This window comes from Leptinotarsa decemlineata, unplaced genomic scaffold (assembly GCF_025532065.1).
Source record: "Leptinotarsa decemlineata unplaced genomic scaffold, Ldec_3_MD MMD2_tig00001621_RagTag_RagTag, whole genome shotgun sequence".
Lineage (NCBI taxonomy): Eukaryota > Metazoa > Arthropoda > Insecta > Coleoptera > Chrysomelidae > Leptinotarsa > Leptinotarsa decemlineata.
Window position 1 is genome coordinate 2379893 of NW_027412566.1, and position 219613 is coordinate 2599505.

Here is a 219613-nt window from a genome sequence, read left to right on the forward strand (position 1 = left end):
CAATAAATTGCTAAATGAGAGTAAATCTAGTCCATCATTAAGTATTTTTAAAAAAAAGTTATTGAAATCCATCCACAATGCTAGATAAAATAAAACTCGGTAAGATAATATTAATAAATATAGTATTTATATATTGTTTTCTGCTTTTTATCATTGTATTGGAGCTGCACCTATATTGCAATGTATTTTTAATAGCATATGTCGTTATTTCTCAAACTAAAAATGTTTATTTTCAATTTCTATGTTAGTAATGTGTTTTATATAATATTGTGTATTAGGATTAGCTATTTCAATGAATATATTCTTCTTCTATAACGAAACAATACGGTACGAGTTCCATATTATTGGGTAATACTCGTATATCTCCAGAGCCGAGCACATTATTCAAGGCATATATGAACGTCATGTTCCATATGCAATTAAGTCGCACACAATGCAAACAGCTGCAATCTAAATGGAGAGATACTTTTCCATTTACTTTGACATGACATTACCTCATACATGCACACAATAATCGAATCAGATTCAGCTCGGGTAGGTACTCTAATTTCGATTAAAATGTGCAAGTTTTTTGTTTAGCTTACTATTGGTGAGGGCTCCTACTTTTGCATCTACTTCAAACTGTAATCTCAGAGAGCACTCATTCAATTTGATCGGAATAAACGACATTCGAATCTGTGCACTTTTGACAACGGAACAAGAGTCAGTTAATTCTGTCAGCACGAAAGTTGTGTGCTCAGGATTCGATGAAGTCGACGAGGACCGTTTCTGCCTGGTTCTTATTGACCCTACGGCCACAGTAGAATAATATAACCAGTAGGCTCTTTTTTACCACGTGATCCGCCCGAGTTGCCAGAGACTTTGAACCGCTCTTGTGGTGAGATTCTCATCCCACACGTTCAGTGCTGTAATATCGAAGGATTCGACAATACCACGCACAGTAAAAAGTATTTCTTTAAAAGAAGATCATAGACTGTTTTGAAATTTTTATCTCTATTGGAAAAATTATTACTTTATGCCAACATCGCCATGTTCCACCAGAAAATCACACTTTTCACAACAAAGATATCAAATTTCTTGGCCTTCCAACGACAATCATTCGTTTGATTATATCATTGCGAAGATGAACTATTTTGATTGTTTTAAATGGAGAGCGATATCAACTTGATCTGAACACATAGTGTTTGTTTGAATTTGATACTGTATCCCTTCAAATAACTCTATTCATTCATAACAAGAGTTTTGTGAATCTACATACAAAACTATATTATGATCGAGTCAAAATAACAGGAATTTTGTATAAAATGAACAGGGTTTCTTTTGAAGAAGTATTTCATTCATTTAAGTTTGAAAAAACTTGTGGTTCTTTTGTCTTTCTATGACCCTCTTAAGTGAGAGGGGAGCGGGGAATTCCGTTGTAAGCATTGCGTACGCGCCAGTATGTGTTGAAAAGTGATGTTGGTGTGTTGCGATTTTGAGAAGGAAGTGTTTTATGTGTCTGTAGGCAGTGCAACAGATTTTATTAACCTGGGGTCTTGCACAGTTGAAAAATATTTTCATGGGTAAGCATTATAATTGGATAAAACTCCGCTATATCAGTAAGTACCGCGTTGTATACGTAGTACCGAGGAGAAAGTGACGGCAACTCTTGATTTTGCCTTCATTTTGCAAAAATTATACCAATGCTTCGTAATTTTTTGCACATGCATTATTACATTTGCTGAGCTCTGCAAGTGTATATTAATTTAAACTGAAAAATCCTCCACGTTGATTCAAATTTGCCAATCTCTTGTTTTGAACATACATTTTATCTTGTTACAAATGAGGGCATTTTCTCTAAATGAAATTTGATTTTATCTTAGACCTGATTCATTTTTTATTGAAAGATAGAGGTACTTATAGTTTCGACAATAAATTATAATACAAAAAATACCAAAATAGGCACCAGTAGGTATAAAAAGCTTCTATATGTGTCAGCCACTTTCCGATTTCAACATGTAAATGTTTGTTGAATTCCGAAACGTCTTTGCTTTCTGTAATCACTTCAGAAATGTTTTATGTTATTCATTGGGAACAAATTGAATATACCCTACTCAGCTAGCCCATTATTCGATAGATTTCCTTTAGGAATGTAAAAAATAGGTAGAAATATTACCAAACTCACTAGAGATGAAATATGAATTTACAAAAACGTGAAAACAGTGAATGCTGTTATTTAAATAGCGAATCATATTCCTTTAAGTATGTTTGTATGATCATGAGTTATATTTTTTCAATGAAACATTGTATATTTTTCATTGATCCTCTAATAATACTCACACGACAATTCCTATAACGGTTCCAAAATTATTATTTTGAAAGGCAGTTTTTCTGTATAGACTTCTGTCCACTTCAAAGGGATTTGAGGTACGTCTTTTGAATTGATTATTTATTTCTGATCAAATAATGTTTAAGCACGTTTTGACTTGCTAGGAATCTATGTTAAATAATAAGACCTCAGACAAGTTTAAAATTTTGAGGGTTGTCATTCGCATGCGAACAAAAATTGGGTTGGTTAACGGAATAAACCCACTTAAACAGTGTTTTATTGAAAAAAAAATGTTTTTTTTGATAAAGTGGCTGCTGGTGTTTTCATATTTTCACCTTTCTATATATTTGAAATAGTGGCTAAGGATGATGTGCTGATTTCTTCTTTCGTTTTAGAATCCAAGTGATGTCCTGGAAATTGTGGATAAATAAAAGCAGAATGCAAAAATTCATCAACGTTAGTGATTTTTCTAATGTTATTTACCAGAATGGCATCTAGTTTTAAAAACTTCATTTGTGTAAAATTACTGATAAATCAATTCATTTTCTTGTCTTAGTTGTAATGTTGTTTATAGGCTTCGATTTCATTTTATTTGTTAATTTGCAGTTTGTCAAGAATATGTCCCTTTTCTTATTGAATATTTATTTATCTTATTTGTATAACTGTATGATCTCTCAGAAGTGTGCGGTTGGAATATGATATTTAAGCAAAGATCAGCAAAGAAAATTTAGTTCTCTATCAACGTTTTTTTTAATCACATGCTTTTTCAGGATAATATTTATGATTTGCAATTGCTTCAAATAAACCAATTATAATATGTAATGTATTATTCAGTTCTTTCCTTACCACTTATAGCTGTTCATATTACAATTTTTTTTTAATAAACAATTAAAAAAAGGATAAAAAAAAATTTTTCAAAACCTTAAAGAACAATAGAGTTTATGATTAAAAAATAACGGTTCCTTGATTTTAATATTTAGTTGCGAAAAACGATTGTTAATTAACAAACGCATTTTTAGCAACAAAGAAATTTTTTTAAGAAACCATATTTTTTTCTAAATATCATGATTTTTTCAATTAACATAATGAAAAAAAAGTTTCGAATTGCTTATAAACAATGTATTTTTTTATAATAAATTTATTAACAATAGCTGTTAAAAACTTTTAAAAAAATTAATAATTAGTTTTTAGCCATGAGACATTGAAACAATAAAAAATAAAAAAAAATGTATTTTTTATAAAATTATAATTTTCGATTGTTAATAAAAAAATATTAAATAACATTTTTTTTATTTCGGCAACGGTAATCTATTTTTTTGCCTATTAAGGACAACTTCACCAAAGGAAAAAAATGCCAGGGTTTCAATTTAATAATTAAAGGGATTTTTATATTAACTTTCAATTCAGAAAAAGTTATTAATTAACAAATTTATAATCAACGTTAAAATTGGGATAAAAATTTTTTGACTACGGATTATTGTTTATTGATATATCCCAACATTACATGAATTTTTTCATTCCTTAATATTCACATTTGATATGTTCAAATAATTTTTTTTTGTTTTTATGTCAGAGTGACGAAAGGCGCGCGGAAGCCAGACTACCCGCTTTTGGCTCTATTTTCAGGGCTCTGTAAAAATTATAAATAATCGAGATACAGTTTCGGGAGTCGGGACTTTTTTTATGCAAATTCATTGATCTTTTCAAATCTTTTTTTAAATTTCCAAAATTTTGAAAATTTTCCGAAATATTAAGAAAAAACTGAAGCCCCATTTTTTTTCACTTAATTGTTTATAACTTTTGTAATTTTTATCGGCGCGTTTTCGGACCTTTCCTTAAACTTTCTAGGCAAAAATGTTACAAAAAAAAGTACATGTGAACTAGACTAATTCATAAAATTTTCTTCAGTACATTTCAAAATTGTTCTTACTAAAAGAAACTCGTACAATAGAGTAGGGGGACAAAGCCGCAATCTGAATCAAAATATGCTTTTCCATCAAGTGCTACATGGGCCTGCTCCTTTCATCTAATAATCGAACCGTATATATAGACACAAGATTCTTGTTCAGCATTCCATTAGCGCAGGGAGAGGGGGGCCAAAGCGACATTATGACACGTGTTCGCCTGGATGAAACATAAGCTGTACGAACGCAAATAAGTTACATGTCACAGTAAACAAGGGTGTATGGGCCGAGATTATGCAGTCAAATGAGATTGTGGAATATGCATGAAAGCCTCCGTGGGACCGAAGCGCACCTGGATGGGATGCTGGGCCGTCTCGAGTCTGACAAGCCGCTCAAGCCGCTCCCCGAACTATAACGCCAACTATGATGATCTTATTATGGCTCTCGTGAATTGGTAATGCGTTCGCCAACTTTTCACTGGAACGTTTCCACTCTGCTGGGACCTGCGAAGGTCATTTCGATTTGGGGAAAATGTTTCCGGCAATGTGGAAATAGTTTTGATTCCCGGAACGTTTTCTGTTTCACTTATACTCATCGATTATTCGTTTCAATAATGTGAGGATTGATCGTTCAACTTTGATGGATGAAGGCCATGACGGAATACAAAGTTATGATAGTAATAATGGCTTTTATTGGTGGATTCATACAATTACAACCAATCGTGATAAATCATCGCAGGGATTGCTCTTCCAACTGTAAGAAGAACAGAAAGAAATAGTATGTTATCAAGAACAGTGCAAACAGTAGATACAGCTGAGAAAAAAAACCCGCAGATCTCTGTAAAGTAAAACCCAGAGAATCGTGCAGAAATGTGTTCCCTGCCATTGCAATTTTTATTCTAGAGACGTTTTGTCTTATTTATAAACATGAATCTAAGTTCAACTTCGCTTATTCTCCTTATGATACTCGTGGTAGCAATTATACCTGTAGACTTCCTACCCCAACTTCGAATTTAATCAAGGATTCCATATACTTTGATGGTGGTCAGTTATTTAATCATTCACCATTAGAAATGAGATATGCAAATCTAAACAACATTCATTTCAAAAAGGCGGTGAAGAACCTATTTGAATTTCACTGGTTCGGACTTCCATTGTCTACTATATAAAATGATTTGAAATCCCTGAAACAATTAAAAAAGAATAATTAAAAATGAATAGCTGAAAATAACAATTATATTAAGCAAAATGAACCTGAAATGAAATAATAGTGAAATAAACTACAAGTAAAAACAGAACAATTGAATAAATAAAAAACAAAATTAAAATAAAACTATGAAAAAAGAAGCCCACAAGAAACCTCGAGTCTGGTTGAGATATGTTGACGACACCTTCATGGGAATACTGAACTAGACGCCTTCCTGAAACACATCAACAGCGTGAGACCTTCCATCACTTTCACAATGGAGCAGGAAATCCACAACGAATTGCCATTCTCAGACATTTTGGTGAAGAGGACCGACACTAAGTGGGAAACATCTGTATACCGAAAACCCACTCATACGGGACAGTATCTGAACCACGAATCCAACCACCATCAATCGACTAAAAGAGACTCTATCATCAAGACTCTATTAGACCGGGCTTTTGGGCTCTCTAATACGAAGGAAGGTCTCGAGAAGGAACTAGACATCATCAAAAATTATCTTCAACGGAATGGCTACTCCAAAGCGATGGTAGAAAATAGTTTGGCTAAAAGACAGCAGGAGCCTCGCAAGGAAGAGAAGCCGTCACAACCAGTGCTTGCACTTCCCTACATCAGAGGATTATCGGAGAAGATAAGAAGAATTGGTTCCAAGTACAACATCAGAACCTGCTTCAGATCCGGTAACACTATCCGTAGCAGCCTCACGACGCGGACTGCGATTCCAAGAATTGCATTTACCGGATACCCTGTGAGTGCAGAAAATCCTATATTGGTGAAACTAAGAGGCCATTGAATGTTCGCATTGCCGAGCACAAGAAACACACCCAGCGAGGGGAAACCAGCAAATCAGGAATAGCAGACCATGTTTGGACCCATCAACACAACATCGAGTGGTCCCAAGCTGATATGTTGCACAGAGAGGAACATTGGTTTAGGAGAAAATTCAAGGACGCCGCATACATGTTGTCCAACAACGTATTCAGCCAAGCCAGCGTAGAAATACGCAACATATGGAAACCCATTATCAAGCGAAAAATGGCCAACTCTCGCCAAAAGGTCATCTCCCACGGAACCAGTGAAGCGGAAAATGGAAAGCAGGGATAAGTGAAAGTATTTGAACGACCTATAAATAGTCATCTCTCGGAGGAATCAGTCCAGTCATCACCCGAAGATGATTGTAGATACTAACAATCGAAACGTCGTGAATTAACGTGAATTGGAATCTCTACACTTTTTATTTTTTTTTTTTCATTCTTTTGTTTTTATTTTGTTTTTTTATTTATTCATTTGTTCTATTTTTACTTGTGGTTTATTTCACTATTAATTCATTTCAGGTTTATTTTGCTCAATATAATTGTTATTTTCAGCTTTTCATTTTTAATTATTCTATTTTTGTTGTTTCAGGGATTTCAAATCATTTTATATAGTACACAATGGAAGTCCGAACCAGTGAAATTCATCATGAAACATTGTCAATCACCTTCAAACAAACGAAGAACCTACTGGTTGATAGACCCTATTATAGTTTGGAAGAGTATTTTAGCGATTTTTTTTAACAATATATTAGCAATTTATTCTTGGTACTATCACTTTATACATGGTGGCATTTTATCAATACATTTTTAGATTTTTTTTTTATATTTACATTTATACATTCTTGGAACTTTTTTTATATCTACATTTATACTTTTTTGGTACTTTTTCTATATTTACATTGTATTTCTTGGACTTTGTTAATAAGATGCAACTCTTCGGACAATAAAGTATATTTTCATTTGATTTGATCGATAAAGTAATATCATAGGATAAAAATAGTAATAATCATAGAGAAATTCATATTTTTTTGGACCTTGGATAAAGGTTGATTGATCTCGACTTATCGAGATTGGTAATAGTTTGCCATAGGACCTCATTAATTGAATTCTCGTCAAATTTCATGTATAGTTGACTATCGTCGTCGTTACTATGCATGACTGCGAATTGCAGTGATCTAAGAAATTGATATGAATCGAAAACGAACAAGAGAGGGTCCAATATTGAACCGTGAGGAACACTGTTTCAAATTTGTATCGAATCAGTTTTTCCGTTGTTATATACAACATTTTGAAAACGATTGCAAGGGTAACTTTTCACTAGTGCTACAGCATACGTTGAAAACCCTAGGTAGCCCAAAATAGCAAGGAAGAGTTCATGGTGTATGCGATCAATCGCTTAACAACATTCTGATAGTATCAGAAGACAGAGTTTGTTGGTATTGATAGATCTGTGCACGTCATCCTCAACTTTTGTTGAAGTCAGAACAAGAAGGTAAAATTTCCGTCTCACATTGTAAGTCCAAAAATAACGAATACAAGGAACAAGTAAGGAATTGAAAATCTAGCTAGATTTTTTACGTGGAAAAAGGTCTAAATATACGGGTTGCTTTGGTAAACATATTCGTGAATATTGCGTTCTTAGGAGGATAAGTGGATTAGAAAATAAGTCCCATACATTAGAAGACCAACTGGAAAACCCCGATTGGGAGGCCCTTGACAATAATGAAAAACTAAATAACTTAAACAAGATTAGTTAGCAATACCTAAAATGAAAATAATGCCATAAAACAATCCGCTTTGTTGTCCAAACTGTAGAACTGGCAACTCTAGGCTAAATACCAAAAATGTAAGATTCACAATTCACTTGAAAAACATAATTTCGATAGCAAGATTTTGAGACCGAACAGTTTCACGAAATTTTTAAGAAAAACAACTCTCAACCATTTTCATTTTCATGCCATAAGTCCTAAAAACTAGCCCTTCCTATAACTTTTGCACTTCTGCTTTCAAGACGCACGCACTATCGAGTTTTGTTGTACCGAAAAAGGCTGTAGACGATCGCTTCCTTTCGAACATTCCAACTTCAACTCGGTATCTCAAATTTCCATCATTACGGCGAAGCCCCAACACTGCATTGTTAGCGATATTCTTCGTGGAATTCGAAATAACTTCGACTCGTATTACCAATTGCAAATGTCGCTATTGCCAGAAACACACGCGAGTGATTAAATTTCTGAACACGATTTGATGCTGCAATAATCTCTTGTAAATATGGTAATATTCAAAACGTGACGTGATTTGAACTGGTATGTGAAGGTTGGTGGAAAGTTTGGATCTTGTATGCGAAGCTTAATCCATTGGAGACTGAGTTAATGTAGTTTGTTTGGAGGGCGAAAATGGTATATTCCGAGCTATTCCATTCGAGTGTACTAGAAAATATGACAGGCTTCACATTTATCATTGTTGGTTGGAATAAGCAACCGCTTCGGTGTATTGCACAATCTTTTCAGGCAACAACACATTAATCCAATTGGAAGGATCATTCGATTTCAACAATAAATTTTTATGTTCCAAGAAACACTTTATTGTGAGATTATTCCTACAAAAAGTTTCACAGAAATGATACACGTGTTTCGTTATTCAATAGCTTCGTCAGGCGTGTCTGATGGAAACGTCTGTGAACATATGTGTGAACTATTCCCTTGGATGAAAGTTATTAGGATCGCAGACTTCCAATAAATTAATATTGAAAACATTCTTGAAATCAATAGATTCTCTCAAAAGAAGATAATGAGTGAATTCAAACCACAAATCAGCCCATATAGACAAAAATATAAACAATCCACAGCAACATGAATTAGCAGCTGCTTACCTCACTATGTTCCACAGACTCATTAGTATACCATTGTCCCCAAAGACTTTCAATAAGGTATTGAATCTGATGAAATAAATTGCAGTAAATAACAACTTCAACCTGAATAAACCATATATGCTCTTTTTAGTCTACTCTGTAAGTGAGAGATCCATGTTAGCTTCCTATGGAGAGTAGTACCAAGTTATTTCATCTCTTCAGAGAACTTTAGTTTGCTTTTGAAAATGTCGGAGGTGTTGAGCCTGATAAACTTCTTTTCCTGGTGGAAAGGACTATCTGAGTCTTCTTGGGATTGATCGACAGTGACTGTTCCTTACACTATGTTTTTATCAATTTGAGCCCGTCCTGCGCTCTATCACACAGTATGTTCACAAATTTGATGGTCTGCAAGATAACTATGTCATCTGTATATGCAATTGTGTAGAATCCATTATTGTTGAGGTGATTAATCAGGGTATCCAGAGTATATTTGGTTAAAAGCTTATTTGACAAGTTGTTAATTGAGGATGTGATGAATTTCCGTCCAACCGGGGTCCGACACCTCAAGCGTCTGCCTTGGTGCCCTCCAAGACTAGACTCGGATACTAGAGCTCGGAAGGACCGCGAGCCCCGACACCTCGAACGCTCGGATCCGTAGAGAAGCAGGCGAGGATCACGGAACAGCATAAGCCGTCCAGTGCCTCAGTATGGGGCTGCAATGCACCCATGAATGGATTACCGCAACCCTGTATCCCTTTACCCGCTAGCGGAGCCGCTGCCCCTAAGAGGCCAACGCCAGTTGGAGATGAGGCTCACTAGCCTCCAGCCGCGAGCGGGCACTCACCTCCCCCCTAGAGCTCATGTTAGGAAGGTTCCCTTTCCAACGTTTTATGAGTAACCGTCGAGGATTCTCTCGAGCATCCTCTACCACACATCATATGTCGAAGATGTCGCGCCTATTACCCGTGTAGGTGCGGGATAGGGCGGTTCATCAACAACTTTTGGGTGTACGCCGTGTGGTCTGCACCGCATACCCTTACGTTACCCCGAGGGGCACTCATGTTAGGAAAGTTACCTTTCCAGCGTTGGATGAGTAAATGCCGAGGGCTCTTGCGAGACACCTCTCCCACACATCTAGCTTGAAACCGGCCAACGCCTGTTGCCCGCAGGTGCGGGATTGGGTGGTTGACCGATAACTTTACTGGGTGAGTGCCATGTGGTCTGCACCGGGAGACTGTCAAACACCCATAAGAGAGAGACAGTGATCCCCCGCCACTCACCCTACATATAAGTCTTATGCGAGAGTCCGGAGTTATCCCCTCTCCCAGAGACCTGTACACCTTCCTGGAAAGGACAGGATGGACGATGACCTAGGAGGACAACTCTTCGGGAGGATGTGCAATGGGACACATGTGGCCTAAGTGCTGCGGACCTTACCTTTCCTATTCTACAGATACTCTCACATTGAATATAATACTGGCATTTTCAAAACACTCACATATCCTGGAAAAATAGCAGATGAGATAAAAGCACTTCCAAATATTCACATAGCTTATAAGACTGGCAACTTCTTAAGTAGACATATAAAGTGTCTACAAAGTATCATGTGGATCATGCCTCAAAGTGTTTGTCTCAAATTAAGTTTCAAACGTGGATCTCCGAACATAAAACAACTTCTGAACTGAAGAAGACCAACTCTACCTATACGTGCTACCTTTTGGATAACAATTATGATTTCAACATGAACTAGAACATATTCCGTACAGAAAGTAAAAGACTCGAATTGATCCTGCTGGAGTCTCTGGAAATTGATGATGGCAAACATTCACCAAGAGGTTAACCACTGAACATTGTTAAACCTTTTTTCACAATACCAAGAGTTATTCATATTCAGAATTGACCTGCTGTCCAATAATTGAGATTGTAATGGTTTTTCAAATTGAACCTATTTCATTTACCTTTAACCAATCAAGTGAGGCAACTATCACTGTTATATATGAGGATTGTAGGCTAGTGTGTGAACTTTTACTATCGATGAACTACAGTATTAGTAAAACGCGTCTAAAATAAAAATTATATTTGTGAAAATTGTTTGAATATTATCATAGATAGCAAACCATAAAAGCATTGCTCTCAATTATCTTTGATAGACAGACATGCAAAAGTGAAGACGATACCATCTTCTCTCACGTATCTCTGGTTTGGCTAAATGTGTCGGTGAACAACATATATGTAACTTCTTTGAACTTCCTCTCAAACCAGTGTTCCTCCCCGTGGATGATCTCAGCTTGGGACCACTTGATGTTATGTTGATAAGTCCAAACATGCTCTGCTGTTTCCGATTTGCTACTTTCTGTGGTGTTTCTCTTGTTTATTCATTTATTTATTTACCAATATAGGGGTTACAAACAGATTAACAAATCCAATAGACAATCCACTTTATGATTTTATTTCAAGTAGGCTTTGAGAAAAAGAATGTAAATTTTAATTTTTTGTAAATTACATTGAACAATCGAAGAATAACATAATTCTTATAAGAGTGACAGAGACTACAGAAATGATCACAACTTATAAATGAACATTTTTTTCATCCTGCGTTTGAAACAGTCTAAAGAGATTTCAAAATATTGAATATCATTGCAAAATTCCTTAACGGTTTTGAGCATTCTATAAAGTGGTGAATTTTGAGCAGTATTTGTCCTTGTACAAGTTAACTTAAAGAATTCTGTACGCCCCAACGTTCTACCCTGTGTTCATGTGAGTGGGTTTTTGGTATACAGATGTTTTCCACTTAGTGTCAGTCCTCTTCACCAATACGTCTGAGAGTGGCAACGACATTCAAAATAAAAGATTTCAAAATACCATTTGAGAAGTGTTTAAAAAATGTCAAATCCGAAAAATGGCTGTTTGTGATACAAAATAGAATGGACCCGATAAAGTATCATGAATCCACCTATACTAGTTGTGGCAATCTCTACGAAATCCCAAAATTTTGTTTCAGCATTCTGTTTGCATTCAGCATGCAGTGCTTTTTTGCCCTTTCAGATGCAAGGAATTCCTGTCCTTATAACCACCAGATTATTCCCATCAAGCAGTGTTTTTAAATCAAAAATTAGAACTCGTCTAAATTTTTTAACACCAAAAGGGGTGCAAAGTACAGACGAAGTCGACAGGCTAGTCCTTATAAAAAAGTTGGGTAGAAGGTATTATAGATGAAATTTTAGGAGACAGAATAAAGTAAACGTACATTATTACGGAGTTGTACGTAATTACGGAAGTTTTTTATTTTTGCAATAAAATAACAAATACACAAAATATAATGTGACTTTTCATTACCATATATGAACTATATCTATCCTTGAAGCAAAAGAGCCCTATTGCAAAAACATCAACCTTATATTGCTTTCAGCAACGATATAGTAATCAGTCAGTCATCTAGTGGACCGCGATATAGAGCAGACGTACTGTTGACGAGTAAGATGGCTAAGTGATTTTCATAAGACTTCAGAGAGTTGTGTGTGATTATATTCAATATAAATAAATTAAATTATTGAATACTTTTTTAATGAACGGAATATATTATAGCTATTTTCGATTATTATTATGCATTTTTTTTAAATAACCTTAATTTTGTAGCTCACGGAATAATGTACGGAATAATATTACCGGTGCCCATATTCCGGTAACATTGCCGTAATAAGAAAAAATTGAGATGAATTATTTTTGCTTTTTATTTCAATTTGCATATATTGCAACCTATGGATTTCACATTATTTCATAGCTTGAAAAATTCTTGGAGCAAAAATGAAAAGAGAAGACTTTGGGTCAATTCTTGAAAAATTCATTATAGAGAGTCTAAAACCAAATATAATCAAAAGTGGTTTTCCCAAGACTAGACTATATTCATTCAATGAAAATGCGTCCGCGTCCGCGGACTGCGATTCCAAGAATTGCATTTACCGGATACCCTGTGAGTGCGGAAAATCCTATATTGGTGAAACTAAGAGGCCATTGAATGTTCGCATTGCCGAGCACAAGAAGCACACACAGCGAGGAGAAACCAGCAAATCAGGAATAGCAGACCATGTTTGGACTCATCAACACAACATCGAGTGGTCCCAAGCTGAGATCTTGCACAGAGAGGAACATTGGTTCAGGAGAAAATTTAAGGAAGCCGCATACATGTTGTCCAACAACGTATTCAGCCAGGCCAGCGTAGATATACGAAACATATGGAAACCCATCATCAAACGAAAAATGACCAACTCCCGCCAAATCGGTCATCTCTCACGGAATCAGTGAAGCGGAAAATGAAAAGTAGAGAAAGTGAAAGTATTTCAACGACCTATAAAATAGTCATCTCTCGGAGGAATCAGTCCAGTCATCACCCGAAGACGATTGTAGATACCAACAATCGAAACGTCGTGAACTAACGTGACTTGGAATCTCTACACTTTTTTATTTTTTATTATTTTCTTTTTGCATTCCTTTAATTTTTATTTATTCAATTATTATAGCTTTACTTGTAGGTTATTTCACTATCATTTCATTTCAGGTTTATTGTTGCTTAATATAATTGTTATTTTCAACTATTCTTTTTAATTATTCTTTTTTACTTGTTTCAGGGATTTCAAATCATTTTATAGACAATGGAAGTCCGAACTAGTGAAATTCATCACGAAACATTGTCAATCACCTTCAAACTGATGCTGAAGAAGTTGTGAAAAAAATTGACTGTCCTGTTTCTGTCAACAAAAGAGGTGTCTTTTCTTTTCCTGAATTTGACTAAGTTGTATGAAGTTTTTCCTCAGTGTTATGAATAAATGACTCCTTTATTTAAAAAAAAATAAATAGATTATTTTGAAAGTACATTTCGTTTTGTCTATTTTCAGCCATGAATCATGGTCGGTCGGTAGCCAAGCGGTTCGGCGTGGGTGCTTTGTTCACTCACTCGAATTGACTGCCGTGTTGGTCGGTGGTTCAAGCCCTAGTCTGAACGATCGATCTTCACTTGCTATCGTCCAGCCCGTGTTAGAAATCACACGTTGAAAGGTAAGACCTCGTTAATCCTTAGCTCGCACAAGTTACGACTTCTGAGGGTTGTCGTTCGTAGGGGTGCGTCAGCTGGTTAACGGAAAACCAGATTTTTTTTAAACCTAGTTTCTTTTTTTGTTGGTAGATACAGAAGTACTTAATTTATAAATATCCCGTAATTAGGCGCAACCATTCGCAAAATTAAGTTCAAAGCGAAATTTTGTTACGCAATTATGGACAAACAGGATGTTCCAAAAAATATCAAGAATCATTTGAAAAATTAATGCAATATAGTTTAGTAATATATATTTCCAATCTGTGAAGACCGTTTCATCTTCTGAAAAATTTCTATATCGCTCAACTTTCTTGTATAGCTGCAAATCTTCCTAAATATGATAGACGCCTTAATACTCCGTAATTATGTACTTCTACCTTATATTTAAGTTAGTTAGTACATGAAGAAGTGTCACCGTAAATAAAGACTTTGAAGCCGAAAACGAGCTATTAAAGGACATCACACATTGTCTTACCATTCAATCACACATTGAATGGTAAGACCTCGTTAGTTATAAGCATTTATTAATCTTCACTGTCACGACACACTTTGAAGTTCGTATGTAATGTAACTGTAGCTAGTTATGAATGAAATTGCTCACTTTCTCAGTTGTCACAGTGCGTATACACCGAAGATAAAAAAGTCAAGAGTCACCCAATCATCGAAAATTAGCCACACATTACTCATCTCTCATTTCAAGCACTAAACTAATGGAAAAAATTAACCTACTTGAGCGATACTGTCTGAAATTTATGGATTACGGTCTGATAGCATAGAAACCATAATAAATCAACGATAGATAGCGAGTATATCACGCCAACTCTGTTAGTATCGCCTAGGAGGCCGCAAATGGATTACCTCTGTATCTCTTTGATTCAAACACCATTCCATCTATCAAATGATGAATACAGACCTGATCAGCTAATTGAGGGCCGCGATAAGTCGATGGAACGTATGATGAACCATAATAATTCATGATTACAATTCAACTAATGACTATTTCCGTTTGCATTATTCGGAGGATTACCACGTCGATTTCTAGTTCTGAGGAGTTGGGCATATGGCATCGAAATTTGACACGTAACAAGCGGTGCCCGTCGTAGTATCATTCTGGGAAACCATTGTTTTCTGAGGGAAGGAAATTGGAACGTTTGCTTTGTTGCTGTGAAACTTCGCTGAACACTCACTTGAAATTATCAGTTCCAGAGATTCGGCCACTCAAAATTCGTCTAGATTTTTACTCCCATTAATACTCCCAATAATACAACCATCACAAGAACAAACATCGTCTTTTGTGATAAATTCAGGGCATTTCGTCGAACTACTAGTAGCATGTGGTGTCACACAGGAAGACCAACTAATTAGTTTCGACGTGGAAAGCCTTTACACCAACGTTCCAGTCGAAGAAACACTCCAAATCATATACAGGAAGCTATCCTAAGACGAGGACCTGAATGATAGAACGAATCCATCTATAGAAGTAATTATGGAATTACTAGGGTGCTGTGTACAAAACTGTTATTTCCAACTGAAGGACGAATTATTTACACAAGATGAGAGACTGGCAATGGGATCGCCACTTTCACCAATCATAGCCAACCTATATATGGATGGTTTAAAAGTCTGGCCATTGAAGGAACCTCGTGTCTGGTTGAGATACATTGATGACACCTTAATAATATGGAACCATGGGAATACTGAAGTAGACGCTTTGCTGAAACACATCAACAGCGTAAGACCTTTCATCACTTTCACAATGGAGAAGGAAGTCTACGACGAATTGCCATTCTCAGACGTATTGGTGAAGAGGGCCGACACTAAGTAGGAAACATCTCTACACCGACAACCCACTCACAAGCTACAGTATCTGATCCACGAATCCAACAGCCATCAATCGACCAAAAGAGGAATCATCAAGACTGTATCAGACCGTGCTTTTGGGCTCTGTAATACGAAGGAAGGTCTCGAGAAGGAACTAGACATAATCAAAAATGATTCAACGGAATGGCTGCTCCAAAGCGATGGTAGAACAGACTTTGGCTAAGAGACAGCAGGAGCTCCACAAGGAAGAGCAGCCGTCACAACCAGTGCTTGCACTGGAAAGGATAAGAAGAATTGGTTCCAAGTACATCATCAGAATCTGCTTTAGATCTGGAAACACTATCCGTAGCAGCCTCGCGAAAACTAGGCCACCGAACGCGGTCTGCGATTATAAGAATTGGATTAACCTGATACCCTGTGAGTGCGTAAAATCCTATATCGATGAAGCTAAGAGGCCATTGAATGTTCGCATTGTCGAACACAAGAAACACACACAGCGAGAGGAAACCAGCAAATCAGGAATCGTAGAGCATGTTTGGACCCGTTAACATAACATCGAGTGATCTCAAGCTGAGATCATACACAGAGAGAAATATTGGCTCAGGAGAAAATTCAAAGAAGCCGCATGATGTCCAACAATGTGTTCAGGCAAGCTAGTATAGAGGTACGCAATATAGAAACCCATCATTAAGCGAAAAATGGCCAACTCCCGTCAAATGGTCATCTCCCATTAAATCAGTGAAGCGGAAAAAGGAAAGCGGAGGAAGTAAAAGTACTCGAATGACCCATAGTCATCTCTCGGAGGAATCAGTCGAGTCATCACCCGATTGTGGATACCAAAATCGAATCGTTGTTCAATTGTTTTATTTTTATTTGTACTTCATTTCACTCTTTTTTTTTAATATAATTTATATGGATGGCATATAAAGTTTTGTCAAAACAACGATAAAAATAAAATAAAAACAACAATAAAAATTAATTGGCGCTCCAGGGCGACTTCATTGATTCCAGTGGCGCATTTGCTTTTTCAGCAGCTGGAAACCCTGGAAAAACCTGCAACACCACATCATTTGAAGATCTCGATCTAACAATGTCCTCTCTCATAAAACAAAATGAAGGGTGTCTCCAGAGGCTCCAATAAATTCAATGCATCGCCAGAACACTTCGTGACACGACTATCGTCAAACTCAAACCAGTCCGTTTCTTCTTTGACCAAGGCGTAATAATGACCAAAGTCAACGCCAGAACCACAGTGAACAATGACTGCATGAATATTATGATAGTGGTCTGCTAGGTTGAAATGTTCATCTACTTCGAACCTTCCAAAGAGTTTCTTGCTTCCGTTAAAGGTTGAGTCTTGTTTGAAAATCATCTAGTGGACTTGAAAGACTCCAGGAAATCGGTTGAAGGAAAAGATGACACCTTCTTACGAAACTGCAGCTGCATGAATAGTTGTTTGAGTTTGATGAATAAGTAGAAAACATTACCGTTCTCGTTCATCATTAAAACTTCGTTCTTGAAATTCTTCGTCATGAACAACACTTGTAAAATGCTATTCATGTAGCAAGTGTTTCCTAAATTATCCAATCCAATTTTCTCCTCTAGGTTCTCCATAAGAACCATTTCTCAAGCTGCGATCGATCCTTCCAAGTGAAGAAGGGTTTCGTAGAGGGATCGATTCGGCTCTTGCTTCAAGAAGCTCTTCCACTGAAAAGGTACCAGTTCTACGAGGACTGCAACTCATTTTTTGGGGGCAAGAATGACCTGAGTCCACTGACCGCACTGAAAAAGAAGAAGGTTGATCAATCACTTGTGAATTAACCTTGATAGGAGACTGATGAATATCCACATATCTCGGCTTGTTTCAAAGAGGTTTCAGTTCCGTACTGAAATTAGGGCAATACATGATCTCATCAAAATTATGTGAAGGAGGAATAGTTCCAAGTACTGAAGCAGCATTGCCACGTTGAATAGCAATACTAATTCTTTCTATCAAAGAAGAGGTAGATCGGTGATCTTTCGTTGCTTGGCCTATTCTCCTTCCGAGTTCATCAACGAATAACAGAGACTCCGGGCCATAAACACCAAAAGTTTCAACCGCTACTGGATGAAACAGATATTTTTTTCCAAGATTTTGGTATTTTTTCCTTTTCAATTTCTCGCCAGACAATGCTGCAGTTCCAGCAGACTTGGAACTTTCGGCTAGATGGGAAGCCGCGACCGTGTCAACGCAAATTGTTCAAAATGACCTCCACCTGGTTCCATACAATAATACAGTCTACTCTCGAAAGCGTTATGTACATTATTTAAGATGTCCGAAGTCAGCAATCGGCATTCCCGAACAATTCTCTGTCGCAGGTCTAGATCTGTAGGCTTGGTAGAGTACACTTTCGACTTCAGGTGTCCCCACAGAAAAAAGTACATCGGTGTGAGATCAGGTTTTTTTTGCTTAATATAAATGTTATTTTCCGCTATTCATTTTCAATTCTTCTTTTTTTTCTTTTTGTCTGATTGATTCGGCCGTTACTTGATGAAGATCCATAATAATTTCAAAAACTACACCTCAGGATTTGATCTCCACAAATTTTATGGAGATCAATCGTGAGGTGTAGTTTTTGACAAAAAAATCTTCTTTTTTAGTTCTTTCAGGGATTTCAAATCATTTTATATAATATCAGACAATGGAGGTCCGAACTAATGAAACTCACTTGAAACATCTTCACGGCACTGTTTTTGCTCGATTGTGGGCAAACGCGGTTAGTTGGGCTAAGTCCTTTCAAATAGAAGTATTGTATCATATTACGCTGACCAATTTTCTTTATTTCCACAAATTCACCAAAAAAAGTTCGCCATTGATGGCTGCCAAACAAATCTGTTTAAATCTGTTTAAAATCTGTTTTTCCGTTAACCAGCTGTCGCACCCCTACGAACGACAACCCTCAGAAGTCGAAACTTGTGCGAGCTAAGGATTAACGAGGTCTTACCTTTTAACGTGTGATTCCTAACACGGGTTGGACGATAGCAAGTGAAGATCGATCGTTCAGACTAGGGCTTGAACCACCGACCAACACGGCAGTCAATTCGAGTGAGTGAACAAAGCACCCATGCCGAACCGCTTGGCTATCGACCGACAAATACTAAACAACGCAGCGTCCTCAAATTTGAAACATATGCTTTATAGATATCACACGTTGAAACGTAAGACCTCGTTAACCCTTAGCTCGCAGAAGTTTCAACTTTTGAGGGTTGTCGTTCGTAGGGGTGCGACAGCTGGTTAACGGAAAAACATGTTTTGAACAGATAGATTGTGTTCTTTTTCATACATTGATGTTTTCGAAACAATCAGCGCCATCTCTAGGTCGTGCCGGATACTTCTGGAGCTACCCTCATAGAAATTGCGGAAAAATGAGACGAAACAGAAACCTCAGTGTTTCCCACAGCGTTTGGCTATGACTAAAAGACATCTCTCACACACGAGTCAGTCGGCTGGAGAAATAAATTATATCGTTTCAGAGCGACAAAAGCGAGTTTATCTCGCATCGGTAACTGTCGAAAGCTAGCATGCTATAATTGAATCGGATAATTACGACGGATCATCTCCTTGTCGGGATTAGTCTCCTCGCTCATCCCGACAGAAAAGGGCTTCCGACGACGGAAGGTTCAAACTGGGAACTGGGAGTCCATTTCGTTATCAACATGGCATTGTGCACATAATAAACACAATTTAGAAGTTTGCCCATAATGCTCTCCCGTTTTGATATCATTTCAGGAAGCTACCCGGCCACTTGATAGTTCCATTTCCTGGGCAGGGTTTCGATCAATTTTTAATATCGTTTTCAAAGTTGCGGGGAAAGTTGAGGTTACTTACTTTCCCTGGAGTTCGTTTCGGTAGTTTGGAGTGTTTCGAGGACGTTTCCAATTGCTGACATAGTGGCGTTATCGGGATTGAATCATGAGTATCTAGAAAAAGAAGAAGGAAGAATTTCCATTGAGATTTGAGTTTTTCAATTCAGATTCAGTAATTTTGATAGTGTTTCAGTTTCCTCTACCCAAATGTTGATTTAAACCTATTTCCGCACAAGCTTGAATTTCTGAGGGTTGCCGTTCGTTAGAGGCGACAGCTGGTTGATGGAAAAATTAATTTTACCAACAGTGCTGGAAATAGTTCCATATTTGTAACCGATTCGTCGTAACTTTTTGGACAAACCGGGAACATAACGTTAGTTGTCAGATTCGCGTTTAGATTTTTGAAGACTATGTATGTGTCACTGTTTCTACCTTCTCAAAATTGTCATCTATAATCGCGAATATTCCTCAGTAACAACGTGGATTAATGCCCAACGTATCCACAATTTAATTGTATTAGTTCAAAATTTTAGTGATGTCTTACATAATCGTTGTCAAGTTGATGTGATATTATACTGATTTTGCTCAAGTATTTGATCGACTTGATCACATGATCCTTCTACAAAAACTCCACCAACTTGGTTTCCATAATTCAACAGTACTTTTCATTAAATCCTACCTACTTCAACGCGAACAGTTTGTATGATATAACAGCTTTTCATTACAATCCTTCATCTGAAGTACATCAGGGATCAATTCTCGGACCACATCTGTTCTTGTTATTCACTAATGATCTCAGTAATTATCTCGATTGTGATAAGTAATTTTTTGAAAATGATTTAAAAATATAGTTACATGGTGGAACTGTCGAAGATTGTAAAACTTTGCAACGACAGTTAAAAAATATACAGACTTGGAAAACTATCGATAAGTTACCATTTTATTGTCACGTGAGGTCAAAAATAGAATATAGCTCTGTTCTATGGTCTTCATTCTATAATTGCTATAATACATTGATTGAAAAAGTTCAACTTCCTGAAGTTTATTGGCTTCAAATCTTATGGTATTATTTATCTTGATGAAAGTATAACATATGCATTTCTTACCATAACAATCAATATTGAAAGTTTTGAGTTACGCAGAAAATTTGCTGAAATAGTTTTTTTTATATAAATCACTGCACATCAATGTGGATGCTTTGGAAGTGTTATCTATTGTAACTTTATGTGCGCCTCGTTTCATAAATAGAAATACCAAAACTTTTTACTGCCGACTGGCCAGAACCAATTTGTACCTAAAGTATATCAAGCAATTGCAGTAACTTCAATTCAATTTCAAATTTGTGTGATATCAATTTTGATTTCCTACAATATATTGTTGAACCTGCATCTGTTTTTCATGAAGGATTTTTGATTTCTGGTATAGTTTTTTCAATTAACTTTATTTTATTTCATTATATTTTTATTCCTCATGTTCTCAGATTGAAACTTTGGGGTTATAAGCACCTATATTAGTTTTTCAACAGCAGGAGTCCAGTAGAGTGGCCAGCTAGATCACCTGATCTCACACCGATAGATTCCTTTCTGTGGGGACACCTGAAGTCGAAAGAGAATTGTTCGGGAATGCCGATTGCTAACTCCGGACATCTTGAATAATGTACAGAACGCTTTCGAGAGTAGACTGTTTTATTACATGGAACTAGATGGAGGTGATTTCAAACAATTTATCCGTTGATTTTGTTTCCATTGATATTACTTGTTTTTGATTTCCTCATTAAAATGAACGACAGCGAATTTTCTGTTTTTTCCTAAATTCAACATTCAATTTCTCAATAACGAATTAACCCATTTCGAATAAAATCATATAGATAATAGAGGGAAAAAAATCTTTTCAAATGATATATCACTCGACCCCACGTGCCATTGAAAAAAATAGGGGGGGTTAGTTGCTGACCGCTGGGGAGTGAATGTTCACATATGATTTCTATATCAGAATTAGTCCCCCTAGAAATGAAAATTGACGTGTCCTTTGACATTTTAGATTACACGTCCATTTCTGACTCACAGGGGGGTCAAGTTTTTGTTGAAACGCCCTATATACTTCTTAATATTAATGTGATCATTAGATTTGTATAGCGGAGATATATGTATCAATATAATATTTCTTTGATGAACACTCGTGTTTATCGATTTTTTGATCGAGGAAAGGAACTCGATAGTGCTTTTACCTCTCCAATTAGGATTTCATTGTGGGTTCTCTAAAGTTCAAATAATTCAATAAAAATGTTGATGTCATGTGAGTAATTGTCCCAGGTAGCGAGTATACAATAAATAATAATAGTAATGATATCATAGAATAATATCATTTATTATTGAATAATTGTTCCGAGATAAATTACCTTACTTAACTACATAAAAAGAAAAATATATTGAGTTTAATACAAGAACATTACGAAAAAAACATCACATTTAAAAAATATATATGGAAGTGACAGTGTAATCAATCAATCAACCAATTAATTTCATGAACGACAGTGGTTTCATTGGAAATTTACAAAAAATAAAGTAAGTACAAGAAATAAACAAGAACTCTACAAAAGATAATCTTGTCCGTAGGAATTAATGTTGATTTTTCACTTATCTTAAGGTTATTATGTGCACTTTCTAGACTAAGTGAGATTAACATCATTTCTTTGCTTTCATAGAAAGGGATAGCTATTAGTGGAAAACTCTACAATGTTTAAAGTGTGGTAAATATATGTATAATTTTGGTTAGTTTCGGCTATTACACCATTTTCAAAACTGAAAATGGTGTAATAGCCGAAACTAGTCAGAAATATCGTGGAAAATAGACAAAAGTGTGTTTTTGTAGTGTATCCTCAGTGAATATGGTCATGAATGAAACTGAACGCTTTGGGTGCTATATAAGCACGCTGACAAACAGATTTGCTCATCTGTGGAACAATGTAATGTTTTTTTTGTCGAGTACAATAATTATGCGTAGGTAAACTGGCGTAAACTGGCGTATTTCAATATGACATTCAAACAATATAGTTGCCCCATCATAAACATAATAAACATATTTCCACCATATCTTTGTGCCATTCTGGGCATCGATGTAAACTTCTTCAAAACGCCCCATGAAAATGTTATCCATATTTGGCGATGGAGATGAGCCCATTACTATGCCACGAAAAGTGTGTTTCAAAACCCAAACGTTGAACAGAAAAGTCACTGTTTTACGCAAAACAAAGTTTCAGAAAAACGATGCTCTTGAAATTGATTTTGACGATTTCTTTCAATTATCCCCTCTTCAGGGCTACCAGACATGAAAAATCGATTGGGGAGTCCGGTCTGTGCCTCACGTGCGAATCACCACATCGGATTTCATTCTTTTCGATTATATAATTAGAGGAATGTTTGCTGGAATGACCTGATTACTTCAATTCATGGAGCGTCGCTTCAAATAGCGTCCAATTAGAATGGGCGTGAACTTAGATTTCATTGAAAACACGTACAAAACCACCGGGAGTTATCACGTGAATTCATGATCAAATTGTTCGGTCGCATCACCATTCAGGTGATGGTGGAATTGAAAATAGAAAGTTCCAAGTGGGGTAGAAACGTTTCGCAGACGCTGCCTCATGTTGAGACAACCTACAGAGCGTACATGAGCTTTGCTCTAGATTAAGAACAATTTTATGCAGTTTTTGCGAACTTTCCGGCTATCCCTCAGATTTTTCCAACCGTTCGCAATCTGATGAACAATGCTGAATCGACAGAAAATCTGTTTTGTGCAGAGGTTACCCTAAAATTTCGTGTTGAGACAACGTACAGAGTGTCCATGAGCTTTACTCTAGATAAGGAACAATTTTATGCAGTTTTTGCGAACTTACTGGCTGTCTTTCAGATTTTTTCAACCGTTCGCAATCTGATGAACAATGCTGAATCAACAGAAAATCTGTTCTGTGCAGAGGTTACCCTGAAATTTCGTGTTGAGACAACGTACAGAGTGTCGTCCATGAGCTTTACTCTAAATAAGGAACAATTTTATGCAGTTTTTGCGAACTTACTGGCTGTCTTTCAGATTTTTTCAACCGTTCGCAATCTGATGAACAATGCTGAATCGACAGAGAATATGTTGCGTGCAGAGGTTAACCTAAAATTTCGTGTTGAGGCATCGTACAGAGTGTCCATGAGCTTTGCTCTAGATTAAGAACAATTTTCTGGATGTCTTTCAGTATTTTTCAACCTTCCATAATCTGGAGAACAATGCTGAATCAACTGAGAATCTGTAGCGTGCAGATGCTTACCTAAAAATTTCAGCTAACCGAAATTATTTGCTTGTATTAACACCATTTTTAACGAGTGCACTCGACTTTACCATCGAAAACTTGCTCCACAAAGTTGCATATTTTTCATTTCTCTTCTAAATAGGCTAAGAAGATGGTTTGGCAGAAATTTCCTTCGACGTTTGTAAGTCTACACCCGCTATGAAAATTAGAATATGCGATGTCGTACTGCTGAGCCAATTTTTTTGGTAGCGATTCAATTGAAGCTCTTTCTACAGCATCTACAATATCTTCACGGATACACAATTCTTCATTATTATTCTTCCTTATACAAGACATCAAACACCTGCAAGAAGTTTAAATGTGACTTCAAATAAAACGCGTAAGCTGTAAAACAATACTGTTTGTTGGTATGTTTTCATAGAAATATTGAATTTATCTATTTTATCATGAAAAAAGGACAGTTGTACAAAAATCTTTGTATGCTATTTGTGATAAAAGTAAATTTTATTTTGTTCGTGAAATTACCCAACTCGATACGCTTGTTTCGCAAAGTTTTTCACTCACAAAATGAAGCCTTACGTTCAACACTCATACCATAAATAGCTATTTTCTACACCCGTACTCTAACAATACACTTATATGACCATAATCCGTTTCATAATGATATCCATTATGATACAGATTTTTCATAACGATACAGATTATCAACCAATAGAAACCCATAATTTTCCAATCAAGAATCCTGTTCCTTTGTTTTTCCTAGATTCTAATCTAAGTAACTAATTGGTTTATTTGTCAAAATCAGTTTTCGTATTACCTACCTATATTATCAAAATGTCTGAAAACAGCGATATAGAAGGAATACCATCGACTCCAATATTTTTAAAAGATCAGATTAATTACAATTGTTATATTCAATATAAATATAATTAGAATCTTTATAGTTTTCATATATCAATGATAATACGATTGAGTTTGTGTTTTTTAAAAAAATATGAGTTAATTACTGAAAATGTGTTCAATACAAATATAATATTTATAGTTTTTCATTATTTATCGTGTTTAGAAAAAATAGCGTATGCAACTCTCATGTAATGGTTATTAATACACTCGCATATACCATACAAAACTCGCCTTCGGCTCGTTTCGTATCCCGGTTAATGCTCGTGTCTTAATAACCATCATTACATGATCGTTGCATAATATACTATTATATGAACGCTAAATTATACGAAAAACACTTTTTTCTATTCCGTTTGTATTCCAAACATTCGTAATGAAATCTAATCAGACATCATTCACAAGATTCTTACACAATTTAATAAATTCACACTGTCATCCTCACCGCTAGACATTCGACGTTTCGCCGTAAGACACTTGCCTTATCGGCTCTTCAGTACCAAATACGGAAAACATTATGAGAAAAAACACGACTTTTTGTCACGGAATGGGTTGAATAACCTCATGTCATCTATGATAATACGTAAATAACCATAATTCGCGTATTTAATTGATACTCTTTTATTTTAAATAACTTTTTATGTGTGTGATAAATATTAGAAACAAAATCAAATCAACTATGCACAGCACAGTTTCAGAAATCGTTTCTTTTCGGAAACTCTAAAACACATTGCCTGAGCAATTGAAGAGATTCAATATTAGGAAATTCAAATGCAAATATGAATATTATATCAAATCAAAATATGCTTTATTACCCAAGATCTGAACATCTTATTGGCAAAGTCTAGTAAAGTAAAATGTGTATATGGGACAATTAACAAATATAAACTATAAAATAATGCTTAGAGACAAGAGCAGACTATATGGACAGAACAATATTAAGCCCAACTGAACAAATACAAATATAAGTACAGGAATATTTGAGTAAATATAAATATATAACACTACGTAATGAACATTGATAGCCATTTCGTGTTGATTTCAATAACTTGTTTACACAAAGCTACATGCCAATTACTCGGTAGAGCCTTAGTAGAATTCGTCCACACTATAATAGGGCCTCCCAACAAGGAATATTCGCCTTAATATAATGGGAATGTGCTTAAATAAATTATTGCTATTGAAAATAATAGAATTTTGTGTGAGGGCTATCGTAGGTGTTGAAAAGGAAATGAAGTAAGACTGACGTGTACTATAAGCTGAGGTGGTATTAAACTGATTTTTATATTTTTTGTGGATAAGACACACTAAGCCATACAATGGCAAAACACGAGTGCGTTTTTGTAAAACTGCGTTTGATGAATCTTATTTTTATAGAGAATACCATATTGAAACGAAACTGTGCACAATTTCCCCAGAAACAAATTCCATAACGTAAATAGGACTCAATTTGTGCGAAATAAACTGATTTTGTGATAGTAGTGTCTAACTCTCTTGCAACAACTCTCACTGCATGACATCCTGCTGCTAGTATTTTACATAAGTAGTCGACATGGGAATCAAATTTTAGATTTTCATCAATGAAGGACTCTAAAAATTTGTTTTTCTCCAAATTGTACTTTCCCTATGTTACATCTAAACGTGATCACATTTATTTTTTCGATGTTGAATGATGAAAGATTAGAATCTGAACACTCTTTTACACTTCTTATCTCGATAATGATTTGATCAAGTAAATTTGAGGCTATATTGCTATGCCAGAAGATAGTGGGGTCGTCAGCGAAACATGTGAATTTACCACTCATGTCAACATGGACTTAGTCATTGACATAAATGAGAAACAACACTGGTCCCAAAACGGAGCCTTGTGGGACCCCACTGGCGATGTAACGTTCCTCTATGATAGTCAGAAACGTAAATTTTTGCTTATTGGACAAATAAGCTGTATGAACTGTATTACATTTTATTCTCATATTCGACTCACTTTTTGGATTAACAAGCTACTCGTATCACGTAATGGTACTAGAAAACAGGACAAATTACTCAGAGAAAAACCTGGAAATTTTTGATGATAATGCATTTTTCTAAAGCGCTGGATACCCTTAATGACGAACAGTAATATTCTAAAAAATATAACCATATCTATGCAACTTGCTGCTCACTTTAGAAAAATTATCGATTATGAATTGAATTCAGCCATGTATCATAATATCTTGCAGACTTGAAGTCTCTGCGGAACCTGATACATTAACTCTCCATTATTAAATTATCTCAGCAAGCTCCGAAGATGTCAACGATAATAGTTTCACATAATTCAGTTACCTCAATATTGATACGGAATTTGGGAGGGCGCGGTCATCGGTCTAATTGCGGAAACCAAGCTCCGTGACTAATTCGTCAATGGAGATATCGCAACTACCTGCCAGGCTGTTTACTAACCGGGTTGCCCAGATAAAGCTAGCTGACTCTGCTTCGTCTATGAATGTCAACCCATCAATCACAATATGTCTATGGTAATCTACTTACGTCTCGATTTCGTTTGAGAATATTCGATTTTCAGTTCAATCATTCGGTATAGGAGTTCTGTCAAAACGAACAAAACTATGACTTTGTTGATGTTTGTCTACGATCTGCGAGGGTAGTAGTAGTATTTCTTTATTTCTAGAGGTTTATACAAATAAATGGAAACGCGTCAGATGCGTCATAAAAATACGCATTACAAAGGTTCTTATGATAAAATAACATTAAAATGAATAACAGATACAGATTGAAAGGCATATTAAAAACTACATTGGATATAATAAAAGTGTGCTGTGGATATTGATCGATTAGTGAAGGTTGAAGTACTCCTCAATAGAAGAAAATGGATTTTTGAGTAGAAACAATTTTGCCTCATTTTTAAATGAATTCAGACTTGTGAGGTTTCTAATGTCGATAGGAAGATTATTATATAATTTTATTGACATAAAGTGAAGACCTCTTGAAACAATAGATGAGTGATGAAGTGGAATCGAGATCATCTGATTTTCGCGAAGATTATATCCTGTAGCTCGACTCAAGTATTTTCTGCTTGTGAAGTTTCATCGTGTGACTTCGCATAAGATACACAGTTGAGTATATATAATGAGATGACGGTTAGAATTTTGAGATTTGAGAATAAATGCCTGCATGAGTCTCTGGGACCCTTGAAAGTCATAATTCTTAGGATTTTCTTTTGAAGAACTACTACTTCATTGATTGTTAGTTATCTAGTCCACGTGACGCCCCCAAGTGAGGTGCGAGTCGATTTGTACCCCAAGAAATTTAATGACTTCCTTTTTTTCTACTAAAGTATGGTCGTATCTTACTAGAACACTATAATCGATATTTTTTGGAGTGAATACCTATAATGCTATTTGTTTTAGAGCTATTTGAAACAAGGCCATTTCTGTAGCAGTAAGATTTCATATTATTAACCGAATTTTTGGCTTTTCCTGAGAGTAATATGGTATCATCAGCGTGCACACCAAAACAGGTGTCAGCGAATTGGGTAGTGAAATTATTTCTGTTTATAGTGCATAGAACATTGAATAAAACAAATAATGTTGGTCCCAGAATACATCCCAGAGGGATACCGGTGGTGAATTAGAATAGTGCACATTTGCATTTAGATACAATTTAACACATTGTGTTTTATTTTGGAGATTTGTTTTCATCCAACTACATGCGGAGCCTCGCACACCATGGTTGTATAGCTTACTGAGAAGTAAATCATGATCAACTGTGTCGAAGGTCCTAGTGAGATCAAAGCATATGTTCAAGGTTTTATTACCAGTGTCAATATTGTTGAAAACCAAATTGATATTTATTGAGAACTCCATATCAGGTCATGAAGTCAGTAAGACGTCTGTTGTATGCTTTTTCGTAAGCTTTAGAGAAAGATGATACTAGGGCCATGCCTCTGTAATTATTGACGATTTTTTTGTTACCTTTTTTATGAATTGGGGGTGTTTGAAAGAATGTTGCACCTCAGTCAATGCAGTGATGCTCTTCACAGAGACAACTTCAATTCCATTCGCTATTAAATTATCCAAATCTGAAATGAAATAACGGAATTTGGAGGTCACAAATGCTATTGATGCGTTTTTTGTTCGACTTTCTGTCATTTTTACCACTTTCTAAAATTCTCGAATCCAACAAAAAATCTGTATAGGTAAGCGATAATCAAGCATAAAGGACTAGCGACCCGCCCCGGCTCCGCACTGCTCTCACCAGAAATTTAAAGGCTTGGAGAAACAGAAAAAAACATTTCCATGTCACGATATTGCTTTGGACATGAAGTGATTGTTTTCCTTATGAACAAAACATCTATTGTTCAAAATGATGTGTTGCAACAGAGAAAAAATTGAAATGAAAGTAAAATACTTCAACAATGTATGGGTTTCTCCATCAAACAAATGAATATTCACATTCAGAATTTACATAATGAACTCCATCAAGTTTTTGAATGTCTATGAATAGGTATTATTACTAGACGAATGAAAACATTCATGAGACCTTATACGAGGGTCTCAAAAGTACCCGACCCAACAAAGAAAACGCAAAATGTTGGAAAAAATAATGATTATTAGATATACAATGCTGGTTGTGGTGCAAAATCCCATGCTTTCTTCTTAAGCTGCTTCATACTGGCGATTTTCGGACCTCCGAATGGAACCTTTCAACAAAATCTCCTAGCAACTCTGTACATTTTGCTCAGTGACCCTCATTATGATAAGAACCGTCGAAACGCACCACGGAACATTGTCAACCACCTTCAAACAAGAACTGTCTTGCTCCATCGTTGGAAAATCTTGGATCACTGAGCTTTTTTTCCAAGTTCGCATGAGGTTGCAATTCAAACTTCAATTCATTAATTTTGCTCATTGCGATCATGGATTTGTGAGCTTGTCTTGATGAAGAAACACTTTTTTTATGCCAACTCCGGCAGTTTTTGCTTGATTTCTTCACTCAAATGTTGCAATGAGTTCGCATAATAATCGCTGCTGATAGTTATAACTTTTTTCACACCCGTACTCTAACAATACACTTATATGACCATAATCCGTTTCAAAATGATATCCATTATGATACAGATTTTTCATAACGATACAGATTATCAACCAATAGAAACCCATAATTTTTCAATCAAGAATCCTGTTTCTTTGTTTGTCCTAAATTCTAACCTAAGTAACTAATTGCTTTATTTGTCAAAATCAGTTTTCATATTACCTACCTATATTATTAAAATGTCTGAAAACAGCGATATAGAAGGAATACCATCGACTCCAATATTTTTAAAAGATCAGATTAATTACAGTTGTTATATTCAATATAAATATAATTAGAATCTTTATAGTTTTCATATATCCATGATAATACCATTAAGTTTGTGTGTTTTTTTTAAATATGAGTTAATTACTGTAAATGTGTTCAATACAAATATAATATTTATAGTTTTTCATTATTTATCGGGTTTAGAAAAAATAGCGTATGCAACTCTCATGTAATGGTTATTAATACACTCGCATATACCATACAAAACTCGCCTTCGGCTCGTTTCGTATCCCGGTTAATGCTCGTGTCCTAATAACCATCATTACATGATCGTTGCATAATATACTATTTTAAGGTAGTCAATGAAAATTATTCCACGCGCATTCCAAATAAACCGATGCCATCACCTTGCCTGTAGATGAAACAGACTTCGCTCTCTTTCGAACCGGTTCTTTCTTTTGAGTCTACTGTTTTGATTGTTCTTTTGTTTCGGGTGTTAAGTAATGGACCCATGTTTCATCCATGGTTGTGAAACAACGCAAGAAATCTACTTTGTTGTTGTGAAATTTTGCTAAAAACTCAATTCAAACATCTTCACGACACTATTTTCGCTCGAGTGTGGAAACGCGGCACCCATCTAGCACACAGCTTTCTTATGTTCAAATTTTCAGATAATATACGATGTACCGCATTTATTGAAAAATAAGACTGCTAGCTCGCTCACTTTCAGTCGACGATCATTCAATACCGCTTCGTGGATTTTATTCACTTTTTCCGGAGTTGTCACCTCATTTGGTCGACCACTACGATGCTCGTCTTGGTATATCATGCTGCCTCGTTCAAACTCTGCTACCCAATATTCGTAATATTTTTCCTGGTCATCGACAGATATTTCTTCGGCGCCAGCTTCCCAGAGCAAGATAGCATCCTTTGATTCCATCCCATCTCGTTAGGGATTGAGCATGGATGTGACGTTTAGCTAGTTTCGCAAAAGTCATCAGGCCGTCCTAGGTCCTAGGTCCTAGAATTCTTAGTCCAGCCGCTTCCTCTGCTAAAGAGTCGGCAATGCGAATAACTTTATTCCTGTCCTTCAACCCACCTCAGGATGATGTTATCATCCACCGAAGCTTTAGTTTAATCTTGGTGGCACTCTAGTACTAGCTCTGAGGTAACAGGTTGTCTGTTCGAATCTTTTAGGGCTTGTCTACTATCAGTGCAGATTGTTATGTTTTTGCCAGAAATTTCTTTCCTTGTTATTTCTTTTGTGGCAATTGAGATACCAGCCAGTTCTGTTTGGACCACGCTGGTATTTCTTCCCATTCCCCACTTGATCCTTAGGTTTAGTGACCTGGAGTACACTCCACATCCTAAGCCTTCTTTGTTTTTTGAGCCGTCTGTATGCGTATTGCATTTTTAGCATCTGACTCTGTTTTCTGTTTTATTTGTATTTTGTAGGGTTTATTGAACAAAAACCTGGGTTCAATTGCATCACTGGCTGCCTGCAGCAGAGGCTGCGCAGTAAGCGCTTCTAACCATAGGCTCAGCCTCAATTGACCTATTCCTACTTCGAGGTTTGCACCAGCCGTGCGCAATCGTAACAGGGCCATTAACGCAAACTTCTTAACGTTCAGGTCCAGAGGGATCAGACCACTCACCGTAGAATCCAGTTCATCTTTCATATCGGTTGAGCTGAGGGCTCTCAAATAAAATATTGTACCACATAATAATGACCAATTTTTTCTGTTTTCACTAATTCACCAAAAACGTTCGTTATTGATGGCTGCCAAAAAAATGTCAAACAATGCAGCGTCTTCAAACTTGGAACATATGCTTTATAGCTTGTGTACTTTCTAATACAAGGATATTCCTCGAACAACTACCACCATCTCTAGGTCAGGCCGAGTACTGCTGGAACCACCCTCTACGATGACAATCAAGTATAATGGAGCATTATTGTTCATTAATTTATTCAGTAGTGATTGTTGTTGTGGTTGTGGACCAGTGTAGATAATTTACTATGTAATGTAGTACTTTCAAGTCAAATTTGTCACTATTGTGTCATGTTAATGAATTTTGCTCATCAAATAGTTGACGTAGTTTCTTCACAAATGGTTAACATTTCGTAAAAATTAAAAAAATCTGAAATTTATTTCAATAATCTTTTCGATTGCAATTCATTCGTATAAACCACTTGATGTTTTTCTTTGACAATAATGGACTATTTTTTCCTGCTCTCCTATTCTAGACTCATCATACGTTTGAAATTTTTATATATACTGCCTCAAACATAGATGGAATCAAAACAAATCTCACCAAAAGTAGCTGCAGAACTGCATTTGAGTCTAAGTGATTCAGAATAAGGAATTTCTTCCAACAGCAACAAAATGACTCTCTTTCAGTCATCTGCATTCGTATGAAGGCCATTTTCTGTTATTTCCTTCACCACTAAGCATCTCAGGCCATTAGAAGGAATTGAAAATCAGTTTTAATGAAGGTTTTCTCGAAGTTTTTCACTCAGAATGACCAAAAGTTCAGAGTCGCAACGGCAATGAAACGACTCGACATCAAAGGAGAACAGAAAGACTTGAAACATCGCCTCATCTTTCGAAGGACTGGGCGGACTTTAATTGAGTCTCTAACTTCCCTCTTTACTTTGTTGCCCAACTTTGCATTTATTGGTGGCTAATTAATAATTTATTAGGTGTAGGAGTTCACAGTGTCGTAACCAGCTTTAATGATTGAATTTAAAGAAGGTTAAAAGAGTAGGGTTTTTTTTTACAGGAAGGTTCTTACCTGAAAAAAGTTCAGAGATAGCAAATCCATAAAGAATATTTCTTTTGATGAAGCCCACCAAAATGGATCTGACATAAAATAGAAATAAGATGATGATATTTTTATTATGGCCGAAAAATTATTTTTCTTATACAGTGTGACACATTTTTAATAGAAACACCCCCTAAAATTTTAAGTTGTGAACCGATTTCAATAATTTTTTTTTGAAATGTCAAGTACTGAAAGGTCTACCAATGACAAAATTTGAAATGTTTATTAAAGTTTCAGGGCATACTACGATATTTTTTTTTAGTCGAAAATCGGGATTTTTTATCAGCAATTTTTCTATTGGAAAAATCACTACGCTACTGGATTCAGAGTGCCTCTAAATAGGTGTTACCAAAATTTCATGAGAAAATATTCATTATTAACAAAGTTATGACAACTCAAAAATTCGAAAACTCGCACAGCTAACAGTTACAAAAAACACTCTATATCAACAGATATAGCCAGAATATTTTTTCATGATTTTCACGCAAATTAACCAAAACTGAGACCTAATATTTCAATTCAAATCGTAGTTGCCATGGAAATGATATTACAGTTTGACACTTGTGAAAGATTTTAGTGTACTACTGTCAACTATATTCACCTTACAGTTCTTCGAATCATTTTGTGTCATGGCTGCAAGATTGAGCGTAAGAGAGAAAATTGAAATTGTACGCCTTTCGGGAGATGACGTTAGAAGTGCTAGAGAGGTTTGTACGGTAAATAAAATAAATAAAATATTCAATGAAACTGGTGCAGTATCAAAAATGATGTTAAAAAGTAATCCTGTACAAAGACGAAACAGGAATGACAGGAATGATCAAATAATTTTAGATTATTTCGAAAATAATCCTAATGCCAGTATAAGGAATGCCACTTTAGATTTCAATATTTCACGAGAAACTATTCGGAGATGTCTCAAGGCGAAGAATATTAAACCTTTCAAGCCAAAATTTTTACACACACTTCAAGAAGGCGACGAAGCAAGACGCCTGAAATATTGTTTATGGGCCCTAGGGGAATATTTAAACAATAGAAATTTCCTTAAAAATATTTTATATACCGACGAAGCCACTTTCACTACAAATGGAGCAGGTCATCACAGAATTGTCGCTATTGGGTAGCGGATAATCCTTATTGGGTAATGAACTCTAAAAGCCAGTATTCTCAAAAAATCAACGTCTGGTGTGGGAAAGTGAACGAACGAATGATTGGTCCTTTCTTTTTTGAGGAAAACATTGATGCACAGAGGTTTCTAGAATTTTTAAACACAAAGTTTTGGGATGCTATTCATGAGCTGCCAATCAATGAACGATCAAATTTAATTGTCCAGTTAGATGGGTGTTCAGTTCATTATGCCAGAGCTGTGAGGCAATGGCTTAACGAACATTTTCCAAACCGATGGATAGGTCGTGGTGGTCCGTTTATAGAGTGGCCACCCAGATCTCCAGACCTCACAGTTTTGGACTCTTTTCTCTGGGGACTTATCACACAAAAGGTTCACAAAAGCCGCTCAAGAGATAGAAATGAACTTTGTGCAAGAATTCGACAGGTATGTGCAGACATTAGCCCTCAAGAACTAAGGAACGTAATCAGAAACATTCGTAAGCGCTACGACACATGTATCGAAATACGTGGTGGATTAGTAGAGGTTACTAGAATATGAGTTAGAATTAATTGTTGCTCTGAATCGAAACATTTCAATAATTGGTTATTAGTTACGTTTATTAAAATGTTTTGCTTCATTGTTAGTTGAATTGTTTGAATGTAATTCCGTTATTTTCATTAAAAATATTTACGCTATTTGTTTTTTTTTCATCTTGCGGCACTTAATTGTTGAAATCATAAAAAAATGATATATTGTGACTGTTACCTGTGTGAGTTTTCTAATTTTTGAATTGTCATAACTATGTTAATATTGAATATTTTTTTCATGAAATTTTGGTCACACCTATTTAGAGGCACTCTGAATCCAGTAGCGTAGTGATTTTTTCAATAAAAAAATCGCTAATAAAAAATCCCGATTTTCGACTAAGAGAAAATATCGTAGAATGCCCTGGAACTTCAATAACCATTTCAAATTTTGCCCGAGGTAGACCTTTCAGTACTTGACATTGAAAAAAAAATATTAAAATCGATTTACAACTTCAAATTTTAGGGGGGGGGGTTTCCATTAAAAATGGGTCACACTGTATATGCTAGGAACATTATCTCAAATTACGATGATTTTTTTATTCAATAGATTGAATATAGAGTGAGGGGAAAAGTTATGGAATGTTGATTGTTTTGGAAGTAGACGATTTTGGAGGAAGCAGGTCGATTTTTATTTTCAAATTATTTGAGTAGTTTTTTATGGCAAACGGTTCTAGTACTAGACATTGTTTATGCTACATAGTTATGCTACATTGTTAGTATTATCTTTGGCAGATATATTCACGTTGAAGAGAATGGGAGTTGAAGATCATCATCAATAGCCTAAGGTTAAAGATGTAGGTTATATTTGCACTCGAAAAAATAATGCAAATGAAAGACTTCACAAACGAATAAAAATAATATGGTTTCAATTACTGAGATTTCATTACAATCATTAAAAATTTCTGAATTTTTTCATTCTTTTCATAAGTATCTGTCTTCAATTATATTTTTCATAAAAATATAATGAAAATAATTTCATTTTATAGTTACTTCATCAGACTATCCTTTTGGTCGGATGCCTATGAGGAGCAAGATAAAAAAAAAGAAAATAAAGTTATGTTCCAACGCCTAGGCATCAAAAAAATCATTGAAAACGCCTAGGCAAAAATAAGTGTCACTCAAATTGATGCGAATCGACGAAAAAAAAAACCTTTTTGAGTTTATATCATTGGATATGTCCACTATTACTGGTGTGATAGCTTTTTACTCAGAAATATTGAGTACATTGAGTGAATGCATCGACTACACGATATTATTAAATGAATTATATTTATATGAAATAAGAGGAAATGCCTTGACTATATAGAGTCTTTCACCAAAAATAGGAGTTAAATTTTTCGGTGAATCATAGACCTGAAAATAGTCAAATCATCTAAAAGAACAATTCGTTCAGGCCAGTCTCAACACCCTACACAGTAGGTTAATGGACTGACACCTATCAGAAAACAACTACTCCCCTGGCTAATACCACGAAGGGCGTTGGATTATATCCGACAGGTGTCAGTGCAGGATTCTTCACTGAAGTTATTCCTGCATATGCTGTTGGCGATACAACTGCCGCAATAGATCTTCAATTATCGGAACACACTTGCAGACCGGTTTCGGGCTGTTTGGCCACTCGTCAGTGCAAGGTAGTGTATATCATCAACATAAAGTCGATGATTTCCGATAATTGAAAATCGAATTCCGTCAGAGTATCATTCCTCGAACTAAGCTGAAGACTACAACAAACAACAGGTTTGTCGTCGCTCCATCTGCCTGTGAACGAGGTAACCAACTGCATATCCAAATTTGCCCAATTCCTCGTAAAAGGAAAGAAATCTTTCACGTATAGTCAGTGGGCATACTTGAAGACTGGCTATAAATCAAATCATCTAAAAGAACAATTCGTTCAGGCCAGTCTCAACACCCTACACAGTAGGTTAATGGACTGACACCTATCAGAAATAGTCATTATAAATGTATTTCAAATACCTAAGTTCTGACCATTGAAGTGCCTCAAGGATCGGTGTTGGGACCGCTTTCATTTATATTATACTGTGATGATGTTGGGGCCGCGGTTACTGAGAATACGTGTGTTATGTATGCGGATGACATGTCACTTCTAATTTCGGACAAAAACGACACAATTAGAACGGTTTCATCACAGGTAAAAAATCTATTCAATTCTTGAAATAAAAAGCAATGAGAATGAAAACACACTTCCTTTATCCGATGAATGTAAATTTTTGGGAGTTATATTACCGCTCTCACCTTCTTATTTGGGGCTGAAACTTTATAACAAACTGCACGAATCATTGAAAACCACTGATAGAATTCAGGTTTTCAAAACCAACCTCAAAAAGTTTTTATTGGATCATAGGTGAATTTCTCAATCTTCCGTAATTTCATTTCTCTATCACATTAATTAAATGAAGCTGGAGTTGATATGTTTTGTCCATCATTGTATGCATATGACAATCTTTCATATTTTGTATATTTGGTTCGAATTTTCTTCAAGTATTATTTCATGTATGTACAAAATGCTATTTGGCCTATCCTATAACTTTGTAAGTTCTACAGGATTGATAAAGTGATTTGATTTGATCTGAAAAATGAACACAGTGAGAAAAATTAAAATGATATTCCAAAGAATTTCACTAGTTCGGACTTCCATTGTCTACTATATAAAATGATTTGAAATCCCTGGAACAACTAAAAAAGAAGAATTGAAAATGAATAGCTGAAAATTACAGTTATATTAAGCAAAATAAACTTGAAATGAAATAAAAGTGAAATAAAATACGAGTAAAATAGAACAACTCAACTTTTTATTTTTATTTTCTTTTTTCATTTCTTCATTTTGATTTATTTTTGTTAAGTTGTTCTATTTTACTTTTATTTTATTTCACCATTATTCCATTTCAGGTTTATTTTGCTTAAGTTATTTTCAGCTATTCATTTTCAATTCTTCTTTTTTAGTTATTTCAGGGATTTCAAATCATTTCATATAGTAGACACTGGAAGTCCGAACTAGTGAAATTCATCATGAAACATTGTCAATCACTTTCACACAAATGAAATTCCACAAATCTGATCACAAAAACCTGAGAAAAATAACGTGATTTCATTTTAATGCGTACCTACTATAAAATTGTCACCATTCAAGGTAATCCCGAAAAATCCTAAGTCGTCGTTAAAAAGCTATTTATTCCCGATTGAGATGTTCAGATCTATCATCCGAAAATTTCGAGTGAGTTGACAAATGGTAGGTTAATTTGCAGTATATAAGTAGCTGATTGATCTCTATCCTGAAAAGGTTTCCCTGTGCCATTTAAAGTCGACTCGATATGCGCTTTATGATTAATGGCTTTTTCCAAATGTTATTCATCTTGATCGTAGCAATTATGTGCTGGAATATCCCACCCTTATATTCATTCAAATGTCATCCTACTACATATTCAATTCATTCACTAAAATACCGACTCCAGTTGTTCAGGAGGAAGAGAAAGGTTATCTACGAGGCTTGGTATGAAATTGGTGTGTTCAATATTGGAAATGAAATCATTAGATCTATGCAACAAACCTTATATGATTGGAGTTCCTTTCATTCAAGTTTCTGTACAGTTTTTGAATATATTTCAGAATGAAGAACATAAACTTTCGAGGCCGCAGATAACTGTGTCACAGCTAATTTTTGGGTTTTTAGCCGTGGTCGCAGTGCCAAAGTTGGTGCTAGAGTTGTAGTTTCAGTTTCTCCCAACGCAAAAACTACAATGCAAATACAAAATCGAGGGATGAGAGTAATCTTGAAAACAAATCGCCGTACTCCCATAAAAAGTATGCTTGATTGTTTCAATTGGTTATCAGTTGAAAGTAGACTCTACTATTTTACAATGATTCTAGTATACAAAATTGTAAATGGAATGGCATCAGTATATTTTAAAGATTACATCAAATTCAATGAAAACATTCATAATTATAATACAAGAAATTCCAATAATATACATATAAACAGACCGGCATTCAAAAGTACCATGAATTCGTTAATTTTCAAAAGCTTCCACGAGTTCAATGAATTACCTGAAGAAATAAAAAAATATCCATTTCAAAAAGTAATAGAAATACAAATTGTATAGTTGTGTGGAATTATTTGGGACATTATTGGCTATCATTTATTGTTTTTTCATTTATTGTTTTTAATTGTTTTCAATTGTTCACTAGGGTATTTAAGTATCTGAATGAAAACTCTAACCACCAGCCACAACAATGGAGAGGGGCAATTGAGACAGTGGTTGAGAGCGCGACATATCTGTGAGCCTGAGATTTTTGTGAGCAACTCAATCATCTGAAAAATACCTCCAAAGGGAATGGTTACCCCGAAGAAGAATTCGGACAGGCCATATGACCCAGAATAAAAAACTCCAAAGTAACCCTAGCTAAGCTAGTCAAGGGAGAGGCTGAAGACCCCAGAGAACGGTAAACCGAAGTCTCTGTAGTTGTGGGTCGGTCTATACTGGGACCATTGACTCGTATTCCTATGGAAATATAGAACTAGACATATTTGCCATTGCCATTCTTAGACGTATTGGTGAAGAGAATCGATACTGAGTGGGAAACACATGTATATCAAAACCCAGTCACATGGGACAGTATCTAAATCACGGATCCGACCAACATCAATCAACCAAAAGAGAACTCATCAAGACTCCTGTGGATCGTGCTTTCGGGCTGTGCAATACGAAGGTAGGTCTCGAGAAGGAACTAGGCATCATCAAAAAAGTTTTTTTTTATGGAATGGTTACTCCACAGTGATGGTGGAACAGACTTTGGGTGGAAGACAGCAAAAGCAAGAAAAAGAAGCCGTCACAACCAGTGCTTGTACTCCCCTACATCAGAGATGTGTCAAGGAGACTAGCAGGAATTGGGTCCAAGTATAACATCAGAATCTGCTTCAGATGTGGTAACACCAAACCACCAAACGCGGACTGCGATTTCAAGAATTGCATTCACCGGATAACCTGTGAGTGCGGCAAATCCTATATCTGTGAAACAAAGAGACCATTGAAAGTCCGCATTGCCTAGCAAAAGAAAAACTCACAGTAAGTTATGGGTTGTTGGTCTATAGACCTGTTGATTGGATCTAAGTGAAACATCTTCCTGTGAATTTGAAATATTCTGAATAGGTAGCGAGGCTTGCTCTGGTGTGATATCTTTGATTGGTATCCATCAGAACATCAAATTAAGAGGTAGTAGATGTTAGAAGTGGATCTTGATCTAGCTGGTTGCTGAATTTCAGTCCTCTCATTGACAGAAATGGTAAACTCTGCTAAAATAATTATCTCCAATGATAACACATGTAGACTCAATCGCGAAAGTAGGGGCTCTTCCAAGTCAAACGATGCTGCTAAGATAATTCAGTGATTCGAAAGATTTATATCCAGTTTGGTCAGTTTTATAGATTATCATACGAAAAGATATCTTTTGGCAAGTTGCCTGTTCCTTGCCAGAACACTGATATAGGACCAAAAATTTGGTTGCATGCACATTTGAACATACTGTGTTTGGACGCAGGCATCGGGTTTCTCCAAAATTATAAATATCTTCGTACCGGATAAATTGGTGTAAGGACAGACAATTCCGTGTTCTGCTTCGATACGTTTGTTGGGGGTTAAAATTGACACCAATATGTCTTGGCACAATCATGTTGCTGGAATTGGACTGTTCCCAACCAGAAAACTTCACACATCTCAGCAAATTTTGATGCTTCATGAAGCTCAGATGAAATCTCATTTGGAGTATTGTATGTAGCTCTGCCCCTAAGCATACCCTGAAGCTGCTGGATTCAATCCAAAAATGAGTCCATCGTCTGATTGGAGACTAGAACATCACTTGCATTCCCTATAGTCTGGAACATCGTAGAAAAGTTGAATATTTGTCTCGCTTTTTTGGGCATTTTCACGGGAGGTGTTCAAATGACTTGGCACTTTCGATTCCACCATGAGTGGTACATATCAGAAATACGCGACGGACTGTGGCAGCTGATATTTTAGAGGTTCAAGTTAGTACAACTCGACATGTCGAAGGATTTGTAGTAAAACTTGGGGTTCAGATCCCAAACAAATCCATTGGATTTATGTGATGAATGTCACACCAATGATCACTTATGGTACAATTGCCTGGTGGCTGAAGGCTGTACAGAAAATGGCCCAGGCGAAGCTGTCTGGATCACAAAAACGGGCTTGTTTAGGTATCAGTGGTTCCATCAGTAGCACACCGTCAGTGACTTATGCACATTGCCAATTACATAAATCAATTTAATGCAGAATGCAACAGACTGGAAATGACCTCTGACTTTATGCCTCCAACTATGAACTAAGAACTGTCTTTTAAAGTACTGTCTCTGAGTAGAGAGGACTGGATCCTCCAGGAAAAGGAAATATTGAGAACAGATAATTGTTGGTTCACAGGTAGATTGAAAACACCTTCCGGTTCTGGTGCAGGTGTTTTCAGTCGTAGACCCAAGTCATAGATATCAACCTGCCTAGGAACCTATGCGACTGTATTTAAAACGGAATCTCACGGTATTGAATTGTGAGAAGAGATAGAAAGACTCAACATATTGTCTCTGGTCTGAGTTCCTGGCCATACAGGCGTGGAAGGCAATGAGGCTGCTGACTTTCTTGCAAAGGAGGGCGCTGCAAGCAGCTTCATTGGACCAGAACCTGTCATTGGCATTGCTTTAGGCTTTGCCAAACAAACACTGAACACCTGGATGACAAAAAAATGTATGGACTTCTGGCAGAATCTTCCAGGATTGGCTTACTCCAAGGCGCTTATTCACCCTTCGAAGCTTGATACCAAACAGTTGATGGATTACAGTAGGGATATACTACAGTGTGTGTCGCCTCTGTTCGGAAAATGATGAAAGAGTGCACCGCTCATACTTTGTGCTCGCCCCGCTGGGGAACAAATCGGGTTTTTAGAGTTCGGCAGAGCCGTACTCTTACCATCTGTCGTGAAACACCACCCACCATACAATCGTCGAGAAGTTGGGTTCATTTGGTCGATTATGAATAGGTACGAGCCACAATATACCCTTGCGGGTTACGGTGTAGAGTCAAATAGACCCACTCACTTTGGACATATCCTAACCTAGTACAACTCGAATCGCTACTTTCGCATAGGTACTGCTCTCAGAGCGCCTTAAGAAGTTAACTGTAGTGCTTGTGTTTTGTCCTTGAAAATAGTTCCAGAGTCAGTCTCTCTATGTTTATCAAAATCACGAAAAAGGTAACTTTCAAATTCATATCACAGGAAATACAGTTCACGTATATTGATACTCAACAGGTTTAGACATGCCTCTGGCACTGAACCACATATATTCCTTCAGTACATGGTGTTTCTACTGATACAAAATCTCCATCTTTTATCTCTAAATGACTATTTTCTTGCACATAAATGTTCAAGTTTGAATTGAAAACTTTATTGTCGTTCTCGATAGTCTTCCTCGGATGCATATGGCCCGAGTTAACAGTTTATCAAGAAGTTGACTAGTTTATAGCTCTCCTAGAATCATCTGGCATGTGCGAAATAAACTGCTCGCGGTCGCGCATATATCACAACAAGTCAGAGCATTTAGATTAAGTTTTCCGATTTAGGGGTAGACCCTTCAAATCGACTTGATTGATTCCATCGCGGCCACGCGCTATACATGTTAAGGGATTTTTCCAAGTTGCGCCCCCGATGCGATTATTTCGATGTAAAAGTCACGAAATCATTTTGGGGTTGCATTTATTATCCCGACTAGTTTTTCACCGGAATGTGTCGGTTTTCTTAGATGGAAGTCCTGAATATCATTTTAGGAAGGTATTGTACGAATTCGGCTGAACGTGATCGACGAAAAATGAAAAATTTGCACCAAAACAATTGATTTCACAAAAAAAAATTATGATATATGAATTTGTATACGTGAAAATTTTTTTCTATCAAATATTTACACTTGTAACATATTCAAGAGTTTATTGAAAATAGTTTCACGAATAATTTTTTTGAATCATACACTATCTCTCTTTATGTCTTTGGCGTTTGCTTCCATTCAGGGCATGAATCGTATCGTTAATTATTGAAATAGAAACAGAACAAGTGTGATTGTTTTGAATGATTTTATAAAACAACATTAAATTTTTCTTTCATACATAAAACTTTCAAATAATCCAAATTTTTCATTCTTATTTTACATTTTGTTCCGGGCATTTCTGTGAATACTTTTCATAGAAAACATTTTTTTTTCAGTTTTCACAAAAAATTATTAGTCATCTCTTTGAACTTGAAACCAAAAAAAAAGTCGCAGGAGGCGAAATCTGGTGAATGATAAGTGGAACCACCTATTGGTGTGACACCCAAGTCAACTTGCCAAGTAGTTTCTTGGTTTTTCTCATTTTGTCTTCAATCGAGGACCGCCAGCCCGTTACTGACGATGTCCAATAGGCTGAAACAGCTGTCTACCGGTGGCTCTTAAATTGAAATCAATATGGAATTACTTTCCAGCAGCTTGACTGCATTAACCTTTCTAGATTATATATATATGTATATATATATATATATATATATATATATATATATATATATATATATATATATATATATATATATATATATATATATATATATATATATATATATATATATATATATTTATATATAGTTTTCTTGTGAACACAAGATCTATCAACTGAAACCACAAATGTGCGGTTGGCTCCTGTTGGTGGCTCCGTGCATTTGTATTTCTATCTTTTGGTAACCAAGTGTTGCCCATCCTTACACTTGTCTGCACCATACTGATGATGGGCCAAAAGCCCGAAACACGTGTCTATGGTTTGCCTCTTTCATGAGTGTTATGTCCGATATTAACTTCTGTTTCAATATCAAGACACTCAATAACTTTCATATTTGTATATATATATATATATATATATATATATATATATATATATATATATATATATATATATATATATATATATATGATGGTGTTATCTCTAATGACTACGGAGATATCGCCATTTATTTTATCCATAAGCTCAATGAGTGTGACAGAGAGAAAGTTGGAAGGAACCTCCAGAAAAAGTTTCTCTGTCCTACTCATTGAGCTTATGTATAAAGTAAATGGCAATATCTCCGAAGTCATTAGAGATAACACCATCAAACCTGGTATCGTTGAATTCCTCGTGATTTCAATACATGTACAGCGATGTCACCCTGTACATGTATTGAAATCCACAGACTTGACAGGAAACAAGTACGAAAGAGTGGGAAATTCAAATTTCAAAATTGTGTATCAAATTTTATTAATTTTCAAAAAACAGACAACCGATATAGGTTGTAAATTAATGTCAGATGAAAGCAAAATGATATTTGTTAAGTAAATAAACTTGTTATAAATATTTAGAAATGATGAAAATTTCGAATATTATTGTTGTAAACCATTTCCTTAGATACGGACATCAAGTGATGCTTTTGAAGAACTTTTATATTCAGACTTAAGTGAGGCTAATCATTTCTGTACATAATTGTTAAGTAAAGTTGTATTTAAATTCAGGAACAAATAGCAGAATTGTAGAACAGATAGTTTTTGTGATATTAAAGTTGGAAATTTGAAGTCATGGAAATCGAGAGTTGGTTACAAAGGAAAGTGAGAGATTTTCAACTGTTTCATCAACCACGAGATTCTTCTCAAGGTAACGAAGGTGAACGCTACGAAAATTTTTGTCTCCAGAAATTGAATAATATTATTATAGAAAAGTTAGAAAATTGAATATTATTGTATTGTATGATAATAATTTAATGCAAATATAGTAAAAACCAACCTGATAAGCCAGATCCAGTCCAAGTTCCAGTGATTATAGAATTCCCAGTAGAGTGAAGTGGAATCCAAAGGTTAGAAAACTCACACACAAACAGGTTTTGGGATGAAAATCCAGTGATATTATTTTTTTCAATATTGAGTGTACTACTTTAGAATATAATCCTTATAAAGGGTTGAAAACAAATAAACTATGCATTATTTCTTATCAATTTCTGATACCATTATTTTAATTTTGCATAAAAACACAGATTCAATATGATAAATGGAGCAATATTGAAACTGAGGAATTCAAATGTTACTTCGTTTTTAATAAAAAAGGGAAAAAATCGAAATCATCTCATGTATCTCACAGAATTTTTCATGTGGACTGAAACTGTTTAAAAAAAAATTCTTTGATTCACTTCCATCATATTTTGGGATACAACTCCACTCTCAAATCGGTTTTTGATAGAAACATTTTTTGGTTATTTTCCATCTAGATCGAAGCAGAGGTCGACGCCAACGTCAATATTCGATCGAAGCTATTTATTAAAAAAAATCCAACATGACGCAATCTTCACTGGTCACTCTGTATAGGAAAGTCAAAAATAGCTTCCAAATAATTTTCGAGTGTACATCCCAAATCTCGAAGGCATGCTGCTACTAAATTCTCCATGATACTAACAAAACGCGAGTTGAATCAGTGCATATTATCCATACCTATTTGTGTAAATCTCGAAAGTGTTTCCATTTCAGCCGGTTCGGGCCTACGCAACATACAGCTCAGAAAAGGGATATTTCAGCGCTGGTGGTGACAAATATGTCACGCTCCACCATCTCCCAACTAACACGATCCTTTCATTTAATCCTGCAAACTGGGATAAACGTTGAGCTTGTCTACACGTCGAATTATCACGAAATCGTATGGTACACCGAATATCGCTGATGAAAAAAAAGGAGACGCGTAAAATTATCATTAACGTTCGAATATCATTTTGGCATTCGTCAGGACAATAATCATTTTTGCCTGAGTTCCTTTTGAAAAAGATGGCTTTTCAGAATACTCGAACGTAACTGTGATTCCCAAATTTCTCAAAGAAATACTTTAGTTGCAGAAAGATTTATTCAATGTCGAAAATGAGGTTAGATCTCTCGAATATCAGAGGTTATCATAAATTACCCATAATTGACTTCAGAAAGAGAGGAATGATTTGAAAGAAAACAACCTGCTTTGAAACTCTTGAAGGGGAAAGCTTTGATTGCAAAATTTTTGATTAGGATACCATGAAAAACTATGCAACCATAACGAAGCACACACTTCAAACTATCGATACATAATCGATAACACTGGCTATTATTATTATCGAGAAAAGAAACAGACATAGATTCACTTGTTGAATACGCTTACATGGCAACCTTTCTTTTTACACAATTATCTGTATCTGTAGAGTATGGAGGGTGAGTGTAGGCCAAATGTGACCCATTGTACATCCTCCCAAGAAGTTTTCCTCCTAGGTCATCGTTCATCCTTTCCTTTCCAGCAAGATGGACAGGTCACTAGGAGGTTTGACGGTTGGCTAGTTCCGCAATTGTCGAAGTCATCAAGCCGTAGATGTCACTGGGTCCAAAAATTCTTAGTCCAGCCGCTTCCTTAGCTGACGAGTTCCCAATGCTATCACCTTTACTCCTGTCGTGTCCTTGAACTCACCCCAGGATAATGTTATCATCTACCGAGGCTTTGGCTAAATCTTGGTGACATTCTAGTACTAGCCCTGTTCAAGGCTAATAGGGCTTGTTTACTGCCAATGCAGATTCTTATGTTTTTGCCAGTAATTCCTCTTCTGGTTATTACTTTTGTGGCGATTGAGATACCAGCCAGTTCTGTGTGAACCACGCTAGAATTTTTCCCATTTCCCACTCAATCCTCAGGCTTAGTGATCTGGAGTACACTCCACATCCTGAGCCTTCTTTGGTTTTTGAGACGTCTGTATACAGGCTGATTCACGGTGGATGGCACATTAGACGTTTCTGGTGAACCAGACAACGGATCACTTTGAAAATTTAATGGAGGGCATATTCGGACATTCTCTAGCCAACTAAAATATTTTCGACAATGCGGTGTTGCCGCTTCTATTAGAAAGTTGTAGCAACTTTGATTTTTCAAATGGAACACTCTGTATATAATATCATTTTTGTAATCTTCAATAATTGCCCGACAACTTTTCTTGATATTTTCCTATACCTATCTGTTACCGTTTTCGAAATAAAAATTAATTTCAATTTTTTTCTTCGAAAATCATGACTTCTAAAAATGCCGATATCTTTCAGTTAAGAAGTACTATGATATCGAAATTTGGTTTGGAGTTAGGTGATACTTGGACACTTCCCACACGTCAGCCTAATCTCCGTTACTTCAATACAGGGTGGTAAAAAAATACAGTTTTTTCGTTTGCTTGAAAAAGTTGCTGAAATTTGATTATTTTAAATGGAACACCATGTATATTATTGAAAATTCGGAAAGCTGCTGAAATTTGATTTCTTTCTATGTATATCATACCTATACCTAACTAGTCAAGTTTCGGACTTATGAACATTTATTTGTGAAAATGTCCCTTCAGAATGGTATTTACATTCGGTATTTGGTAAGCAGGCCATGATTACTATTTGACAGTAGCGTTGTGACATTCTCCTAATAATATCGACATTTTCGTCACTTCAGAAGTTGCAAATACCTTCAAAACGATGGAACAAAACTATTCAAACGAAGTTCTTATGAATTTGTTTATTATTTTTGGACAGTGTGACAAAATTATCAGCAGAACATGTAGAAAGTTCAATGAAATGTATCCGAATCTACCGCCAATGAACCTCAAGAAATTTATACGAATTCAGAACAATTTCAATATGTTTGGATAAACTTTAAAAAAGCACCAAGAAATTCGAAATTGGAAATATTGATATGAATAATTATAAAAAAGTAAAACAATCATGTGGAATATTTCAAAATATGTTCGAATCGCTGGCCGTTCACTTCCAAGCACTTTAAAATGCGGGTGTTGACTGCTTTCGTGGTGGCAGATCTGATTTCATTGGGATCCAAATCTTCAAATGTTTGGGCAATCCTTTCTAACAATTCATCTCTCGAACGCACGGGTATTTTGTAAACTTTTTCTTTAAACATTCCCACAAATAAAAATCTAATGGATTAAGATCGGGTGATCTCGCTGGCCAATTCCATGGTCCCAAGCGCCTCATCCATCGATCGTCAAATAGTCTATCCAGTTCTGCGCTCACTTCTCTTGTGCAATGTGCAGGAGCTCCGTCTAGTTGGATAATCTTCGAGTGGCAGATTATCCACGAAACTGTCTACAGTATTCTCCAAAATATTCAGGTAGCTTCTGGATGTTAATGACTCCTCGTATATCACGTACCTCAATTTGTTGTCCATCAACATGCAGAAGACATTAAAACTAAATTTTTCTTGAAATCCGGCTTCGTTTGTGACGTGAGGATTTTCACTGGACCAATAATGACGAATTTTCTATTGAAAATCATTTCTCTCGAAAATTTCGATTCATCAGTCCAAATAATTTTATTTAAAAAAAGTGGATCTTCTTGAATGCGTGTCAACAACATTTCACAAAATTCTACTCTCTGTTGAGGATCTTGAGGCTTCATTGCTTGAATTTTGGTGAATTTATAATCATGCATTTTATGTCTTCGCAAGATTCTTTGAACCGATGAATATTTTATACCCAAATCTTCTTCAGCACTTCTTATCGATGACTCGGGAAATGCGTGAAAATATGCTAAGACATTAATCTGGTTGTCTTCGAAAGTTACGGGTCGAGGCAAGTTTCTTGGTGCTTTTAAAGTTGATCCAAATGCATTGAAATTGTTCTGAATTCGTATAAATTTCCTGAGGTTCATTGGCGGTAGATTCGGATACATTTCATTGAACTTTCTACATGTTCTGCTGATAATTTTGTCAAACTGTCCAAAAATAATAAACAAATTCATAAGAACTTCGTTTGAATAGTTTTGTTCCATCGTTTTGAAGGTATTTGCAACTTCTGAAGTGACGAAAATGTCGATATTATCAGGAGAATGTCACAACGCTACTGTCAATCATGGCCTGCTTACCAAATACCGAATGGAAATACCATTCTGAAGGGACATTTTCACAAATAAATGTTCATAAGTCCGAAACTTGACTAGTTAGGTATAGGTATGATATACATAGAAAGAAAGCAAATTTCAGCAGCTTTCCGAATTTTCAATAATATACAGGGTGTTCTATTTAAAATAATCAAATTTCAGCAACTTTTTCAAGCAAACGAAAAAACTGTATTTTTTTACCACCCTGTATTGAAGTAACGGAGATTAGGCTGACGTGTCGGAAGTGTCCAAGTATCACCTAACTCCAAACCAAATTTCGATATCATAGTACTTCTTAACTGAAAGATATCGGCATTTTTAGAAGTCATGATTTTCGAAGAAAAAAATTGAAATTAATTTTTATTTCGAAAACGGTAACAGATAGGTATAGGGAAATATCAAGAAAAGTTGTTGGGCAATTGTTGGAGATTCCAAAAATAATATTATATACAGAGTGTTCTATTTGAAAAATCAAAGTTGCTACTGCTTTCTAATAGAAGCGGCAACACCGCATTGTCGAAAATATTTTAGTTGGCTAGAGAATGTCCGAATATGCTCTCCATTATATTTTCAAAGTGATCCGTTGTCTGGTTCACCAGAAACGTCTAATGTGCCATCCACCGTGAATCAGCCTGTATATGCGTTCTCGTATTGAATTTGTAGCATCTGACTCTGTGTTTTGTTTTATTTGTATTTTGTAGGATTCATTGAACGCAATTAATTGTTTCTGTCATAAAATAACAAATAGCAGGATTCTTCCAAAACTTATTTATGCTGATTTTCACCATAGAAGGTTTACAAAACCACGCTTTGCTATGGCTTCGTCGAGCAAGATTGCAATCTTGTAGGTGGAACAACAAAATGTATACTCTGTACCTGCTTGACCAAAAATCCAATCAGATTTTCTCTCACTATCAAAACTGAAAGATCACCGACTAAACTCACCAAACCCAACCAAAAATGGGAATCATACCTATATAGTGGGTGTCCAAAAAGATAGAAGAACGGAATTTCGATAATTATATACGTACAAAGGAATCTACTCAATATACAGAACGTGACGAAAGAAACCAATAATTTTTTGTTGGATTATTAGAAATAGTTTTCATTCAGAAAAAGATTATCGTACAGTTTCTTCAAAATCTTCAAAACGAGCTTCATATCGATATAGGGTTCCATTTGAGATTTTGGAAGTGCAGCGCCTTGGTGCTGCCCCTACAGAGGTGATGAAGTTACACATACGTAAAGTAGAAGATTTATTTGTAAATGAGTAATTGCCGAAATTTAATTTTTCTATCTTTTGCAACTTCGCAAATATAAGGCTTTATCAGACATCCAGAACATTGATTTCATCTTTATTCTTCATTCGTGAATCAGATAATCCAATGTTATTGAGAAATCAGGAATTCATTGGAACTGATTGAAATTCGCTTAATTTATTTATGGAAAAATTGGAAACCGCTCTAGATACAAATTCGACTGAATTAGAAGAAAGTTCTTTGCATTAGGCGTTATTCAAGTAATCAAACATAATTCAAACTTACTCTCTAATGGTAGGTATTTGGAGAGGCTACTAGAAATTCAGAAACAAGGGATAATTCTAACAGAAAAAAAAGCAATGAACATTAGTGAAATTTGGCTACCTGTCCTCAGTTATATACAAACAAGGTCATTCGATCCAATAATAGTTAAAAATCGGTGACAAATTCCAACATTGCAGTTTCTGCGTTGAGAGCCTTTGGAGCACCTCGTCGCCTTTGATGTTGTCTACCGCAGTATGAGACGAAACGTCAGACATAAAAACCTGCAGACCACGGCCATAAAACTCGGTAAATAGCTTTGACACAAACATTTCCATTACCACATCTCTTTAACCATATACATTTTTCATTTTAGCGGCAATATACCATTATATTCAGTACGAAAAAACAACTGTGATGGCGAAACATATTTTTGGAAATACATTTCGTGAAGGATAATTTGTTTTAAAAGGCATATATGAATATGCTGCTACTGTTGACAAGATTGTATAATACTGTCAAATAAGGAAAATAATCATGAAATAATTCAAATTCATTCAAATAAATACATAAATTGAAAGATGTTCCAACCTCAACTTCAATATTCTGAAACAAAAACACTCAGTAATCAGAATTCCATCTTTTAATATTACAAGTTCATAGACATCAAAATTGATACGATCACAGGATATAGAAATATAAAACAATCCACAGATACGCAAACTTTGCACAGATTGCATACTCAGCGTTTTACTTTAGTACAGTGACCGGATCAAAGTTGCAATGTATAAATCTTCATAAATATTGAGGGAGATCAAGATCAAAAAGAGTCAGTATTGAGAAATTCATTCAGTATCTATTTATCCTCAGGGAATGTTCCAGCAATGCAGCACATCTCCTTTCCTTCGATCCTACTGGGTGGCAGTATAATGTGAGTTTTTAGTGTTTTATTGTATTTTTGATTAAAGTTTCAGTGCAAGTTTATTCCTGAAGTATTTTCCCCGTTCCATTACAATTAGTATTTAATTGAGTTTTCAAATCAGTTTTTTTTATTTGTATTTATTACCCATATAGTCCATTATAGATTAATTACATGGATAAACTACACTACAATGATAGCTATTAAATATAGATCTAGATTACTAAACTATTACTTACTGACACCAGATTTATAGGGAGTCGTCCATAACTGCACTGAGGGGATTTGTCAAATATATGTGCAGTTTGACAGAGTTGAATTCAATATTTGTTCTAGAATTGTTTTACGAAAAACTGATAGAGGTAAGGTCCAATCTAAGTCCATAAGTAGATTGAAATTGTTTGCTAATTTAATCATAGCTAAAAGAGGTGCTCTCGCTGATGTACATATTGCAGAGATATTAAACATTGGTGCGGAACGTATACACCGTGGAGGTACATTAGATGGAAGCATATTGAGGATTTCTGGGGAATTTTTAGAATTGTTTATTGATTCATACAGGAATATCATTGATGTTGAAGTTCGTCTCTGGTCTAAGGATATTATCTTGAATTCCGATCTTAATTGATATGTCCTGACGGTATTATAATTAGGCCACACGTGGTACTTTTTAAAATACAAATATCTCAACAGTTCGTTTTGTACTTTCTCCAAATTATTTAAATATGTTTGATATTCCCGGACCGAATAATTGAGGCAAATTCTAGTTTGGGCCTGACCGGGGAATAATATAATAATTTAATAGTGTTAATATTGGCAAAATTCGATGTTTGTCTGATAACAAAACCTAAAATACGATTAGTGGACTCAATCATGTTATTAATGTGAGTGAAAAAGTTGAATTGTGAATTATAGGTATCACCAAGATCCTTTATTTCAGTTTTTCTCTCTAGGATCCCTCCCTTAATTTCATGTTCAAACAGAATTGGCTCTTTAATACGGGTGATTGAGAGTACAGAACATTTTTTTGAATTGAAATATAATCTATTTCTTAGACTACAATCCATGGTTTTATCAATGTCTCTCTGCAGACCTATACAGTCTGGAACAGTTTGAATACCTTTGAAGAGTTTCAAGTCATCTGCGAAAATTCAAGAGTTGAAGACAAATCATTAATAAAAAGTAAAAACAGAAGAGGGCCCAGGGTCGAGCCTTGTGGAACTCCAGAATTAGCTAGAAATTTTCCTGAAGTATTTCCATTATGTTTGACCGTGAAGTATCGTTTTTGAAGATAATTCTTCATCAATTCATCATCAAATTTCTGGACAATCCATAGCCATTAAGCTTTTCTAGGAGTAAGTTATGATGCACCTGATCAAATGTTTTTCTGAAGTCCGTGAAAACAATATCCAACTATGATTTATTTTCTAAAGAGTCAGAAACCTTATTGCTCATTATCAATGAATTAGTGCTGATTGTTTTTTGTCTCATGAATCCACATCCATTTTGTTTCTCGACTTGTGTATTGGTATTGTTATAGAAGTTTTCCAAGCAGTTGGGAATGAACCAGTTTTAATGATCAAGTTGTAAATATAAATCAATAGAACTTTCAGCCATTCATATAAGGAGAAATACCATCTGTACCTTCTGCCTTCTTTGGCTTCAGTTTTTTCATTGCTGCATTAAATTCAGTCTCACGAATAGAGTCTAAGTTAAATGATTCATTACAAATTCCTATACCATTATGTGTATCTTTGAAATGAGTGTTATAAGTTGCAGGTTCGGAGCAAAAGACTGATGAAAAGAATTTTGCAAATACCTCGGCAGTTTTATCTCCGTCCACAAACTCATTATTATAGACAAAACGTCCTAGATTTGTATTATTTGACTTTTTTTTATTTACAAAACTCCAAAATTCATTCACTTCGGTATGTATACCATCTTCGATTTTTCTATAATAAATCATCTTTTCTTTTCTAATTATTTTTTTTTATTTGCACCTTAACTCTTTGAATTTATGTTCATGATGAACTGATAACATTTTCAATTTACTATATTTCTCTCCTCAGATGCTTTATCTCTTTAGTAAACCAAATTGGATGCGAATTGTTAATCTTACCGAAACTAATTTCAGGGACACACCTTGCTACCACGTCATTCCACAAACTATACAATTTTCCTAAGGCCACTTCAACATCTCTCCCATTAAGAACTGTATGCCACTCGATATCTCTGAAAATGCGACTCAATTCAAGAAAATCGGCCTTTTTAAAGTTATAAGTACATCGTTTCTAGTGGAATATTTGTGGATTTTCTCCTCCCTTCAGAAAGAAATAGTGACATTTAAAGCAGGATGGTAATCATTATTCTGTTTGTTGTTGTTTCATTATTTGGATGAATGATGAATGGGTCAAACAGCAAATGAAATCCTCTGGTTAATAATCCAAGCGAGTACTGAGTTGCGACAATACCAATAACTGATGTGTCTAAAACGTAAACATGGCTCAATATCATGACATCTATAGTCTCATTCGTATAATTAACTTCCACCTCTCCAAAACACGTCGCATTCGAAATAATCACATACACACATCCACCGAAAACGATTACATTCCGAGAGATAATCCAAACCAATGGAATAACGACAACACTTGAGTCGTCTTTTGTTGGAGAATCTTCATCGCGTTGGACAGCGTTCGAGGGAACTGGCACACGAGATGCAAATAATTGAGAACAAAGACTAACACTGCATCGTCATCTGTTTGCTTTCTCCCTGCCTGAATCCCCATAATCGAATCAGAGACTTACTAGAGAAACGCACGAGGGCTTGGGAAAACTTCAGCTGGTAATGTGCTTTGTCCGAGTATCTCATTCGTGGAACGGACAATTGGATGAACCGTGGTTATCCTCAATTTACGGCTGACTCTACCCACGTCAGTAGTTGGAAGGTAATATTCAGGTCGGTGTTGGGTTTGTTCAACTCTCAGTTCCATAAGCAATGATGTTTTAATGTATAGGAATAACTGACCTATTTAGCTTGTTGGTAACGGGTCTTCCAATAGAGACTTATGAACTTGGACAATCGACAACGGCCAAGTTGTTGAAGCTACACCTGTCAATTCAATTGTCATTCGTGGAAACTGTTATGCCAAATCACCATGGACGGATACAGCATTCAACAACACGTGCAAATAATAAAATTGGTTTGTTAAAATGGGTGTTCTGTTCGTGTAACTCACCGCGCGCTTCGCTCATTTTACGGTCTCTATAATCATCCTACCGAGAGGACTATTCGCAATGTGGTGGATGAATTTGAGTCCAGTGTTTCAGTAAATGATCAACCAACACCAGTGCGTTGACGAAACGCAAGATCTGCCGAAAACATCACTGCTATCTGTGAGAGTGTGCAGGAGAATCCGTGACAGTTGATTACGCGTTGCTCACGAGAACTCGCCATTTAGCAGACCATGGCTCTGCCGCACTCTAAAAGCCTGATTTGGTCCCCAACGGAGTAGGCAAAAAGTATGTGCTCCGCTCTGCGTTTCATCATTTTTCAAACAGAGGCGACACACACTGTCTTCTGACAGTCCGAGTCTCTGCGTATGATGACATAAATGACAGAGACCTGTAAGAAGGCCTGTTGGACTTCGGCGAGTCTTGGCCTACACCTGCCAATATAAAGGAGATGTCTCCCAGTGACTGTCCACCTTCCTGGAAAGGAGAGGATGGACGATGACCTAGGACAGTGGTCGCCAACCTCTTCAATGTGTTGAGCTACTTTGTTAATTTTGGAATAAACAGCGAGCTACCCACACGGAAGCCACGTAACGCAACGTAAGTGAAATAATCCACAGTTTATTTATCATTATATGTATTTATTTTACTATTTAACTGTTAATGCATAATACATAGGTACTAATAATGAACTAATAACAAAATAACTAATATTACTAGTACATACTTGTTCATAGCTACATTTCTACCTATCAAACGAAGGTGTTTGAAAAATAAACACAAACGAATCAGCAGCTTCTAAAAACGCCTGTTTTATCATTTCCCCGTCTTCATAAGGTTTCTTTTTTTGTGCAATTATCTGGGACACACGGTACGATGCTTCAGTTGCAGCCTTATTTTCGTCGACTGTTCTTAAAAATATTGATTGTTGTCCAATTAACTGCTTTTTGAACTGTTTCAGTTTCTCCTTTCTGGCGGCAGAATGTAGTGGGAATGATTTTTCAAAATTAGAATGTACAGTTTTATGACGTCTCTCAATATTTCCTTTTTTAGCAACGGACACCGAAGTATTACATAACGAACAAACATTTTTATCTTTAACTTCTGTAAAAAAGTATTGTTCTTCCCATTTCGAATGGAAGTGGTATGTCTTTACCTTCTTACAACTGCTTGCCATAATATTATTTTGTTGTTCTCTACTAACCCAACCGCTGGACGTTGGTTACGCGTTCAGTTTTAAACTAAGCGCAATGTCGCCGCGCCTCTTCAAAGCAATCCAGATCGTTCTCGAACACTAACGCGCTGGTCCGGCGGGTCGGTTCTAGCCGATTCTAGCTTGATGGCGACAGCGGCAGATTGCTCACCGCAACGATGCCGCTGCCGCGGTAAGTTTTATCATAAAATGACGTCAGATAAAAATTGTAGATCATGAAATTCTCTACAAAAAAATTATCAATTTTTTTTTCTTAGAGCCATCGTTTTTGAGATACGAGGAGTCAAAAAGTTATAAACATTTAGCATCATTTTAGATAAATACGTTCAGTATGTACGTAGACATTCTGGTGCCAGAATTACGGTCGTATTTGATGGCTATGATGATTGCACGGGAAATATTGAAGCTGCAGAACAACGTCGTCGAACTTTAGCAACATCTTCATCTTCCGATATTCTTTTTGATGAACTTATGACACTTCCTACCAGTCAACAGAAGTTTCTTGCAAATATTCACAACAAATCTCGGTTCATTTCAATGTTGAAGGATAAGTTTATTGGTGAAAATATATTGGTTGAACAGGCTAATAACGATGCCGACGTACTGATTGATGAAACAGCTATAGAGAAATTCAATTTGAGAAATACAACTATTGTTGTTGGTGAAGATGTAGACTTACTCGTACTTCTTACTGCTCTAAAGCCAGGAAAAGCTCGAATTCAAATCAAAATATATTCGTCAAAAAGTTTATCTATACTTTTGCAAAGAGTCAAAATCATGTTCTATTTTTACACGCAATAACTGGCTGTGATACGACGTCTGCATTTTACAGGAGGGGTAAAGCAACAGTCTTTAAAATGTTCGAAAAACAAGATTTAGTTCAATGTGCTGAAATTTTCAAAAAAAGTAATTCGACTCAACAAGAAATTATCACCAACGGGATTCAGTTTCTTCTTCTTTCTATGTACAAAGCTCCGAAAAAAACCACCTGCTTAGATAAGTATCGATATGCATGTTTCGTAAAAAAACACTAAAAGTAAGAAACGGGTACAATTAGATTGTCTTCCTCCAACCTCAGTTTCTGCTTATCAACATCTTTTCCGGGTATATTACCAAGTTCAAGTTTGGCTTGGTTATCAGCTAGACCCAAAAGACTGGGGTTGGAAGTTGGTTGACAATGCATTAAAAACTATTCAGACTTTACTCCCACCTGCGCCGGAAAAACTGCTGAACACAATCTTTTGCAACTGTAAAAAGGAATGCAGCGCTGAATGTGATTTTAAAAAAGTTGGACTGTTGTGTTCTCTGGCATGTACACATTGTCAAGACCAATCATGTTCTAATGCTAAATCACCAATAGTGGAGAATTCATTTGATACCAACGAGGCATCGCCTGGAAAAAAATTCGGAATTTTCAAAATCTTATTTGGTAAATTTTTGTTTTGTGGACACCCGGCGATTTTGAAAAAATTTTTGCGTGTACTTACGTATTTTGATGCGTAGATTACGAATCCGAAAGAAAAAAGCGGTGCTCTCCCTTATTTACAAAGTTACGGCCCTTCGAAATTCTGAAAAGGGCAACTTTTCAGCCTTCTTTTTCACAAAATAAACTATTTGAAAACACAGGCATTCATTCACTAGGTCACCTTTTCACCTTATTCCTCCTTCTTTGACACTTTTCACTTCAATAATCAACATTTTTCCAATAGAAATGTTAAAAAATTTACGGAGCTGCTTTTTGGTTACATATCTCTTTATTTTACGTTTTAAGGTTAATGGCATGGTTGGTACGACTGATGCAGTTCATATTCCTAAAGTAATTCAAATGTTTTTTACCTTCATTCTTCAGATCGTAAATTGGTTTTTGGTGGTGTTTTACGAATTTGAAATAGTAGGCAGCGGCAAATACCAACCGCTATTTTCTGAAATGTCACTAGTAACTTACCTAAAAATAGAATAATATCACCAGGAGAAGCATTCGTTTCAAAATTAATTTGTTTATAGGAAAAATGTTCAATATTGAAGTGAAAAGTATCAAAGAAGGAGGAATAAGGTGTAAAGGTGACCTAGTGAATGAATGCTTGTGTTTTTAAATAGTTTATTCTGTGAAAAAAAAGGCTGAAAAGTTGCCCTTTTCAGAACTTTGAAGGGCCGTATCTTTGTAAATAAGGGAGAGTGCCGCTTTTTTCTTTCGGATTCGTAATCTACGCATCAAAATACCTACGTAAGTACATGCAAACATTTTTTCAAAATCGCCGGGTGTCCACAAAACGAAAATTTACCTCTTATTTTTAACTATGTTTTGAAAAATTACACTCGTATGCAGCTTGTTGTGAATTTATGTACCTTCCAATATCTGGATTGACCGGATAATAACGCGAAGGATAACATTTTTAAAAAGATTTTTATATCACGCCAAATAAGTATACCTTCTAACGTCCATACATGAGTATAGACACACTTTAATTTTTTCAAGGAACTGATTAGCTACACTATATTTCGTATAGATGTCTTGACTTTCTCTAAGAACAATCTAAAATGCTGAATCAACTTCATAGTGTACAAAATATTCGTTTTCTCGTGGAAATGGAAAGACACGACCTGCTCCACTATACAAACGTCAACAATGAACACCCCTGAATTGAAAGTTTGACATGGAACAAAAGTCGGTTCGTTGGACCACTCCAGCATAAATGTTCGCCGGTTCATTATATCACCAGACCGGATGTTGGAAATTCCGATTGAGCCCAAAGAGGTGAATTCCATTGATGCCCTCCGGGCTCACACACCACTTTTGCGGTGCTTGGCTTGCGTTACCCGTGTACGACATAACTGCTTAATTTACCCAATTAGGCTATCAACGTTAACTGAACCAAATATTATCACTGCGAACTGTCCAAATATTTGCCGGGAGTCTCTTTATATCCGTGTGTGCCGTATTAACTGGAAATATGAACGAACAATGACGGTAGTTGTGGAATCTATGCAGACGTTTTCATAGCTGCAAAGCGTCAAATAATCAGAAACATGCATATTTCATTTGACATTTCGCTGCGGCTGTGGAACATGAACCGTCTTTCATTTTCTGATGTGGTTGAATATGGTTGACAACTTCCACACTGTATCCTGAAGGGAAATTCATAACAACTGATGCTACTTCAACCAACATCAACGATTGTGTGAATGCTGTTTTAATCCAAAGTTATTAAACCGATTGAATGATGTTGGATTTTTCGAAAAGATGATTAGCATTAAGATGCGACGTCTACTGAGAGATGAGTTTCAATTTCTTCTTGTCTAAGTGAAATAAATGCTTATCAATTACACAACACAACAAAAAAATATTTTTTGAATGTTTCCTACACTAAATTAGTCAATTTCTACTAATTTTGGGGTGATAAAAACGAAAATAACAATGGAAAATTTTTATTAGCTCTGGTTTTTGAGATACACAGTACTTAATCTTAAAGAGTAGTTATACTATACGTGAAAAGTGAAAGTATGTACATAAAACAATATTGTTATGTTTCTTTTAGAATATTTTAAGTACAAAATTAATAAAAAAACATCATTTTTAGTGTTTTGACAAATAAAAGAAGTTTGAACCACCAAATTTCAATTAAGTCCATCCGATTCATTGTAAGATCGCTGTCGTTTAGCTTGTCTTTTATAAAACACTTCTGGAGCATCCCTACACACAGACCAGCAGTAGTCTGCAAGCATTGCTTCATTCCAACGGCCTTGATATCTCTGTTCCATTAAAGCAATGTCTTGATGGAATCTTTCTCCATGTTCGTCACTCACAGCTCCACAGTTTTGTGGGAAGAAATTAAGATGAGAGTGAAGAAAATGAATTTTTAAGGACATGTTGCATCCAAGTTGGTGGTAAGCTTGAAGAAGCTCTTTAACCAATGCTGTGAAGTTATCATCTCTTTTGTCTCGTGTAGGCCAGTTCATTTTTTTATAGTGAGATTTTCTATCCCGACTGTTCCACAGACACAAAAAACAACAGTACTTGGTGAACCCTAATTGCATTCCTAGGAGTATAGCAATGACTTTCAGATCACCACAGATGTGCCACTTGTGTTGTTCATATTTGATTGATTGGAGAAGTGTTTTCATATTTATATACGTTTCCTTCATGTGAACTGCATGACCTATAGGAATAGAGGGTAGCTGATTTCCATTATGCAGAAGTACAGCTTTTAAGCTTAGTTTTGAAGAGTCTATAAACAGTCTCCATTCAGATGGAGTGTGATCCAAATTCAAGCAGTCCATCAAACCATTAACATCAGAACAAACTACGAGGTTTTCTTTTTTCTCAAAAAAAAGAAACAAATCTTTTTGACGCTGTCTGTACTGAGATATTTTCACATCATGTTTAGAAGATTCCACTGTTGTAGTCTTGACCCTAACAGCTCAGCCTTTTCCTTAGACAAGCGAAGATCTCTTATAAGGTCACTCAACTCTGCTTGACTAATTCTGTGCGGATCACTAGACCTATCGCTTACCTCAAAATCAGGGTCATAGGATGTAGAAGGATGGGTTGCTCCTTCTAAACAGTCTTCATCACCTTCCTCTAAAATTTCATAGTTTTGGGGTGGAGAAGGGACTGGCAAATTGTCTGAGTGTGGTACAGGCCGAAGAGCAGATGGGAGATTAGGGTATTTAACCGTTCCTCTTTTCTTCATAGATAAACCATGCTTAATGGGAGGAGTTAAGCCGAAATAACAGTCGTCTCTATGATTGGTAGGCTCACGCCAAACCATAGGTACTGCAAAAGCGTTATGAGTTACCATTATTTTATACACCACCAAAATTTGATACTACCTTCGCTATAATCAGAAAATAATAATATAATAGAAGTGAAAGAAAGGTTACGAGACATGAATATATTGAATCCTCTAAATATTTTCGTGAGGCAAGAAATAGATAGAATGCAGAAAGTGATAACCTTGGTAAGGGCCCTCAGGGATCTACTTTTGGCTACAATTATCATGAGTGAGGCATTGAATGTTGTCTAAACATTTACGATGCTAAAGTGGCAAGCTTGCTTGGATTCTGGTTTACTGAGCTGGTGGAACAAGATACCCAATTGAGAACATGGTGCTTTTCTGGTCGACCTGCGAGTTTCTGGATGGCAGGCTTCTTCAATCCTCAAGGATTCCTGACCGCCATGAAACAAGTAGCAGCGAGAGCACACAAAGGCTGAGCCCTGGATCAAGTGACGTTATTCATCGAAGTTACGAAAAATTCTAGAGAGGAAGTAACAAATGCGCCACCGGAGGGAGTTTTAGTGTATGGACTTTTCTTAGACGGTGCTGGGTGGGACAGACGTCTAGCCCGTTTGGAAGAATCGATCACACCGATGCCTGTTATCCACATATTTGCTGCTTATTCAACGGATCCTAAGCCATCAAATCTAAACGTGTGTCCTGTTTACAAGAAATCACGAAGAACTGGTCTCAACTTCATCGTGCGTTTATATCTGAATACAGACAAACCACCGGAACATTGGACTCTCAGAGGAGCAGCATTACTTTGCGATATTCAATAGATGTCAAATCTCATACTGATTTTAAATGATGAATTGTTTGTTGCTTACTGGTAAAATAATGACAGAACTGTAAAACTCAATGTAAAGTAGACTGCAAAATGAAAAGAGTAGTGTTAGGTCAGTTGAACGATTCTTCCACGCTCCCCTAATCACTAGATAACTAGACACTTTCAAATAACTGTAGACCAATCGCTTTGCTATCAGTTGCTATCGAAAATCATAGAAAAAGTCGTGAACCAACATACCCTTTAATATTTGGAGAGCTTTAATATCTTGAGCGATCAACACTATGGTTTTCGGAAACAAAGATCAACAGGCGACCTTCTATCCTATGTTACCCATATTTGGAATAATGCAATCGAGTAACATGAAGACTCGATAGCTGTTGCGCTCTATATTTCTATGGCCTTTGACCGTGTGTTGCATGGGGGTTTGCTGGCCAAACTTCCATGCTATGGCTTGTCGGATCATTTTTATGTATGGCTCTTCAGCTCGGGCGGATGGCTCTTTTCTGGATAGAATCCAGCCGATTCAGGGTATGCTTAGGGGCGGAACTTCATCCATGAGAACAATACTTCAGAGAAGGTCTAATCTGAGCTTTATAAAGCAGCCTTTGCAATTTCAGCGACATGATTGTGCCAAGAGATATTGGCATATTGGTTCATTTCAACCAATTGAGGACGAAATTCGTTTATTTTAGAATTTTGCAAAAGTATATTTCCAAATAATATTTTCAGAACAAAACAAATAAATTTGCCCAAAAGATATACTGAAATTTTTCTTACTTTCTTCAAAAATTAGTGTTACCATAAGCCAGGGGTCTCCGAACTTTGAAGCCTTCGGGCCATAATGATTTTTTCAGTTTGTTCCAAAGGCCAATTTCTGCCCTTAACTATATTTCTAGACTAGGAAAGTCGCAAAGTGCGTGACCTAAGCAAACTGACGTTTTTTTTGCATTTCAATTATTATTGTGTATCGTGACACTTGAACGACATCTAGTGGCGAGTAGTGGTACTATGTACAATTTTTTTCAGCTACCCGCTGGGTGGCATTAGGCGTAATTAAATATTTGGAATTATCGCGTTGGTTTGAGAAAGTTCTGGTTCTAGCTAGTGTATTCCGATCACCTCGAGATGGTAGTAACAATTACATATAGAAAGGCTAGCGGCGCAACTGCGAGTTAGTCTGCGTAGGAAAGGCGAAGGAAGCGAAACTGTCTATTGTGAAATAAAGTAACACCCGTCAATAAAAGTATTTTGATTTGACTTATTGTTTTTATGTGTGATTTGTTAGTATGGAAAAGGAGCGAAAAATCGAAAGTGAATGCAGAACGTTCCAAGAAAAATGGAACTTTCAGTATTTTAAACAAAGCGCTTTATAGCATAAAGCGCTATGTTTAATTTGTAATGAAACCATAGCTGTTCTCAAAGACTATAACATTAAAAGACACTATGAATCGAAACATCTTCAAAGTTACTCCAAGTTTACAGGAAGTTTGCGGAAGGAAAAATTTGAAGCTTCGAAACGCGGACTCAAATCGCAGCAATCTTTGTTTACCAAAGCGATTACTGAACAAGAGTCTGCAACTCGCGCCAGCTTTCGTGTGGCTCTTGAAATCGGAAAACGTGGCAAACCATTCACCGATGGAGAAATGATAAAAGAATGCTTGATTGCAGTAGCCGAAGAAATATGCCCCGGAAAGGTAAATTTATTTAAAAGTGTCAGTTTGTCAGCAAACACCGTGGCTCGGAGGGTGCAAGACATCGCAGAAAATATATCATCTCAACTGTCTGACAAAAATGGACATCATGAGTGGTTTTCTCTAGCATTGGATGAGGCAACGGATGTGTCAGATACTGCACAGGTGTTGATTTTTATTCTCGGAGTAGATAAAAGCTATGAAGTGTATGAAGAACTTCTTGATATTGATAGTATTCACGGCATGACAACTGGGGCAAATATTTTCAAAGGGATTTGAAAATGCCATTGATAAAAAAAAACCTTCGATGGAGAAATTTGAAATCTATAACAACTGATGGAGGCAAAAATATGTATGGAAAAAATAAAGGAGTGGTTGCACTTGTGTCAAAGTTTCGTATGAGTTTTTTATTTGTTATAAAGACATCAAACATCGCTTTTCAGTCACTGTAAAATCACTGTAAAACATATCACATCAAAAATTTTCGATGATAAAAATTCGCATGCTGCGAATTTTATATTCAACGATTGGAAATATGTTTCACATTTTGACACTGGAAATTTATGAGAATCTTGTTTTGAGAATATATTTCTACCTCATAAAATATTTTTGTTAAGAATGTACTCTTGAATTGATTCCTTACAATTTTTTAATCACAGAAAGGCATATTTTTTCTGGAATAGTGAGCGGAGAATTTTCAAAAGGAGGATTCTTTCATTTCTACCCACGGGAAACACTCCACTGAGAAAAGTTGCCCCTGTTCATTAATTTTCAGTTTAACAACTTCATTTCATAGTAACCCTCAATTTCTCTGAGCTCATATAGACGCAACTCAAGTTGGACATTTCCATTTAAAATCCACAAACACATGATTTGCAAAGCTTTCATCCTCACACATATATTTCCCGATAATCTGGAAATGTATTATGCCTTCGTGTCGTTTAATGTCGTTCTTCGCTTTGTGCTTTTCCACTGTGACAACAGTTATATTTGCATACACTACATTATTATGAGAAACTTGATATCAAACACAAATAAAATCCACTCCCAGTGAAGCTTAGACGGAGATAGAAGTACGTTTATCAGAGCCCTGTTATTGCTTAACGGTCAACAATATTCAGTATATCGCCGTATTGTTTGTCTCTCATGGGACAAAAATTTGAAAACAAATTTTGAAGTTGTCTATATGTAGTCCTCCAATCACTATTCACAACATTAGAAACCGCCACGTTCACAATGGAAGTTTTTATTTCTTTCTGATCTACAATATCATTGATAATTTCTAAAGGAAATTTTGCAGAACGAGTACTTCAAAATAGAAATCAAAAAAGCAGGCAGAAAACTGGAAAAAATTGACTCTACTTTTGAAATGGATATATACTTTCAACGTTTGTTTGAAGGTGATTTGTGATGCGCTGTTTGGAATGTCATTGAAGTGTCAGTGAAATAGAAATGAATCAATATGAGAACTATATTTTAATGCTTGGCTGTGATCATTAATTTCTTTAAATTATTACATACGATGAAGTTTGGAAAATTTAAAATATGCTTTATCGAATTGCAACAACAAATGTTAATATATATTTCACTGTTACAGAAATGAATAATATTCAATTCTTACAATTCAAAGGAATGAAATGAAGATTTTTAATTTAGGATGTTTTTGTAGACTATGTCATAAGTTTTTCCTAACCTAACCATACATAATTTAACCTAACCTAACCTAACCTAATCTAACCTAACCTAACCTAACTCAACCTAACCTAACCTAACTAACCTAATCTAATCTAACCTAACCTAACCTAACTCAACCTAACCTAACTTCATTACTGGAAAGCTAGATGACGTTAAAGTAGCTAGATTTTGAGATTTTTTTGACAAACAATTTTTTATCTTACATAAAAAAAAATTTTTTAATATAAAAGTATCCTTTGTTACTTCTAATACCTCCAAGAACATGTGTAAAAAGTTTCATGATGATGGTTGACTAGTTTTCGTGTGAAAACGTTACAAACAAATTTACATTTGCATTTATAATACTAGTAGGGAAGTGGAGATAGAAAAGTAGGAATCCGACAATGAGAATCCGAATTAATGAAATTCATATACTTTCAACTTTCGCCGAATAAAACCAAGAATAGAATTTGTACATGAAATGAATAATTTTGGTTTTTCTTCATCTTTAAACAATAAATTGAGGAAATTCTCCAAGAGAAAGGAACAAACCAATCAAGTTCGGAATACACTCTTTATAAAGATGTATACATCATATAAAAAAGTCACTTTCACCGAAGCAACGATTTCTCTCAAGTTCAGAGAGGCGGGTACCTATACTTCCTTTCGTGGTTCCAATGTAGATCGACCGCAGCTATAAAGAATCCGGTATACCCCTGGATGTTGTTAAAGGTTCCTCGGGGTCCTTACCTGACCTTAGTCTCTTTCTCTGATGGTTTTAGTTGGCCTAAATATTGGTTCAACGTCGTGTTTCTTCAAAATTCTTCCAATCTGGTCTGTAACATTTTCAACATAGGAAAGAAAAAGCTTTTTCCTTGACCAGTCTAGCTGGGATTAGGCATTTTTTAGGTGACTGAGTTCCCCAAGAAAACTCTTGGGTTGATATATACGTCGTGCTATCTCAACCAAAGTTTTGGTTTGCTGGTGGTTAGTGTTAGTGTGTGTTGGTTTCATGTACACTCTGTGGACCAATGTACCATCTTCACGTCTGTCACAAGAAGATGCAAGGAGGCTGGAAATACTGGGGTTTCTCGCCCTAGGACTTCAAAAGATAATTCACCCAAAGCCAGTGCAGTACAATAATCAGAAGAGCGCGTGGATGGATGCGAATTCATTTACTACCTGGTTTAAAGAAGAGTTGGTGCTTCTGTGACTAAGACTAAGCCTTCCTATTGAGCAGTCTTGTTAATGGATAATGTCCCATCTTACCCTGGAGAAGGACTTCGCGTAGGCGAAATTATTGATTGATAAGTTTTTTCTTTCGAATGTAACCAGCATAATGTGACCAATGGATCAAAAAGAATTATAGATGTTTGTTCCTTGAACATTTGTTAGCCTACACAGAACAAATAGATAGAATTATCGATGTATTGAGAATAATTACTCTAAAAGAATGTTATATACTGGGTGAGTCAAGCTTGGCATTCTGTGTGCGCTTCCACTATTCAAAAATCTTGGTCAAAAGTTATTGATTCTGAGGACTCTTGTGACAGTGAAGAAGATATTCCATTAAACGATTGAATGATTGAAAAACCGTGAAGATCTCGGTTCTGTCAATCAAGGAAGAAGAAAAAAGTTTGTTTGAAGATGTTGTTGAATGGATTGCAGCAGATAACAGAAGAAGAACTGAGTAAAGAGAAAATAACGGATGCCTTGCAGGAAAACCGAGAAGTCGATTACGATGACGAAGTGGTAGATGAAGAGCCTGCCACTAATATATCCCATCAAGAAGGTTTTGCTGCTTTAGAAAAAGCTTGAGCAGCAACCAGAGGCAACACCTGCTGATCTACTCTTTCTTGATAGGTGGCGGAACATTGCAGCGAAAAAAAGACGATGCAATATGAAACAGAAGCGAATAGATAGTTATTTACTGTTGTGTAATGTACTTATGTACATTATACATACCTCGTTGTTTTAAGAACATAAATAATGTTTTATTAGGTGAATGATAAATAAATCAGGATTATCCCAGATTATCCGAGATGGGTTCCCCCCATTACCTCGGATAACCGGGGTTCTACTGTATTAGAAAATCATTCAATGTCTCTTCACCATATAACGTGTCATCAACATAACGCAACCAGCAATGGTTTCACGCCGTTGTTCACCCGTTGTTCAAAATTTTCAATGAAACATACAGTTGTACCCGATAGCACTCAAAACTGTGTAAGTTTATATTCCACATAGAAGTATCCGTTTCGAAAGGATTTTTTCTCACAAATTGTTAAAGTACTTTTTATGGTCTACACTTGATCTTGAATACTTTTTGTCTTCCTCTGGATGTTTTCCACAATTTTTCTTATAAAGATAAATAAGTGAAAGCGAAAAAGCTTGTTTTCCAAAAAAAAACTCCCAAATCATCGAAATCAAGATCAAAATGACGCTTACTAGCTCATATTCTGTTATCTGTTTAAAATCTGTCTAAAATATGTTTTTCCGTTAACCAGCTGTCGCACCCCTACAAACGACAACCCTCATAAGTCGAAACTTATGCAAGCTAAGGACTAACGAGGTTTTATCTTCTAAAGTGTGACTCCTAACACGTTCCTACAGATATTGACGAATTTGTGCCATGTTGAATGTGAATATTGTAAATTTGATTGTCATGATGAGGCAAATTCCTTGAATTGATTGGTGTATATTTTGCTACACTAAATTCCCGCCGATTTCATGTTTTTATATGACCAAGTTAATTCAAAAAATCGAATTTGACAGGTTTGCTACCCCAAAAAACTCATGTATAGATCCCTGCAATAATATGAGTAGGAATGTCTCGCTTCTTCAAACTTCCTTTCAAGCCAGTGTGGATGATTTCAGCTTGGAATCACTTGAGGTTATGATGGTTGTTCCAGACATGCTCTGCTATTCTCAATTTGCCGGTTCCTCCTCGTTGTGTGTTTTTTGTGCTCAGCAATGCGGATCCCCAATGACTTATCAGTTTCACCGATATAGGATTGGCCGCACTAACAAGGTATCTGGTAAATGCAATTATTGGAATCGCAGTCCGGGTTTGATGGCTTGGTTTTTGTGAGGCTGCTACGGATGGTGTTTCCGAACCTGAAGCAGGTTCTGATGTTTTACTTGGATCCAATTATTCCTATCCTATCCGACAATCCTCTGATTGCACTGGTTGTGGCGGCTTCTCATCCTTGTGAGGCTCTTGCTGTCTTCCAGCCGAAGTCTGTTCCACCATCATTTTCGAGTAACCATTCTCTTAAAGATCTTCTTTGATCATGTCTAGTTTCTTCTCGAGATCTTCCTCCGTATTACAGAGCACGAAAACATGATCCACTAGAGTCTTGAAGAATCCTCTTTTGGTAGAGTGATGGTAGTTGAATTCGTTGTTGCGTGTGGGTGAGTTTTCGGCGTACAGATGTTTCCCACTTAGTGTCGGTTCCCCCCACAATACGTCTAAGAATGGCAAATAGTTGTGGACTTCCTTTTCCATTGTTGAGGTGATGAACGGTGGATGTTCTTTAGAAAAGTAGTTCTGTATTCCCATGGGGCCATACTATGGAGTTGTTGTTTCAAGAGGTCTTTTTCTTTCAGTTTGTGTCTAAAAGTTACTGCTTCACATGATTTCCACATCTTTGTGGATAGTTGATTCTAAAATTGATTTGTTCCTTTTTTCCTTTAGAGGATTCCCACATTTGATGAAGAATTAGAAAGCCAAAACCTTTCTTTCTTGAATATGGTAAGATGTTGAGGGTTCCTTTGCTTTTATATACCAATCAAAATGGGGACGGTAGAGCCAAAAACAAAATTCGACGTTTGGCAAATAATTCAATGAACGGTCATTTCTATTCTCGATCTGAAAAGAAATTATTGAAGTTCCCTAAAACAGAAAACTTTTGTCTAACTCAACCGACACTGTAGGTCTTACAGTTTCTGGGTTTCTGAAATAGAAATAATGGGATCAGCTGAAGAAACAGCCAGTAAACATTCTATCTACAAATTACTCTATTTACTCTCAAAATATAATCTTTTGTAGCCTAGCGGCTCTAGGATACTGGCCATTATGGTAATGTGTTATGGATATGAAAATATCTTCAATATCTATTTGACCTCGTTGAAAATTAATTTTAATATATTCCCTCTGAAATCCCGAACTCTCTGCTTGCATACCATTTCAGCTCCACGTGAGCAGGACGGAAATCAATTTTCGTTTTATTATTTCATAAATCCTGCATCATATCTCATCTCTGCCGAATCGGGGAAAGTTACCACAGTTCGGATACTCAGGTGCGCGTAAAAACTTCTGTACCTCTCATTTCATGAAGTTGGATTTTGAAGTATAGTATTTCATGGGGAGTTCCTCTCGGGAAGAGATTTTATAATCTCACAGCTGCATATTGTTTAAAGAAACTTATCTAATAAAAATCCGTTATGAGATCAGAAAGTTGCGGCTTTCTCGAATGAAGCATTATTAAAATATTATTCAAGCGGGATGCTTTCGAAAGTTTTCAATAAATCTTCATGAGAAACTACAAATTTTGCGAAAAAACTTTCAGCAAATAAGATTTCAGACAATGATTTGGAGAAATGGTAGAAGAGTGTCCCGTCCTGCAACGGCTTAGGCAGCAGGAAGTTGCTTTCGGGGTAATGTTTCCATTGCTGTGCCGCCGTTTCCTGTTTCAAGGGTGGAAATATAAGAAAAAAATGCATGATGGAATTTCTAGGCTCAAAATATTCCTGAGATAAAATAGCTTTCCAATCGGATCTCCGGGTGAGAGTCGATTCAAGGGTATCATCCTGCAGAAGTTATTCGAAAACCAGTGATAGTCAATAAGAGTCTTCCTAACATCAGTTCATAGAAAAATTGAATGGTAACTGCAGTTGCTAAGAGACTCACTAGCAACTTCAACATCGATTTCTGCAACATCAGAGGACTCAACTCAAATATAAACTCAGTGCACCAACATCTACAATCAAATAGTATTCATATTCTGGCACTCACAGAACAGAAGAACAGGGTCTCAACAAATCACGTCAATTTTCTATATCCCGGCTATGATTTCCACTCCCGATTCAGACGTAACTTTGGAATATCTCTTTCTATCAGAGGCGATATCTCCTGTCAATGAGAGGAAATGCTGGAACCCCGAAACTTTGATGTTATGTGGTGATATCACAGAAGATCACCAAATTCATATGTTTCGTTCATCGAAACATAATAGGGAACTATTATCTTCACTTTCAAACAACATTGACTTTCTGCAAATAAATCGTCCCAGTGCCGAAGTTTTTATATTCGGTGACTTCAATGTCACCGAATGGCTCAAAATTTCAAATATCAACGACTAACAAAGTCGTGAAGATGAAGCTTTTGCAATAAGCAGCGGTCATCAGATTATAAATGAGCCAACCAAGATTCCTGACCGTGATGGAGAATATGCTAGTCTAATAACCAATCCAGAAATTTACAGAGTCACCGTAAGGTCTCCATTGGGATATTCTGACCACAAACCCATTTCAGTTTTTTTTGTTTTAATAATAATAGTTTATTGAAATAAAAACTTCAATATAATACATGTCAATATATCAATAAAATACAATACAGCGAATTCAATAAAATCAAAATAAAAGTGCCAGTAGATATGTGTTAATTTGAAAAATTCGAATACAGAACTACAATATTGACGGTTTAGACAAAAGTACAGAACTATAATATAAACAAATGAAGAGTTTGCAAAAATAAACGTAGGGAACCTCAGAAAGCTCGGGAAAGCTTGTCTTTGAGGTGTTAATGCTTTACATGTGGAGTAATTTCAAACTTACAGTAACTGAGTAAAAAGTCAATCACCAAGCACTAAAGAAGTGACGTTGTTAATTTCTGACTGAATTTACACATATATACTCACACATATACAAAGTGGTCCAACGAAAAGTATGCATCTTGTTTTTCTCCTTTTTTTGTAACTTACCGCAAAAATGCTCTGACAGGTCAACTTTGCTTTTGAGGGAGACACATTTCAGATGTATTTTTCTACCTGTGCCTTCAACCCCCCAACAACCCTTGAATTTTAAATAGAAAGTGGGGTCGAGTGATATATCATTTGACGCAAACGCAGTGAGCCAAGAATTACAGCCTTCTGCATCTGTGCGGCTAAGATTTCTGCCTTAGTGCGGCAAGCCGGTATGATTTTAAGATTCGAGAGTAGAGAGGACATCATTCCACCAAGGACTTCAATAATCAGAACGACCATCCTGACAGAGTGATCTGGATAGAGTCTGCGGAGTTCGAAGAGAAAATCTCTATATATTATCCGTTTTTCCTCTTCTTTTCTGACAATATTCGTCTCGCCAGGAGCTGAAAACTCCACGACAAATATCGTTTTGGTCTGGTGGTCGAGAAGAACTACATCAGGCTTATTAGCTTGTATGAGCCTGAGGGTGGGGAACGAATAGTTCCAATAAATTCGGCACCTCTCGTTCCCCACAACGGATTCAATATCCCCCGGAGCGTAGGGCAACACCGGTGTCTCGTCAATACCGTAAGAGTGCCGTAGATGGTAATATAGCACTCTTAGGGATGTCGATGGATATAGGCCGAGACCGCATATGCTGGACATGCTGATAGCAAGTGCATTAGGGTCTCGGGCGCCTCGCGGCAGGCCCTGCACCTTGTGTCAGGAACCTCTATACCCATCACGCGACTGCGGTAGACTGAGGTGTTGAAGACACCATCCTGGCAAGCCATGATGAACCCCTCAGTTTCCGACTTCAGCCCACTCGACCTGAGAAAAGCGAACGTCAGGCGCTTCGATAAACCAAATTCTCCAATGTTATTGAAGAAGACCCCGTGCATTGGCTTATCCTTGTGTCTCCGCAGAAGTAAGGTGATCTCAGCGGCTTTTATCTGTGCTTTTGGCTGAACGGGTTCCAACTCGGTGACAGAGTTGTAGTCACCTCGTTCAGAGTCGAAAACTATACCGAGTTCATCAGCTGCTCGGACAGCTGCCTTAAGGAGAAAAGGTCCAATTCCTGTTCTCTCATGGTCACGGACCATGCAGAGAAGGGGATCCGAACTCCTGACGACTTTACAGGCTGTATCCAGTACCATTCTGTCATGTAGACACTCCAAACTCAAAAGTCCACGGCCTCCCTGTTGTCGGGGGAAGTACAACCGTGGAACGGACGATTTGGGATGCAAACTTCTATAGAGATGCATGATTTTTCGGGTCTTTACGTCGAGTTGATACAGTTCCTCCCGAGTCCACTTCACTACTCCAAACGAGTAGAGTAAGATTGGAACGGCAAGAAAATTTGAATTTGTTGCAGCAACTTTGTTATTCCCTGACAGTTCCGATGACCAGATCTGTCGAAGTTTGTGCTGATACTTAACGAGGAGAGAGTTTTTCACTGCAGTTACCTCTTGTGAGTGGCGTTGTTCCACCCCTAGTTGAGTATACGTCTCTCCGGCATCCAGATGGTGTAGGATGCTTCCATCTACGAGCTGCACATCCTCTCCGTAGTCCCCGCATCGTCCCCTTTTGAGATGAACCATTGCACATTTGTCTATTCCGAATTTCATACAGATAGCATGCGTGTACTCTTTCCATCACCCTCAAGGACTGATGGAGATCCTTCTCTCCAGAGGCATAAACTTTAAGATCATCCATATAAAACAGATGGGTGACCTTGTGCCTCCGGTTTCTGGGGGTGCCACAGTTATACCCTCGAGTATTTTTGAGCGCAACGGATAATGGCAATAGTGAGATGCAGAATAGAAGGGGGCTGAGGGAATCATCCAGAATTATTATTATTATTATTGTTATTATTATTATTCCAGCAATATCTATATGTCTACAGAATAAAGCCAAAGACCATCGTCTTGTGATTATGGAAGTGCCGTATAGGATGCGCACATTTTATCCACAGTGTCAACACCTCCCTTTGTAGCATTGTAATCCAAATTGGCCAGGGGCTTTCTAGTGTCTTCATCAATTTTCGATGAACTGTTGCCAAATGGTGAAATAGAAACGAATCCCTTTAAATGTTGAATGCATTATTTCATTCCTCTTTTAAGAGTATTTGAATATTTTTTAAAGAAAAAATTTGAAATGATAAGTTTAAAATTCGTTGTTTCAGAGCTCTTTTATGAAAACTACTTGATTTTCGTCAGGAGGAACATTCCCCATCGGACAATTCTAGTTCTTGACGAATATTTCGAAAACATCTATTGGTATTCTTGATCTGAAAAGAGATTATTCTAGTTTCCCAAAATAGGAAACTATTGTGTATTTAAACCGCCCTTGTAAGACTAATAGTGGATCAGCTACAAAAAAATCAGACTGTATATGTTTAATTTTTCTTCAGTTGTCAATTTCCGATACTGTATGCTCTTACGAAAATAAAAATTAATTGATTGATTGAAGGGAGATTGAAAAGGAAACGAGAATTATTGAAAAGTAAAATTTAATGATGGGAAACGAATCCATAAAAGTTTTAATGATCAAAATATATTTCAGCTTCGAAATAAATACAAAACTATTCACAAAAACACATTCACATGTTGCTTGACGCGATTATTTATTATCGGAAATCATTCGGCTACGATGGATTGATTCTATTAGTCCTCGACACTCACTAGAGAATGTCTGGTTCGACAATGAATAAACAACGGTAGCCACTAAACAACTGAAGCTCTATCGGCACAGCCTATCGTCATTTTCCGAAGCACAAACTACGTGGGGGGAAGCGAGGAAGAGTTTTCCACTTTCACAAACGCACAATTGGTAAATATCATGCTTACTGTTAGCGGAAGAACTTGACGAAACTTTCGCTGTAGGCAGACGCGGCATAACGATTGAGCTCGTTTCGAGCTTTATAGCTCCGACTTCAGAGTGGAAGGTGATGTCACTTAGGGCCATCGTTTCTATTTTGCCACCCCGCGATTCCATATTGAGAGCTCTCGCTGCCCTTATTTCCAGAGTCCTTGTTGGAGATTCCAACCTGGAAAGAAAGAAAAATTGTGTAGTTTTCAATCCAAAACTAGCAATCGCCATTATTCTCTCACAAAACATTCTGAAAATATGAAAACTCTGAATTTATCATTCAAAATTCCACTCGAAATAATTGACTTTCGATATTTTTTGACTACAGAATGTTTTTTCGAATATCCTTCTTCATTCCACTTTCCATCATTTCTGATCATGGAAAGACCTTATGATGAATGAAATTCAATAGACACATACTATACAGGGTATGTTCAAAAAATAAGGTGAATGTTCGGAATCTAAAGAATCGGATTAATCACCCAAGAAGATGTGAATGACGAGGCTCGCCCTAGACGTTCCAACACATCAACAACTGATGGAAATGTTGAGGAAGTGAGGAAAATTGTTCTGAAGAAGCGTCGATTCACTATTAGATGTGCTGAGGATATTGAAACGACTCATGCCGTGCAACTTTCCTGAAAATTTATGGCATGAAACGTGTGGCAGCAAAATTCGTTCCAAAATTACTCAATTTTGACCAAAGAAGCCGTTGCAAAAGCAGCGCTCAGGAATTGTTGATTGAATGATGTCAATGACAATTCAGATTTGAAGATGGTCAAATCATGATGGTATAATAGGGTTATGACATCAAAACCAGAGTTTAATCGTCCCAATAGAAGATCCCAGAAAAGCCACGACAAAAAAAACACGCCTTATGGTCATACAATCAAAAAGGAGTAATATTTTAAAGTTATGCGCCGTTTGCGAGGAGCAATACGAAGGAAGCGTCCTGTATTGTGGAATAACAATCACAATAACGACGAAAATAACACCGTAATCATGCCTCATTGCCGTATTTACCAGATTTGCCCCCCTGCGACTTTTGCGACGATTGGGAAAGTGAAAAACGAATCACTGAGAGACCTCAAGGACATACATGCATATCAGAACTTACTCGAGGATTGAGTGAAACTCTGGCACAAGTGTATTATATCTCAGAGGAACTACTTTGAAAGAAACAAAATGAAAATTCATGAATAAATCAATATTTTTGGGAAAAATCAAAATTCACCTTATTTTTTCAACAGACCTCGTACATCAAAATCAAACCCATACATATTTCGACTGAAATGATGAAATGAATAGTGGAGAAATAAAGGAATCCAATCAGTATCATTTTCATCGAAAGAAGACATTGAATTTGTCAGGAATTTCCAATATCTGATTTTCTATGGCATACTTGGGATTTATGGACTTCTTCATATATTTTATCTCAAAAGAAAGTGCGTTATGTATCTTGAACATAAAAAGAAGAATGATGTTTAGATGTAAATCAGGATCGCCTCATAACTTTTTTGTCTCTCCTGGTATTGTTAATGAGTTTTGGTGGATCAAATGATATCAAAATTTGAATGAATTGAATTGAAATTATTTTTGTAGCATTCTCAGATTCACAGAAAATTCTTCCACTTTGGAGTTTCAAACGTAACACCTGTATGTTACAGAATTTTCGAATTCATTTGTTCCTCTTCACAATAAATGTCCCATTATGGTGAAAATTAACCAACTGTGAAGTTTTTCCGTTGATAAGTTTTTCAAATAGTTTCCACTGTCCATGATAATATTCATTCCAACTGACGTGTCATCCTGATTTCGTCCAGGTTTGGAGACCAGCTCCCCTACCCTTTTGGCTGATTATTGGCCTTGAGAGGGACCAATGGGTACACAACTGATAGATGACGGCATGAAGTTCTTAGACATCAGTGCCTCATTCGACAGAGTGTCGGGGCCTTCTATATCGGGAGGGGTCGTCTACAGCATAATCTGTGGCTTCCCTAACTAATGGGTTTTCATGAGTTTCCGTTTTTTCGCAAACTTTCCCATTCCTCGACTGAATGGACTGCCGAATAGAAGGCAGCTGCAAATCTCTGCGGATGGCTTCATTCCGCACGAACCAAGGAGCATTCACAATCATCCTAATTAACTTATTTTGCAACCTTTCCAAAATGGAAATGTTGGACGGAGCCGCTTGTCCCCAGACGCCTGAAGCGTACATGATGACAGGCTTGAACATCGTGTTATAGATCGTAATTTTGTTTTTTAAACTCATCCTTGATTTTCTATTGATCAGAGGGTACAGACTGGCTATCCGACCCTCGATCTTAGATTTGACGTACATAATGTGCGGGTTCCAAGTGAGCCTACGGTCTATCAAGAGGCCGAGGTACTTTACCCGCGCTTGCCAGTCAATCTCCCTTCCAGAGATTCTTACTTTTCTGGCCGGAGAAGATAACAATCTTCCCATGGTTATCGCCTGGGATTCATTCCAACTTGCGAATGCTTTCAAATACTTCTTTCATTTGTTTATTAAAGTACCTTTGACACTTTTTGAGCAAGTAATTGGACTAAAAAATAGTATAGTGTACCCACCTTAATTCATGTCCGGATTTAGCACGGACTATGGTCGACTGTACTGAACCACTGAAGCTAGTTCCACCTTCTCCAGTTACTCGCAGATTCTCAGAACCCACTGTTACTTCACTATTATTAACAGAAAATAATAATGTTCCTCTGTCATCCAGTATCCTGAAGTTATTGGTGGAACACTCTAATTTATCATTTCCTGCAACAAAAAAGAAAAAAAATGGATTCAAAATGAACTGCAATGTAAAGGAATGGAAAAAAATTTGCAAAGCCGATCAGAAGTGAAGGTTTTGTTAACAGTTTTTTTGATTACCATGATGTTGTGTACTCGCACTTTTTGTCAGAAGGTGGGACAGTGAAGAAAAAATTTCATCTGAGCGTTATGTGGCGTTTGAGAGAGCAAATTTTTCGAAAAAGACTAAACATGTGAAGGGAGAAAACTCATGGAAGTAGCACTACGATAACTCACACATCGTGAACGAATTTCGGGGCAAAAACTCTACAAATCTCATTGAACAATCATCTCGAAGCACCCGTTTTCTGTCGATAGATGACATGGAAGGAAAATCGCAGTACTGAAATCAACAGATTGTCTCTGGTCTGGATTCCTGGCCATACTGGCCTGGAAGGCGATGAGGCTGCTGACTCCCGTGCAAAGGGGTGCTGCAAGCAGCTTCATCCGACCAGAACCTGTCATTGGCATCGTTTCAGGCTTTGCCAAACAAAAATTCAACACCTGGATGGTAAGAAGATTTATGGACTTCTCGCAAAATCTTCCAGGATTGGCTCACTCTGAGGCGTTTATTTACCCTCCAAAGTTTGATACCAAACAGTTGTTGGCCTGCAGTAGGGATGAACTACGATGTCTAAGAGGCCTTCTTACAGGTCACTGCCATTTGAATAATCATATGTAGAGACTCGGACTGTCGGAAGACAGTGTGTGTCGCCTCTGTTTGGAAAATGGTGGAACAGCAGAGCACATACTTTGTGACCAAATCAGGTTTTTAGAGTTCGGCAGATCCGTACTCTTATCATTCTGACCTGAAAGACCGCTCACCATATGAACTGAGCGGCTTCATTAAGAAGGTAGGTTAATTTGTTCGAGTGTTAATAGGTGTGACCCATAATAAACCCTTGCGGACCTAACCTAACCTTACCGAAGTACTGAAATCGATTTCAAAAGAGGTTCAAAAAAGATTTTGATGATTATATTATTCTTCGGGGTAGGTATATCATTTCGTTAGAGGCCTACTCCGATGGAAGTACAATACATTTGGATGAATAATTCGTATTTTGTTTTTCATTGAACAATTCCCATTAAAGTATTATGTGTCTTTCCAAAACTCCTGAAATCCCGGTTGATTTTTCCAGATTTCTATTTGAAGGTATCAGATAGGTAGATAGTTGAGTCCAAACATAGCTAACATTCATTTTGGTTCTCATCTATTCAAAATCGACTGAACCTAGTCCATCTTTCTATTGGAACCAATCAACTCATTTGATAAGAGATCTTTCCGGACATATGTCAAAATTGAAACTCTGGCAAATATCGAAAACTGATTCGATCCGTAGTAGAGCAGGCACAGTGTCCTCCTGTCTCTCATAATAGGCAGTACAAACTGTCCAGCGACAGTCCAAGACTATTTCTATGATGATTCAGAGACTGTGACCTGGGAAGGTATTTCTGCTATGATCTAGCATTTGTTTGGAGAAATACTTCATCGGAACGGACTTCATGAAATGGGCCAATACTGGTGATTTTACCAGAAATCTGGAAAAAGCCAAGTTAGTCAGGTTCTGTGAAGATGAAACTGCTTGCAGCAACCTCCCCTTGCAGAAGGGGGGTGACCTGCAGTATTTTTCAGACCAGTAATACCAGTAATCTAGATACATCACAATGTGGAAAAATTAAAAGTGACCAGTTTGCCACAAAACTCTAGATCTAATCCAATCTACTCGTAGCCAGTCTGAAATAACAACCCGTCACTAGCCCAGTGGAAAATATATACCTTTCTACTGAATTCTTGAATCACTTCTGCAGTTCCATAGACAGATGTAAAATCTTTCGATTTCGAGAAACTTTTCAGGAGTAATCCAAACGAGTTACTACAATGAATCAGATTTTTGACCAATATCTACTTACCTAATACCATCCAACTACTCAAATCTCCATTTCGATGCCTTGCCCTGAGACTCAGGTTCTCTGACGATTCGAATATTATTGGTTGGTGAAGTCTTGATTTGATACTACTAGCTATTAAACTATCCAAGATGAATGCTTTTCCTTCCAATTTCAGTCCTCCAGGAACTATTTTCAGCTGCCCCATGCCCTCCTGTAACAAAAAAATATCTTCAGTTACAACCAGATGATTACAGTCGGTTTCAGTTACTCCAACAATGTGAGAATACTGTGATCTCAGCTAATGACCCAGGAGCGAAAAAGCTTGATTCAAAAGTGAAAAACCATCAACAAATAAATGTAATATATTCGTTTTCAATTCATATGGAAATAACATACAGAAGCTTCCAACACAAATTTAAAATAGATCCTCCAGAACAATGTTCCACTGTCCAATAGTTATTCTATGTTTTGAAGTAACTCAAAAAATTGAGTAAAATTGTGTTAAGGTGAGCATGGATATGGAACTAGAGGTTAGGTGCCGAAATCTTAGGTACAAAACCAGATCAGGAAATTGGTCAATAAATAATATGAAAGGTTCTGAAAGAATCCATATGGGAACACACAGGGAAAATCATTTGGGAGGGCCCAACTAACAGAATTACTGAAGAACTGCTTGAATTCAGCAGGGATCAGCTCAGAATAGTTGCATGTCTTCTCAATGATCATTGTTCATTCAGAGAATGGACGCTTGACGATATTTGCCCTCTTTTTTAGGATCTTTCGCTGTAAGAAACTAGTTGAAATCAGAGCCCATATTTCTGCATCTGTATCTGTGGAATAGGGAGGGTGAATGTAGAATCACAGCACTCAAGCCACATGTGACCCATTGTACATCCTCCCGAGGAGTTGTCCTCCTAGGTCATCGTCCATTCTGTTCCTTCCAGGAAGGTGGACAGGTCACTAGAAGGCATCTGCTTTATATTGGCAGGTGTAGGCCATGACTCGCCGAACACACTCTCTTTCGCAACCTTGAGGTGTTTCACGGTGGCTTTCGCGAAGGTTTTGGAAGGTGCAGCGACATTACTGTCGCTGCACTTCAACCTTCTTGGGGTTCCTTCCGTGGAGGTGCACGGAAGGAACCCCAAGGTGAAGCTCTTGACGCCTTTGTGGTTGGAGGTGGAGTGGGGAGGAGAAGGGTGCACTTATAGTTGCTGCTACTCCTGATTCCTTTGCTCTCTTTCTCCTTTTAGCTTTGGCGCCGCACATGCGCTTACGCCTTGGCCTTTGTATTAAATCACGGGGTGATCTGCTCTGTCCAGCCTCATTTTAAGCGGTAGATTGATAGTAATATAATAATAATATGTACTTATTCACTTTATTAAGATTGTTTACAGTAAATATACATGTACATATAGAAATGAACAGTGAACAAATAAAATACATTTAACGAGGCAAAATGATCTGACTGTGTGTAAGGAATGAGAATACTGAATCTGACATTGGATGAGATTCATGGTTTAAATTAACTACTGAAATATAAATTCAAAAAAGCTACATTCAAAAAGAATATGAATAAATAAAACCAATACATCTATTGAAATAAGTACTAGATATTGATAAGAATATAAGTTTGAACTGGACATATTCACACAGAATAAAAAGATAACTTCGAACAGGGCACATTTGGAATTAATATAAATAAATCAAATAATCAATGAATATAGAGATTTTAATCATGAGGATTCCAGACCACAAACAAATCAATACACAATATATATCCACAATCGTGGAAGTAAGTATTTAAATTTATATTTGCCTATGTATCTTTGCTCGTGGTATATTCTTAACAAATAACTTAATCTTTGTCATAAATTTTTTGAGATTTGTTTCGCATCTTAAATTTTCAGAAAGAAAACTGTAGAGTTTTGGTCCTAAATACCGAAAGGATTTCTGCCCAACTGATTTAAGCATTAATGGTATGACGATACTATGAGTCCGACGTGTAGCATAATTATGGTGATGAATAGTTAATTCTTTTTTGTTTTTAAGTGAATGTAGATGAGTTTTCGACACTCCACCCCTACCAATTATACTATATCTCAGATGGGGCTCTACTTAACTCCTATATAACATATTTTTTTGTTTTTGATTGAGTATTTGTAAAGTATGCAACGTAATACTTTACACACCCTAACCAGCATAAAGTTGCTGCATTCAATAGTATGCTTCACAGATTATTGAATATTCCACTGTCTGATAGGGAGTTCCAGAAAGAGCTGAATTTGATCAAACAAATCGCGGTTAATAATGGTTACAAAGTAGATAATAAAAACGCCATTCTTACCAAAAAACTTCAAAAGCAAGCCATGGACTTGGTCTACCCATATTCAAGATGCGATAACGTTAGTATAGGACATTGGCTTATTTGGGTGAACCAACCAGGAATATTGCCCGTTTTTTGAAGAAAGATGGCGTAAACGTAGCTTACAGAACGAATAATAATCTAAGTAAATTCATTAAAAACAATAAAGACAAAACTGCGTTGTTGGGTAGATCAGGAGGATATAAGCTGACTTGTGGCTCTTGTCCAAAACTGTATATTGGCCAAACTGGAAGAACATTTTCTCCAAGAGATAAAGAGAATAGAAGCAGTTTTATAAATAGAAAGACCAATTCCACATTTGCAAACTACCTATTAGCAGAAGGACATGAGTTCAATCAGGAATACGATGTGTTACATTTAGAAGAGAAGAGTTTGAAACTCAATCTTCTAGAATGTTTAGAAATCAATAGATTCAGGAATTCGAGTAATTTACTGAATGATCAATTAGAATTAAATAACTCTCCGTTACTGAATTTTTTTTCAAAAGTGGAAAATGGAACATAAGCTCAGGTAATTAAATTCATCACAAACTTAGGTAAAAAATCAGGTACTTGAAATTCAGGTAATTGAAATTCAGTTACCCCAAATTGTAGAATAAGGTATATATAGCATTTAATGTGTAGAATTAGTTATTAAGACTTGCCCGAGGAAGCCATTGTATGGCGAAACACGTGTTGTGTTTTTGTAAAACTATCTAGTGAAAATCTAAATGTATACCCATTCGAAGTATTTTTTGTACTTTTCTGATGGCCCTGATCCTTGATCCTGAAGTTGTGAATAGGTGCATTACATGAAGAATGATTTTTTCCACCAGATTTTCCAAAAATGTTGTTTGCGTTATATATTTCCTGAGTGATAGTTTTCCTGACAAGATTTTTTTAAATTATTGTAGAATTTCGAAATATAATTTTCAATGATGACAAATTTCACTTGTTAGCTTTCATTGTTACTGTTTTTTTCAGGAAGCGCGAAAAAAATTCTCAGAAAAAACATGTCTTCGGCTAAGGCGTTCATTAAAGTTGGAGATGTTTCACAATTTCTCAGGATGTTTCATTCATTATGTCCCGCAAAAAAAACCAATTATAAATATAAAGGAAACTTTCATTTCGTTATTATCTGTATCTCCATCATTATTGCGAGTCCTCTAGCTATAATTAGCAGAAGATTGAGTTACTGGAGATTTTGTCGTTAATGAGTTTCCTGTGTGCGAGTATTATTTCAAAAGGAAAAAAGAGTAGGCTATGAGATTTTGAAGGAAGCGACTCATATTCGGGTGATGATAGTGATTTTATGTTTCATGTTGGCATTAACTTAATGATCGCGTTTTCTGAAGATCATCTCAATAACACGTTAGTATATTTGGAGGTGGGGAAAAGAAGGTTTTGGCTCTCAATATCTCCATCTTTTTACAAAAAATGTGGAGGGCTAATAACGAGTGGAATCTGTTTAAAAAAACTGTTGTAATTCTATTTTTCCGTGAACTAGCTGTTGCCTTCCTACTAACGACAACTCTCAAAAGTCGAAACTTGTGCGAGTTAATGACTAACGAGGTTTCATCTTTCAACACAGATTGGACGATAGGAAGTGAAAATAGATCGTCAGGCCTTGGGGTTCAAACCACCGGTTCGCACAGCGGTCGATTGAGTGAGTGGCGCAAACCACCGTCCAAAGAAATAAAGTAATCAATTCCAGAAAAGTGACTCTATACAAAGATGTGTGCATCGTGCAAGAAGTAACTTTCAGACACAAACTGGAAGAAAAAGTAGTTCCATATTCGGTGACTTCAATGTCCACGATATCGAATGGCTCAAATTTTCAAATATCAACGACGAACAAGGTCGCGAAGCTGAGGCTGAGGCTTTTGCAATAAGCAGCGGACTTGCTCAGATTGTAAATGAGCCAACCAGGATTCCTAACCGTGATGGAGAATATGCTAGTCTTCTGGATCTGTACCTAACAACAAATCCAGTCACCGTAAGGCCTCTATTGGAATCTTCTGACCACAAACTCAGTGTTGACTGAATTACTAATGAATGTTGGGGAACAATCTAAGCCGCGTAAAAATTCAAATCAGCAGTGAATCAAGTAGTGAATTTATGCAAGAAACAGATGAATGAATTGATGAATATCACACAATAATCATTTTTGGGCGACGAAACATCATCTGGTAAGAAAATATAGTGTAATAGAAAGAGATAATGGTGATTTTTGTATTTCGTATGTTTCTTCATGTGTGTTTCAAATGTTCTTCCAGTTCGACCTATGTAAAACATCTAACTTGAACTACACTCAACTGAGACAAACAATTGTTGAAGAAAAATACTCCAGAAGAAACCCTCATCAACGAAACGTATCACAAACAGAAAACTGAATTCAGATCCATTGCAAAAGCCTTTCCGTTTTCAGCGGACGATATAATCGACGTTAGCATGTTGGCAAAGTGATAGGCAAAGGTCGATCCCTCGTTAACTCGATTATGTGGTGAACCTCGTTTGAAAAGGAAAGGCTACCGAATCCCCCAAAGCTAATATTTGACGTATGGTCAATTGTGAAACATATTCTTGCTGGAGTTTTTCTCCTCAAGTCTGCTCACTTTGACAGGACTTTGCTTTGTGTTCTCACGGGAAATTTTCAGCTATTGCAAATATTGCCGAACAAAACGATTTATTGTTAGCGAATTGATATGGCAGTCTGTTTGTCTTTGGGAAATGTGGCTTCTGTCTTGAGGCAACTAGTAATGGAAAGAAAACAGTAAACTTGAAACCGTACAAAATTTCAGATTTCACTTTACCTAAAGGGGAACTATGAAATTATAAAGTATATTCATAGGGTGTTATATTATTTGAAATGCATACCACCAGACAAACGAGGCTGGGTTAATAGTTCAGAGCAACGATATCAAGCGTTATGATATTTCATATGACGCATTCTCAATAATACATTGCTAATGGTTTCGGAGATATGTACTTGAAAAAATTACAAAAAATTGCACTTTCCAGTAACTTGTCAGACTATCTCCACTTCCATAAAAGCATAATGTGCTGTCCGGTAGAAAAATGAAGTGAATTTTCTTTCTTCTCAAAAACTTTTTACCTATCCATTCGACTCACTCTCAATTGGCGGCGCGAATAGATCCGAATATATGATGAGAAAATAATGAAAGCTTATGTGAAATGATTTTTTGCGAAAGTAAAATACAGTCCTGTATTGAATTCCCTAGATTAATACTGGGCATACTTGATTAAAGTATGCCCAGAACTTTTTTATTTTTATTTTTTTTTTATGAAACTTGTATATGTGGTAAAAAATGTCATTTTTATGATGGGTTGATACTAAAAATAAAAATTCAAAGGTCAGTTTTCAATGTATTTTTTTGTTGTGTGATACTTAAAATTGAGAATGCATTTCTTGGATGTTAAGATATGGTATTATATCGGAAAATAAAACCCAACTGTTATGTTTTATAACAGAAACTTGAAACTTTTTTATTTATGATAATCTAGGAAACATTCATCATGGAGGGCAACTTTACTTTGATCGCATGCCTTGGTTGTTTTATTTTTACAAAAAGCACATCTTCGCCGTGTTTGGCTGGTCACAACCAGATGCTGGCCCTGTCGACGTGCCGCTGGACTTACAGAATGGAATGTTGGACCTGTGGCCAAAGGAGGTTTTCCATATTTTTGTAATATAGCGATTACAGGTCTTCCAATTCCAAATTGTCCAACTCCAAACCAAATTTGCGAGACAAAACCCAGGAATTTCACATACATATGTCAAACATCCAAAATGAAATAGGAGTACACCATTTTTTCCCTCGCAGACCTATACGATAATTTGCAATATTATTATCCATCTGATCTACCCCTCCCATATATTTATTATAATATTGCACGACGCGTGGTTGCTGTATGTCTACTTTTTTCATGTGTTGATGAATATCGTGTTGCTTTTTGGATTGGACATAAACCATATTCATTTGACAACAAGGTAACAACACTTGTATTTCCATGTCACACAAAAAATGTTTTCATCTTTGTCAACTGTACTTTTTCATTACAGCCGAATTTTCAAGAGGACATTTATTTGTTCTGTTTTCTCGAACGGTACCAGTTACACCAAAACCCATTTTTCCGAGTTTACTTACAAGTACAAAGGAAACTTATTATCGGGAAATTTATTTTGTAGCAAGTTGGCAAACGTTGTAACCACAGACTCTCCAAGGCCCATTTTCTTTTCTTCTTTGTTCATACTCCTCCCTTGGTATATATCAAAATTCACACAGTACCCGGACGATAGAGCAAGAACCCATGCTTTGTAGCCAAAACGAATGGGATTTCCTTTCATGAATTGCTTACAAACGTTTCGGCCAGGGGACGTAACGTAGCCATTTCATCATTCTCTGCCAAGTTATTGTTGTCTGCTGCATGTAGGAAACTAAATATTTTCTCAAATCTATTTCTACACATGGAGTTATCTCGCCCTTCCCAAAACATTCTTCGACGTGGAAGTGGAACATAACCGCTCAAGTATAATATTGCTATGAAAACGAGTATCGTTGCCTAGTTCTAATGGACTGTTTTTGCTACTTGCATACAAAACGGTATATTTTACAAGATCTTCGAGTACATTTGCATTCAGAAAGAGTTCTAAAAAATCTGAAGGTTCACTTTTATCGCTTAGCGTAAGCACAGGTAATATGTCAACCATAGGAAATTATTCAGTAGATGATTGTGACGTTGTTTTATCCAAATTACCCTTTGACCAGTTACGCTTTTCTGAAAACTTATTTTTTCTAGACAGTCCACTTTCCTCTTGTAACTGAGTTTCCTTCTCATTGTCACTGTTGTCTTCTTCTAGCTTGTTGCCTTCTGCTTCTGCTTGAAGCTGCCTATTCGGATCATGACAGTCCTCGTCCCCAGAATCCTCACCACTTTCAAAATCGTTGTCGTCCGGCGGAGTAATATTATGATCGTCTTCGTCAAGTCTTTCTATTTCATCTAACAGCTCGGCTGTTGTTAGTGGTGTTTTCCTAAATATAAGAAAAATATATCACATATCTGCCCAACGGGTCGTTAGCGACCCAACCAAATTATACTTCAATTTTACTCAAAGTGTCCAAGCCTGACTTCAAAAATGTGAACGTACTATGAACTTTGAAAAATAAACAACAAGATATCACAAATTGATCATTTTCTTTATAAAATTGAAATACTTACCAGTAATTACTTTTAGCCATGTCACCCGAAGAAATATTACTCTTTGATTTGTTACAAATACGAACAACTCGCTATAGAACGTGCTTTTTCACTGACACTACAACAAAATATGCAGTTTTAACATTCGAATGCCACTATAGGCAACACCCTCAACATAGCGATATGAACAGGTGCATATATAAAAGGCAGTGGGTCGTTTTCGACCCGTTGGGCATAACTGGGTTGAAACCAAATGGACAGACAAAGTCTTTGGTGGCGGCAAATTTTTGGTTAAGCTAATAGTTTACCATGAAATTTTGAAAAATATATTTATATCAATGCCTTTATGAGGAATGAATAACATAATGCATTGATTTCCACATCAAAAAGACCTTGAATATTTTTGCAACTGAATCGTATAATTTTTCAATAATTGATCTGTGGAATCGAATATATGAAATATGTTCCTCGTAGCAACCTATTATAGTCCACTCACTTTGGTACTTTGGTAAAGTACGAGCCTTTCTCATATTCAAACAAAGTGGATCAGTTAATTGAGGAGAGAAAATTGGGAAAGTGCCTTTCTGAATCCTTGACTTTTTGTACAGATGAAGACTCAAAATTGAAGGCCGTCGTAGCTTGTAACTGCATCCTAACGGGTGGCTGATTTCTCCAGAGGTTTATTTATCTTGGTGATTTCTAATGAATCACCAGTCATCGGTGAATCATCAAGATGAATAAATCTGAGGATACACTATAAAAACACACTTTTGTCTATTTTCCATGATAGTTTTATATTAGTTGACTAGTTTAGGTCATTACACCATTGTCAAAACTAACTAAATTACATTCAAATTTGAGTATTTATACCTACATTGTCTTTACCTGGGATATAACCTCAATTAACAGCAATATATCAATGAACATATAAAAAATTTGATGAAATGTAGGTTTTGGGAACTGGGTTATAGGTTCAGGAGAGATCAAGTTGTTCGTTGAGGATAATAGAATTGGGAGTTTTGTTCGATTTGTTTATCTCCATACATTCCAACATATTCATCATTTTCCCCTTTTTTGCAGGTGTGAAGGATTTTTAAATCATTATTATCTATTTTATGTTTCAAATTTCGAAGATGTTCATTCATTATTGATTTTTTATATTTTTTATCTGAAATGAATTGTTTATGGTACCTTATATCAAAATTTCTACCACTTTGGCCTGTATATATGGCTGTGCATCCACCACATTCTAGTCGATATATACCAGATCTCTTCCCTTTGTCTAATTTAAGTTTGGCATTAAATAATCTGTTCTATAAATTTCCCTTGGATGTGTAGGATGTTTGTAGATTGAAATTTGAAAAATAATTTGTAATACTGTCGGAGATTCTACCTGCATGATTGATGCTAACATATGAGTGTTCTGGTATTGTGGAAAATGAATATAGTTCTTCCATTACTGATTTTTGTTGATATTTCAATATAATGTTGTTAACTAGAGTATTTAACGTGTTATTTTTTTAAAGATTGCGATTTCGCTTGTTACGTTCACTTGTTCCACTTGTTATGTTCATCGATATTCTACTATTATTTGAGGTTATCCCAGGTATAGACAATGAAGGTATCAAATTATTCATGATAGGATAGGCAATGTAGGTATTAATACTCAAATTTGAATGTAATCTAGTATTCCTTCATTACCAGAAATATTTTCATTTTGAGCTTTCTTACGAAATAATATTTTGATCCCATTTTCATTTTTGATTTACAGAACTTTAAAAAATTAACTAGATAATACATAACATTAAAATGAACAGTTCAAAAACAACTTTACAAAACGCTCGTAGGTGCGAACTCGTTTCCTTTTTTTCATAAAAGAGGATGTATGCATCTCCACTCACAAGCGATTTTTGTGAAATTGGCGACACGTGTGAATCATTGTATTCGTGCCACGTGCCATTATAAGGATGTCTGCAGAATGCTGTATAATGTCCGCTGTAGGTGGACCCACTGTGATTCAAAAGTGCATATTGATTATAGCGACAAGGAGTCACATTATCTGATGCATAATTGTTCATATCTAATCCATCTAGAGGAAATTCGATGGCAACATTTAACTTGCCTCTGAATATTTCTGTTAGAGAAAATCTTTCAAAATGAATAACTGAAATATGGGGAAACTTATGAATCGATAGAGACTTCGTGCATTTTCTTCTTTCTTTGCAACTTGAACACGTCGGTTTTTCATGTCCATCCAAAGTTTCCTCTCTTGTGAAGAAATCTAGTTAGTTTTGAAAATTTAATGACGAAAACTAGTCAGCAAATATAAAACTATCGCGGAAAATAGGCAAAAGAGTGTCTTCATAGTGTATTCTCAGTGAACATGAATTTCCACAAAATAAACAAGTCGTCAATCGAAGAAGATGAATAAACCTCTGAATGCAGTTCCAAAGTACGACGGCCTTCAAATTCGAATGAAGTTAGTAACATTTCAATTCTTATCAGTATTGAATATTGCATTTTGTTACTTCCTTCATATTGCATTTGAACATACTTTTGGGTACAAGTTTTGTCCCATACCCACCCAGTGGGTTGGACTACCTATCGGGCGCGTCCGGACAGAGCCTCCAGGGGACTGGAGGCTCTGTCCGGAAAGCCAATGTAGTCTTACGAACGGGGTCGCCGGACTCCTGGTCATTGGCAGAAATAAGTAGGGTGAGGGAAACTGAAACCCCCTAAAAGCCTTTGCAAAACATGCAACGGTGGACCAGCCTACCCAAGCTGAGGTGTAAGAAATCGTGTCGACAGCTGTATAGCCGCAGGGTGATATGCCTCTGATAATGCGGGGCTCTGCCACAGGTGACCAACTCTTTCCTTGCTACTCGTGGGAACATACACTAATGAAACAACACATAAACAGAAACCACAAAAACCAATCCCGAGGCTGAACAGAAGTGCTCACTTCAATCTAAGGCGGTCGCTGGGGATGAACAGAAATTTTCACCCCAATCTACCGCTTGAAATCAGGCTGGACTTAGCAGATCACCTCCAACAGCAAGGACACTTCCTGCAGCGGGTGCCAAGAGCTCCGCCTTGAATAAAGGCAAGGAATCGGCTGCCTCTGCAGGAAAACTCTCTTACTTGTGCACCTCCACGAAGTGAACTACAGAAGGTTGAAGAAGCTGCGCAACGACAGTAATATCGTTGCACCTTCCAAAACCTTCGTTGAGGCCACTGTGAAACATCTCTAGGTTGCCAAAGAGAGTGTGTGAGTCTTGGTCTACACCTACCGATATAAAGGAGATGTCTCCTGGAGAGCTGTTCACCTTCCTGGAAAGAACAGGATGGACGATGACCTAGGAGAACAATTCCTCGAGAGAATGGGTCACATGTGTGCTGTGAGTCTACACTTACTCTCCCTACTATACAGTTACAGATTGTCCCATACCTACTAACATTTTCACAAGCCAAATAAAACAAGAAACCTGCCTTGTTTGTTTTCTGGGCCACCCTGTATATATCAGAGTGATATACTAAAAAATACTCACCGAAGAGAACTCCATCACTTTGAGAACCCACAACGTCAAGGCTAAATTCACTATAACCATTATAAGCAGAACTAGAATGAGAATGTAAAGGCATTTCTTCCTCCAGCCATATATTCCAATCCTGAAGTTGTATTTGGGGTCTGAAGTATCGGGATCAGGGTGGCTTTGGCCCCGAGAGTCCGGAGTATCACAGGCGGTGCGTTCACTTTTCTTCATCCTGCAACACCAGTCAAACTGTCAGAATATAATGATACAATCTAACTTCAACTTTACACAAGAACAGAGAGAAATGAGCTGCTGCGCCACGTGCAATATTATAATAAAGGTGTAAGCCCGTCTTGATAAATAGTGTATCATTTTTTCGTCTGGATGTTTCTCGCTATTCGAAGGGGATATTAGTCTGTCCATGTTTCGTTTGGTTCGAAGAACAAGTCGGTAGTTTCGGCAGGGGGAAAATCTCATATCTGTTTCAGTGCTGGGAATAATGATATCCATTTTTCGTCCAGACAAAACTGTATGGAAATGATAAGATTCCTTGGAATAATTTTTTACTGTATGAAAAAAGCAGACTCAGATGATACCGTTATCCTAATTCGAAAAGATTTATTGGGCTTATTTCATCGTTTGGAGCAGGTAACTAGATCGACAGTGGAAAGCGAACTTTTATGGGATATTTGTGAGAAAAAAAAGTTCTCTGTTGAGATCCTTCTTACACGAAGGATGGTGAACTCTGGTATCACCAACAAATGGAATGGCTACATGGTGCAATTGTGAAACAGATCAATTCGGTTTCGAAAACCTATCGTTTAAATGAGCTTTTGAGATGTGAAGAACTAAATAAACTTCAAAACATAGGTTGTATCAAAAGTTTTGTCAGTTTTTATGAGTCTACTTTGAAGTATAATATCTCTGATACTCAATCTAATCAAAATGAGCGTCATTTGATTTCTTCAACGGAAGTTCAACCGGTGATAAAGTTCTTATGATGCACTGTTTGGAACCTTTGGTGTAGTAATGAATATTACTAGAGTTTTTTTTCCCTCTCCGGAAGTCATAAATATTGTTGAGAATCATTCATCACAATCGTTTGATAAGTTAGAGATCAACCTTTTGAAAAACGGTTTGAAATTTGGCATCCCGCCTTCCGAGAAAGTTCTTGAGGATATCGTTGCTACTGTTGAAAGTTCGATTCAATATATGCCCGATTCCTCGAAGGGACTAGTTCGAGAAAAGGTCAGGAATCAAATCTCCAAGAACAAGATAACAGATAAACGGGAGCATTCAATAAACAACAATAAAAACCAAAAGAAACTTATCAAACGATTGAGAGAAAAGGACGTTTTTTATTTGAAAGCCGACAAAGGCAACAAAGTAGAAATTCTGGATAAATCGGACTACTACGTAAAGGTTACTAACGGGACCGTATGCGAAATTGTCCAGGAACCCGGTACCAAAGATGATTGCCGAAGTAAAAGACGTCCTCAAGAAATGCGACAACAAACTTACCCTTCAACTGAAACGGAAGTTACAAGTTTCCAACCCAACGGTGTCAAAACTATATTGCCTCCCAAATATCCACAAACCGGAAAAATCAATGCGCCCCATCGTGTCAGCTATTGGAGCTCCTACCTGCCAAATAGCAAAGTGGCTCACCAAGGAATTTGAAACCTTGTCTATTGCGGAACCAAGTTTTAGTATAAAAAACTCTTTAGAGTTCATACAACATACAAAACACGTGGTTCTGCAAGAAGGTGAGATTTTGGTTTCTTTTGATGTTAGTTCCATATTTCCTAGCATCCCAAGTCCACAGACCTTGCAATACCTCAGGGATTTACTAGAGAAAAATAATTTCAATAATAACGAAATCGATGAATTCCTTTCTCTTACTAATTTGTGTATGAAACAAAATCGGTTCCAGGTAGAAGATTGCTTTTATGAACAACAGAAAGTAACGGTCATGGGAAATCCCTTGTCCCCCTACCTGGCAGACCTGTTGATGAGCAGATTCGAAATGGAAACCAAAGAAAAGTCGAAGTATCTTCCTAGGATTTGGCTAAGGTATGTGAATGATATTTTCGCGATATTCGATACCAAAAAATCGAATATTGACGACTTTGTTTCCATTTTGAATAATAGATGTCCATCAATAAAATTCACGTATGAGTTAGAAAATAAGGGACAACTACCATTTCTTGACGTTTTGGTAATGAGGAGCCAATATGGAGGGTTAGAATACGATATATTTAGAAAAGAAACAAGCACGCACAGGTATATTCCTGACAGTTCACATCACTGTGGACAGCACAAACGTGCTGGGTTGAATTTTTCAGTGCATCGACTTTTGACTTTCCCTCTAACACATGATAGGTTCACAAAAGAAAGACGTACAATAAGGAAATAGCAGCCACTAACAGTTTCTCGAGGGGTATTGTAGATGACATAATAAGGAAGAAGAAGTTAAGGTTAAGAATGAACGAAATCTCGACTTTCAGAAAGGACAAAAACCAAGATAAATACATCTCGGTTCCATACCACCAATATACGAGGAACTTTGGATAGATTTTCAAGGAACTAGGTATGAAGGTGGTTTTCAAAACAAGTCATACACTACAGAGCCTTTTGAGAAGTCCAAAAGACAAAGTCGAGAATTCGGAAAAGTCTGGAATTTACGAAATTGAATGTAAGGACTGCGATGCAAAATATTATGGACAGACAAAAAGATCTATTAAAGTAAGATATGAGGAACACATAGCAGCACACTTAAACCATTCTATAGACTTCAGTTCATTAAGATTAGTTAGACAAGTTAACAACAACAAGCAACTAGTGTTTGAAGGTGATTGACAATGTTTCGTGATGAATTTCACTAGTTCGGACTTCCATTGTCTATTATATAAAATGATTTGAAATCCCTGAAACAAGTAAAAAAGAATAATTAAAAAAGAATAGTTGAAAATAACAATTATATTAAGCAACAATAAACCTGAAATGAAATGATAGTAAAATAACCTACAAGTAAAAATATAATAATTGAATAAATAAAAATTAAAGGAATGCAAACCGAAAACCCACTCATACGGGACAGTATCTGAACCACGAATCCAACCACCATCAATCGACAAAAAGAGGAATCATCAAGACTCTATTAGACCGTGCTTTTGGGCTTTGTAATACAAAGGAAGGTCTCGAGAAGGAACTAGACATCATCAAAAGTGATCTTCAGCGGAATGGATACTCCAAAGCGATGGTAGAAAAGACTTTGGCCAAAAGACAGCAGGAGCTTCGCAAGGAAGAGAAGCCGTCACAACCAGTGCTTGCACTTCCCTACATCAGAGGATTATCGGAGAGGATAAGAAGAATTGGCTCCAAGTACAACATTAGAACCTGTTTCAGATCCGGTAACACTATCCGTAGCAGCCTCACGAAAACCAGGCCCCCAAACGCGGACTGCGATTCCAAGAATTGCATTTACCGGATACCCTGTGAGTGCGGAAAATCCTATATTGGTGAAACTAAGAGGCCATTGAATATTCGCATTGCCAAGCACAAGAAGCACACACAGCGAGGAGAAACCAGCAAATCAGGAATAGCAGACCATGTTTGGACCCATCAACACAACATCGAGTGGTCCCAAGCTGAGATCTTGCACAGAGAGGAACATTGGTTCAGGAGAAAATTTAAGGAAGCCGCATACATGTTGTCCAACAACGTATTCAGCCAGGCCAGCGTAGATATACGAAACATATGGAAACCCATCATCAAACGAGAAATGACCAACTCCCGCCAAATCGGTCATCTCTCACGGAATCAGTGAAGCGGAAAATGGAAAGTAGAGAAAGTGAAAGTATTTCAACGACCTATAAAATAGTCATCTCTCGGAGGAATCAGTCCAGTCATCACCCGAAGACGATTGTAGATACCAACAATCGAAACGTCGTGAACTAACGTGACTTGGAATCTCTACACTTTTTTATTATTTTTATTATTTTCTTTTTGCATTCCTTTAATTTTTATTTATTCAATTATTATATTTTTACTTGTAGGTTATTTTACTATCATTTCATTTCAGGTTTATTGTTGCTTAATATAATTGTTATTTTCAACTATTCTTTTTTAATTATTCTTTTTTACTTGTTTCAGGGATTTCAAATCATTTTATATAATAGACAATGGAAGTCCGAACTAGTGAAATTCAAGCAACTAGTGTGTAGAAATGAGTAAACACAATAATATTATGAATAACGATGACGGACCTATACCAAAGATCATACTATATAGCTTGTTGAAATAAAATAATATTGTTGGGTTTACTGATTACTACATAAGGACACATTGCAAAAATGAATTTGGATAGGCAATATTGTGAAATTAATTTTTATATAGCTGAAATTTTTTTTATTTAAACATATATTTTCGATTGTAATTTAGGGTGCTTTTTTGATATCAAGTCAAAATTTGTTTAAAAAATCTGTTCAGAATGTGTTTTTCCGTTCACCAGCTGTCTCACCCCTATGAAAGACAACCCTCAGAAATCGAGATTTGTGCGAGCTAAGGATAAACGAGGTCTTACCTTTCAACGTGTTATTCCTAACAGTAAATTTAGTGAAAAAATAAATATTTCAAATCAAATGAATCCTAGTGTATTTGGGACATAAAAAAGTGAGTTTTCACCAATTTTTTTTGAAAAATATAAAAATAAAACACCAGAAACTTGGTGATTTTAATTTTACACATAAATTTTGAGGTTATGTGAAAAAATTATGAATACAAAAGATCTTTTTATTACCTACAACTTTGGTATTGAACTTTTTTCATAAGACTTGTAATTTTGCCGGAAATAGAGATAAGCCAACTAGTCGTTATAAACATTTCATTGAATAAATCTTTGGTTTTTTTATGCAGCTAACAAGCTTCCCCAATTTGATACTCCACTGGCCCAGAAGGCAAGTTGAAGTCCGTCCACAATATGTCGACAAAAATAATAGGATCACCATATAATCTTGGAAAAAATACCCAACTTGAAGACGCAAATGCCCTCGCTTGTCACAGAAATGACACGAATATCGTCTACCGAGGAACAGAATACATTCTCCTCTATTTATCTGCCTCTGTTTCGCTCACGTTATGTTATAAATTATGGTGTTGTCTTTGTTGGCCTCTGATACAGGAAATCCTCTGGGAAATGAGAAATTTACTATCCAACAGCGGTGATATTTCAAAGTCCAAAACACTTTCCTCCGTATTCACATAGACATCTATTCATTTGGGGAGTGACATCACTAAATTGGACCTTTGCAGGTGTTTTAACTGAAATAATTGGACCAAGTGGTAATTATCTTGTGGTTGACTGGAATGCTAAGAGCTATTATCGATTTGTGGTCCTGTAGTTGTGATGAATTCTCGAGAGAGATAAAAAGATAATATAGGTATGACAGGCAAGAGAGGAATGTTCAGTAATTATGAGTATAACTCTCATGACGAACGATCGATGGTGAATGTATATGCGACCTATTTGCTACATATTTTCGCAGAGTTTACGAGCCCTGTAGGCAAATATACCATATTCCTCTTCAGTTCAGCAATAATCATTTGTTAAATTCAATAGAGTTTACTCCAGAAATCATATTAGAGAAAATGAAGTCAATCGATATGAATAAGGGTGCTGGGATCGATGGTTACCCAACATACTTCGTTAAAGACTGTGCCTCTGGTCTATGCTATGTCTTGAGCATGTTATTCAACAAATCCATGCAGTCTGGTGCTTTCCCAGACGTTTGGAAAACTGCTCTCCTAGTCCTGATTCATAAAAACTCTGGTAATAAATTATCGAGGTATCAGTAAACTGTCCATTTTCAGCAAATTGTTCGAAAGCATCGTTTATGACTCTATGTTTTACTATATCAAGTCATCAGCTATTAAGGAGTCTAAATCGTATGAAATATTTAAGAATAACACTGAAAAATTCTCAATAGAAAAGTGTTTCTATAGCGTACAGGATTATTTAGGACAAAAATTCTAATTTTAAGATTCTTATTATTAATTTATACCTTCTATAGCTGTGATACCCATATGCTGTTGTGATATTTGTTTTAGTTTTTTTATTTATACATGACAAATCATTATTTCAATTGTTTTTATATCATATAGTACTTCTATTGACTTACCATATGTACATTAAGTACCGAAATGGCTAATAAATATTTTTTTTCACCGTGGTGTGCGCAGGTCAGGCCCTATCCCCCGAAGCCCCGATACATTCGGGAGGGCGCGCCAGCATTATCAACCAGTGACCACTCCCCACACCGTGGGGCAAGTGATCATTGGGTCTGAGAATCATGTGCCCTGAGTAAGCGCAGAGAGTCAAGAATTTCAGCCTTCTGCATCTCTGCGGCTAAGATTTCTGTCTTAGTGCGGCAAGCCGGTATGATTTTGAGATTCGAGAGTAGAGAGGACATCATTCCACCAAGGACTCCAATAATCAGAACAACCATCTTGACAGAGTGATCCGGATAGAGTCTGCGGAGTTCGAAGAGAAAATCTCGATATTTTATCCGTTTTTCCTCCTCTTCGTCCTCGATATTCGTCTCACCAGGAGCTGAAAACTCCACGACAAATATCGTTTTGCTCTGGTGGTTGAGAAGGACCACATCAGGCTTATTAGCTTACTTTTATCATTATTATTTGAGAAGCAGCCTTTGCAATTTCAGCGACATGATTGTGCCAAGATATAATAGTGTCCATTTTAACCACTAACAAACTTATCGAAGCAGAAAGCGGAATTGTCTGACCTGACATTATTATATCCGTTTCGGAGACAATTATCTTCTTGGAGAAAACCGATGCCTAGGTTTTTGTGACATTGAATGGAACCTGGTCATTTTCACTCCAATTCGAAATCACTTCTAGATCCTCATCAAGATAGGCAACCTCCTGCTTCCGCCGATGTCCTGGAATCCAAATGGAATGGCGAGACAAGTATGCTGTCGTCAGCAAAGTAATATATTGGATTCTTGGTTTTTTTCGTCTTCCGTCTTGCTCATTGTTACAAGCGTTCGACTATTACGAGCAGAGAAATTCAAAACTCTGTTACTTTCTGGTGAATTGGCGAAGCACGCCGTCAGTTTGGAATAATTTAGTTGTTGTTCTTGTATACGATGTATACATATTTGAAGTAGACTCTTCCTTCAAAGTGAGTCTGCTTGCTCACTCCAAATCCTATCACTTCACCCCCTTCATGGAACTCGAAGGAGGGTACTGCAAGAGGAAATATCTTTACTGATATCTAGAAGCAAGGTTACAGTGGACTCCTCATAACCTGGTTACCATGGCTAAGGCAAGACGTTGAAAACCAAAATATGGATTATGATTCAGAAGCGAATTCTCAGAAAACGTCCTGTAGACTATCGAATATATCATCTGCCGAATCAATTTTTTGGCATTGTTCAGAGGAAATCTACATTTTCTGTGTCAATGACAGCTACCGCTTTGGTAATTAGCCTCGTGTTCTGCGTAGGCATTGTCAATACTTCACCGAGTCACCTAGAGAGTATTATAGCTATTGACAGTCTGTCAGATATGTTATGTTGCACAATCACTATAACTGCAACTGGAAAAATTCATTTCAAGAAAAATATCTGGGACATTTTGGACTCAAACTCACGACCTTTCGATCATGAGTCGGCGTACCACAACTTCCTTCAATAAACGGGTGAAAATGTGCCTCTTTCCGATTGCGATGCTTTTTGGAAGTAAAGTTTTCATTTCGGGTGTGATGTTGCGGCAGTTATCAACAATTCGTTGACGTAGGCCATCTAAAGATGCTGATGGAGTTTTAAAGAGTGTTTTCTCAAAGTGATCCAACAAAATATCAAACTGATTCAAAAATGGTAATCTTGCAGGCCACTCCACTGATCCTCTTTGATCCTCTTTGCCCGAAAGGTTTCGTTCAAATAATCAAGCACAGTAAGGGTATAGTAAGGACATGCTCCATCCTGTCGAGATTTTCAATTCTCATTCATTAGAGTTGTCTCGTAACAACATTTCTCCTGTAAAACTTCCTGGTAGAAAAAATGGAGCAACAACTTGGTCGAGATGATTTCCAACCCATACATTCAGCTTTTCTAGATTTCGAAAATTGAGGAAATATGCGTAGGTTTCGATCAGATCAATACCGACAGTTATCGGTTGATAGTTACATTCACAAAAAACTAACACAATGACACCTCTACAAAAAAAGTATTTCAAAAAATACTGACGTACATAAAGTATTCAATCTCGGGTTAGTTTGCTTGTTTGTGGAAGTGCAGATGAATCCAGGACATCAAATTTTTCTTAACAAAACTTTAAATTGAAGTAAGCAAAAAAATAAGTAAAAATAATATCATACCTCAAGGCTTTTAAGCAACTTCATGCCGAGCTCATTATTGAAAGAATAATTCATAAAATTCCCAATGTTTTTGTTCCAGCAATATTACTAGGTACTTTCCCAAGTCTCTCTATTTATTTTATATTACTTTTATTTCACTTTTTCCCTCGTATTGTTTCATCGTGCACTCTGCAGTTATATAGATAATTCAGTATATATTTTATAAGGTCATTATGGCTTTACGTCTCTCGGGCGGGAGGCGATAAACCGAAGAAATTTATCGCAGGTTACGTGAAATATGACCCCAGTCGTAGCTAAAGGACGAAGGTCCTGATACTTGACATCCCCCAATAGCGGAAAATCCGTGTAACCGTGTCTGACAGTTTAGGACTAGTAATCGCCAGTGATTTTCGATGAGAAATAAAATGTTTTTGTCACTCTGAATTTTTTCAAGAAGTCCTACGTGTATCATATGAAATGTTTTTTCTGGATAGTGTTCAATGCATTTCAAATAGCATTAGCTTTCCAATTTCATTTTATGACATTAATTAAAATACCAGCGATATGTACTGAATGAAGAATTTCGTTGAATTAGAATCGCTGGAGATTCAATTCATTTGGAAAAAAGTTCTCAGAAAGTTTATTCCACATAGACGCAGTTTTCTGAATGGAAGAGTTTTCAAACAGTGGAGTTCGAGGCGTGCTGAGTTGAACTTTTAAACGACGAGCAGCCACAATCAGAGTATCAAGGTTGCAGGAAATGCGTAGCTCCATACATGGGAACAATATTCCAAAGAAAGTCTGATCTGAGCATTACAAAGCACCAAAAGTTGCTCTTGAGGTGTGTACACTGAATTCTAAAGCCACTACTACTCTTTTCTCTATTATTCAGTTTTTGACAGGTGGAATGTTTGTTTTTGAGTACATACAAATTTTACGTGATAGTTTTTTTCTGGCTGTAACATACAGTTCTCCGAATCAGTAATTCAACTGAGTATCTAAATGAAACAAATTCGAACATATCTAACATCCCCAAATTTTTCGAACACCTTTTCAATGGATTAGGCACGTCACTGGCTGAAAAGTATTCATCACTCAAGAGTCCCCAAACTGACACATCTTCACAGACATATCACTCCACTTCTCCTGAAGGAAATATTCCAGTTTGATTCGACTGTCGATAACATTCCTATTACTTGGCAACGCTTGTTACACATTCTATAATGGCTGGTGAAATATGTATCCCGTCATTAAATATGTACGTTCTCAACGATTCAAAATTTTTCGCTCGTTTTCGAGAGAGACGTGATATAATACGTACCTAACACATATTTTTCAGCTTTTTCTGAAAGTTTTCACAAGTTTCGTGAATGAACACTGTAACAAATCTATTGAAATAAAGGGGATGTATTAATGAACAATAATTTCTAAATGATATACATACAATTTTCATACATAATTCAATGGCGCAGTCGGTAGGATTTAAAATAATCATTGGTCCTGATAATTTAACCAGTTACGATTTCAGTTAATCTAGTGGGAATAGCAAAAATCTAACCTCACCAAAAATAGAAAAAGTTGTACCTGTTTCTGAAAAAATTCACCTTCTGTGAAATTTTGGACCCATCTCTCTATGCTGTAGTTGTTCTTTGAATATTTGAAGAGGATGCCAATATCGTATAACCATATCGTTAAGTAAGCGTAGAGATACGCAACATATGGAAACCTCAAATCAAGCGGAACACGACCAACTCTCGCCATACGGTCAGCTTCCGCTAAAACCGATAAGGCGGAGAGAGAGAAGAAAGGATACGTGAAAGCACACGAATGACCTACAAATAGTCATATCTCGGAGGAATAAGTCCAGTTATCACCCGAAGACGATTGTGGATACTAACAATCGAAACGTTGTGAAGTAACTTGATTTGGGATCTTCTAATTTTTAATTTTCATTTCTTGTTAATAATTTTTTCAATTCCCATCTTGTGTTGATAGTTTAATTTTTTTTATTTTTTGGTTATTGTTAATATTTTTTTCCACTATAATTTCAGTTTTTTTCTTAATTTAATTGTTATTTGCTCAGCTAATCTCTTTTTTAATTTTTTACAGTATTTCAAATCAATTTATATCATATTAGACAATGTAAGTCCGAACTAATGAAATGCAATTAGATGTATCTTTGAGATCTCTGATCTGAATCATGATTTGTAGTTGATGAATTGGCCTCAAATGATTGGTTAACAATGGGGAATGTTCCTCAATTTGGGTTATTACAGCAAATGCAAGTTTGAACAAATAAAGTTGAGTTTAATTCATGAGTTTTTCAAATTCACTTCGAAAAATATTCAAATTGATGTTTCAAATGTTGGGTTTTAATTTTTAAAGGAATTTGTTTCTAATTCACATATTGGCAACATCGTCTATATCAAGTTGAAATAATTTATACGTACCTAAATATTCTACTTTAAGAAAGGAAAATTATCTTTATAAATCAACAATTAAGGCAAAATATAAATTAAATTTCAATATTACCTCCACAAGCCACATAAATAACAGTTGTTTTGTTATTCATTTATATAGAGGAAGATAGGTTAGGTGCAATAAATGTCATATGTCACAGAATGTTTCGGAACTCGGAACATAAGTAAACTGACAAATTCATTGTCCTTTATTAGCCTTCAGATGTTGAATACATTATTTCATTCCTCTTTTTTAAGTATTCAAATAATTTTGTTGAAAAAAAAGGTTGCAATGATAAGTTTTAGAACTCTTTTATGAAAACTACTTGATTTTCGTCAGGAGGAACATTCCTCATTATGACTTTTCACCTTCTACATTGAATAGTTTTGTTGATAATTCAAGGATTGAAGTTCAAGTTTTCAATTCAAACAACTTTGTAATATGAAGATGTGGCAGTAGCTCTATTCAAATATTTACTTCGTCGCATGTGATTCAAGACACATATACCTAGATCACAAGTTTCGTTTCCGATTGAATTCTGCTCTTTCGGAAACAGATCCAAATTTTTCGGACGATATTACAAATGTCTTGCCCACAACAAATGACAATTTAAAAGCCATTCACAGTTACGCAACCCAAAGAGAGCTTCATTCACCAAGGCAATCAGACACCTTTGAAGATTATCATCGAGACACTTCTCCCCCGATTTTTGAGTGCGTGTTTGAATGCCACATTATCGAAACACGACTATTCCATTCCGTAGTACGTACGCGTCGAACGGTGTCGTTCCGTTCAAAGCGGATTTGAAATCCCTCTTCATCGCCCGCCATATTCACAACCTACCCTACTTCGCCTCCGCTAATCCGAAAACCATCCTCTAAGTGGTGTAAAACCCCTGAAGAGTCGCCATGCATGCCGCAGAGCCACACACAGGAACTAATTAGGAGGCGTTGGACTTGCGGTCCGACATCGGAATGGGTATACTTACAGAGTGAAGAAATATAGAGGGTAAGACGAAACACGAAATCTCTTTCATGGTGGGAAAGAAGCGGCAATACTGAAAGTAAGTTCAATAATAATAATGTATAGTTCGTTCATGTAAATGAACAAATCAGAGGCACTTATTGAGGATTCTAAGATTGGCATGGGTTTCACAGTCAAAGGAGCCAAAAAGGATTCCTGACCGTGATGGGGAATATGCTAGTCTTCCAGATCTATACCTAGCAACCAATCCAGAGATTCAGAAAGTCACCGTAAGGTCTCTAAGTGCTGTGGGTTTACACTCTCTCTCCCTACTCTACATATACAGATTCTCATTCCAGTGTTGCGACAATTAACAATGAATCTGAGCCACGCAAAGTTTGGCAGTACAGATCTGCTGAGTGAGAGGATCTTCAAGACCATTTCTGAAACTTCTCCTGGCTGGATGATCCATCAACTTGATTAGCTCGCTACAAGTAACATGCTTCTCATATTCTATTCTATAGACCGGAGAAATCTAGTATCGCCCAACATACAATAGAGAACGACCACGGAATAAGTGAGAAATATTCAAAATTGTAGGTGCAGTTACATGACAACAGGTTTCTGTATGCCTTCGAAAGCTTGGAAATCGAAAAGTGTGGAATGAGTTCTATGAATAGCGACAAAGGTTCTATCTCGAAGAGACCTCTGTTTTGTTTTATACGTGATAATTTTAATAAAGAAACAGATAAATATTAGAGTAGAACTGTAAGAAATAGTCACCAACATAGAGGAAATACATAACAAATTAGAGATAATAAAAAACAGGTAGTTCAGCATAGAAACCATAAAAGGTTAGGCCTTAGTAGGTTAGGCCATAGTAGGTAGTAGTTAGGCCACCAGCATATGAAAATATTAACATAGTAGTGGAATTTCCTCATAATGATCTGCTGAGGATGCTAATTTGGTTAGCGAAACGCGCATCGAGAGGCTGTATTTTTGTTCTGGTGTTGGGTATTTTTTTTTAGAAAAACTCATTTTACGCCAGAGGTTCCAGTACAAACTATCGAACAAATTTGTTGCCGTCATTTTGCTCAATCAAAAAATAAGATAATAAAGCATGTTAGGAATCACACGTTAAAAGGTAAGATCTCGTTAGTCCTTAGCTCGCACAAGTTTCTCAACTTCTTAGAGTTGTGGTTCGTATGGGGGCGACAGCTGATTAACGGAAAAACAGATTTTAAACACAACAGATCAGGAAATACTCCCAAAAATATAACACCCTGTCGCGGCTGATAGGTGAATGATTAGTCAGTCGGACACAGCGTTTACAAATAATAAAATTCATTAACAACGCCAACAAATGAACAAACAGAAAAATAACATTGTAACCTCATGGCGAGGAGAATGAGAATTAGTTCCCAGTCGAATCCTCAGAACCGAATCAATGAATGCCTGTGCTAAAAATGTGTTCCTCAAATCACTTTCGAAAAAATCGTCACTGACAATATGGTCGGGGTCATAAATATTTTCGAGAAGGTTCAACCACGTGGGCCCTTATCTTAATCCATCAAAGTGTTAATAATGGCTACCTACTCGGAACGTCCTAAATGGTTTCTTCATAAATATCCATGTTTTTCGGCAATAACCGTTAGGTTGGAGAGAATAGAGTATTTCAATGATTTACCATGAAAAAATACAAACATGCTGAGTAAAAATAAAAAGAAAAGAATCAACATAAAAAACCCAAGCAGATGGATAATTTGTACAACTGTGTGAAATTTGGGTTCTTTTTCTTGGACTCTGTGAAGTACTAACTTCACATCAATTTTTTTTCTTGGATTAGTAGGCTATGTCCGAAAGAAAACATGAATTCGGCCTTTTGCACGAAAAAAAGGTCTTAAGTAGATTTTTCTTAGAATTTTGAGAGTTCGCAGCTTTTGTTTTTCTTTTCTAGGAGGTTACGAAGTTGTAGTTTTGAAAGAAAACTCGACTTTGTAAATAAAATATTATATTGAATAATAAAAAAATAAAAACTGAGGAACAACAAAACAACAGAAAAATGTAATAATAAGAATCGGTGGATGATAAACAAAAGGAAGGAAAACAAACTAAATTTCTGGTATGCAAGACACTAAACAATTGAAAAAAAACTAAACCGTGTACTGAAAGTACTACTAGATTTTACGTCCTAACGTCAACATCTATTTTTGCGTGCCTTCGCCGCGTATACGGAGAGTGATAGTAATACTCAGCTCGACCAGCCTATGACATTTTAATACTGGCTTGAAACTTTAAAAGAATCAAAACACCCGAAAAACATTTGCGCCACTCTGTATACTACTTTCTGGCTAACTCCTTCCCAAAATTCATACAAATGTTATTCAGACAAGTACATAAAATCTCACCAACGACTATTTTCCAAATTTTTCCTTGGCTAATCCAAAGGTTTCGATCTCGAGCGGACGTAGTAATCCGTTATTCAATGTAGTGGAAAAACCTCACTTCACGGAGAGAATTCACTCGCTGTACCGGCCACGGTAGACAAAATTATTATTCCGAAATAATAAACCCCTATAAATCGCGCTATTTCTCAAATCTTTAAAACATTACTTATTATTGCTCAAATAAGACGCTCGACCGCGCGTTCTTTCAGCTCTATCCCCTCGCTTAAAAGACCTCCGTCCACGACTTTTCTTATCTTTTCGCCGGCCACTTTTTCAAGATCTGTTTCCCTGTTCCAAAATCTTCGTCACCTCCCCCGACCAATTCCGGGAGGCTCTCTTTCTCTCGGGGTCAACTTCAATTAGTCGAGATCATGATTAATCAACCCATAACCGCTAAGCTCGGTTTCAAGTCTCAGAATTCCGACTTCGAAAGCCTTTTGTTTAGATTACTGTCGCCACTCTACAAATCTTTATGAACTAGGCTGTTTATCTTATCCAAGATTTCCGTCCAGCGGTCCCGTATTTGAAATAATACTTAATATATGACCCACAAGTGTTCTTACATAAACATTTTTTTCCTTCTCGCTAGTTAGCCGATAAATTTTAAACTGTTATTTCCTTAATGACTGGAATCGTTTTATTTTTTGTTTATTTTTTTCTTAAAGCAATAATTTTTTTTTCGCCGGTGAAATTTGTGGATTTCATGCAAATGATTCTATATTTTAAAATACTGACATTGCTAGGTATTACATCTGCTCGTTAATGGAGTTCTAAAAAGTTAATTTCCTAACAAAAATTTATAATACAAAAATAAAAATCAATAAGAAAATCAAATGTTTCTAAACTAAATAGTTGTAGGAAAAACCCTACAACCCCTAAAAATCCCATCTCACTTATGTACCGGCTGAATTCTAGGGGAAAACCCTAGGTTGGGAACACTGCTAAGTGGTGTAAAACCCGTAAATAGGCTCCGTGCAGGCCGCAAAGCCACACACAGGAACTAATTAAGGGCACCGGACTTGCGGTTCGACATCGGAGTAGGCCGTCCTCTGCGTTTTGTTGTGCGGTCTTTGCGAAACTCGACACACATTTTGTGTATTTCGTTGCAGCAGTCGTTCCCGAAAGGAAGTCGAAGCAGGACGATCTTGGAAAACAATGTCGGCGGAAGCAGCGATTTTCTGGGATCTGTCCCTTCTTCAGTGATGGAGAATATTGCAGTTGGCACAGGGAATATTTAAATTTAGCCCATACTGAATTTTGCGGAGGTTTGCAGATTTAGAGAAGGCAAGTCAATGCAGGACGCCATTTATAAAGTAACCACAATCAATAACACTGCTGTATAATCCAAGAAAATGAGGATTCAAATTGTCACCGAAAGGCAATCCTACAGTTTTTGAATAATTTGATTTTAGCATAAATTTGAAGGATTTATAGTCGAAAAATGGTGAATCTCATTCGGAGGGTATAAAATAATTGAAAATTACCCCAAAAGTCACATTTTTGAAAATATCTCAAAAACATAAAAAGATATGAAAAAAACAGGTCGGAACGAAAAATGTAAGTATTAAAATTTTATTTGAATTGAAGGGATTATATTTTTAGAAGTGATTAATTTTCGGGAAAGAAAGTTTTTGGCTTTCTACTACTTCCATCCAAAGAGAGGAAGTAATCAATTTGAAAATAGGTAACTCTATACATGGATGTGTAGATCATGCAAAGAAGTAACTTTCAGACACAAACTGAAAGAATGTCCTCCTGAAACAGCTACTTTCATATAAACATTGAATTACACGGAAGAAAAAAATTCTTTCGAAACAAATACTTCTATATGAACACTGAATTATACAGAAGATACTTTTCTTTACTCAGTTTGTATTTCAAACATTCGATGTGGAATAAAAATCAGATATCATTCACATGAGTTCTACTTTAAATGAATGGTAACAAAGTGCACTTACATGGAACACTGTCATCCTCACTGGTATACATCGATGTTTCACCTTAAGACACTCGCCCCAAGGCTCTTCAGTACCAAATTGGATAACATAGAAAATCCACACAATTCATACATGAATCACGATTTTAATGTCACGGAATAAGCTTGATCTGCTCATGTCATCGATGACATCGTAATGACATTCATTCACCTATTTGATTCAATCCCAGCCAAGAGGAATCTTAGTTGAATTGAATATATATATATATATATATATATATATATATATATATATATATATATATATATGCTCTTCTTTGTGTTAGATCTTCTCTAGGAATGTGTATGGTTTTGTTTAATATATTGAATGTGAGGTCTTGTTGTGTTTTGATTTGTACGTGTTCCTCGATAAGTGATTTATGACTGTTAAATTTATGGATATTCAAGTTTTCCCAAATGTCCATGCGGTTTCCCTTGTTGACTTGTTTTATGAGTTTTATGTTCTCTGGTGGGGGGAAATTATGTTTGTTTTGTATGGCGTGTGTTGCAAGGTTCGATTTATATACTGTTGGATTTATGTATGCCTTGTTGTGCTCATTGTACCTTTGAATCAGTTTTTTCTTGGTTTGGCCGATATAGAATTTGTTGCAGTCCGAGCATTGTATACTGTATATCCCGTTTTGGTCTTTGTCTTCTTCTTTTTCATAGTTGTTTATTTTTTGTGTTATCTTCGTGTTCAGCTTGTATGTGATGTTGATGTTCAGTGGTTTGAAGATGTTTGTTAGTTTTTTGGTTTGGTGTCCTACGTACGTAAATGCTATCCATCGTTGTGTTGTTTTGTCTATTGGGGTGGCTTGATCCCTGCTCTAGTTCTCTTAACATTCTTGCGGGTTTGAACTTGCGGGTCAAACCATCCACCATCACACAAAATGGCTGCCTATAACGCATTCATATATAGAATGTTAAGGATACCACTCAGCAATGAAGCACGAAACAAAGAACGGAAAATCATATACCACATAGCGAACGAAAACGGATGCACCCAAAAGACAATAGATAAAGTAGAAAACAGAATAAAAAAAAACAGAGCAAGGATCAAGCCACCCCTACAGACCAAACAACACAACGATGGAAAGCATTTACGTACATAGGACACCAAACCAAAAAATTAACAAACATCTTCAAACCACTGAACATCAAAATCACATACAAGCCGAACATGAAGATAACACAAAAAATAAACAACTATAGGAAAGAAGAAGACAAAGACCAAAACGGGATATACAGTATACAATGCTCGGACTGCAACAAATTCTATATCGGCCAAACCAAGAAAAAACTGATCCAAAGGTACAAAAAGCATACATAAATCCAACAGTATATAAATCAAACCTTACAACACTCGCCATACAAAACAAACATAATTTCCCCTCACCAGAGAACATAAAACTCATAAAACAAGTCAACAAGGGAAACCGCATGGACATTTGGGAAAACTTGAATATCCATAAATTTAACAGTCATAAATCACTTATCGAGGAACACGTACAAATCAAAACACAACAAGACCTCACATTCAATATATTAAACAAAACCATACACATTCCTAGAGGAGATCTAACACAAAGAAGAGTACCTGATGCAGAACAAATACAGGCAAATTTACCTAAAGTACCTGAAATACCTGAGTTAAGACGCTCTGACCGTAAAAAGTGACAGACAACAGGATGACCAGTTCAGTTTGAGGAGTGCCTAGAAGATGACAGTACTACCAACTGTCGAAAGCGCTCGCAGATAATTAATAGAAGACATAAAGCTTCAGATCCTTTTTGTAAAATTCAATATTGAAATACTGAAAATAAAGGAAAATTAGTTGCATCAATCAGAAAAAAAATATATATATATATATATATATATATATTTTTATAGAGTTACTTATTTTCAAATTGATTACTTCCTTCCTTTCTTTGGAAGATTCCCTCATCCTTTTTTTGTATCAAGATGGAGTAGTAGAAAGCCAAAAACTTTCTTTCCCAAAAATTAATCACTCCTAAAAATATAACCCCTTCAATTCAAATTATTTGGAACTACTTAAAAATGATGTCATTCCAAGTTTATCCAATTTATATCCTGATCCAGGAAACCCTCGAGTTTCAGTGAATACGATGTTTTCAGCAAGATGGAACACCACCACATTGCCAATTCAATGTCCGGCAATACCTCGATACAATATTTCTCAATCGGTGGATAGGGAGGCGAGGATCGATTGAATGGCCAGCGCGATCCCCTGATCTTTCATCATTAGATTTTTTATGGAGATATATAAAGAGCAATGTGTATAAAACTAAACCTTCAGATTTGAGTCAGTTGAAAGAACGAATAACGCTTGCGATTCGGTCGGTCACGCCTGATATGTTGAATAATGTTAGAAGAGAGTTTTATTTAAGATAAGGATGTTGCCAAAACGTTCGCGGTGAACATTTTGAACATCTACTTCGTTAATATCCATAGTCCTTGTCCGTATTCTATATTTTATTATTTTATTACGTTTTGCATTACATTTTAGTTTTTGAGTGTATTTTATAAAATTTCGGTAACCACATAATTTCAATTTATTTTATCTTGATTGTTGCAATAAATTCAAAAGCGATATAACATTTTTTGAATAGAGAATGAAGAGACCTTTCAAACGATATATCAAAAACCCATACTTCCTCTTTAAAAATTTGGGGGCTGTACATGTCATTCGACGGGGGTTGAAAGTAAGGGTGGCAGTTTTACGTTGAAGAATGTCAAATTATAATTTACATTTAACGTGTTTTGTAACCGAAATAATGAAATTATTCCATTCGGCTTTTACACACTGTATGGAGCTAGAAAAACACATTACATCAAAATTGACAAAACTTTTGAAACAGCCTACTACATATTTTTAAGAAATGCATTTTTGCGTTTCTATATGTGAAATAATTGTATTATTTGATTTTAGTGGAAAACATTGAAAAGTGACACTCCCATCAACTAAATTCTAATCAATAACTTTTTCTTTCTCAATAAACATCACAACCTCCTGACTGAAAATATCTAAATCACTCTAAAAACGTCCCGGAAGTGCATAATCTATTCAACAATTCGACGAGCATGAAATTCATAAAAAGGAATTGGGTTGTTTGCTTTTGTCCTGTCCCCGATGCGATCTCTTCCATCAGGAAGGAAAACATTTCGAAAAGGATTAAAGAGATTATGGGACGTGCCAGAGCAGTCTGTAGTATTTGAGCATTGATGTTTGCCCAGCGAGGAAAATAATGCCGGTGTGAGAGCTATTACTGAAATATTCATGTTCGTGTCTATGTGGGATATCCGATGGATGTAGAGTGGTTGTTTGATAAATTTTCCCGCGTTGGAACATTACGCTTTCTTCTAGAACTGCTCCAAATCTTTGGGGCGTGCATTTGAATGTTATGAGTGGCTTTTCCTACGGAATTTCCACTGTTCAATTTCCGCATTATTCTTGAATATCTGAAGACCGGAAGGAACTTCGTCTTGAACAATTAGTTGCATCAAGTCATACGTAAAATAGACAATCAAATAAGAGATTCAGTTTTGAGTGTTTTTTTTAATATAAATTATTCATCTACTAATTAATATATCATTAGTACATCGACACCAACGTTCAAATTGCTTTTGGTGGATATAATAATGATGGGATATAATAATGATGGGTCTCATCTTCTAACATCATAATACGGTTATGTAAACTTGTGGAAATCTCGCATTGAGTGTATTTTTTTATTCTAATATTCCTTAGAACACATATGGAAAAAAGTTTTTAAAAAAACCATCTGAGAAAAATTTTACTATACAATAGCTCCTTTAGGCGTATCTATACTATACTATAGACACGTCCTAAGGAGCTATACAATCAATTCTTCTGACATGGAGAAGATATACAATAGCTGCACTTTTCGATACTTTTCAGGCAGATATACAATATTCTACATAAATAATAGCTACTTCGGGCATGTCAATACTGTACTATGGACACGTCCAAAGAAGCTATCCATATCTCCGCTCTACGATAGCTTCTTCAGACGTGAGTAAGCTATGCAATAGTTTCGCTATACAATAGTTTCTTTGGTCGTGTAGAAACTTAATGATATATGCGCTATAAAAATAAATTATTTGGGAGTGTATATACTATAATATAGACACGCCCAAAGAAACTATACAATTTATTGGCTACACAATAGTTTCTTCGGGCGTGAGAAAGCTATACAATAGCTTTGATATACAATAGTTCCTTTAGGCGTTTCTCTATTATACTATAGACACTTCCGAAGAAACTATACAATATATTTGAGTGTGAATAAGCTATACAATAGCTTCGTTATACAAAAGCTTTTTCGGGCGTGTTTATACTGTAGTATGGACACGCCCAAAAATGTAACGTGTTGCGTTTTTCAAACTGTTCAGTGAAGATCTCACAACAAACCGTTTCTTGAATACATGAATAGAATGACAATATCAAACAGTAGGTACAAACTAAATTTGAGACAATCAAACTCAATAATGATAGAGGATGATTCAATTTCCCATTGAAATAATTCCATTCTAATAATGATTGTTAATAATTTCAGTGGCCTAGATCATACCATTTAACGAAGACTACGAGTCTAGTTGAATACTTTCTGCTAACTTACCTAAGTGGCTGCTTCGTTGAACTTCTGGAGGCTTGATCATTCATTATCTGCAACAAATATAATATTCAATCAAATCATTATGACTGATTTCCAAATGCTAATTAACACATATTCTAGCATTTATATCATTGAAGCGTTGTGTATCAGTTATAATGATCTTTATTTCCTGAAGTATACCTAGTTGAGAAATCAGGAGTATATTTACTGAATTGTGTAATTCGCATTGAGGTATATATTGGTCAAACCGGCAAAACATCCAGGAATCGCATCCAGGAACATCGTATGAGCTATGTTAATAAGAAAACAAGTTCAACATATTCAAATCATCTTTCACAAGAAAATCGTATCTTTAACGGATATTGCGAATGAAAAGGGAAATGAAAATTTCTATGTTTTTTACCACTTTTAATTGTAATCAAAAGTGGTAAAAAACATAGAAATTTTCATTTCTCTTTTCATTATGATCTCCTACCACGTAGTAAGAATCCAAACATTTAAGAAATGACCAACTGGATTCCAATAGATCACCATTACTGAATTTTGTTTCAGTATCATATCATGGATGTAGAAGTAATTTATGCTATAGGTAATTATGATTAAGTATGTACCTGAGGTATATAAACGTTGAGTAGGTGTAGAAATACATATGCCTAGGTGATGATTGAGTATATACCTGGACAGGTAGTTATCACTGGTGATTACGTGGGGTATATAAAAGTTAGAGAGAACAATCAGTTTTCAGTATGTTATTCACTACGAAAAAGCTACTGTGGAAGCAAAACATATCGTGATAAACTTGGGAATGAAGTTTTTGAACATCAAATTTTTTCCGATGTAGTTTGTGAAATTGAGGTGATTTTGATGGTTCAATTATGTTCAGATCATTGACATAGACTAGGGATAATGTAGGCCCCAATTCGGACCCTTGTAGTACACGCATTTTTAGTTCAGTCAGTTTGAACATCGGAAAATCGAAATCGTCCCAATAGTTCAATTATTCAATAACAAATCACTTTTCATGAATATTTTTTTTTATTTTGGATGTAGTTGATTTAAAAAACGATTGAATTGCTCACAGTAGAAAAGTATTTTGTTTTCAGTGATTTTATAAATAGTCAGAAGTTTAAAAATTCAATATTTTCTCTGGAAAATATCCACTTACTGAATGTTACTTTCCTTAGATGAATTTTAAAGCTCTCTACTGTTCAGATCATTGACATAGAGTAGGGATAATGTAGGCCCCAATTTGGACCCTTGTAGTTCACGCAATTTTATTTCAGTCAGTTTGAACATCGGAAAATCGAAATCATCCCAATAGTTCAATTATTCAATAACAAATCACTTTTCATGAATATATTTTTTTTATTTTGGATGTAGTTGATTTAAAAAACGATTGAATTGCTCACAGTAGAAAAGTATTTTGTTTTCAGTGATTTTAGAAATAGTCAGAAGTTCAAAAATTCAATATTTTCTCTGGAAAATATCCGCTTACTGAATGTTACTTTCCTTAGATGAATTTTAAAGCTCTCTACTGACTAGCAAATTTTTCAAATTATAAAAATATATTACCACGAAAAGCAGCTATGAAGTAACATTCGATATTTCATTTCAAGACGAAATTTAATATGTTTCCCAAAAACAATTTTCATTCATAAAACTTATGACCGAGCAGCAAACAAGCCACTAAAACGAGAACCAACCGAATTCATAAGCAAGCCAAAATAATAAACATCATACCCACATTTAATATATTATTCACATCGGAAAGAGAATTCCATGATAACGTTGTTTCACTTTATGTATTTATTTTAGTTCCGACATAAAAATAACTCAAAATAATTCCAACTCTCACGAAGGTGTCGAAGAAAAAGTCACCCGAAGTCTCTTCGAAACGCTAACGCACGAGTCGCACAACATTAGTGAAAACCTCGAAATTAACTGCCAGAAATAACAGGGAAAAGTTACATGCCGTGTTTCACTTCTGGAGTTTTGCGGGTCCACTTAGTTATAAATACTTAATATATCGTAGGTGAAAATATGTTAGACCGGTCGACAAGAGCTATTTTAAGAATTGTGTATTCTGACTTGGTTTTTTCATTCGTGGTTAGTAGAAAAGCTCTTTGTTTTTCTTTCTTTCATTAACTAAATGTTTTAAATTTTTCAAAGTATTCAGTTTCCAATCCGATACAAACTTTGCTGTGCAAATATTGAATTGATCTTCTCATTACATGAAAAAAAAATTTATGCTCATTTATTTTTTGCAAGAAAAACTCCCCAGTAGATCAATATAAAATTTGTAACAGTAGTCAACTCACCCCTAGTCTGATCGACAAGAAATTTTGTCGTTATTGGTTCTGATAAATTTGCCCAAATCAACATTTCCATATGATGAAATAGGCTGAAACTTATGTATTTTCATATTTTTCATTCCACACAACAAGCAATTTTCTGATCCTGTAATTTCTTGAAAAGTAGAGAAGAAGAAATGAAACATAGAGAAATATGAGAACAAAACATTGTTTCAGATTTATAAAATAATAAAAAAATACTCCAAATGCTGAAGGTCAAATCACTCAACAAATAATTGCTACTTTAGATTGAGTTAGGTTAGGTCAGAAGTAAGTGAGTCTATTTGACCCTCCATCGCAACCCGCTAGGGTTGATTGTGGCTCACACCTATGCACAGCCGATCAAATAAACCCAGCTTCTCTACAAAGCCGAATAATTTATATGGTGGATGATCTTTCCTGTCAGATGGTAAGAGTGAAACTCTGAAAACCTGATTCGGTATCCAACAGGGCAGGCTGAGGACCTGCCCAGCTGTTTCATCATTTTCCAAACTTTCGACTGTACGAGTCTCAGGATTGGATGGCGTGAATGGAAAGAAAGAATGGAAAGGGAAAAAGGTGATGTTACACTTAGCGAAGGGAATGGAAAGAGGGACGACTGGATAAGATTTGTGAATGAATGGGCGGAGAATGTTGTCAGTAATGAATGAAAGAATGAAAGAAGATAGCTGCGGCGTACAGCGGAGCCAGGAATTGGGGGAAGAAAAGGATGAGTGCTTCGTCAGGTCAATTCGACAAGGCAGGCTGGGCGACGGGATAACAAAAGAGGAGTAGATAGGCTACTGGGATCATTATTACTGTTTAGTTGTGTCTTTGGAGCAGTTAGTTAAGTTGGATTTGTTGGAATTTTTATTCATTTTATTGATATTATTAGTATCAGTATTATCAGGGTATCATTATTATTATTGTATATGTATTACTGTTGTAATGTTGTGAACATTGTAATATTGAATTAGCAAATAAAGAAAAAGGGTCTACTACTCCGCTCGTTCGTCCTCCCGCATTATCGTCGCTCTGCGACGGGGATGCGAGAAAGGGGTGAGCCTAGAGGAGTAGGGGTTACCTTGGTAGTGGTAGCGGTAGATAGAGGGAAGATGCTCAATTGAAAGGCTGTCGGCCAGGACAAGGTGAGCAAAGGCAAATTCATGTACGAGTCTCCGCATATGATGATTCAGACGACAGCGACCTGTGAGAAGGCCTGTTAGACATCGTAGTTCATCCTTACTGTAATCCAACAACTCTTTGGTTTCAAGCCTTGGAGTGAGCCAATCCTGGAAAATGTTGCCAGAAGTCCAGAAATCCAGTGTTTAATGTTTGTAGCAGAGAATATAATTCAAATTCCACCAATATATCCATTATTTCCCAACTGGAGAATTCTTTGTGCTGTATTTGTTTAGAAAAAAGTTATTTCCATCTCTACTCATCTGTTCATTTCCCAAATAAACAAACCGAGAATTCTTTGATGAAAACCATACGTATCACCGCAAACGAAACAGTTAATGATACAGTCCAGTCAATAAATTCCCACCTATGAAATGCTCAAACTAAATACATATTTTATAGCGATGAACACGGACTCATTTCCTTAGGTTTAAACCCGACAGATTTTAGTGGTGGGCAAAATAGATTAATTCGTGTTGAATCTAACTCCACTTCGATGAAAACTTCGCGTGAAAAGTCAATTATAAAAAAAATATACATAGTGCAGATTTTTCAGCAAGCAATGTACTTATTATGTTTCCAATTAAGAAATTACTTTTCCACCAGTCTCAAAAAATGTACCCTCTCAGCAAATGAATAATAAACAAATGAGTATAAAAAGAAAATTAAAGGTAATCCACCCGTTCTGACTGGGCAATCTAGCGAAAGATGCATACATTAAAGGAAACGATTTCGGTCGAGATAACTGGTCTTCCGGGGTTTAAAAATTCATCTGCTCATAGAATTCAAGTTGGCTATGCTATAAAATAACATTCAGGTCCACTTAGCGGCTCACTTTAATTTATAAGGAAACCCGATTCGAAAGCAGAGGAACTAATTGAATTCCGAAAGAAATAATTCGCTCCGGCTGCTTAGGGAAAACTCCGGAAGAATTCCGGGAAATAGCGTCGAACTCTAGTATTAGACGAGCAATTTTGAATGATTTATATCTTGGGTGGATTCAACATAAAACAATTATTTAATAATATCAAGGATGATTTCTAAATTAGGACATATTGTTGAGTTTTCGGGTCCCCAAACACAGTTTTTAGATGAACTGCTTTATAGATGTTAACTCGTGAATAAATATAGTTTGAAAAAACTAAAAGACATGCTTTTAAATGACATCGAACTAGTAATTTGAAAATAGTTTTTTCAAAAATAAGCTTACAACAATAACGATTGATAAATACAAGTATTATTGTGAAAAAGCGTGGGCGCTTTGTGCCATATTTTTTGAATATCAAGGAACGTTAACTTTTTTCGCTAATACTAATATTTTTCGTTCGTTATTGTTTAAGGCTTATTTAAAAAAATATTTTTAACTTTTTAGTTAGATGTTCTTCAAAAGCGTGTTTTTTAGTTTTCTTAAACTATCTTTATTGAACTTTATTCATTTTATCTAAACTTTGGGAACAATGCCACGTATATTGTTTAGGAAAATGACCATTGATATTTTCCGACTCCGGAGAGTGAGTCTGAAAATGAGCTACCAAGCTCAGTGGAGACAGCAGGCGCGCGTGTTAATAAAAAAAAATACTTTTTCCAAATGAAGCAATAATGATCTAGCACTAATGTCAATATAACTCTGCCAAATAAAATAAAGACCATTTATTATTATTATTATTATTATATCGAGGAGGTTATATACAGTACCATCTGCCCGCAAATAGATCAAGCAATAATGTTGATAATTCTGTCAAATACAGATCCTGAGCTTGAGACTTTTGAACAAACAAGCAAACATACATACGTATAGGTGGAGCTAATGAAAGCGTGTTAAAAATACTCAAATAATTTGAACATAACTTCAAATGTGATCATCTAATTCACTCAAAAGCTCTGCAACGTAGCCATTGTTTTACTAATACCTTTAACAACAAAGTTATTGCACTCACAAATAAATTTCTGTTATATGACTTTATGTTTTCGAATTGAATAATTATGAAAGTCATTGTATAACAAGACAGTGGCAAACTTTTTTCTTGAGGAGAAAATACAAGCACTTCAGAAACATGTCAAGGCACTCTAAGAGCGGTGCCTGTGCGAAAGTAGCGATTCACGTTGGATATGAATCGCTGGAGTTCTCAGAAAGTTTATTCCACATAAACGCAGATCTCCGAATGAGAAATTTTCAAACAGGTGTACTGAGTTGAACCTCAAAACGATGAGCAGCCACAGTCCGTCGCGTATTTCTGATGTGTACCGCTCTTGGTGGAATCAGATGTGGCAAGGCACTTGCCCGTGGAAGTATCTATAAAAGGGATACCAATCTTCAACCTTTCTTCAATGTTCGAGGCTATCAAGGTTGCACGTGATGTTCGCGTCTCCAATCAGACGGATGGCTCTTTTCTGGATACAATCCAGCAGCTTCGGGATATGTTTGGGAGCAGAACTCCATACTTGAGAAAAATACTCCAAAGAAGATCTGATCTGAGATCTATAAAGAACCAAACGTTGCTGAGGTTTGTACAGTTTTCTGGTTCGAAACAGTGTTCCAAGCTTTAGAGAAGCAGCCTTTGCAATTCCCGCGACATGCTTGTGCCAAGATAATGATAATAATAATGACGTTTATTCGTGATAAAATAAAATCCATACAATAATATAAGAGTTGTGTATAAAAATGAATAAACATAATAATATCCACAGAAGTATCAAACATACTTGTTTGTGGAATTACAAAAGAGACAGTCACGAAAGATAAAATATAAAACTAAGTGTAAAATAAATATACATCAATTAAAATCATACCTGATTAATTCATATTATAATAGTATAGATAAACTTGAGTATACATACATGCATTTCAATCTCTGCAGAAATCTTATATCTAATGAACAATGGATATACACATATATACATACATATACACGCATACATACGCACACACATATACATACATATATACACATACATACACAATACATACACGCATATACACATACATACATACATATATAAATAAGCTATTGAAAATCATAATAACAATATATTTGGACAGTGGTTCAACCTTCGATTAGTTTATGAATATCCGTTCTTGCATTTTCCTTTACAAATGATACTAATTGTTTTTTGAAGCGTTTCATAGAAGTTTCATATGTAATTTCTTTTGGTAAATAATTTAATAGTTTGGGAGCTAGATAACGATAGCTTCTCTGTCCTATAGATTTGGAAACCAGTGGTATACAATGGTGATGCTTTTTTCTCGTTGCGTATGGGTGGTTTGGAGTGTCATGTTCAGCTTTGTTCTTGTATAGCTGGCATCCTATCTGAACGATGAATAATTGTCTCAAATCTAAAATTTGTGTCTCTTTATACAGCAAATTACTTTCATACCTTGCAGGTTTATTGAGTAGTATTCGAAGAAATCGTCTTTGAGAGACTTCAAGAGGATGTAGGTGAGTTTTTGATACTCCTCCCCAACCAATGATGCCATAATTCAAGTGTGATTCTACTAAATTGTGGTATAGAATTTTTCTGTATTTGTAATTCACGAACTTTCCGACTTGTTTCAGTCTATATGAAATACAACGTAGTTTTTTTGTTAAGTACTGTATATGGTGGTCCCATCTAAGATGATTATCTATATATATACCCAGATATTTGATTTTTTTCGCAGGTTTAATTACAAGATTTTGTTGAATATTCAGAGTGTATTCTGGCAAGGATGTTGAGAGACTGCTGAATGGTAAGTATACTGTTTTGTCAAAATTAATTGAAAGTAATCTACTGTCAAACCAGTCTTTGAGATTTCTTAGGTCTTTTTCAATGTTCAGTTTCAGATTGTACCAGTCTTCATCTTTATAGTATATTACCGTGTCGTCCGCAAAACTTATAATTTTCCCGATTGTTTTTTGTATGAATAAGTCATTCAAATAGATCACGAATAGCACCGGCCCCAGTACTGTCCCTTGAGGTACACCGCATGTTATTTCCATTTCTGCACTGATTTGGCTTCCAATTTTCACTCTTTGCTTTCTATTTGTTAAGTAGCTTTTAAGTGATTTGTGTGCAGTACCTCTTACGCCCATATTTTCTAAGGTATCTAGAAGTATGGAGTGGTCGACCGTATCGAATGCCTTTTTCAGATCTATGAAAACACCTATTGAAGGGGTACTTGAGTCCAGAAATTCATAGATGGTTTTTGTTAGGGAATGAATTGCATCAGTAGTAGATTTATTATCTCTAAAGCCAAACTGAGATATTGACAGTAGATTATATTTGGTTAGAAATGTACATAATCTGGCTTTTAGAATTTTTTCGAAAATTTTGCTGATCGATGATAAAAGGGATATGGGCCTATAATTTGTGACATTATCTGTTTCGCCGCATTTGAAAATTGGAGTTACTATTGAGTTCTTCAGAACTGAGGGAAATGTCCCAGATTCAAATGATCTATTTATGATGTCCACTAAAGGTTTGCTAATGAAGTCAATGATGATTTTGAGAATTTCGGCTTTGATTCCATCGTGTCCAGGAGATTTATTATTCTTCAATTCATTTATAGTGTTCCTTATCTCATTCATACTTGTAGGTGTGAGAAAAATTGAATTATTCGTTATATTTTTCTTATTTTTGTGAATAGGTTTTTTTTTAATGTTTTTCGCTAGGTTTCTTCCTACATTCACGAAAAAACTGTTGAACATGTCAGCGATTATTTTTTGATCGCTGACGATTTCTCCTTTCTCGTTTTTGATGTTATTTATTTGTTTTTTTGTTTCGATTTTCAGAATTTCATTAACCGTTTTCCATAGTTTTTTGCTTGTATTCTGTTCATTTTCCATTAGCTTTCCATGATACTTTTCTTTTGCATCTCGTATTTTTTTCTCAGTTATTTTTTTGGTTGTGAGATAATCATTTTTCATGTTCTCATTGGTTGGGTCTTGTTTCCAAAGGCGATACAATAGGTTTTTTTCGTTGATATGTGTTATCAAGGACTTCGTAATCCAGTTTTTTCGTCTGCGCTCACTATTTTTCATTTTTATGTGTCTTGTTGATTTACGAATACAGGTATTTATTATATTTATGAATTTTTCTGTTACAGTTTCAAGATTATGCATCGGGTATAATTCATCCTCCCAATTTATGTGGCTTATGGATTCGAGCAGTTCTTTTTTGTCTAATCTTTGAAAGTATTTTTTTGAATTGTTATTTATTTCATTTTTTGTTTTATTATTTAGTACGATTTGTAGTAGCGTTATGTAATGATCTGTGATTGTGGTGGAGATAGTTATAGGCAATAGATTGTTGAAGTTTTGCTGTTTCGTTTTAATAAATATATGATCTAGACATGATTCCGATCCATTCCTTGCTCTGGTAGTGGTGTTTATGGTTGAGTGAAACCCATATTCACTCATAATGTCGAGATATGTTTTCGAATCTTCAGTTTCCTTCAATAGATCAATGTTTATATCACCAACGAATAAACTGTAATGTGGGTTCTTATTCTCTTTGTTTAGCAATTCGTTAAGTTGATATAGGAAGTCATCAATTTTACTCGCTGGAGATCTATAGAACGCGTAGATGCAGATGGTCTGTTCGTCTACCGTCATATTGATTTTCAGTAATACACTTCCGTTTAGTTCGATATGATTATAGGAATGATATAGGTTTGCTTTTACAAACACAACGACACCGTCATTTTGGTTGTAGTTGCTGTCATTGTATAGAGTAACATAATCGGTCATATTAAGGGTGGAAGTATCAGGCACGTGCCAAGTTTCTGTTAAGACTATGCAGTCGAAAGACGCTTTAAGCTCTTCAAGATTGATTTTAAGTTCATCTATATTTTTTGAAATACTGCAAATATTAGTATTGAGGACTTTTATATCACTGAATTTATTATTTATCGCTAAGACTTCTTTCGCTTCATTGCAATTATTCAGGGGGTATGTTCTTATTTTTTCTACTATAAAATCTCTTATATAAGGATCCATACTGATAAGATTTACAAATATTACTATATTAATACAAAGGAATAGAATGTTTTATACTATAAATTCTGAAAGAGTTCACAATAACGAAGAATGGTGAGATTATATAAATATATCTAAGGTATGTAAAGATTGCTATTTCTGGAATACCTATAGAATCGTAAGAATATGTATGTAGTTAATTTACAGCTTGCCGTTGCTTATTTATTTATTTGCCGATCGTAGTCTGTTCTTTCCGTTGGAAGGTTGTTCTCCTGTTTTCTTCTTAATTATACTAGAGTTCGTAGTGATAACTGATTTTTCGGTAGTCTTATTTTTTTGATGGGATTCCGTTCCTTGCGTAGCTGTGCCTTGGCTGAGTGTATCGTTGAAAAATTCTGGTAGACTGGATTCTATTTCTAAAGTATATTCTTTATTCCTTATGTTTGGTGTGGGAGGTGCGCTATTATGTTTTTCGTAGAGGGGATATTCTTCAGCGTTTTCAAGTTGTTCCACAGTGTATGCTTTATTATTGATATCCAGTTTGTTTCCTTTTATATACGTTATATTATCCTTGTTTAGTCTTGCTCTGTTCAGGTTTTCACGTAATATTCTATTTTCTGCCCTTTGTTCAAATGTCAAGTCCTGTAGGATTGATATATTTGTTCCCTTCAGCTTCTTGCAATTTCTTAGTATCTCTTGTTTTTTCATATAAGATATCAGCTCCACTTTCAATGGGTTTCTTTTCATATTTCTCAATGGATAAATGTTATTTATATCATCTTCAGTGATATTGATACCAAGAGAATTTTTTAATTTTGTGCAAACATTGACCGTAGTATTCTCTGTTGTTTGGTCCAAACCAAGTATCAAGATATTATTTTTTTTTGATGTCCTTTCGAGTAGCTCAACCTTCTTCTTCAAGTCTTGATTTTCCCTTTCCAATTTATTCACTTTGTTATTCAATTCCTCTAATGTCAGTAATACTCTGGCTTCGCTTGCTTCTATTGCACTTTTTATTTCTTTTCTATTTCTAATGACTTCTTGACGAAGTTCTTCCATTTCAATAGCTTGGCAATTAGATTTTAACGTGTATGGACACTCTTAGCCAAATGCTTATCTTCAACTGATAAGGGCATTTGTTGATAGTTTTTATTCTGGGAGTCTCTTATTACTTCGGTAGTCTTTTTTAATTCGTTTTCACTATTTATTTACAGTTTGCTAATATACTTCTTTTTTAGTTTTTCAGAACGTCATATACTATATGCTTCACCGCTTTTTATAATTTTCAATGCAGTTGTTTACATACCATGACTGACTTTCTGATGGAGCTCTTTAGTTCGACCACTTCACTATATTAGGCTACACAGATACATTAGTGTCCATTTAAACCCTACGCAAACTTATCGAAGTAGAAAGCGGAATTGTCTGACCTCACATTATTATATCACTGCGAGATCCTCATCAAGATAGGCAACCTCCTGCTGCCGCCGATGTCCTGGAATCCAAATGGAATGACGAGACAATTGTGCTGTCGTCAGCAAAGCAATATATTGGATTCTTGGTTGTTTCCAATAAGTTGTTGATTTTCAATGAAAAGAGGGTTGGAGACAATATGGCTCCCTGGGAAACACCAGCCTTATTGGTAAAAGTGTTCGAGATATATCCATCGACGCCCACTTGCAGGGAACGTTCTTTCAAGAAGCTGAAGAGGCATACACAGACATGATCTGACAAGTCAAAGCATCGAAGTTTGGCCAGCAAACCCTCATGAAACACACGGAAAGGCCTTAGAAATATCAAGCGCCACAGCTCTTGATTCTCTGTTTCTCGATTGCGTCACTCCAAATATAGGTGACATACGATAGAGGGTCGCCTGTTGCTCTTTGTTTCCACATTGATGATCGCTCAAGATGTTGAAGCCTTCCAAGTGTTTGAGGATATACTGGTTTGTGACTTTCTCCATGATATTTGATATCATTTATAGCGAAACGAATGGTCTATTGTTATTTGGAAGAGTTTTCTTGCCTTTTCTGGAGAGAGCCTAAACGCGAGTCAATTTTCTTATGCAAGGATCTGAGCCATTTGGATGTGCGGTTGGTTAGTACATCGTCTACGGGCAAAGGGGGCGATGGCAGACATGTTGCTTATCGTTCGCTTCAGCTTTGTTCGAGAAAAGGATTTTATTTTTGTTCATAGGAAATCATCGACTTCTTCTTGATGTAAAACATTACCTTGCACTGCCCGTTGCAATAACTGAAAATCGATTCCGGCAAATGTAACGGCAAAAGCATATGCAGGAATTGCTTCTGTAAAGAATCTTGCACTGAGGATTGGTAGATACAATGTAACACCTTTCGTGATATTAGCCAGGAGAGCAGGTTGTTTTTTGATAGGTGTCAGTCGATGAACCTACTATATAGGTGAGGGAAGATTGACCTGAATGAATTGTTCCTTTAGATAATTTGATTTATTGGTTGATTATTTTCTGGAAACCAATTTTCCAATTCTTGTAAATACTGTACATTTTTTTCAAGCGATTGATTCTTAGTATTTCCACTGATGAAAACAGAAATCTCGTTAGCGTATAAGAATACATACAGGGTGGGCCATCGAAAACTTGACATGGAGGTTTTGGGTACTACTCTTGCAAATACGACAGGTCAAACAGGTCGATTTTTATGGGGAGGGGGATATTTACAGCGTTGTCACTTCAACCACGTAGCAGAGGGGTGAACAACCCTTGGAATTTTAATAGGGAATAGGGGGCGAGTTACACATCGTTTCGAACATCTTGGAATTTCTAAACAAAGGAGTACATATTTAAAGGAGCTCTTTCCGATAATTAACTTTTTCAATATTGTTAATAGCAACAAATTTTTGTACTCCACTGCTCAGTTGAAATGTATTGGAAACACTTTCATTTGTTTCTTACGCTACTTTGTTGTTAATTTTTTAGTTATTCTCTGATAAGAGGAATATTATAATTGAGAAATTGTTAAAAATGCCGTTTCTATTTCTCATTTTTATGTTAAAAGTGATATCTACATTATTAGTAGTAGTGAGTGCCATAAAGTGTTGCTGAAGGAACAATGGTTTACACAACTGCTGAGAGGGTTGAGTTAATTGAACTGTACTATGGAAATATGTAGACGTTGTGCTGCGAGAGCCGCTGAACTGTTCAATCAACAACATGGAAAGAATGTGTCGCGACCGTAAGTTTTCGACTTAATGGCAAAATTTTGCGCAACTGGATCTATAGCGAATAAAAAGCAACAAATCGAACCACCAGTAACGAATGAGGAGACACAAGTGGTAGTTCTGGGCCATACTTCGAGGACAAGAAAGTTACCATTTGTTTCCGGGGTGTCACGAACTATCATTTAGCGTATTTTAAAAACCCACAAAAGGCATCCTTACGAGATTAAATTAACGCAACAACTGAATGAAGGTGATTTCGACGCTTGCAATTTTGAGAGTTGGTTAGTGAACGAACGGTGGAAAATCCACATTATGTTTTCAACATTTGCTTCAGTGATGAATGCCCTTTTTTTCTAGATGGCACAGTTATACGCCATAATTGTCGCTATTGGATTGGATGATAAATGTAAGGATTCAAATTCTTACATTTATCATGAAGTGCGTACTCAACGTCCACAAAAATTAAAAGTATGGGCTAAAATTTTTGGTGGCCGTATTGTTGGCGCATTGTTTTTAGAAGGCAATTTAACTGGACAAATGTATCTGGAGCTTATGGAAGATACTATTATTCCCCTTCTCACTGATATTATTGAAAATATCCACGATTATCAGAAGGATCTGTTAATTTTTCAACAAGATAGGAGGCGGAACACTATCGAATGTCCACCACGATCTCCAGATCTTTCGCCGTTAGATTTATTTCTGTGGGGTCATTTGAAAAGCAGAATTTACTGTACTCCTCCTGCATCACTCGAAGATTTACGGCAACGAATCACAAATTAATGTTGCCAAATCACTCCAGAAATGCTCCACAATGTTCTAGAACGTTTCCAGCAGAATTTCTATTATTGCATGGAAGCTGGAGGTGCCCACTTTGAGCATATGCTAACATGAGAATGAAGTAAGTAACTTCAACACTAAATTTAATACAGTTCGTTCAAATTGAAAAAAATGTACACCTTTGTTTAGAGAATTCCAAGATCTTTCAAACGATGTGCGACTCGGCCCCAGTTCCCTATTAAAATTCCAAGGGTTGTTCACCCCTCTGCTCCGGGGTTGAAGTGACGACGCTGTAAATGGGAAAAAAACTGCCCCCTCCCAATAAAAATCGACCTGTCTGAGCGTTTTTCCGGATTTGCAAGATAAGTACCCAAAATCTTCGTGTCAAGTTTTCGATGGCCCACCCTGTATATGGAATATACACAGTGATTAACCTAGAGTTGACCCTTGTGGAACACCCATCATTCACAATAGATTCATCAGATTTGATGGCACTCTCATTTAAGTGCGTCTTTATAATTCTCATGGGATTTCAACAAATCAATTTTTTTGAGAACCTTATTATTGATGATTGAAATGAGAGTATAAATCTAATGGTTGAATCCTAAAATCACCTTACAGGTTGTTGGGGTTCTGGTTCTGATTGACGAAGGTTCTACCGGTTCAAATGCTTGAAAATATGGTAGTCGACTGGTGAGAGGTCTGGGGAGTATGGTGGCTGTGGCAGAACTTCGTGGGTTTTTGATGGGTTTTTCACTTTGGTAAATGCCTGGGTAGCTCTATGTATTTGAAAAAATTCAAAATCTTCAAAATATGCCTATCAAACCACTTTCACAGTAGCATCCAACAAGTTATTCGTCCGGTGCATTGATATGTTGTCCGAATTCGAATTTCTAGAGTTGATCGATGCGATTTTTGTGTTTTCAAAACATTTTGAGTTTGAAAAAATGAAAATCTGTTTCCAGAGCCTTTCCTCGCTTAATGTATTGCACGGTCATTGATAACGTTCTCCCAGAAATGCAACCAATTGGAACCCATAAATCTTGTCACTGCCTGGGAAAGAAGCAAAGGCCACGTCATTTTATCTACAACTCAATATAGGTAGGGCGGTCAGATCAATTTACGTTAAGCCCTATTCTGCTAATCCGGGAATTAATGCCTCCATTCCAAACCGCAACCTTTGCCTTTCTCTCCCATTACATCATCCTCCGAATAACTTTCGGCTAACTTTCATTTTCTTTCCCGACATTCACATAAATAATAGAGTAAGGTGCTTTATTGGATTTCAATTATCAACGATAATAGAACGAGCGCTGGGGAATATTATTATCGAATATTTCATCTCGTTTATTATTTCTTTGGGAATTTAATGGATCATTCATGGTCGATGTCGAAACTATTTACTTTTCATTTTTTGGAAAACGTTTGGCATACATGATACGACAAATTACTTTTTACCATTATAGAAATACACACTGATTTTTACAATGTGAACACTTCATTTGGATCTGAATTTCCAACCCAGATCATAGAATATTTTGTCGCAGAAATTTAATTTTTATACGAATGCTATACAATGTGCCACTTCTCTCATCGCTTTCATACGTTCAAAACGAAAGATTTCTCACGCAGTGAGAAATATCCGCCATTACAGTGAAAATTTTTTGCCAAAAAAATTATCCTATCAAATTTGACTATTTCTAGTCATGTGTGTCGAAATAACCAATGAAACCATCATTACACTGATAACTACCCATGGATAGTTTTCACGGGTAGTTATCACTTATGTCATGACATTGCTAAGCAACCAACACAATAAAGTTGTTTGACATTTCAGTAATTCAATTTATTTCGAAAATGTCACTTCCTCGCTTTGGTGTTCAAAATGATGCGGCAATTGACAAAATCATTGAAGAAAATACACCAAAAAATACTGTCAATAGTAAAAAATACACTTGGAAAATATTTATGGAGTTTTGTGAAGCCAGAAAATATGAATTGGATGGAAATCGTACTCTCGAAGAGCTTGCATTAATACTCAAGGATTGGGCGATTAATATGAGAAAAAAGGATAGCACAGAGTTTAAGGAGGCTACTGTTAAAACCGTATGGAATATAATAAGCAAATTATTACAAGAAAAGTATTAGAAGGAGTATAATATCATGCTAGACCCCTTTAAAAGTGTTGCATTCAAACAAGCGCGGAATGCACGCGACGCAGCACGAAGAAATTTACAAACAGATCCCACTAAACGCAAAACAAGCTCAGTACCATTAACTTCAAATGAAATGAGTAGTATTATAAACTTTTGGGATGAAAATACCCCTATAGGACTCCTACGCAAATTTTATCACATAGCAGCGGTGGAATTGGCTTGGAGAGGTGGTGAAGGTGCTGCTTGCTTAGTTGATTATTTTCATATCGAAAAGGACAACAATGGATCTCCAACTAATAGGATAGAATATAATCCAATTTTCAGTAAAACCTGCCAAGGGGGTTCAAAGAACTGCGCCTCTAGCAAATGGTTAGTTCAAAATAGTGATAACAATGCTTGTCCTGTCAGATTATTCATTAAATTATTATCAATACGAGGCACAAATATCAAGACAAATAGACTATTTTTAAGGCCAAATCGTCACTGGAAGACAGGAAGCGATAACTGGTATGACAATATGCCTCTGGGTAGAAATATAATCAACGGATGGACGAAATCTTCTGCTGAAGCAATTGGCTTGGATACGAAACAGAGGAAAATAACCAATCACTCTAATAGAGCAACTGCAGTCAGTCAACTAGCTAAGAGTGGATTTCAAGATCAGCAATTGTTGAAAATTACTGGGCACAATAATGGAAATTCCATAAAACCTTATTTGAATATTGATCAGGAACATCATAACCAAATAATCAATAGTATGCGTGGAAACACCTATGCAGTAACCGAGGCAAATACAGCAAGATCAACGGAACATCATTATACGAATTGTTTAATAACTGTGTGTTCAATAAATAATTTTGTTCGAATTGCAAAAAATTTTCTCACCGAATATCCCTCGAACATTGATAAATAACTCATAATTTTATCACAACTTCCTCAAGCACGTTATTTTAGGTAACATCCCTCCGCCTTCGGCGTAGGGATGTTACCAAATAACGTGCTTTCGAAAACTGTGATAAAATTATTTCGTTAGTTATCAATGTCCTTGGGATATTATAGCTGATAAATAATTTCTCACTGTTATCATGATAACTCAAGTCAGTCATGAATTGTTACATGTCGGATTGATATGACACGTTCTTCATGTTGACAACGCTACGCCGTCGATTCGCGTGCAATATCCAAGTAGCCCATTGTCGGCGTTTCCAATACAACGAAACCGATATACTGCATAATTATTGCAGTCAACTTACCCAACAAAATTAGTTTTATTGTTGATTGTTATAGTATAAACAGTTCAGATTTATTGAATATAAAGGAATACGAAGATTTGGAGATGCAAATACACCTCCAGCAATTGTTCAGAAAGCAATTAATGTTTGCAATAATTTGCTGCCAAGCAGATCAAGAGAAAAATATGACATCGCTTACAGAAACTTCATGTACTTGAAAGTGAAAGCCAAGGTAAATTCTTGTTTCGAAAATACCTTGTTAGTTTATTTTGAAGAGTTCTCAAGAAGATTAAAATTATCAACATTATGGTTTCAGTACTTGATGCTGAGGAGTACCTAAATTATTAAAAACTGTTAATGTATCAAAATACGTAAAACTACGTGCATGTTTAAAACGCAAATCTGAAAAATATGCTCCAAAACAGTCAAAAACAATAACTTTTGAAGAAATTCAACAATTTTCAAAAGATGCACCTGATGAACAGTATTGGCTGATAAAGGTATGAATTGAAAACTTTTAAATTGTTATCGAAAAATTAATGTCTGGTTTTGATTTCAGGCTGCTCAGCCATTGGCCTTACAGGGGCATACCGTTGTGATGAACTTCGAAAATTAAAAATTGATGACATAGAAGATCTTAATTCGGCCCTTTCAATAAAATTACCCAATACCAAAACTAAGATTCCTAGAAATTTTACAGTCAGAGGAGAATTCTACCAAATTTACAAAAAATTTACGAATGTACGAAACAGCCTGTGGGGATAAATAAATTTGGCACCATGGCGAAAGAAATAGCGAAATTTTTACAATTACCGAACCCTGAATTGTATACTGGCCACTGTTTCCGAAGTTCATCTGCAACTATTTTAGTTAATGCAGGGGCAGATCTTTTAACTTTAAAACGTCATGGGGGTTGGAAATCCAGCAATGTTGCTGAATCTCACATCGACAACTCCATAGCTAACAAAATGAAAATTTCAAAAAGTATAGTAGAATCTATTCAGCCTCCAACGCCATTAGAACCTGAACACAACAATGCTGTGGAAGCTCAGTACGTTTCCCCATCAACTTCAACTTCGACCGCAGCTAATATTTTAATTACGGAAAACGTGTTGAAAAAAAACGACATACCAGTTATTACTTTACAAATTTGTTCAAATGTAACTGTTAATTGCTATTTTAAGTAAAATATAAAAATGAGTTAATGACATACAAGTATTATTATATAAGTATTTTAATTTTCAATACTTGAAAACAACGCAACCGTAGAAAAAGTATATTGTACAATGCGTGAGAAAATGACACATTTCTTACAAACTTCTGTGCCCGTGAGAAATATGTCGTTTTTCTCATTTGTTGTACAATATACTATTCAATATTTTTTGGGAAAGATAGTTTTTGGCTTTCTACTACTCCATCTGAAAGCCAAAAACTATCTTTCCCAAAAAATTAATCACTCCTAAAAATATAACCCCTTCAATTCAAACTATTCAATATCTGTTAGAAAAGAGATTGAGCCAGATTTCTCACATGAGCTGTCAACATGATTTTTTCATCGTTTTCTCACACTACATTGATGATTCTGTGCAGTATTCGGCCATGTTTGAACATATAAAACGGGAATTTTTGCCTCGATAATTGACAAAGGATGAAACATGGATCAATCACTTCACTCCGGAATCAAAACGATCGTCATCTGGGTGGAGGGCAACTGGTGAACCTCGTCCAAAGATCCCGAAACTACAACAATCGGCTAGAAACGTTACGGCCTTGGAATTTTGGAATGTGCGAGGTGTAATATTCATCAACTATCTTGAGAAGGAAAATACCATCATCAGTGAATATTATATAGCGTTATTGGAGCGCCTGAAGGTCACAATTGCAAAGAAACGAAAATGTTGTTTCATCAAGACAACACACCGTGTAACAAATCAATGAAAACAATGGCAAAACCACATGAATTGAACTTCGAATTACCCTCACATCCACCGTATTCGCCAGATTTGACTCACAGTGACTACTGTCTGATCGCAGATCTCAATAAAATGATCACCGGTAAAGAATTTCACTCGTATGAAGAAGTTATTGATGAAACTGAGGCCTATTTTGAAGTGAAAGATATTTAGTTCTACAAACGTGGTATTGAAATGTTAGAGCGGCGTTGGAATGATAGTGTGATTCTTGACGGAGATTACGTTGACGAATAAAGCCAAAAAAACGAGTCTCCATGTATCGAATCAGAAAATAAAACCATTATTTTTATCAGCGAATAATCAAATAATTACACCAGTCACAAGTTCTATTAATTCGTGGCGCACGTCCAAGATTTATAGCGTTCGGCTGGATTCGATCTGATTTCGGCAGTGCTTCCACCTTCTTTCCGTCTTCCCATCTTTTCCCTTCCCATGAATTAATGTCCATTGAAACGAGGATGTCATAAATTACACCAACTTTGGTTTTATTCCGAGATGCCGAAGATAATGCGGTTTATCGTTGTTAAAATCAATGTAATTGAATCAAATTCTGGTAGTAAATTACTTTTATGGTGTTTCTCAGGAAACTGTGGATGGATTTTACGGTTGGTAACTCGATGCCTTTTTGTAATCACATAGGGTGTGCACGTCAATGTGACCCGTATGTTTCCTAATATTAAAATGTAATAAATGCAATATAGAGTGCTAAGAAGATTTTGTGACTTCGATTTTGATTTGCCACAGCTAGTATAGCTGAATAACCACCTAAATAACCACCAGTATGCATATATAACTGGCAAATCGACAGATTTAGCACTAAACAACATTGTAGATAAAACTTCCTGATCCCCTGACAACAAAGAGATTACGTCTTTTTTGGTGAAGGTACAAAATAGGCGCAGTTTAGCCAAAGGCTACTCTTACATTTAACCTAAAATGTACAATTCTAATCAACTAAAATGATAAATAGAGAAAAAGTCACGATGAAAAAAACGCATCACATAATAATAATTCATATCATAGGTATCTAGATGACATATTGTGACAAGGTAAGTAAAGGTTAAAGGTAAATTCAGGACACGGCACTCAAGTTCCTGTTGGTATTCAGGAAGTGTTTTTCAGAAAGTGTTTTTTCAGAATGATTCTCAACCCTCCTTTCAAAAGTTGCATACAATTGTATAACAGTGAGTTGTATAATTTGATGGAGAGATAAGTGAACGACCTCTGAAACAGTGACGTCTTATGACGAGGGACATGCAGTTTATTTTTTGATCTTACATCCAATGAATGTAGCATAGACCTGGGAATCAGTTTATTGTGAAATGATGTGGGAATTTTGTAACTCAATACTTTGTACACAAAATTGCAAATATTATAATTAGTACGATTGATCATTGTCAGCCAATTTAATTCTTCGATTTTACTCGAGACATGATCTACTTTTCTTAAAGAATAGACAAGTCTACAACAGAAGTTCTGTACTTTCTGTTTCCGATTTAAATCAAATTTACTTAGAAGATTGCTGTACACAGTGTCACCATAGTTGAACCGTGATAAGACCAACGACTCAGTGTGAAGTTTCCTGATTGGTCGACTGAAAAAATATCTATTTGAATAAATCAGTTTGAGAGTCCCAAACGATTTTCTAAGCAACTCATTCAAATGCAAATCAAACTTTAGGTCAGAATCAAAAATAATACCTAGGTTTTCAATGGAATTCACAACGGGAAGTATGGTGTTCTCAATTCTAATTGTGAGATGTTGTGCGACTATAGCCCTATTCTTTTTTCATCACTGAAAAACATCAAATGGCATTTATTCCTATTCAATTTTAGATTATGTTGCGCAGCTAAATTAGAAATAGTTTGTAGGTCGGAATTGATGAGGTTTTGAATAGTTCCATAGTTGTAGATGTTTAAGTTGGTATACAATTGCGTATCATCTGCATAGGCCTGAACTTTTGAGTGCTTCATAGAATTCAAGATGTCACTGGTGTAGATTATAAAGAGTAAAGGTCCTAAAATTGACCCTTGAGGCACACCAGAAGTAACATTTCGAGTTGACGACATTTCATTATTATAATATACCGTTTGACAGCGATTCGTTAGATATGAAAATAGTAGCAAGACTAACTCATCCGGGAATCCAGAATATTTCAATTTGAAACATAATAGAGAATGATTTATAGTATCAAATGCCTTCGAAAAATCTAAGGCAACTAGAGCTGTCAACTCTTTATTATCAGAGTTTCGAATTATGTCATCTGTAACCTGAACGAGGGCTGCAGATGTACTATACCCACTTCTGAACCCGGCTTGACAATCAGGAATAATATAATTTTCATATAGATATGAACTTACTTGATGATGAATGAGTTTTTCTAATATTTTTGAAAGCGTAGAGAGAATACTTATAGGACGGAGGTCAGTGTAGTTCACTGGGTTCGAAACTTTACTCAAAGGTCTGACAATGGCAAAGTTCCATAGATTAGGAAAATAACATTTTTCTAAGCAACAATTCAAAATATGAGTGAGAAAATTATCTATAAACGGACTACAATAGTTGATCATATTGATGGATAAACCATCAAAACCAGTGGCATTCGATTTGATAGTAGCTAAGACTTCTTTCATTTGATTAACTGAACACACTTTCTTGATTTTTTAATTTTGGGTATTTATTACTATTGTAGTATTCTAGGAGGTTGTTATCAATATCAAGCAAAATAATTATTGATTTCTTCAGGATTTTGCAAGGGAATTGGTAAATCAGTATTACTTTTTGTATTATTAATATTCTTTAGGTTTTTCCATAATTTTTTAGAGTCTTTAGATTGAAATAAATAGTCATAATAAGCCTTCTTCTCGCGACGAACAGATGATAGGATGAAGTTTCGCAAATTTTTGTAGTGTTCCCAGTCAGCTTCTGATTTTGAAATTTTGAATTCTGCAAGAGCTTTGTCTCTTCCTTTCATCATTATTTCGATGGGATATGTCAGCCAGGGAGCTGGAGCTTTCGTCATACGTGCTGTCTTGACAGGTGCATGTTTATTAGAAATAGTTAGAATAAGCCCCGTGAAAAATTCAACTTTGTTATCAATATCATCTATTGTATAAATGTCCTGGGAAGGTGCACGTACTAAATCTGTACAAAACTGATTATAATTAAAATTCTTGAAATCCCTAAAGGTATGACTTTTAGGTTTTTCTTTGGGACAATCAATCTGAATTTCAATAAATACCAGTACGATGAACGCTGTTCACAGTTGGTGCCTGAGGAAGCAGATATCTGTCAACCCTAACAAAACTGTGATTGATAACACCTTTCACCAGAAGAAAAAATCAAACGATTCAACGCCACTTTTCTCAATGGTGGGATCATTCTATTTGGAACGAAGGTGAAATGTCTTGGCATTGTCTTTGATAAAAAAACCCACTTGAAACGCTCCCTTCAAAAAACCAAATCCTTTAGATTCATGTGATCATTGTCAGACCGATGACCACTTATGGAGCAATTGCTTGGTGACCAAAGGCTTAACAGAAAATGGCACAGGCAAAGCTCTCTGGCTCACAGAGACAGGCTTATCTGGCCATATGTGAAGCCATCAGTATCACACCGTCAGTGGCCATTGAGATCTATTTAGATCTACCTCCTCTCCAAATTTTTCTGGAGAGAGTGGCTAGATGGACTGCATATAGACTTATGCACATCGCTAATTGCACAAATCAATCTGATGCAGAGGACCTAAACTGTTGGTTGACACTGGAAATCACAGCATTCTGGAAATAACCTCTGATATTTTGCCTCCAACTGTCAACTACAAACTGCCTTAAGAAGTACTTTTCTCGGGTGAGGACGACTGGATCCTCCGGATCCAGAGCAACATCTGAATTGGTGGCAAATTGAACACCTGGATAACAATATGATTTGAGGACTCGAATAGTCGGAAGATAGTTTGTGTCGCCTCTTTTTGGAAAATTATGAAGTAGCAAAACATACATTTTGTGCTTGCCCCGCTGCAGACTGAATCAGGCTTTCAGAGTTTGGTAGGACCACACTCTCGCCATTTGACCTGAAAGATCACTCACTATATGGCTTCTTAACGAAGCCAGGTTCATTTGTTCGACTTTGAATAGGTGTGAGCCACAATAAACCCTTAAGGGTTGCGGTGGAGGTTCGCATAGACCCACTCACTCCTGATCTGACCCAACCTAACCATCCTATCTCTGTTTTGCAAAACAGTCGCAAACAGAAGATTTCATGATCTTCGATGTCGTTTCTGCAATCACTACTATGTAATACATATTACTATGTACTCCTCAGACTTTCAGTTCCATTATATTTTCAGTAAAAAATGTATAGCACGAAAGGTTCACCCACACAAAATATTCCACTGACGATGCAACTGATGATGAACATGTTTATGCCGGAAACATAGATTGTCCAAGTTTTTTCAAAAAGGTGTTCGTAGAGATAACACCGCCTTTTTTTAATTAACAAAACCGATAGACTGATTAAACTATTAGAGATACGATGATGGGCATCAGAGTCATTTTTATAATAGATTAAATTATATTCGGAATAGATTAAAGACTGGGTTTGTAGTAATTATTGATCAGTTGTAAAACACATTTATTTATTCTAAAAGTAGCTTTTTTGCTTGATTTGCACAACTTGGTGAACAGTTTATTTTGAAATCAATTGCCAAAACTTTTCTTTCAAGATTGTGTTTTTAATGACAATGATAATAGTGTGTCAAAAAGTACGGTGGTATTCATTGCAACTATAACATGATTAATTCAACGGCTGATTAGGAACTCAACAGAGATACAAAGTATCGCCCCTTTCATGAGAAACTACTCTTAGGTTGTATTTTTCTTATACAGTGTCACCATTAAAGTGCGCACCATATGGGAAACTTTTTTTTCGAAAAGTTTCAATGAAGTTTAACTTCGGCACTTGTTTGTGCTTCAAATTCAACTTAAAATGATGCGGCCAACTGCGACCCACTGACGTTCAGTGTTTGTCAAATTCAATATTTTTTTTTAATTGAAAAAGTGCATTTCTAGATCGAATTTAACAAAAAGTTACGTGAAAAAGTTGCGTCTACGGCAATTTTATATCCATATGCCAAATTTTATGCAACTAGGATAAAGATAACGTTTTGCTTATTTTTGACAGATATCTCCTTTATTTTAAAAAACAAGTTCGGTTGATTGTCATCAATTCATGTATACATAACAAACTCATCATGGAGTTTAACTTTTCTGATACATTTTTACTTAAACGGACATTTTTAGAGAGAAATTAAAAATTTGCTATAAAAATTTTAACATGACTGGTGCAAAGTTTCAATCACTTGGTTCTCTTCTTAAACGAACCTTTGATTTCGAAAAAGCAGAGGCAACTAAAAAAATATACAAATAATTTCGATAGAACTATTATAATTATTATAAATTTTAAACAACAATAATATTATAGAAAATACAAATGGGTACAAAAAATTACTTATTGATCTAAATGAAGTTGTCAAACACTTATAGCCTACATTTCAGTATGTCGTCCTCCACGTTCAATACAAATTATGGTCCTTCTACTGACATCTGTAACTGCATTTTTAATAAATCGAGGATTTATATTTGCGAATGGTATTTTCCAGATATTGTATGTCAGTAAATGGTCTACTTCGGTACACTTTTTGTTTCAGGTAACCCCACAAGAAAAAGTCTAAAGGCGTCAAGTCGGGTGATCTAGATGGTCAATAATGTTCCCAGTTACGTCCAATAACTTTGCCTCTGAACATTTGTTGGAGGGACTGTTTTACAGCAACCGTGTGATGTATTGGTGCGCCATCAAGCTGATACCATAGGTCGTATTTAATATTTAAAGGCATATTATCTAAAACTTCACCAACCTCATTATTCGAAAGGTTGAGATAACCCACGGATGATAAATTTTCCCTAAAGGAAAATGGCCCAATTATTTGGTCGTTAAGTATCCCACACCATACATTAATTTTATAGGAATACTGATCACCACATTCAAATGTGTGAAATTGGGATTTTCTTGGACCCACCATCGGCAATTTTGAGAACTTACCGTTCCATTTGAAGAGAACGTTGCCTCATCTGTCCATAAAATTTTATACGGAAACTTTACATTTTCTTCTCTCTCTCCTTGAAACCAGAATGAAAATCCCAAACGGACATCAAAATCTCGTTTTTTTAATGTGTTAATGAATTTTGGCTTGTAAGGCCAAAATTCATTTTTTAATAAAATTTCTCTCTTGTAATCAATATTTTTTATAATATCGGTTATGCTCGTTTGCCCGTGTTCAATAACTTTTAAACAAATGTTAAGTTGGGCCTCCTCATCATATTGACTTGGAGTGTGCTTTTTCTTAAATTGATTTGCTACGGATCCTGTTTCTATGAATTACGACATTATCCTTGACACAGTAGTATGTTGAACATTTTTTCCTGGATGCCGTTCATTAAAAATGTTAGCTACTTGCCGGTATGGTGTATTCTCACCACATATTAAAACTATTTCTATTCTTTCCTGAAGAGACAACATTATTGCAACAATAAATGTTAAAATAAAAATTTTATTCAACGTGATTAAGCATCCTTACCGCCCTAGTTAGTGTTTATAAATAATCTGTAAATAACTCTAGTCATTTTATTAATACTTATTGCAGTTTTTGAGTTGTGCCTGCTTTTTCAAAATTGAAGGTACTGACGTTTGTTTAAGAAAATAGCCAAGTGATTGAAACTTTGCACCAGTCATGTTAAAATTTTTATAGCACATTTTTAATTTCTCTCTTAAAATGTCCGTATATGTAAAAATTTATCAGAAGAGTTAAACTCCATGATGAGTTTGTTATGTATATATGAATTGATGACAATTAACCGAACTTGTTTTTTTAAATAAAGGGGATATCTGTCAAAAATAAGCAAAACGTTAACTTTATTCTAGTTGCATAAAATTTGGCATATGGATATAAAATTGCCGTGAACACAACTTTTTCAAGTAACTTTTTATTAAATTCGATCTAGAAATGCACTTTTTCAATTTTTTTCAAAAAAAAAAGTTGAATTTGACAAATACTGACAAATATATATATATATATATATATATATATATATATATATATATATATATATATATATATATATGACCCATCAACCTACAAGAATGAAACTGAATATCCGATTTGTGACAAATTACCGCGTTTAATACTTCAAGCCTTCAGTTTCGAGAACTACTGGATTTTATACAAGATGAACTCCGAAATGAACTTTGTTCTTGTTCGTAACTTTTGTAATATGAGCCAACAAGGTGGAATAAGTTCCCCGACAACTTGACAAAGATATTAAGTCGATTCTCAGTCGAAGACACGAAGTCCAAGCTATGAAATACTGTCATTCTTACCATATAATTTCACTGTTCGATCGGGTACAAAATTATTGTATTTCTCGTATTCAGTGTATATATCATCTATTATTTTTAAGAAATTGAAGTCGTGAGTAGGACGTCATAAAATAATATCCATTGGAATCTACGGAGGTGTTTTGATATTGATGTAGCCTACGAAAAAAACGCCTTCGTTCTTTTTCTAACAACACGCTTTTCTATATTTAAAAAAACTTTTTGTGTCAGTGCTCCTCGAAATGTTATAAAGTGGCACCTTGATTTCATTGTTCATTGCAAAACAGGGTCTTCTGAGCCACTGCTGAAAGGCTCAGGAAAAAGAAAAGTTGCAGGGATTCAGATCTGGATTTAGATCTGGTCGTTCTAGTTGTAGGTCCACCGGTGTAAATTAGGTATGAGGGTAAATTGAATTGATGAAAGATAACTTCTTCTGCTGGATAAATCATCTGAAGTTCATGTACAAAACATAGATTGGAGCTTCAGGTATGATGTGAGTTTGCTCGTGTTCAAAAATTGAAATGCAATTCACTCGAGATGCTTATCACGACCAAATATTTTGATATACGATTGTAACTCGCAGGAATCAATTCGATTGGTCGAAATTTTGTACAGAAATAGTATAAAAGTATGTACCCTGCGTTTCTGCAAGGAAATAAAGTCGAATCTTTTGAACAATGAGATATAGTTTGAACCTCTAGGTGGGTATGTTCTATCAATACTGAAGCTGAGAAACTTTTTTCGTATCTTCTCAGCGGTAAAAGTATATTGACTATACAGTGTCACCGATAAAGTCCGCATCAAATGGGAAACTTTTTTATTTATCGTTTTATGTGAAATTTGATTTTGGCAGTAGATTTTGCTTAAGAAATGATGTCAAATGGCGTCTACAAAATAGGTCACGTGATTTCCTTAACCTGTCAAAATTGACATTTGAAAAAAGAAACATCGAAAAATGACATTATTCTTCAAAATATTCAAAAATATCAAAGGATAAAAACATTTTCTTTTGTAATTTTGTACCCACACATCAAGTTTCAAACCGATAATAAGTATTTTATATTTTCACTATTTTTCCGCATTCCTGCTTTTTCTACTTATCAAAATTTAAGCACACCTGTACTAAATCATTTATTTCAACTAAACTCGTCACCGAATTTCTTTTTTTGTAATATAATAATATTTTAAGAGCCTCTTTGATGTTAAAAACAAATTTTGAAAAATAAAAGTTGTCAAACTTGATGCAAAGTTCATCTAGTTTCAACGGGGCTTTCCAAACTATACAGTACTTGAGTTTTTTAATGAGCAAATGGCCTCACAATATGAATTAGAACAAAACGGAACATTAGGAAACATCATTTCGTGATTCTTGAAGCCCATTCAATAAAAGAAAAAACTCATAGTATTTACATTTACCTACTCCGCTAACAACACTAATTTGAAAAAACTGGGTAGGCTGTGAAAAAATATGAAACTACATAATGTGTTTTAGAAAACGTCACTGTCACTGAATAAATTAATGCCCGTTACTTCAATGTAATGTATGAAAATTAAAATAATATGTTATCTTTACAAGAAAAAATTGAAATTGTGCTAATTTGTGGTGAAAACACATTGCATCGACAAGTGGCTGATATTTTTAACGCAAGACATCCTGGTAGACATGTACAGCAATCCACGGTAAGTAGGATTTTAAAAAAATTCAAACTGACTGGTTCAGTTGAAAATACTTTTAAAAAACGTCATAATCCATCACGCAATAATGATGAGGTTCAATTGGCTGTCTGCCTGGATGTTATCGAACAGGGAAAATCAAGTATTACCAATATTGTAGATAGAACTGGCGTTAAAAGAGAAAGCGTAAGAGCAATTTTACATAAAAATAAATTCAAACCCTACAAACCCAAATTTATAAATACCTTAAAGGAAAGAGATTTCGATGTTCGACTAGATTTCTCTTTCTGGTACCAAGGAGAAGTAGAATTGAACAGAAAATTTCCTTACAAAATCCTATGGACCGACGAAGCTACCTTCACATCGAACGGCGTAGTCAGTTCCCAGAATTGTAGGTGGTGGGCTCAGGAATATCCTCATTTTGTGATAGAGAGTCGGAACCAATATTCATTTAAAACAAATGTGTGGTGCGGTGTTTTAAATTATCAGGTAATGGGACCATTCTTTTTTAGACACAATTTAACTTCTCAGGATTATTTGCAATTTCTAAATACTGAGATCAGTGATATAGTGGACAATATGCCGGTTGAAATAAGACACAGTCTGTGGTATCAATGTGACGGGGCTCCTATTCATAGTTCAAGACAAGTCAAAGAGAAACTATTAGAAATGTTTAGTGGCAAAGTTATTGGGCGAAATATGGAGCAAATATAGCCGCCTAGGTCGCTAGATTTAACCCCACTAGATTTTTTCTTGTGGGGTTACTTAAAACAAATCGTTTATAAACAAAGACCTTTTCGTGACGTGAATCACCTAGAAACTGTTATTAGAAACTCTATTTTAAACATAAACCCTGTGAGTATCAGCAACTCAATAAAAAATGTATCAAGAAGGACAATTATCTGCATAGAACGCGATGGAAGACATACAGAAATGTAGTGTATTTAATGTCGTGAGTCTTTTTTTCGTGTTTTTTTGCTATTAGGTATAGGTACATGTTTATTTTCAGTTCCTTTTAATTAAGATTAAATTCCACTGTATTTTTTGTTAAAAAAACAATAAACACTCTAAGATATTGTTTCCTAATGTTCCGTTTTGTTCTAATTCATATTGTGAGGCCATTTGCTCATTAAAAAACTCAAGTACTGTATAGTTTGGAAAGCCCCGTTGAAATTAGATGAACTTTGCATCAAGTTTGACAACTTTTATTTTTCAAAATTTGTTTTTAACATCAAAGAGGCTCTTAAAATATTATTATATTACAAAAAAAGAAATTCGGTGACGAGTTTAGTTAAAATAAATGATTTAGTACAGGTGTGCTTAAATTTTGATAAGTAGAAAAAACAGGAAAGCGGAAAAATAGTGAAAATATAAAATACTCAAAAGTGGGGTTTGAAACTTGGTGTGTGGGTATAAAATTACAAAAGAAAATGTTTTTATCCTTTGATATTTTTGGATATTTTGAAGAATAATGTCATTTTTCGATGTTTCTTTTTTTAAATGTCAATTTTGACAGGTTAAGGAATTCACGTGACCTATTTTGTAGACGCCATTTGACATCATTTCTTAAGCAAAATCTACTGCCAAAATCAAATTTCACATAAAACGATAAATAAAAAAGTTTCCCATTTGATGCGGACTTTATCGGTGACACTGTATAAGTGGTACCTCATCAGATATCCACAATCGAATTCAGATAGAACAAAACAATAATACATTGTATTTACAGCAGACAAAATTTTAAGATTTCTATAATTCCTAACACTGAAGCCGTAAGCTGCACTTCAAAAACGATTCCTAGATCATATTTCTCATCAGTACATTGCAATGCTAAATTGTCGACTGAGTATTTAAATTGGAAGTGAATTTCATCGCTCTACATTTGACTATGTTCATTGGGAGACTATTTTTGATACACCATTCATGGAAAAAATTCAGTTGGGTGTGCAGATCGATCACTCAAAGAACTCTCGAAAGTATATATTGTCTAACTATCGGCAATCATACTTGTGTTAGATTCCACAGATCATTTATGACTGATGAAAATAACAATGGCTCTGAATTGGAACCCTGTGGTATACCGCTTGTTGCTAGATACATTTCTCATTTGTGACCATTGTTTTGTACAAACTGTCAAAAATCATTGAGATCTATGTACACCACATTACCCTAAACCCTGCTTTCTAATGTTTCGCATAGAAAGTGACTGAATATCGGTAGGTTAAATTGTTGAATGAGAATTCATGCATCCATGTTGAAAGATGAAAATAATATGTTTCGCTGACAATTGAATGGGGTTATACGAGTAGATGATTGTTTTGAATGATTTGGCTGTGGTTTCCAAGAGAGATATTAATCTATAGTCATCAATGAAATAGGCAAAAATTACATCATGTGTGATAGTTTTTCATTACTTCATATCCATTTATTTCAAAAACAAATTACAAACGTTTCAAGCCCAGCCAGATTTTAACATATTCAACAGTAGATAGTGAATGATTACATTATGCAGTTATTTCATAGGACGGTTACCAACTCTTCCTCAGCAGTATCAACAATGTTTTACAGATTTTTACTATATTTCCCTGGAATTCACTATGTTTCGAGAAGACAGGGCCAGGGGATTTGACATATTATTATACATTTTACATTGTGGAAATATGTTTGTTCTCAACCATGCTTACTATAAACTCTCATCATGAATTGTGATTCTTTGATTGCTCCAAAACCTGCCTTGAAATCAATATAGTCATTATAATTCGAATATAATTGCTAGAAAAATCCTTTTAACGGGCTACGCGGAATAGTATCAGGTCCAATATTGTTTCTGGCCCACATTATCAGTTTATCGAAAATCAGAAATTTCTAAGGACTTCTGATCTGTTTCACAGAGGACACTGACCTAATTTTCAAATGTAACGGATGTAATAAAGTAAGAAGTCTAGCAAAAGCTCATTCTAGTTTGAATAATGATTGGATGACCACTTATTCAATTAGAACGTATGATAAAACGAAATTGATAACATAAGACAAGACAAGACAAAACCAGTTCATAGGAGACGAGCTGAGATGGGTTGGGCTGGGATGGGCTGGACTGGGCTGAACTGAGCTGAGCTGAACTGGGCTGAACTGAGGTGAGCTTAGCTGAACTGAGCTGAGCTTAGCGAGCCAAGCCGATATATAATATATTTAGCAGTGTAGAGTAAATATGGGATGGATTGGGATGTTCTGGGCTGGGCTGGGCTGGGCTGGGCTGAGCTGAGCTGAGCTGAGCTGACCTGACCTGAGCTGAGCTGAGCTGAGTTGAGCTGAGCTGAGCTGAGCTGAGCTGAGCTGAGCTGAGCGAGCCAAGCCAAGCCGGTATATAATATATTCAGCAGTGGAGAGTAAATTATCACATTATGTAGTTTTTTCATACGACAGCTACCATCTCTTCCTCAGCAGTATCAACAATGTCTTACAGATTTTTACTTTATTTCCCTGGAATTCATTATGTTTCGAGAAGAGAAGGCCAGGTAATCTGACATATTATTATTCATATTACTTACATTGTGGAAATATGTTTGTTCTCATCCATACTCACTATAAACTCTCATCATGAATTGTGATTCTTTGATTGCTCCAAAAAATGCCTTGGAATCAATATAGTCATTATAATTTGAATATACTAATAATAATAATAATTGCTAGAAGTATCTTTTCAACGGGCTACACGCAAAAGTATCAGGTCCAATATCGTTTCTGGTTCACATTATTAGTTTATCGAATATCAGAAATTTCTAAGGACTGCTGATCTGTTTCACAGACGACACTGACCTAATTTTCAAATGTAACGGATGTAATAAAGTAAGAAGTCTAGCAAAAGCTCATTCTAGTTTGAATAATGATTGGATGACCACTTATTCAATTAGAACGTATGATAAAACGAAATTGATAACATAAGACAAGACAAGACAAAACCAGTTCATAGGAGACGAGCTGAGATGGGTTGGGCTGGGATGGGCTGGACTGGGCTGAACTGAGCTGAGCTGAGCTGAGCTGAGCTGAGCTGAGCTAAGCTGAGCTGAGCTGAGCCGAGCCAAGCCAAGCCAGACTTGAACAGATTCAACAGTAGAACGCAAATTAATAAATTGTATAGTTATTTTCATAAGTTGGTTGCCATCTCTACCTCAGTAGTATCAACAATATTCAACTGATTTTTACTTAATTTCACAGGGATTCATCTTGTGAAAGCTGAGAGTTTCCAGAAAGGTCCATAAAAAATTATTTGAAATGACTAGGGTTGCTTACGGCATTAATAATGATTATCTTTAAAAAACAACAGGCAAATAATTCATCCTCCATTTTTGAATGGTGAGATATGTGAAGAAAAAACTTGAGATATGTTTAAAGAAGAAATAACAGTAAGACATAAAAAACTGATACATTTTTCCAGTCAAGAGCCCGTAAAAATGAAAGTGAGATAATCATGAGATGCTAAAATACTGGTGAAAACCACATTTTAACATATTTGCTGAAGTGACGGTTTGATGCCACGCACACGTGATGCAGAGCCAATCCACAAAGGTGGAGATAATTGGTTCCGTGTGTAATATTGTAATGTGAAAAGATGAAAGGCATCGCAAAGGAGCGCAGCTATATAATATAGGACGTGATGAGATTCCCAATGTATAAAACCGCGGCAAAACGTCTATGCTATATACGAACATCTATCACAATCCCTAGATTCAATTAGTTTCCTATCTTCTTTGACTCTTTGAATTCTACTCCAATAAGTTTCAGAATAATCCACTCGGAGAGATGAAGTTTATGCAGTTTTTCAATTGGATCGCACATGCCATTATTTTCTCTGGCACAAAGCAACAGAAATTGAAGGGAAGATAAATGAATCAAGAAAAAGAATTTTGTGTAGCCTTCAGCGGTGTGTGCCAAAATGTAATTCTTTCATATTCAACTACGTGGATTCTTCATCAGTTTTGCAACTTATTTGTCTATCCTGAAGTGAATTTTCGAGCTTGTAATCTCTGAATACATCGAACATTGAACTTTTTGTAGATCTCATTTCTTGATTTTGATATTTTGTATAGGTTTCACTCACGAATATGGTCTTTTAAAGTCTCCCAAATGCTCATATGAATCAAAACTATACCTACCTCTATATACCTACCTCTATATATTAAATCAATAATGAATTTATTTCCACCATTGATATGGAAGTGTCCAATTTCCATATAGTCTTTTTCAACTGAAATTGCTTTTTTAATCCATTTCTACCAGTCTTCTTTGGTAATTGAGGATACACTACAAACACACACTTTTGTCTATTTTTCACTATATTTCTTTATTGCTGACCGGTTTCGGCTATTACACCATTTTCAAAACTAACTGATTACATTTTAATCTGAGTAATTTATACCTATGTTGCTTATTCTATCATAAATGATTTGATATACCTGATACCCGGTACCTGCGTTTCATATACCTGTAAAATCCATGAATATAACAAAGCTTTCAATATAATGTAGGTTTTGGGATCTGGATTATAGGTTCAGGAGATGACTATTATTTAAATCAAGTTGTTCGTTGAGGACAATAGAATTGGGATTTTTGTTTGACCTGTTTATTTCCATAGATTCCAACAGATTCATCATTTTCCCTTTTTCGCATGTGTGTAGGATCTTTAAATTATCTTTATCTATTTTATGTTTCCAATTTCGAAGATGTTCGTACATCTAACATATTTACTAACTATACTATATATAACTATACTATATATACTATACTAACATATTTGTGTTCTGGTCTTGTGGAAATTGAGTATAGTTGTTTCATTATTGATTTTTGTTGATATTTCATTATTATGTTATTATGGTAGGTATTTAGTTATCAACTGCTATTCGTTTAATGATTGCGATTTCACTTCGGAGGTTTTGATCAGAAAGGGTTATTGTGAAAGTCCTATGTATCATTGACCTGAATGCAGACAATTTCTGTAAAATCGGGTTAAAAAACTCAAAAGGTATTGTGCAATCTGTGAATGTGTTTTTTTGAAAAATGTTGAATGAATGATAAAAAGAAGCGTGGACGCGATAGCGGCGGGGAAGGGGAGGGGGCCTTGGAAGGAAACCTGTTTGGACTCGTTTCTTTTGTTATTTTTTGAGACATAATTTTTTATTTTGTGGACTATTACACCATTTTGGAATCTCCATTAAATGCGCCAACTTTCTGAAATACTTTCAAGCCAAGCACAGTACATTTTTTTCACTGTGATTGGTCAAAGTTGACCAAAAAATTTGTTTCATTTCAAAATTTATTTTATTTTATTTCCAGTTATTTCCAATGATCGCAAGCTTTTGGTATTACTGTCGTGTAGTTTTTTTTTGCTGTCGATAAGTCATGTTTTTATGACGTAACATTGAAAATACTAAACCGAGTCGCCGATTTTCGAAAAAAAGAAAATTTCCGATATCTCGAAAACAAAAACACTTTTACCTAAACTTTTTTTCTGTTATGAGCTAGTCATGACCTCAGGTATCACCACCTCAAGGTTTATCTTCAAGAACCGGGACACCCTGTATGTAGTTTTCCATTAACGTCCACATCCATTAAAATCCCTCAAATATAAAGTTTTCAATTTACTGTTTGTAATACCTTGTACAATACGTTTTCTATTGAATATTCGTGATTCTCAAAACTCAGCTATAGAACAATGGAATAATATGATTGTTTTGAAAGTGGCATCTACAAAGAACTGAATAAAAAATAGTAGATACTCTTCATCTTCATTCACAAAGCAACCTCCATAAAAATAAATTTTCTAGGGGTAATTATTATTGTCTGTCATTCACGAATCGCAGAAAAAAAATCATATTTCCTATTGGATTCTAAAGGCTTTTCCCAGCAGTATCAAACCTAATTAGAGAACTTTTGACAAAAGAATGTTATGGTCAGGTAAATCAATTGCATGGTTCATGAGGAAGAAAAATGAAGGACTATGGTACTTCTTTCAATAAAAGAGGGACATGAAACATAGAGCTCATTTCTGTTGAGGGAAATTCTGGAAAACCGAGAAATGAAAATAATAAAGCTCTCTGCGGAAACCGGAATAAACTTGAACATTACCTCACCGGAAAGAGCGGATAATCCCACAGTCAAGGATACATTATTTAAAAGCGTGATTTTAATGGCATTGTCAGCGGAAAAGTGGGATTTTGTGTGGGAGTTTACAAAACAGAAAACATTATGGAATGGTGTTTTGTTCATGATATACGGACGTTATGAACTCAAGTCAATGAAGCAAAAAGCAATATACAGTGTGTGACGGAAAGCATTATACCTACATTCAAAATTTGGAAGGAGTTTTTAAGTATTATAGGTTATTTTGTCACTGAAAAAGAAAAGAGCATAGTTTCTTTCTAGATCTATGGATTGCGGTAGATCTTCTTCTTCGAACATAATTTCACTTAGAATATAAAATTTCATCATTTTTTATTCGGGCTTTCGATTCTTTTTTCCTGTAACTGAAGTTTTATAAATATTTCTCTCTTATCCTTCCTGAGTTTCGCTTCATTCACAATTGCACCCTAAGAATAACAAACATTTCTCGAAACGACTAAAGTATCACTCATTTATGAGCTTGTAATGTTTTCCACAGTAAAAACCCTTGCGGGTTGCAGTGGAGGTTCGTGTAGACCTACTCACTTTGAACCTAACCTAACCAAACCTATATTATTTCGAAACACAATGCAAATGGCTACTAAATCCATTGGTAATTATTCAATAATTCATTGTTGTGTAATGTTCATACGTGATTGTATTGAAAAACTATCAAATCCGAAATGAAAACCCTTCATTTATTGAAATAAAAATTGAACAAAAAGTTCTTTTCGCAGTACAATTATTAGCTCAGTATCTTGTGTTTTCCCCTCAGACTAAAATCGCAGCTCGAATTTGCCGGGGCACGGTTCTCATGAGTGTCCTGAGGTTTTCTTGAGACAATCGCTCCCAGTTCTCTTGAAGAGTGATTTCCAGCTCTTCCAAAGTGACTAGTTGCTTTTGATGACTTTCGATGCTTCTTCACAGTTGATCCCAGATATGTGCGATGGGGTTCAGGTCCGGGCTGCAAGCGGGCCACTCCGAAGTGATACTGACACACGAGTCCCGCAGCATGGGGACGAGTCTCATCGTACCTAAAAATGAAGCTGTGCTCTTCTGCTTCTGCTCTGTGACATATCTGGACATCCAACACCCCTTCAACGTACCCTTAAGCGGTTTGGGATCCGTTGCGGGTGTTACGAGTTCTGAACAATCATTGAGTGTTTTTCCACCCCACACCATTATTGATCCACCTCCGAATGGAACCCTTGAAGATGAGCAGCAGGAAATAAAATGTTGATTACTTCTTCTGTATACTCTGGCCTGACCATCATTACCAGAAAGAGTAAATTCAGACTCATTAGGAAAGAGTACTTTACGCCAATGCTTTAGTTGCCAAAGTCTGTGTGTCCAAACGCACTGCTTTTTTTTATGAAGTGCCGTAAGCCTAGGTACCTAGACTAGTCGTCTAGATCTCAATCCTCTTTCCCAAAGTCGATTTCACACAGTTTGGTCAGAAATTTGGTTTCTCGTTGCTCAATTTAGCTCATTTTGTAGCTCTCTGACTATTGAAAATCTGCGTCTAAGGGCAGGACGTAGATTTAGCGATATCAATTTATTTGCAATTTGATCAGGAATAAGAACATTAATTAAATATTACTAAGGAAAATACTTGATAATAATGGAAATAATTGCAAAATATTATGTGTCATACCTATCCATGGGACACTTGAGAAAAGTGAATGAATTATCCTTTAGTATTTTCCTAAGTAATAATTGTTTTTTTTTGTAATCCAATCGCAAATAAACCAGTATCGTTAGATTCGTCAATAAAAATTATAAAGGCTTTGAAATTTTCGAAAAATGTCACGTTTTGATCCAGAATTGTCTCAGATATCCAAAAATGTTACAATATAAAGGGTGTTCCATTTAACAATTTAAAACCTGAGCCATTTTCGGTGAAACCAGAGGTGGTCAGGAAGTGAAAAATATGTGAGAACTTTCTTCTTCATATATCATTTACCCGTAGCAAATCTCATTTTGATACACCTAATAGTCCAGAAGTTATGAGTTGACTAATAGATTCGTGGACACCCAGTTTAGTTTAAAAAAACTAAAAAACACGCTTTTGAAGAACATCGAACTGAAAACTTGAAAATATTTTTTTTAAATAAGCTTAAAACAATAACGAACGAAAAATAGTAGTATTATTGTAAAAAAGCGACGTGCGCTTGATATATAAAAATGTGGCAAAAAAGGGCCTACGCTTTTTTTACAATAAAACTATTATTTTTCGTTCGTTATTATTTTAAGCTCATTTAAAAAAATATTTTTAACTTTTTAGTTCGATGTTCTTCAAAAGAGGGCAGACAATTGTAAAATTTGTTTCGAAGTAAAGAGAAAATTTGCAGTAATAATTTCAAAAAACAATTCAGTCTTGATGTTCTGATTTGAAATTTCATTCAAAATATTAATGGACAAAAAATATTTTTTCAGTGAATAATTTTATTTTTCAAATCAATTTTTTGATTTGATATGTATGTCAAGCACCTTAATTTTAATTTTTCAATTTTTTGGAATATTTAAGTAACTGAATTTTTTAGGTGTACAATTTACGATAAAGTTTTCATTGTTGAAATCCATATTCTGGTTTGCTTTCAAATAATCGAATTAGATTTTGAAATGTATCTTCCGTTTCGTTCAAAACTTTTTTCTGTACTGAATCACGGGTAATTGAAAATATTTAAATATTCCATCTGTAGTACAAAATTTGGCTTACACTTATAATTCTTGAAATATGTTTTTTATTTTGATTTTCTTTTGAACAACCTATCAAGGAGGTTACGCCATCTACCCGCGAAAGGCTTAAGCGAAGTTGATACTTACTGTTATTTTCTATCCATTCACTTTTATATTTTCATGCTTCATAGTTCATATAGTCTCATACTTGCATTTATGTGTTGCATGAGAATATTTATTATCTTTATTATTATAATCATTATTTATTTCAATATGTGGCATATATATTATCACTTTCTGACAACTTTTTCACCCCAAAATGCTGAAATCACCAAATGTATAACTTAAATCCTTTAAAATAATAATACTTTGACAATAATATTTTATCTTCGACAATATCTTTCAAGTTGTGTATATTATATTTCTTAGAATAGTAACACTTTGTCAATGAGATTCCATCTTCAACAATAAAGTACATTTCGATTTGATTTGATTGCAATAATTGATAGTTACGTGCAGAGCCATCTGTTCGCAAATAGATCAAGCAATAATGCCGATAATTATGTCAATACAGATCTCGATCTTGAGAGTTACACACAAACATGCATACAAACAATCATACATACATACATACATACATGTGAAGCGTGTAAAAAGGATTCTATGTCACCAAGAGATGAATAGTGACTAGTTGTTTTAATCTCCGTGCACTAGGTCATTATCCTTTTTCTAAAAGCACTTTCCAAGAAGTTGCTTCCGCTCTAATTGAATATTGCCCATCGAAATTTCATCACAAGCTCAATTTCCCCACAACTCATTTTCAGCAGCACTTAATTTCTCATATTATGCCTATAATCAGTGTGCAAGTCCATTCATTACCGGTAAGTTTCCACCTAATTATATTCATATAAGGATTTCCAAACTTCATTAGGAAGCATCATAATAGAAGCTAAAAGTATTCGATCGGCTTGAAAATTCCAATTTCCTTTTTCAATAATGCAAGTATTCAATGAAGAGGGTTGTATTTCACCGGAAGCTGTGAAAGAAATAATTTTCTTGATTGTTATAATTTCAGTAACTTCAAAAATAACTTGGTCGATTGATGACCTATTTAGTTTGTAGAAATTCACATTGAATATAGGATAAAGAAAATGACTTTTTGTACAACTGTTTTTAAATGTGGCATTTTTAATAGTTGTCAAGAGTATTAGAAGATAAGGTTTACAAAGTAGTTGAAAATGTTTTTAACACTAGTGCTAAAATTTTAACAATTTCAACATGATTTTTTCCGACAAAATAGCAATGAACAAAACATAATTATTCAAATTGAAGGGGTTATATTTTTAGGAGTTATTGATTTTTGGGAAAGAAAGTTTGTGTCTGAAAGATACTTCTTCGCATGATCGACACATCCATGTATACAGTTACTTATTTTCAAATTGATTACTTCCTTTCTTTGGAAGATTCCCTCATTTTTTTGTATCGAGATGGAGAGCCAGAAACTTTCTTCCCCAAAAATTAATCACTCCTAAAAATAAAACCCCCTACAATTCAAATAAAATTCCTCTTGGCTGGGATTAAATCAAATAGGTGAATAAATGTCACTACGATGTCATCGATAACATAAGCAGATCAAGCTTATTCCGTGACATCAAAAATCATAATTCATGAGAGAAATGTGTGTATTTTCTATAATGTTATCCAATTTGGTACTGAAGAGCCTTAGGGCAAGTGTCTTACGGCGAAACATCGATGTATACCAGTGAGGATGACAGTGTTCCATGTAAGTGCAATTTGTTACCATTCATTCAAAGTAGAACTCATGTGAATGAATGAATGAATATTTACTCCACAACGAATGTTTGAAATACAAACTGAGTAAAGAAAAGTATCTTCTGTATAATTCAGTGTTCATATAGAAGTATTTAATTCTGAAGATTTTTTTTCTTTCGTATAATTCAATGTTTATATGGAAGTAACTGTTTCAGGAGGACTTTCTTTCAGTTTGTGTCTGAAAGTTACTTCTTTGCATGATCTACACATCCATGTATAGAGTTATTTATTTTCAAATTGATTACTTCCTTCCTTTCTTTGGAAGATTACCTCATCCATTTTTTGTATCAAGATGGAGTAGTAGAAAGCCAAAAACTCTCTTTCCCAAAAATCAATCACTCGTAAAAATATAACCCCTTCAATTCAAATAAGATTCCTCATGGCTGGCATTAAATCAAATAGATGAATGAATGTCATTACGATGTCATCGATGACATAAGCAGATCAAGCTTATTCCGTGACATTAAAAATCATAATTCATAAGAGAATTGTGTGTATTTTCTATAATGTTATCCAATTTGGTACTGAAAAGCCTTGGAGCAAGTGTCTTAAGGCGAAACATCGATGTATACCAGTGAGGATGACAGTGTTCCATGTAAGTGCAATTTATTACCATTCATTCAAAGTAGAACTCATGTGAATGATATCTGATTTTTATTCCACAACGAATGTTTGAAACACAAACTGAGTAGAGAAAAGTATCTTCTGTATAATTCAGTGTTCATATAGAAGTATTTGTTTCGAAAGAATTTTTTTCTTTCGTGTAATTCAATGTTTACATGAAAGTAGCTGTTTCAGGAGGACTTTCTTTCAGTGCCTGAAAGTTACTTCTTTGCATGATCTACACATCCTTGTATAGAGTTACTTATTTTCAAATCGATTACTTCTTTTCTTTGGAAGATTCCCTCATTTTTTGTATCGAGATGGAGTAGTAGATAGCCAAAAACTTTCTTTCCCAATAATTATTCAATTTTTAAGAAAGTTTCATTATGAACAATAGATATAGATACAATAAAATTCCGTTACTAATGTATTATATACATTAATTACATTATTACTATTATTTATGAACATTAATATGAAAGGTACAATTAAAACAACTGCTGAAATTAATACCTTGCGATGTTTAAGAGCCTTATAATATATTTGAATTAGCTGAGTTGACAATTTCATGAGCTGTTGTGATTATTCTTTCAGAAATAACCTTTTTTTAAGGAATAGATTGTTAGATGTTACCCTCAGCTACTGTTGTAAACTTCCATTCTCCGTGCTTTTTAATATCCGTTATATTTGCTTCTGATTCTGCTAGCAAAGAAGCAGAAGACCTTCTGAAACAGTGACCAATATATTCTTTTGGTACCGGGAGGTTCATAAACTCATCAATGGTAGAGGGCATTTTCTTGAACGTGTTCATACCAACTGGGTTGGAAATGCATTTATAATTTGAGTATTTCTAAAAAAACCTTGATGATTGATAACAGATGGGCGTAATACAACGTATTTATTAAAATAGTCAATGTTTTTTCGAACAATGCAAAAAGAACGACCTATTTTTGTTTTTGTATTTGGAATTTGAACAATCAATGATTCATCCATCAATAGAATAGAATAGAATAGAATATTTATTTACCAATATTTGATACAATAGTGTATATTTGGCACGTCACTTAAATATCACACACAAATAAATATCACAAATGTCACAAATAAATGTAGAGTCATGTAACAAAATAAATAAAAACTGATATATCACATTTTCACAGATGAACATATTTACAAATATGATTGTATAATATAACTTATACTTGTCAATTTCACAAAAAAACCGGTGTATATGAGACAAAACAAAATATTTGTCAGGTGTATATGGGATAAAACAAAATACTTACACTACACAAAAAGTTTACACAATGAGGAAATAATTTAGATTCCTCATTCCTCCTATTTTCCCTTTGACAGGTCATTTATTTCTATTTATAAACTCATCTATACTATAAAAAACTTTCAGCATCAAATATTTTTTCATTTCATTTATAAATGAAGATAACGTCATTTCTTTCATAGGTAATTCAATGTCTTCTATTAATAAATGGAACAGCTCTTCCGAAAATAGTAGCAACTTTCATCATCAAATATATTTTGTCTGGGGCCTCATTAATAAACCTCTGAACTGATTCCACCGTGAGAGTTTTTGATTTTTTGGGCCTATAACTTTCATTTTTCCGCTTTACGAAGGCTGTTACCTTGAAATATTTGCTTGTTTTAACATCATTTTTGTTTTCTCTTCCAGATAGGCTAAGAAGACGGTTTCGCTGAAAATTCCTTCGTTTTTAAGTCTACACCAGCTAAGAAAATTATAATATGCGATGTCTTACTGCTGAGCAGATTTCTTTTGTAACAAGTCAATTGAAGCTCTTTTTGCAGCCTCTTCAATATCGTCAGGAACACACAATTCCTCACTATCATTCTTCATTATGCAAGACATCAAACATCAGCAAGAATTTGATTCAGCGTCACCTGACACGGCAACTTCACAGCAAATGCGATAACATAAAAATAGTTAACTGAGAAGAGATGTCAAAATGTCAATGGATTTGTTAAGGAGAAATTGGTTTTCAGGGAAAACTATTTTTGGCTTTTCATGTCTCCGCAGAAAAATGAGAAACTTCTGAAGAAAGGAAGAGAGCAATTGCATCAAAAATGAACCCTCAACAAAAACATATCATGTTTTACAAATCACCTCTTGAAGATGCCCTACAATTCGACTAAAAAAATATTTTTTTAGTTATAATGTGGAATAACAAACCCAAAATACCTTCTTAGACTTAGACTGCTATAATCATCCATACGCGATGTTTATGTTCTATCGATTAGTGTTTAATTTCCATCGTAATTCATGGGTCTTTGGCCCTCGCGTTTTTCCTGTATACTGTACAATTACTTATTCAGATTAGATATCAAATTTCTCCGTAATTTCGTTAACCCAGGTGTTAGCATGATTTATTTCTTGATAAATTACTCCGATATATTTTATACAATTATCCTGATTGCTACTGTAATCACGAAACTTCAATCTGGCCGTTGGAGTTGGGAAATATTTTTTCCTTCACTTTTTGTCGTTCGATGTCGCAGTGAGATTTTCGCCGTGATAAATATGAAAACCTGGCCCAGAATTTACTGTTAACGTACTCTTATCTCTGTACTTTTCCGCGATTGAACAAAAAGGAAGAGCAAGACATTTCGGCTGGATTACTTTCAGGGGCTTTTCGATGTTTGGATTCGGTGTTTTTATGTCTGGCTATAAATCATTTCCATTCACGATGTCCCATCAGCCGTATCAGGATTCTTCTATCGTGCGCTGTGGGAAGTATTATAAGTAGGATTGGGGGGTAGGCGGCCATTTTGAAGAATTTTAAATATCATCTAACCGAATGAATGGAAGGGAATGAACAGGATAAATTGCTTGCCAATCCCAAAGGGTGTAGGTCCTTCTGGTCGGTAGCTAAAGCTGTTAATCAGAACTTCAGAAAATCCACAATTCTGCCACTAACACAAGCGGATGGTTCAATTGTAACAAGAGCCATAGAAAAATGCAACTACAGCCATAGAAACAGCAAATCTACTATCTGAACACTTTGCATCCCACCCCACAGTCAATTTTCTAGTTCCTTCTCGAGACCTTCCTTCGTAGTACAGAGCCCGAAAGCACGGTCTAATAGAGTCTTGATGATTCCTGTTTTAGTCGATTGATGGTGGTTGGATTCGTGGTTCAGATACTGTCCCGTATGAGTGGGTTTTCGGTATACAGATGTTTCGGTCCTCTTCACCAAAACGTCTAAGAATGGTAATTCGTTGTGGATTTCCTTCTCCATTGTGAAATTGATGGAAGGTCTCACGCTGTTGATGTGTTTCAGGAAGGCGTCTAGTTCAGTATTCCCATGGTTCCATATTATGAAGGTGTCGTTGACATTACTCAACCAGACTCAAGGTTTCTTGTGGGCTTCTTCAATGGCCAGAGTTTCAAACCACTCCATAAATATGTTGGCTATGACTGGTGAAAGTGGCGATCCCATTGGCAGTCCCTCATCTTGTGTAAAGAATTCGTCCTTCAGTTGGAAATAACAGTTTCGTACACAGCATCCTAGTAATTCCATGATTACTTCTGTAGGTAGATTCGTTCTCTCTTTCAGGTTCCCGTCTTCGGATAGCTGTCTCTGTATGATTTGGAGTGCTTCTTCGACCGGAACGTTGGTGTGAAGGCTTTCCATGTCGAAACTAATTAGTTGATCTTCCTGTGTGACCTCAATTGACCCTAGTAGTTCGACAAAATGCCTTGAATTCTTCACAGAAGACGATGTTTTTCCTTGTAATGGTTGTATTAATGGAAGTAAAAATATAGACAAGTTTTGAGTAGCCGAATGTCTGAAGTTGATGATCGGTCTGAATGGAACGTCCTTCTTGTGGATTTTGGGTAGTCCATACAAGTGAGGGGGCTTACTGTGGTGCGGTGCTAGCGATGATCTTTCCTTGTCCGAAAAATAGACTTGGTGTTTTTTCAAAATCTGGTACAACTTTCTTTCGATTGATGCAGTAGGGTCCCGTACGATCTTCGTGTATCGTTCCTTCTGAAGAACCTCTTCGATCTTCTGTTCGTAGAGACCAGTATCCATTACCACAGTAGCGTTTCCTTTATCTTCAGGTAAGACCTTGATGGTAATGTCTCTACGTAGGCCGTTCAGAGCTCTACGTTCTTCATTGCTGATGTTAGATGTTGGAACTGGTTCTCGATCCAGCTGTTCTCTAATTTTCCATCTGAACTCTTCTGCCTCGGTCTGGTCAATAAGGGAACTGGTGGATTCTACTGCAGTAATTATCTCCAAAGTGAGCACAGATGTTGGCGTAATGGCGAAATTTAGGCCTTTCCTCAACAAGGATTCCTCTATTCCCGTGAGCGGGCGGGAACTCATGTTGATGACGTTGGTTCCAAGTACAACATCGAAACCTGCTTCAGATCCAGTAACACTATCCGTAGCAGCCTCACGAAAACTAGACCACTAAACGTGGACTGCGATTCCAAGAATTGCATTCACCAGATACCTTGCGAGTGCGGAAAATCCTATATTGGTGACACTAAGAGACCATTGAATGTTCGCATTGCCGAGCACAAGAAACACACACAGCGAGGGGAAACCAATTAATCAAGAAAAGCGGAACATGTTTGGACCCATCACCACAACTATCCTAAAAACGGTTTCAGGCATTTTTTGATATCAGCTTTCGTTCGTGAGATATAGCCCATTGTAAGTTTTGAAATCGACACACTGTATATCAACGACCTATTGGAAAAAACCAAGAAACCAATATATTGCCTTGCTGACGACAGCACACTCATCTCGTCATTACATCTAAATACCACTACATCGGCCGCGGAAGTTCATCTTCAAAGGCAGCAGGAGGTGAATATCTTACTGTGGATCTAGAAGTAATTTCAAAAACCCAGGCATCGGTTTTCTCCAAAAAGATAAATGTCTCCGAACCGGATATAATAATGTCAAGTCAGACAATTCCGCTTTCTGCTTCGATAAGTTTGTTGGGTGTCAAAATGGACACCAATATGTCTTGGCACAATCATGTCGCTGGAATTCCAAAAAAAGTGAGAGCGAGAGAGTTGAAACGCACTTTGAAAATGTTACTCCTTTACTCCTTTGTGTTTCCTATAATTGAGGAAACACATAGCGTTGACATTTCTGATGTCGCATTGGTTCTTCCTAACCCGAAATCTCCAGGAGCTTCTACGGCTAGGACCTCTGAATTATTTACATTTCCTTTCGATTTCACACAGTATAATGTGCAATAATTAGTTATTAAGATCTGGTTTATTTTCTGTTTGTGACTGATGCACCAAATAACTAGAATATTGATCTCTTATTGACTGATTCGGGTTGAAAATTAGTGTAGTCTACGCCATGTTGTGTTTTTTATACTCATTGATTTATTTTTCAAAGAAAAGATTATGTTTTTTTGATAAAATGTTTTATCATTCAGTTTATTACATCGCTGCTGTTTCTGATGCCAATTAATACAAGTATTGATAATCACTTTGCTACTTCATTCAACCCTTACCTACCGTCCGAATTTTCACCTACCTATGTACGAATGTACCCCTATAATGGGGCACTTTCAGACATTTGACAGCTTTTACTGAAATGCATTTCACTCATTTATTTCCTGAAATAATGTCTACATATATTTTAATCAGGAAACTTAATGTATGTAATTTGTTATAATAACCGAATAAGCAATTCATCTTTAATATCAGAATTTAAAAAAATCAAAGTCTAAAAAGTGTACGAATGGTGCCAATCTTCCCCTACACACCTCAGCAACTTTTGATGCTCCATAAAGCTCTAATCAGACCTTCTTTGGAGTATTGTTCTCATGTATGTAGCTCCGCCCCCAAACATACCCTGGAGCTGCTGGATTCCATCCAGAAAAGAGCCATCTGCCTGATTGGAGACGAGAACACCACTTGCAACCTCTATAGTCTGGAACATCAAAGAAATGTTGGAGATTTATCTCTCTTCCATAGATACTTTCACGAGAGGTGTCAAATGACTTGGCACTTGATTCCACCAAGAGCGGTACAATTCAGAAATACGCGAAGGAATGTGGCTGCCCATCGTTATGTGGTTCAACTCAGTACACCTCAACTCAGCCCAACTCTTATTCATTTGTAGTTAGTTATTGACTCTCTCACAATTCATATTGTTACCTCTGTAGTATGAGCAGATTACAACACCTCTCATTCTGAACAATCTCTTTTAACAGTTTTCAGAATCATCTTCCTTATCAAAGGGAGATACACTTTACGCTTCTTCTGATTCACCCCAACCACTTCTAATGGAATTGTTCACCCTAAAATTATCGAGAGACACATTGGGAATTCTCTCACATGATTTCTAACATCAATTTTAATCCTAGGATTCGCTTGGAAACTCTATAATATTCCAATCTCGTGTGTAGTCCACTGCTCACATATGAATCATTCCAACAAATCGGATCGACCCTGCCCAACTCCTGAAAAGGGTTAATTTACTTTGTACGAGAAGGAAAATCGAATGTGTTGGTCAAAGGACATGGAACGATTCAGATATGAACTAGTCATCATATTGTTGTGACTATGAAAGCGCATTGTTACCCACCATTGTTTTCCTTATATTAATGCTGGAGCATTTGTCAAGCACATCGTTCATATGGGTCCACTTGTTTCACTGTGAATTGTGACTTTAATCATCGTAAATTTGTTTCACAAGCTAGTTGTAATAAAGGTTTTCATTATGACGAACCATGAAATTAGCAAATGGAAGTTATCGATAAAAAATGTGTTTCAGTGTCATTGCTTTTCGAGTTTGAAATCCGATGACGGATGATAAATTTTCCCTAAAGAAAAATGGCCCAATTATTTGGTCGTTGAGTATCCCACACCATACATTAGTTTTAAAGGAATACTGATCACCACATTCAACTGTAAAATTGGGATTTTCTTGGGCCCACCATCGGCAATTTTGAGAACTTACCGTTCCATTTGAAGAGAACGTTGCCTCATCTGTCCATAAAATTTTATACGTAAACTTTACATTTTCTTCTCTCTCTCCCTAAAACCAGAATGACAGCCCCAAACGGACATCAAAATCTCGTTCTCCTAATGTGTTAATAAATTTTGGCTTGTGAGGCCAAAATTTATTCTTCAATAAAAATTTTCTAACACCTTCTCTCTTGTAATCGGTATTTTTTATAATATCGGTTATGCTCGTTTGCCCGTGTTCAATAACTTTTAAACAAATGTTAATTTGGGCCTCCTCATCATATTTACTTGGAGTGTGCTTTTTCTTAAATTGATTTGCTACGGATCCTGTTTCTCTGAATTTCGACATTATCCTTGACACAGTAGTATGTTGAACATTTTTTCCTGGATGCCGTTCATTGAAAATGCCGGTATGGTGTATTCTCAACACATATTAAAAACTATTTCTATTCTTTCCTGAAGAGACAACATTATTGCAACAATAACTGTTAAAAATTTGACAAGTAAATCAACAACTTGACACTACCATAGCATGCATTTTGTTTGTCAAGACCTACTTAAAATTTTATTCAACGTGATTAAGCATCTTTACCGCCCTAGTTAGTGTTTATAAATAATCTGTAAATACTGAATATTGAAATTTTAATATAATTTCAGCTCTAGTAATTTTAATAATACTTATTGCAGTTTTTGAGTTGTGTCTGCTTTTTCAAAATTGAAGGTACTGACGTTTGTTTAAGAAAATAGCCAAGTAATGGAAACTTTGCACCAGCCATGTTAAAATTTTTATAGCAGATTTTTAATTTCTCTCTAAAAATGTCCGTATGAGTAAAAATTTATCATAACATACATACATAGGAACTGCCAATGGTATAACCAACATATGGAGTGGTTTGAAACTCTAGTCATTGAAGTCCAGAGTCTGGTTGAGATACGTTGACGACACCTCCATAGAATGGAACCATGGAAATATAGAACTAGGCGCCTTTCTGAAGTACATCAACAGCGTAACACCTTCCATCACCTTCACATTGGAGAAGGAACTCCACAACAAATCTCCATTCTTAGATGGATTGTTGGAGAGGATAACAAGAATTGGGTTGGAGTATAACATCAGGAGAAATGGTTATGTTGTTTGAAATTGCTGCTGAAAAGAAATCTGTTTTCCGTCAACCAGTTTTTGTCCCCCTCAGAAGTTTACACAACATTCTCTGGGGGCTGGTATAGTGAGTTTTCAACTTATGGAGCTATCTCTCTTCGACGAAAAACTGACTTCGAGATGCCCAGGATCACAGAAAAAGTGCTCCCCTACGTCATGTTCATCCAGTTGAGAAAAATTTCGACCAATTTTTTCCTCATCAGTGGATTGGCCAACAAGACCACCAGATTCGGGTGCATATTGAAGCGACAATGGAGAAAACAAGAAATTCACTTATTCACCTTAGAAATGGTACGTTATGTTCAACATGTATTTCCATGTAATAGGCTAACTCCAAGTTTCCCAACCAGTTGAGTTCTTACAAAAGTTACTCAGCCATATTCTCGAAAAATGTTTCTGTCAGCAATTCTATATATAATTCATCTCTCATTTCTGTGGAGCACTGTTCAAATTATATCATTTTCTCTACTTCCGTCTAAAGTGTTTTGGTGTCACCGATAGGAAAATGCATTCGGCAGTGTGTTCAATTCACCACAGACCGTCATTATAACTTTGAGGGATTAACAACTGGCTTACATCGAAGTTGAATTAGTTCTATTGAATACTTTCCTTACTGTAGCCGCATCCTTTATTTCTTCCGAAATTATTCCAGTTTATTTCTATGGCTGTGACTAATTCCATCATTTACCGCTCTTTAACGAGCTTGCTTTAATTTCGTTGGGGAGGATTTTCACCAGTTCCCGAAAACATTCAAAGAAGTACAGTCCAACCAATTTATCAACCGTCATTCTCAGATTTTATGAACAAGAATACGGTGCTAGCCTAAATGAATGTTGATTAAATGTAAATACTAATTCAAATAAATGTAAATTTTGTGAATTATAAATTGACAAATCATTTCGTAGGCTATATATAGTCTTGAAAATAATGTAAGGCACAAAAAGCAAAATTCCACAATAATTATTCGTAATATTGGGAATTGTGAATGTGAATTGTGTGTGATCGCACGTTGGAAGATAAGACCTCGTCAATCCTCAGCTCGCACAAATTTCGACTTTTGAAGGTGGTCCTTCATATGAATCGCAAAAAACTACTGCGTTTACTTCATCAAGAACAACTTCACTATTTAGGTCAAACAGCAGTGATGAGATTGCAATTTGAGAGGAGAGCTGCAAGACTATCCTTTGTGAGATATCTTGCATGAATGCCTGTCAGATATGAGCCAATGCATTAGCCGTGTAAGTAGTTGTTGTCAGGCATTCACCAGAACTTACTGAATAGGTACGTTGAGATAGATAAACGTTTAGAGATTTCATTCCATAATATTGATTTTCTTACAGTTTTAAGTTCAGTTTCAGCGAAATAAGTTTGTTGATGATTTCTGTTGTAGGTCTGAAGTCATCATCTTCATGTAGAGGAGTCGTCAATAGAACCACTGGATGTTATGCTGATGAGTCCAAACTGCTAGTTTCTCCATGATGTTTTTTCATGCTCGCCGTGACAAACTTTCAACTCTCTATTGCTTTCAATGGTGTAGTGCTGTTTGGTAAATACAGTTCTTTGAGTCTTGTTTGCATTTGATAGTTTGGTATTCATGAGGTTGTTATGGACGGTGTTCCAGATCTTGTACTGAGAGCCAACTCTTCTTGTTCTCTCCGGCAGTCCTTAGTAAGGCATAGTAATGGATGTGACAGCTTATCTTCATTGGGAGCTCTTGTATCCTGATGTAGGTGTGCTTCAACAGTTTTTGAAGGAACCATCCTTTCTTAATGTAGCTCAATTCTTTATAGAGACGTCTTTCCCTATCACGGAGACTGAATTCATAATCAGTTGAAGTTTCAACATTTTCCTCCTTGGTAGAATGGTGATGTTTGGATTTGTTATTTAGATGCTATTACATTTGACTTCATTTTCTATGGCCAAATTTTTCTCAACCAGCACCACCAAGCTCAGAAACAGAATTTCATCATGAGCTCTCTACCCAGTGAAGTTCCTTCACTGTTGAGGTGCTGCAGAAAGTTGTCTAGCTTCCCAGCTCCATGGTTCGATACTATGAGGATACCGTTATCCTCTCTCAAATAGACTCAGATCTTCTTGTGAGTTTCATCAATAGTCGATTTCTCAAATCATTTCCTGTTTAGATTATCTATATATCCATAGAAAGTGGCGATCCTGTTGAAGATCCCTCGTTTTGCGTAAAGAATTCGCTTTCCATCTACAAATACTGGATCCGAATACAGTATTCTGATGAGTTCATGATCACTTCTATCAATAAAATCATTCTTGTTCCTAGGTTCTTGTTTTCGAATAGTTTCCTGTATGTTCTGAATACGTTCATCGACGTGATTACTTAAAAAACTGGTGGAACAGACCTTGAAAAGACAACAACAAGAATGGCAATTGCTACCTCATGTCAGAGGATTGTCAAAAAAACGAGGAAAATTAGGTCTGAGGACATGCTCTTAATTCGAGTTGCATTTTCAGAAAAATCAAGCTACCAAATGCAGACAGTGACTTCTGAAATTACATTCACCTGACACTATATGATTGCGACGAGTCAAATGTTGGTGAAACCAAGGGGATCGTTGAAGGTCTTTATCAGCAAGCATAAACAATACTCAACAAGGATAAACCACAACATCTGGAAGAGCGAAGCTTCTTTGGATCCAACGACAAGTGTTCAAAACTGAATTCACTCAAAGGGAGGAATACTGTTCGTGGGTATGATTCTGAATCCAAAGATTGAGTCTACTTGAGGTATTCACACAAGCACGTATAAATTTGTCAACAGAAACCGTTCTATGTCAGACTTTAACTTATCGTACACTGAATAAAAAACTAAATACGTTCTCATCAAAACAGACAGATAAACATTGATGAGGAAAACAACAGTAAAGTGTCTGATAGTCCATGAACATTGGTTGATTCAATATTATGTCGTCCATATAATTGAATGTCAATAATCCAATATATCCTTATTTCGTTCCCATCGTAAACACAAACACTACTGAATGATATTTTGAAGTTGTTTATTTCATGGAAGGACGGTTGGCTGGACATTTCCTGCTCATCGGATTATTGAAAAGCTCGTTTTTGTCGAAGCACATAAGCCCTTTCGTAATATGACATATTTGTCGAAGCACCAGACAATACCAGTTAACTTATTTAGTTCCACCGGAAAGATCCAAGTACTTAAGTAACTTGCGGAAAATTGGTATTTTCCGAAAAGTTTCTTATTATCAGATCTCTATAGTGATACTCAGATTAAGGATTGAAGTAGTTTTTTGTAGCAACTGGTTGCCATTTCAACTCATACTCTAACTAGGATCTTACAATCTAATTTCCTCAATTATGACAAGACTTACATGAAAATGGGCTGTCAAAATTTTGGAATTGATGATAGCTAGTTTTTTTTTAGTTTGATACCAGCATATTTGAGATAGCTTTCATGCAATGTTGTGCGAATGGCTGAAATTCAGAAAATGTACTGTCTTCACTTGAGTTTCAAACATATCTGAATATTGAATTAGGGCACCAGTCATAAGAAACAAGCAAAGCGCTATTGATGAGCATAGTTCTCGATAATCCTCACAATCACTTCTATTTTCGAATATCACTTCTGATGAGCTACCAGAAGCAAACTAAAGCAAACTATAATGATAATAATAATAATAATATTTATTTCAGAATATCAATACAAAGAATGATACAAAATTTCGATATATAATGGAATAAATATGGTTGAACTCCAAGAGGGTTTCCCCTGTATGTGTACTATTAAATTTATTATTAACTTTTTTATATCGATAGGTATGATCTCCATAAAGTGGATTAGAACTAGTTTTTAGTCAGAACCTTCAAAAAAATGTACAGGAAGATCAAAACTGTCGAAATTAATTCAATCAAGGAAAAATAATGAGTATGAAATCATTTCAAGAGAACTATATTATTCATATAAACCAAAAAAAAAGAAGTGGCTTCAGAATAGTCCCTTGTGGTATACCCATTTTGACAGTCAATTCTGAGCTCACTTCTTTACCAATCTTTACTTTTATGTTCTGTATTTCAAATAGTTTAGCATTAGGTCCAATGCGATATCTCGCATTCCGTAGTTTTCTAATTTTTTCAAACGGATCATGTGGAACCGTATCAATGGCCTTTGCAAACTCATGGAAAATAGCCAGCACTGTTTTTTCGAGCAAATGAGCTATGGCGTTTTCATATCTAGATTGTTTAATGAAACCGTACCGTCTGTCAGTTATAATTTTGTGCATGTTCAAGAAAAATCAAGCAGCCTGTTTTTCAAAGCGTGTTCAGATATTTGTCAATTGTGTCCAATTTCGCCCTATTTCAAATCACATACCCTCAACTGTTTGAGCCTAAATCTCACGAGCACAATAAGTTTAGATGCCAATGCATGGTTGGCTAAGTGAAGAATAATCGACATATTTAAATTGTTTGTATATCGTCATGATTTTTGGTAAAGTGAAAATAAATATTCATTTGGTAATTTGCGTCTAAGCGATAGGCAGGACGGAGCAGTATTGAATGTATCAAATTTGGTGATTTTGCAAACCATTATATCAACAAAACTGAATTTGATAAAATTGGATTCTCTGCCATGAAATAAATACACATCAACCAAATAAACATCATCAGGAGATGATGACATTGCTGGTGAAGATAACTTTGCCCAAAAAACCCTTCAAGTCTGGCCTGGAAAAAGTGTTTTGATTGAAAACCTGAATTTTAAATAATAATGATGGCTATAAATGTGAAGCCAAAGCTTAGTGGTCGATTTAACTGTCAATGATTGCTCTAAAAATGTTTGACAACTACTTTTCTGTGTATTGGCTTTGCATTTAACTCTGAACGAACAACATGTTGTTCAGAAGTCACAGACAACATTCTGTTGTTTGCATCAATAATTTCTTTATTGATGTTACCTCATATTTGACAAATTATCAATTGAAAGAAAATTCAGCTAGAAGTTGCCTCTTCAAATTTTCAAAATCAACGATGAAGCAATAGTCCTACTGCAGAGAATTGCATCAGGTTTATTAGTGTTCGAAACAGGAATATTTCAAGTATGTATAATTAGGAAAAAAATAATAATTAATTTTCAGCAAAAATTGAAAAATATCCCAGATATGCCTCTCAGTATGTACACCAAAAAGTGTCACTGAAAATTTTATTCAAAACTCACGAGTAAAAACCATTTCCGGTGTTTGATTATTGACGAGAGCGCTTCATATGTTTGTTTTTCACCGTATACATAAAACTATAGAAATTCTTTTGAGATTTATTGCATCAGCTCATACAGCAATATTGAATGTTTGAAACGACTAACCTATTTTAACTTAACTATGTACGCCTATGGAAGAGCCACTTGAAAACTATCAATTACTCCGCTGGCTGAAAATAATACTGCTCATCAAACACATCTTCATATTTCTGACAGTTTATAATCTTTCGTACATGAATTTTCAATCAAATAATCAAATTTTCATTCTAATTCATCATTTTTAGTGCATAGTTGCAAACGGATAACATTTGTTATAAATAAAAGTTACATGATTTCCGAAGTTATAAAATCATTCTGTTTACATTTGCAGCTGCGAAGTAAAACAAATATTGTTTGTTGATTGTATTCCTCAACAGTGCTTTTCCAATTGATTTTGTTATAGTTGTCAGGAAATGATTTATTCTGCTGTAAAACAGCAACTAAATGAAAAAACATACAAACACTATTTGTTTTGAGAGAACATGGTTGAGTAGTAATGTTATTCATAACAATTACTTCTACTGAACGAATACCAAAACTATGATTTGATAAATACACATACACTAGGTATCTTTTCAGAATGCAAGATATTTAAAAAATTTGTTACTCATTTTTTCTCAAAATACTGTCCTATGATACGCCCTAAAAATCTCTCATAGTTCTCATTTTCAGTGATAATCCTTTTCAGTTGCATTTCGACATGTATACATTCAATGAACAGTATGTCTGATTTTTTCATAACGTTTGATAGGTTTGAGCAGGGCCGTCGCCTTGGGGGGGACGGGGGGAGCCTTCCCCACTGCTTTTTCGACTTGGGAAAAAGTTGTGAAAAAGTTGGTAAATTTTGGGCCGTGAAGATAGAAAATAAATAATAGTAAAAAAATGAATGATAATAAAAAAATTAAAGTGAGAGAAAAAAGAGGGAGAGGTAAAAGGAAATGGTAAAAGACCGGGAGACGGTTGGGATTTCCCAACAAGCATAACTTGGAGATCCCATACTTTGAAAATCTGAGTTGTTTGAAAACTTCAAAAAAGTTTAATTTCTCCCAAGTAAGAGAACAGTCCTAAACAGTCCACAAATTTTGAAGTGACAATTTTACAAAATTCCCAACTTTTTGCTGTTTTTTCGACTCGGAGAAGAATTTCGGTCCGTGAAAATAGAAAAAATAATAGTAGAAAACAATAAGCACAATATTATTCAAGTGTTGTGTCCTTTCATTTGTATTGAATATTCCTATACATGGTGGATATGGTGGAATACCAAGGATCTTGGTCCAAAGTAGAATAATTCCCATTATTATTTTTATAATTACCAAAATATAATTTTGTTTGCCCATACCCTAACGGACATAAGCATTCAGACAATCTTTGGATAGCTAGGTAAGAAAATCAATATATTATAGTAGTAACTGATCCCTCGGCTTTCATTTTTTCGAAAGTTGGGAAATTTTGCTGGTGTGGTTGGGAAAATTTGGATTCCCTCCCCCCTGGTATTTTTTTTCGATACGGCCCTGGGTCCACTCACCCCAATAACGGCAATTTTGTCTGTGAACATTTCCGTGTGGAAAAATGGACATTCGTCACTAAAACAAACATTGTGGAGATAGGTAGGATGCCTTGCAATGGTTTCCGTCAAATATTTTCTACAGATAGGACGATTCGGAAAACGTTCATTGAAAATCCTTTCAGTCTCGTGAAAGGTACGCGTCGCACCGTAACTGAAAATCGCTTCAATTTTTTCTTCCAATGGACGTGAATCCGTTGACGTGGTACTTTTCTACTAGTAAAACCGAAAACTAAATGAGAATATTCCAACTGAACAATGATGCTCATTGTCGTACTGACATTTTTGTTGTTTTTATGAACAAAAAATAACTTAACAAACCTTATCGGGTTGTTGGAATTGCCATATGGCAGATAAAAAGGAATATTTCAGAAAATTATTAAATGTTCCGCCATTTTGTAGTAGGTGAAGATATTGACTTCATATTCTAGGATTGTGAAGTATTCATCAGGAGATTTGAAACGATGTGTCACAAGACTCCCCCTTTCCATTTATTTTTTTCCTAGATGTCGCCCAGTCGCCATCTTGAAAGTTTCATTTGTCAATTCCACTTCAAAATAAAGTATACATGCATTAATTTCATTATCCCAAATTTCAATTTTTTAAGTTGACCCTTTCAAAAAATAAAAGGGGAGGGACATTAAAGAAATGCACTGTAGAAATACAACTCATGATAATGTCAACCGCGGTAGTAGACGAAACGTCAAGTAGACAGCTGCTTACAAACCCAGATAATACCTTTGAAGCAGTAAAGTAGTTGTTCAGGTCGTGATAAGTTGAATAGTTGTGTTTCCTTCGAGACTGTACCCCAACTGGTAACTATCTTCGGTGGCAGCGAGCGTCGCGACGTCTTCATCCGCCGTCGGCGTCGGCTTGAGCACCGAGATTACGCGGCTGTTAAGTAGAGTAAGTAATTCGATTGGACGCACCAGCGGCGGTTTGTTGGCTAATTATCGGCTCGCCTCGAGCTTCTTGAGGGTTTCATTAGCCGGATGTCGGCATAAAGTTATTTTAAGTACGCCGTCCGGATGATAGTCGTTTATTGTTACATTGTTTCGTTCATGGATAGCTTCGATGTTTCGATAAATGCCCGGAAGCAGCGTTCTGGAAAATGCCGTGTAGATTTTTCGTAGAGGAATGTAGAGAAAGAGGGAAGAACAGAGTATTGTTTTACCAGTGATGAAAATAGTATTTTCTGAAAGCGAAAGAACACGTATACAATACAATACTTTATTTTTCCTGAGACTTTTTTACAAGCATGGAAATCGTCACAAACACAAGTGAAGATTGGAGTTGAAAAATATCAAGTGATGAAATACTGAATATACATGTAAAAAGAAGCAAAGAGAAGCAAAGAGAAGCCTGGAGAGCCTATTGTGAAGCAGTCGAAGACTTCCCACTAGCTTCTAGGCTACAGAAGGCACTCTCAAATGACCACCATAACAGTATCGACATCCTGACGAAGGAAAATGGTGACAAAGCCGCCAACCTCCTATTAGCAGTTTCATTGCTAAATAAAGGATTTATAACTAAAAAAAAAAACCTCCAGGAGAGTGCTGAGATTCTTATAGAAACTCATTTCCCAGGTTCTGTCTCTCCTGGGACGACGAACTGGACGGATGTACCAACAACACCCTCACAATACGACTGGCAATATGCTAGTACAGAAATTGATGAGGACAAAATAAGATGGGCCATATCGGGCTTTTCCCCCTTCATGTCACCAGGACCTGACGGTATAACACCAACCCTACTTCAGTGGGGATTAGACACTCTTATGCCGCACCTGGTTGGAATATTCAAAGCCTCTCTAGTTCTGAGGTATATTCCCAGTGAGTGGAGAGAAGTAAGAGTAGTATTTATACCCAAACCAGGTAGGATGGACTACACCCTACCAAAAGCATTCCGACCAATTAGTCTCACATCGTTTTTCTTAAAAACCATGGAGAGGCTATGTGAGCGGTACATAAGAGATGAAGTACTTGTTAACAACCCACTTCATCCAAATCAGCATGCATATACCCCGGGAAGGTCTACTGATTCGGCCCTTCACCATGTGGTTGGCAGAATCGAGAGATCATTCAACAACAAACAATCCACCCTGCTCCCTCGATATCCATAGATATCGAGGGAGCGTTTCCAACAATTACCCAGCAACTACACTCCAGGAATGTACCCCTGGTAGTAGGAGAATGGATACTCCAGATGCTCTCTAGTAGAGCAATAAGTATTGATGTAGAAAACATCACAGTGAATGGACTGGTCATGAGGGAATATCCACAGGGAGGGGTCTTATCACCCCTCCTCTGGAACATAGTTCTGCATACCCTAATTAATCACCTTAATAAAAATGGATTCTACACAATTGCATACGCAGATGACATAGTTATCTTGCAGACCGGCAAATTTGTAAACACACTGTGCGATAGAGCGTAGGATGGGCTCAAATTAATAGAAACATGGTGTAAGGAACACTCACTGTCGATCAATCCCAAGAAGACTGTGATGGTGCTTTTCACCAGGAAAAAAAGTTTAACGGGCTTGAAACCTCCCGAAATCTTCAAAAGCAAACTAAACTTCTCTGAAGAGGTGAAATACCTTGGTACTATCCTCGACAAGGAGCTAACATGGAACTCTCATTTACAGAGTAGAGCAAAAAGAGAATACGTGGCTTATGAGCAGTGTCGGAGGACAATGGGACTCGCATGGGGGTCTTTCACCCACTGTGGTCACCTGGATCTACACTGCAATAATAAGACCTATTTTATCGTGTGGAGCCATTGCATGGGAACCGAAAGTTCTACAAGCAACGGCCATCCAAAAATTATATCAAATACAGCGACTGGCTTGTTTAAATATCACAGGAGCCATGAGAACAACACCAACCGCGGCAATTGAATTGATCACGGGTCTGACCCCTCTGGATCTGTGCGTTAAGGAGGTTGCGTTAATCACCATGGTACGATTGCGCACGGCTGGTGTCAACCTCGAAGTACAAATGGGTCAATTGAGTCTGGGCCTATGGCGGGAAGCGCTTACTGCGCAACCTCTGCTGCAGGCAACAAGTGATGCAATTGAACCCAGGTTTGTGTTTAATAAACCCTACAAAATACAAATTGAGCAGAACACAGAGTCAGATGCTACAAAGCAATAGGGATTTATACAAACGGCTCAAAAACCAAAAGTCACTAAGCCTAAGGATTGAGTGGGGAATGGGAAGAAATACCAGCGTGGTCCAAACAGAACTGGCTGGTATCTCAATCGCCACAAAAGAAATAACCAAGGAATGAATTTCTGGCAAAAACATAACAATCTGCATTGATAGCAGACAAGCACTATTAGCCTTGAACAGACAGCGTGTTACCTCAAGGCTAGTACTAGAGTGCCACCAAGATTTAGCCAAAGCCTCGTGGCTTAAAGGGCACGACAGGAGTAAAGGTAATCGCATTGCCGACTCTTTGGCCAAGGAAGCGGCTGCACAAAGAATTTCAGGACCCAGTGGCACCCACGGCCCGATGACTTCGACAATTGCGGAACTAGTCAAATGTTACACCCATGCTCAATCCTCAAAGAGATGGGATGGAATCAAAGGATGTAATCTCGCCAGGATCACCCTAGGCGACCCTAGGAAGCTGGCGCCGAAGAAATATCTGGCGATGACCAGGAAAAATCTACGCCTCACAGTAGGATTTCTGACTGGCCACTGTCAACTAAGGAAACATCTCCATAATATGGGGCTAGTGGACACACCTCTATGCAGGATGTATGAACAGGATGATGAGACTGTCAGGCATGTCCTATGCGAGTGCCCGGAGTTATCGTCAATAAGAGAGTTTGTGTTCGGCGAGTCTTGGAATATACCTGCGATATAAAGCAGATGTCTCCTAGTGACCAGTTCATCTTCCTGGAAAGGACAGGATGGACGATGACCTAGGAGGACAACTTCTCGGGAGGATGTTCAATGGGTCACATGTGGGCTTACACTCACCCTCCCTACTCTACAGATACAGATGTATATAAATATATATATATGAATGATGCAACTAATTTGAAGCTTCATAACTCCTATTTATTATATGCCAGCGCTTTCGACAGCTGGTCGTGATATCATCATCAAAGCTCTACCCAAACTGAACGTGTCATCCTCTTGTTTGCCTTTTATGCGGTCCAAATGCCTTAGTGCAGGTACTGCAGGTACTCTAGGTTTACTGTTACTAGGAGTGTGTATTGTGTTGTATGAAATGTTAGGTCTTGTGTTTTGATTTAAATTTGTTCCTCGATAAGTGAATTATGACTGTTGAATTTATGAATGTCTAAGTTTTCCCAGATGTCCATACGGTTTCCCTCATAGACCTGTTTTATGAGTTTTATGTTCTCCAGTAGGGGGAGGGGGGGAAATTAGGTTTGTTTTGTATGGCGTGTGTTGCGAGGTTTGCTTTATATATGATTGGGTTTATGTATGCCTTTTTGTGCTCGTCGTACCTGTCAGTTTCAATCTTCTTCTTTGAAGATGATCACTTGGTGATCGAAACACGTGTCGAGGTGTTAAAAATAACGATTTGGTGTTGGGAAAAAACTCCAGTAGCATTCATTACTACACCAAAGGTTCCAAACGATGTATCATAAGTAGGTTTTGCTATTTTAGTTTACCTGATATGACTTTTATACTCTCGTTGACTGGTATGTTGGAGTATATGTTTTTTATGTTGAATGAGAACAATTTAGTATTCGTGCTGACATTTGTCGTTGAGATTCTGTCTGTGAGTTCCATGAAAGAGAGTAGGACCCAGGACACTACCATGTGAAACACCTGTTAAGATGTTACGATTTTCAGAATAATATATTCCCGATTTGAACCTTACCTTGACAGATTGTGATCTCAATACATTTTAGAATTTGGCCCCGAACTCCAATATCATAAAGTTCATCGAGGAGAAGTTGATGGTTGATGGTATCAACTGCACGTAACAAATCAAATAGAATACTGATCAATTTTTCACCGTTTTCAAATTTGGATAAAATTTGGTTCATGTGTACGGGTAATTCCTATGAAGAAACGAAATATACAAATATAGTAGTATCTTTAAACTAACTCAACCTCAGTGTATGAATAAATGCAGACACATATCAATGTGAATTGCTAAGGATAATTTGTTGAAGGTGGAAATGGAACCAGAAACGAGCACTTCTCCCAGTCACCAGAACTTCAATACTTATTTCGACGCGCGCTTACCAACCAATTACTAACCTCTGAGCTTCTAGAATTCAGAATTAGTTTGCTGACTCTGAAACTTGTAGAGTTAGCTATTATTTTTCTTCGTCTCTTAAAGACGACAACTTCGGTGGTAAAACGCGCGTCAAGAAAAGTTTAATGAAGTATTTCTGTAATGAGTCATAAAAAGTATAGTATTCTATTTGCCAAGAATGATTTACGACAAATTTCACGAGTAATGGCCACTTTCTCGCTCATTGAATAAAATACTATTATGCATTATTGACGAATCTTTTTACGATAGATCATCCTGAATTTAATTGCTCTCTTCTTCACCTTTGAAGTTTCCCTTAACTTTTGTATGAAGATGGAGAAATAAAAGCTAAAACTTGTGTTTCTTTTCGGTATGTTCCTTGTTCTAGAACTCCACCCAAACTATGTATTTGTCCTGTTCACAGAGAACCGAGTTAATGCTCCTACTCTCAAAAGTATATACAAATGACTCCTATCCCAATTCTGACACCAATAGTAATAACACCAGTTTTCTATGCGAAAACACCCGCGAAAACCACAAAACAAAGTGTAATCCCATCAAGAAATATGAAAGTAACAATATTCACGTGAAATCTGATCCAGAAAGAACATCTCCGCCGTTAAAACCCTACCTGAGAGCACAAAAACAACTATCAGGAACTTTCATCTGCCGCACACTCAGTGGAAAGTGTAATTTTATGTTAAGCGATCTTGGGGGAAATTATACACGATTCGCGCCTCCACAGCACACGTAAGTATAAATAAAATTACAAGTATGCTGGGTTGTAAATTAGTCCGCTAAAAGTTAATTTGATTATATTGTAATTTGCTGAATGCAATCTGGGCCACTCGCGGATACTCGACCCTTTTTAACGATGAGTTACATCCCTCCACTGCCGGGTTCTCTCTCGTTGTTTCGATGAAAAACAGTTTTTTTAATTGTCGCCAACATAATTCGGTTGTAACCGGAGGGAATTTGGATGCACGCGATTACAATTTGCAGAGATTTATAATATTTGTGCTCGCATTCAGGAGGATGTATCGAGGACGACTACACTTTTTCAAATTAACAATTGATAGTTAACAATATACCCCAGTCAACATATCCATATCCATTCAATATCCATGAAAAAACCCAATTGGTCCCAATGGTTATGGACATTGAATAAACGTCCAATGGATACCCATGAAAGGTCTGTCATTTGGGAGCACTACCATATATCCCTGAGGTTACAGACAGAATTAAAAAACTCTTGAAGAGACACCACATCAAAAGGGTTTTGGAACCCACCAAGAAGATACCTATAACAAAGCCTAAGGTCTACTGAAGACGAAATGGACCCACTACTAGCAGCAGTGGTATATCGAATATCGTGCACTTGTTGGAAGGTATACATCGGAACCACCGAAAGATCTATGGGAACAAGGCCGAAGGACCATAAAAGAAACTACAGACTTGGCCAAACGAATAAGTCGGCTGTGGTGGAGCATGCTCCTAGTGAAGGAAACCACAAGATTCTGTTTGAAAACACGACTTGCCCCCAACCAGAGGGATAACATAGCCGACTGATACAAAAAAGCGATTTATTTCCAACAGGAGTACCCAGTAACAAGAAATGCTATTATTACAGAGTATATATGAAATGAATATTGAAACTAATGGAATATAGAAATGTATAAAAGTAGATGCTAAAACAAAGTAGGTATATATAAAATATAAAACAAAAAGTTGCAAATCATGCAATGTAGCAGTACTGACACAAATGTTATTTATGGTATTATTAAAAGTGATTGTGGATACATGATACCAAAGCATTCAGAGAGTCGAAATGATTATCGCAATGTTCACAGATTTTATTGAAACTACTGCACATAAAATTCAATTATGATCGTAGCATAACATTTGTGCGTGATGCTTCGCAATAGAATTTCAGATTGTGTCGACCTCCACTTCTGGGTACTAACAAATTGATCTCTGGTAAAAGAACCATACTGTCATTATTGTTGTTAAGTAATTTATGTAGGAATTTCATACCAAGGATAAGTCTCCTATTTTCCAAAGATGTCATATCAAATCGTGTCAACAAAATGTTATGATCGATGCTTCTCGTGGGGTATTGTCCATAAATTTTTAGGCATATTTATTTTAGGAACTTTCTCTGCACGCTCTCAATTGATGTTTTTTGGTAGTCGTAAACTGGATTCCATAACACAGAGCCATACTCTAACTTAGATCTAGCATACGCAAAATATAGCAATTTTAAGGTGGCAATAATACATTTGAAGTTTTTGCCATTTCTGTAAATGAATCGAAGCATTCCACTTGCATCAGCAGTAATACTCCTTATATGTGTTGTAAATGTTAATTTACATTTAAATATAGTCTGGTTCACATGTACTCGATTTAGCTCTTTTTGGTGACATTTTTCAGTCCTGTCCAAAAATTACGACCAAGGTGTCATTCGATCCGTATTTTTGCCTAGAAAGTTCAAGGAAAGGTCCGAAAACGCGCCGATAAAAATTAGGATAAACAATTAGGTGAAAAAAAAGGGGGCTTCAGTTTTTTCTCAATATCTCGGAAAATTTTCAAAATTTTGGAAATTTAAAAAAAGATTTGAAAAGATCAATGGATTTGCGTAAAAAAAGTCCCGACTCCCGAAACTGTATCTCGATTATTTATAATTTGTACAGAACCCTGAAAATAGAGCCAAAAGCGGGTAGTCTGGCTTCCGCGCGCCTTTCGTCACTCTGACATAAAAACGAAAAAAATTATTTAATCATATCAAATGTAAATATTAGGGAATGAAAAGATTCATGTAATGTTGGGATACATCAATAAACAATAATCCGCAGTCAAAAAATTTTTATCTCAATTTCAACGTTAATTATAAATTTGTTTTAAATAACTTTTTCTGAATTGAAAGTTGATATAAAAATCTCTATAATTATTAAACTAAAACCCTGGCATTTTTTTCCTTCAATGAAGTTATCCTTGATAGGCAAAAAAAATAGATTACCGTTGCCAAAATGAAGAAATTATTATTTTCTATTTCTTTATTAACAATTGAAAATTATATTTTTATAAAAAATATATTGAAAATTTTTTTTATTTTCAATTGTTTCAATATGTTTAATAAATTTATTATAAACAATTACATTGTTTATAAGCAATTTTTTTTTCAATACTTTGTTCTATAATAAAAGTAACTATGTATTTTTTTTTCATTCTATTTTTTATAAAACTTTTAATATTGTGATATTGAAAAAAAACACATAGTTAGTTTTATTATAGAACAAAGTATTAAAAAAAATAAAATAAAAATAATGTATTTATAACATTTTTTTTCAAATAAACAATTAAACAAAGAATAAAAAAAAAGGTTTTTCAAAACCTCAAAGAACAATAGAATTTATGACGGTTTCTTACTTTTAATATTTAGTTGCAAAAAACGATTGTTAATTAACAAACGCATTTTTTAGCAACAAAGAAATTTTTTTAAAGAACCATTTTTTTTCTAAAAATAATGTTTTTTCAATTAACATAATGCAAAAATGAAATTTCGCATTGCTTATAAACAATGTACTTGTTTATAACAAAATCATCAACAATAGCTGAAAAAAATTAAAAAAATATATAATTAATTAGTTTTTAGCCATGAGACATTGAAACAATAAAAAATAAAAAAAATTGTAATGTATTTTTTATAAAATTATAATTTTCAATTGTTAATAAAAAAATGAAAAATAATAATTTCTTCATTTTGGCAACGGTAATCTATTTTTTTGCCTGTTATGGATAACTTCACCAAAGGAAAAAAATGCCAGGGTTTTAGTTTAATAATTATAGGGATTTTTATATTACCTTTCAATTTAGAAAAAGTTAATAATTAACAAATTTATAATTAACGTTAAAATTGGGATAAAAATTTTTTGACTGCAGATTATTGTTCATTGATGTATCCCAACATTACATGAATTTTTTCATTCCCTAATATTTACATTTGATATGTTTAAATAATTTTTTTCGTTTTTGTGTCAGAGTGACGAAAGGCGCACGGAAGCCAGACTACCCGCTTTTGGCTCTATTTTCGAGGCTCTGTAAAAATTATAAATAATCGAGATACAGTTTCGGGAGTCGGGACTTTTTTTACGCAAATTCATTGATCTTTCCAAATCTTTTTTCAAATTTCCAAAATTTTGAATTTTTTTTCGAGATATTAAGAAAAAACTAAAGCGCCATTTTTTTTCACCTAATTGTTTATAACTTTTGTAATTTTTATCGGCGCGTTTTCGGACCTTTCCTTCAACTTTCTAGGCAAAAATTCGAATCGAATGACACCTTGGTCGTAATTTTTAGACAGGGCTGAAAAATGGTACAAAAAAAAGTACATGTGAACTAGACTATTATACCAAGATCTTTCATCTCGTGTACAGTTGATTGTAGTATTGTTGATTGAATAATCGTACATTGAAGTTCCATTTTTAATGTAAATGATATTATTTTACATTTGGATACGTCCAGTTGTAGACGATTATCATTACACCAAAGTTTGATAACATCTAATTCATGTTGTACACGTTAGCAGTCAGCAATGTCGTCGATTTTATAATATAGTTTCAGGTCGTCTGCAAATAGTAGGCTAGGAATATTCAAAGATGTTTCCAAATCATTAATAAAAATTAAAAATAAAAGAGGTCCAAGATTAGAACCTTGTGATACCCCAGATGTTACTAGGTACTGAGCCGATTAGAAAGATTCATATTCGACGAATTGTTTTCTGTTAACTAGATATGAATTCAATTAGAGTAAGCAGTTGGTTAGAGAGTCACAATTTTATCAATTTGCTTGTCCTGATACATACAGGGATATTGATTTGAACATGCAAGATCTGTCATACAACATCTTTGTTGTACGAAACCATGCTGAGTAGGAGAAATAATTTTTTGAATATGGGAGTACATAACATTTTGCACACATAATATCTCGAAGAGTTTAGAAAAGTTACATAAAATTAAAATTGCCTGTAGTTTGTGATATCGCTGATAAGCCACTGTCTGTCACAGAACTCTCTTTGTTCATCTACTGCTTCCTGTTTTCCTTTGGAAGATTCTCACATTTTCTCGTATATAAATGAAGAAGTGGAAAGTCAAAACCTTCCTTACCCAATGATTGCTCATAGTAAAGCTTGTATTGCTTGTATTGAACCCACATCAACATAGCTCAAATGTATGGATTCGAATACATACTGAACACTACAGAAAATCGACCAAATGAACAAGTGTTTATGGGCAAACATTTCCGAATTAGAAAGCGCAAGGGTAGTTGTCATCATACCTACTTCACAAAAATATTCAGCGAACAACTCTTTCACGAAAAATCAATCGTGCGACCCACACGCTGGACGATACCTAAAAAGTTTTTCAATTTTTTGCGTAGCGTATTGAGTTTTCATAAACTTTTTGTGAAGGTATTTCCTGATTTCAATATCCCGTTAATAGAGAACGCAGGAGTGTATTTTGAATGCTGGTTGTACGGCTTTTGTCGAAGGATATTATGTTTTCGAGAAATAGGAATGACTTTTCCATTTCTAATATTATTGTGGAATTGAATAAACATTTTCTCAGGAGGTGATTGATATATGTTTGATGAACATGAACATGAAGATATGGGTACCGGCACTTTAAAATACAAAATATTTTTCCAATAATTGATGGAGAGTCTGATCAATAAGGTATAAGAGCTGTCGGGCATCTGATACATAATTTTATTATACATACAAACGTACCAAAATAATTTTCAGTTTGGGCTTCGCAGCAAGTTAGCTGACGGAAAGTCAAGTATAAAAACTTGCAGACCACGGCTACGTTACATTATAATTTCGTGAGGAAATCTTTACAAAACTCACTTCAGTTCATTTTAATGAATGTTTGAAATGTCCACCATTGACTTCTTAGGCAATAATGAATTTTTTTCACGAACTCATTCGTCACATTATGGAACAACTGAATATCTCTCTCAAAATTTTCCAACTCCGCGAAGGCTGAAGCGAGAAGAAAATAATTTTCTGCAACCCTTGCATCTTCGATGAGGAGAAATCTCATACTCCTAGAGAAAGAATAATCAACTATATTTCTCCTCTCTTCAGGGACGATAAAGAGAATTAAAATACCAACAATTCAACCATGAACTCCCTCAACACTCACCTTAATAAAGTTTGAAATTAAATATTTCTCCCAGTCGCTGCCGTTTGACTTTTGACAATGAAATAAAACTCAAGAACTTTTGAAATATGGCGCCATGAATTCACGACTACAAAACAATTCTTCTGATCGCGTCCTCCAGAGAAAAGGGATACTTCTGTATTCTGGAATGGATGGCTTTTCTTTCGCCCACTTTTCCAACATATACACAATTCAAAATGATGTGAATTTAAATGCACCCCACCCGGGGGTATTGTAAATAAATTGTATATGCGTGGATTCCAACAGGAACTTTTGATGGCCTTGGTAAGTTTTAGCAAGCCGCAGATGCTAGGAACGGAAGGATGCTGTAAGATTTCTTGAAGGAATTTGTGATTGACTGATGATTTTTTCGTTTCCTATTCACCATAGCGATCGTTATCAGTATGATGATTGAGAATTAATCTGCAATTTTCAGAGAAATTAGGAAAATTGTTATTCACACGTTAATCTCACGGCATGTTCCCGTCGCGGTGTGTTCCCTTTGTAATAACGTACAACAAATATTCCTCTCAAAATCCCACTAAGGTATTACCAGTGTAATGAATGTTCCTCTATGGTTTATTTATTCTTTTCAAATTGATTTTAGCAGCTGCAGATTTCTCCACATCAAATTTTAGATGCTAGGCAATTCCGAAAGAGGCTTGAATTTGACCTCCTGCAGGAAAAGGAGGTCTTTTTGAAACCTGATTCTTTGGCATACATACTTATAGTTCTCTCTCATTATATGATTCCAGAACGATGCCGAATATGCTCTAACTCGATTTTAGTCTTAGTTAATATACTTTTCACTTACTCTACTCAATATTTTGACTCAGAAGTGTCTATTTTTTTTATTTTCCCAACTTCATTTTACTCTACGATGATGGTATTTTTCTCAGTTCAAGAGAAAATGAAAGTCCAAGCTTTGAAATATGAAGTATAATGAGTAAAACAACGACTCCATCGATAAACAAAAAAAAAAATAGCGTGTGAAATTTTATAAAGAAATGTTAAATTTCATAAAATGAAATAAAATAGAACTAAGAAAATGTCGCCAATTTGACTGTGCTATTTACTATTATTTTAACCTCTTGAACAATTACAAATGCACCAACTCAGTACAAAATATTTTCAGTTTTCCTTTTACTTTAGGGAGAGTGGTGTATAACGTTAAATTTGCTTTCTTTTCAATTGTAATCTGAACTCTAGCTAAACAATCCAAACTAGGAACCCAACAATATATAACGTTTTTGCAAATAGGAAGTGAACTCAAACAAAATATCAGACAATATCAACCGGTTATTATATAAAAAACAAGCATTTACATGACGCCTCTTTGGCGAAATAACTTCCCTATTTAGGCTACTATCTTCAGCCTCGTAGGCTGAGGAATGACATTCCTGAGCACGCCTCCACGTGCTCTTCGTGACTATCGCAAAATTTTCCCCAACTCACTGTCCCCCCTCTTTTCAAAAAGCCAGAAAAAATCACGGGTGCTTCGTTCCCCTCGCTTCTCAAACTGTTCTTCTCAACAGTCGTCCACGTGCCACAGAGGTCACTATAAAACCTACTTCGCCAAATTGACAAAACTCACGATTTCTAGGCTGGAATATTGATGGGCCTATATCTTCATCCTGCGCGGTTTTCAGCTTCGCAACAAATATATCGGACTTTGCACCGCCGATGAATTTTGTTTATATAACACTCTCTCGGTCTTGCCATGATGTTACATTGTATGAGAGACAGATCCGGCGTTTGAAAAATTCTGAATTGAAGAAATCCCGAAGTTGGAATATATATTACATACATAGCTTTCGCTAGGTATTACATCGTCCTGTGCCGTCCTGTCGCAATGTACACCTTGCCTAAGAAGTATGTTGTTGGGGTCTGGAGTTGACGCAGTTCTCAAACTCACATAAGCCAATGCAGCATTTTCTTCAACTTTGAACCATTGCTCAGAAGTTCATTCGGACTGAAATTATCAATATCTGTGTGTAATTTCATTTTAATGTATATCGAATGGTAACTTTGGTTGTTATGGTTGATCGCAGAAAGCTCGAAGTAAGTACAACAGTTCTGTCTCTTGAAACGAGTGTACATCCCGTATAATAGTTCGTGTGCTTGCGGATTTGTCATCCACCAGAACTACAAATGATTTCAGCCAGTAGTGAGAGTTAAACTAGTGTACAAGGACAATGGACGGAACGTGTATACGTATCTCTAGGGATTCTCTCAGTAAATTTATCCGTCATGGGATGATGGATTTCGGGAAGTTAGCCAGTAAATCATGGAGACATGCAACGTTTGTTACCCTCGCTAAGACAGAAGTCTCCATATAATATGCAGGAGATTCAATTATACTGCCGAAACTGGAAGATGTGGAAAGATATGACAGTGGTGTTGCGGTATTGCCAAAAATATTAACTTTTTCATGGAAAGGAAATAGAGGATCATTGAACAAAAGTCATTTCTGTAGAGAAATTCTGAGTTTTCTATCTGTTATTTTGTTCCCATTCTTTCTGCAATTTCCCAAACCATTTACATGTCAAAAATAATATTGAAATGTGAAATGAACAATCCAATTTGGGTCGCATAATATTTCCAATGTTCTATATGCAGATGTTGAATTCATTTGATGAATTTCTAAATTCTGTGGTATTCACATGTGTCATAGATATCAGATTGACAAAATATTTGGGAAGTAATCCAATGGTTTACATTTTTCTCAATAGGTATTGGAAGATTTCCATTTCTGCTTCTCTTGGCACAGTGACTTCAACGTCTTTTAATTCAGTCAGCTCCTGGCTGTTCACATATTTTTTATTTTTCTCTTTCTTCTCTAGTAACGCTGAACGCTGTAACCAGTATTCTATACGTTTTTATCTTGTTCCATAGGTTACTAATGTACCTGTAGGAGAAAGATACCTGAACAAAACACTGCTTGCACCATTTTGTGAATGAGAACGTAGGTATCTGCCACACGTACCTACAAAGCCGTAGGTCTGCATGAGAGGAAGGGGGCAACCCCAAGCATGTCATAATACACTTTTCCGGAATATTAATCATTATTCCTACTCCCACTCCAGAGTATGCTTGTGGAATTGTTTCGTGGCTTTGCCTGCAGGTAGTGCAGTGAACATCCCACTGAATCAACTGCAGAAAGATTTCATGACTAGCTGGAATTATATTTGTTTAGTCGTGATACTCAGACGGTTCACACCGTTTTGAAGAGACCATGGCCGGTACTGATGATGGGGCAAACACCCCGAAACTAGTATATCGGTTGGTCGGATCGACCAAATGAAATCAATTTCTGCTTTTCATAGTGGGAAATAACTTGCGACGAATCTTCCAAATCGAAGACGTTGCACAGGTGTCTGATGGTTATAATTCAACTCTCTGCGCGGCATTAGTCGTAGGTCTGCATGAGAGGAAAGTGGTAACCTCAATCATGTCATATATATATATATATGTATATATATATATATATATATATATATATATATATATATATATATATATATATATATATATGACATTGAAACCACAAATGTGCGGTTGGCTCCTGTTGGTGACACCGTGCATATGTGATGTTTTTTTTTTCCATTTTTGGTAACCAGTTGTTGTCCACCTTTGCAATTGGCTGCACCGCGCTGATGAGGCCAATAGCCAGAAACACGTGTCCGCGGTTTGCCTCCATATTTCTTGAGTGTCATGTCCACGAATTTCCTCCTTTTGATTTATTTATATATATATATATATATATATATATATATATATATATATATATATTATATATATATATATATACACAAATATATATATACAAATATATATATATATATATATATACAAATATATATATATATATATATATATATATATATATATATATATATGTATGTATGTATGTATATATATATAATCTAGAAAGGTTAATGCAAAAAATAAATAGATAAGTACTTTTTAATCATTCCCATATTGATTTCAAACTAAGAGCCACCGTTAGACAGCTATTTCGCTACTGTTTAGGGCAGAAACGTATTCAGCTGTTCATGATAATGTAGTGTCTAATTCAAAATTATTCAATGATACAGTCATTTCATTTCAAATGAATTTTATACAAAATTCCCTGTTTAATTTCTGTACCTTTCTTCAATAGTGTAAATTACAGTGAAACAAATATTGTTATCATTGACTGATCATACATTTTCTATCCTGTTCCATAGATCACTGATGTGGAAAAAATACCTGTAGAAACATGCAAAAGACATGTTTTTATTATTATTATTATTATTATTATTTTGACAAAACTAGAAAATTCGAAAATGTTCCTGAAGTATACATATTCCTTCGCTAAATAAGACAGGATGATATTCAACTAACCATGATAATATAGTGTCCCTATTCAATTTATAAATGATACAGTCCTTTCATTTCAAATTGGTTTCATATTAGATTCCTTGATTAATTTGTGTACCTTCAATCAACAGTGTGAATGACACCAAAAAAAATGTAATTATTGACTGATTATTACACACCAATTATCTGGCAATCATTTTTCACTCCAATCCAAACGAACGAATTGATAAATTTGAATTATTTTTTCCAAATGTACAAACTCACTCGATGTTCGGTTAATTCTATTTATGTTTCGACGTCCAAATTGATTGGTAGTTTCAACAATAATTCAGGTCATTGTTTTCATTTATTATAGTTCAATTTATCAACTAAGTAATTTATATTTTCCATCTATTGTTCCAGTCATTTCATTGTTACAATGCCATGAGTTAGGACAGGAGAAAGGATTTTGAATTTGTTTGAAATAGTGCATTTGCATTGAATTGATACTTTCTGCACTTTTGCATAAATGTTTCATAATGAATGGTTGATGTATTGGGGTTATCCATTTTATGGTTCAACTCATCAATGGAAATTATTGCATAACTTTATTGCAGAGGCGTAAATGAATATGAAATTTGGGGGTTTGTCAAAAGAATTAATATTTATACGTTGCTTTTTTGAAATGAACCAATGGTCCCGTGGTTTCTCAAATAACTTCCTTTTTCTGTTGATAGATCCACTTCGCTATTTTGCTCTCAAGTCCTTCCCACGATCAGTCAAATCTTCATTACGTATTCAGATAAATCTGACGTCCAACTCAACATTCCTCATACACAAACCCTCTGCGGATATGGGTCATAAGTTTCGGCACAAAACCTCGGTTTTGTTTTCCTTACCGATCAATCGCAGTCGCTGGAAATGTGTTTTTCGTCGAGAATCGCCGCTGTAAGCAGATCCTGTACGTGCGATTCAATAACTGATGGAACATTTATTGCGGTACATCAAATCGGAATATATCTCGATGTAGGCACACGTCGCAGAGATACTCCAAAGATATTATATACTTTGAAGGGAAATTTATAGACTCTGGATAACGATTTGGTAATATATGTTCGTTTCCAGTTTAGAGAAACTATTTCTAGGATCTTATCGATACAGGTTTCAGCAGGATTTACAAAAGTCGTGGAAGTATCATATTGGGTCACATGAAAACATATATCTATTAGTAGAAAATCAAGGTTCAGCAATGATTGCCAGCAAGCTGTCGCCTTGAAAACCTTTGTTATTAGCATGATAAAACCACGAGACCGTATATATTGAGACTGAATACAAACTATTCTGAATCGGAAATGATTCTAGTTCTTTCGATACAAGCAAGTAGATAGTCCAAAAACCTTGGCCCAGTATATAGGGAAGTTTTCTCATATGAACAATTCTTATAACGCTTTAATGAGTCGTTTCGATGCTATTACCTGAAAGGTATTAACTTTTAACGTTTGATTCCTAACACAGATTGGACGATAGCAATTGAAAATCGATCGTTCAGACTGGGGCTTGAACCACCCACCAACACGGCAGTCAATTCGAGTGAGAATCTAAAACAATAACGTCTGCTGAAAGACTGTGGCATGATGAATACCATGTGAGGCAGGTCATGCTTCCTTCATAACAATATCTCAAGCAAAGAAGATACTTGCTACTGGTAAAAGCATTAATGTTTTGAGGCAGATATGCAAGGATGGGGGTCAACTTCCTGGTAGAGAAGCACTGCAGAAACTATTCAGAACAACTACAGGTTTGTTGTCTTCCCTTTAGTCTTCATCTTCAGGAAAGAACTGTAGAATAGAATAGAAGAGAATAGAACTTTATTCGTCACTGAAGTTATTACAAAAATGAGTAATGAATTCCGATAAAAATATTCGACCTATGAATGTTAATACATGAAATGTTTTTTTTTTTAATTGTGTGGTTGTTATTTTCAGCTGAAGCTCTGTTTGCTCCTGAGCAGGGTAGAGAATTTCATGCAACTTTGGAAAGTGTTTATCAGGAAACGTCTTTACGAGTATTGGATCTTCTGAACATTTACATTCATAGTCTTTGAGAAGATATCTCTTTTGGGCCGAGGTGATTTCATCAGGCATCTACTAGAACTTTTAGTGTGAATATCCGAACTGATCATTGAAGTACAACCTTCATTTTTGTCAACTCTTTGAAGGAAAGATGCCTTGTAAAAATTTATATCATTGAATCAATGTTTTATCTGTTGCAGACATCCACCATTCATTTTTACTGCGATTAGTCACGAAGGCGAAACCATTGAACTTGTCGAATTTTCCTAATTCGCCCGGAGCATCGCATCGGTAAATCGAACCGGAATACATCCCGATTTAGTCACGTATTACTGGCAAAATCTCGCGAAGACGACTCGAACTACATTATGATTAATGTCTGAGATGTTTCAGAAATAACGTCTCATTAAAGTCTCGCCCCTCGGCACAGAATGGCGATTTATAGCACAAAACTCACTTTGCCGCCTGTTCATAAATCAAGACGCACCCTTATCCGGGACGTCTTACTTGTCACAACAAGTACACGTAAATAATAAGATTTTTAGAATTTTTCTCTCCATATTTTATTCAGATTCGAGATAATTCATGGATATTTATGTAAACAATTTCATGGCTGACATAAAAATGAGTGTGAAAACCAGAGGAAACCGTCTAATCTGGAAAGTCTTATTTCCTGGGAGGGTTAGAGGGCAGAGTTGGGAAATGCGACAAAGTTTGTATAACAAAGTGTCTTTTTTGTATGTTCAGAGAGATTTTCTTCCGAATGCAAGTTAGCTGATAAATGATTCTGAGAGAAGAAGGTTTATGATTTCTGTAGTGAATATTAGAACTACTATAGAGGAAAATATTATATATACAGTGTTTTTTTGAAGGTGATTGATAATGTTTCATGATGAATTTCATAATTTCGGACTTCCATTGTCTGATGTTATATGAAATGATATGAAATCCCTGAAAGATATAATGAAAATAAAGAATCAAAATAAATAGCTGAAAATAAAATTATATTAAGCAAAAAACCTGAAATGATAGTGGAATACATTACAAGTAAAAATAGAGCAATCAAACAAAAAATTAAAATTAAACCATACCATTTATTTTTAATTTTTGTACAATTGTTCTATTTTTACTTGTATTTTATTTCACTATCATTTCATTTCAGGTTCATTTGCTTAATATAATTGTTATTTTCAACTTTACTTTTTCAATTCTTTTTTTTTATCAGTTCTTTCAGGTATTTCAAATCATTTTGTATAATATCACACAATGGAAGTCCAAACTCATGAAATTCATGTATACAGTGTGTTCTTGAAGTAATGTATACATTCACCATGAGCTAAATGAACAAAATGATCGAAAATAAATTGAAAGGGATACATTGCCTTGGAGAGAATAATTTTCAAGGAAAAAGTTTTTGGCAGTAATTTATAAAGATAGATGCCGACAGAATTATATTTTTCAAAAAGACTTCTCTGCATGATTCGTTGTATTTCAGTTCAAAGATTAATCTTAAAATCTTTTTTTGATAACAAAAACTCTTCCTGCTTTCACTGATTGACCCGAAACCATTATGTTCATACACAGAGTTGAATTATACGAGAGATTAATAAAAATCTAGCAAACGCCCTTCATTAAAGTTATTTTTCAGAGTCGCAAATGCAAACAACGTTTTCCAGAGTTTTTTGCAGAGGAATTCCATGTGTTCTTTGAAGTCAAGTTTGCTGTTTAGTTATGTTCCTGAAAATTTTGTAAGAGGTGAGGTTGTCAAGGAAACAGAATCTATATTGAGCTTGCTGATGAATTCAACGCAAACTGCTTTAGACATATTGTTAATGAGATGGTTTTTCCGGCACCATACTGTGAAGTTGTAAATTACACGGGTTAATTTTTCTTTCAGGAGGGAAACGTTCTCTCTTTCCGCTGTGACACTTGTATCGTTGGCATACATAAAGAAGGAAAAGAAGCGGTTCCAGTATTCCTCCCTGCGGCGCCCCGATTTCGGTCTGCCGTTTTTCTGAGCACGTCTTATTTATCTTCAATTTAATTACTCTTTCCGTCATGTATGAATTAATCCAACTGTTGATGAGTCCTCGTATGCCTATTTAACATAAATTTTCACACAAGAATTCAGGATTTATGGTTTTGAATGCTCGTGTGAGGTCAAATAAATACCACAAACATGTAGTATATCATTTCAATTTTCATGAATATTCCTCTCCTTTTTTGTGGACTGGAACAACCTTCGATATTTTTTGTGCCGTTGGGAATTTCCCTTCACATATAGATGCATTTATAATGTTGGCTAAATATTCAGATATTATAGATTGTCGAAAGGATCGATAAATATTTTGTTTTTGATTTCTTTTATTTTAATTCCACTCATGGTTACCGTTGTGGCATATAAACATTTCATTTCAATATTCCATCATTCATTTTGATATGATCAGGAATCGAGATACTTTACCACACTCAATTGTATGGATCAATGAACTAGTTGAAAACAGTCAGTGAACCTTTGAAATTTATAATTTAAAGTGAACTTTTACCGAAGTGGTCGAGCGTCAGTGAATTTAATTGAAAAACCATGTTACATGCGATAAGTAAAATGGAGTTGAATCACAATTTGATTGGCTTATTGAAACTAGCCTCTAAAATCTTTGAAATGTTTCGCAGAAGCCCATCACATTCGGTGTGATTATTTCAGTAGAGATTTCTGTAAATAATTTATTCGGTGTGAATATTTCAGTATAGATTTCCGTGAATAATTTCAAATGCGGTTGAAAATTCAATAAAATAGACATTTTTGATGTAATGTCCCCATACCACAATACCTAAATGATTTAGAGGGTATTTTATCAGAAAAATACTAGGAAATGGCTTTCCAAATGTTGTGTTGGATAGAATCATACATTGAAAGCCATAGTTTGGTGGTTAAATGTAATGAAATTAAGTCAGTTTCTTATAATGTGAAACTAGATGTTCCACAAAGATCTGTTTTTGTATCCATTGTTATTCTTTATTTGTATCAAACACATGCCTGAATTAATATCAGATTGTCGCATAACTTTGTATGAATAGGATAGAATAGAATAGAATAGTTTATTGGCTACGTGATACATTTGAACAAATATTTGTAGCAAGTCAAAACACAAAAATGTATGAATGAGAACAATTGTTACTCACTCAAAGTCACATGAATTATCTATGTTGTATAACAAGTATTCATCTGTAGAATAAAAACAGTGATTCAAAAAAAATGACTTCAGTTTTTGCTTTGAAACAGTAGAAACTGAGTTGTTTTATGTGACATGGTAACTTATTATAGAATTTCAAATTCAATGAATTATTTTGTGAGGTGCTCAGTCTGAATCTCTCAGTTCTTATCAGATTTCCTGATCTTGTAGGATATTCATATTGTTGTCATTGTAAAATGTATTTTGATTTATTTTTATGAATTTCAATCAAATGAAACATTGATTGAAATTCATACAAAGGCTGTAGGAAGCGGCATAATATTGAGATGAAAAAAAGTGGGCGACAATGATCTTTGGCATTAGATATTAGACGTATAACTCTTTTTTGCAATATAAAAATTCCTTTGGGATGACGAAAATCCCGCCACAACACTATGCCATATACCATGTGACTATGGAAGAGTCCGAAGTAAGAAGATTTGACCGCTCTGATACCTGATACTGAATCCTTCAGTCTACGAATCATAAATATTGCACTCGATAATTTCTCGGTCAGTTTGTCAACATGACATGACCAGTTCAATCTGTCGTCTATCTGAGCCCCCAGTAGCCTAACACTTTTACCCGAGGTTGAATACGTATTTGTGGGAATTATAAGATTTTGATTTTTAGCCTCATTAAGGAGAAGTCTATTTGAAACAAACCAGTTACTTGCAGACTTCATGGTGGCATTGGCAAAAACACTCAAATTATTAACACTACCGTGACAGTCCACCAAAATGGTATCATCCGCAAAAAGAAAACATTTTTTAGGAAGTATATGGTAGTATAGGTCATTTATATATAGTATAAACAAGATTGGTCCCAGTACAGAACCCTGGGGCACACCATGTTTGACAGATTTCACATTCGATTCAATCCCATGTAATGATACACACTGTGATCTATTGTGCAAATAGGATTCAAAGAATTTAAGGGACAGTCCGCGGATACCATAATAGGAAAGTTTTTTAAGCAGAATATTATGCGAAACACAATCAAATGCTTTCGATAGATCGCACAACGTTTTGAATGAATGTCTGCCCTCCTCAAAACCTATCACAATACTGGATATGATATTCAAAAGAGCATCGATAGTGGACTTACCCTTTCTATACGCAAATTGTCCAGGGCAGAAAAGAGAATTAGCTTCTAAGTATGCTATTAATCTGCTTTTGACAATTACCTCGATAACTTTCCCAAATATAGGGTCTCCTTTTTCAAAAAGAGGTAGGACTACAGATTTTTTTAATATTGCAGGAAAAACCCCATGAGAAAAATATTCATTTATCAATAGGGATGATGGGTACTCAATCATAGTGGCAATACTTTTGATGATTCTACTGTTAAGCTCAAAATAGTCTGAACACTTGGAGTTCTTGAGAGACTGGATACTTTCCATTGATTATGTTTACTTATTACTTATGTTAACGATACTACAGAAATGAAAATGGGCTGTCGATGAAAATAAATTCAGTTCTATATCTGTAGAGTAGGGAGGGTGAGTGTAAGCTCACAGCACTCAGGCCACATGTACATCCTCCCGAGGAGTTGTCCTCCTAGGTCATCGTCCATCCTGTCTTTTCCAGGAAGGTGAGATCTCTCCTTTATATCGGCAGGTGTAGGCCAAGATTGCCGAACACATAGTCTCTTATTGACGATAACTCCGGGCACTCGCATAGAACATGTCTGACAGTCTCATATTCATGTTGTTACACCTTGCATAAAGGTGTGTCCACTAGCCCCATACCATGGAGGTGTTTCCTTAGTTGACAGTGGCCAGTCAGAAATTCTACTGTTAAGCGTAGATTTTTCCTGGTTATCGCCAGATATTTCCTCGATGCCAGCTTCTCATAGTCGCCCTGGGTGATCCTGGCAAGATTGCATCCTTTGATTCCATCCCAACTCCTTAGAGATTGAGCATAGCTGTAACTATTGGCTAGGTTCGCAATTGTCGTAGTCGTAGGCTGTAGTTGCCACTAGGTCCAGAAATTCTTAGTCCAGCCGCTTCCTTGGTTGAAGATTCGGCAATGCGATTACCTTCACTCCTGTCGTGCCCTTTAACCCACCTCAGGATAATGTTATTATCTAGTGAGGCTTTGGCTAAATCTCGGCGGCACTCTAGTACTAGCCCTGACGTAACACGTTGTCTGTTCAAGGTTAATAAGGCTTGTCTGCTATCAGTGCAGATTATTATTTTTTGCCAGAAATTTCTTTCCTGCTTATTTCTTTTGTGGCGATTGAGATACCAGCCAGTTCTGTTCGGACCACGCTGGTATTTTTTCCCATTCCCTACTTAATCCTTAGTGATCTGGAGTACACTCCACATCCTGAGCCTGGTTTTTAAGCCGTCTCTATATATGCGCATTGCATTTGTAGCATCTGACTCTGTGTTCTGTTCTATTTGTATTTGGTAGGGTTTATTAAACACAAACCTGGGTTCAATTGCATCACTGACTGCCTGCAGCAGAGGTTGCGCAGTAACCGATTCTCGCCATAGGCCCAGCCTCAATTGACTTATTCCTACTTCGAGGTTTACAACAGCCGTGCGCAATCGTAACATGTCCATTGACGCAACCTCCTCAACGTACAGGTCCAGAGGGATCAGACCCAATACTATATAATAAATTCAGTTATTGGCGACTTGAGCACTTGGTGTCAACCTAACAAACAGATTTTGAATAAATCTAAGTCAGTATTGATGGAGTTATTCGTTTGGAGGGATTTCTTTCGAAATTCATTCACAATAAAGGACACCAATATATCCAAAGAAGTAAATCTTCTAGGAACTACTTCAGATGAGAATCTCGACAGGGCCTATCACACACAAGAAGTGTGCAGTAAACTAAATTTGACTTGTTAATCAATCAAACAGATAAAACATTGTTCAGATAAGTTTGATTCACTAAATGTTTATTCTGCGAATGCATACTCCCATAACATGAACATAATGGCTTGAAGAGGTGTGATGGAAGTTAAAAACTCATTATTGGACGAATGTTACGACAGCCATAGGAAATATGTAGAGGATTCTTTTACAGAATAACGTTATTCATATGACTTCGTGTGATGGTGGATGGTTTGAACTTGCGGGTATGGTGGAGCTTGTTTTTGTTGGTTTCCTGTATATTGCCATTTGAAATTGTGTTTTGTTGTGGTTATATCCTATGGGTGTGTCCAGGTAGTTAAGTTTTGAGTTGTGTTCTTCCTCAATGCTGAAACATAGTTTTTGATTTATTTCGTTCATTTCTTTTTTTATTTGTTCTATTCTTATTCCATTGTTTTGTGATATGTACAGTCCATCGTCAACGTATCTGAACCATTCTCCTTTTTCATCATGTGTTTTAATTATTGTTAAGATTTCCTCATCTATGGTTTCGGATATGGTTTCGGATATAATGCTATTTAGTGGGGATCCCATCGCTAGTCCATCTGTTTGTTTATAAAGTTTCCCTTCAGATTCGAACAGGATTTTGGAACAGCAACAACGACCACAGTTCAAAAATTCAATGGAACCCACAGACAGAATCTCTACGACAAATGTCAACCCGAACACTAAACTGTTCTCGTTCGACATAAAAAACATGTACTCCAACATACCAGTCAACGAAAGCATAAACATATCTGAGAAACTAAAACACCAAAACATAGACAAACCCTACATTAACCAAATGGAACACAGTCTAAATACAATACTTAATCAAAACGGCCAAACCAAGAAAAAAATGATCCAAAGGTACAATGAGCACAAAAAGGCATACATAAATCCAGTAGTATATAAATCAAACCTCGCAATACACGCCATACAAAACAAACATAATTTCCGACCACCAGAGAACATAAAACTCATAAAACAAGTCAACAAGGGAAACCGCATGTACATTTGAGAAAACTTGAACATCCATAAATTTAACAGTCATAAATCACTCATCGAGGAACAAGTACAAATCAAAACACAACAAGACCTCACATTCAATATATTAAACAAAACCACACACATTCGTAGAGAAGATCTAACACAAAACAGAGTACCTGATGCAGAACAAATACAGACAAATTCACCTAAAGTACCTGAAATACCTGAGTTAAGACGCTCTGACCGTATAAGAGGCAGACGACAGTTTGAGGAGGGCCAATATATAGTTAATTACATTCTAAATAGTTATTTGAATTTATTTTATGCATGAATCATGTGAAACTCAAACAGCTTATAAAAAAACCTAGGCTTTCGCTGCATTCCCAAATAATTTCAAGGCTTTGCTCTCAACTAGTCAGCAAGACTAGTCGAGAGCAAAGCCTCCAAAGGAAATTAACAAAATAAATCGAAAACTAAATTTCAGCATAGAGGAAGAAAACGACTCGAAACTCAACTACATAACATAACTATCGGATATACCACAACACAACAAAATTTCAAATGACAATATACAGGAAACCTACAAAAACAAGCTCCATCATACCCGCAAGTTCAAATCACCCACCATCACACAAAATGGCTGCCTATAGGTGCCTTAAGTATTTTTCTATAGTTCTTGTCTTCTTTTCGTGTGACTCCTGCATTAGTATTATTTTCTTCATTGACAAATAAAAAGCAACAGCAATTTCCAGACTGAAATTTTCACGTGACAAGTCATAATATCGCGTGTGTTTAAGTTTGTTTGACTCCAAAATTCAGAGAAAAACATTTTTATCCTCTAATCTAGCCGAATAACAGGTATAATGCCGTTCCTGTTAAAATTAAATTCAATGTTTCCCAAGTTAGCTCCAATTATGGCAAATTACTTTCGAAGTATACATCCATTAAGAGAATAAGTGTCGAGCTTTTCTTGCGGTGACGAAACGAGATCGAGTGTAGATTTTGATAAGAATAACCACGCATATCTTCGCGTGATTGAGAAAGTGAGATGATTTTTCAATCAAAATGGGGAGAAATGTTCATAATGAACGATTATTTTGGTACAGGAGATCAAAATGATAGAGAGAATCGAAGTTTCATACAGAAAGACATAAACCCTCTTTTCATGATCCAGTACAACTTTCAACAACTGAAGTCGATTACAAAGTGGGGGGAAAAATCTGAAAAATAACAAAAATATGTACTGGTGGGCTGGAAAATTCGTAGTCTCATACACAGCCTAAAGAAACACGCTTCAATAGCAACACAAACTAGAAAATAAAAAATTATTCGAAACTAATTTTTGTCAACATCGATAATAAGTTCTATGGCTTGATGTAACTAATAACTTCCAATAAGTCTGAGATCAGAAGAAATATATTAACAAAAAAAATTTTTGTAAAAAAGCGGCGGATTCTTCAAATTATATTTTTATTATCGATTCTGTGTAACTTCGCGAATGCCTTTGAGATATATGTGTATGATCAACTAATGCCGCAAGTCAAACCCCTGATCTCTGCAAACCAACATGGCTTTCTTGCAGAAAAGTCCACTGTATCGAATCTCTGCAGAATCAAGCAGTTTTTGATAGAAGTAATGGACAGAAGTTGACGTTATGTACACAGATTCTGCGAAGGCCTTCGACAGAATTAGTCACTCCATCTTACTAGAGAAAATAGCTCAAATGGGTTCAAATCTCTCACTGACTCAACTTCTACGCTCATATTTGGATCAGAGAACCAATTTTGTTTTTTATAATGGATTTGCATCTGCACCATACTTATAATCATTCGGTGCGCCACAAGGCTCCAATCTGGGGCCCCTGCTTTTCCTCATCTTCGTAAATGATCTCACCTTCGAGCTTTCGTGTGGCAATTTACTTTTGGTAGATGATTCGAAAATCTTTTCATCTATCACAAGTTTAGAGAGCTGCTCTTATCTCCAGTCTCAATTAGACCTGATAGATAACTAATGTCGAATCAATAAATTGGCAATGAATGTTAAAAAGTGCAAAGTGTGCTGCTCTTTTACACGTACTCCCAATATTATTGAGTATTTCTATACTTTCGAGGATGAAATACTCCTTCGCGAAGCTGTCAAAGATCTAGGGGTAACGTTCAACAGCAGGTTGACATTTGTTGGCCACACCAATGCTGTCGCGGCATCGACTAGAAAAATGCTTGGCTTCATTCTGCGCAACTGTAAATCATATTACCTCCTTAACCATACTTTATACATCTTTCGTTCGCTCCAAGTTAGAGTATGCTACTTTGATTTGGTATCCTCTCTATAATAGGGAGGATAGGGGGATAGGGAATCCTTGGAAAATGAGCAAAGGCGCACAGAGACTGTGCGAGATCCTGGCGATCCTAATCAGGATAATGAGATAAACTTATGAAATGGTTGTATTTTCACCGATTCTTGATATGTGTACAAAGTTTAAAATAAATCTGTTTATTTGATGTCAGTCAAAATCGAGTCCAAAGAGTCGTTTACAAATATACAAGTGAAGTTTATGTTAATGAAGCTGCGAAATCATCAAAACCATCTTCTGGAAGAAAAACTATGTCTGTTGATGAAAACTACAAACTTGCAATTAGAAGAAGAGTACTATTATTATGAAGGAAGAATTACAGACCCTTGGGAGCCTTGAAAGAAGACCATAGTATGTCTTTCCATGATAGGCAGAAAGAACTAATGGAATGAAGGAGACATGACCAAAGTCAGATGAGCAGATTTCGACGTGAGAATTGACAGATATATTATCTGGACGAAATTTGGCTCAACTAAGGAGATAGCATAGAAATAATGGCAAGACAAGATATCACAGGTTCGCCTCAAACATTTCAGAAGGCTGGTCTATCGAAACAAAAGAAAAAGGAGAGCGACTGATTATCACCTACATTGGAACTGTTGATGGTTTTGTTGTGGGCATTTTGTTGATGTTCGAGTCAAAGCATTTTGGCGATCACCATGAAGGCGTGAACAGCGATGTGTTTGAAGAATGTTTTGAGCAAATGTCACGCCTCATTCCTCCTAACTCATCTATGATTGTGATAGATATTGCAAGTTATCATTCCAGAAAATTTGGTAGAATATCAACTAATTCAAGAACGAACTATTGTCTATAGTATGTTCAAACAAAGAAGTCAACAAAAGTATACTTAGCTCCACAGATCAGATGATAACCTTCTATAATGATTTTACAATGATATTGGAATATTCTCAAGCATTCGATCGCATTCACCATGAACTCTTCTTTGCTAGTTTGGGCTACCTAGGGTTTTCAATATATGCTGTAGCGCTGTAGCACTATCAAAAAATTACCTTGGCAATCGTTTCCAAAGAGTTGTGTATAACAACGAAAAGTCTGATTCAATACAAATTAAAAACGGGGTTCCTCAAGGTTCAATATTGGGCCCCCTCTTGTTCGTTTACATACATTTCAATTTTATAGGTCACTGCAATTTGCTACCATACATTGTTATGGAGACGATACTCAGCTGTCTGGAATTCGACGAGAATTCAATTGACGAGGGCCTATGGCAAATTAATACCGATCTCGATATGTTATTATCGTTGTCAACTAAATATTGCCTGTTGATGCATTTAAATCTTTATGTCATACTCTTTGGTACAACAGCGACAAGAAATTATTGTTCTAGCCTCATAAATATTGTAATAGATGAAACAGAACTTGCCTTGAAAGGAGTTACAAAAAACTTGGGACAACAGTCTTCGTTTCAAAACACACATATTACAAATTCTGAAACGGGGTGATGCAAATTTGGAAATGATATATTCCAACAGAGCATTTCTGAATAAAAAAAGTAAAATTATACTCTGCGATCTTTAGTTCTTTCACATGCCAACTACGCAGACGTGGTGTATGGTCGAGGAATTTTGAAAAGTGACAGTTTTAGAATCCAAAAGCTCCAGAATGCATGCATTAGGCTCATTACGGGTACGAGGAAACGAGAACACCTTTCCCATCTACTCAGGGATGTGGGTTGGTTGAATAGGGAATCCAGACGAACATTTCATTCTGCAACATTTTTTCAAAGACTTCTCGAAAAAAACCGTCTTATCTCTTCGAAAAAAAATCCTTCAGAACTGAGGTACACCATTTCAACTTGAGATTCAGGACACATTTAACAATACCACAACATAAAACTTCTCTATTTCGCGGATCTTCCACTTACCATAGTTTGCTTAAATAGATCCAACCAATCGAATTATTTCAAAATCAATCAACCTTTCTCCAAGCTCAAAAAAATATATTTTTTGTATTTCAATTTCGCTGTATTTACTGTCGCACTATTCTTGATAGCATACTTGTTTTTTCTGTTTCGTTTGTTCTTACGGTTGGATGTATAAAACCATCAATGAAAGCCATTATTATTATTATATATTACCACTCCCGTACAATACCACTGTTGGCATCGCATCTCATTCCCAGCTAACAAGATTTCTTCGCATATATTCAAGTCAACCGATTCCATACCCCAACTAACAAAGTTTATAATACTCAGCGCGAAGAGGCATCACATTCCCGTTCTATATTACTCTATATATTTCAGGGTAGCGTCTCAAAATCTAACGGAATATATTTACGAAATGGCATTAATATCTTGTAAAGTGTAATTACTTGGAGGCACGGCGGCAGGTCGATGTTACTATATTACACTGAGCTCGGCTTAACTTATTCACACGCGGAGACATGAAATTAACAACATGAAGACAGTTGATTTATGCACTCAACTTCCATCAGCACTTTCTGTATTACTCTGGAGTCAGTAGACTGTGCCCCAGTAGTTGGGATACGATTCTCCATTAGCTGTGGTCATTATACTGCTGGAAGTTATGAAAGATACTTTTTTTTGCTATCTTATTTTTTATTTGTTTGTAACTGTATCTCACATAATATAATAATAACGATACAAATAAAAATACAATACAAATATATGCATGAATAATGAGATGATTTGTGGTAGTGCCTCTGCCTAAACCATAATGGCTTGTGCCGCAGTATTACCAACACTCTCATCCCATTAATAAAAGTGTGAACATAGATATGCAATTTTTTTTGTTGTTGATAGAGTTGTGCGGGGAGAAATAGAATCATACAGTGTTTGTTAAAAAAGGTACTTTGTAGATGTTAAAGAATAGATGCTTTTGAGTCTGCTTTAAATTGTTGAAAATTTTTACATTCTTTCAGTTCGTTTGGGAGACTGTTGTATATTTTTGGGCCAAAATAAAGGATATTTCTTTGAGTGTGAGTTATGCTGAATCTGGGAACTTGTAGTTAATGTGATCATTCCACCTCATGTGCTGGTCCAGTATTACTCCTAGATACTATCAATCCAGTTTGATTAACTTACTTAACAAACAATTATCAGATATTCTTCATTACTGATATTTCAAGATTTGATAGCCGTCGGTAGGTGTATATATTTTCTTGAAGACAAAGCACAAGCCTGTGGAAAAGTAGAGATTCACGGCAGATTTGAATCGCTAGAGACTGAATTCATTTGGAGAAACTTTCCCAGAAAATGTATCACATACTACATAGCTACATAGCTGTAGCTCTGCATTGACTGATGTGTCAGATGATGTTCTGAGGGGAATGGACGAAAGTAAGGCAACGATCCTGGTACTCCTGGACTACACAAAAGCGTTCGATATGTTGAATCATAGAATTCTATTTGCAATTCTAAATCATATCGGCTTTTCTGTGCGAGCTTGCGATTTGGTAAAATCATTCCTAACGAAGAGATTACAGCGAGTAGTGTATAAAAATGAGACATCAACGGCGATTGCTGTCACCACTGGTGTACCTCAAGGAAGTATTTTGGGTCCATTATTTTATGCGATTTATACTGCACAGTTCGTAAAGTCACTAACTTTTTGCAAGTATCATCTATACGCAGACGACACGCAGCTATACTTTTCCTTTAACCCATCAGATACTGCAGCAGCAGAATATTTCCTCAACTATGATCAGCAAAAACTTTTTGAAATATCAAATGAACATTTATTGAAAATCAATCCAAAAAAAATCATGGCTCTACTTTTTTGTAATGATAGAATCAGAGAAGAATTGCAGGCATCTTTGAACATTAGTATAGCTAATGAGATTATTTCTTTCAGAACATCCGCTAGAAATCTGGGTTTGATACAACACAACAAAAAAATAGTTTTTGAATGTTTCCTACACTAAATTAGTCAATTTCTACTAATTTTGGGGTGATAAAAACGAAAATAACAATGAAAAATGTTTATTAGCTCTGGTTTTTGAGATACACACTACTTAATCTTAAAGAGTAGTTATATTATACGTGAAAAGTGAAAGTACATAAAACAATATTGTTATGTTTCTTTTAGAATATTTTAAGTACAAAATTAATAAAAAAAAACATTATTCTTAGTCTTTTGACAAATAAAAGAAGTTTGTACCACCAAATTTCAATTAAGTCCATCCGATTCATTGTAAGATCGCTGTCGTTTAGCTTGTCTTTTATAAAACACTTCTGGAGCATCCCTACACACAGACCAGCAGTAGTCTGCAAGCATTGCTTCATTCCAACGGCCCTGATATCTCTGTTCCATTAAGGCAATGTCTTGATGGAATCTTTCTCCATGTTCGTCACTCACAGCTCCACAGTTTTGTGGGAAGAAATTAAGATGAGAGTGAAGAAAATGAATTTTTAAGGACATGTTGCATCCAAGTTGGTGGTAAGCTTGAAGAAGCTCTTTAACCAATGCTGTGAAGTTATCATCTCTTTTGTTACCTAAAAACCCATGTACAACCCCCTTAAAGACTTCCCAGGCTCTTTTTTCATTTCCTGGTAAAATCATGACAAAAGCAGGATCACTTACGATTTCACGGATTTGAGGCTCAATAAAGATGCCTTCCTTGACTTTAGCATCACTCAACCTGGGAAACTTTGCTCTCAAGTACTTAAAAGCTTGTCCTTCCTGGTCCATGGCCTTCACAAAGTTTTTCATTAGTCCCAACTTAATATGAAATGGGGGAAGGAGAACATCCTTAGGATCTACAAGAGGCTCGTAAACTACATTTTTCTCATTAGGGTTTAGGTCTCGTGTAGGCCAGTTCATTTTTTTATAGTGAGATTTTCTATCCCGACTGTCCCACAGACACAAAAAACAACAGTACTTGGTGAACCCTAATTGCATTCCTAGGAGTATAGCAATGACTTTCAGATCACCGCAGATGTGCCACTTGTGTTGTTCATATTTGATTGATTGGAGAAGTGTTTTCATATTTATATACGTTTCCTTCATGTGAACTGCATGACCTATAGGAATAGAGGGTAGCTGATTTCCATTATGCAGAAGTACAGCTTTTAAGCTTAGTTCTGAAGAGTCTATAAACAGTCTCCATTCAGATGGAGTGTGATCCAAATTCAAGCAGTCCATCAAACCATTAACATCAGAACAAACTACGAGGTTTTCTTTTTTCTCAAAAAAGGAAGCAAATCTTTTTGACGCTGTCTGTACTGAGATATTTCCACATCATGTTTTAGAAGAAGAAGAACCTTGTAGTCTTGACCCTAACAGCTCAGCCTTTTCCTTAGACAAGCGAAGATCTCTTATAAGGTCACTCAACTCTGCTTGACTAATTCTGTGCGGATCACTAGACCTACCGCTTACCTCAAAATCAGGGTCATAGGATGTAGAAGGATGGGTTGCTCCTTCTAAACAGTCTTCATCACCTTCCTCTAAAATTTCATAGTTTTGGGGTGGAGAAAGGACTGGCAAATTGTCTGAGTGTGGTACAGGCCGAAGAGCAGATGGGAGATTAGGGTATTTAACCGTTCCTCTTTTCTTCATAGATAAACCTTGCTTAATGGGAGGAGTTAAGCAGAAATAACAGTCGTCTGTATGATTGGTAGGCTCACGCCAAACCATAGGTACTGCAAAAGCCATTGCCCGGTTTTTATTTTTCAGCCACTCTCGCAATATGACGGAACAAGAATTACAACATATATGAGGAGCCCATGATTTATCTTGGTCCCCAACTTTCACACCAAAATAATGTTCATAGGCTGTCTTAACGATAGGTGTCATTTTACGTTTCTGAGCCTCAAATGTTATTCCACCACATATATAGCAAAAGCTATCGACAGAATTCACACACTTTCGAGGCATTTCAGATCAGCACTTAAATTAATTTAAAAATCAACTTCACACGATAATTTCAATAGCAACCACGTGCGTACAATTGACAAACTCACATAGGTTATGTTTACTACTTAAGAACAGCTGATGAGAGCGGTGTTATGTAAACAAACATGTGTACCAACTGTTGGTGATGAAATATTTCATTTGTTGAAAACTCAATATACATATATATATATATATATATATATATAATTTAATGATACTATATCTTGAAAACAAGAGCTAATATATAATTTTTATGGTCACTTTCGGTTTTAACACGTGGAAATACATTAAAATCATCTAATTTCAACCCCGAAACAAAAACTTTGTTGTGTTGTGAATTGACAAGAAACTCAAATTCACGGAGCATGTCAGGTCAAAGTTGAGAATTGGCTATGCTAATTTGAAAATGATCTACCCCCAGAGAAAATTTCTAAATCAAAGCACAAAGAAAGAACTATGTGATTCAATTGTTCTCTCACACATGAACTTCTGTGATAGCATATATGGGCCGTGTTTAGATAATAGAGATTCCCGGCGCATTCAGAAATTACGAAATTCTTGTGTAAGGTTGATATTTGGTATAAGGCGAAGACAGAGAGTGTCGCATAAAATGAAGGAAATAAGTTGGATGAATATGTATAATCGAAGACTACTTCATACAACCTGTTTCTTCTATAAAATCTTAAAATACGAAAAACCTCCTTATTTACACAAAAAAATCATCTTTAGAAGCCATGTTCATAATGTAAATATTCGTAGAAGAGGAATTATAACTATACCCTCCCATAAGAAAGAGATATTCAAACGTTCCTTCACATACTGCACGGCAAATCTTCTGAATAAATTTCGGATCACTGACTTCACAAAATCGATGGCGTCTTTCAAAAGAATGGTAAAAGAGAAGCTATCTCAACATTAAGATATTTAGTACTCACCTGACAGTTTTCATAATGTTCGAAATATAATAATCTCAATCTTAGTCTCAGTATATGCATTTTCCCTCTGGGCCTCAACAGCACCTGATCTCGTATCAGAAAGCTGACAATAGGCCAATTAATCTGTATATCACAAAATATATGTATTATTATACTGGTCATGTAATTGTGAATTCGGATTAATAAACGTCTTATTATTATTATTATTATAAACGCCGTTCTCCAAATGAGAAAGTTCTTGTACAGTGAAGTTCGAGGTGTACTGAGTTGAACCTCAAAACGATGAGCAGCCACTGTGCGTCGCGTATTTCTGATATGTACTGTTCTTGGTAGAATCAAATGTGCCAAGTCACTTGAACACCTCCCGTGAAAGTATTTTAAAAGAGAGACAAATCTTCGATGTTCCAGACTATAAAGATTGCGTCTCCAATCAGGCTGATAGCTCTTTTCTGGGTGGAATCCAGCAGCTTCAGGGTATGCTTTGGGGCGAGCTCCATACATGAGAGCATTACTCCAAAGAAGGTTTGATCGAAAGTCGAAAGGCTCAAGACTCTCATTACTAACGAAACGTATGCGAAATTGTCCAGGAACCCGGTACCAAAGATGATTGCCGAAGTAAAAGACGTCCTCAAGAAATGCGACAACATACTTACCCCTCAACTGAAACGGAAGTTACAAGTTTCCAACCCAACGGTGTCGAAACTATATTGCCTCCCAAATATCCACAAACCGGGAAAATCAATGCGCCCCATCGTGTCAGCTATTGGAGCTCCTACCTGCCAAATAGCAAAGTGGCTCACTAAGGAATTTGAAACCTTGTCTATTGCGGAACCAAGTTTTAGTATAAAAAACTCTTTAGAGTTTATACAACATACAAAACACGTGGTTCTGCAAGAAGGTGAGATTTTGGTTTCTTTTGATGTTAGTTCCTTATTTCCTAGCGTCCCAATTCCACAGACCTTGCAATACCTCAGGGAATTACTAGAGAAAAATAATTTCGATAATAACGAAATCGATGAATTCGTTTCTCTTACTAATTTGTGTATGAAACAAAATCGGTTCCAGGTAGGAGGTTGCTTTCATGAACAACAGGAAGGAACGGCCATGGGGAACCCCTTGTCCCCCTACCTGGCAGACCTGTTCATGAGCAGATTCGAAATGGGAACCAATGAAAAGTCGAAGTATTTTCCTAGGATTTCGCTAAGGTATGTGGATGATATTTTCGCGATATTCAATACCAAAAAATCAAATCGTTTCCATTTTAAATGATAGATGTCCATCAATAAAATTAACGTATGAGTTAGAAAATAAGAGACAACTACCATTTCTTGACCTTTTGGTAATGAGGAGCCAATATGGAGGATTAGAATATGATATATTTAGAAAAGAAACAAGCACGTACAGGTATATTCCTGACAGTTCACATCACTGTGGACAGCACAAACGTGCCGGGTTGAATTTTTTAGTGCATCGTCTTTTGACTTTCCCTCTAACACATGATAGGTTCACAAAAGAAAGACGTACAATACAGGAAATAGCAGCCACTAACAGTTTCTCGAGGGGTATTGTAGATGACATAATAAGGAAGAAGAAGTTAAGGTTGAGAATGAACGAAATCTCGACTTTCAGAAAGGACAAAAACCAAGATAAATACATCTCAGTTCCATACCACCAATACACGAGGAACTTTGGAAAGATTTTCAAGGAACTAGGTATGAAGGTGGTTTTTAAAACAAGTCATACACTACAGAGCCTTTTGGGAAGTCCAAAAGACAAAGTCGAGAATTCGGAAAAGTCTGGAATTTACGAAATTGAATGTAAGGACTGCGATGCAAAATATTATGGACAGACACAAAGATCTATTGAAGTGAGATATAAGGAACACATAGCACACTTAAAATATGGAAGACCTGAAAAATCAGTAGTCGCCCATCATATTTTGCAACAAAACCATTTCATAGACTTCAGTTCATTAAGATTAGTTAGAGAAGTTAACAACAATAGGCAACTAGATGCCTATGAGAGTGTAGAAATAAGTAAACACAATAATAATATGAATAACGATGACCGACCTATACCAAAGAGCATACTATATAGCTTGTTAAAATAAAATAATGTTGTTGGGTTCACTGATTACTACATAAGGACACATTGCAAAAATAAATTTGGATAGGCAATATTGTGAAATTAATTTTTATATAGCTGAAAATTGCTTTATATAAACACATATTGTAAAATAATAGATAAGGCAAAATTGTAAAATTAATTTAGTTTGGTATACCTGTATGGGTGGTACGCCTGGATGGTTTACCTGTATGGAATACCTATATAGCATAAATATGTTAGCTCGCATTAGTTTCTAGTTTTAATCTTCCTCTTTCAAGATGATCACTTGGTGAGCAAAATACGTGTCGAGGTGTTAAAAATAACGATTTGGTGTTGTGAAAAAACTCCAGTAATATTCATCACTACACCAAAGGTTCCAAACAGTGCGTCATAAGTACGAGTATGAATATAGGTGTCAGCCAAAATAAAACCTTGCGTGTTGCGCTGGGGGGTCGAATAGTCCCACTCACTTCCAACCTAACCTAACCATAATTCCAACAGTTTCAATCTACCGCCTTCAGCAATGAATGAAGCACGTTTCTTTGTTGCTTCGTATTTTCTCCACCAATATTTATCTTTGGAATACATGAAGATGTAAGAAGCTGTCTCCTCTCTAAAAACTAACTGAAATCAAAAAAGCTGTCGCGAAGGCAGAGGGCTGATATTCTTATTAAATCCATCAAGGGAGCATAGAAACTTCTCCGGAAATCACCGGAATGTTTTCTGTCACACACACGGTTTGCGGCAATTTATGAAATCCCGTATCTTTGTCTGGAAATCACGTAGCGTTTCCACGTCGAAGCTGCTCTTGAGTGCCGGTTCCAGTCTAACTTACGACCAAACTTGTAGAGCCACTTGCAGTACGCTAATGGAAATTAATGGCGTTCACAAAAATCATACCGCGGCTTCTTTCCGTGTCGGCTGACGGCTGGCCCATCGTCCCTTGTCGGAATCTGATCCAGGATTTACGGCGTGATTTTTGTGCCATTTTCAGGAGGCAGGATTTCAGAGACGACAGTTTGTTCGCTTTTTTTTTTGTTTTTGCACCAAGGTTTGTCATTGAAATATCGCATATCGCATATATGAATATGTAATAATAATAATAAATGTATTGCCTATCAAAAATAACAGTGAAACAAACAAAAATTCAATAAATAGAGAGAGACAGAAATACACTTTGTGTTTGATGTGCAAATGGAGTTTGGTTCAGATCGCTTATTTGCATTCGCATATGATCTTCCACCAATGCCTAAAATATATGAAAATAAAATATTATATTAGGGCTTGAAGAGCAGGAAAGAAGAAAGGAAACAAAAGAAGTTGGTACATAGATATAGAGATATATGGATAGCTAAAATCTTTTTCAGGATTTCCGCCGCTGACCTAGTTATTCTGAATGCTGAACAGATGTTATTTAAAATTCCTTTACAAAACAGTTTCTGACATGTTAAATAATCGTTTTTCCATTCGTGTAGATAATTTATTTTGAAGGATATCGTTTAAAAATTTCCATTTCATGTACATGAATGTTTAACACTACCTTTTCATGCAAATTCAGGTTATGACCATCTATTTTATAAGACAAATGTTCATGTAAGTAGGGTAGACTCTAATATTTGATGATTTTAAAAAATATGCATATTGCATGAAAACGTCTACGATTGGACATATTCAACCACTTCAAATCTGCCTATTTGTATGAAATTCTAGACCTTCTTCTGATACCAAATATTAACCTGATGCGGGAGTTTTGAAATTTTTGTATACCACACCTTTAATGTCTAAACATGAATAATAAACAACGTCACAGTGGTTGAAATAAGATAAAACTAATGAATCACATAGCATTTTCCTGACATCTACATGCAAATATTGTCTATGGGGATATATGAGTTTCAGTGATCAATGATTAATTTTAAGATATTTCACATAAAAGCATAAAGTCTAGAAGCCATCTTGCCCATGCAGTTAGAGGTCGTTCAAGGTCGAATCCTTGAAACTTCGAGATAGGCTCGTGAAATGGGGTGTGAATCAAGACTGTTTGAAGTCAAACCAAAAACACTACACCAAAGTTATCTTGTCTCCCTCAAGGTCACATTAGCTACGTTGTATCGTGTAGGTTCGAAACCTCAAGAAGTCAAAGTCACCTTGTCGAAAATATGGGTGAGTAAATGAAGGTCATTCAAGATCAAACCTAAAACACAACTCCAAAGTCACTTTGCCTGCGTCGTGTGATGTAAGTCACGGTCGTTCGAAGTCAAACCCAAAACTCTCACTCAAAGTCACCTTGACTACATCGTGCATCGTAGATAAAGTTCGCTTCAAGGTTAAACGTAGTGGGTGAAGGTTCCGTAATCGGCTTAAACCAACTACTACACCGTCGACCAATCAGGACTTTCCACGTCCCAACTAAAACCTAAGGCAACGTAAAAATAGACGAGCATCAACAAGAATGACTCCAGTTTTGAATTCAGCTGCCAAGCAGAGTACATGAATACAGCAAGTGGTGAATGTTACAAGTCTGTTGTCTAAAATTGTGTTAACAGGTCCGAAGTCTGTGGAAGAACAATTGAAATGAAATTGATTTTTATGTTGATATTTTCGAAAATACTGAAAATAATCGTGCCAATGAATACCGATGAGTTACTTGTAAACAAACGTGAAATGAACAAAAGGAAATAACAAAAATTCAAGAACGCTAACTTGTACAAATTTTGTTGGTCTGGCCTACACAAATAGATCAACTAGTAAATTCCTATACGACCCTGTACAGGGTCATTCAAAAGTACTTTGACAAACTTCAGGAGGTGATTCCTCACAATATTCTAAAATAAGTTGTCCAAATGAATAAATGTCCTGAAACGCTTCGTTTCCAAGATACAGGATGTTGAAGTTTTATTTTTATTTTCGTTTTTTTCAAATAACTTTTGAAATACTGAACTTAATTGAACGAAACTTGGTAATAGGAGGTTTTTGAGCTGTCGAATTCGAACCTGATGTTCTTATTGCTCTTACTCGTAGGGGGCGCCACCTACACGTCTTTTTCTTTTTTTAAGATTCATAACTTTTTTGGGCGTACTTCTAGCACATTTTTCAGTAAAAAAATCGGTTCCTCTATCATATCTACGTAAATAGGCCACCCTTGTTACTAGTCGCTGTAAGCAACCGTTTTCTAAATATTTGGACTTGAAAACTTCAAGTCGATTATTTGATAATCGATGCATGTTGAAGTTATTACGAATATTTTGCTTTTTTCACAGGAATGCTTTGGAAATGAATTTGACGTTTTACTCGTTTGAAGAGGTCATTACTGTAGGGTACGTTCCTTTTTGACATCCTTAAGTGAACTAGTTATTATTGTATCAAGGGTGCATAATCAGTATTTGTTTTAATAAAATTTGCAAGAAATGTCAACATTTTATTTCAGGAAATTTTGATTATGTAGAATAAACTAAAACAAACGAAACTAAATTGTATTCAAATAAATTGTTGGAAGTGTCCACCTTCAGCGAAGATACAGGTAGTCAGTCGTCTAGTCATTGAATCTCGTACCCGCTCAAAAATTATTGGTGTGTTTCTTATTGTTTCACAGGCGTCTACTATTCGGTTTCTTAGATCTTCCTCGTTCACTACTGGAGTCTTATAAACTAGTGACTTCAAATGTCCCCAAAAATAAAAATCTATCGGGTTTAGATCTGGGGACCTTGGTGCCCACGCCTGGTTAGGTTTTTCTACACCCCTACCGATCCATCGATTTGGATAGACTGTGTTAAGGAATTCCCTAGCTACAACGCTAAAATGGGCCGGAGCCCCATCATGCATAAACCACATGCGGATACGTATTTCCAATGATACATTCTGAAGTAGTCCCGGCAATTCATTTTCTAAAAAGTGTCTGTAAGTTGCGCCATTCAGTCGGAGCGGAAGAAAGAAAGGACCTATCAAGTAATTATCAATTATTGCCGCCCAAACATTTACAGAAAATTGATACTGATAATCTTTCACTAACTGCATGCGGATTTTCGAGAGCCCAAACATGGTTGTTATGAAAGTTTGTGATAGCATTTCGGAAGAAGTTTGCCTCGTCCGTGAAGAGTACATATCTTAAATATTGAGGATTTCCAGCCAATTTTCTCAAAAACCATTGACACATAGTAATGCGTTGGGGAAAGTCTCGTGGCAAAAGAGCTTGTACCCTTTGAATATGGTATGGATAAAACTGTTGATCGTGGATAATTCACCAAACTGTGGACTGAGTAGAATTGACAGATTCAGCAATTACTCTTGTGCTTGTTTCTGGATTCTCCTCGAGAGCGTTCAAAACAGCTTCTTCCAATTCTGGGGTTCGGACTGCTCGTGGTCTTCCAATAATATCAGCTGCCCTCTTAAAGTTACCTGTTTCTGCCAATCGACGGTGGAGACTAGCAAATGTTGGAGCTGAAGGCAGTACTCGATTAGGAAATCGCTCCTGGTACATACGTCTTGCTTCGCACGCATTGCCATCCGCAAGGCCATAAACGAAATGCATATCGGCTAAATGAGCATTATTGTTTAAATAATCCATTTTTTCAAAATAAGTGTTTTCTACTTCTACTTACGGAAACTTCAACAAAACGTCTGTCACAAAATATGTAATTACCAAAACTACTCACAAACGTCAAATTTATTTCCAAAGCATTCTTGTGAAAAATGCAAAATATTCGTAATAACTTCAACATGCATCGATTATCAAATAATCGACTTGAAGTTTTCAAGTCCAAATATTTAGAAAACGGTTGCTTACAGCGACTAGTAACAATGGTAGCTTATTTACGTAGATATGATAGAGGAATCGATTTTTTTACTGAAAAATGTGCTAGAAGTACGCCCAAAAAGTTATGAATCTTTAAAAAAGAAAAAGAAGTGTAGGTGGCGCCCCCTACGAGTAAGAGCAATAAGAACATCAGGTTGGAATTCGACACCTCAAAAACCTCCTATTACCAAGTTTCGTTTAATTAAGTTCAGTATTTCAAAAGTTATTTGAAAAAAACGAAAATAAAAATAAAACTTCAACATCCTGTATCTTGGAAACGAAGCGTTTCCGGACATTTATTTATTGGGACAATTCATATTAGAATACTGTGAGGAATCACCTCCTGAAGTTTGTCAAAATACTTTTGAATCACCCTGTATAAACTTCAAGAATGAAAATCATTTTCCTCGTCCCTGAAATTGGAATTCTGAAAGCATCAGTTGATTGAATGAAAGTCTGACCATCACGGGTATAAATAAGCGACAGCTTTTAAAAAACGCTACTATTCCATTTTCCAATAAATAAATCAACTGTATAGAGCTGCAGGCTCTACAGAGATTTGTACTATAAAATCATTGTTCGCTCACTTTAACCGATTAAACTTGATGAACTTTTCGTATACTCTTGAAAATTCGATAGTTCATATTCGAAATGAATCGTAATCATGGGTCATGATGCCGTTTTGCTTTGGAGGGCTTTGATGAAAAATATATGAAACCGTTCGAATAAAAAAATACACGCCGTTTATGACTACATTCCGGTTATTTATATGTTCATAAAAGTTGTTGAGGATTAATAAGAGAATACTATACACCGCATGGCAATCGGGAAGAAGAGCGATTCGGGCAATAAAAGTGGAAATTGTTCATGGAGATGATGAGGTTGATTTTTTTGATTTTAGGTGGTCGTTAGGGAGGGATAGCCAATCGAAAAAAAATACGTTAGATGGCGTTACGCTTCGAATTGTGCGTACGATAACCTTGGGTGCAAAAATATTTGCGATTTATAATAATAATAATAATATTTATTTTCCAAAAACAACTACAGTAACCAATGTCAATATTACAAATAAATAAAGAGTTAGCCACATAAAGCATTGCTTTGTATACTGGTCGAGAGAAAAGAAAACAAAAATGAAAAGGAATTATCACTTTATAAACATCAATGATATATACTAACAGTCTTTAGTCAATATCAATGAATATCAGTTAGTCTAAGATCCGAACATAAATCGACCTTCACCGAGCTGATAATAGAATGAAATATATTTTATAATGAATTTAGTATATTAGAAAATATGTTAAAAATGGGTTCGCTAAAAAAATCCTGGACAGACTATTTTTAATAATTTTTTGAAAAATGATTTTTAATTAAATTTTGCAACATCAAGATAATAAAAAAAAATTGTATCCTTACTTGAAGTATAAAACGTATAGAATGTGCAGCCGTTGGGTTGTCTATTATTTACCTGGGCGAACTACTGGTCTCTCAGGTATAAACAGGTATATCGATGCCAGTTTCTTTCACTAGATTAGATAAAAAAAAATATATCATTATTTCATTGCGACCAGGTTGATATAGGGTTGTCTCCAGAAAATTCGGTCCTATTAGGGGTTTACGAGCTTTAAAGATTTGAATTTCAATGCGCGTGGAAATGTGTGACAGAGAGATCCGAGGTAAGTATACTGTGTAATAATAAAGGACCCAACATCATAGTCGCCTGGAATGGGACCTTGAATATTAGAAAATGCGCATGCTTGGTATATAAACTATAGAGGGTAGAGGTACCTCTACCACACTCCAAATAGTAAACAGTGCGCGTTATTTTGGAGCAACTGACATTTGAGTCAAAAAAATAATCAATTAATTACATAATAATCAAATATATTTAATATAATACTAAAATATAAAACAATATAGCATTAATTAAATAAAGTTAATAAAAAGATAGACTGAACATCTTGTATTAAGTTTAAAAAATGTTGTTACAGAACAGCATAAATACAAAAATTATATTAATGAAAAATTAATATTCTTTATTTTATATCTGATTCATCAGAAGTATCATTGTCGCACTCGAATTCTTCTGATTCATTAGATTCTTCCTCCTTTTCTAATATTCTAATATTCAAGGTCCCATTCGAGGGACCTTGACCACACAGGGACCTCACACATTTCCACGCGCATTGAAATTCAAATCTTTGAAGTTCGCAAACCCCTAATAGGACCGAATTTTCTGGAGACAACCCTAGATCAACGTGTTCGCAATGAAACAGCGCTTATGATGATATAATTTTTTTTTTATTATCTAATCTAGTGAAAGAAACTGGCATCGATATACCTGTTTATACCTGACAGACCAGTGGTACGCCCAGGTAAATAATAGACAACCCAACGGCTGCACATTCTATACGTTTTATACTTCAAGTAAGGACAAAAATTTTCTTATTATCTTGATGTTGCAAAATTTAATCAAAAATTATTTTTCAAAAAATAATTGAAAATAGTCTGTCCAGGATTTTTTAGCGAACCCATTTTTAACATATTTTCTAATATACTAAATTCATTATAAAATATATTTCATTCTATTCACAACACAACAAAGTTTTTGTTTCGGGGTTGAAATTAGATGATTTTAATGTATTTCCACGTGTTAAAACCGAAAGTGACCATAAAAATTATATATTAGCTCTTGTTTTCAAGATATAGTATCATTATATTATATATATGTATATTGAGTTTTCAACAAATGAAATATTTCATCACCAACAGTTGGTACACATGTTTGTTTACATAACACCCCTCTCATCAGCTGTTCTTAAGTAGTAAACATAACCTATGTGAGTTTGTCAATTGTACGCACGTGGTTGCTATTGAAATTATCGTGTGAAGTTGATTTTTAAATTAATTTAAGTGCTGATCTGAAATGCCTCGAAAGTGTCTGAATTCTGTCGATAGCTTTTGCTATATATGTGGTGAAATAACATTTTAGGCTCAGAAACGTAAAATGACACCTATCGTTAAGACATCCTATGAACATTATTTTGGTGTGAAAGTTGGGGACCAAGATAAATCATGGGCTCCTCATATATGTTGTAATTCTTGTTCCGTCATATTGCGAGAGTGGCTGAAAAATAAAAACCGGGCAATGACTTTTGCAGTACCTATGGTTTGGCGTGAGCCTACCAATCATACAGACGACTGTTATTTCTGCTTAACTCCTTCCATTAAGCAAGGTTTATCTATGAAGAAAAGAGGAACGGTTAAATACCCTAATCTCCCATCTGCTCTTCGGCCTGTACCACACTCAGACAATTTGCCAGTCCCTTCTCCACCCCAAAACTATGAAATTTCAGAGGAAGGTGATGAAGACTGTTCAGAAGGAGCAACCCATCCTTCTACATCCTATGACCCTGATTTTGAGGTAAGCGATAGGTCTAGTGATCCGCACAGAATTAGTCAAGCAGAGTTAAGTGACCTTATAAGAGATCTTCACTTGTCTAAGGAAAAGGCTGAGCTGTTAGGGTCAAGACTACAACAGTGGAATCTTCTAAAACATGATTTGAAAATATCTCAGTACAGACAGCGTCAAAAAGATTTGCTTCCTTTTTTTGAGAAAAAAGAAAACCTCGTAGTTTGTTCTGATGTTAATGGTTTGATGGACTGCTTGAATTTGGATCACACTCCATCTGAATGGAGACTGTTTATAGACTCTTCAAAACTAAGCTTAAAAGCTGTACTTCTGCATAATGGAAATCAGCTACCCTCTATTCCTATAGGTCATGCAGTTCACATGAAGGAAACGTATATAAATATGAAAACACTTCTCCAATCAATCAAATATGAACAACACAAGTGGCACATCTGTGGTGATCTGAAAGTCATTGCTATACTCCAAGGAATGCAAGTAGGGTTCACCAAGTACTGTTGTTTTTTGTGTCTGTGGGACAGTCGGGATAGAAAATCTCACTATAAAAAAATGAACTGGCCTACACGAGACCTAAACCCTAATGAGAAAAATGTAGTTTACGAGCCTCTTGTAGATCCTAAGGATGTTCTCCTTCCCCCATTACATATTAAGTTGGGACTAATGAAAACCTTTGTGAAGGCCATGGACCAGGAAGGACAAGCTTTTAAGTACTTGAGAGCGAAGTTTCCCAGGTTGAGTGATGCTAAAGTCAAGGAAGGCATCTTTATTGGGCCTCAAATCCGTGAAATCGTAAATGATCCTGCTTTTGAGATGATTTTAACAGGAAATGAAAAAAGAGCCTGGGAAGCCTTTTAAGGGGGTTGTACATGGGTTTTTAAGTAACAAAAGAGATGATAACTTCACAGCATTGGTTAAAGAGCTTCTTCAAGCTTACCACCAACTTGGATGCAACATGTCCTCCACAAAACTGTGGAGCTGTGAGTGACGAACATGGAGAAAGATTCCATCAAGACATTGCTTTAATGGAACAGAGATATCAGGGCCGTTGGAATGAAGCAATGCTTGCAGACTACTGCTGGTCTGTGTGTAGGGATGCTCCAGAAGTGTTTTATAAAAGACAAGCTAAACAACAGCGATCTTACAATGAATCGGATGGACTTAATTGAAATTTGGTGGTACAAACTTCTTTTATTTGTCAAAACACTAAGAATAATGGTTTTTTTTATTAATTTTGTACTTAAAATATTCTAAAAGAAACATAACAATATTGTTTTATGTACTTTCACTTTTCACGTATAGTATAACTACTCTTTTTTATATTAAGTACTGTGTATCTCAAAAACCAGAGCTAATAAACATTTTTCATTGTTATTTTCGTTTTTATCACCCCAAAATTAGTAGAAATTGACTAATTTAGTGTAGGAAACATTCAAAAAATATTTTTTGTTGTGTTGTGATTATCAGCTCTCTGAAAAGTATGCTCCCAGGTATATATTTCATTCACACTAATGTTAGCGATATTTGAAAATTTGACGGTAATTGAAGAAGCGGTTGAGAGCCATTGAGTTGACGGTAATTGAGTCGATGGTAATCAAGTTGATGGTAATTCAGTTGACGGTAATCAAAGCGTTGAAAATAAGTGACACGTTTGGATTCACGAATGAGCCACTGTTTACAATAAATTAAGTTTTCCTCAGCTTGTAGTTATTTACTCATATCATTTGCAGAAAACCTAAGAAGTCTTTGAGAAATACGCTCCGACATATATTATTCACATTGCTGTTAACAGTTACTTCCAAAGAAAAACTTTCTCGAACTAAAGAACTGACCTCTTCTAGTTTTTTCATCGGTTGAATCTGTCAAACAGATTTTTACAATTATTGATAAAAAAATTGCTCTCACCACATTTTTGTATCTCCACTTTCGAAAATAACATACCCACATTTCTCAAATGTACAAAACGTTTTCAAATACCTGGCTTTCTGATCGTTTCGTTGATCCCAGACATCCCTTCTTCTGGTCTGGTTTCGCAGATGGAAAAGTACTGGTGGGGTAGAAAAGTACGTGTTTTTCTCCTGTCGACGATTGTTGGTAAATGCTTTTCATTTTCCCAGCACCGTTGAGGAATGATTCCTCTTCAAGCGACATATTCCAATGGTTACATCAGAACCTGAAATGATATATCACTATTCAGTTCAGTTTGTAAAGCCAAGTTGCCTTTGCGGGATTATTTTAATTGCTATATGTGGGAAATAAAGTTCTTGGCTATATATGGATATAGTTCTAGGCTATACAAGACTACAGTTCTCAACTATTGAAAATTATAGTTCTTGGTGAAGTTTTAGGCTACGAGGGCTATAGTTCCAGGCTACCAGGGCTATAGTTCCAGGCTACCAGGGCTATAGTTCCAGGCTACCAGGGCTATAGTTCCAAGCTACCAGGGCTATAGTTCCAGGCTACCAGGGCTATAGTTTCAGGCTACCAAGGTCATAGTTCCAGGATACCAATATCGAAATAAATAACCTATGGAACTGTATTCATCAGCGCAAGATAATCAGTTGATCAAATGAGATGAGGTGAAACTATTATAAATGTAAATAATATAGTTCTAGGCTACCAAGACTTTAGTTCGAGGCTTAACAAGGCTGAGCATAGCTATAATACTAGGCTATAGAAGGCTACCAGGGCTATAGTTCCAAGCTACCAAGGTCATAGTTCTAGGATACGAAGATCGAAATAAATAACCTATGGAACTGTATTCATCAACGCAAAATAATCAGTCATTCGAATGAGATGTGGTGAAACTATTTCAAATGTGAATAATATAGTTCTAGGCTACCAAGCCTATAGTTCGAGGCTGTACAAGGCTAAGCATAGCTATAATACTAGGCTATAGAAGGCTATAATCCTAGACTACAGTGCTAGGATATACAAGGTTACAGTTTTAGGCTATACAAGGTTATTGTCATAGGCTACCAGGCCTATAGTTTCAGACTACCAAAGCTATAGTTCTAAGATATCAAGATCAAAATGAATAACCTTCAGGACTGTATGATACAACAATACAAGATTATTAGTGAATCAAATGAGAGAATCATGTTTAATACTTCTGACAAAAAAACGAATGGTGAGGCCACTGTACAGTCAAAGGCGACGGACTGTGATGCCCATCGCTTTGAGGTTCAACTCAGTACACCTCGAACTTCATTGTTCAAGAACTGTTCCATTTACAGAACTGCGTTCATGTGGAATAAACTTCCTACGTGAATCGCTACTTTCGCACAGGCTCCGCTCTCAGAGCGCCTTGAGGATTTTGCTGCAATGCTTGTGTTTTGTCTTTGAAAAAAACCGGCAGGAATTTCAACATAAGGCGATACCTTATAAGCATGTGTTATCAGACGAAACATAAGTTATACAGGGTGAGCCATCTAAAACTTGACATGGAGGTTTTGGGTACTGATCTTGCAAATCCTAAAAAACGCTCAGACAGGTCGATTTTTATTGGGAGGGTGACAGTTTTTTTCCCATTTATAGCGTTGTCACTTCAACCCCGGAGCAGAGGGGTGAACAACCCTTGGATTTTCAATAGGAAACTGGGGGCGAGTTGCACATTGTTTGAAAAATCTTGGAATTCAACGGTACACAACTGTGTACATTTTTTTCAATTTGGACGAACCATATTATAATTAAAGTTGAAGTTACTTACTTTATTCTCATGTTAGCATATGCTCAAAAAGGCACCTCCAGCTTCCATACAATAATAGAGATTCTGGTGGAAACGTTCTCGACATTGTGGGTCATTTTTGGAGTGATTAGGCGACATTCATTTGTGATTCGTTGCCGTAAATCTTCGAGTGATGCAGGAGGAGTACAGTAAATTCTGCTTTTCAAATGACCCCACAAAAAGAAATTCAACGGCTAAAGGTCTGGTGATCGTGGTGACCATTCGATAGTGCCCCGCCTCCCAATCCAGTGATCCGGAAAAGTCTGATCTAAATACTGCCAAACAGGCAGAGCATAGTGCTGAGGATCCCCATCTTGTTGAAATATTAACAGATTCTCCCGATAATTGTGATCATTTTCAATAATATCACTGAGAAGGGGATTAATAGTATCTTCCAGAAGCTCCAGATACATTTATCCGCTTAAATTGCCATCTAAAAACAATGGATCAACAATATGGTCACCAAAAATTCCAGCCCATACTTTTAATTTTTGTAGACGTAGAAATGTGAGGATTTGAATCAGCTCAATAACGACAATTATAGCAACTGACTGTGCCTTTCAGAAAAAAGAACATTCATCACTGAAGCAAATGTTGAAAACAAAATGTGGATTTTCCACCTCTCGTTCACTAACCAACTCGCAAAATTGCAAGAGTCGATCGAAATCATCTTCATTCAGTTCTTGCTTTAATTAAATCTTGTAAGGATGCATTTTGTGGGTTTTTAAAATACGTCAAATGCTAGTTCGTGACACCCCGGAAACAAATGCTGACTGTCTTGTGTTCAAAGTATGGTCAAGCTCAACATGGCTCAGAATTGCCTTTTGTGTCGCCAGTCTGAGCATTTTTTCGGATATGCAAGATTAGTACCCGAAACCTCCATGTCTAGTTTTCGATGGCCCACCCTGTATATGACCCACCCACGTACAATAAATATTGAATACATGAAAATTCTCCATACCTGCAATAAGGGAAGGGAGATAAATTTGTTGGTAGCACTGGAAATAAATAAATTGTATAAAAACACCAATTTCGAAACCCTCAATGTCCAACTAGAATTATGCAGCTTTTACCTCTTGAATTTGTGAATTCCAACAACTAGTTTAGGATCAATTGGTATTTGTAGCAATCCACAAGTAGTGTTTTTGTATCAATAGTCAGTAATTTTGATATACTATAGAAGATGAATAATTATTGTTCACGTCTACGAACACCACATATGAGTCTTAGGCAAGAGTTTTAAACTTTTTAAACTTTTAGATACATATTAGGACAACATTTAAAATAGACAATACTAACGGTTCACACAGAAATAGTTTTGAAACCGTCGTCAAAAATGCATAACTCCGTATAACGTCTCCACATCAAGGTTTCTTCTGTGATCCACAAGAGCTAATTGGTCACTTTAAATATTAATTTTGATACCTTGAGGAAACGCCAAATTGTTTTCGGACCAAATGACATTACGTTAGATTCACTAGAATTTTTATCTAAAGACAATAGTTTGATGCGTTTTCTATAAACTGGTGCAGATCTTCATTAATGAAATTGCAGGTCGTTACCAAATTTCCTTGATGAAAACTGTGGTAAATCTATGTATCCTCGACATAGCAGTGAGCAGTTCAATGTTCAAGAGATTTCAGAATTGTTGAGGTATATTTTTTTTAATAACAATATCGTTTAGTTTGCATAAAAAATACATTTATACATTGTAGGAAATTGGTTTTTCCAAGGCTATCTTCCCCCCTCCCAAAAATATATTATATAGTTGCTAATAACTCTTAATATTCTCAACATTATTTTTGTCAATTTACATTGAATTTTAATTTTTTTTAATAAGCACTGAGCAGTAAATGGGGTAAAATTTCTTTCAGATGAGAAGGGGCTATATACGGTGCCTAGGTATGTTGAATGAGTTAATTCTCAAATTGACCATATGCATGTCAGAATGCCTGCTTAATAAACTATATGAATAACTAGGTGTTTTAGTTTGAAGCAATTCAAACAAAAATTTTTTATCAAATATTTAACTCTGTACCTCACATTCAGCTCTTTCATGCAAGCATTTTGTATACGTTGTAACTTCTGTTTGTTATATTGCGGCAAAAAAATGTAATACATCGAACAGCAATACTCGATATGGGGGTAAATAAGAGTTTTAACTAACCTGAGTTTCATTTCTTCTGATAACTGATACTTGAATTTATATAGCAATTTGAGTTTGAAGAATGATACTTTGAAAATGTTTGTCACATGTTCATGGAAAGACAAAGAGCTATCTATGATTACGCCAAGATTTTTAGCACTGTCTACCCAGTCAATGTCTGCGTTATCGAGAGTGAGCCTAAAGTTACACTGAGTTTCTACTATTCATCTTTGAGACCCTATGCATAAGGCCAAAGTTTTATTCAGAATGATTTTCAGTCCATGATTCTCCGAGTATAGGAATGTTTTGTACAAATCTGTGTTTAAATAAAGAAAATAGAAGTGAATATCATTCATTTAATGTAAAAATAGCTCTAACCCAATTCAAATTCTCATGAAAATGTTAACATATTGATCTCAGGAACATTTATAGTTTTCACAGAATCAGTTTTTATGGAAATTGGGGCTCATCCCATCATGAATAAATATAAAAATAATGAATAAATGGAACACAATTATAGACAAGTGAATTCTGGAATTGTTTTGCTGGAGTTGATTCCAATAGAAGAAGCTCGATATGTGGCATCAATTTTCATATTTGTCATCATTTCTGTATACTGGAAAACCCACTTTCCCTGTTCATAACGAGGACTTACCAGTGCAATAAACAATTACATGGTCATCAGTTTACCGCGTGAGTTTGCCCCACGTGTTCGAGCTAACTACGGGACGCCTAGCGTCGTTCTATATCATCCGCGTCTCGACGTCAAACTGATGCTCTTTTCTCACGTGTGCAACAATATTTTCCAGCAGTCGAGTTAGTGCGCTTGCCCGGAGCGAACCAGTAGAAACCTGGAATATATGCCGCAAGAGAATTCGTTCCCTCTTTGCTCTATTATGAATTCATTGATAATTCTTTTCCATTAGAGTGCTATCGAATCACCCCAGGAAAGCTATCCTGTCCGTGATTGACAAAAATTAGGCTGGCGACAGGGAAAGTGGAGATCGGAAGGTCTCAATCAAACTGGTTTCAGATGATAATCGGTCAATAATTCAGTAATTGGGCTTACAGAGAGGCTCATTGAAAATGTAGGGCAAAGCGGAAAAGCCAGGAGGAGAACTAATCGCGCAAATAAGACAAGTTTTGTCTGAAAAACTATTGCAAAACCTATCGTTCTCCGCCGGGGCGTCATACCCAAAATTTACTTCGTGATGACGTCAAAATTATGACGTTTTCAAAAATACACTACCTTTTCGATCTCCAGCGATCTCCAGCGATTCAAATCCAATGTGAATCGCTACTTTCGCTCAGGCACCCCTTTAAGTGGTTTCCTGTAGTAGTTTGAGTAGTTCTATATCCATATGCTAAATTTTATGCAACTAGGATAAAGTTAACGTTTTACTTATTTTTGACAGATATCCCCTTTATTTTAAAAAACAAGTTCGGTTAATTGTCATCAATTCATGTATACATAACAAACTCATCATGGAGTTTAACTTTTCTGATAATTTTTTACTCATACGGATATTTTTAGAGAGAAATTAAAAATGTGCTATAAAAGTTTTTATTTCTGACCGGGATATTATAAGCTTATATCGTCCTAGTTACGCTATCAATAAAGAGGGTCATAACTCCCTTGGGACATTATAGATTTTATAATTCCCTCTACCTTTCACAAGTAAAAATAAATAGAAATGAAAACTGAACCATATTTTATTTATTCACGTCATTACAAATAATAAATGTACAATTTTGAAATGTTCCCTGAAAATTACTTCCGCCACTGGAAACAATTTCTTCTTTTGTATGGCTGGAGCTTCTGTTCACTACAGTCGAGGTACCTGCCTCTTCTGATGACAAAGTAGACAACATACGCGCGGTTTTATTTCTCAATTCGATGCTATCCTCCAAATACCCCTCCGCCACCGTGGAACTTTTCCAACCTCCGTGTCTTTTCAAGTTAGTCATAGTTGCTCCTGCATTGGCTAGAGCAGTAGCAGAAGTGCGACGAAGGCAATGTCCCGTATAGGAAGATGAGTTTGGCAATCCTAAATACATTGCGATTTTGCTGGGGATTTTCCCAAACATGTTTTTTCCAATTGGCTGAGATGTACATTTATTTTGTCGGAAGCTCCAAAAAAATCGTTCAATACCTTTAGGACGCAAAGACATATAAAGTCTTAATAAAGGCAAAGCGGAGAACTCTTTTTCATCCACAACTGTAAATTTCTTCGATACACCAGTTTTACTTTCCGGTACGTTCACTACCATAACGGAATCCCGGTCCTCTATATCCGATATCTTCATATTCAAAAGTTCCTGACTTCTGCATCCTCCAAAATAACCCATAATCAAAACAATCTATAACAAAAAAAAGGAAATAAATACACACAAAAAGGAAAATAAGAAAAAAATTACCTTATGCAATAAATGAATATCATTAGGAGCGTCCTTTAGGAATCTGATAACATCTTTAGGAGATAAAACAGCAGACTTTTTCGGCTTATAACTCTTACTCTTCCGTTTCAAAAAAGCCTGTAGTTCATTGAACTTGGTGATATCTCGTTTCTCATGTATAGTCACCATCGATTTTAGCATTGACCATTTAATCCATAAAGAATTCGGACTATACGTTTCTGACTGAAACGAATAAACACAATTACTACCAAATCTACCGAAAAACATAGAAAATTCCTTACCAGTTCTTGAAAATATGCCAGAAATACAGTTTCAGTGACATCTTTTGGCATAACATTTTTCCGTGTCAGCCAGTCCAGATATATCTTGTATTCTTTTTGGTTTACGGCTTTACTTTTCGATGGAATTAATGATTCTCTTGCTTGTTCAGCTTTTTTCAAAATATCCTCCATTATATTTGGGGTAGAAAACACGTTTTCACCGCAAACACAGCTTGATAACAAAGTTCTGTTTATAAACAAGTAACATAGCAACAACCTAGCAACAAGAAAACTCTACTATAATCAACGGTACCTGATTCAAATATACCGGGAAGGTAATGAATTGGTACATTTTTCCGTTTCAAAAATGAACAAAATTTTATTGAAATCGGTCAGAAATAAAATTATCTATGTACCACGGGAATTAATGAGCCTTAATAACCTCAGGCAATTGCTGTCCCTCGGGCCAGAGGCCCTCGGGACGCAAACTTTGCCATCGGTAATTAAGGTCCTCCTAATTCCCTTGATACATAAATAACTATAACATGACCGGTGTAAAGTTTAAATCACTTGGCTATTTTCTCAAACAAACGTCAATACCTTCAATTTTGAAAAAGCAGACACAACTCAAAAACTGCAATAAGTATTAATAAAATTACTAGAGTTGAAATTACATTGAAATTTCAATATTCAGTATTTACAGATTATTTATAAACACTAACTAGGGCGGTAAGGATGCTTAATCGTGTTGAATAAAATTTTCAACTAGGTCTTGACAATAAGTATTAGTGAAGTTACTAGAGTTGAAATTACATTAAAATTTCAACATTTAGTATTTACAGATTATTTATAAACACTAACTAGGGCGGTAAAGATGCTTAATCACGTTGAAGAAAATTTTCAAGTAGGTCTTGACAAACAAAATGCATGCTATGGTAGTGTCAAGTTGTTGATTCACTTGTCAAATTTTTTACAGTTATTGTTGCAATAATGTTGTCTCTTCAGGAAAGAATAGAACTAGTTTTAATATGTGGTGAGAATACACCATACCGGCAAGTAGCTAACATTTTTAATGAACGGCATCCAGGAAAAAATGTTCAACATACTACTGTGTCAAGGATAATGTCGAAATTCAGAGAAACAGGATCCATAGCAAATCAATTTAAGAAAAAACACACTCCAAGTAAATATGATGAGGAGGCCCAACTTAACATTTGTTTAAAAGTTATTGAACACGGGCAAACGAGCA

At 35.8% G+C, this 219613-nt stretch overlaps 2 protein-coding genes and 1 long non-coding RNA gene across 4 annotated transcripts; 1 reads left to right on the forward strand and 2 right to left on the reverse strand.

Moving 5' to 3' along the window:
* Positions 1-73105: 73105 nt before the first annotated feature.
* Scgdelta (Sarcoglycan delta) lies at positions 73106-216461 on the reverse strand. Of its 2 annotated transcripts, XM_074176162.1 has the most exons (7): positions 216342-216461; positions 211791-211986; positions 110190-110236; positions 89319-89535; positions 78211-78400; positions 76074-76266; positions 73106-73659 (listed from the first exon to the last, which is right to left on the reverse strand). In XM_074176162.1, the coding sequence occupies exons 2-7, from the start codon at positions 211962-211964 to the stop codon at positions 73353-73355; spliced, it is 1128 nt and encodes a 375-aa protein (XP_074032263.1). In that variant the 5' UTR covers positions 211965-211986; positions 216342-216461; the 3' UTR covers positions 73106-73352. The 2 variants fall into 2 exon arrangements, with proteins under 2 accessions (XP_074032263.1, XP_074032264.1); XM_074176163.1 differs by lacking the exons at positions 211791-211986; positions 216342-216461 and adding an exon at positions 111931-112181.
* Positions 116718-118994, forward strand: LOC141482608 (uncharacterized). The gene is made up of 2 exons (XR_012465611.1): positions 116718-117425; positions 118782-118994. It is a non-coding gene; the product is annotated as an uncharacterized lncRNA (long non-coding RNA).
* A 927-nt stretch (positions 216462-217388) lies between the features above and the next one.
* On the reverse strand, positions 217389-218899 carry LOC141482609 (uncharacterized). The gene is made up of 3 exons (XM_074176164.1): positions 218386-218899; positions 218105-218326; positions 217389-218047 (listed from the first exon to the last, which is right to left on the reverse strand). Exons 1-3 carry the CDS (start codon positions 218554-218556, stop codon positions 217400-217402), a joined length of 1041 nt encoding a protein of 346 aa, XP_074032265.1. The 5' UTR covers positions 218557-218899; the 3' UTR covers positions 217389-217399.
* Between the last annotated feature and the right edge of the window lie 714 nt (positions 218900-219613).

Bases quoted from the DNA above. Each gene is read 5' to 3' on its own strand.
- Scgdelta (XM_074176162.1), bottom strand. From the start codon at position 211,964: ATGTCGCTTGAAGAGGAATCATTCCTCAACGGTGCTGGGAAAATGAAA. The intron at 110,237-211,790 runs GTATTTGAAAAC...TATTTGTTGCAG, and splicing joins CGAAACGATCAGAAAGCCAG to ATAATGAATGATCAAGCCTC. The intron at 89,536-110,189 runs GTAAGTTAGCAG...CTGGTGTTGCAG, and splicing joins TCAACGAAGCAGCCACTTAG to GATGAAGAAAAGTGAACGCA.
- LOC141482609 (XM_074176164.1), bottom strand. From the start codon at position 218,556: ATGGAGGATATTTTGAAAAAAGCTGAACAAGCAAGAGAATCATTAATT. The intron at 218,327-218,385 runs GTAAGGAATTTT...TATTCGTTTCAG, and splicing joins TGGCATATTTTCAAGAACTG to TCAGAAACGTATAGTCCGAA. The intron at 218,048-218,104 runs GTAATTTTTTTC...TTTTTGTTATAG, and splicing joins ATATTCATTTATTGCATAAG to ATTGTTTTGATTATGGGTTA.